This window comes from Myotis yumanensis, unplaced genomic scaffold (genome assembly GCF_028538775.1).
Source record: "Myotis yumanensis isolate MYYU_CA2020_CCGP unplaced genomic scaffold, mMyoYum1.0.hap1 SCAF_12, whole genome shotgun sequence".
Lineage (NCBI taxonomy): Eukaryota > Metazoa > Chordata > Mammalia > Chiroptera > Vespertilionidae > Myotis > Myotis yumanensis.
This window is the reverse complement of record NW_027223763.1, coordinates 30,497,939-30,760,272: the sequence shown is the minus strand read 5'-3', so window position 1 is coordinate 30,760,272 and position 262,334 is coordinate 30,497,939. Positions and strand designations below refer to the sequence as shown.

At 42.4% G+C, this 262,334-nt stretch overlaps 6 protein-coding genes, 1 long non-coding RNA gene and 1 pseudogene across 11 annotated transcripts; 2 read left to right on the top strand and 6 right to left on the bottom strand.

Moving 5' to 3' along the window:
* Positions 1-7,657: 7,657 nt before the first annotated feature.
* LOC139020504 (procathepsin L-like) lies at positions 7,658-14,227 on the bottom strand. Its single transcript, XM_070430141.1, has 8 exons — positions 14,071-14,227; positions 13,627-13,762; positions 12,494-12,616; positions 12,244-12,390; positions 11,835-12,059; positions 9,474-9,636; positions 8,648-8,765; positions 7,658-8,049 (listed from the first exon to the last, which is right to left on the bottom strand). Exons 2-8 carry the CDS (start codon positions 13,750-13,752, stop codon positions 7,950-7,952), a joined length of 1,002 nt encoding a protein of 333 aa, XP_070286242.1. The 5' UTR covers positions 13,753-13,762; positions 14,071-14,227; the 3' UTR covers positions 7,658-7,949.
* Positions 14,228-32,088: 17,861 nt separating this feature from the next.
* RIGI (RNA sensor RIG-I) lies at positions 32,089-90,605 on the bottom strand. Of its 4 annotated transcripts, none has more exons than XM_070431386.1 (18): positions 90,526-90,605; positions 70,578-70,712; positions 65,289-65,470; positions 63,324-63,471; positions 61,884-62,003; positions 59,021-59,122; positions 58,462-58,615; positions 57,718-57,976; positions 55,217-55,379; positions 53,643-53,762; positions 50,850-51,007; positions 49,370-49,505; positions 48,370-48,518; positions 44,625-44,715; positions 41,805-41,975; positions 40,292-40,443; positions 33,454-33,597; positions 32,089-32,762 (listed from the first exon to the last, which is right to left on the bottom strand). In XM_070431386.1, the coding sequence occupies exons 2-18, from the start codon at positions 70,666-70,668 to the stop codon at positions 32,466-32,468; spliced, it is 2,637 nt and encodes an 878-aa protein (XP_070287487.1). In that variant the 5' UTR covers positions 70,669-70,712; positions 90,526-90,605; the 3' UTR covers positions 32,089-32,465. The 4 variants fall into 4 exon arrangements, with proteins under 4 accessions (XP_070287487.1, XP_070287486.1, XP_070287485.1 ...); XM_070431385.1 differs by lacking the exon at positions 90,526-90,605 and adding an exon at positions 88,515-88,591; XM_070431384.1 differs by lacking the exon at positions 90,526-90,605 and adding an exon at positions 76,085-76,542 and having other exon boundaries at positions 59,021-59,119.
* Positions 81,538-90,614, bottom strand: TOPORS (TOP1 binding arginine/serine rich protein, E3 ubiquitin ligase). Its single transcript, XM_070431381.1, has 3 exons — positions 90,526-90,614; positions 88,515-88,709; positions 81,538-84,925 (listed from the first exon to the last, which is right to left on the bottom strand). The coding sequence occupies exons 1-3, from the start codon at positions 90,526-90,528 to the stop codon at positions 81,995-81,997; spliced, it is 3,129 nt and encodes a 1,042-aa protein (XP_070287482.1). The 5' UTR covers positions 90,529-90,614; the 3' UTR covers positions 81,538-81,994.
* Positions 90,426-91,203, top strand: SMIM27 (small integral membrane protein 27). Its single transcript, XM_070431389.1, has 2 exons — positions 90,426-90,571; positions 90,935-91,203. The coding sequence occupies exons 1-2, from the start codon at positions 90,527-90,529 to the stop codon at positions 91,046-91,048; spliced, it is 159 nt and encodes a 52-aa protein (XP_070287490.1). The 5' UTR covers positions 90,426-90,526; the 3' UTR covers positions 91,049-91,203.
* A 415-nt stretch (positions 91,204-91,618) lies between these two features.
* Positions 91,619-105,246, bottom strand: NDUFB6 (NADH:ubiquinone oxidoreductase subunit B6). 2 transcript variants are annotated; one of them, XM_070431387.1, is made up of 4 exons: positions 104,963-105,239; positions 102,347-102,439; positions 95,449-95,493; positions 91,619-91,799 (listed from the first exon to the last, which is right to left on the bottom strand). In XM_070431387.1, the coding sequence occupies exons 1-4, from the start codon at positions 105,140-105,142 to the stop codon at positions 91,731-91,733; spliced, it is 387 nt and encodes a 128-aa protein (XP_070287488.1). In that variant the 5' UTR covers positions 105,143-105,239; the 3' UTR covers positions 91,619-91,730. The 2 variants fall into 2 exon arrangements, with proteins under 2 accessions (XP_070287488.1, XP_070287489.1); XM_070431388.1 differs by lacking the exon at positions 102,347-102,439 and having other exon boundaries at positions 104,963-105,246.
* Positions 105,247-126,246: 21,000 nt separating this feature from the next.
* On the bottom strand, positions 126,247-203,227 carry LOC139020503 (uncharacterized). Its single transcript, XR_011473320.1, has 3 exons — positions 203,146-203,227; positions 201,998-202,091; positions 126,247-126,314 (listed from the first exon to the last, which is right to left on the bottom strand). It is a non-coding gene; the product is annotated as an uncharacterized lncRNA (long non-coding RNA).
* On the top strand, positions 178,686-181,446 carry TMEM215 (transmembrane protein 215). Its single transcript, XM_070430140.1, has one exon. It carries the CDS (start codon positions 178,697-178,699, stop codon positions 179,402-179,404), a length of 708 nt encoding a protein of 235 aa, XP_070286241.1. The 5' UTR covers positions 178,686-178,696; the 3' UTR covers positions 179,405-181,446.
* Positions 203,228-211,253: 8,026 nt separating the features above from the next.
* LOC139020501 (putative RNA polymerase II subunit B1 CTD phosphatase RPAP2 pseudogene) lies at positions 211,254-213,167 on the bottom strand (annotated as a pseudogene).
* Positions 213,168-262,334: the final 49,167 nt, after the last annotated feature.

The window sequence follows — 262,334 nt, the reverse complement described above, 5'->3', positions numbered from 1 at the left end:
CAAGAATAAGAACCCTGCCCTAACCGGTTTGGCTCAGTGGATAAAGCATCGGCCTGGAGACTGAAGAGTCCCAGGTTCGATTCTGGTCAAGGGCATGTACCTCGGTTGCGGGCACATTCCCATTGGGAGCTGTGCAGGAAGCAGCTGATCAATGTGTCTCTCTCATTGATGTTTCTAACTCCTTATCCCTCTACCTCTTTGTAAAAAATCAATAAAATAGATTTTAAAAAAAGAAAAAAGAACAAGGACCCGTGGGCTATAAGAAAGGGCAGCGTTCACCTCCTAACAGTCCTTTGGGAGAAGCCTGGCCCTCCCTAAGGGGTTACCCTGACACAGAAATTTGAGTGTCAGGCTCAAGAAGGTAGCTCTGAACCAAGGAAGACTAGAGAACAAGAAGGAGCCCGCCTGTGAGACCCACAGCGTCTCTGTGCTGAGTGCCCCTGGGGTGGCTTGTTTGCTCCAGAGAACCTTCTGTCACTGAGCCCCGCGCCCCAAGTCCAAGCACCGGCTGAAGGGTGCGGTTATACCTGGGAGACTTACTGGTAATCTGGTCACCCTGAGTTTAATTTTATCAAGAATCTACTTCCAGATTCTCCCAGGTGTGGAAAATTGGCCCCAAGGAAGATGAATGGAGCTGTTCCTTCTGAGAGCTAGGGTTGAGCAGCAATAAAATCTGTCCCTCAAGGGGAAGCCAGCGGCCACTTGATGTGTGGCTGGTTCAGTTTAGCTCAGGGGACCTGGGCCATAATCCTCACACCCAGTGAGGACTTCTAAAAATTCCAGATCATAGATCCAAACAGATCTCTGTTTTTGGTCTCTCTGTCCTACACACACACACAGTCTCCGCCCTCCCTGCTCCCTAACAGCGGTTCAGACTGACCTTGGCCCACAGCAGGAGAGAGCTGGCCTGCCTCCCTCTGGGTGACACCAGAGAGCTGACCTTGAACTAGGAACACTGGGGAAATTACAGTGGCAAATGGAAAGTGTGTGCACACAAAGCCCTTACTCAGAAGTGGTGTCGTTACTAAGCCGTGGCTCAGGAGCCAGACACTTTGTGAGCTGCCTCCTGTGTGACTCGGACAGCCTACTTCACCCCTCACGGCTTCTGTAAAACAGCGGTAAAAATACCCCATAACCCTGACTCATGGATGAAATGAGGTTTCACTCGGCCACATTTTGCCCAGCTCCTGACACACCGTTTGTGCTCGGTAAGTATTAGCAAAACCAGTTAACAACTTCATAATCATTCTAATTAAAAATCCATTTTGGGTTATTTTTTTTCTCCAAGTTTCTGCTGTGTTCAGAGACAACAAGTTGAAAGGGCATATAAAGCTCAGTCACCTGTCCCTCACACGAATGCCCCCCAGACCTCCCTCCTCCTGGAGAGAAGAATTACATAGAAACCCAAACTATAAAACTTTTGTTTTCAACCTCGGGCACCCATACGACAGCTTTGCGATATGATGCACAGGAAATGAACCCCAGGCACAAGGCTTCAAAATTGATGTTGCTTAGGAAACTCTTGGAAGGTCTCTATTCTTATCTTAGCAAAACTTACGCCCCCTGCTCTAACGTGGGGTTCTGGAGAAAGAACACCCAACCTGCACACCTTCCTCTTGCTCATGGCGGTGTTTCTCCCTGGGGAAGGACAGGTAGCCCCGAAGTTCTGGGTGTGAGTCACTGCTCACTGTGTCTGAGGGAGGCAGGGGAAGGCAGCAAAGCCTGCTGCCCTGTGTTTGTGAGCAGAGGGACAACTGGGAAAACCACCGAGCAACTCCGAGTGTGTGGGATGTTGATCTCACGTGAACCCAATTTTGTTGCTCTGACTTCCAAGAAGGAAGCATGGGGGAGGAGCCATCCCGGGGCCAACATTCGGTCTGTGCCCCCAACTTCAGTGAGGCCCTTTCCTTGATGTTCTGGGGGCAGCTTGCAACTGCTGGCAATAGCAGGGCAGATACCAGGCCCAGGGCCGGGCTGGCCCACACTTCACAGCCACCAAGGCGCTGGAATCTGTTGGCCCGGGACCCAGGACCCATAACTAAAGCCACCACTCACCCTGGACCCTGACGCAGAGAGGGCAACCCCCAGCACCTACTGCAGAGCCTGGGGCCGGCGTGGGGGCGCCTACCTGCCGGCTTGGAAGCCAGGGGCGAGGGCGGGAACCTGGTGGAGTTGGTGGAGGAGAGCCGGGGCCGGCGCCGTCGGAAGAAGCTCCTGAGCAGCCCGCACTTGAGCGACTCCACCAGCGTGGTTTTCCCCGAGCCCGAGTGGCCGAACAGCTTCAGTTTGATTCTGGGCTGCAGGTTCTGTGTGGGCCGCAGCTGCTGGATGAAGAGGCTTCGGTGCGTGTCCTGAGCAGATGACAGAGGGCCTGTTAGTCACCACCAAAGAGAAGGCCCGAGCAGGCGGCAGTGCTGGTTCCCAGGGCTCCGCACCCCTGACCGGGTCCTCCTGGCCGGCCATTCTCACCCATTTTGTCCTGTCCTCAATACATGTTTGCAAAACTCACGTAAAGTGCACGTAACATACAATTCACCACCTTAACCGTTTCGAAGTGTATCATTCAGTGGCTTTAGGGCATTCACCATGTCGTACAACCAGCTGATCTAATCAATCCTCGTTCTCTCAGTTCCCTCAGATCGCTCACTTCTCTCCTTCTCTCAATTTGCCTAAGAGCCGGGCCTAGTCCCAAAGTGCCCAGCCTCGTCCAGGAGGTTGGAGCCTGGCGTAGCCCCAAGGAGTGGAGTTGAGGCCCGAAGAGGTAGAGCTGGTCCCGAAATGGTGCGCCTACACCCGTAGCCCAACATAGCCCGTAGCCCGGTAGAGCTGAGCCCGGACTGGAAGGGCGGAGCCAAGACCCTCAGAGCACCTGGCTCAGGTGGGATGTTCCATGAAGAGGGTGGTGTAAATGATGCAACTCAGGTGCACCCCGTAAGAGCATGCCCAAGCCAAGCGCCTCCTTTCGGTCTCAGTGTGATCGCAGACCTGGCCAGACCACTGCTTCCAGTTCTAAATCCTGGAGGCGCTGACTGACTACCCGGCCAGTTAACTTTCCCCGCTAACAGCCAAGCAAGCTCATCTAACAGACTCAGGACTCTCCTGAAGGCTACGAAGTTCCCACCTGTTTTCTATTGAAGTGCGACCTTCTTTCTCCACAGGGCCACACTGCCCCCTGGTGGGCAGTTAAGCCATCTACAGAGACATTTTTAGCTCTTACGTTGGGGGACGCTTCTGGCAGTGGGCCCCAGGTGCCCAGATGTGTATGAACATGGTCCTGAGCAGTAAGAATTCTCCTGGGCTGATTTCTGAGTGTCTGCTGGGCATTTATATAGGAAATAAACCTGCTTATAATATCTGAGCTTAGGACTTACCTGCATCACTTTACATATGACCCAGAGGGGTTTTTAGGGGTGGCTGGAGAGGGGGCATGGTTTAATACATACTGAGTTTTCCAAGAATGCAGCTACTTTATAAATTGGTGGAAATACGTATATGTATAATTTTGATCTTTCATGAGCTCTGTCCTTGCATTTCTGAAAAGCATGCCCGCAGTCGCTGCAGTGTTTGAGTTGCCATCCCAGCCCGCTGATACCCTTGGGCGTCTGCAGGGTGATTCCGTGGGTGGGTCAGAGTATCTGCTGATTTCAATACGTTCCCTCACGCCCTGTGTCCCTGACCTGGAATCCAACCCGAAACCTCTTGGTGCATGGGACAACGCTCAACCAACTGAGCCACACTGGCCAGGGCTCTATTCATCTTTTAAAATTCCCTGAGTAGGTACGTTGTCATCTGTGACTGTCATTTCAGCAGGGTGAAGAAGGCATCACTAAATGTGGCTGCACAACGCTGGACTGGCTAGGGCTGCAAACCGCGGCTTGGACGGCGATGTGTAGGACATGAGCTTGTTCTTACGCCGATTTCTTCCTCTAGCCTCAGAGTGAGGCGGAGGATAAAAAAGGCTGGGACTTGCCAGCAATTTCCTTGAATTATTATCCAAGTCAGCACGAAAGCTGAGAAGGTTCTATCCTGAGATAGTAACTTATCGGGGTGGCACTGACCAGGCTGGGAGAAGCGGGGTGTGGAGATCTCCTCGGTGCCGTTTGCTGTTGCAGATAAGCCCATGACGCCCCGAAGCAAAGCTACTTTCCCTCGTTTTAATTTAAGCTTCAAAACCAGCCCTTCGATCTTCCCTTTAAATCAGCCGCCCTGCGCCGTGTAGCGAGCATCTGAGTTGCAGTTGGTGTCCGTGGGCATCACCTCCCATTTTGAGCATCTCAGGGAGTTAGACTAGAAGGTTCTCTGCCTATTTCATGACACACAGCTTCCTAACACACAGGTTCTCTGTGTGGAGACAGCGTCTGCTCCTGCTGAGACACGGGAAGGCAGCAAACCTGCTCCGGCTCTCATCCAATCACTGGACCCGGATGCACCGTGCAACCAGTGAGCTCATGGCTCTTTTCGGTCTGTTTCCTGCCCTGTTGCCCTTGACACTTTCACCAACATGTCTGTCCTGTGGGAAGGAATGGGGGCCTGTTCTTCTCGCCTGCATGAGTTTTACAGGCCCTTTCACTTGAACCGTAGTCCCCTTCGCGCCCCCTCCCCCCCCCCCTGCCCCCCATAGTGCGGCCCTGGTGGGCTTCCAGAAGCCTCCCTGAACCAAGGCTTTGCTCTCCTTCGAATTCCACGCAGGGAGTTGGTGGCCGGAGGCAGCTGGCGATCTGCCTGCCTGTTTTCTGGACCAGCCACAGACACGGAGCCAAGAGGGAAGAGGCAGCTGGTGGGAAGACTATCTGTCCTACCTCCAGTACGGACCTCGGAGCCCTCAAGGTCTTGACCTTGGGCTGTGTCCTTGGCCCCTGGTTTTAGCAAGAATCCTGTTGGATTGGTTTAGTGACAATCCCTTCTCCTGAGTTGATCTCTGATGAAATTGCTCACTCCCATCCGTGATATCTGATCACCTGGCCTGCCCTCAGTGGGAATCCTGCTCAGTCTGTGCACTGTGCCCTTTAAAACGTCCTATTCCCCTGCTTCTTCAACATCCGCACGGGCCAGCTGCCCAGGACTGCCGGCGTGATATGGTGGTCACCGCCTCAAGTTCCTATTGCCCTGACCCCCAATAAAGGCCCTTGCCCCGGGTCTTCTCTGCCCTGTGACCTCCTCTTGGCCCCTGTCTCTCTGGGACTAGTGAGTAGAAGAAACTTTGTTTTCCCCTGAGCCTCCCCTCTGCCTCCTTTAGGGGCCGCACCTGGCTGTCTCATAGAAGAACCCAAAGCAAGAGCCCCTCGTCTTGATGTTTCCTCAGCAACTTCCCATCCATAGACCCCGCCCTGCTCCTTGGCTAGTAATCTCTTCCTGTCCTTGTTGGAGTCAGAGCCTCTTTTCCTACGCAAATGGCTTGGATTGCTGGCCTGTGTGCATCTCGGGTCCTCAGGGAGCTGAGGGAGCTTAGGGCAGTGGTTCTCAACCTTGGCTGCACATCAGAATCACCTCGGAATCTTATTAAAATCCTGATTACTGGGCCTCATCCTCCAGAAATTCTGTTTCTTTGTTACTAATGTTGTGGCCCCACCCGATAACAAATTGTTCCCTGCCCTCTCCTGTAGTTCTCGACCTCCTGTAGGACCTGCCCTGCGCCCCAAGTCTAAGCACCAGCTGAAGAGCACAGTTGCACCCGGGAGACTTAATAGTAATCTGGCCGCCCTCAGTTTAATTTTGTCAAGAGTCTACTTCCAGATTCTCCCAGGTGTGGAAAATTGACCCCAAGGAAGATGAATGGAGATGTTCCTTCTGAGAGCGAGGGTTGAGCAGCAGATAAAATCACTTCGAGGGAACCCATAGGCCACTTGATGTGTGGCTGGTTCAGTTTAGATCACGGACTCCTGGGCATAATCCTCACACCCAGTGAGATTTACAAAAATCCCAGATCATAGATCCAAAGAGATCTCTGTGTTCTCTCTCCCTCTCTCATACACACAAGCATGCATGCAGTGTCCTTCCCTCCCCACCCCAGCAGCAATGGTTCAGTGACCTTAACCACAGCAGGAGAGACCTGGCTCCAAGAATGACATCATGAGCTGTCAGAGAAGCTGACCTTGAGCTAGAAACACTGGCCAGGCTCATACACAGGGGCTGAACATCATTAAATCTGGAAAACGAATGGCTTTAGAGAAAGTACAACCCTTCTTACATATATACATATCCTCAAACTGAGCCAAAACGACAGTGGAAGACGGAAAACATTGTGCATGAAAATGTTCTTCCTCCGACAGAGTTAAGTATCATTAAAAGATAAATACCATATTATCTCACTTATATGTGGAATCCAATGGACAAATTAAATGGACACAAAACCGAACCAGAGGGAAGGGGTGGGAGTAGGGAACTAGCCAATGGACGCAGACAACAGAATGGTGAAGGCCAGGGGAGGGGAGGCGGGGGCTGGGTAGTGGTGGGCAAAGAGGGGTAAGATGGGGGACGTCTGCAATACTGCCCAAACAATAAATAAATAAGCACTATGCATGACTCACAAGCCAGGCACTTCATGAACTGCCAGCTGACAAGCACTCTTGGCAATCCACCAGGTCCAGTACTTCTTTTTTTTTTTTAATTAATATATTTTATTGATTTTTCAGAGAGGAAGGGAGAGGGATAGAGAGTTAGAAACATCAATCAGATGAAACACCGATCAGCTGCCTCCTGCACACTCCCCACTGGGGATGTGCCCACAACCAAGGTACATGCCCTTAACCGGAATCGAACCTGGGACCCTTGAGTCTTCAGGCCGACGCTCTATCCACTGAGCCAAACCGGTTAGGGCCAGTCCTTTGACTGCAAGTAGCCAGGTGGTCTTCACTAGCAGGTGGGGAAGATGCAGCAAAAACTGTGACATTCATCCTGTAACTCAGCTGGGTTATAATTATTTTGGGTCAAATAATGATTTCTAAGGCCCCTTTTTAATCTAGCAATCCTACATGTGTGTGCTCAACTTTTCTAAAATGTGAATTTTTTCTGTATTAAAATAATTTCCCTTGCCCTGGATGTTATGTCTAAGTGGTTAGAGCATCTCCCTGAGGAATGGAGAGTCATGGGTTCAATTCCCAGTCAGGTGCACATACTTGGGTTGCAGGTTGATCTTGGCCCCCAACGGGCAAGCACAAGAGGCAACCAATCCATTTCTCTCACATTGATGTTTTTCTCTCCTTCCCTCCCACCCCTCCACTCTCTAAAAATTAAGTGGAAAAATATCCTCAGATGGATTAACAAAAAACACAAAATTGACCTTTGTCCTTACATATAGTTTGTCAAATTTTGCTCCATTCAAGGGATGGGTCAGACAGCCAATAGACAACTGACATAAGATCTGCATATTTAGTATTTACAACTAGAGGACCCAGCAGGCCTCCCAGCCATTGTCCTAATGGACCACTGGCACCTTCAGTTGTCTTTAGGCCCAGTTACATTTTTGTCTCTAGAAAGTAAATATATTAAAAACGGAAAGAACCCCACCTCTACATATAAAATAAAGTTTTAGCCCTGGCTGGGTGGCTCAACTGGTTGGAGAATTGTCCCGTACACCAAAAGGTTTCAGGTTCAATCCCCAGTCGCAGTGCGTACCAGAGGCAACTGATGCATGTTTCTCTCCCACATTGATGTTTCTTTCTCTCTCTACCCCTCCCTCTCTCTCTAAAATCAATACACATATCCTTGGGCGAGGATTAAAAATAATAATAAAAATTAAGTTTTATTTCAAAAGGTAAAAATTTATACATTTTTATAAAAGAAGTGGTAACATTTTAACAAATATAAAACATCACAGAATGCAAATCACAGTTTGGAGCTCCAAGATCCAAGTGTTGTATCCCATTAAGTAAAATGTGGTCAGTTTTAAGATAAAAATTCCTCCTCTGGATATCCTGTTCTCCATCAAGTCTTTCCTTATCACCATCATCTCACACAGTAGGATAGCTGGCCGCGGTGGCGATTCCACAGTGGTTGTTCCGGTCCTTGGCCATCTTTACGTAGCCATTCTGGCCCCAACCTTCACCCCAGCTGTAAAAGAGAGGGTTTTCCATTTTATACAAATAATCAAACACATTTACTTTTATGAACAACTACACCTGCTACTGAAACAGTGCACCAGAGAGGCCCAAACAGATTCAGGAAGAATCAGGAGGCGGTTCTAATTCTTGGCTGAGCTCTAAGCCTGCACAGAACTTCTCTCCCCAAACCTTTCCCAGAACTGCAAAATTAGAGAAAAAAAGGAAACTCTTGGGGCCAGATGTGTTTCGAATTAAGAAAATTTTCAAATTTAGAAATGTAATGGCACAAAAACTATATCGATTCTCCGAGCTGAGGGAGAATCTTCATGTTATAATCACACATTCATATGCTGTGTTCCTTAAGTGGGATAAAGACTTTATCCCACTTAAGGAACACACAGGCATATGAATGTGTGATCATAACATTAAATTTCGGCCCTAGCCAATTTTGCTCAGCGGTTAAGAGCATCTGCCCACGAGTTCCATTCTGGTCAAGGGCACATACCTCGGTTGCAGGCGGGTGTGGGAGGCAACCAATCAATGTGTCTCTCATACTGATTCCAAAAACGTCTCTCTTTTCAAATGTAAGTATTTTTAGCAGTTTATACCTGTTCTTGACAATCCAATATTTATTGTTACTCGAGTCTTCTCCTTCAAAGCCATAGCCAACCACCAGAACGCCATGATCTAGATCCACGCTGCTGCAGCGCCGCTCATAATAAATGCCTGGGAAAGTAACACTCGATATTGGGATGAGGACCTCCAAGAGCTGGTGACAGTAACCCCGCAGATCTACTACAGTAAGGAAGCATCTCAAAATCCAGCTAAATGACATAAAACCAAGTACGATTTGAAAACAAGATCTTTTTTTAAAAAAAAATCTAGGCTAGGGACTCATCTAATACTAGCAGAAATCTGAATTGGCACAATCTCTTTTGTAAACAATGGGTCAGTCAGGAGGCATAAAGACACTCTGGAAGCCTTCTCATTCTACCTTTAACACATTGTATGTGGGAAACGTATTTATACGTTTTATAAATACGTTTCCCACATACAATGTGTTAAGATGTCAGTCTTGGGAAATAGCACAGAACACAGAATTACTTGAGTCAAAGGATCTCTATAGCTTTGATTACAACAGTAAAATTCTTTCGAAAATTTTAAAGCCCTAACAATTGGAAAAAGGTAAAGTATATTAAGCTATACCAATCAAATTATGTAGCCACTTAAATATATTTACAAAGTGCTTAAAATCATGAGGATACAGCTCAAGTAATGTCAAATGGAAGCACCAGGGAAAGATATTGTGTGTGTACAATGAACAATGCTAAATCCACACACCCAGAAAGTATGCAAGCCAAAGAGTGAATCTTGCTTTAGGTCACGGTGGTTTTCCAGTTCTTCTGCCTAAATTTCTACACAGACAATGCTTACCATCTTTATAGAACTGGAAGCTAAGATGGCTTGCATCTATCGCCACCGAGATGGGCCCCTCGGTTGCCACTGCCCTCATGAGGGCACTCTCCTGCCCAGGAACGTCCACGAAGCCAGTGACATTGGCAACAGAGTCCTCGGGCCTGTATCTGCAGGGTCCAACCTTTAAAGGTAAAGGGGAAGAGATCTCATTACTAACCCACCTCCCGGGAAGCATGAGTTTCAGGCAGGAGGCAGCTTCATGATTTCCAGGTTAAGTCTGTGAAATGCTAATGGCTGTTTTGAAAATGAAAAACTAGCTGGTGTCTATTCATGGAGCCATTGTGGGTCTATCTCTCCATAAGAAATGTTTCATTCTGAAGAAAACTGTGCTTTATATAGAATGGTATGTATGTCTCCATGTAACACAGAAATAAGAACTGTGAACATCCCAAACAGAACTGTTCAAGGCTGATATATTTTGATGGAAGTTCAACAGTTTACATATATACACTGTACTGTCTAAAATATGAATTTATTTTTTTAAAATAAATTAAAAATAAAATATCAATTCTAAATATGGCATCTGTTTTCCCTAAGGCGTTCAACTTTTAAAAGAAATAACATAGGCAACTAAAAGACGGAACGGACATCACCCAGAACCGCAGGAAGGCTGGCTGAGAGGGAGTTTCAGACTCTAAGCTCCAGTTCCAGGCGAGTCTCTAGGGACCCAGACTCAAACGGGAGAAGCGGGACTGTCTGGCTTTGGCCGGAACTCGAATGCACCTTTCTCTCCTGGGACTCTGAGAGGCAGAGCCCCTGGGGATGGATCTGAGAGCAGCCATAACTGCTTGCTATGCCCGCCCTGTAGATCCCCAGGGACCACCCCCCGCCCCCCCCCACCCCCCCCCCCCCCCCGTCCAAGCCCTGCACAGCCCCGCCCAAAGGCATTTGCCGGATAGCCTTAGGCAAAGGCTAGATTAGCACCGCCCTAGAGATCCAGCACAGAAGCTCTCCCACTGCAGACACAGCTGACTCTCATAGCCAGTTAGCCTGGAGGTCAATTCACCCCAGTATTGCCGACAATAATCAAGGCTTAACTACAACAAGACTGCGCACAAAGACCACAAGGGGGTGCACCAAGAGAGCATAAAAAATGCGGAGACAAAGAAACATGACAGAAATGGAGGATACAGAGCTAAAAACCGCACTTTTAAAGTCTTTCAATAATTTTCTAGAAACTGCCGATAAACTTGATGAGATCCTCAAGAAATCTAATGAGACCCTCGATGTTGTGATAAAGAACCAACTAAAAATTAAGCATACACCGACTGAAATAAAGAATATTATTACAGACACCCAACAACAGACCAGAGGAGCACAAGAATCAAGTCAAAGATTTGAAATGCGAAGAAGCAAAAGACACCCAACCGGAAAAGCAAAATGAAAAAAGAATCGGAAAATACGAACATAGTGTAAGGAGCCTTTGGGACAGTTTCAAGCGTACCAACATCAGAATTATAGGGGTGCCAGAAGATGAGAGACAGCAAGATATTGAAAACCTATTTGAAGAAATAATGGCAGAAAACTTCCCCCACCTGGTGAAAGAAATGGACTTACAGGTCCAAGAAGCGCAGAGAACCCCAGACAAAAGGAATCCAAAGAGGACCACACCAAGACACATCATCATTAAAATGCCAAGAGCAAAAGACAAAGAGAGAATCTTAAAAGCAGCAAGAGAAAGAAACTCAGTTACCTACAAGGGAATACCCATACGACTGTCAGCTGATTTCTCAACAGAAACTTTGCAGGCCAGGAGTGGCAAGAAATATTCAAAGTGATGAATGCCAAGAACCTACAACCAAGATTACTTTATCCAGCAAAGCTATCATTCAGAATTGAAGGTCAGATAAAGAGCTTCACAGATAAGGAAAAGCTAAAGGAGTTCATCACCACTAAACCAGTATTATATGAAATGCTGAAAGGTATCCTTTAAGAAGAGGAAGAAGAAGAAAAAGGTAAAGATACAAATTATGAACAACAAACATGCATCTATCAACAAGTGGATCTAAGAATCAAGTGAATAAATAATCTGATGAACAGAATGAACTGGTGATTATAATAGAATCAGGGACATAGAAAGGGAATGGACTGACTATTCTTGGGGGGGAAAGGGGAGTGGGAGATGCAGGAAGAGACTGGACAAAAATCGTGCACCTATGGATGAGGACAGTGGGTGGGGAGTGAGGGCGGAGGATGGGGCGGGAACTTGGAGGAGAGGAGTTATGGAGGAAAAAAAGGAGGAACAAATGTAATAATCTGAACAATAAAGATTTAATTTAAAAAAAAAAGAAATAACATAAAGATAAGAGCTTTGCTTACCGTTGCTTGATATGGATAGGACTCCTCTGAGTCCAGGCCCCCGTTGGACTTCACATACTGGAAAGCATTATCCATTAGGCCACCATTGCAGCCCTCATTGCCTTGAGCCTGAGAGCAGTCCACAAGGTTCTGCTCACTCAGGGAGATAAGTTTGCCAGTTTTCCGGAACATCTGTCCCTCAAGGGCACCAGTTGCACTAAATGCCCAACAAGAACCACAGTGACCCTGAAAACAATATAGAAGCTCTCAGTCTACAGATCAAATAGCAAGATTTTGACAACTTTGCCAACAATGTGTAAACTCTTAAAAATTAGTGAAACACACATTGTCCCACAGTCTACCACAGCCATGACGCCAACTCCTTTGTGGCTTTACCTCTTGGAGAGAGACCTGCTGAGTTCTGTCATACCTGGTTCTTCACGGGAGTTACATAACCTTCTTTTCGCCAATCCACCGTTGGGGGGATTTCAGTAACGTAAGGTTCCCGGAACACTCTCCTTTTCTTGAACTTCTGGTTTTGATGGCCATTCATCACCTGCGTGAATTCTTCCTTGGTCTTCAAAGAAAAAGAAGTAGAATGTTGTCAAGCATGGGATTATTTCAGTATAGTACTGAGTGACGAGAGGAAGCGCAAGGTAAGCCTCCCAAGCCACACTCACCATGTCACCAAAAGCGTTCATTGCCAAGGTGAAGCTCTGTCTCCCTAGGTTGTATTCCTGGTTGTGCAGGTCAATCATTTTCATATTCTTCTCCCACACTCTTCTCCTCCATCCTTCTTCATTCTAGAGGCAAACATATAACCAACCTATCCTTTTGATTTCTATTGAAAACCAAGACACCTTCACCAAGTGGGTTTGCAGAAGAGAAACCATGGCCAGGGGAGGTTTCTACTTGTTCTCCAGCACATACACCAGGGAGGTTTGCCCATATTGTGCTCAGTAACAGGTGTCATGCAGTCATTGCCTTGGGAAGAGCCAGCCTCAAGAGCAGTGGTTCTCAACCTTCTGGCCCTTTAAATACAGTTCCTCATGTTGTGACCCAACCATAAAATTACTTTCGTTGCTACTTCATAACTGTAATGTTGCTACTGTTATGAATCGTAATGTAAATATCTGATATGCAGGATGGTCTTGGGCGACCCCTGTGAAAGGGTCGTTCGACCGCCATAGGGGTCGCGGCCCACAAGTTGAGAACCGCTGCTCAAGAGGCTACTGTCTGCCGTAGCTGGTTTGGCTCAGTGGATAGAGCATAGGCCTGGGGACTGAAGGGTCCCAGGTTCAATTCCAGTCATGGGGTTCATATTCCCAGGCTGCAGGCTCCATCCCCCGTAGGGGGCGTGCAGGAGGCAGCCAATCAATGATTCTCTCTCATCATTGATATTTTTCTCTCTCTCTCCCTTCCACTCTGAAATTAATAAAAAATATTTTCCTAAATATATTTTTATTGATTTTTTTACAGAGAGGAAGGGAGAGGGATAGAGTTAGAAACATTAATCAGAGAAAATCGATCAGCTGCCTCCTGCACGCCCCCTACTGGGGATAGAGCCTGCAACCAAGGTACATGCCCTAGACCAGAATCAAATCCGGAATTAAACCCAGGACCTTTCTGTCACAGCCCAGTCCACAGCCCAGTCTACAGCCCGACGCTCTATCCACTGAGCCAAACCAGTCAGGGCAATAAAAAAAAATTACATATATATATATATTTTAAAGCTACTTTCTGCTATAAACTCCCAAAAGCCTGGACCATTCTCTGAGGGGTCCCCCTCTGGGTAATTTCAGATGGTACCAACCGAGCCATATAGCTTTCTGTGTGTTGCCTTCCACCGGTGCCACTGTGCCTCTAAACTTCCATCAAGTTTTGGAGCGGCTGAAGCTACTCCTAAGTAAAGGGCAATCAAGAAGAACGAAGGATTCATGTTTCAAAACCTAGGGAGGGAAAAGAAAGTATCTGATTACACCAATCCTCCTAGAAAGCCATCCTACCTTCTTGAGACGTTGCAGCCACCGGGTGTAAAAAATGAATTTATCCTCCCAAGAATGAATTTATCCCTCCCAAGGGCGGTGGTGGGAGGCTAAGCAGGTGGGTGGAGAAAAACAGCCCAGAGACCCCACTCCCGCACCGGGACGGGGACAGACTCTCCCGACGCTCAGAGCACCGCTGGGGCCGGGCCTGGGGGCGGGGGGGTAGGGGGGGGCCCCGCTCCCCGCTCCCCGCTCCACACAAGCCCACCCACCGCTGCCACGAGCGCAGGGAGCCCAGCAGACGGAGGTCAGGCTGCCTTGCCCGCCACGCCAGGACCCGGGACGGTGCCTCCTGGAACTCCCGAACCCTCCACCGCAAGGCTGGTTCCGGGGTGGCCCAGCCGCGTCGGCCCAGCCCGCGAGGTTCACCTTCGGGGCGCGGCCGAGCAGGAGCAGTCAGCGCGTCCAGGAGCTCCGACGGCTGGGGCTCCGCGGCAGCGGATTTAAAACCTCGGGAATTGGGCCCGAGCGGCCCGCCCCCACATGGCCTGCGGCGCCTCGATTGGCTGACGGGGCCTGTGGGCGGGGCCTGCGAGCGTGGAATTCCAGGCACCTGATTAGGTTCGCACCGAATCGCCCCAGGCAGACCCCGGGGATTGAGGTGTGGACAGAGGCAGAGGCGAGAGGGGGGCCTAGGGGATGTGCTGGGGGGCCTAGGGGATGTGCTGGGGGGCCCAGGGGCTGTGCTGGGGAGCTCAGCGCCTCCCTGGGAGCCGGGTCACCCATCACTCCGAATTCACGAAAAGAAACGTGTGGGGAGCTCCCGGTGCTTTTTCAGCGTCCCTTGCCTGTCCTGACATCTCCCCGAGGGCTGAGGACCTGACAATCTGGCGAGTGAGTCCCGCTTATCATACAGTGAAGGCCGGCAGGGTGCCAGAATGCAGAGCCCACGGGCAGATGCGTTATCGGGGACTCAGGCGGGTGCAGCTGGGCTGTGGGAGAATCTGGAGTGGTAGCCAACACTCAAAACTGGCCTCAAGGGCGGGTGCGGGCGGGTTCTCCTGTCAAGGCCTGGCATTTTGTAAGGCTCCTTTCCTGCCTTCCCGGTCAGGAGTCTTCTTCCCTCCCAAGCCTTTCTCAAAACCGACAGAAAGGAGTTATTGACCGAAGAATTTCATTTAACAGAAGGAAGAGGAAAGGATGAAAGACGACGCTACTCCAGTCTGCATTCCCACCAGCAGTGCACAAGTGTTCCTGCAGACTGGTGCAGCCACTATGGAAGACAGTATGGAGTTTCCTCAAAAAACTGGAAATGGAACTCCCATTTGACCCTGTGATCCCACTTCTAGGAATATATCCCAAGAAACCAGAAACACCAATCAGAAAGGATATATGCACCCCGATGTTCATAGCAGCACAAGTCACCATAGCTAAGATCTGGAAACAGCCTAAGTGCCCGTCAGTAGATGAATGGATTAGAAAACTGTGGTACATCTACACGATGGAATACTATGCTGCTGTAAAAAAGAAGGAATTCTTACCATTTGCAACAGCATGGATGGAACTGGAGAGCATTATGCTAAGTGAAATAAGCCAGTCAATGAAGGAAAAATACCACATGATCTCACTCATTCATGGATAATAAAGACCATTACAAACTTTTGAACAATAATAGATACAGAGGCAGAACTGCCTCAAACTGATTGTCAAACTGCAGTGGGAAGGCCAGGGAAGGTTGGGGGGCAGGAGGGAGGGGAGTAAGAGATCAACCGAAGGACTTGTATGCATGCATATAAGCATAACTAATGGACATAAGACACTGGGGGGTAAGGGAGGGTAGGGGAGTGTCAAGGGGAGGGGGGGAAGGACACATATGTAATACTCTTTGTAATACTTTTAGCAAAAAAAAAAAAAAATTAAAATAAATAAATAAAAAATAAAAATAAAAAGACGACACTACTTTTACCTCCTCCTTCTGAGTTACGGATTGTCTTCCTCAATGTGCTTTTCCTGAGATTTCGTTTAAGAAATTTCTTTAAATGACATTTACTTCAGTGATTTTTACTTTAACCTGTATTTAGTGTCAGGATTTAAATGAATCTGTGAAAAGGTTTTAAATAAAGAAAATATATTAAGTGTTAATGTACATAATTAAGAAGTCCCTAGAAACACTGTACTTTTTTTTTTATTACATAAACAAACTCGTTGTTGAAAATACCTCTTGCCAAACCGGTTTGGCTCAGTGGATAGAGCATCGGCCTGTGGACTGAAAGGTCCCAGGTTCGATTCCGGTCAAGGGCATGTACCTGGGTTTCGGGCACATCCCCAGTGGGAGGTGTGCAGGAGGCAGCTGGTCGATGTTTCTCTTTCATCGATGTTTCTAACTCTCTATCCCTCTCCCTTCCTCTCTGTAAAAAATCAATAAAATATATTTATTTAAAAAAAAAAAAAAAAAGAAAAGAAAATACCTCTTAAAAAATATACATTCTGCCTGTAACCAGTTAGGCTCAGTGGATGGAGCGTCGGCCTGCGGACTCGAGGGTCCCAGGTTCGATTCCAGTCAAGGGCATGTACCTTGGTTGCGGGCATGTCCCCGTAGGGGGTGTGCAGGATGCAGCTGATCGATATTTCTCTCTCATCGATGTTTCTAACTCTCTATCCCTCTCCTTTCCTCTCTGTAAAAAATCAATAAAATATATTTAAAAAATATATATACATCCTTGCCCTTGCCGGTTTGCCCTCAGATTGAAGGGTTCCAGGTTGGATTCTGGTCAAGAGCATGTACCTCAGTTGCAGGCTTGATCCCCAGTCCTTGCCCAGGACACATATGGGGGGCAACCAATTGATGTGTCTCTCTCACATCAATGTTTATCTCTCTCTGTGTCTCTCCCCTTCCCTTCCACTCTCTAAAAATCAATGGAAAAATATCCCAAGAGAGGATTAACAACAACAAATATATATATCATATATATATATCATTACCTCATGTTCCTTTCCACAGCACCTTTTTCTATGCATGTTTTAAATTCTTTTGATAAAGATGGAGTCAAGGTCCATGTGAATTTGTAAACTAATTTCTATTTAGCATTAAATTGATAAACCTAAAAGCACAATCAGGTGCATAATCTTTTTTTACTGTGATGATATGTATGTAACAAAATATCTATTTTAACTATTTTCAAGTGTAGAGTTTAGTGGCATTAAGTTCATTCATATTGTTGTCCAGCCATCACCACTGTCCATGTTCATAAGTTTTCCACTTCCCAAACTGAAACTCTATACTCACTGAAAATAACTCTGCATTCCTCCCTCCCCAAACCCCTGGCAACCAACATTCTACTTCCTGTCTCTATAAATATGACTACTGTACTATATTATTGACAAAAGGAACGTCCAAAACTGTAGAGAACTTCCCTGAGTTTATTTGAACCAAACTGACAACGTATGCCACGCAGCAAGATCTGAAATGCTCCAGAGAGTAACAGTTTTGCAGTTGTTGTTTTTAATCCTCACCTGAGGACATATTTTTATTGATTTGAGAAACAGGAAACATCAATGCGAGAAACATCTATCGGTTGCCTCCCATACATGCCTGGACTGGGGATGGACCCCACAACCTGGGTATGTACCCTGACCAGAAATGGATCCCATAGCCCTAAGGTTCACTGGATGACTCTGCAACCAACTAAGCCACAACAGCCAGACCTGCAGTTTCTTTTATGAATTTGAAATTAAGGAGGAAAGTAAGGAAGATTGGAGAAAGATTGGCGGGGGTAGGATTACAGGACAGTTAAGATTTTGTGCTCTCTTAATACCCCCTTTAGGAGGTATTGCTTATGGCATTTCAAAGGTGTGTAACCTAGGTACACAAGAACAATGCACAGGGTGGGCTTAAAACCTTTCACCAAAGAAATTATAGGCCTCGGGCATGACTACCCACCTTGATCTGCACAGTTAGGGATTTATGATCAGATCACCCTTTTTTCCCCCTTCACACTGGGTACCTCATATAAGTGGGATTACATATTTGTCCTTTTGCGCCTTGCTATTTCATTTAATGTAATATTTTCAAAGTTCATCCATGGTGTAGCATGTGTCAGAATTTTCTTTTTTTCTTTTTTTAAAATATATTTTATTGATTTTTTACAGAGAAGAAGGGAGATGGAGAGTCAGAAACATCAATGAGAGAGATCGATCAGCTGCCTCCTGCACGACCCCCACTGGGGATGTGCCCGCAACCAGGTTCATGCCCTTGACCGGAATCGAACCCGGGACCCCCGAGTCCGCAGGCCGACGCTCCATCCACTGAGCCAAACCGGTTCGGCAGAATTTTCTTTTTTTAAAGGTGAATTCCATTGTATGAATGTACCATAGTTTAGAGAAACAAAAATTCACGCCTGAATAGACATGTGAGTTATGTCCACATTTTACTGTTTTGAATAATGCTGCTGCAATTGACGGTGTAGTACAAATGTTTGAGGTCCTGTTTACAATTCTGTGTGTATGTACATATTAAAAAATAGAATTGCTAGATATAATTCTATGTTTAATCTTTTCTATGTTTTCCTCAGAGGCTGCACCATTTTACATTTCTACCAGCATTGCACAGGGTTGCAATCTGATATGATTTGCAAACATTTTCTCAAATTCTGTGAGTTGCCTTTTCATTGTATTGGTAATGTCTTCTAATGCACAAATGTTTTTTAATTTCTTTTTTTTTAAATATATTTTATTGATTTTTTACAGAGAAGAAGGGAGAGGGATAGAAAGTTAGAAACATCGATGAGAGAGAAACATCGATCAACTGCCTCCTGCACACCCCCTACTGGGGATGTGCCCTCAACCAAGGTACATGCCCTTGACCGGAATTGAACCTGGGATCCTTCAGTCTGTAGGCTGACGCTCTATCCACTGAGCCAAACCAGCTAGAGGGCAATGTTTTTTAATTTCAATGAAGTTTGATTTGTCTATTTTTTCTTTGGTTGCTTGATGCCATATCAAAAAGATATTACTATGTCCAATATCAATATCCAGTAAGCCTCTTCCTTTGTATCCTCATCTAAAGTTTTGCAGTTTTAGCTCTTACATTTGAGTCTCTGATGCATTTTGTGTTAATAATTTGCACATGGTATAAGGTAAGGTTACAACTTCATTCTTCTGTATGTGGATATTGGCTGGGGTCCAACCCCAGCGGGTTTAGGGGTCCCCAAAGGTGTGGACAGAGTTGGCGAAGAAGGAATGACAGCCTTCAGTTGATCAGCAGCCTAGTCAGGACCTCTAGCTAGGATCTCCACCAAAGTTCTGGTGGGGATCTCCAGCCAAGTTCTGGTTAGGTTCTGATCAGGATCTGATTAGGATCTGATGTTTATTGTCTTGTTACATCTGTATTTATACCAGTAGATTTTAATCCTGTCAATTTCTATTGCGAAGGTTAGGGTGTTTCTTATCTCCATTCCAGGGAGTAAAGATTATGTAGCTTAAGTGTGATTGTTTGTAGTTAAAGTGATTAACTACCCACCTGGCACTTAGTTAAGGGGTTGTATCCCTTCCCTAACCTCAGGGAAAAATCCCTACCTGGGGAAACAACCTTTCTCAGAGAGGTGACCTTGGTTAAAACACATGGCACTAAGGAGAGCAAACATATTAAGAACACTATGCTATATATGCCAGGTCCCTTGAAACATATGCTGTGCAGATGTTTCTTTCCTGCAGCGACTGTGTCAAGCAGCAAGGATGGACCGGCTTCTGGCAAATTCCCCCATTTTTATTTTTTAAATGATAGCGCATGCAAATCAGTGGCCACCTCTCAGATTGGGCTGTTTAAGACTCAGAAGAAGACTGGCAAGCAATGACAATAAGCATAGCTATAAACATAGTGAATAAAGCGCACAAGGAGCCCCGTTCCTGTAGGAGGTTGCTGGCCTCTTCAGTCAAGGGATTTCAGCTGTCCTCAAGTTGTTGGTTTGACTGTCTTTGTTGGTCTGGCTAGCGGGCGGCGTCACTGGCGACGGGCTTCCCGAAGTGTCAGCGAGTTGAAGGGCTGCATCAAAGGGTCCATCAGGGCCGTGCTTGATGGTGGTGTCGGTGTCCGAGGAGGAGTAAGCTATACCCTCTGGGTCAGCTGATATGGAGGATGGAGGGTAGTAGAGAGAAAAAGAAAAGAAAGCAAAAGAACTACAAGGCATGGAAGTGTTTAGAAAAAAGAAGAAGAAAGGGAAGAAGGCAGTATCCTGACACAGCCCTTTCCTTCAGCTTCCCCTTTCCCTGTGGTCCAAGGTAGAAATGGGAAACAAGTCCTGTTGCAGTGAGAGGGCAGCTGCTGTTAGCCAGTCTCTGTCTTTACCTGGGTCCCGACCTGAGCTGGGCGTGGGAAGCGGGAAGCAGCTATGGGGGCAGGAGACCTCCCTCAGAAGGGGCGAGTGTTCAAGCCCCTGCATAGTTGGGGGGGGGATGAGGATCTGTGCCCCACCTCTGTTGACCCCCAAGTTCTCTCCTGCCGGCCCCTCTGCGACTGTGCCTGTCTTAGGTCGTTCCTCCCTGAGGAATCTTACCCATCTTTGACTAACCAGCCATCCTCCGGGGCCAAGCAGGGTGATGTGAGGTTCAGTTCTGTCTCCTTGGTAGCCTATGCCGCCGTGGCCTCCACGCCCATCAACTGCCTTGGGATCCTCTCGCCTGCTGGCGGGGCCCCAGCATTGATCACATATCTTGGGGAATCCAGGTTTCTTCTCCAGGGAGGGCCCAGCTCATGCCATTGGGTGAGAGACAGATCCATGGTACCAGCCACCATGAGGCTTCAACCTCAGCATGAACAGAGAGCTCAGGCAACAGCTATGGGCAATTGGATTGTAAGAAGAGGGTCCCTCTTGACACAAGGGCAAGAGGGGCCAATACAGGACAAGGGAGAGTCCCAGGACAGGGCTTTCTCAGCCCAGGATGTCAGGCTCTTGGCACAAGACAACTCCATGTATGGGACATATACCAAACACCCTTAGTCACGGCATAAAAGGGAGGTGCCCTTCCTGGAACAGTAGGGTAGGGAGATTCTAGAAAAGGCTGTGTTCAGGAGAGAAGGAGAAAGGCCAAAGAACCAGCAAACAAGTAGTTAGATTTAAAAAAAAAAAAAAAAAAAGGAAAAAGGAAAGAAGATGTGGGGCAAAGCTGGGACATATGGAGGCACATGTGATCCTCCCAATGGACAGATTGTTCCAGCTCAGGGCTGCACATCTGCTGCAGATGGGCACTGGTCAGGTGTGCTAGGGTGAGGTGGAAACGGAGGGCGGTGAGACATACGGTCGGACTAGACGGTCTGGAACCCACACAGGTGAGTCTGCATCCTGTGGAAATATACAAGCATATCCTCTCCCCCAGGTTAAAAGTATATCAGGTCCCTTCCAGGCTCCTGTAAGCAAGTCTCTCCATTTGACGAGGGCTTTAGGTTTAGTTAGATCAGGGTTCCAATGTCTGTACATCGGGGAATTTCCCTCAGAATCTATATTTAGTATATTAATTACAAATAGAGTATGTTGTAGAACGTGATGAGGAGAGGAATATTTAAATTCATTTTCTTGTAATTTTTTGTAACAGGAGTAAATCAAACACCGCTGGGGCTATATAATAGAACTCCCATTTGAGACAAGATATCTCTTCCCCATAATGTAAAGGGGATAATCGTAATTACATAGGAACAGAATGTTCCTGAATGTTGATCTTCATCAGCCCAAGTTAAAATCTGAGAACTCTTTTTTACATTAGATGCCTTGCCTAGTCCTACTAGGGAAGTGGAGGGCCAATCCTTCCCTTTTATCTCCCTTCCAGGGAGTAAAGATTATGTAGCTTAAGCGTGATTGTTTGTAGTTAAAGTGATTAACTACCCGCCTGGCACTTAGTTAAGGGGTTGTATCCCCTCCCTAACCTCAGGGAAAAATCCCCACCTGGGGAAACAACCTTTCTCAGAGAGGTGACCTTGGTTAAAACACATGGTGCTAAGGAGAGCAAACACATTAAGAATAATATGCTATATATGCCAGGTCCCTTGAAACATATGCTGTGCAGATGTTTCTTTCCTGCAGCGACTGTGTCAAGCAGCAAGGATGGACCGGCTTCCGGCAGATATCTAATATCAACATTTGTTGAAAAGGCCACCCTTTCCCTATTGAATGGTCCTGGCAACCCCATATCATTTAAAAAAAATCAATTTATTAAAATTTTTATTTTAGCTCTGGCCATTTTGGCTTAGTGGATAGAGCATTGGCCTGTGGACTGATGGGTCCCGGGTTCGATTATGGTCAAGGATACATGCTTGGGTTGCAGGCTCGATCCCCAGTGTGGGGCATACAGAAGGCAGGCGGTCAATGATTCTCTTTCATCACTGATGTTTCTATCTCTCTCTCTCCCTCTCACTTCCTCTCTGAAATCAATAAAAATATATATTAAAAATTTCTTTTAAGATCTTTGAGGAAATTGAAGCTCTTCTCTCTCAAACACAACTGGAGTCTGGAGCTTTTTAGGTTACAAAAATGTATTGTAAATAAAGTGGAGGTTTAAGAAACGCTTTTTAATACACCAAGGAATTCAACACAATCAAGAAGTCTAATATAGGGGTTTAAAGTTGCCCTTGGAGCACAGTGGAGGGTGGGAAAACCTGTGATCACGTGAACGCCTGCACCTGAGGCAACAGCCTGTGCAGCAGGTGCTGCTCCAAAGAATGGCACCCCCTTTGTTTTTTGGAATGTGATACAAATGCAGTGGAGAAAGCATAGACTCCTTTTATAATAAATGGGCCCCAAATCTAAATTAAAAATTTTTTTTTATTGATTTGTTAGAGAGAGGGGAAGGGGAGGGAGAGAGAGAGAGAGAGAGAAATCAAGGAGAGAAGATCAGTAGGCTACTTCCTGTATGCCCCCTACTGGGGATCAAGCCATACCTCAGGCATGTGTCCTGACCAGGAATCCTCCTGTTTCCTGGGTCCATGCTCAACCGCTGAGCCACACTAGCCAGGCCCAAATCTAAAACTTGACCAAGAATCATCTAATGCCACAGAAATATTGGAGAAGGCCATTTAAGCAAAAATTGTAACATTTTCACAAAATCTGTTAAATTATGTATTAAAGACCACATTTTGTTCTTATCTCTACTCTTCTGTGCCAATTTCTTTGTTAGATAACTCAGATGAGTGCTATTTATTCAAATGGCCACATTTTATATAAGTGACCAGTCCTTAGCTCTGCCTTTGATAAAATACAGTTGGCAGATTTCCCAATTTTTTAAAAAAATGAAATCTCTGAGAAAGTTTATTTTTGTGTGCATCTGTCTAGATTTCTTTTGCCTGCTAGAAAAACAGCATATAATTCTCTACCCCATCTCTGGAAGTTTTAAACCATAGGGAAATGAACAAATCTAGTGTGGTGGTATTCAAGATCCTGAAGCCACTTAACACTTCTCCCCAATATAACAGCTCCTTCAATTTGTTTTAAGTCAATGAACCAAGACTTACTTTTATAAAGCATTCTCCGGACAGCTGTCCACTTGTTTTGTGGTGTGGATTCCAGATACAATGACATGGGTTCAAATACCAAATACACCTCTGAGCACCTGGGTAAAGGGAACAATAGCAGCATCTACCTCCCAGGGTTGGTGGAGGAGGAATAAGAGAATTCACTGAAGTGCTTGAATAGTGTCTGTCCTGTGTAGGCAGCAGTGTAGCTACTGCATTATTTTTTTAGATATATTTTTATTGATTTCAGAGAGAAAGGGAGGAGAGAGATAGAAAATCAATGGTGAGAGAGAATCATTGATCAGCTGCCTCCTGCTCACCCACTACTGGGGATGGAGCTCACAACCAGGGTATGTGCCCTGACCAGGAATTGAACTGTGATCTCCTGGTTCATAGGTCGACACTCAACCACTGAGCAACACCGGCCAGGCCACTACTGCGTTATTTTTAACCAAAGGCAACATTTTATGTAAAGGGTTCACTGGTGCTTATAAAGAATATGGGTGTAAGAAGAGTTTTGGCTTAAGAAACCTTTTGTTAAGTTTCTGTGTGTCTAAAGAAAAATTGTCCAAACTCCTCTATGGTGAGAACAGGGGTAATCCCTCTCAAATATCCCCCTGAGGAGACTGCAGACACCCTGGGACTCATGGGGGCAGGAATACACCATCAGCATCACAGAAAACCTCAAACCACGAATGGAAGTCCAAGTCCAGGCAAGCTAGCTAAAAGGGACCTTGTGTTTGTAATCAATCTTCTTAGGGGGAAATCTGTGAGAGTTAGAAAGGAACAAAATCACTTAGTAGGACTGCATTAGACTTAGGAATCCTACCAGCACCCTTTCTACCTGCCCTCACAACATAGTAAAGAGGACACCTGTTGATTTATTACATATTTCTATTTACTGTAGTTTTTTCATCATTGTCATTCTTACCTTTCAGCTGTCTCCCATTTCTCCCTATCACAGCCCAGAGAATAGTGATGAAAGCTGGGGGAGAGAACATTACCGAAAAAACACCTTTTTATTATAAAAATGTGAACAAAAAACGCTCCCCATCCCCAAGCCTCAGGCATTGATTAGCCCAGCTCCCTGGGCGTGGCAGGGATGAAGTGCCCAGCACCAAGGTCCCAGGGGGATTAAATACCCAGGTAGAGAGGCAGCTGCTGAGGTCTGTGTCCCAGGGTGAGTGGCTGGGCCAGCTGCCTAAGGGGCAACCTTTTTTTGTTTTTTTAAATATATTTTATTGATTTTTTACAGAGAGGAAGGGAGAGGGATAGAGAGTTAGAAACATAGATGAGAGAGAAACATCGATCAGCTGCCTCCTGCACACTCCCTACTGGGGATGTGCCCACAACCAAGGTACATGCCCCTGACCAGAATCCAACCTGGGACCCTTCAGTCCACAGGCCGACGCTCTATCCACTGAGCCAAACCGGTCAGGTAAGGGGCAACCTTAATGAAACCTCTGCTGACCCGAGACCCTTGTATCCACACAGAGCTTCCTGAGATGATGTAGAAAATATCATCACAAACATCACTATACATCACAATTCACCCCCATCATGTATACTCTGCAGTGCTTTCCCGTGCAGATAAGCCTGCTGGGAATCTCGTTAAAATGTAACTTCTGAGTCAGCGGGCGTGGGCTAGGACCTGAGACCCGCACGTTCCCAGGCCGCTGGTGCTGCCAGTGTGCGGACTGTACTTTGAGTGGCAGAGCTTCTCCTAGCAGAGCACTCGCGCTTCCTTCCTCAGGGGTCCTTCTCTACTGCTTTGACATTGCAGCTGTTGGCCGGGAAGACCTGGCAGGCAATCATGAGATTTGACACTGACAGGAAGCTCACTGCCACATGGGGTTATCCTCCACTATGTGACCCTCAAGATGGCCCAGGAGGCCCTCGGTTCTTAGGTCTGCACTGGGAGCTGCATCCCGAGGGTGCGCAGCGCCACCAGCTAGCTGTGCGCCGGGTGCAGAACCCCGCAGCCCCGACAGAGCACTAGAGTTCCTCCAAGCACAAACTCAGCAGTTTCTGCATCCTCTAATTTTGTCAGTCTTTTTAGCTTCTTCTAGAATTTGGAAGTTAGAATGGTGAGAATGTCGGTCGTGCCAGGAAGAACTGAGCTGGTCTTCAAAGTGATGCTGCATTTTCACGCTTAGCCTCTCACTGTTCAGATGAACAAATACGTCTTCTCCTAAGGGGTCTCCTGTCCTCTTTTTTGTTCCTCTCTGTTCTCGGCTCATTGAGACCTTGCCCTGGATGGTCATTCACCTTCGCATATACAGCAGCGTTAACTGACATGGTAGATAAGAACTTTTTAGGGCTTCAGACCACAGTGGTGGTTGCAATTCTCCCCTCTCCCGTGGCCCCTCGTGGACATTTTCTATTATGTGCCTTTTGATGAATTGACTTTAAAGATATGTGGTTTTCTTTTACTATTTTCAAAATTTTCCCCAGAAAAATCTTCATCTGTCAGTAAGAGAACTTTGGAGGTGGTTTTGGAGAGAGACACAGAACATTTCTAATTTGAATACAATGAAATCTATTCTCAAGGAAAATTCTTTTACTTTGGAATTTAATTCTGTTGTGTGTGTGGCTATAGTTTTGGTATATTAGAGCAGAGTGAACCTTAGCCTGCAGCTTCCCGAAGCCCAGTTGACCTCCAATTTCTCCTGAATTTACAACCAATTACATCAGTGCTATGCAGGTAAAATGCAAGTGTTGAGGAACCAACATGATCTCTGCCCTGTTTGGAAACAGACACGAATGCAGCAGTAGCAATCATGTAAGAATGTTGAGCTGATCATAATTTTTTGTTTTGTTTTGTTAATCCTCACCAGAGGATATTTTTTCCATTGATTTTTAGAAAGTAGGAGGGGAGAGACACACACAGAGAGAAACATCGATGTGAGAGAGACAAATTGATGGTTGCCTCCAGAATGTGCCCCGATTGAGCCTGCAACCCAGGTAACGTGTCCTTGACTGGAATTGAACCTGACTCCCTTCAGTCCTCAGGCCAATGCTCTAACCACTGAGCTACCAGCTAGGGCTGATCATAATTTTTTTTATGTCCTGTAGTTTATCTGTTCAGTTTCATCGCTGAAGTTTCAGGTCCTGTCTTAGTTGCTTCTAGCTACCACAACAAAGTACGGATCAGGCGGCTCAATCATTAAAACTTCATTTTCTTGCCCTAGCTGGTTTGGCTCAGTGGATAGAGAGAAAGCCTGTGGACCAAAAGGTCCTGGGTTTGATTCCGGTCGAGGACACATACCCGGGTCTTGGGCTCGGTCCCCAGTAGGGGGCATGCAGGAGGCAGCCAATCAATGATTCTCTCTGATCACTGATGTTTCTATCTCTCTCTCTCCCTCTCCCTTCCTCTCTGAAATCAATAAAAAATATTTAAAAAAAACTTTATTTTCTCATAGTTCTGGAGGCTAGAAGACCAAGATCAAGGTTTCAGCCAATTAATTTTCTGGTAAGAGATCTCCCCCTGGCATGCCGATGGCTACCTCTTCACTGTGTCCTCACATGGCCTTTCCTCAGTGCATACATCCAGAGGGGGAAGGAACTGGCTCTCTGGTGTCTCCTCTAATAAGGGCACTAATCTTATTGAATCAAGGCCCCACCAATATTTTCTCATTTAACCTTAATTACTTCCATAGGGGTCCCATCTCCAAAGAGGCACACTGGGGCTTTCACATATGAATTTGCAGTAGGAGGGGACATAAACATTCTGACCATAACAGAGTACCTTATAGATTACAAGTTAATCTCCTTGTAATAAATTTTAAATCTCAATTTTAGCACTCAGGGGATATGGCCTGGTCATCAGAACACCCAGGATTCAGTCTTATCTTCAGCTCTTCCCAGATGAGAGATAAGACAGGTGTCTCTGAGGTCCTGGGATCTAGCTTGTGTTCATGAATAACAATTACAAAAAAACAAACAAACCCACAAACAAAACAAACAAACCACAAACCCTGTTGTACAAAAACAGCCCGTGACCCTCAAATTAGGACCAGCCCTGTCATAAAAATGCCAAGAACGGCTGAGAAAACAGACCTCCGCCTACTCAGCTCTCCATCATGGAGCATCTGGGAGCTGTCTAGCTCCTGGATTTGGAGGTCACCGGGTAACAGGTTCTTGTGGTTATGACTTCTGGAATGGGGTCCCCTCACTTCTGGATTCTCCTCCTCTACCCCCAAACACACCTGCTATCCTGTTCTTGGCCAGGGTCACATCCTTGCCCACTCCAAGGCTAAACAAATATCCCTTTACTAGTACTTGGTTTCTCAAGAAGGCACCGACCTCTTACTCTCCAAATTACATGTGCTGCACCTGCCAGTCACCATCCTCTTTCTCTCTGATTCCCATCTTCTTTGTTCTTCGAGGCTTCTAAAGCCATCACTGCCTGAATCCCTCCTAAGGAAACAAGCCTTCTTTGGTGTGCACAGCGAGTTAACTGACAAATGTATTTAATGCAGCAAATGAGCACATGTATCTTTGGCTAAGGGACAGCCTTCATGTAGGTGGAGAGTAATCTAGGAGGCGAATATATTAGTCACGACTCTCCTTGTTATGGCGGTAGAAGCACAACTCTGGCTTAAGAGAAATAATAATAATAATAATAATTAGATTTATAGTACTTGAAAATCAGGGGTGGCCACGGCCACAGGATTGGATCTAGTGGTTCAAACTCAGGTTATCTCCCTATCATTCCCCTTCTCATCTGACCTTCCATTTGCAATGGCTTCATTCTTCTGGGCCACTCCAGCTGCCAGGGGACATGGCCAACAGCAGTTCTAGGATAACAGTTAATGATTTGTGACCTTAGTGATTTGTCTCCCAGTATTTCCTAGTCTAAAACTATGGGAGTTTCCTAGTCACTTAAATGAAGAACCTTATTTTGGCAGTTTCCCTTCCAGGGTTACGTTAGGACAGTGTGGTTACCCTGCAGGACTATATAGGAACAACGTAGAGTTACTTTTTCCCCCTGCTAATCCTCACCCAAGAATACTTTTCCATCAACTTTTAGAGAGAGTGGAAGGGAGGGAAAGAGACAGAGAGTGAAAAACATGGATATGAGTGAGACACATCGACTGGTTGCCTCCTGCACATGCACAGGGCCCAGGATCTCCAGCCTGCAACCGAGGTACGTGCCCTTGACCTTCAGTCTGAGGGCCTATGCTCTCTCCACCGAGCCAAACCAGCCAGGGCTAGAGTTACTTCTTGAAAACAGTAACGAAGGTTCCACTAGCTGCCTTCTTAGAAAGTTGTTAAACGTCATGACCACAAACAGAATTTAATGCCCAAGTCATTTTTATTCACTCAGACAGCCAAATTACCATGAACAAGGATTATATCATTATAGCTGATATTTTTAACGGTTTCAATAATTTGCATCCCAAGTTCTAAGGCCTACATACTAAATACAGATTTAATGAAATGTATAGTTTTATTACACAGTATAATAAAAGTTACTGGTATGATCCTGAAATTAATATTCCAATTTGGTTCTGGTTGTCTAGTCATCATCAGAGCTGTATACCTCCACTGTGCTTCTACAGGATGTTTACGATGTCCCATGAATAATAGGGTTCTAGCCGGCTGGTGTGGCTCAATGGTTGAGCATCGACCTATGAACCAGGAGGTCACAGTATGATTCCCAGTTAGGGCATGTGCCCAGGTTGCGCACTCCATCCCCAGTATGGGGCAAGCCAATCGATGATTCTCTCTCATCATTGATGTTTCTATCTCTCTTTCCCTCTCCCTTCCTCTTTCTGAAATCAATAAAAACACTTTTTTTTTTTTTTAAAGGCAAAGACCTTGTATGCATAACCCATGGACACAGACAGTGGGGTGGTGAGGGCCTGGGGCGGGGGAGGCTGAAGGGAGTTGATGGGGGAATAAAGGGGACATTTGTAATACTGTCAATAATAAAGATTAAAAAAAAAAGTGTACCAGGGCCAGGCCCTGGTTGAGTAGCTCAGCTGGTTAGAGCTTCTGCTTAATATGCCAGGGTTGCAGGTTCGATCCCCAGTCAGGGCACATACATACAAGAAGCAACCAATGAATGCATGAATAAGTGGAATAACAAATCAATGTTTTTCTCTCCCTTCCTCTCTCTGTGCCTTCCTCTATCTCTAAAATCAATATTTTTTTTAAATTAAAAAAAAAATAAATGAATAAAAGGGTTCCAGGGTCAGTGTACTTGGGAACAACTGGATTAAATGAGTCTTATTACCACAGAACTGACGCAGTGACACACAATCACACATCTGAGGGGAGAGGTGACAGCATATAAACAGAGACCTGCCTGACCACAGAGTGCTTGCTTTCTTTGGAGCAGCTCACAGCACCTGGGCTCCACAGGACACACTTGAGGAAGTGCTGATGGTCTGATTATTTGCTTTTTAAATTCAAATAATATCAGATTTAAGGGAAAGGATCAAAATTCACTGACCTGTTGTCCAAGCAGGTATTTGCTTGAAGGTGACTTTTCATTTCAGGTGAAAATATCGCAATGTCGGCACTGACAGGGACCACAGATAATAAGATCTGAGATTGTAAAATGAATTGTATAATAAACCACCTGAGGATTCTAATACCGTAATTTTGTGAACTAATATCTAGGCCCGTTGGCAATCTGCTCTCTGACCCTGCGTGAGTAACTGGGCCATTTTCCAGTTTAACCTGTCTACCTGACCAACTGCATTCCCTGCATTGTTTATTCCACCACAAGACTTGCTTTATCAGTTTACTTTATAGACTCCAAGGGCAACTGAGGCACTGGCCATATCTTGTGACTCTACCTGCTGATCATGAGTCAACTGAAACTACCCATTCATCGTATCTCACAACCCCACTTGCTGAGACCACTGGGCCAGTAGACCCTGGAGAGTCCAGTTGCCCCGCCAATCAGAAAATGGATGATGTAAGTTTATGGTCTTGTTTACCTAGCAACCCTCCCTTTGATTCTTGTTTTTAAAACCCTTGCCTATTCTTTCCACCTTAGAGAGTGTCTCTGGCTCATGCTGAAGGCTATGTTCTCTGATGTGCAAATCATGTAAGAATCAAACTCTCTTAACTCCTGTGGACTTTCAAGTCCTGAGGAACTTGAAGAAATACACATAGTTGGACACCCTGCCAGGATGTTCTAATGAGGGCTGGGCACATGCCCATGAAAAAGACTCCCAGCTGGTTCTGAAATGCAGTCTCTGATCCAGAAATCCAATGTCCAGTATTGGGACATCAGTCAAGAGTTTTCTTTCTTAAAATCTTACTTACTGCTTTCTTTCATTCAGTGAATATTAACCAAGTGCCTTCTCTGTTCCAGGCTCTATGCCTGGCAATGGCTTGACTCCATGCTAAAACCAAACAGGAAAGTTGTTCTTGTTTCAGCTTTAGTTTGTCTTCTGTTGGCGGAAGAGAAAAGAGACTATTCACCTTCATTGAGAAAGACTATTAAAAAAAAAGACATAATATATATATATATATATATATATATATTTATTTATTTATTTCAGAGAGGAAGGGAGAGGAAGAGAAACATTAATGATGAGAATCATTGATTGGCAGCCTTCTGCACACCACCTAATGGGGATCAAGCCCGCAACCCAGCATGTGCCCTTGACCGGAATCAAACTGGATCCTTCAGTCCACAGGCCAATGCTCTACCCACTGAACCAAACCATCTAGGGCTAGAAAGACCCTTTGGAATCTTGAAAGAACTATTCTCAAACAGATTTCTAGCATATATCTTATATGTCCTATTGGCGTTCTTGAACAGCAGCATCCAAAAAGGCAATTCTATAGTAAAAGAGATACTTGTGAGATTGTGGTTTATAATAATATGTATATTTGGTCTACACACACACACACACACACACACACACACGCACACACACCTTTCTGGCAGAGTTCCTAAAACACTTGAACAAAGATGTCTCTTATTATGTTAATGAGATGATTTTTGGAACACCAACATGAATTACAACTAATCTGAATCTGTTTTAGGAAGAGCTTAAATTACTATAGAGTCTACCATGAATTAAATACAAAATACCCTGGCCTGGATAGAAACAGCAAGACAGTTGTCTCCATGTCTGAAAAACCTCAAGCTAAGCTCTGGAGCAACAGCAAATCTTGTTCAATGGCAGGAGTGCCATTTGGATATGCACTCTGATTTTTTAAATAGAAAGAAGAGCCAAATTAAACTGCTCATCAGTACCAGCCAAGGGAGCTCATTGAGAACAGAGTCCTGAAGTGTTGACCATCAACTATTACTTGGAAATGGCTTGGGATGACCAATGAAAGGGAACAGTGGCACAGGTTATGAAAATAATAGGGCAAGATGTACAATAAACTAAAGAAGAGAAATCAACTTTTCAAGAAATGCTGTATCATTTACATGCCCCATTATTAACAGTTGCCTACTATAGAATTTTAAGGTTACATGCCATATATTGCTACATAGAGAACATGATTATATGTAACCATCATCAATGTACATATATGTGTGTGTGTGTTGAACCCTTGGAATTATCAACATTCAAGGAACTAGCAAAGAGGAACCAATTGAAAAGAGTGGGATAGAACTAGAAAAGATGGAAGCCAAGAAAGAGTTCCAAGAAAGGAATACTCAACAAGGCCCAAAGCAGCAGAGTTCAGAGAGAAGTACTAAGAAGTGCCCAATAAATTTGGCAGCCAGAGTCTCTAGTGACCTTGACAAGAACAATTTCAGTAGATTGTTAAAGGCAAAAGCTGGTTTACAGTAGGTTAAGGAAAGAAAGGGAAGTATGGAAAACATTCCATCCATTCATTTATTTATTCTAATGCATACTGAGTGGCTACTGGGTATACACTGACAGTTGGTTCCAAAGGGAAGAATAGAAAGAGAACAAGGTGAGGTTTTAAAATTTGTCCCAAGTACTTAGAGCTCTATTGGCCTAGGAATCATTGAGGGTCTGATTCGTTTCTATGTGCTTTATGTATATGATATCATACAAACTGTTGAAAACTATGAACAGAAGGTGAGTAAAGTGATAAATATTTAGTACAGTACAAGCCTTAGGTAAATATCTTCATGTGGTACAAGCGATCTGCCTACTAGGGATAATTTCTTCTTCACTCACGATCACCCATTGGCTGTAGTAGAAGCTTGTGGTCCTGAGGTCATTTGGACATTTCTGCAGGATCAAATGGTAGCTTCTCAAAATGAAAGTCCCTCCACTTTGCATACAGTCTCTGCTCTCCAGTTGCAATATCCTCCACCACAAAACTTTCAATTTTTATGATTGGGATCTCAAATGTCTTATACTTCACATGGATGCCCCAGTCATGGCTGCAGTTCTGTCTGGCACAGAATACCTTTGCTTTCTTCTCAAAAATCCCCACACTCTTTGGTCTGGGGTGTGCCTTAGTCACGAAGCACTCCTTGAAAGCATCTCCAACCACAGTGTAATGGCATTCCTATGGATAAAGGGATCAAACATAAAAAAAAAAAAAAAAGAACATTAGAACCAGTTCACAGTGATAGCGGTTCGCTGCTATTATTTCACACATCGATAATTATAGCATATTTGTAATTTTGTATCCTGATTATTTTTCTGCTTTACCATTAGTTTATAAGGAGTTTTTCATTATTCTGTATAAATTTCATAATCATTTTGTTTAATAAACCTAACTTTGGAATAATTTTAGATTAACAGATAAGTTACAAATGTAGTCCAGAGAATTCCTGAATTCACCTTTCCTGAATGCTAACTAACATCTTACATAACATAGTACATTTGTCCAAATTAAGAAGTTAATATCAGCAAATTACTATTAACTATAGATTTTACCTTTTTCCTAGTAAAACCTTTTATCTGTTCTAAGATTTAATCCAGGGAACCACACTGAATTTAGCATATCCTTATTTCTAATGGCTACATAATATTTAATTAAGTGGCTGTGCAGCAATTTTTAAAATGATTTCTTTATTGTTAAAATTAAGGTGTTGTATGTGTGTGTTTTTAACTTTTTAGCTTTTGTAAAATGCATGGACCATGACATTAGTTATAAATAAAGTATGGCATTCTTATAAATATCTCACCAGTAGTGAGTAAGCTTTAATTAGTGCTAAAAAATGACCCAGTATTCTTTGGAAAAGGCTGCTCACCTCTATCACTCTTATATCTGCTGTATGACAAGCAAAGGCTTTGCACTTTCTGCAGAGCAGTTTTTTATTTTTCTTATCAAGTGCAGGTTCTGCTTTTCCTTGACTATCCCTGATGAATTTTTCATGAATCTGGATCTGGTGAATCTACATGAGAAAAAAGAAATACCTCATAAATGTAATTAAAGTATATATACATCATTCATTTTGCATACACTTCCATGAACATGTCGTACCTGGTGACTTTGTAAAAATTCCATAGGTAATTTTATTGGTTCTCCTAACTCTTTGTCAGTCAATGTTTAACTGTGGCCTCCAATTGGTCTTTTAATTTCCTCATCAAAGTTGCCCATAGAGCACTAAAGATGTCCATAAAATAGTCATATGAACCATGCTTTCTACTTTAGTAGCCGGCAAAACTTAAAATGTCCTTCACAAATAGATATGATACATATGGACTGTTTCAGACATATTTACACCCACTTCCAAGGCATAAACCCAACTGAATGAAAACAGCAGGCAGAAGAGCCCTCACCATCCAAATTGGTTTTCTCCTCTTTCCTCTTCCAACCACAGAGAGCACTGTCAAATTACAGTAAAATTAAATGTATGTATGGTATGACGGCATTATATTTCAAAATTTAGGCCTTGGCTAAGTTCAACTTATGTTTATTATTTTTTAAAAATATATTTTATTGATTTTTTACAGAGAGGAAGGGAGAGGGATAGAGAGCCAGAAACATCAATGAGAGAGAAACATTGATCAGCTGCCTCCTGCACGCCCCCCACTGGGGATGTGCCTGCAACCAAGGTACATGCCCTTGACCGGAATCGAACCCGGGACCCCTGAGTCTGCAGGCCGACGCTCTATCCACTGAGCCAAACCGGTTCTGGCTATTTTTAAAAATTTTTTAAAATATATTTTTATGGGTTTCAGAGAGGAAGGGAGAGGGAGAGAGAGAAAAAAACATCAATGATGACAGATAATCATTGATCAGCTGCCTCCTGTATGACCCTTACTGGGGATCAAGCCTGCAACCTGGGCATGTGCCCATGGTTGGAATTGAACCTGGGATCCTTCAGTCCTCAGGCTAACGCTCTATCCACTGAGCCAAACCGGCTAGGGCCATGTTTATTTAAAATAAACATAAGGAGTTCAGCTGGCATGGCTCAGTGGTTAAGCTTCAACCTAGAACCAGGAGGTCATGGTTCAATTCCCGGTCAGGGCACATTCCCAAGTTGCAGGCTCGATCCCCAATGTGGGGCATGCAGAAGGCAGCCTATCAGTGATTCTCTCTCATCACTGATGTTTCTATCTCTCCCTCTCCCTTCCTTTCTGAAGTCAATAAAAATATTTTAAAAATAAATAAATAAAATAAACGTAAGGAGATTTAGATTTAAAATCTAAAGGGTGAAGAGAGGAAGGCAGACTAGCTAGGAACCTTGGGACCCTATGATAGTAAGTTCCCTGTTTGTTTGTTGTTGTTTTTCACCTCATATATCCTAGACTGGAGCTGAAGAAACTGGCAACCAGAAATACCTACGGGCACAGGTAAAAAAAGTTTCAACAGCCAGACCAGCGTGGCTCAGTGGTTGAACATCAACCTATGAACCAGGAAGTCACGGTTCGATTCCCGGTCAGGGCACATGCCCGGGTTGTGGGCTCAATCCCCAGTGGGGGGCGTGCAGGAGGCAGCTGATCAAGAGTCTCTCTCTCCTTCTCCCTTCTCTCTGAAATCAATAAAAATATATGTTTTTTAAAAGTCTCAACAAAAGCTTATTCTCTCAAGCCAAAAGGCCACGAAAGGGGCAGCCTAGAAGACAGAAAACTTTTAGCCAAGAAATATTCTACTCCAGCCAAATACCAAAGAATAAAACAAAACAAATAAAAAAAAAACCCTGTGACCCAATTTCCACCCATAGCAGCAAAGGCTGAGTGGGGAACCTAGATTTCCACTTTGTGGGGCTGTAATGAAATGCCCTAGCCCACTCACCTGGTGGTGTCAGAGAAGGCCAAGTAGGGAGCTAGGACTTTCATCCCTGCTTAATGGTAGCCGCCCCTCCCCTTGCCTATGGTGTCACTGGAGACCATGTGGGGAGCAAGAACTCCCACTTCCACCCAGCAGTAACAAGAAGCCTCCCCCTCATTGGTATCAACAGAAGCTGAGTAGGGAACTGTAGAGAGCGCCTGGGAAGGCGCATGAGCTGATTGTTGGCTGAGTCCAGTGGTGTCAGCAGAGCCACATCCTGGAAATATACTTGCCAGAGGCAGGTATGTTGTCAGCCTGACCTTTAGCTCAGGTGTCTGGGGGTGGGTTTCATTATCTAAGTTTACTCAGGGCCAGGAACGAATGCAATTATCTGGGCTCAGCCAGGAATGACAATTACAAAGAAGCCAAAAGAATGAAGAATTGTAGCTTGATCTTTAACCATGACTTCACCTAATTTCCTTTGTCTTAAACTCTAGTAAAACTTCCTGGTATCATGTTGTATATAATAAACGTGTTGCACTAGCTCTGGGTCACTGTCTCTCCATCTGAGGGCAGTGTCCCACCTGGCCCCAGCTTTACTTAAAGTCTTTGTGTCTGTTTCTTTTTTTCCTTTTCTCAATCCCCAGCCGCCCCTACTCAGGACTGGTCCGCTCTCTAGATGTGCTGGTCGAGGCCCAAGAGAGAAAACTTATAGGGAACCTGGACTTCTATTTCCACCTAGCAGTGATGAGATAATGTCCCTGTCTTCTCTGCCAGAAAGGTGCCAGAAAAAGCCAGCTAACACAGAAGGTTAAATAAGATCCCAAATCTCTTAATATAATATGAAAAGGTCTGGGTTTCAATAAAAAAATCACTCTTCATACCAAAAAACAGAAAAACCTCAAACTGAATGAAAAAAAAGTTAATCAATGGATACCGCCACTGAGAAGACAGAAGTTATCAGAAAGATTTTAAAGCAGCCACGATAAAAATGCTTCAATGAGTACTCAGAAACACTCTTGAAACATGAGAAACTATAAAGGCTCAATGAAGAAATGGAAGTCATAAAAATCCAAATGGATGTATTAGAATTGAAAGATGTAATAACCAAAATAAAAAGCTCAGTGAATGGGCTCAACAGCAAAATAGAGGAGACAAAGGAAAGAATCAGTGAACTGGAACATAAAATGATAGAAATTACTCAATTGGAACAACAGAAATAATATAGAGCACGAAAAAAAAAATAAAGAACAGAGCCCCAGGGACCTTTAGGAGAGTCCTGGAAGGAGAGGAGAAAGAGAGCAGAACTAAAAAGTACTGGAAGAAATAATGGCTGAATACTCCCCAAATTGAACATAACATAATATAAACTTACAGATTCAAAAAGCTGAACAAAAACCAAACATGATAAATCCAAAGAAATCCACACCAAAGCACATTATAATTCAAGTTCTGAAGACTAAAGACATAGAAAAAAAAAAATCTTAAAAGTAGCCTGAAAAAAGTGACACCTTACTTATAGAAGAAAAACAATCTGAATGACAGCAGATTCCTCATCAGAGACCATATGTTCTTCAAAAATAAAGGGGAGCTCTAGCCGGTTTGGCTCAGTGGATAGAGCATCAACCTGCTGACTGAAGGGTCCCAGGTTTGATTCTGGTCAAGGGCACATGCTCAGGTTGCGGGTTCAATCTCCAGTGGTGGTAGAGGGGAGGGAGCGGGCAGGAGGCAGCCGATCAATGATTCTCTCTCATCACTGATGGTTCTATCTCTCCTTCTCCTGAAATAAATAAGAATTAAAAATTAAATAAAAATAAAGGGGAAATCAAGACGATCTGAGATGAACAGAAACTAAGAAAATTTGTTTAGCAGTGGAATTTCCCTAAAAAAAAAAATGGCAAAAGGAAGTTCTCTAAACTGAAGGAAATGATAAAAGAAGGAGTCTTAGAACATCATAAAGAAAGAACATGGTGATTTCCACAATGTCAGCTATAAAATCAAGCATCCAATTTTTAAAAATGCACTTATATCTAATTATAGTCAGTTATATACTAAAATTCAGTTAAATACTAATAATCCCAAATATTTTAAATGTTACTATGGGCAGTAAATCCCAGTAAGTTAAAACTATTACTGCTATACTTAAACTCAACAGGTAAAGAGGCTCAACCAATACCACAAGTTAAGTTTATAGCTCACTGCCTCTCCCTTCCACCCATTGTAGAAGAAGCTTAATTCCATGCACTAAGGTGGAAAAAAGCAAAACCATAAAACCCTGATTGTGTGCTGTACTGGGTACACATCACGTTGGAAGTTCTTTTTGGCATTTTATTCTCTACTCCATGAGGAAGAAAAGTGGGCTTCCTCATTTTAATTTCAAACTAGCAACTGTGAAAAATGCCCTTTATACCTTATTTCTCCAGAATTAAACACTCCCAAATCCTGAAGCTTCCCTCAAGGAAATCAGTCCTTGGATACCTCTGGACCATCTACATGTTAAAATGGCTGCAGAGTCACCAGAGATTCCCTGGGGACCACAGTGCTCTAAGGAAGGTCGGCCGCATGCAGACAATGGACAAGGCAACTGTGGACAAAGCTTACAGTCTCCATCTACTTGGTGCTGCCCTAAAGAGTTTCTTCCCTCTCTTCTGCACGGTTTCTTCCTCCCATTAACGCCAATATGCAGGGACCAGGGTGCTCAGATCCCAAGCTCTTATCAAAACAACACAAAATCTGTAATACTGTCAACAATAAAATAAAATAAAAAACAACACAGAAAGGGGCCTCGCCTCAAGAAACATAATTCCTTTTAGTTTTAAGAATATAAGGTTGTTCCACTAAGCCTCTGAAAGCAAAGCCTTCCTCTACGATGGGATAGGGGTGATGCCAAGACTCCATGCTCCTAGCTGCCACATAATGACTACCAGCTACATTTGTTCCGAATTCCCTCTCATTCTTTTTTTTTTTTTTTTTTAAATATTTTATTGATTTTTTACGAAGAGGAATAGTTAGAAACATCGATCAGCTGCCTCCCGCACACCCCCTACTGGGGAAGTGCACGCAACCAAGTACATGCCCTTGACCGGAATCGAACCTGGGACCCTTCAGGCCACAGGCCGACGCTCTATCCACTGAGCCAAACCGGTCAGGGCTCCCTCTCATTCTTTACCATCTCTGCCCATTTGCATTCTATGGGTGTTAGGCGGATCCTAAATGCTATGCAATAGCCCAATTCGACAGATATGTTGCCCATTTTCTCCTTACTCCACTGCTTGACCTGATGTTCTGGCTACAAAAGAATGTTCATGCCTGGTCCAGCCTTCATCTACCTTATTAGACTTTTACTCTACTGTTTCTGCCACATATGAATCTAATAAGTAGCTTCTCACCTGTGGAGGGGATAAAAATTACTTCATATTAAAGCTAATATGGTTTTAAGGCCTTTATTGGCAACATCCTTATGTCCTACATAGGTGGCTCAGTTAAAAAACCCTATCCCTCAGTAAAATTATGGGAAAAAATTAAGAGAAACTAAGGAATTCCCCAGCAATTCTTCCTGAAAATATGTAAAAGGGGTTTTTAAAATATCTTGGTTTCCAAACTTTAGGAATAAATGTTTATTAAAAATGAGTAAACACTAACATAAAATTGTATTTTTGTCCTAAAATAAGTGTTAATTTGCTTTACATCACTGATTCTCAGTACTTTTTGAGCATAGAGATTATGACTTTTTAAAAATTGTGGCCACTGTGCAGTTGGTTTACTGAAATGGAAGGTTCATCTTTCTGAAGTTACAGTATGCCTTACACTTGTGTCCAATGACTTATTTTTTAGCACTTATTTTATACTAGGCACTGTGCTAAGCAATGCATACATTTCATTTTAGCCCCAAAACTTCTGTGAGTTTAATACTTTACAAATTTCCCCAACTTTACAAATGAGGAAACTGATGATTTTAAAAACAGAGTAATGACCTGAGGTCATACATCTTGTAAGTGGCAGAACTGGAGCTTTCACTGATTCTAATGTGAAAGCTCTCCCCCGGCCCGCCAGTGCTCGATGCTTCCAGAGGTTCTGAGATGAAAATCTCTGCAGAGTCTGGAGAAAGTCTGAGTGTGCATGTGCATGTGCGTCTATTTTCCCTCACCTAGTTCCATGCTTCTGAGTTATAAAGGAAATTACAATAAAATGAAGGTTACTACCAAGAGGCTGAACTGAACAGGTGATCCACTCCAAAGTACACATTATTATCCACCTCTACAATTAGACACCCAACACCTGCACAGGGCAATGGGAGCTTTTCTCTGGGGACTCCAGATGTTGGAAAGAGATCTGAGGAAAAGACCAAGAAAAACTATGTCTTGCAGTGTTAGGTTATTGTCCTCAAGATAAACTCAATGGAAGAGCGATTCTAGCTCAGTTTGCCTTTTAGACCTAAAAGCACAACTTCGGGCATCAGCATTAATAAAACATATTTTAATCTCATTGAGACTTAAAAGCAATGCTGAAACCGGTTTGGCTCAGTGGATAGAGCGTCGGCCTGCGGACTGAAAGGTCCCAGGTTCGATTCTGGTCAAGGGCATGTACCTGGGTTTCGGGCACATCCCCAGTAGATGTGCAGGGGGCAGCTGATCGATGTTTCTAACTCTCTATCTCTCTCCCTTCCTCTCTGTAAAAAATCAATAAAATACATTTAAAAAAAAAAAAGCAAAATAAACTAGATGTTCACTGCAGAACAAATTTTTAAGATTAAACTTATTGTTCTAATGCAACACTCAGCCATCTGATAAAAAGTAACCAACCTTCCCCACCTTCTCTATCTGTTACTTACGGCCAGATTCTGAAAGAGTAGCACAGATGAAAAGACTTACCTTTTTTTTAAATACTGTTTCATCCCATGCCTGGAGGCTTAGAATGGAGTCATTCATCATTTTTTCTTTGTATATGTTTATTTTTTCTTTTTCAATTACATCATCATTACTAGTCAGAAGAAAGCATTTGCTACCTCTTGCTCTTCCTCTGCCTGTCAAAAATAAATATTTCATTCGGTGCCTTTGATTTAAAGCTCTGATGAATCTGAGCATAGGTAAGCTAGGGGGAAAGTGAAAGGGGTATTCCTAAAGTGCAACTCTGGTTAACTGAATCCCGCTTTCCAGGGAAGCTGAGCCGTTAGAGCACAGACCGAGAGGCGGGTGTGCACCAGCCCGCTAGGCCCGCAGATGAACTGGGAGCCCGCCACAGACTGGCTTCCTCGCAGTCTCCCTGCTGCAGTGTGATCAGACAGCCACACTATCGGAAACACTGCTTGACAGAGAGTCCAACATGAATCCTCATGATGACACTGTGAGGGCTCTCAGGTGAATAATAACAGATCCTCCCTCAGGAGCCCTCTAGGAAATGGGGAAATAAGCTATGTTCACAACCACAAGAATATAGGTGGAAAATGAGAAGTGCTGAAAGACATAAAGAGTTCCGGATGTTCAAAAGAGAGATGACTGACAGCTGGGGGAACTTGGGACAGGTGATAGGGAGGAGGAGGTAAAACGATCATCAGCAGCAGTACATGAGCAATTCCTTCAACAAGGAGAAAAGATGGAGTCAGGTTGGTGGAAGTGAATCATGAATAAAGGGGAGGAATTGGAAAGATAAATGGGTGCTCGATTTGAAAATTCTGTAACATCAAGCTTGGCTGGTGTGGCTAAGTGGTTGAGCGTCGACCTATGAACCAGGAGGTCACAGTTTGATTTCAAGTCAGGGGGCTCCATCCGCAGTGGGGGTGTGCAGGAGGAAGCCGATCATTGATTCTCTCTCATCATTGATGTTTCTATCTCTCTCTCCCTTCTCTGAAATAAAAAATATATATATTTAAAAAAACACAACTCTGTAACATCAAGAAAATTGGGGAACCACTGCAGTTTCTATACAGGGAAGTGACACGTTCAGAGCTTTTTCCAGGAAAGGTAATGTGGCAGCTGCTGTTACAGAAATTGAAAAAGGAAGAGAGACTAGTTAGGAGACTCTGGTGCAAGTGGGACAGAGAGCTCCTTGGACCCAGCGGGCCCAGCGGCACCACACGCACAGCCAGGAGAGGTGTGCATGCCGACTGCCAAAGCCCCAAACCAACGGGAATTATCCTAAAAACATGTCGATCAGTGTTGGCCAAGTGCACAGTTTTCATTGTGAACAAGAATTAAAATAGTGGACAAAACCGTAGCCACCCAATCCTGGCCCAGTAAGTCACCTTTCGGGCAGTGATACCAGAGTCCACTGTGCCACTGGCAACACACAAGCAGGACTCAGTAATTGAGAAAGGCCGGAACGACAGGTACACTCACAAGTCAGACAAATTGGTGACATTTAAAACAGCACCAAAGCTTCTCTCACCTCTGGTTTGGATCATTTTGATGACATTGCCCACGTACTCGTACAGGATGACCAGATTGCACTGCGCAATGTCGATGCCTTCATCAGCAACTGAGGTGGCGATCAGAATCTTCTTATCGCCACTGGCTCGGAATGCATCCAGTACACACTTCTGTGCTGGGAGGGTCATTCCTGTGCCAGAGTCAGAGGGCATTACAACTCACCAAAGAGGGAATTTTACCCTTGAAGAAAAGCAGCTATTAACTATGGAATGCTTACTGCATGCCAGGGACTGTGATAAGTGCTTTGTATTCATCATCTCTCAACAACCCCACGCTGTAGGGCCTATCCTATCATCGCTAGAGAGAGCACATGTAAGGTGGTGCAACTTGGACTCTGCCACAACACTGCCTGAGTTCAAATTCCAGCGGCGGCATTTACCAGCTGTGTGGCTTTAGTTGTGTTGTCTCAAAACAAATATTGATTAAAAAAATATATTAACTAATCGTAATACCTTTGCAAGTGTATAGGAGTTTACAGCTGACAAAACATTTTCATCTACTTACTCACGGGAACCTCACAAAGCTCTCTTAGGTTGGCGTGGCAGGTGTCACCATTCCCCTTCACAGATGAGGACCTTGAGGCTTTGGGAACTATGATAACTGACAGGCTAGCTTGCAGCAGAACCTGGCCTTGAATTTTTAAGTCTAGGATCCTAAGAGTGAGCAGTTCTCAGCCACTGATATAATGAGAGGAGAAAGAACTTCAGTGATCCCCACTTTAGAGTTAATAGAATTTATAAAAGTTCCATTTCTTTCCTAGTATATCGGCTGTCAAAATCTTGAGATATACTTTGTGAAGGACAAAACAACTTCAAGACAGACATCATACTTCATTAATTTCATTCATTTGTTCATCAAACATTTATTCGGCATTATGGTTTGTCAGATAAGAATACAATGGTTAAAGGTCCACTTTTACCTACAAGGAGCTCATAGTTTGAGGAAGAGGGGTATAATAGGAAGCTATAGTTCCATGTGACGAGCAATGAAGTGGAGGCAGAATGGATGCTGTGGGAATGTGGAAGGCTGTCTGGCAGAAGCACAATGACCGGCTAAGTTCTAAATAAATGTGGCTGGATGGATGAATAACTGAGGAAACAAATAAGAAAATATTTTCTGAGTGTTTATTTGTGGGGAAATAACAAAGGTGGAAAATCATATAGGACTCATGTTGGAGTCAGATGGTAAAGGACTTTGACCACAAGAATCTGTGGTGTTCAGCTGGAGAAAGATAAATATCACATGATCACACTCATTTGTGGAATATAATGAACATAAACGGATGAACAAAAATAGAGCCAGAGTCATAGAACCATCTAACAGATTATCCAACCTCAAAGGGAAAGCAGGGGAGTGGGGCGGGGTGAGAGATTAACCAAAGGACTTGTACGCATGAATATGAGCATAACCAATGGATAGAGACAGTAGCGGTGTGAGGGCGTGTGCTGGGGGGTTGGGAGTGGCTGGGGAGAGGTCAATGGGGGGGGGGAGGGGCATATGTAATACTTTAAACAATAAAGAATTTAAAAAAAAGAATCTGTGGTGTTGGACTTCATTTGGTATGCCAAATTTTCAAAATCTGAATTTGCCCTTTAGAGTCACGGAATTTAAAATTTGTATAAGGGGGAAGTGCAAGGGTGATGATTGAGGACTGACAGGGTGGGAACTGCTTAACATAACACTAAAGAGGAGGAACAGAGAGGAGCTGGCATTGCTGGTCACCTGGCTCCTCCTGGATAACCACAGAGGCAGCCTTACCTCCTCTGACCACCCTCGCTAGAGTTCAGGCTTGTCTACTTGGACTATTTTTTTAAACTCAAAGTATATAATACACACAAAAGCATCTATAGTTTAAAGAACAAAAAAGCAGAAACAGAGCATTTCTACTTCCAGTTAATCTACTGGTTGAGCAGAAGAGTGACATGCTCAAACAATATGTAAAAAAAAGAATGGGAAGAGGCAATGTCTGTAACTTTCTGGCATGTGAGCATGTGATGGCCTTTTGATGTCAACTTGCCTAGGCTGAACTACAGTCCCTAATGGGATTTGCAGTTGTAATTAAAGTTCTTAATCAGTTGACATTAAGGGAATCAACAGGGGCTTCACCCTAGGTGGGCCTAACCTAATCAATAATACTGATTAGGTATTAGTATTAGAAAAGGGCTTAGGTCAGTGATGGCGAACCTATGACACGCGTGTCAGAGGTGACACACAACCTCATTCTTTTGGTTGCTTTTTCTTTGTTAAATGGCATTTAAATATATAAAATAAATATCAAAAATAGAAATCTTTGTTTTACTATGGTTGCAAATACCAAAAAATTTAAATTTCTATATGTGACATGGCACCAGAGTTAAGTTAGGGTTTTTCAAAATGCTGACACACCGAGCTCAAAAGGTTCGCCATCACTGGTTTAGGTATTTCCTGAGCTCAGGACTTCAAATAGCTCATGGCTATGGGGTTCCAGCCTGCTCCTGACCACCTACCCTGCAGACCTCAGACATGTTTTGCCAGTACAATTGTGTATGCCAGTACCTTGTAATAAATCCCTGTGTGTATGTATATGCACATATCTCTATGTGTGTGTGTGTGTGTGAGTGTGTGTATGTGTGTATATGTATGTGTGTGTGTGTATATATATATATATATATATATATATATATATATATATATGAAATCTCCTACTGGTTTTGTTTCTTTAGTTGAACCCTGACACAAACATAAAAAAGATTCAATAGATTACATATATTCTTATATATAGTATACCATATATAAATACCTATGTTCTGACTTGTTTTGCCACGTCCAGTCAATATGTCAGGCTTTAGAAAGCTGAGGTTAGAATTTTCCTCAATCCATTTCTTTAAAGCCTGAAAACGAAAAGCAATTTTCAGTTAGGCCCAATTTGTATGCCATCTGTATTAATTCAATACTGAAGTATATGCAAGAAGGAAAAAAACATGTTAAGTTAGTATACAGACAGTTTTCAGATTGATAAATCTAAGAAAACTGCCTCTTAGAATGGAATTCTATGCAATTATTAACCATAAAGGTACAAATCTTTGTCATCGAAGATATTTTTAGTGATAAAAGCAAAGTTTAGATTGAAAGTGGGCATGTGAAATAAAAAAGTGAGTTTAGCAAGATCTAGGACACAAGATCAGTAGACAGAAATCAGTTGTATTTCTATATACCAGCAACGGACAAAAGAACCATTTACAACAGCATTAAAAAGTAATACTAAGGTATAAGTCTAACAAAATACGTGCAGAATCTGTATGCTGAAAACAACAAAACACTGATAAAAGGAACCAAAAAAGATGTGGTAGGTGGCATCGGAGGTAGCCCTCAACGATCCGTTTCCCCTGGTATTCAGATCCTTGTGTCCCTTCCCCTCAAGTATGAATTGAACTTATTAACTTGCTTCTAATTAATAAAATAGGACAGATATGATGAGGTATCACTTCCCAGTTGAAGTTATAAAATGACTGTGACTCCATATTAGGCATTCTTCCTCATCCTTGGATCACTCACTCAGGGAAAGCCAGCTACCAAGCAGCCTGTGGAGAGGCCCAAGTGAGTGAGCTTAACAGCCGTGGGCAAACTACGGCCCGAGACCGGCCCGTTTGAAATGAATAAAACTAAAAAAAGAAAAAGACCGTACCCTTTTATGTAATGATGTTTACTTTGAATTTATATTAGTTCACACAAACACTCCATCCATGCTTTTGTTCCGGCCCTCCAGTCCAGTTTAAGAACCCATTGTGGCCCTCGAGTCAAAAAGTTTGCCCACCCCTGACTTAGAAGCACATCTTCTGCCTGGCTGGCCGTGGCTTAGTGGTTGAGTGTGAACCTATGAACCAGGAGGTCACGGTTCGATTCCTGGTCAGGGCATATGCCTGGGTTGCAGGCCCAGTCCCCAGTGTGGGACTATAGGAGGCAGCTGATCAATAAGTCTTTCTCATTATTGATGTTTCTATCTCTCTCACTCTCCATTCCTATCTGAATGGAGATAAACCAATAAAAATTATTTTAAAAAAAAGCAGCACATCTCCCGATGCTGCCAATAGACATCTCAGTGAGGTGGAAGTTGATCCTCCCAATTCAAGCCCTGAGATGACTGCAGCCATGGCCAACACCTCACTGCAGCCTCATGAGACGCTGAGCCAGAACCACCCAGTTAAGTTGTTTCCGCTTCCTGACCCATAGATATTGTAAGATAATAGATGTTTGTTGTTCCCAGTCACTAAGTTTTTTGGGGAGGGCAATTTGTTGTCAGCAATAGGTAACTAATATAGAATCCCTATATAAATGAAGAAATGTACTATGGTCATGGATTGGAAGACTCGACATTATTAAGATGTCATTTCTCCCTAATTTTGTTTGTAGATTCAATGCAATCCCAAAAGAGATCCCAAGTAGACTTTTTCATAGATGTGGACAAGGTGATTCTAAAATATAAATGGAAAGACAAAGAAAGACAGCTAAAACAATTTCAAAGAAAAGAAAAAGTTAGAGAACTCATACTAGCTGATTTCAAGACTTACTATAAAGCTATAGCAATCAAGACAGTGTGGGATGTATAACAATAAAAAATGGACAATTTACTTCTGTTTCAACACAGATAGATCTCAAAAACATTATGCAAAAGAATTAAGTAAAATGAAAACAGTCACAAAGGTCCACTATTTTCCGGTTTTATCTACATGAAATGTCCAGAATAGGCAAATCTATAGAGACAGAAAGTGATAAGCGATTACTTAGGACTCTGTAGAATTTTGATGAGGAGTGATTGCAAATGAGTGGGGACTTTCTTTGTGGGGAGATTGAAATATTCTAAAATTAGATTTTGGTGATAGTTGCATTACTCTGTAAATATACTAAACAAAGTAGTACTATATAATTTATATGGATAAACTCTAAGGAATGAAGATTACCTATAAATAAATCTAGTATTAAAAAAAAAAGACAGCCAAAACCGGTTTGGCTCAGTGGGTAGAGTGTCGGCCTTCGGACTGAAAGGTCCCAGGTTCGATTCCGGTCAAGGGCATGTACCTGGGTTGCAGGCACATCCCCAGTGGGGGATGTGCAGGAGGCAGCTGATCGATGTTTCTCTCTCATCGATGTTTCTAACTCTCTATCTCTCTCCCTTCCTCTCTGTAAAATATCAATAAAATATTAAAAAAAAAAAAAAAAAAAAGACAGTGTGGGATGGGTGAAAGGACAGACATATAGATAAATGGAGCAGAATAGAGAATCCAGAAATAGATCCACATAAATACAGTCAACTGATTTTTTTTAAAGTTACAAAGACAATTCAATGGAGAAAGAATAGTCTTCTTAATATACAGTGCTGGAATAACTGGATGTTCACACACAAAAAGAAAAAAAAAGCATCTCAACCCATACCTCAAAGTGGATTGGAGAGCTAACCATAAAATGTAAAAGCTTCTAGAAGATAACACAGAGAAAACCTTTGTGGTTGTGGGTGAGCAAAGTGCTCTTAGATACAATACCAAAAGCTCCATCCACAAAAAGAACACATTGATTAACTGGACCTCATCAAAAGTTAAAACTTTCCATCTGTAAAAGATACTGTTAAGAGAATGAGAAGACCAGAAGAAAAAATTTCAAATCACGTTCCCAACAGAGGACTTTTTGTCAGAATACAAGATCACTCAAAAATAACATGATAAGCCCTAGCCGCTTTGGCTCAGTGGATAGAGCGTTGGCCTGTGAACTGAAAGGTCCCAGGTTCAATTCCGGTCAAGGCCACATGCCCAGGTTGTGGGCTCGATCCCCAGTGGGGGACTTGCAGGAGGCAGCCGATCCTTGATTCTCTCTCATTATGATGTTTCTATCTCTCTTTCCCTCTTCCTTCCTCTCTGAAATCAATAAAAATATATATTTTTTAAAAAATAACATGATAAACAATCCAGCTACACCCATTTTTAAATGGGCAAAAAATGTGACCAGACACTTCACCAAAAAAGATGTGTGGATAGCTAATAAGTATATGAAAAATGTTAAATAGTATTAGTTATTAGTTAAATGCAAATTAAAACCCTAGTGAGATATCACTACATACCCATAGAATGGTTAAAAATTTTTTAAATCCAGTGGCAGAGCTGCCTCAAACTGATTGTCGGACTGCAGTGGGAAGGCCAGGGAGGGTTGGGGGACCGGAGGGAGGGGAGTAAGAGATCAACCGAAGGACTTGTATGCACCCATATAACCATAACTAATGGACATAAGACACTGGGGGGTAAGGGAGGGCAGGGGCTTGTCAAGGGCGGGGGGGAAAAAAGGACACTTATGTAATACCCTTTGTAATACTTTAAGCGAAAAATAAAAATAAAAAAATAAAAAAAATTTTTAAATCAATGAAAAGAATAAAAAACATATAAAGGTTTCAAGACATCATTATAAACTAGAGTAATTACAACAGTGAAGTAAAGAAAAGACAATCTTTTCAATAAAATGGTACTGCTCAATTTGTTATCCACAAGGAGAAAGAAGCTTACATCCACAAGTGCTCTGGTTTTCACAAAGAGAATGGTTCTGGTCTCTGGGTTTAAGTGGTACTCCTCTTGCAAGATGAAGCAGAGGTCCTTCAGTTTAGGGTTCTCGTTGCTGGGATCCATAGAAATGCTCTCTAGTTCTTGCAACTTTTCTGCAAAAGGAGAACGTTTTGTAAACGACTTATAAATTCTAGAAATTTAGAACACACTGGCACTTTCAGCTATAGTTCCGTTAATCTCTTAATCTGACCAGAATTGTATAAGTGAAAACCACCAATTGAATGCATACATTACTAGTAAATACACAAATAAATGCATATATTTTGTTTGCCCCCCGAAGAGCTGGTTGTTCAATGTTTAGCAGCACATCACTGGGTTACACATACGTTTAAGTAAATACTTCAGTATAGGCCCCCCCCAAAATTATTTTTTTTAAATTTTATTTTACTGTTTAAAGTATTACAAATAGTAGTACATATGTCTCCTTTTTTTCCCCATTTCCCCCCAAATTATTAACAGCAATTACCTTTGGGGGAAAAACAGGGGAGAGGGAGAAGGAAGCCTTACTTTTCATTTAATATCTTCCTATATTTTTCTTAATATGAGGGAGATGGGATTATGAACCATTTTGGTTTTCCTCTTTACATAGAAGTATATATAAATTACAGTATTTTTAATATCATTAAAACACTTTTTTGTAGTTTGTAAACCTTTATAAAATTACTGAAAGTAAAATCAAAATATGCTACTATTAACTATTTCCATGAAATATGTCCTTTGCAAGTCCTACTATTTTTCCTTCTTCAAAATTGGAACTAGGGTAAGCCACAGGTTCTTTCCTTTAGTACCAGACTTCACTGAAGCTCCATGGTCCGGCCATCTGCGTAAGCCCAGGACAACATTCTGCCTGAGCATCACCAAATGCTAAATACAATGCCGCACAATTATGCTATCACTGCAGGCACCAGGCTGCATGGCTTCCTCCTCCGGAAACACCACCCACCTTCAAATCTGCGAGTGAGATCTTGCTCTATCTCATCAAATCCTGCTGAGCGGACATTGCTGAAGAAGTCTTTCAAGTAATCCAGAGCATCTTTCGTCCGTGCATGCTCATTGATAAGGAGGGCATCATTAAATTTCTGTTTAAAATGAAAACGAAGTTTCAATGTATTTCTAACGTCCAACACATCTGCTGTACTTAAGTTCAATGAGCTGTAACTTGGCATGGAATTAATTTTAAGAATAAACTTTTCTCAAATATGTTCCAACTTAGTTTTTTTTTTAAATGAACAGTCCCTTATGGTACTTAGTGAAATCTTGGAATCAAATACTGTTTCCAAAAATTCTCAGTTAGCTAGAATCAATAATTAATTAGGATCACTTTGGATTCTAGAGGTCTACCTTGGAAGAGAAAAAGAAAATTACAAGAAAAATGCATGTCAAAGACTAAAAGCAAATCAACTTCCCTATCAATCTGCCTCAAAATTCAGACATTCAACTCAATCCCTTTATACATCTAAAGTCATCACTGAATGGTGATTGCGCCTGCTCAGAATGATGGCGCTTGACCACCTACACCAAATATTACGTTCATTAAAATTCTATAAATGCATTCTGGTTGAGTGTATCCTAAAATATCCGTATCTTCCTGTGCACATGTGGCTCTATCCGAGGTAGGAATACATGTTTCAGGATAGGGCAACAGGAGTCTCGTACTGAACTTTAAGGATGGCTGTCACCAGTAATGTTCATCCTCACCCAACTTTTCCTAATTGTGTCAATCATGGGAATACTGAAGGCACAGCTTAGAGCAGTGATGGCGAACCTTTTGAGCTCGGCGTGTCAGCATTTTGAAAAACCCTAACTTAACTCTGGTGCCGTGTCACATATAGAAATTTTTTAATATTTGCAGCCATAGTAAAACAAAGATTTATATTTTTGATATTTATTTTATATATTTAAATGCCATTTAACAAAGAAAAATCAACCAAAAAAATGAGTTCGCATGTCACCTCTGACACGCGTGTCATAGGTTCGCCATCACTGGCCTAGAGCCTCCCTTGTCCACCCTATTGCCTCCAGTGTTAAGTTCAGAAAGGAGACAAAGACGATGCTGAATGGGGTAATTTTTGGAGTCTGCTTCATAAGAATCTTCTGGAAAGTTCCTATATGAGCAGTGGGGGCAGGATGAAAAATTGATGTTCCCTCCTCGGCTGCCATAGCACAGCTCCCAGTAGGTGCTACAACTAAAATATGCCTGACTAGCCCTGGCCGGGTAGCTCAGTTGGTTAGAGAATCATCCCAATATGCCAAGGTTGTGGGTTTGATCCCAGGTCAGGGCACATACAAGAATTGACCAAAGAATGCATAAGTAAGTGGAACAACAACTCAATGTCTCTCTCTCTCTCTCTCTCTCTCTCTCTCTCTCTCTCTCTCATCAATAGATAAAAAATAAAATATGCCTTTCCAAAGAAGCAACGTACCCGCAGATGTGAAGTGTACAAAAACAGCGCTGTACAAATCCTGCTCTCCTTGTCTTTGTCTGGCAGGTGCAGCACCGCGCACTTTTTCTGAACTGCAACGATCCACTGTTCATATTTCTGTGTTCCAAAATTCCTGTTTTGAATCTGAGATAAGTTTTCTGGAAAGAAAAAGTTTTTCATTGTGTCATATGTCAGTCATTTCAGGTTCTAAGCATGCCTTACCCTCTAATTTTCTTTCTTATTCTGTTCACAGAGTGGTCAGGGTTCAGCAGTCCGGGCTCTGTGCAGGAGCTGGGGCCTCGGTAAAGGAGGAGGGACACCCAGCCCTGTCCTCCGGTAGCTCAGTCTGCGAGTGACTCTAGGAACAGTCAGTTCTCAGGGCTCCCGGGGAAGAGCACAGTGCAATAAAATTCACAGGAAGAGCTCTATTTCTGGGCTAAAATGTTCCTCTTTTTAAATAAAAGGAAGAAAAGAGGCTTCTGAGACAAGTGGCCTTGACATGCTTCTTCCCCAGGCCAACTACAAAGAGGTGGCCAGCAGTAAACTACATGAATCAACAAGTATTTACTGAACTTGGGGAAGCATGAAAATAAGCAAGGCTGTGGTCAGGGAGGTATATGGGAAATCTCTGTACATTCTGCTCAATTATGCTATGAACCTAAAACTGCTCTAAAAAAAGAAAGTCTAGTAAAAATATGAGCCAAGCAATCCAGAAATGAACAGTTGACAGGATTTGGACTGGCAAAAAGGAGGAGGTAGGATATTAGAGATGGAGGGAATAAGAAGGTAGAAATTCAAGCCCCGTCCCCAGGTCAGACCACGTCATAACACTCCTGGATGATACCATGGCCTCCTAACTGGTCTCCCCACTTCTCCCCGGATTCCCTCCAACCCATTCCTCACTCAGCAGTTAGAGGGAGTTTCCAAACTGAAGGTGAGGAACTGTTATCCCATTGCTTCAGACAGGTCCTCTGTGACCCAGCCCTCCCTGCTTCTGATCCTCATCTCTATACACGCCCCTCCCTGCATTTACAGGACTGATGTGAGTCCCCACTCTCTACTCTCCCAGGCTCAGTCCATGCTGTTCCCCCGCCTGAAACACCCTTATCCCACCACCCACCCACCCCATCCAGTTGCTTTATTTTTATTACTTCCTAATTCTGGTTTTACTGTTACACTGGAAATGCCATGAAGGCAGGAGCTGTGTCTCAGGGTCCACAGTGTATTCCCATCACCCAGCACCTTGCCAACACTGAATGAACAAACAAATGAGTGAGCATGTTCAAGGCTAAATCAAAAAATTTAGTCGGGGAAGGAGTGGAAGGTAAAAGTGGAAAGAAGTAGAACCAGGTTGTGCAGGCAGGACTCAGACTGTCAAGGGAGAGACCTGGAGGGTTTTGCCTGTAGCAAAGGGATTCAAGCAGGACACGGATGCGGTAAGACTGGTACTTCAGGAAGACTAGCCAGGCAATGGGGGAGGGAATGGATGGAAGAGAGAGTGAAGGTGGGCAACCAGCTAGAAGGCTATTAGAAAAAGCCCTAAATCAAGCTGTAAAAGAACAGAGAAGCAGAACAAGTGTGAGAGAAGGTGAGACACCATGAGATACCTTGCAGACATTAGAAATTCAATTGTCTCCCAAACTCTCAACTCACCCTGTGCCTGCCAAAGCTGCTCCTAGTTCTAGAACCAATACCACTCACAGGCATATGCACAGGTGCCCAAGCGAGAAGCCTGTGGGGAAATCTTTCACTCCCTTCCTCTCTCCCTCCCACCCAAATCCAGTTAGCCATTAAGTCTGAACACTTCCTGTTTGCAGTGCTTTGCACAAGCCTCCTCCCTCACCACGCATCTCCACAGCCTCCGGTCCTCTTCCCTCACTGGTATCCTTATCACATCAAAATCTTCAGCTGCTTCCCATGCTTTTAGGGAACAATTTAAACTCAGCTTGGCCTACCAGGCCCTTCCCTGTCTACCCCCTGCCTCTCCCTTTAGCCTCACTCCTTACTCACATGTTAAAATTACCATGAAAAAATATGTAATATATAAGTAAAATTATCATGAAAAGCTTGTACTTTTTAAAACTCACTGCACTCTCTCTTCCTTCCATGCCTAATGCCTTTCGATCTCATGTAGCTGTCTCTCCTTCTTAACCTGGCTGACTTCTAGATCTGTCCCAGGAAGCCTTCCCCGCAGCCCAGTCCTGTTCCCATGTGCTCTTACGGCACCCAGCGTGTGACGCTGCCCGGTCCCATGGAAACTACTCGCATCTGATTCTCACTGTTTCACTGTGAGCTCCCGGAGGGTGGGGACTATGTCTTTGATCTTGCTGTTTCCATCTCTACCACAGTACCTGGCACAATAATCTCTGGTGAATGAATGAGTGGATAATGAGGAGAAGAACAGAACTTGGTGACTTCATGAGAGAGCCTCAAAAGAAGAAGGATCAAAGGTCACCTCTAGGCTTGAATCTGAGCCATAGAGGAATGGTGGTTTCATTCCTACAATAGGAAGTCAGGACAGAAAGCTAATTTGGAAGTCAAAAGAGCAATGAACTGATTTACATGTAATATATTTCAGGTGTGTTGTCCTGCATTCACTTTGGATTTACAAAGGGACAAAAAGCAACAGAAAATAAAGGAGGACTTGGAAGGTTCTTGAATAATCTATAATCAAGAAAGTCAACCTCTGGATAGGTCTTGGCATTGTCTGAACTAAGGAAATTGCAAACAAACATTAGTAACAATATGTGGCTATTCCCAAATGGAGAGGACAGGAAATGAAATTTATCTCACCGAGACTTATGGTACCGAGTTCACCAAAGATGCTCTTTGCCAGACTCTCTGTCTCCTTCATCAGCTCAGAGATGATGTATTTAAATCTGTTGGTGGTCCGTGATTTCACTTTCCTGAAAACTAGAGCCATCAAAGAAAAGTTAGTATTTTTCAGGAAGCTTATGTCAGATTTAAAGCAGGCATCCCCAAACCTTTCTCTACTGTTGTTACTTCCTGAGGCCCCAAGCTCACAGGTAACTCACCGAGGTGATCCAACAAACACTCAGAAACCTTGCAACAGATCCCTCCTGCTAACATGTCTGCTGTGCTCTGGGTCACCCAACTTCTCACTCTGGCTTTCCTGTTACTCAACACCGAGCCCCTGCTCTAAGGAGGCTGGTGTCCAGCTTGTCTCTGCAAATACCACTTGTTAAGCCTGTCTCTGTTCTTTGATTCCTTTCCACACAACCCTCAGGACTGTCTGCACTGTTCCTGACATTCACTATTGCATTGTTTCAGCAGAAATGTATTAACAGATCACCATGTGCCATATTCTGGTGACAGACAGTTGAACAGAACTCACTCTGTGCTCCAGAGGTCTGTGTTCTTAGGGGACAGAAAGACACACTGACAAGTAACCACAGCAGAGTGCGGTAATATAAGTATGCACAAGTGTCACGGAACACAGGGGGAAAAAACCCCAAATTCTTCCGAGGGAGGCAGTGGTGTGGAATACAAGGGGAAGAGGAAAGGAGGAAGCAAATGCAATCATGTACAAATAGAGCATGGACCAAAGTTAGAGAGAAAAGGCATTTGACACATTTGAGGAGCCCTCAGGAATGCAATGATTGGGTTTATGGGAGTTGGGAGGAGAGGAAGCTCAGAGGGCAGGGGGGACCAGGTTATGAATAAATATGTACTTGATACTAATAAGTTCAGAGTGTGTATCTTCTCTAAACCCCTACAGGCAGCTCCAGAAAGAAACGCAACTTCCTCCTCCCTGACTATTTCATGTCTGTCTGTTCTGCCTTGTACAGTCACATGCTGTTCAGAGGGCAAGCATGAAATCGTGTGTATTTCCTCTCCCCGCTCCCTCTTGCTGAATTAGTATAGCACTGGTATCCAATAAACATTTGCTAGTCAATCTTATAAAAATCATATTCTCATCTTTTGAGGTATGATGAATTCAGATAATTTCAACCAAAATTATCAGATAAATACTGAAATGATGAATGACCACACGGTATCCTCCTCAGGCATGGACACCAGGAAGGACCGAGCCCGGGTCTTGGCCATTTACATGCTTAGATTTTCTCATCACCTCTTCCTCTCACGGTTCTCTGTATAAGAGTTTTATGGAAATGAAGAGTCAGATTGTTTGCTTCCTACAGGCCATTGCTGAGGTACATCCATTGCTTGGGGAGAGAGCTCCGTCGAGGAGAGAGCCAGAAATGTGATTATTTTCCAGGTTTGGGGTTAAATAGTTTCTACTAAACAGAGAAAGTGTAAAAATTTCGTGTCCATTCAAATGGCTCTGAACTAGGAATAGTAGAGGATTACAGAGTCTAAAGGGCTTGTTACTGGATCTCACTTACACTTCTGGGGCTTATAAACAATCTCCTCCAGTTCCTCCAAGTTGTCTTTGACTGTTGCCACCACTGATGTGTCAAGAGAAGCACACAGCTTGCAGATATACTCCGTGGCTTCCGTTGTGTTTTTGGCATCCCCAACGCCAACCGAGGCAGTCAGCCCAATGACCTGTGAAGAGCACTCCAAGCCATGAGAGGTCCGGGGAAAGCATGGTATTTCCTCAGCCCCTCCTGTAACTCTCTCCTGCTACCGCAGGCTTCCCCCCAACTTCAAATAAAGAACAGGGACATTTTTTTCCCCTGAAACTCTCTATGACAGTGTAAACAGAAAGGTCCTCATTAAGTAAAGCACTGAATAAATGCAGAAGTCACAACGCGTGAGTTGAACAAAAATCAGCACAGATATGAAGAGAGGAAACCCTTTCAAGGCAGGGCTTCTTTCTTCTTTACCCGTGTGTCCCCCATGATGAGTAGAACAACATACTGAAAAGGAAAAGGGCTGCAATCGGACACACTTCCATTCCAAGCCCAGCCATGTCACACTGGCTGTGTGTCCTTGGACAAGCAGCTCCCACTCTGTAAAGCTGGGTAACAATAGCAATTTAAAATGGTAGCTGTGCGAATTTAGTAAGATAACATTTGTAAAGAATATAGGTTAACAGTCACCTAATAAATATTTGTTTCTTCCTCTACTAGCTTCTCAATAAATATTGAACTACCAATTTTTGTTTCTAGAAGAAAAGGGTGTAAGAAATGTGATTGCAACTGAATTTTGTCTATGGGCACCATCCCGAATTTCTTCCCACCTGTTTCCTAAACAGGTAATTATTAGGGTTAGAGAACTGTACACAAATGTGAGATTACTATGCTACAAATTCATGATTCCCAACTTCATCTGAGCCCCCAATATGACCAGGCAATTCTTCTGTGGATTAGTTCTCTCTTCCATTTCAAATCCTCTCTATGCATCTTCCATTCCCATCTTCTACGTTCAAGAGAAAAGAGGGCTTATATCCAACTTCCCTTCCTTTCCTGCTCCATCTGAGAACTACTTTCTGTGATGACTCCTCTTACCCTCTCCCCTCTAATGACACCAAAAATAGCAAAAATGGTTTTCCATCTGGTCTCCTGTACTAATCCAGCTACTTGCCTACTTATCCAAAACCTCTGGTCTCCCCTGGCATCTTTTAAAAATAAAAAAGTTCTTATTGATTTGAGAGACAGAGGAAGGGAGAAGGGGAGAGAAATATTGGTGGGGGAGAAACATTGATCAGCTGCCTCCTGCATGCCCCCAACTGGAGGTCAAACCTGCAACCTGGGCATGTGCCCTGACCAGGAATGGAACCAGCAACCTCTCAGCACATGGGACACATGCAACCAACTGAGACACACTGGCCAGGGCTCTCTTGGCACCTTGTTCTATCAATCATTCCCTCTCTCCCATCCTTACTCACCTACTGCTATTCACTACTTCACACTCTACACTCAAGTGATACTTAAAAGCTTCAAGATTCTTAAGCCCACCATGTTCTTTCATCCCTCTGTGCCTCTGGACACACAGTAGCCTTTCCAGAAAACCGCCCAGCTATCTACCTTGTAAACTCTTGTTAGTGTTTGCCTAACCTAACTTCTGCCAGGACTTGCCTTACCTTCACAGCACACTCAGGAGCTCTTTTACTTCTCTTGTGATTGCACCATGTACTCACCTCCATAGTGTGCCATCATGATATACTATGACATAATTCTAACATAATTGGCTCCCCATGAAACTTCAGCTGTTTGAAGGCAAGGAATATGTCTTTTTATATTTGCATCCCCAGTGCCTTGCACAGTGCATGGAGGCACCTGATACATATTTGTTAAGTGGATAAATTAACCAATGAATCAAATTTAATCAATGAGTTATATAATATGGACTTAGAACCTGAGAAGGACATCTTCACTGTGGCCATAAGAGTAAGTCAAGCCTGGCCAGTGTGCTCAGTTGTTGAGCATCAACCTATGAATCAAGAGGTCACTGGTTTGATTCCTGGTCAGAGCCCATGTCCGGGTTGCAGGCTTGATCCCCAGTAGGGGATGTGTAGAGAAACGATGATGTTTCTCTCTCATCGATGTTTCTATCTCTCTATCCCTCTCCCTTCCTCTCTCTCTACTTCTAGTCAACAGAAACATATATATATATATATATATATATATATATATATATATATATATATATATCAAGCCTGGTATATGTAGCTCAGTGGTTGAGCGTCCATCTATGAACCAGGAGGTCACAGTTCAATTCCTGGTCAGGGCACATGCCTGAGTTGCGTGCTCAATCCCCAGTGTGGAGCGTGCAGGAGGCAGTTGATCAATGATTCTCTCTCATCACTCATGTTTCTATCTCTCTCTTCCTCTCCCTTCCTCTCTGAAATCAATAAAAAAATATTTTTTAAAAAGAGTAAATCAATACGATTTAGGAAGGTGACAGCTCTGCCGAGGAATCCAGCTGATGTTGCAGATACCTGGGGCAGTGGGTCTGAAGATCCTCCAAGTTTCTGATCTAGATAATGAAACATGATCACATTGTAAGGATGGAGTTTGCTGGTGTTGTGGCATTCATCAAATATCATCAAAGTAAAAACAGAGAGTGATGGAATAGTCCCATTTTTAAGGCTGTTCACAAGAATCTGTGGAGTTAAAATGATGATGTCATTGTTCTCAACAATCTGATCCACTGAGATATTCTCAACTGTGGCTCCAGAAATGCCTGCAATTTTGTACCTGGAAATGACAGAAACTGCCTATTACCAACCACAGTGTGAGTGAGAAACCACAAAGACATGAAACACTAGATTAGAACATTAACTGACTGCATTCTCCCTAAGTCAAAAAGGAGACAAGTGCTTAGCAAGGTCTTACACATAGTAAGTGATCAGTAAATGCAAGCTAGTTAAAATGGCTAGGAATATATATTAAGCCACTAAGAAACTACTACTTAAAGAGTCATAGTAAATAAATCATAAAATCATTAAAAAGTTAAATGTGCCAGTTAAATGTAAAATGTATCTCTTAAGCCATTTACTTAGGATTTCAGGTATAGCTAACAAAACAGACTTGAATCCTGAAGGAATTACATCTGGATTCTATAAAAGCTGAATCTACTATGAATTTTTTGAATCATGGTTTCCCAAAACCAAAACAAAGCAGAAAGCACCCCAGTTACATAAAGCTAGAGAAAAACAAGTTTGAACAACTGTTATACTTACCCATGTCTTTCAAAATATTTTAAGAAGACGGATTTCTGCTGTTCATACACTGGGAGTTGATTAGCAAAAAACACAATCTTCCCCTTTTGTCCTCGCGGAAATTTCTGAAGATGATGTTCACATATGAGAAGTGCAACAAAGGTTTTCCCACAACCTTTTAACATAAAGAAAAAGAAAAGGTCACTAATATCCTATTAAAATATTTCTGTCGAATGGTAATTATTTTTGGCTCTCCTAAAACCACTGGATGGACTAGTAAACTGGTAATGTGAATGGGTAAACAATGGCAGAATATACACCAGGACTAACAAATATTAACCTACTCCCTAGGTAATATGAACTCAAACAGTCAGGGCCTGAAACAAGCGAAAAGATGGCATTTTTCTTTCCCCTCGGGTTCTTTAAAATACCTTGAGACTATATTAGTAACATGGTTTTCTCAAAAGACAAATGGAACAAGGAAAAAACTAAAACTTGCCCATTTCATCCCAGTATTCAATAAAAGGGAAAAAAAAGGAAGCAGAGAAACAAACCACCTAAATTCTGGCAATCAGCTTACCAGTAGGAGCACATATTATTGTGTTTTTTCCTTCTAAAGCAGGACGAGCAAGCTCTAGTTGGTAATTTCTTGGCTTAATTGGGCTCTGAGTATAAGATGCTTCTGAAACACAAAAGGAACAAAATTACCAAGGAGTTTCTGCCTGAGGGATCAAGGCAATAGCTATCTATTGTCAGACAGACAGGAAGGCTGACTCCAGTAAGAAGGGCCTCATGTCGGAAAGTTTACAATCCTTGTTTTTAACATTCTAGCTTCTCCACTGATTTGAAGTGAAGAATTCTCCCTCAATGACAAAGTAGTGATGGCAAAAAGGGAAGAAAAAAATAAAATAACAAATGGTTTAATTCAGGGCAACACAGATGCCCACAGGTTAAAGGAAATGCTACATGGAACAAAACAGCAAGTAATCTTTGAAAAACACTAAACTGTGTAAATCTTGAATTCTCAAAGCAATCTCTTCTTGAAGAGCAGTCATGCTTTGTAATTCTGAAGGCTCTCACATGCTATTTTCTCTCAAAAGTGAAGGGGAAAATAAGACATTTGGGGGCTAGCTATCTGAATTCTGACGCACACCCTTGCTTGCCGATAAACTCCATTCTATCTGTGATGACTGTCCTGCCTTGCAGAACCTGTTTCCCGGAATACTCCCATTTTACAGAGGCCATAAACTGAACCATATACAACCCCCTGAGGGGGTTGGCAGTGCTGGCACCAGACAGGCCTCTGAGTGTGATCTCACTTCCCCCATCCTAACTCACAGGGGGCTGCAAAGCCCATGAAAAGTCCAGAAGCCTGATCTATATCTGGGGGACAAAGAAACTAAAGGGTATAAAGGGAAAGCTTCATCCATATTCATCACTCAGGATTTGGAAACTGACTCCCCTGAGTCACGGCATGTGTGCATCTAGAAATAAAGGCTATTTTTCTGAATATCTTCTGAGTGCCCAGCTGATTAATTCTTCTGCATTAATCTGGTGTGTTGGCTGGGAAAATACCAGTCATGCTGCCTACTTAGGGCACCGCTGGTAAAGGCCAATGGCCGGTCCTTTTGCCCAGCTCCCTCCTGAAGATGGGAAAGGCATGCCTCCAGTGATTTACTGGATTCCAGTCCTCATCGGGCCTGGATGACCGGGACCTCCGCTTGCGCCTCAGTGGACTTCAAGCAGGACAGAAAAGCCCTTTCTGGAACCAGATGTCTGACTGGTAAGTTTTCCCCTGGGGGAGCAGTCTGAGTTCAGGCCTGTCTTTTGGGACAGAAGAAGTGGCTGATCACCACTTAGGCAAAATATTTGCCTCGGTTCAGGGACTTTCCGTGAGTGGAAGTCAAAGCTCAAACTGACTGTGAATGTAAGAGTCTGTGTGAAGCGAAAGTTACCTTGTGTTTGTCCTGTGTCTCTGTTAACTGGGAGGTATTACATGGTTTAACTGCAAATATGGGAAGTAGTTTCTCCAAACCCACTGTTTTAGAATGTATGTTAAAGAATTTAAAGAAAGGTTTTCCTGGGGACTATGGGGTGAACCTAGTTCCCTGGAAGTTAACAAAGATGTGTGACATAGACTGGCCATCTTTGGGTCAAGATGGCCAGAGGAGAGCACACTGGATATTCCCGTAATCAGGAATGTTTACAGAGCTATAAAGGGAGTTTTCTGTTGTTGTTTTTTTAATATAAATTTTTATTAATTTCAGAGAGGAAGGGATAAGGAGATAGAAACATCAATGATGAGGAAAGAATCATTGACTGGCTGCCTCCTGCACCTCCATCCCCCCACTAAGGACTGAGCCCACAACCTGGGCATGTGCCCTGACCAGAATCAAACTGTGACCTCTTGGTTCATAGGTCTACGCTCAACCCCTGAGCCATGCCAGCAGGCAAGAACCAGAAGTTTTAAAAAACAATCAGAGGCTTTATATCACTAATAGATAAGCAAATGGAAATATGTTAAGAGCCACAAATACCTTGAAAATCATCTATTGAGTCCAAACTATCCATTTGAAAGAAAAGGAGACTTTCTAAAAGGTTAAGAGAGTTCACTAAGGACCTTTCACATGTCAGAAAAGTTGAAAGCAACTTACATTCATTGATTTTATTTTGAAATGACCAAAAACTTGAATCATTCAGTTGCAGAAGTAATCTATAAATTTGCTTCTCATGGTGTTATCCCCAAATCACATCTTTCTTCTAATACTACTAATGTATATCATAATTTTCCCCCTGATTCCCTTTGGTAAATAACTTTTTACTATGGCTTATTATGCAACTTTCTGGTCTCATAAAAAGAATAAGATGGGCCTTTTACAGTCACTGGTAACTCATACCGGGCCTTTGTATGAATTAGAAAAAGCTCTCCGCTCAGAGGACATAGCCCCTCAATGCACTCTGACAAACAGCACAAGCTGGATCTCAATCCCCTCTCAACCCTCAGCCGCGTACACATGGGCAGTGCACAAACTTCATCAATTTACACTGCAGCCCTGGGATCCTAGAAGGAAAGATAGCAAATGACTCTCAAATAGTAGAAATATTTCATTAGAAAGCAGGGCTGATTTTTAAAATCCTGTCTGTGAAAGCAGGAGCTCATGGACATTGAGTTTCTGGGAGGACTATTTGCATTTTCATGTAGAGCTGCCTATATTTTCTTAGTGATAAAAGAAGACCAAAAAAAAGAAGATAGAAGAGGAAGAAGTTGACAATTGAGTTCCTAACCATAGGAAAAAGTATTTCTTGTCATGTAAATTCTCTTTTCTTTATTACTTTCCCTTAAAAACCTTTTCATAAGGCTGTGACTTTTGGTACTGAAAACAAGTCCCCACACAAAATACTTGAAGGACAACATATGGAAAAGAAAAAAGAGTGCTAGGTACCTGAAGGTGGACATGAATTCTGACTAAGATTCTGGCATTCTGGTTCTTCCTTGTAGAAAATCTGTACGTCGGAAGTTTCTATTTCCCCATCCTCAAGCTCTTTCGTTTCCTCTTTTGCACCTTTATGAGACCAAAAAGCATCTTAGAATCTTTACATAAACTGATTCCAGTCTTGATTGTGAAAGCCTCACAATGAGGTGATAATACTAAAACTGTAAACTCCCATTAAGATTTCTCACAAACACTCCTGTCACCTTTAAAACAATTAAAATAATCTTTTCAAGTTTGCTATCTCAATTTGGAGTTTGAACTCCAAAGTCATTTCCGACTTTATTATTCAAAGTGTAGGACAAAGATCAGCAATTTCAGGAACTTGTTAGAAATGCAGACTCTTGAACCCCTACTGCATCAGAATCTGCATTTGAACAAGATCCCCGGGTGGTTCATATGCACACTAAAGAAGATATTCATGTCTTCCTTTCCTGGCCTCCCCACGAAATCAGATGTGTATTTCTGGAACAACTTGTGATCTAAAGAAGCCACAAAAAGCTAAGAGGGTTTACCAAACTCAACCTTTAAAACAGTAGTTCTCAACCTTCCTAATGCTGCAACCCTTTAATACAGTTCCTCATGTTGTGGTGACCCCCAACCATAAAATTATTTTCATTGCTACTTCATAACTGTAATTTTGCTACTGTTATGAATCGTAATGTAAATACCTGATATGCAGGATGTATTTTCATTGTTACAAATTGAACATAATTAAAGCATAGTGATTAATCACAAAAACAATATGTAATTATATATTCAATATGTGTTTTCCGATGGTCTTAGGCGACCCCTGTGAAAGGGTCGTTCGACCCCCAAAGGGGTCGCGACCCACAGGTTGAGAACCGCTGCTTTAAAATGATGCTTTGAGGTTAGCTTCAGGACTCAGATACTTAATCACAATAGGTTCTTTTTTTCAATCCTGCTCTGGTTCAGTTCCAGATGGCTTCCAGGCAGAGAACCAAGCAATGTCTATCATGAATCTACTGTGAAAAGGGATAAGTCCTGGTTTGGACCCTCTTAACTCTTGAATTTTCAAGAGATTTCTCTGATAATCTAAACCCAAATAGTGAGCTCAGACCCTGCCTCCGCCAAGTCCTTTGGGCCAGATGGGCTAATTCTGGATGAGAACGGTTTGCCCTGGTCCATATTTAGGGGTTATATACACTCAAACTACTTCTGTAGGCAAGTAGCCCCTTGCCTTCCAGAATTCAATTTCATGCTGATCTCTCATTAGAGAGGTAGCGATGGGTATCAGAGGGGAAAAATGCCTCTGACAGCGAGTGAAAAACAGGTAGGAGTGAAGGAAGCCCTAAGGAGAACTATGAGGAAGCAGAGCATGTTTTCAGACCCTCCCCTCCCCGCTTCAGAACTGTTCCTTCAAAATCCTACCTTTCTCTATAATCCACAGTTCACTAAAATTGCTCTCTTCTTTCTCCAAAGCAAGTTTCAAATATTTGGGCCAGTTCTCCTTGTCTGATCTGAGAAGGCACTCAACCATTTTCTCTGCACCTGCCATCGGCCCCTTGTTGGAACAAACCTGAGCAAGACAACTGCAGTTGACTGATCAATTATTTCAAAGTTTTCCTTTTATGAGTTTTTATTGAAGAAATACCAACTTAAGTGCTATCTGATTTAAAATTATTGTTTGGTTCAATAGGTCTTATTCATGAACATTTTTGCCCCATCCCACACAATTTTTAAAAAAACCCTTCCTTTGCCCTAATCCCGTGGTCGGTAAACCACAGCTCGCGAGCCACATGTAGCTCTTTGGCCCCTTGAGTGTGGCTCTTCCACAAAATACCATGTGTGGGAGCGCACGTACAGTGCGACTGAAACTTCGTGGCCCATGTGCAGAAGTCGGTATTTTGTGGAAGAGCCACACTCAAGGGGCCAAAGAGCTGCATGTGGCTCGAGAGCTGCGGTTTGCCGAGCTGCAGTTTGTCGATCACTGCCCGAACCGGTATGGCTCAGTGGATAGAGCGTCGGCCTGCGGATTGAAGGGTCCCAGGTTCGATTCTGGTCAAGGGCATGTATCTTGGTTGTGGGCACATCCCCAGAAGGGGTTGTGCAGGAGGCAGCTGATCGATGTTCCTCTCTCATCAACATTTCTAACTCTCTATCACTCTCTCTTCCTCTCTGTAAAAAAATCAATAAAATATATATTTAAAAATAAATAAATAAATAAAATAAAAAACCCTTCCTTTGTCTTTGTCCTCTTCATATTGTATCACTATGTCAAGCCAAATATTCTCACCTCCTCTGAGATCTTATATTCAATCATCATCAGCAATATTAGGAAAACAACCCACATACTAGCCATTCAAAATATGGGCATATTGGCATAGAGAGATATTTGAAAGGACATAACCAAATATTAACAAATGGGTTTTTCAAGGTGGTGAGATTTACATGACTTTTATTATTTCATTTTTTTTTTTATTTTTTTTTTTAAAATATATTTTATTGATTTTTTACAGAGAGGAAGGGAGAGAGATAGAGAGTCAGAAACATCGATGAGAGAGAAACATCGATCAGCCGCCTCCTGCACATCCCCCACCGGGGATGTGCCCGCAACCCAGGTACATGCCCTTGACCCGAATCAAACCCGGGACCTCCCAGTCCGCAGGCCGACGCTCTATCCACTGAGCCAAACCGGTTTCGGCATGACTTTTATTATTAATCATAATCATAATAACTAAAATTTATTGAGCACTTATTATGCATAAGTTCAGGAAGGATATCATTTGGATTAATTCTGGTTTTAAATTCTGGTTGCAAACGCCTTAAAAGCGATCTATGTTCCTCCAACTTTTCTATTTTGTGGAAATCCCAACTTTCAATGGCTTCATAAAGTCCAGAAGGCATATGTAAGCACTTTAGATATATTCTCTAATTTAATATTTATAAAAATATAGTAATAAGACGCCATTTTAAACATGAATAAACAGAGGCTTAGAGAAACTAAGTAATTTGCCTAAGATCATATCACTAGTAAGTGGTTGAGTTAGGATTCTAACAAAGTTTATTTGTGTCCAGAGCCTGAATACTTAGCCACTAGATTATATGGCTTTTTTTAATTTGCTAAACTAGTTGATTTTATTTAAATTTGCATAAAACATTATTCAGAAAGCAATAAAAATCTTTTTAACTGAAAATAGGACAAACCTGAAAAAAATTGTGACATAAAAATTACTCAATTCACAATTAAATTACTATTCTAGGTAATTAAGCCTGAGATTTGAAGACTTTTGTGGGTTGCAGGATCTTTCTTAGGTCTAAAGCATTATAGAAAACGAAAACATTTTCCATGTTCAAATTATTTCCCAATTCAAAATTTTATTTTAATTAAATTACCTGTCTAATTTCTTCACATTCCTGATTAATTAAACATTCAGATAGTTCAGGAAGGATATCATTTGGATTAATTCTGGTTTTAAATTCTGGTTGCAAACGCCTTAAAAGCGATCTATGTTCCTCCAACTTTTCTATTTTGTGGAAATCCCAACTTTCAATGGCTTCATAAAGTCCAGAATAACCTGAAAAAAAAAAGAGAGAGAGAGAAAGAGAATTGGGGGCTTTTATGAGACCAACTAAAAAATACTTTGAGATTATTTAATATCAAGAAATCATGTCTGAATGTATAGTGAGAAAACTCAAAAATATCTAAATCTCCTTAGTTATTATGAACTTTCAAAAAGAAAACTCGATATTCATTTTAGGTACCCAACATTTTAGATCTTCTAACAATATTTATCATCTCTTGGGAGAAAATACAAAGGATATATGTGAGGTTTTACATTTGATCTTAGTATAAAATCTTCCTTCCAAAGTGCATCGATAGATTCCACCTACAACTCCTGATTCATCTTTCAATGTGCCAAGCCATCATGTTAATTTTCTTGTCAGTGCAAATTAGTAAAGGCAAACAGAAATATAGATTATAATTCCAGCCCCTTAGGAGATTACTGTCCGGTATTCGCTGGCACCCTGCCCCGGGGGCGAAAAGATCCCTTCCCTCTCTTGGGCCGGTGAAAAACTGACCTCACCACACTGACGTCCAGAAACTGCCCTACCCTGGTGGAAAGTCCCTGCCAGACAAATGGCTCCTGGAAATGGCCAAAACCGCAGGACAGACCGCAGGTTTCACCTGACCCTGGAAAACCCCCACTGCCACCAATTTCTGCCAGCATAAAAACTTGCCCCTGCTCCAGTCTGGCGCGGCTTCTCCTGCTCCCCTCTCCGAGCTGGTGAACCCGCCCATGTGTTCCCAATAAAGCCTGTTTAATCTGGTCTCTGATTGGACTCACGGTTTTTCCTTGCGGCGGCGTAAAACCTAATAATTACCTTCTGTGTTATTCCAAGAAAATAAAACTAAGTATAATGAGAAAGTCTGAGGTGGAAAAAAATTACTTCCAATTGTAATAATCCAAGAATGCTTCACTCTAAAGTTCTCTAAAGAATTACCAGGCTTGTCCAATCTTAAGGCCCACAACCTTTTTATTACCAATCTAGGACCCCACGAAGGATGTCCTACTGTCGGTTTACAGGGATCGGGCCTAAACCGGCAGTTGGACATCCCTCTCACAATCCGGGACTACTGGCTCCTAACCACTCACTTGCCCGCATGCCTGTCTGCCTGATTGCCCCTAACCACTCTGCCTGCCGGCCTGCTCACCCCCAACTGTCCCCCGAGCCAGTGTGCTCACTCCACCTTCCCTCCCCACTGGCCTGCTCACCCCCAACTGCCCCCCTGCTGGCCTGCTCACTCCAAATTGCACCCCCTGCTGTCCTGATCACCTCCAACTGACCCCCACTGATGGCCTCCTTGCCCCCAACTGGCCCCCCTGCTAGTCTGCTTACCCCCAATGGCCCCGCCCCCCATCAGCCTGATCACCCACAACTGCCCTACTCTCTTGGCCTCGAACCGCCTCTACCTCGGCCCCGGCACCATGGCTCTGTCCAGAAGAATGTCTGGAAGGTCTCCTGGAAGGTCTCCCAGTCTAATTAGCATATTACCCTTTTATTAGTATAGATAGAGGCCTGGTGCACAGGTGGGGGCTGGCTGGTTTGCCCTGAAGTATATCCCGGATCAGGGTGGGGGTCCTGCTGGGGTACCTGGCCAGCCTGGGTGAGGGGCTGATGGCTTTTTGCAGGCTGGCCACACCCCCTTCAGGATGGGGATCCCCACTGGGATGCCTGGCCAGCCTGGGTGAGGGGCTGAGGGCCGTTTTCAGGCTGTCCACAGCCCCTTCAGGGTGGGGGGAGTCCTGCTGGGGTGCCTGGCCAGCCTGAGTGAGGGGCTGATGGCCGTTTTCAGGCTGGGCACGCCCCCCAGCGACCTAAGCTCCCAGCCTCTCCTTTTTTTTCTTTTTTTCAGCGCCTCCTTGAGCAGAGGCCAGGGCGGGCTGGAAGCAGGTATCTGGGATTTATTTATCTTCTATAACTGAAACTTTGTAGCCTTGAACGGAGCTCAGGGCCGGCCAGGGCAGGCGGGAAGCTTGGCTTCCTCCATCGCCAGGGGCAACCCAAGCCTCCTGCTTGCTCCAGCTCTGTGGCCGCCGCCATCTTAGTTGGGTTAATTTGCATACTTGCTCCTGATTGGCTGGTGGGTGTAGCAGAGTAATGGTTAATTTGCATGTTCCTCTTTTATTAGTGTAGATAAATAGCAGAACAACAAAATGAACACATGTAAATCTATTCACAACTTAAGAACTAGAATATTCCATTATATTGCGGGTGTGTGCCTCTTTTTCTCCCACCCTCCTATCTCCTTGCAAATATACTCCTACTCTGTATTTGATGTATCAATCCCTTAATTTTTTTGAGTAGTTGCATGACATATCTTTGATTCTCTAAACAATATGTTTTGTTTAGCTTGCTTGGAACTTTATAATTATATTCTACTAAATGGAATTTTCTCTGATTTTAAAAATAGTTTAATATTACATTTCTAAGCTTCACCTGTGTTGTTGTCTGTAGCTTTGCTCATACTGAGGAGGAAACTGGTCTAGCAAGGTGTGTCAGGCCATAAAAACTGTGAACAATGCACTGCCCTGGGTGGGGGAGGGTTGTTATGCTGGTGCCAAGATGTGGCCTGATACTTGGGGGCCTTTCTGCAGGGACACGAAGGGGGCAGGGGGCCTATCTGCAAGACAAAGACCCCAGCGGGATATATAGACAGGCTCTCTGCATGTTTCTTCACTCTGATTTGGAAATTATTCCCAGAGTCCACTAGTGTTAATAAATGGGGTCCCTCCCTTTCTCTACGAAGCGAGCTTGGTATTTCTTTGGTCTTCTGTAACAATACCTTTTCATTGCAGTATATTCAACCATCATGTGAATATTTTAAAAATTATTTATCCATTCTCCTCTTCTCGAGGTTGCTTCTAGTTTTGTTTGCTTGCTTGCTTTTGTTAATACAAACAATTATACTATGAACATTCATGTATGAATTTGGGAATATATGTGTAAGAATTTTGTTAGGGTATATACCTAAGAGTAAAGCTGTTCAATAGGATACATGGGAGTTGAACTATGCCAAATCGTTTTTCAAAATAGTTTTATCGAGTTACACTCTGTAGGGGGATTTTTTAAAATTAAATATGCTTTTATTGATTTTAGAGAGAGAGGAAGGGACAGGCAGAGAGTGAGAAACATCCATTGGCTGCCTCCTGCACGCCAAGGATTGAACCCACAACCCAGGCAAGTGCCTTGACCAGAAATCAAACTGGCAAGCTTTTGGTACATGGGACAATGCACAACCAACTGAGCCACACTGGCCAGGGTTGTAGGGTGATAGCTAAGATTACCTGTTATTAAATGTACTCTTCAAGCCTTAACACTGTTGGACTTATTAGTTTGGCTATCTACTAGTTATAAAATGTTACCTCATTATGTTCCTAATTTATAACAAATATTAATTAATTATTTTTATAATAAATAATTATTTTTAGAGAGAGAGGAAGGGAGGATAAAGAGAGAAACATCAATGTGAGACAGAAACATTGATTGGTTGCCTCTCATACACACCCCAACTGGGGATAAAACCATGGGTTTGTTCCCTGACCAGGAATTGAATCTGTGACCCTTCAGTGCATAGGACATTACAACCTACTGAGCCACACTGGCCAAGGCTGAAGTTTTCTTTCTTTTCCTAATTGATTTTAAAGCCTTTTAAAAAACATTCTATATATTAATTCTTTGGTCATAATGTATTTTGCGGATATCTTCTCCCAATCGGCTTTTTTTCACTTTCTTTATAGTGTGTTTTGACAAACGAATGCTCTTAATATTAATGTCATGGAACTTTTCAATCTTTCTTTTATGGTTAATGCTTGAATATCTTGTTTCAGAAATCTTGCCATAATCCAAGGTCATAAAAATATGATCCTATATTCTCTTGTAAAATTGTTAAAATTTTACCTTTTAGAATTAAATCTTTAATTCTTTTGAATTCATATTGTGTGTGTATGTATGAATGGAATGAATTAAGGAACACAAATTTATTTGTATCCGCTTGGATAGGAAAGTTAAGGTTTGTTTGGTTTTTAATCTTAACCTCTTTAAACTATCCTGTTTATAATGGCCCACTGCAATTAATCAAAAAGCCCCTCCTTTCCTAATAATCCTCCTTTCCCAGAGATCTATAATATAACAGGTTTCCATAAATACATGAGCCTAGTTGAAGACTCTATTCTATTTCATTGGTCAGCTGGTTGGTTCCAGGAACAGAGTCGCACTGTCTCAATGCCTACAGCTTTACAATAAAACTTGATATCTCAAAGGGAAAACCCCAGACTATTTAATTCTTCTTTAGAGAGTTATTGATTGTTCTTGGGTCATAATTCTTTCAAATACATTTTAGAATCAGCTTGTCAAACTCATAAAAAAGCATGTAAGATTTTTACTAGAATTGTATTGAATATATAGGTCAATATAGGGAGAGATGACATTTTTATGATATCAAGTTGTCCTCTTCATACGCATGGGTATGTATCTCCATTTAAATAGGACTTCTTTAATATCTTTCAATAACATTTTATCATGTTCTCCATTCAGACTTTACCCACCTTTTGCTGGGTTTATTTCTAAATACATGATAACTTTTGTTACTAATATAAATGATATTTCTATTTGCTTCCAGTGGGTGAAAATGCAACTAACTTTTGTATACTATCTTCTATCCAATGAAGATGCTAAATTCTACCATTACTTACAATGCTCGGTAGACTCCTTTAGATATTTCAGGTAGACAATTATATTATCTGCCTGAAAATAGTCTTCACATTGCTTCAGATTAAAAGACATGAACTAGACCTGCTGGTATGGCTCAGCAGTTGAGTGTCAACCCAGGGACCAAAAGGTCACTGGTTTGATTCCTGGTCAAGGCACATGCCTGGTTTGAGGACTCAATCCCTAGCAGGGGGCATGCAGAAGGCAGTCAATCGATGATGTTTCTCGTTCATCAATGTTTCTATCACTCTATTCTCTTCTCCTTTCCTCTCTCTCTAAAAATCAATAAAAACATTTAAAAAAAGACTAATTATATGTGGACACCTCAAGATTAATAGCATTTCACTTTTACAGCATTTGGAAACAGTCAAGTAATATACTTTAATTTGTGAGGGAAAAGAATAAACAAACCTGCATGGCGAAGAGCATCCAAAAAGCCACGAAACCAGCCTTCCTCCTGGAGCTCCAATAGGAACTTGAGAAAAAGTGTAGTAGCCTCCATCACACCCTTGTTGTTTTTCTCAGCTTGAATATACTGCACCTCATCTACAGAGAGAAGCAAGAGTGATTCATCAAACTGTAGAACCATTAACCATTGTGTTATTGGTGGGGTGCTCTCTGTGGCAGCCTCTGTAACCTGTGGAAGTGGAGTTCCTGCGATGCTGCAGGAAAATGAATTTTCTGAGACTCTTGAGGGAGGAGGAGTGATCTTTATTTCTGTGGAATTGAACCCCTGGATTTCCAATGTCCCATTTCCCTCCTTCCCACCAAGAAAAAAGTCCAATCTTGCCTTCAGCAGGCTAGAATTAAGGCCACTGCCCAGAGTCTCCACTTCATATTAAAGCACAGTCCAATCCAGCATCTGGCTAGCTGAGCTTGTGTTCCCAGCTCCAGTCCATTGCATGCTTACGGCCACATGGTGGGCAAGTGCAGGTCAAAGAGCAAGAGAGCTCAAGAGCGAGCAAGAGCACGAGAGAGAGGAACTCTTTGGGGACTATAACCAGGAGCTTAACCAATTAACCCTAATTAACCCTTCAAGACTTCATGTGCTTGCAGTGGCTTCACCCCCTTAGCCAATTATCTTTTTCCCAGGGTAGACTGGCAAACAAGGACCTTCTCTATGACACCCAGACTTCACTGCACATGTGCTTATCTTCCTCTTTGTTGGGTTCCTTCCCCCAGTGATCTGTAGGGTATGGACAGGTGGTTCCCTGGGAAGCTTGAAGCTGTAGTTTCCTGGTGAAGCTGCCCAGATGACCATGCTTATTATGTCTAGCCTTCCCTTTGCTCTCTTCATATTATTAATATTAGTAACTAGCTAATTATGACAATAACTGAAAGAAAAACCTGAACAGGGTTGTCAAAATTTATGAAGTGGAGTTGGAAACTGCAACAAAACAGCAATAGAAGGCACAGCAGGAAGGCAGCAAATTCTCTGCTCATTCTTCACCAACCCTGCCATCCTTTCTGGAAATTCTCCTAGTTTGGTATGAAGTCTAGGAGCACACTCTAAGGCAGTCCTAAGGAAAAGGAGTTTATTGGCTTCAGGTCAAGATGGCGGAGTAGGTAAACAATGTGCTCACCTCCTCCCTCGACCACATCAAAATTACAACTAAACTACAGAACGATCACTGAGAATCACCTGAAGTCTAGCTGAAAAGAAGTTCTATAACCAAGGATATACAGAAAAGGCCACATCAAGGCAGTTGAGAAACAAAACGATTATTATAAAGTAAAGAAGTTTCGCCGAAACTGGTTTGGCTCAGTGGATAAAGCGTCGGCCTGCGGACTCAAGGGTCCCGGGTTCGATTCCGGTCAAGGGCATGTACCTGGGTTGCGGGCACATCCCCAGTGGGAGATGTGCAGGAGGCAGCTGATCGATGTTTCTCTCTCATCGATGTTTCTAACTATCTCTCTCCCTTCCTCTCTGTAAAAAATCAATAAAATATATTTTAAAGAGAAAAGAAAAGAAGTTTCTTAAAGATATATGAAAAAGTCTCCCACAACAAGGGCAAAGTCATGGTAGTTCTGGTTTAGATGGAAGAAAGGCTTCTTCCAACATTTTCATAGTCTCTTGTTCAAAAGTCTGAATTAACAGTAGGACCAAGAGTGTGAGGACAGGACCACTCCATAGCATCAGTAACAATTACAGTGGACTCTGCAAGCAAAGTTAGAAATAAACAGAGATATTTTCATGGTCCTTTTTCCAGGTTCTTGCTAAGACAGTAGGCAATATGGCAGAAAAGAGAAAGCAAGAGGAGCTCAAGAGAAAAAAAGTGAGGCCAGGTAGCAGGAAAGTACCCACCAACCAGCAGGTTGTCATACATACTTTGTACGCTAACTCCATGTCTGAGGTGGTAATCAAACCGTTGCCTTCATTATGACCTGACATTTGGTAATTTTCCACTTTTCCCCACATTGCCAATGGAATGTAATTCCCAAGGGAGTAAGCCAGATGTCTGGATGGTCAACCATCATATTCTCAGGAATTAGAAGAGAACATAGCAGGCAACAGATACTCAACAAAGGTATGCTGAATGAAAGGAAGGGATGCCTTCCTTTTCTGTCTTAGCAACAATAGAATTCAATGATTTTTAAGAGTTGTGAAGCTATCACCATATCTAATTTTGGTACCATTGTAATTAACCTAGTATTAGTAACAACAACAAAGGAGCAAAGAAGGCCAAATATTACAGGCATGTCATTTGGGCAGCTTCACCAGGAAGCTAAAGCTTTACATTCCCCAGGGAGCCACCGATCTGTTCCCCACAGATTGCAGGGGGAAGGGACTGGACAGGGAGAATATAGGGACGCATGCCCAGTGAAGTACCCGGGAAGGTACTTGTCTGTCAGTCACACCTGGGAACAGATCACTGCAAGAAGGAAGACATCTGGGACAGTTAATTCCCTGAACAAAGAAGCTCTTGTACTCTTGGTTCCTCTTATGCTTTTGGGACTCTGATTGTTCGAGGTGTGCTCCCCAGTATTCGCCCTCATTAGTGTTTCCACTCTGACTGAATCCTGACTGATAGAATATACTTGTCACAATTAAGGTTGACCCATAGAATCCAGAGCTCCCAAGAGAAAAAATAGGCGATACAGAAACTTTATCAATCTAATAAAAAACAGAAAAAGATGGGCAGAAAGCAAAAAGTTTATGGACCCATGTATATGAACTGTAGGGGTGGGAAAGAGATTAACCAGGAACTTCTATGCACATATATGCATAGCCCATGGACACAGACAGTAGCTGATGAAGGCCTAGGAGGGGCCGGTGTGGGGTGAAGGGGGTCAATGGGGAAAAAACCAAAGGAAATATCTGTAATACTTTCAACAATAAAGATAAATTTTAAAAAAATGAACAGTAAAGATACAAACCAACTAAATGATAAAAATTGCCTCTGGTGAGGGACTTGAAATAAAGCCTCTATGGTACCTTTAACATTAAAAATGAAGATAATATACATAGTGTTCTTCAGCTTGTTTTTTGTTTTACTTATCTTTAAAAACAATTTTTTTTTATTGATTTCAGAGAGGAAGGGAGAGGGAGAGATAGAAACATCAATGATGAGAGAAAATCATTGATCGGCTGCCTCCTGCAGGCCCCACACTGGGGATTGAGCTTGCAACCCAGGCATGTGCCTTGACCAGGAATCGAACCATGCCCTCCTGGTTCATAGGTCAATGCTTAACCACTGAGCCATACCAGTCAGACTAGAATTTTTAAAGATATTTTACTTACCTTTTGGTTATTTTTACTGTGGTTGCATTGTAACTATAAATTAAATCTAACACGCATTAAAAACTATCCTACCTATGCACTCCCACAGCATACTATGGTTTTCCATCAAAGCACTTGCCACACTTTATTATCTATTGTTTATTTAGGTACCTGCCTTCACATATGCACTCTAATCTCAGTCAAGGCAGGGACCATTTCTATCTCGTTCACTATGAATTCCTTAGTCCTAACATGATGCTTCCTATTAGGTTATATATGCAGAAATATGGGTAAATTATCTCCAATGCTAGCATAAGGCCTGACATGTGAGTTATCTGTTTATTGAATCAATATGAAAGAATGGAATTCACACCAGTTTGTTAGTGTTTCACCCATTCCAGGAAATTCTAAAAGAATGTCATGCACCGGCTTACAGTCTTCAGGGGCGGAAGCTACTCTGTGGTCACTAGGATGTTATTTTGTGACTTCACTCTAAGCACAACTAGAAAGTGGAGGTTCACTGTTGGTGGTATACTCTCACTCCTCACTCCACAGCCTGTGGTCTGGTTTTGCAGACAATTAGCAGAAAAGTTATCCAACTGCTTTTTTAAAAAAATATATATTTTATTGATTTTTTACAGAGAGGAAGAGAGAGGGATAGAGAGTTAGAAACATCAATAAGAGAGAAACATCGATCAGCTGCCTCCTGCACACCCCCTACTGGGGATGTGCCCGCAACTCAGGTATATGCCCTTGACCGGAATCGAACCTGGGACCCTTCAGTCCGCAGACTGACCTCCATCCACTGAGCCAAACCGGTTAAGGTGGTTATCCAACTGCTTTAATGCAATTTCCAAAAACTGACTCACATCAGGAAAGGCATATAGGCACTTGGAGTTTGAAAAGAAATTGCCAGATCCACTCAACTCAATTCCCTCCCAGTACCATCTCCCTTCTGTTCCCAAAGTCTGCGCTTACCTCCAGCACAAAGCACTTCAATACAGGGGGGGTAGAGGGCAATGGGGGGATAAAATACCTTAATCAATAAAGAAAAATATCAGTAAAAAAAAATAACATTATTCACTGTAAAAATAAATAAAATATACCATGAAGTATATTTTTAAAAAGGCATTTCAATACAAATGTACCTAATGGCCATTATCCATCATCATATGCATCAAAAGCTGAATGGAAACACCTGAATTAAAGCCTAAAGTCATTCAGTCCAAGTCTCCTTCGCACATTTTCAGTTATTTTGGAAGTGACCTGCAGAGTCAGCATGAACTTTTTTGCAGCTCTGAGTGTTTTGTAATCATTTGTGTACATCTGTCCTCACCCGTGTCCCACCACCAGCACCGTGGGCTGTAAAGTATTTAAAGGCAGGGCCTGTATCTTATTTCTGAATCGCTGATGTCAGCACAAAACAGTAGACATAACTACTAATAGAAATAAATGGACAGCGACTTGTTTCTTCAACTTTGAATCTAAATAGATGTGTACCCCTAAGTAAGTCATTTCACCTCACTGAGACTTAGTTTCCCCAGTTGGGTCCTCAAGGTCACCCTCAAACTCTGACAACCACTAGTCCAGTGGTTCCCAAACTTTTTTTGGCCATGCCCCACCTAAGCATCTCTAAAATCCTGATGCCCCCCGGTGACATATAATTCTTATTATTCAAAAAGTGGACTTCTATTCACATGGAGGAAGCCTAAAAGGCCATTAACTTGGTCTAAACAAGCTTCCAAAGAACATGACATCCATGAAAGAGAAAAATAAAAGAACAAAAGGGCAGTTGAAGTACTGAGGAAGAAATTGTTAAATAATAATAATAATAATATGAAGTGATATGAAAAAAATAGCAAATAAAGTTTCAAAACTGGAATGCATAAATATATCACAATATATATTTATATACTGTATATGAGGCCCTTAGAACCACAAGAAATGCAAAAACTTCACTGTTAATAACTCATTCTTGAATTGCCCCCTTCAAAATCAAATTGCCCCCCTGGGGGCGTGTGCCCCACGTTGGGAACCACTGCTCTAATCTGAAATGCTGTGGGGATCTTGCCACAAACCCCGCGTTCCCAGCAGGCTACCGGTGTTGATTAAAAGAAGGGATAAAAAAAACCAACGGGAAAACACGTCCTGAACAGGTTTCCTGTCCTAAGGGGGGGCGCCACTGCCGACCACTCACCCTCCTTAAACCAGGGGGCCATGTAGCTCAGGATGTAGGTAGGGTCCAGGATCTTGGTGACATAGTCCCGGAAGGCGTGCAGATTCCGCCGCTCCTCGGCCGTCATGCCTGCAGCTGGGCTCCCGCAAAGACCCTCCTCACCAGCGCCCCACTTTTAAGGCGCACAGCGAGCAGGAGGCGCTTTTTCAGGATGCCGGCGGGGAGAGGCAGAGCTGCCGGGGAAATCGAAACCGCAACTAGCGGAGAGGGGCAGGGCAACACCAGGGCGCAGCCTCCCCGCCCCGCCTTCCCCACGCGGTTTCCCTTTCCTCTCCAGCTCCCTGCTTTTCCCACCTGTGGGGACCCGTGGGGATTGCTTTTTAGATTTTCATTTTATCTTATTTTTTTTTGTTTTGCTAATATAGGGGCAAAGTTTAGATTAAATAAAGTGCACAGATTTGAAGGGTACAATTCTGAGTTTTCAAAAACGTTTACAGTGGAACCGCTTCCCCCGGGTTGTGCGGGCGTATGTTTAACTTCACAGGAAACTGCCACCTGTTTTCCCAGATCCTTACCACTTGCATTCCCACCCGTAGAGTAAGAGGAAGGAACTACATACACACCCAGTAAATACACACCCTGGCCAGTTTTCTTGTTTATGTAACTTGGTGTTTGTGGTTCTAATTTTTAACTCCTCGATAATTAATGATGTTGGGCACATTCTCATGTACTTATTGGCCACTTATCTTTTTGTTTTTTTTGGTGTGTGAAGCATTTGCTCCTCGGTTTTGCCTGAGTGGTTTTTGTTTGTATTATGGATTTACAGGTTTATTTATTTATTCTGGAAACAAGCCCATTGTCAAATATATGTATCCCAAATGTCTTCTCCTAGTCTGTGATTTACCGTTTAATTTTCTTAAAGGTGTCTTGAGCAAAAGTTTGTTTTGGTGAAATCCAAACTTCAGTTTTTTCTCTGTGTACTGCTTTTTGTGTCTTCTAATAAATCTTTGCCTACTCCTAGGTCATTAAGGTATTCTTTGTCTTTTATTTCTTTGACATTTAGGTCTATGATAATTTCAAATTAATTTTGTTGTGCTAGGAGGTAGGGCGGGTCAATGTTTCATTTTTTACTTCTAATTGTTACAGCACAAAGTATTTCATTTGTTGAAAATTTTTTCTGCTCCCATTGAATAGCTTTGGCACCTTTGTAAAAAAAAAATCAATTGAGCCGTAACCGGTTTGGCTCAGTGGATGGAGCGTTGGCCTGTGGACTGAGGGGTCCCGGGTTCCGGTCAAGGGCATGTACCTTGGTTGGGGGCGCATCCCCAGTGGGGGGTGTGCAGGAGGCAGCTGATAGATGTTTCTCTCTCATCCATGTTTCTGACTCTCTATCCCTCTTCCTTCCTCTCTGTAAAAAATCAATAAAATATATTTTAAAAAAATCAATTGACTGTATGTATGCAGGTGTATTTTTAACTCTAATTAGTTCCATTTGTGCACTGACACTGCTTTATTCTGCTTTGTAACGATTATACTGGATCTCTGCATTTTGTTATGACATAAGAATAAATGTCAATTTCCCCAGCTTGCCACACACACACACACACACACACAAGTGATTAGGATTTTGACTAGGGCTGCATTGAACCTATAGATAAACTTTGGGAGAATTGACATTTTAACAACATTGAATTCTAATCTATGAATTTGTTTTCTATACTTTCTCTCAGTAGTATTTTACGTTTTAACAGTACAGATTTTGCCCTGGCCAGTGTGGTTCAGTTGGTTGGGGTGCTGTCCTGTATACCAAAAGGTGGCCAGTTTGATCCCCGGTGTCAGGGCACATACTGGGTTGGGGTGCTTGAGGGAGGTAGCTGATCAATGTTTCTCTCCCTTAACTATTTTATGTTCTTTGATGCTACTCTAAATAGAATTGTTTCTAAGGTTTCATTTTCAAATTGTTTGTTGATAGTAGATAAAAATACAAGGTTTTTTTTGTGTTGTTTTTTTTTTACCTTGTTTTATGCAACATTGCTAAATTCACTTATTGGGTCTAGGAGTTGTTCTGTAGATTCCTTAAATTTTCCTAGGTAAATAGTCATGTAACTTATGAATACATGGTTTTTACTTCTTCCTTTCCAATCTTTTAAAATTTTTTAAAAATATTTTATTGATTTCAGAGAGGGAGAGGGAAACGGAAACATCAACAATGAGAATCAGTAATCAACTGTTTCCTGCACGCCCCCTACTGGGTATTGAGTCTGCAACCCGGGCATGTGCCCTTGACCAGAATCGAACCCCAGCACCCTCAGTCTGCAGGCCAACTCTATCCACTGAGCCAAACCAGCTAGGGCTCCTTTCCAATCTTTATGTCCTGTATTTTGTTCCCTTATTACACCACCCATGACCTCCAATAACAAGTTGAATTAAAGTGGTGAGGGGGTGACATCCTTATTACTAATTTCAGCGGGGAAATGATCTGTTTCACTTTAATTACAATGTTGGGCATAGGTTTTTCTCAGATGCCCTTTATCAGATTGATATTTTATTCCAGGTTTACTCTGCTTTTATCATAAATGGGTGTTGAATTTTTCAGATTTTTTAAAAATGTATTTTTGATTTCAGAGAGGGATAGAAACATCAACGATGAAAATCATCCATCAGCCTCCTCCTGCACACTCCTTAATGGGGGTGGAGCCCGGAACCTGGGCATGTGCCCTTGACCCGAATCAAACACGGGACCCTTCAGTGTGCAGGCTGATGCTCTATCCACTAAGCCAAACCGGCTAGGGCCAAATGTTTTTGTGGTTTTTTTTGCATCAATTGAGGTGCAAAAAATATGATCACCTCAATATATGATCACCTCAATCATATATTAATTAACAAAGTGAATTTCATTGATTTTTTAAAAATATATTTTTATTGATTTCAGAGAGGAAGGGAGAGGGAGACAGAAACATCAATGATGAGAATCATTGATAGGCTGCCTCCTACAAGCCCCCCACTGGGGATTAAGCCTGCAACCCAGGCATGTGCCCTTGACCGGAATCGAATCTGGGACCCTTCAGTCCTCAGGCCAATGCTCTATCCACTGAGCCAAACCAGCCAGGGCGAATTTCATTGTTTTAAAAAAGTATATTAAACCAACCTAATCTCTGGGATAAATCCCATTTGGTCATGATATAGCATTTTTAATTAAGTAGCTATTTTTTTGTGTGTTAATAAAAGATATTGGTCTATTTTTCTTATAATGTAAGGATTATGCTGGTCAAGAGTTTGTGTAAGGTTGGTACCAATACTTCTTAAACATTTAAGAGAATTCACAACGAAACTATTTGGCTTGGAGTTTTCTTTGAAGATACCTTGATTCAATTTCTTTACTAGATATACAGCAATTCTGATTTTAAATTTTATCAAGTCAGTTTTGGTAAGTTGTGCTTTTTAAGGAATTTGACCATTTCCTCTAAATTATTAAATTTATTAGCATATTTTTAATATTCCTACTGATCAAAAAATCAGTGTTGCCAAGAATTTAATAACTTTTTTTCAAAAAATCAACTTTGACTTTGATATTTTAAAAAAATTATTTTGTTTTCTATTTAATACATTTCTAATCATTATTCTTTTCTCTTACTTCCTTTGGGTTTAATTTGCTTTTACTAGTTTGTTAAGGTGTAAGTTTAGATTACCAATTTTATACATTTTTCTTTCCAATATAAGTATTTGAGGCTATAGATTTCCCTTCTCAGCTGAGTTCTAGCATCCCCATCACTTGATATTATGCTGTTTTCAATGTCATTCCTTTTTAGTGTATATTATTCCTGTGATTTCTTCTTTAACCTATGAGTTTATAGAATTGTGTTTATTTTTCAAATATTGGTAATTTCCTAAACATTTGAGGATTATTGACTTCTGATTTTAGTGTTGAGATGTTCATTATGTTTTAAGACTTTGATCTTTTGAAATTTATTGAAACTTGTTTTATAGCCCAGCAGATAGACTGGATCATCATTTAAGAATATTTATGTTGTAGTTCTTGGGTATAGCTTTATAAATATCAATTATGTTAAGTTACAGTTGGCTCTAGTCTCCTACATTAATACTTACTTTCTGTCTACTTGTTCTGTCAAGTACTTGACAGGGGGTGTTAAATCTCCAACTATGGATATTTATTTGTCCATTTGTCCCTTTCGTCCTATTGGTTTTTGCACCATAATTTGATAGCTGTTATTAGATGCATAACATTTAGGGGTGTGATGGTACCATGTATTAAGATGGGGTTTCATTGTGTTTAACTGAAAACATCATGTAAAATCAGAATGTGGAATAAAATAGCATTAAGTTTGGAATACTTAAGAAAAACTACAGTTGGGCGGGGCGGGGGGGGGAGGACACATATGTAATACCCTTTGTAATACTTTTAGCAAAAAAAAAAATAAAAATTAAAAAAAAAAAATAAAAACTAGTCATTTTATAATTTTAAAATATAGTCCTTGGTCAACTAGTCTTCCCATAATTGGTCATCAATTTCTGAACTTATTAAAAATTGTCAAATCAATGTTAGATTCTTGTCATTTTAAACCACTTTCCTACTGCCCTTAAGATAAACACAAACTCTAAACATGGCCTACAAAGCTTGGCCCCAAAGTCTTTGTCCTTTAGCTAACCCAGTCTTGGACCACTTCAGGCTTCCCTTCTGCCTTTGGACCTTTGCATATCTTTTCCTTTCATAACAACTCCATGTCTACCTATTTACTGGATTTCAGTTCAATCATCACTTCCACCTGAGAGTAGAGCCCTATTGTATGCTTTTAGAGCAAATTATACTTTCTCACCAGAGAACTTAGTTATATGTCGTCTGTTTTGTTCTATCACTGAATCCCTAGTACAGAACCCATCACACAGCAAGTATTCCAATTTCTGTTAATAATGAATGAACATGGTAGCAAGGTAAATTTGAAGGCTAAATTTAGATTTAATCCAAGTTCTGCTATTCACTGGCAATCCTACATCACACTATAGATGTAGAGCAATTTTTATCTCTAAAACTGGATAAAACATAAACACAGTCACTTTGTGTAAAAGAACTACCAATGTAAAAGTCTGGCAAGGGTTTTTGTTTGTTTTTAGTAAGCTAAATGCCACATAACTGCATTTTTCTGTAGAAGGCAAAGAATATACTTTTCACAATCAGGTTAAATAACTAAAATAAAATTGTGAAATGCACCTCACCTGAAATTCAGAATTTATAACACAAGTATATCCTTAATTATTTTTCAGTAAAATAGTTTGACTTAAAAATTTATCAGCCACTCACTATATAGGAAAATTTCTAGATTTTAAAGTGTTACTGTTTATTTTTTTCTTTTGTTGATTATACACTTTTTTACTGGCAGATCAGATAAACAAGTATATAAAAGAAATATTTAAACTATTCTTTTGGCAGAGGATAAACTGTGCAGATTAAATGTCTCAATTTAATCTTAAATAATGGTTTGGAATCATACAAATTTTTAAGAAGAAAAATAAAGACTATCTAAACAGATTCTCTTAGTTTATAACACACTTCCAGAATAACTCTCAGAAAAAAAAATTCAAAAATACTCTACTTTAAAAATGTCAATACCATATGGCTTTATGAAATAACTTCTAAAATTATATATTTTTATTTAAAAAGGATCCCAAGTTTTAAATAAACTGCTAGCAATAACAATTTCTTCACTTAAAAGTGCATATTTGAGGGTGCGACATACTTTTTGAACAAATAATTTTTACAAATTTTTAACACATAAAAAAAAATAAATCACAAAATATTTTTAAGGGGGAAAAGTTTTCACCAAAACTCATCTTTATATAGATTGCAATAGATGACACTTTTCCTTTTTCTTCTTTTTATAGCATCAGAATTCTCAATGAGGTGCTTTGGCAATTTTAAGATATATCACAGTCTCCACCAAGACATACTGGCATTAATGATTTCCGTGGAGATGACAATTGCCTTGATGACTCAGTGTGAATAGACACATTTCTGGGCTGGTTCTCCAAATCAGCAGCAAAGGTGCTCTCTTCTCTTACATTGAGAGTTTGTTCAAGTGAAGCTGGCTGGAGTGGAATATTATCTACAGTTTTGTTGGCATTATTTAAGTCGTTAAGAGTGGTAATATCACACTCTTTGTCCAGAACACTGACTTCATCTTCTATTGTAACTATATCTTCAGTTTCAAATGTTTCCAAAGGAGCCAAAAATTCACTTTGTAGAGGGTCTTGAGGACCACTATTGTCACATTCTGTATCCTCCTTTACTTCAGAATCCTTATCACTATCACTGTCAATGGTAATTACAACTGGGGAATGTGAAGCATTATCTCCATGGTGTTTCTTATGCTTCTTCTTATGTTTCTTCTTTTTCTTTTTATGATGCCTATTTGTATCAGTAGCTTTCCCTTCATAAATTATCTCTACACTTAGGCTCCGGGTCCTCCTTTTCCTCTTCTTGTGTTTTGTCTCTCTGTCTGATCGGCTATCTGAAAAACTATCACTCTCATTTTTATAATTTCCATCCAATTTTAATGAAGATTGTTGGCAATGACCTTCCTTTACTTTAGAAGTAAACTCACGAGATGGTTGAGCCACTTCGTTAGTACCCTCCAAATGCCGTGTTTTGTATTTTCGTTTCCCTCCAGGCTTTTCATTTCTCACCCGGTCCGGCCCTGTAGATGCAGTCTTTGATCTATTACTAGATAGGCTCCTTGACCTGCGCCTTTCATAGTAGTAATATTTTCTTTCACTGTGATTATTTTTTTTCCTAGCATTTGTTCTTTCAGAAAAGGATTGAATTCTAAATTCTGGACTTGAAGATTGTCTGGAATAATGAGCTCTAGACAGAGTTCTCCTTCTATACGATGATTCATAGCCATCTCTATCCTTGTTTCTACTATAGTAAGTATACTCCCACTTATATCTCCTTCCATAATTATTTTTTAAATAATAATGATCTCTAGTTCTACTCTGTGATCTTCTTTTACTATGATCACTGCTACGAGATCTTGATCTGCTTGTGCTTTCACTACTTAGAGAAAGAGTTTGGCTTTTTCTCGACCAACTACTATCTCTAGTTCTTGATCTTTTTTTGTCTCTTCTACTTCTAGGTTTACTACTTTCCCTGCTTCTGGATCGTTTTCTTTTCATTCTTTTCTTTCCATGATGCCTTCTACGATTCTTCTGATCATGCCCACTTCTACTCTGGGAACGTGAATCTGAACTTCTCGATCTTCCTCTCCTTCTGTGTCTATGGTTATATGGGGAATATACTCTGTCTCCTCTGACAGATGAGCTCAGGTCTCTGGGAGAGGACAATGATGTACATTGTTTCTCTTCCTTCTTTGACTTGATTCTTGTACTGGAATCACAATGATCTTTATTTATTTGCTCATCCTTTCCAAGGACATAGCGTGGAGATGAACATCTGCTAACATCACTATCACCAGAACTGTAAGATTGTTCTTGTTCTTGCGTCTTCACAGTCTCCATTTTCTCATAAGAGCCTAATTCCTCAGAATCCGAGGACAGTTCAACAAGTTCTGGAGTCCTCTCAGCTAGTGGCTTAACAAACCCAACAATGACACAATTATCTGAAGAAGAATCACTGTCATTATTTAGGTCCTCATTGGTTTGTACTTCCTGTATCTGAGATGTGGCTCTCTCTGTTACAAGTTCTTCATCTGAACTATCAGAAGTATTTAAAAGGGAAGACATGACAGCATGTACTTGCTCTGAGCTTGAGTAAGATGGCCCTGGCGTCTCGTCATCCCATGGTGCCCGACTGACAGTGGCCACATTAACATCCATCTCTCGGGTCTCAGCCTCATCTGGAGAGATTGTTATGACAGAAGAATCCGAATGGCTACCTTCTTCGTAGGAAGGAGCAGGGCAATCATAATTAGCATGCTGATCAAAGGCTGCCATGTTAAAAGGAGACCTAGCAAAACTGATGAATTCATGTATAAAATGCTCAGTCCGATTAAGTAAAAATGGCCTTAAATCAGACACAAATGCCTGACTCTCCAAGTCATAGCGAGTAACATTACTCATAATGATGTGCTGTACTATATTTACTAAAGATCCATGAGCTCCAAAAAGAACTGTAAGTTCGCGTTTTAACCAGGGGACTAATCTGTGAAGACAAGCTGGATTTCTACGGAAAAATTCAGCTGAAATATCCCTGTAGCGACCACCATCTTCAATATTTCTAACACGAGCACCAGCTCGATAGAGAGTTCGCCTAAAATTAATAATATCTTGTTCTTGAATTTTCCGCAAAGATCTTTCATCTGTAGTAGTTGGCCTCCTTGGAATCTGCCTCATAAATTGAGAAATTTCACCATCTCTGGGTCTTGTAGAAATGCCTAACCCTTCAAATAATACTCCACTATCTGGTGGAGTTGTTGTTCTTCTATTCATGGTTCTACTGGGTGAATAAAAAGAAGCACTTCGTTCTCTTGTCATAGTTGTACGATAGCGAAATCTTCGACCATCAGGGGTGGCAAAAGAACCATTACATGACGAAGGCCTTAGGACGTACTCTTTGAAGTCATCTTCTGCCCTCACAGAATGGAAAATAGAATCAAAGGGCTGTTTACATAGCGGACATTCAGCTTTGTTTTTAGACCACTCTTGTACACAGCGAAAACAGAACTTATGTAAACAGCGATCTAAGTAAGACACATTATCAAATCTATCCAAGCAAATAGGACACTTAGAATCAGGAGATGCATCAGCTGGTACTGTCTGTTGCAATTTGCTAGTGCCAGCTTTAGGTGAAAAGTTGTCCATTTTATATTCCTTAGCTGCTGATGCCATTACCTGTAAAAGGGAAAAATTTACATCAATAATCCTGTAAAAGAGAAATGACCAAACTTGCAAAAAAAATACAAACATACTTTGGTGAAAATAGTTCAGTAGTTCATTATCTTTAAAGGGGCAGTGTCACCTACTAACATAATACTTAAGTACAAGTTCAAAAGACAAATTGTCTGGGTTTGAATCCTGATTCCATACTAGCAGTATGCCTGTACAAGTTACTATCTCTATGCTTTAATTTCATCTGTAGATTACTGCATCACAGGGTTTGTGAAGATGTAAAAAACCCTTAGAAAAAGGTGCCTAGTACATAATAAGCTCTCAAAATATTATATAACACTCTGTTATTTTTTTAAAAAATAATTTAGCCCTAGCTGGTTTGGCTCAGTGGATAGTGTCAGCCTGCGGACTGAAAGATGCTGGGTTCAATTCCAGTCAAGGGCACATGCCCAGGTTGCGGGCTCCGTCCCCAGTAGGAGACATGCAGGAGACAGCCGATCAATGAGTCTCTCTCATCACTGATGTTTCTATCACTCTCTCTCTGTTTCCCTTCCTCTCTGAAATCAATAAAAATATATTTTTAAAAAATAATGAGAAATACTTGATATATACAAAAAAGTACAAAGAAAAATATTCCAAGTATCCATGTGTCTACCACTCAGATTTAACAGCATTTTCTCTGGTTAGTCCAGATTTCTAAAAAAATCTCCCTTATGTACCCTTCTATCCTCTGTAGAAAACAAAGACCCCAAAACATCAAAGTCCTCAGTTAGTGTTATTTCTATGTATAGTTTTATATCTTTCATATACATACCACAAATAATATAGACTATTGATTTATTTGTGGTGTTGTATATGCACCTTTAAAAATAGCTTTAGTAATAACTTTCTATGGTGACAGGTGGTGGTTACTAGACTTATTGTGGTAATCACATAGTAGGTATATAAATGTTGAATTACTATATTGTACACCTGAAAAATAATATTGTATGTCAACTATACTTGAACTTAAAAAAAAACATTAGTGAGATAATTTGCATACCAGAAAGTTCACCTGTTTAAACCAATTCTGTGTTTTTTAGTGAAATATTCTTTTAAATACAAAAAGGACTTTTAGTGAAAATTAAATTAAATACTAAATGTAAAACCACAAGGGCAGTACATGGCTCACAGCAAATGCTCACTAAATATTATTATTATGTTGTGATTATTATTACTACACTATTGTTACTATGCTATTATAGTCAGTTAATCACTGATTTCCTTTCAACCCCCTTAAACAGCCTTTCTTAGCCTTTTTATTTAATCTAAAGTCAGCCAAAATGTATCCTGAATTATGCTTTCAGTCCCTTTCCCTTATTATCTTTCCCACAAGGATCATTAGAATCTTAAAGATTAGTTTTATTTTAAATTCATCAGTTTATATTGCCTATAACTTAACAAATGAATTTGCCAGAGCTGAAATCTAATTTGCATTACATTTTAGCCTTATCTTATAAAATTCATCTAGCTGCATTTTACACAAATCATTTTATATATGTTAAATATTAGTTTCTTCCTTTATGTTTTCCTGAGCCTATTATTAATCTTTAAAAACTTTTTTTAATTGATTTTAGAGAAGAGTAAGGGAGAGGGATAAAGAGAGCAGCATCAATGATGAGAGAGAATCATTGATTGGCTGCCCCCTACATGCCAGGAATTGAACCTTAACCACCTAATTCATAGGTCGATGCTCAATCACTGAGACAAATGGCCTGGATTATTACTCATCTTTCTCTACACCTCTATCACAGGAACTCCCACCACTAGTCAACTACTGACAAGTTAGTCAAATAACAGAACTGTGATTTTCTAAACAATAGACTCATTGGTTACACCAAGTTCTACCAAAAACAAACAAACCCCACAACAAAACTCTGAAATTGTAAAGTAAGTATTTCAACATAGATTTCAAATTAAATGTGCTCATCCTAGGGCATCTTAACTTTCTCAGAGCAGTAACTCAATAGGAACTCAATGCTGAACAAGTTTCTTCAAGGGGTCCAACTATTTCTAGTTTTCTATTTTCTACAGTGGAAATGCAAAAATCACCATTGTCCTTAAGAGAATAGAATCATAAATATAGATCACCAATCGTTTTTCTGTCAACATATTTACATTCTGAAACCTTAATATTGCATACATTTCTCAGCATTTCCTCCTATGTCTATTTTTTATTCTCCTACTCAGGAAAAAAACCAGACAACAAACCTTTAGGATAAGACACAACTAAAAAAATTAGCCTGCTATATTTGGTCAAACATTGAATTAACATACCCCTAATGCCTTGGCAGAGACAGACCAAATGATTCCGAGGGGCTTATAGGAGAGGTTCCCCACCCCTGCTCTCTATATAATAAAAGGGTTATTAGACTTTTAAGTACATTGTTTCTAATTTTTTATTTATTGATTTTAGAGAGAGGAAGGAAAAGAGAAGCATCTATTTGTTGTCCCACTTATTTATACATTCACTGGTTGATTCTTTTTTTAAAAGATTTTTTAAATTGACTTTTAGAGAGAGCGAGGGAGAGGAAGAAAGAAACATCGATCAGCTGCCAGGTTCGAGACGAAACCTGGGCATGTGCCCTGACTAGGAATCCAACTGGCAACCTTTCGGTGAACCAACTGAGCGACACCAGCCAGGGCCATTGGTTGACTATAGTTTTGCATGTCACTGATTAAGTACAAACGAATCTCACCCCCAATCTTCACCACAATTAAATTACCTACCAAAACTTCCATTCACTTTTCACTTCTATTCACTAAGTCACTATTTGCCTCATCTCAGTCCCGCCCCCTTCCAGTGTAGGAAACTTCAGCCCACGAGGAAAGCCACACTGACTGACTGGGCGAGCCCGGCCCACAGTGCCTAACACCGCACGGACAACTCCATCAGTCACGGACTATGTCCACGCTTCCTTTGGTTGAGAACTGCCACCGGCCAGGATCTAACACAATCACCACGTGCATTACATTATCACAACGAACTAAAATACTGTTATTCCCATTTTACAGACAGGCTTAGAGAGGGTAGAGTGGTTCTCAACCTTCCTAATGCGCGACCCTTTAATACAGTTCCTCATGTTGTGGTGACCCCCAATTTCATTGTTACAAATTGAACATAATTAAAGCAGAGTGATTAATCACAAAAACAATATGTAATTATATGTGTTTGATGGTCTTAGGCGACCCCGGTGAAAGGGTCCTTCGACCCCCAAAGGGGTCGCGACCCACAGGTTGAGAACCGCTGGTTAGAGAATCCATCCGTCACACCTCTGAGAGTGGAAACGCCACGGTTCAGACTCGAACTTTTAGTGCTGTTCCCCCCATCCCTCAGAGACCAAGGTCTTTCCAGGACGGCTTGTCGCCCTCCCCACCCCAGCACCGATCCACAGGTGCGCTGCAGGTGTCCGTTTGCCCGCCGTGCCCGCCGAGGCCCGGACGGCCTCTCAGCTCCCGAGTCTACGGAGTCTACGGGCCTCCCTCTGGAAGGGAGCTCCTGCTCGCCCTGCCCTTCCGACCCCCGCGCCCCATTGTTCCCGACCTCACTCACCTCGGAGAAGGTCGGCGAATGCCGCGCTGGGGCACTGGTGGCCAGCTCCCGACGGCCGAGGAAGCCAGGTCGGTGACGGCAGGATCCGCGAAGGCGTACCCGGCGACTTCTCCGCGGACCCTCCGGCGTCGGAGCGTGCGGGGGCGCTTCACCCTCCTCGCGAGACAGCGGAGACCCCGGCGGCTGTTGCGACCCCTGTGACGTAAAGCGCTCATCACCAATGGTAGCTGGGAGGCGGCGGCAAGAGCCCAGCTCACCCCAAGGCCCCCCGCGCGTCAAAACAAAACACCCGCCCGCGTGACGCATGCGCAGTAGGAGGGCGCCGGCACGGTGCCAGGTGCGCTCGGCCCTTCGCCCCGACCCGCCGAGTTCCTCGGAGAAGCGCGCCGCCGACCCTCCCGGGCAGAAATCCCAAAGCTCCCTCCCCATCACCGACCTCGATGTTAATCTCTGGAGGTTACAAAGGCAGTAACTTAACGTTGGCTCCTAACTTGGCAGGGAAACACGATAACTAGCTGGTCTCCTCCAAACCTCACCAAACTTTGCGAGCCGTTATTAAAAGACTCTAGAGCAGCGGTTCTCAACCTGTGGGTCGGGACCCCTTTGGGGGTCAAACGACCCTTTCACAGGTGTCGCCTAAGGCCATCGGAAAACATATAATTACATATTGTTTTTGTGATTAATCACTATGTTTTAATTATGTTCAATTTGTAACAATGAAAATACAGCCTGCATACCAGGTATTTACATTACGATTCATAACAGTAGCAAAATTACAGTTATGAAGTAGCAACGAAAATAACTTTATGGTTGGGGGTCACCACAACGTGAGGAACTGTATTAAAGGGTCGCGGCATTAGGAAGGTTGAGAACCACTGCTCTAGTGTGTAAAGGAACTGAGTGGCACGGAGGTGAAGTCACTTGAACTCCTAGGTCTAGGTCCTCCTACCTAGACTCTAGAAAATAACACGGAGATGTGACTGGAACCCAAAGCCAGAGCCCAACCAGCAGCTACCGTCTTCAGACAGAAAGCGCTGCTCCAGTCGGGATACACAGGAGCCAGCTTGAGGACATGGCCTTGAAATCTCCGCCAAATAGACCGTTTTCCTATCAAGACGGCTTCCCCCTTTCCCGACCCCCGGGTCAGGGTTAAGACCCCATTGTTGGATGAGCTCCGAGATGGACGAGAGAGAGCGCTGCGCCCAGCGCGGCCCACTGCCCGGCCTCCCCCCGCCTCGGCCGCGAGCGTCCCCGACGCCGTGGAGCCGACCCGGGGCAGCCGCGCGGGCCAAACCGCCGTCCTCCCGCCTCGTATGTGACACGCGCTCACGTTCCAAGCGCAGCAAACACTTGCTGACGGGCAGGCAGTGTGCCGGGGCACGGAGGCCACGTTACTTCTGAGAAGTTACCGTTTACATGAAACCAGGCCCCGCGTTATGAAAGACTTTTTGTTTCTGGAAGAAGGGCTCAGTTAACAGGGATTCCCACAACGATTTGTCACTGTTATATACATGTGGGTGGTATTGTTTACGCCAACGATAAATATACGAAAGACTCTCAATATGAGGTGGGAACAGATGCAAGAGGAAACGTTAATCCTTCCAGAGTTAGATGCCGGTGTCATGTTTGAAATATGTATTAGTTTTTCAAATACACGTTAAAATGCACAAGACGGTACATTACCTTGCATTAAAACTGCACTGCAACTGAAAGAACCCGCCGACAAGGTGCGCCTAACTCTCTAAACGGCCAAAAAGGCCATTTAAATCATGTTCTCGTTGGTCTAATCCCGGCCGGAAAGGCGGGCAAGGCCCGCGGTCCCGCAAGCCCGCCCCCGCTCCGGGCGGAAGAGCCGCCCAGCGCTCGGGAAAGGCTCCCGGAGGCGAGGGGGCGGGCGCTCGTGCCCGGATGTAGGATGGCCGCCGCCGCCGCCGCCCGACAGCCACGGCCCCGGAGGTCACTCTAGGCCGGCAGGCCTGCCCGTTCCCGCGGATCGCCGTGGTCTCCTTACCATGAGGCCAGTGAGTCGCCGCACCCTGGACCGGATTTATTCCGTGGTAGGTCCCGGGTCTGGCGAGGCTCCACGGTGTCGGCTCCCTCGCCCCCGGGCGGGAGCCCCCGTATTCCTTCAGCGCCCAGAAACCCAAAAACCCATTCCTGAATTAAGCTTTCCACTCCCTCCCCGGACTCCGCCTCTTCCTGGAGGACACGCTCTTCCGCTTCTTACGTCAGGACAGTGGGTGGATTCGCCTCCGGAATTCCATTTATTCGTTGGTTACTGTAATTTCCACCTTAGCAACGTACACGGCAACCAATGGGGAGAGGGCAGCGAGGAAGTACTACCCACAGTGAAATTTTTGCTGTTACTCCCCCTCTTGCATTTTTATTTAAATTTTTATTTATTCATTCATTTTTTTTAGTTGCTCCTCGCGATCGTATTACTTTCCTGGGGATATGTTATCTATGCATCGACAGTAGCCGCTCGACGACAACTAAGGAAGAAATACCCAGACAAAATATTCGGGAATGAATGAAATTTGTAATTCCTCTAGATTTTATTCTATGCAAATACTTCACTTTATGCTTACCTGACACATGGCTATATTTAAAGTAAAATCCATAATATAAAGTTTTCAAATTTATTATTGCATACAGTCCTTTATAATAAACCATGAATGTGCTAACTTTTCCAATACGTGTACTTTTAAGTTCTCATATAACAAAGCAACCTAGATCTGACAGCCTTTGAGTATCAGATCATAGATGAAATGACATGATTTTCCATTTAGAGTTCCCAAAATACTTCTTTTAAAATGCCTCAGAAAGCCACCTTTAAAACAAAAGTGTGTGGAATTTCTAACCTTATATTTGTTTATTACATTTCATTCTGTTGCATACCTACACAACAGACTAAGTATTATGTAAGAAAAAAAATATCGTGTGACTAATTTTCTACATTTTATTTTCTGACTCAAGAATGGCCAGAAAAAGGTGATCGTTCATATCATTTTTTTAAGCAGGTCCAGTTTGTACTTACTGTTAAATAACTAAATAACTAAAAAAGTCTTAAATTGTACAGTGTTTGGGAAGAAACAGGCAACACATATCTGAGAGTAAACTTTATTAAAGTTACTTTTCCAGAGAATATATTCAGTAAATATGGTAATGTAGCAACAAAACTTAGGCTCATATGCCTTTGAAATTTTAAATTAATCTTCAATGATGTTGATCAGGAAATTCTTTCATTGGTGGAATTACTTCTCCAGTCTCCAGAATTATATCACCCTAGGAAAACAAACATGTATTAGTAGAAGGATCTTGTCTGCAAGGTATATCCACTCAGTCAGACCTCACACTGAAAATCTAGTTCAGCTTTGGCATTCACATTATAAAGGGACCTAGACAAAGCAGTGTCTGTCTAAAGATGAGAAACCAGTAATCAAAATCTTAAGGTATAAGTGAAAGAATAGGGGAAGTTTCACTCAAAACAAAATGACCAGAAAGAGCATAAAAGTGGTCTTCACAAAGTGACACAGGAATAATGTTTACTTGCAAGGCCCCAAGAAATAGAAGAAGCCCTAGAAAAAAGTTACACGGAAACACCTTCAGCTCAATCCTGGAAACTCCATGGACAAACTATATAATTAGTTAACATAATTTCAGGCAAATTACTTAGCTTTAGTTTCAGCTTTGTGTTCAAGATAGCAGATTCTATCAACCTGACAGTCCATGAATGACTGGGTAGAGTAGAATTATTCCTCATCCCCACCCCAGCCTTTTCCTGACCTGGTACTGCTCAGGATTGTTATTTAATAAAAAAATAAACTTTATGTTTAAGCCATTATACATTTTGGGGATAATTTATTACCACAACTAACATTACCCTAACACAGACATTAACATTCTGAAGTGGTACTAATGCTGCCGTAATAAAAATTAAACCACATGGCGCTGGCTTAGCAGTCTGGAGGCAAGGACACTGGCATTGGAAGGTAAAAATAATATGAAAGCCAGTAATAACTTGGAAGCAGACTGTCTAATGAGCTTGAGGTTCTAGGAGAGGAAGCTGGAAAAAAGTTAGGAGTTCAACTATTAGTTGTCTTGGAAAAGTACCTTAGGAAACATAAGCTCTGGCAAGAAGTAGCTGATTTGAAAGCAGAAATAAAAAGAAGATATCCAGGACCTTTCAGGATTGGAAAAACAAATTACTTCTGAATCTTTAAATAGTAAGGGTTAACAATGAAGACAGTCTGAGAAACAGAAGCCCAATAAAGCTCAGTAAACAGGGACGCAGCCCTTTGTCAAAGATCAGATTGAAGTGCAGTCTGTTTCAGATAGCCTCCGAATAGCTGCCACTGCGTTGAGAGGCAGCTGCATGACAGCGAAAGGAGAGAGGAAGGCCGCCTCCTCCTCCCCCCCCGCGCCGCGATCTCCGGAGCTGCTCGGGCAGCGCAGCGTAGGAGCTGGAGGTTCGCTCGGCCGCCCCGAGCCGCAGGGCGCCGGGTGGGCGGCAGCGGCCCGGTAGCCCGGGGCTCTGCACGGCCCCGTAGAGTGGCATGGCCGCCCTCGCCCCTCGCCATCCCTGCCGCTCGCGCCCGCTCGGGGACTGGCGGGCCGCGGCGCACCTGCTCTCTGGGCGCGCAGCCGGCCCTGCCCTGCCCTCCGGGTGTAGCAGGCAGTCATGCCGCGCCCCACGCCCGGCCGCGCGCGTCCAGCCCGCTGGCCTTCCCTTAGGGCAGCCCAGCCCCGGGGAGCCCGGCGCGCCCGGCCGGCGGCGAGATGAGCTTCTTCGGCTTCGGGCAGAGCGTGGAGGTGGAGATCGTGCTCAACAATGCGGAGAGTAGGAAGCGGGCAGAGCACAAGACGGAGGACGAGAAGAAGGAGAAATATTTCCTCTTCTACGACGGCGAGACGGTCTCCGGGAAGGTGAGCCTCGCGCTCAAGCACCCCAACAATCGGCTGGAGCACCAGGGTATCAAGATCGAGTTCATCCGGCATCGGTCAGGAGCAGATGTCACAGTGAACACCCCCTTGTGGGTTGAAAACCTCTTGCAGAGAATTCATGCCCTATACCACATGCTGCGTGTTTAACTCTGTTTTTAGACACTTCCTGGGAAGGCTTGTTAGATGCTCTCTCGGGTCCTCAGGGTTCAACGAAGAATATCTGGCCTTTTGCAAAGGCCAGAAGCACTGGCCCCAGGTAGGAGGGGTCTGGGGAAGGGGAGTCCCTGCGCAGGTTTCTGCAGGCAGTGCTCAGCCTGAACTGTTCACCTCTGGCATTTCAGAGAATGAAATCAGGTGGAAGACCAGCTGATCCCGCAGGAACCTCTGTCGTTATGTCAAATCCAGAATGAGTGTGGCCTTTTATGTATCAGAAATAGGTCTAAAGAATGAGTTTCATACCCTCTGCTCTCCGGCTTCTAGCTTAGATAGGATTTCTCAACAGCATGCTGTTGACATTTGGGGCCCGGTCATTTCTTTTGGTGTAGAATGTTTAGCAATGCCCCCGTTTCTACCCACCCAATACCAGAAGTACCCCCCAGCTGTAACCTCAAAAATGTCTTGAGATACTGCCTTACGTACCCTACAGGGTAAAAATCCCCCTAATAAAGACCCACTGAGTAGATAGGATGAATCCAAAATATTTTCAGCTGAGTGTAACATGTGAGGTAGGGAAGTCCTTGCCTGCTTCAAGTAGCAGCTTTAACACGGTTGCATGGATTCTTTGGCTCTGTCATAGCAGTGTAGACAGGCAGGGTTAGCCTGTGTCTGAACCACCGTTCCAGGTGGCAATACAGAAAGATAACCACAATGTCTGCTGCCCCAGTGGGATTGACTGAGCTGCCCTGGGGGGGGGGGGGGGGGGGGGGGAGGGTGTGTGTGTGTGTGTGTGTGTGTGTCTGAACGCAGAGGCTGCCTGCTGTACCTGCCCTGACTGGTTTCTTGTCTAACTCCTTGGATCCCAGAATAGCGTCACTGCTGAGTTTTCTCAGTATGTTTTATTGCTTCCATTGATAACTCTTCCTGGGCCCCTGAGCACTCTGGGCTGACTTGACCTTGTGCCTTTCTCTGGGCTACTTTCTTCCCTGTAAGACGAGGATAACAAAATCACCCCGTGAGAATGTTGTGATGTCCAAGGGTTGTGCTTCATGCAGCGCGTGGCGTATCTGTGCCATATACCTAAGACGGTGTGCCTGCTGACTGACTGCAGGGCACCACAGCCAGGCATTTTGTTGAAGTTGTGGTCTTGTGGTTTTCTCCTTCATTGCACTCTTTGGCTATGTATGAAGTGGGTGGGACTCGGTCAGATTCTTTCTGAGATCTGGCTGTATGGTAAGAAAGTTGATTGATATCATTGTGCTCTGTCCCCTTCCTCATTGATTTCCATTTTAACTCAAATTTTTTCTTATAAACAGTAGTCTCTTTGATTTGGTTCTTTTCTTCTCTCTCTCTCTCCTTTCCCGTCCTTCCTTCTTTCTTTCCTTCCTTCCTCCCTCCCTTAGAAGAGTTAGTTCTGTATCTTGAAAATGAAGTGGTTTATGTAATTAACCTTATCCTTATGACTAATTTATTTTTTCTCCTGATGAAAGTGTATTTGTCACTGGCTGGAGGGGGTCAATGGGGGGAAAAAGGGGACATATGTAATACTTTCAATAAAGAATTGTTTTTTTAAAAAAAGAAAAAAAGAAAGAAAGGAGAGAACTTGGTAACTGTATAGAAAGGTGCCACCTCCCATTTTCAACTGTAACTACTACCTTACACTATTACACTATTTCCTCCTCTTTTTCTTTATTTTTGTACAAGAATATACAAAATAGGCACTTGAAGTGACAGTGAAAAAAAAGGAACATTTTAGTCAATCACTTAGCAAGGGAAAGGAGAAAGAAAAATAGTGGGAAAAAAAGAAAGAAAAATCAGATGTTTTAAGACTTACTGGGAATATTCTGGGCTTCCTTTCAACCATGCCATATGGTTTTGTCTGCAATGAAAGTAATGCTCTGTTAATTATGGTTTTAGAGTTTCTTCTAAAGAAATAGATCATATACCAAATGTTTAACTTAGTCCCAAATTTCCACCAAACTCCAGACTCATACAACTGTATACTCAATATCGCTAGCAGTATTTGGCTGTCAAGCAGGCACCTCAAACTTAACCATGTCCAACACTTAAGTTTCCCCAGTCCCTAACTTGCCCCTATCTTGGTACAAGACCCTTTCATTCTCCCAAGTAAGTAGGACAAAAACTTTGACTTCTCAGCAAATCCTGTTGGTTCTACCTTGAGGTTATTTTCTGAATGTGCTGCTCACCACCTCTAGTACTACTATCCTTGTCCAAGTCTCTATCATTTTTCACTACAGTCTAATCTCTACACTGCAGGCAGAGTCAAGTAATTCTTTTATCATGTATCACTCCTCTGCTCAAAGTTTCTTAATTCTTTGAGACAAAGCCAAAGTCCTTGCAGTGTTCTCTAAGACCCTGCACAATCTGGCCCTTGGCTACCTCTCTGAACTCCTACCTCTCTCTCCTGTACTATAGTACTTACACTATGGTAGCTCCTTTGCTATTGGTCCCATCAGTTGGGCCAGCTTGAGCCTCAGAGCCATTATACTTAACTAGAGGCCTGGTGCACGAAATTCGTGCACTGGGGGTGGGGGAGGGTGTCCTCTCAGCCCAGCCTGTGCCCTCTCGCAGTCCGGGACCCCTCACTCCTTACCACTCGCCCGCTCACTGCTCCTTACCACTTGGCTCGCTGCTCCTTAGTGCTGCCACGGAGGCAGGAGAGGCTCCCACCACCGCCACTGCACTCACCAGCCATGAGCTCAGCTTCTGGCTGAGCAGTGCTTCCCTTGTGGGAGCGCACTGACCACCAGGGAGCAGCTCCTGCATTGAGCGCCAGCCGCCTGGTGATCAGTGTGCATCATAGCAACCAGTCATTCTGGTCGTTGCACTGTAAAGGTCGCTTAGGCTTTTACTATATAGATGATTCCTCTACCTGAAATGCTCTTCTCCTAGTTATTTGCTTGGTCCATGCCCTCAAGTCATTTATGTTTCTCTTCAAATAATACTTCCTTAGAGAGGTCTAATTAAAAAAAAACAACCCAGCTCCTATCATTCTCTAGTCTTTTACCCTGCTTAGTTTTTCTTCTACAGACTTATCACCTCCTTTTATACCTCTTTGTTTATCTATTTATTACCAGTCTCCAAGACCAGAATAAACATTTCATGAGGGCAGGGATTCATCTGATTTGTTCACTGCTGTATCCCTGTTTAGAACAGTGCATGAACACAGGAAGAACTAAATAAACATTTGTAGAGTAAATGTATTGATTAAGCATATACATCTTCATGAAATACCAAACCAAAAAATGTATGGCATGATATAAAATTCAGAGAAACTGAAGCCAAAAGCAGGAAACTTAGAATTCAATTAGAGGACGTTAAAGTGTTTTTAAAAACATTTTACATAATACAATGTGAAAACATTAAAATGTCTTTAAGAACTCAAGTCTGGCTGGTGTGGCTCAGTGGTTAAGCACTGACCTATAAACCAGGAGGTTATGGTTGAATTCTCCATCAAGGCACATGCCCTGGTTGCAGGGCACATCCCCATTAGGGGGCATGCAGGAGGCAGCCGATCAATGATTTTCTCTCATCATTAATGTTTCTCCCTTCCTCTCTGAAATCAATTAAAAAATATTTTTTAAAAGAACTCTGACCAGAAGTAATAAGACATTGAAATGTCATCAGAGAGAGATGGTAAAGTTCAAATAGGCAGTAAAGGTGTTAGCAAAGTGGCTGCAAGGGTTATTAAGAATGCAGTCCTGCCCAAATCAAGAAAAAATAAGGTAAGAGAGAGGCTTACGGACCTCTACTGACACATAATCTTTAACTAATTATGTCCATCTTTGACCCAGGAAAAATCACCTGGAAGTACTAATCCCTCAAATAAGCAACCATATTAATGTCTTGAATTGTTGATCCAATAGCTGCAGCTTGTTAAATTCACTTCTTTTAGGATATAAGTGTCTTTTCATTCCTAGAAAAATTGTTAAATATAGGTATTACAAAGTAAATCAAATCCAGAGTATAAACCGGTGAATGTCAAATTTAGTAAGTTCCAAACACAACAGACAATCCATATATTGTTTACAGTATTTGTAATGCGTAAGGTAACCTGGCTATTAGAGGTTTTAAAATACTAATTCTAGAATTCTGGAATTAAAGAGCATAATTTATTTAGACTTGTGATTTTAAGGTTTTTTTTGTTTGTTTGTTTTTTAATATATTTTATTGATTTTTTACAGAGAGGAAGGGAGAGAGATAGAGAGTTAGAAACATCGATGAGAGAGAGACATCGATCAGCTGCCTCCTGCACACTCCCCACCGGGGATGTGCCTGCAACCCAGGTACATGCCCTTGACCGGAATCGAACCTGGGACCTTTCAGTCCGCAGGCCGACGCTCTATCCACTGAGCCAAACCAGTTTCGGCGTGATTTTAAGTTTTAAATGATTTTGTTTCTTAAGATCATTAATTTGCCCTATAAATATTTAAAAATAAAATGTATAAATATAGTTTGAAACATTTAAGAGAATTTGATTATGTTTGTAGGTAGAATTGTTTTAGGAAAGTTCAACTTGAATTAATCCAAAAATAATGAGAACAAAGAAAGGAGACTGTTCATATTTTCCTAGCTATAAAAGTATTTTAACAGAATTTAGAAAACAAATTCAAAGAATTAGAAAAATGTTTTTTTTAATTTGAAACTAACAAACTGAATATTAATTTATATTCCAGATAACTGTGAACAGTTCTTTCTGCACATAAAAACCACTCTTGGATGTTAAAAACAAAACTGACAGAAAATAATATATTTTCTTTTCTAGGGTCTTGCATGTTAAGGAAAAAATACAGACCTATAATCATATGAAGTGGCCTGTATACTTGTAGGTGAACATAAATACAAAAACTTTAAGCCCATCAACAATAAACATTTAAAATATTCTCTGAAACTTAGATATATAAATTGTTAGTACCCTTTAATGGTTGCAGAAAGATTTTCTGTGGGGGTTTGTGTGTGTGTGTGTGTGTGTGTGTGTGTGCACCTATAGTGAAAACACTAAATCCCAACTCTAATTCCTACATTAACCTCAGATTTCTAAACATAAGACACACCCTGTCCACTGGGACATCCAGAGAAACAGATGTGATAGCTCATGTTCCTAAACAATTTTACTTTCTCCCCAGGACCAGAAAGCCCTCCTTTCCAAGGCTAGAAATTTTAGAATCATAAATGACTCTGAACCTTGGTTTCATCCCTAACTTAACTTGGCCTGTTTCTTCCTTTGAAAGTATCTCCTGGTTTCACTTTTCTCTTCTATTCCTGCTGTCTTTGCCCTAACCATATTCTCATCAACGAACACCTACTAAACCATGACAACGTCCAGCTGATTTGCTTGATGTCAGGACTTTCCTCCCTCCAATTCTCCCCACATTTTATGTTTTCCTAAATATATCACTTTTATAAAGTCACTTTCCTACTTAAAAGTGGAAAGCTTCCCACTGCCTACCACATAAAGTTCAACCTCCTCTGCCTAGTTTTCAAGACCTTCCATTAATTGGTCCCAGTTTACTGAGCCAAGAGTCTTGGGTAGATATGGCTATGCTCATTAGTGACTCCATATCTTTCTTTGTCACGGGAATAACTTGTCTCCAACATACTCCTACCAGAATCACCTATCTTCCAACTGTACTATAAACTCCTTGAGGTCAGGAATTTTGTCTTATATATTTTCTATAGCAATAAAGGTAGAGAACATAGTAGGTACTCCATAGTTGTTGATCAATGGATATAATCTGCTTAGTTAAGAGAACAAAGATGATGTCAGCAATCAGAATTTTTTTTTTAATATATTTTATTGATTTTTTACAGAGAGGAAGGGAGAGGGATAGAGAGTTAGAAAATCAGATGAGAGAGAAACATGGATCAGCTGCCTCCTGCACACCCCCTACTGGGGATGTGCCCACAACCAAGGTACATGCCCTTGACCGGAATCGAACCTGGGACCCCTCAGTCCACAGGCTGACGCTCTATCCACTGAGCCAAACCGGCTAGGGCAGCAATCAGAATTTTAAAGAGACCACACAATCAACAGAGAACAAGTCATGTTAGAAGGAATTTTTTGAGAACCTCAGTTATTTGTTTCATTCTCCTTTTAACAAGCTAACTTCAATGAGATTATCTACAATTTGTTAGGCAATCCCTAACTTTTGTTGTACCTTGAAATAATAGTTGCAAGAATTATAAAAGTAAATTTTTTTTAACCCAGTTATTTCATAGTAAATTGCCAACTGGTTTACTTTAGGTTATTTCCTACAAATAAGGACAATATTCTTTTAAGGACCATATTCTTAAAATAATTGCAATAGAGTCATCAAAATCAGGAATTTAACATTGCTATATTACTGCCTCCTGCCTAAAGGACCCATTCAGTCCTAACCGGTTTGGCTCAGTGGATAGAGCGTCGGCCTGCGGACTGAAAGGTCCCAGGTTCGATTCTGGTCAAGGGCATGTGCCTTGATTGCGGGCACATCCCCAGTGGGGGGTGTGCAGGAGGCAGCTGATCGATGTTTCTCTCTCATCGATGTTTTTAGCTCTCTATCCCTCTCCCTTCCTCTCTGTAGAAAATCAATAAAATATATATTAAAAAAAAAAGAACCCATTCAAATTTTACCAATTGTCTCCATAATTGTTTGAAATTCTCAGAAAATTCCCTTAGATGACTTTTTCTTCATTATTTAGACGGTTTAAAAATTTGACTGTTAAAACCATTTTTTTTCTTTTGACTAAACAGATTATGCCTATTAATCAAGAACTGCATTTAGTTGACCTCTATTTAGTTTTTTTCAATCTAGAAAGAATCTTCTGTCAATCTTTAGCTTTTAAGATCTTGACACTTTTGAAGTTGAACAAAGCTGAAAAGTCCCTCAATTTGGGTTTGTCTTATGTATCCTCATAATTAGATTCAGGTTATGCATTTTTTGGCAGGAATATTGCAAAATTGATGCTGTTTTCTTTTTATTGTATCCTATCAAGTAGTACATTTCTGTTTTGCCCATTATTAGTAATGTTAATTTACATTTCTTAATTTAGGTGGTATCTGTCAGGTTTTTCCACCACAAAATTACCCTTTTTCTCTTTGAAACAAATAAGTATGTTTAAGATCGGTATTTTGAGATAAATCTTAGTATCTTTTGATGTTCCCTGCATGAAAAAAATATTACTATGATGATCCTCAAATTATGACTTTTCTATCATTCCTTATCCATTTATTATTTAGCAATCTATTATACAAAAAAAGCTTTCTCTTTTACCCATTTATTATTTACTTATCTATGAGTATCGGCTTATGGATCTACATTTTATTTATTCAGTTGTCTATCATCTATTACCATCATTTATTTTGATGCTCAAACTGTCCCAATGAGAGTTCTTTCAAGCTGACTCTGTGTCCTTGTGATATAGCTCCATCATTCTTTGAACAATTCTTTACCTTCTGGAACAACAAGCTCATCTTGTATTTTCCCTGCCTCAGCCCTAGACCTGGCCATATCTCCAAAGAGCTCTGGATCCTTTCAGTGAAGAATTTTATTTAGAAAATAAGACCAGGCTTCTGGATGTGCTAATTACCATGAGGTAGCTCTGCCACCAGGCACTGTCAGTGGACAGAGCTAGAGAATATCCACACTTACATCTACATTTACTTCTATATTTTTCAATCATTATTAAAAACCATGAGTTCACAGCCATACTCCCAATTCCATTCTAGTAGCACAGGGTTTTTCTCCCTTCCCATATGTATAGCTCCGTTTTCCAACAATGGGAATCCTGATCCCATTATCAATTTTTGTACTTATCTGACCAATGTTCCTGTATATAACCAATCTCCTGTCATGATCACCATACTCCAATATAAATAACATCCTCACCTCATTCAGGTTCTGACATCTTACTCTGTGCTGCCACCTCCATCATTGCCCCAAACCACCCTTCTTCTAATATCCTACACCAGGTTGCTGCCACTGCTTCTTTCCAAACAAGTCTACTCACCAATACTTTCCCTCTACCCACCATGCAGCAACCTACCCGGGATCTAACACTTCTCAATGGGTACAAGAATACCCTCCTACTCTGTTTGGGTTATAACACTCCACACTGGGTAGCCACCACTGTTCTCCCTTCCATGCCACTCCCAAAATGCACTCCTCCCTCACCCTGCCTGGGCTCCAACACCCTACACCAGGCTATCCTTAGCCTTTAAACCACCACGCAAGATCTTTCAGTGAAAAAGTTCAAGCTTTTGAACATCCTGGATTCTAAAGAAAAAAAGTTGTGAAAAATCAAATAGAATGAAAAAAAGGGAAATGGAATGATGACAAAGATAACCTTTGACTATATCGAATTTTACCTTATACCAGATCTATGATCAAAAAGAGAAACAGAAATTCCTTTCTCCCTTCCTACTCATGATCCTGAATTTACACTAGTATTATTAGGTCAATTACATTCTGATCACTTAAATACTGTTTCTAGGAGGAAATGCAATTAAAGTTGTAAGCAATTAATATAAAGATTAACTTTTTGAAAAGCCATATATTACTTATATTTAATTAAACTTTTTACCTAAAAGGACTCAAAGGTGTTCACAATCAGTTACAAGAGGCACATTATTTCCACTAAGTAAAAGCAGGGTAAGGCATACCCACATAGGAAATAATTTTGTACAATATTAAAAATAAATTCTGAAAAACACATATTTAAAACATACTTACAGCCACATGATATTTTAAATGATAATGAATAATCCAGGCAGGTATAAGTACATGAGTAAAAATAAGGAAACCGTGTCGGTACGTCTTATAGACCTAGGGAGAAAAAACCATACACAAAATAAAACAGATATCCCATATTTTACATTTGTGGCAGAAAAAAACGAAACATCAATAATACAACAATGTCATGATTATTTTAAAATCTCTAAATGCTACAAATTCCTTATAGTCTGTAGCTAACCTCACTCATTTAAATATTTTTACTAAACATAGGGCCCGCTAGGGGATACCTAGAGTGCAGGGCAAGTTGCACTAAGACAAGTAGCATTTTGCAAAACTATAGTAAGGCATTTATAGATTTCAAAAAAATATTATTTCTAGCCCTGGCCAGGTAGCTCAGTTGATTAAAGTGTCATCTCGATACACCAAGATTGTGGGTTCAATCCTCAGTCGGGGCACATACAAGAATCAACCAATGAATGCATAAATAGATGGAACAACAAACAAATTGATGTTTCTCTCCCCCCCACCCCCCCTAAAAAAAATTTAAAAAAATACTTCCTGCCGAAACCGGTTTGACTCAGTGGATAGAGCGTAGGCCTGCGGACTGAAAGGTCCCGGGTTCCATTCTGGTCAAGGGCGTGTACCTTGGTTGCAGGCGCATCCCTAGTGGGAGATGTGCAGGAGGCAGCTGATCGATGTTTCTCTCTCATCGATGTTTCTAACTCTCTCTCTCCCTTCCTCTCTGTAAAAAATATATTTAAAAAAATACTTCCTTATTATCTTTATTATAAGTTTGTTAAAGATAAAGCATGGCATAAATGATGAAAGAATAATTTTTATTAATTTAACCAGAATGATCAAACCTACATCATTTTTCAGGTAAAGTCATCTCCCTGATTTATCCATTTCAGATACCCACAAACACCACTTGCATTATTCTAAGTGTGAGGTGAAAATCTGAGCACATCAATGCTGGAAAAAGTGTTTTACGTACTGGGATAGAAGGGTTCCAAGCTTACTTTCAGATGCCTTTATACTATTTTGAGAAAGGCAAAAGAGAACTAAAAAAATTGGAACTTTTCCAAGGCAGCCAATTTGACTGAAACATACCTATCCTTTCAGGGAAAAGATTCTAAGTGTTGTAATATGATTGTGGAAGAAAAAATTAACTCAAAGTAAGGTAAGATGGATTTCAATAAGTGATTATTTACTTCTTTACATCATGGGAGGGATGTCTATTTTCAACCAGTGGCTGCCCAAATCAACAAGTAATGTCAAGGATACAAAGGGTGAGAGAAAAGTTGAATTAGAGTTTCATTTTACCATCATAAAAAAAAGTATCTAAGCCCTAGCTGGTTTGGCTCAGTGGATAGAGTGTCGGCCTGTGGACTGAAAGGTCCCGGGGTTTGATTCTGGTCAAGGGCATATGCCTGGGGTTGCTGGCTTGATTCCCAGTAGAGGGCGCGCAGGAGGCAGCCAATCAATGATTCTCTCTCCCTCTCTCTTCCTCTCTGAAATCAACAAAAATATATTTAAAGAAAGAAAAAAGTATCTAAGACCACTTTTTCAGAAAAATTTGCACCAGACTTTGTAGCACTGTAAGAAAGTAGATACACAAAGATTTCAATGTGAACTCCTTTAATTCCTAGCTCTATGGCCTAGCTCTAAGGGTAAATCACTGACTGAGCTTTTGTAGGCCTCAGTTTGCATTCATTAATAACAGTTTTCTATCTTATAGGAGAAAAGAATTACATAAAGTAACACATGCAAAACCATCAGCAGAGAGCCATGCATAACGTAAGCACTCGTGTTACGTATTAGTAGTATTCCATTATTATTCCATTATTATCAACCAATGTCGTAGCGAAGTGAAAGCAATTCTGAGATATAGTGCTTATCACTCATAACGGATGTGATTTAATGAACGACCTCAAGAAAATGTGCAGAGACCCTGAAAATAAAGACAGCTCCTTGAATGAGTGACTTTCTGCAGAGTACAGTGCAGGAATGGCATTTTTAAATGACAACGTGTATTTCACGCACATAGTGGTCGTTCAGAAAGGTGGCTCTTGAATGACTCACTAAGCAGGGCAAGAGGATTCTGTCCGTTACGGTGACCACATGGGCCCGTACCATCAGCCGGAGACTCGCTGTGCTTCGGGATAGCGGGCTGCAGTGTTAGTTGGGTCTCTAGAACCTCAACTTTACACAAGTGTTCTCAAATACTAAAATCGTGGAATTCTAACCGGTGGACCCTTGGCTCTCCGTCTGGGGGAAGATCTGTACAATCAAGAGACCCAAACGTGCGGCAAAACCCAAGCAAAGATTCGCCCCCTCATCACACTAGACAGCAAAGGGGCATGGCTCTCCCAAAGTCGCACATGCCCTTGGACTCCTGGCGCCCAGGCCAGGACTCTTGGGACAGGGCTGCGATCCGGCTAAGCCTACGTCTCGGTAGAACTAATGCTCCCTCGTTCGGGAGGAACCACCGGGCTTGCGGGCGCAGCGCGATGTCCGCGTCCTGGGTTTGGCCACGGGAGCGGGCATCCCAGCAGACAGTCTGGGGGTCGTGGAAGGTGGTGGTGTGGCGGGCGAGGGAGGCCGGTCACTCACCAGGTTCTTCCAGGGGGTCGGGTCCTGCAGAAACTTGTTCCAGAATCTCTCCACAGGCCACATCCTCTGCGGGGGCAGCACCGGCTCCCGGGGGCTCAGCTCCTGGTCCTTCAGCCATCGCCGCCTCAGTTCTCGCAGCTGCTGCAGCCGCAGTTTCTCATCGGCCGTGTACCCCGTCATGTCGCCGCTGGTACCCCGGGAGGAAACGGCGCGCCCCCGGACCTGGGACCGGTCACTGACGCGCGCTCCCGCTGGGCAGAGCGACCTTGCGAGGACGCCTGGGAGCGGCGCGCCGTGATGACGCCGCTCTGGTCTGCGGACGCTCCAATCGCCGCGCACGGGCCGGGCATGCGCAGAGCCTGCGCCCACCGCTCTTCGGGTGGGTCCTGAGGACCAGCGGGAGGATGGGCGGGGCGCTGTAGTTACGGGATGAGGGGCGCGAGGAGACGTAGGAAGTGTGAGGTCGGAGGTAGAGGCTCTGACCGGGAAGACCTGGAGAGCTGGGAGTCGGAGGATGCGAGTATGCGATTCACTGAATGTGATGTCCAATGTAAAATTCTTGGCTTGCCTCTCACCTTGGAATTCCTCTTCTTGTGACTTCGAGTCTGTGGATTCGACTCAACAATTCCACTTTTAGGACTTTGCCCCCAAAATACGGTGGTAAAAATATGAAAGGAATATGTACGACTATTCACTGCAGCACCATTTATAATAAATACTGGAAATTACCCCAAAACTCCTCAATAGAGAACTGGTTGAAGAAATTATGGTACAATGACACAATGAAGTGTTCTATATACAACTGGATTAATCTCTAAAATAGATTGTAAAGTGAAAACAGTTAAGGGGAGAGATAATAGTAATACTAAATATATAAAATGTTTGATTAAATTTTAAAAATAATGGAAAGGAAACGATTTAAAAAATATTACCTTTTTTTTTTAGGATAGAGGAGAAATAGGATAGAGGAGACAGGGATAGAAGCTAAACTTCTTAGAATATATCTTATTTAATAAAACTGACTCTAGAACCATGTAAACATTTCATATTATCACAAAACTAAATTTACAAAAAGAAGCCTTTGAAAATTAAAAACTCACGGATCTAACTGATCTGCTTAGTGGCATAATCTCAAAAACACATACCATTTCAAGTAACTTTATTTTTTCCATTATTTTCCTTCATCCTACTAAAATTTAACACAGACATAACAAAAATACAAATAAATATCAGTATATATAGACTAATTATAGTAAAATATGTTTAATTTTATAGAACTTTGTTACTTCAGGACCAAAAATCTACATTTTAAGTACCTTTAAACCATCAAATTATTGTACATCTAAAGAGAGATATACCTCAAGGACAAAAATTCAAGCTGTTTTAAGTAATCATATTGTTGGTAGTGATGGTGATGGAGGTATTGTTAATCTGACACTGAAATGAAATGGTTTTGCTGGGATTTCTGTAATGGGAAAAAGGAGATACAAACGTAAACTGTATGAGTTTAAGTGAAAACTCTATAGTCCTGAATTTGCATCAAAAGCATCATGATCAATTTTAGGCTCATTGAATGGCCAACCTAGTAACCATGAACATCTCTAGTTCCTAGATTGTGACCTCTAATTATCATTTTTCATTCAAAGAAACTAAGACTTCTTGGAGTGGCAGTTCTCAAATATTTTGCTCCCCAAAATCTTAAAAATTGTTGAGGACTCCAAAGAGCTTTGTTTATGTGGGATGGATATATATATATATATATATATATATATATATATACATATATATATATATACACATATATATATGTAAATTAGAATAACACTAGAAATTAAAACAGATTTTAAAATAACAAACTATCCATTAACAATTATTTAGTGAGAAGAGTGCCATTGTCTTTACACTTTTGTAAATTTCTTGAATGCCTGGCTTAAGTAATAACAGCAGAATTCTTTTTTTAAAAATATATTTTATTGATTTTTTACAGAGAGGAAGGGAGAGAGTTGAGAGTTAGAAACATTGATGAGAGAGAAACATTGATCAGCCGCTTCCTGCACATCTCCCACTGGGGATGTGCCCGCAACCCAGGTACATGCCCTTGACCGGAATCGAACCTGGGACCTTTCAGTCCGCAGGCCGACGCTCTATCCACTGAGCCAAACCGGTTTCGGCAACAGCAGAATTCTTATAACCGCTTCTGCATTCAATCATATCACACAACATCACACATCATGTAGCCTTTGGGAAACTTCATACCCATTTGTGAGAGAATGAGAGTTTAAAAGGGCAAATAGCAATTCAGTATTATTATAAAAAGAATTTTGATCTCCCAGACCCCGTGAAAGGATCATAGGAACTTCCAGGGGAAGAGAATGGTCCCCAGATTACACTTTGAGGACCACTGCCTTAGAGAAATAGCTAATTCCAGGTCTGAGTTAGGAAATATAAAAGAAGCTTGTCTTAGCAAAAAGCAGGGAAGTTTTTAAAGACTAGTAAAGTCAGGTCAAAAGGATTCAGGAGCCAAGCTGAATAGACTTCCATTCGTCAAAGATTGGACAACGTGATTAAAGCATTAATAAGTATAATGATGTCAGTGGATTGAAAAATGTAAAATACATTCACATACATAAGTTTATAATGATTTTTAAAAACTCATTGGTCGCCCTAACCGGTTTGGCTCAGTGGATAGAGCGTCGGCCTGCAGACTGAAAGGTCCCAGGTTCGATTCTGGTCAAGGGCATGTACCTTGGTTGCAGGCACATCCCCAGTAGGACGTGTGCAGGAGGCAGCTGATTGATGTTTCTCTCTCATCTATGTTTCTAACTCTCTATCCCTCTCCCTTCCTCTCTGTAAAAAATCAATAAAACATATTTAAAAAAACCCCAACTCATTGGTCACTTTTAAATGGTGGTAGGGAATCAATTCCTCATTTGGAAAACTGTTAAGTAGAAGAAAAATTACGCATTTTTCTGGTCTCTATAAATTGCACCTTAAAGTAACAGAAGTTGATGAGAGGAAATTTCTTCAAAGAAGAAAAAAAACTAATAAAAGGAGGAGCGATGGCAGTTAGAATATCACTGTTTTGCAACCGTTAGTTCATTAATGAATCAATGCAGTGATCAATAGCTTCTGATATCTCAAAAATAGAGCAACTCCGCCTCCTAGTGGAAGCCTACCTCATTGCCTGTGAAGTAACCTTGCCAAACAAAAAACTGAACCTGAGTCTGATCAAATTTCTAAATCTAACTATTCATTTAATGGAAATACAGAGGAACTCCTATACAACACTGAAAGGACGTCAGAAAAATCCAGATTGTAGACGCTGCAGAGAAGCGACTGTTTCTTAAACAAATAAAAAAAAAATATCGAGCCCTAGCTGGTTTGGCTCAGTGGATAGAGCGTCGTCCTTCAGACTGAAGGGTCCCGGGTTCAATTCTGGTCAAGGGCATATGCTCAGTTTGCGGGCTCGCTCCCCAGTAGGCAGCCAATCAATGATTCTCTCTTATCATTGATGTCTCTCTCTCTCTCTCTCTCTCTCTCTCTCTCTCTCTCTTCCTCTCTGAAATCAATAAAAACATATTTAAAAAATATATGTCAAGGGAAAAAAGAGAGAGAACCCATAGATTAAAAGAGAAAATCATAACTCAATAATAACAACCTGATTTAAAAATGGGCCAAAGGCCTTAACAGATACCTCACCAAAGGAGATATATAATGAGAAATAAGCATATGAAAAGATGCTCCACATCATATGTCTCCAGGGAAATGCAAATTAAAACAATGAGATACCTCTACACACCTATCAGAATGCCCAAAATCTGAAACACTGACCCCACCAGATGCTGGTGAGGATGTGGAGCACCAGGAACCCTCATACATTGCTGGTGGGAATGCAAAATGGTACAAATACTTTGGAATACTGTGTGGCAGTTTCTTATAAAAGTAAACATTCTTGCCCTAGCTGGTTTGGCTCACTGGATAGAGCATTGGCCTGGGGACTGAAGGATCCCAGGTTCGATTCCGGTCAAGAGCATGTACTTTGGTTGCAGGCACATCCCCAGTAGGGGGTGTGCAGGAGGCAGCTGATTGATGCTTCTCTCTCATCGATGTTTCTAACTCTCTATCCCTCTCCCTTCCTCTCTGTAAAAAATCAATAAAATTATTTTTAAAAAATTAAATTAAATTAAATTAAATTAAACATTCTCTTACCGTACAATCCAGCAATTTCATTCTTTTGTATTTACCCAAAGGAACTGAAAACTTATGTTCACACACACACAAAAACTGCACACAAATGTTTATAGCAACTTTATTTGTAATTTCCCAAACTTGGAAACAAATAGTACATCCCTCAATAGATGAGTGAATAAGTAAACTATAGTACATCCAGACAATGAAATATTTTTCAATGCCAAAAAGAAATGAGCTATCAAGCCGTGAAAAGACATGGAGGTATTTTAAATGCATATTACTAAGTGAAAGAAACCAATCTGATAAGGTTATATACTACATGAATTTAACTGTATGACATTCTGGAAAAGGCAAAACTTTCGAGACAATAAAATGGTCAGTGGTCGCCAGGGCTGCTGGTGGTGAGGAGATTAATAGGCAGAGCACAGAGGATATTTAGAGCAGTGAAAATATTCTGTATGATATTGTAATGATGGCTATATGGTATCATACATTTGTCTAAAGCCATTGAATGTGCAACACAGAGTAAACCCTTAGGTAAACTAAGAACTTTGGGTGATTTTAACATGTTGGTATAGGTTCATCTTTTTTTTTTTTTTAAGTACTATTCTGGAGAGTGATGTTGATAATGGGAGGGGCTATGCATGTTTGAGAATAGCGGGTATATAGGAAACGCCTGTACCTTCAGCTCAATTTTATTGTAAATCTAAAACTGCTCTAAAAAAAAAGGCTTTTAAAAAGAGAGAGAGGCAATGAGGGAAATTTGAACACTACCTCAATCTTTTATGATATTAAGGGATTATTGTTCATTTTTGTATGTGATAATGTGTGATTGCATTTTTAAAATATATATTTTTAAGGATTTCAGAGAGGGAGGGAGATAGAGAAAGAGAGAGAAACATCAATGATGGGAATCATTGATTGGTTGCCTCCTGCACACCCCACACTGGGGATCAAGCCCACAACCTGGGCATGTGCCTTGACCGGGAATCGAACTGTGATTACTAGATCATAGGTCGACACTCAACCACTGAGCCATGCCAGACAGGTGTGTGATTGTATTTTTAAAGGGAGCTTTATCTCTTAGAGATACCTTCTGAAGTATTTATGGATGAAAGGATGTGATATCTGGAATTTACTTCTTAGAAACTGGAGAGGGAGAAAGCAGTACGGTAGAAATAGATTAGTAATGAATTGGTAATTGTTGAAGCTGTCTAATAGGTAAATGGAGATTATTTATACGCCTCTTATATGATTTTGTATATGTTTGAAAGTCTTCCAAATAAAAATTTTTAAAGATCTATGCCTTGAAGTAGTAAGTAAAGCATTTAAACTATTTTTAATCCTCATTCTGTTTTATAACCGCTACATTTCAGATTAAAATTCTGCAACCTACTTAGGCTAACTCTCAACTCTGCTATGAGGAAATCCAAACAATTGGTACTCAAGTGAGAGTAAGTCCCTGAGTGCTTACTCCTTCCAAAAAGGCCTGTATTTCAGTCCTCAATGAGTCATTTGATAACCCAAATAAATATTTCCTTTGTGATAGAGATAAAGACATCTAGTAATTTCTTGAATTTAGGGTTGGCTTTCTGACTAATTCTGGAAAATTACTACTCTTTTCCCACCTCCCACCACCACCACATTTAAAAAGAAAAAGAAAGAAAATGAATATTGTTTTGGAAAATATACTCTTATACCACTGGCTGCTGCCTACCATATTTTCACCCCTTCCCATGTATCTATGGCTGTGAAACCATGAAGATGAGTGGAATAAAGCGCAGTAGGGAGCGTGTTCAATTTAGCACCCCTGGGAAATGTGTACTCACAAAATCAGATGGTCTTGCAGTATCTGGATAACTACTGAACATTCCCACAAGGGGGCACTCTGGCTCACTGAAAAATTAATGTAATTAAATTGGGTTTTAAATAAGGTTCATTAACCAGCCCACAAAACTTGGAAAGGGCAAGGTTGGCATGACTACAGCTACCTTAGTATTCTTTTGACATTAATATAGCAGAATAAGTTGGCTTCTCAAGCACTTAGGAGTAGAAGGCAATGTTCATCTGCTCAACTTTTTACTTCTAGTTGGATCCCTGCACATTCCATGGCAAGCGATACCAATCAGACACTCTAGAAAGAGTCATTGATTAAAATTACTAACTCTAATACAGAAGGCAATGTTGCCTTCAGTACTCTATAAGAATTTCTAAATTTTTTGTTTTCATTTCAATGGTAATTTAAAACATTTAATGTGAGCATATTCTACATCATTTGGATAACCACCTTATTATAACCAAGTACCCACATTTGCATGTGCATTTACAATTGCACGGGAGCCTAGTGGAGGCCATGTGATGATATGGCACATGATATGAATAAAGTTTCACATCATTCAGAGGGTGGGATGAAATCTTGTATATATGGACTAGAAACAGTTCATTCAGTGAGATAATAAATACGCAAAATGAAAAAAATTTTAATTGTGCCTTCTTATTGTTGTAATATTTTGTTACTATTGCAATTTGGAGGGTGCTATTAAGCAGATCAGTCCAATAAAACAATGAATTGGTTAACTTTAATGTCATTGCTTAAAAGGAACAATAAAAACAATGCTCAGTGACTCAAATAATATTACAGGTTTTAAAAATAAAAGCAATACACAACAAAGCAGAAAACTCCAAATGCATCTTTCTGCTATTCAATCTGACATTATTCTTTTTGTTTTGTTAAAACAAATCCATTATGTGAATTTTATTAGTATTAGATTTTTGTTCGTATTTAGTCTGAAATTTTTGATTTTGTAGTTAAAAAAAGAATATAGAAATTATATGTGCTTGTGAATATTAAAGAAAAGTTATAATAAAAATTATTTTATTCTAGGAATATGCGAGAATTTGTTTGCCCTCCTTTAAAAGAGATTATTACATTGCTTAAACTTTAAAACACCTGATATATTTCACAGAACATCAAGGCAAAGTGTTTAAACCTTAAATTTTCTGAAATGTGCCAGAAGTACAATTTTTCTTTTCTTCCTTCCTTTTTTTTCCTCTTTTTTCTTTGCCCTCCCACTCCCCGCCCCATGAGCAACTAATTTCGTCTTCTTTCCTTCTTAATTTTAATTGGTTTTCTTGGATGAAAGAGATGGCTTTTGGATTATAACACAAATTTACATAATCATTGATAAACTTTGCTTTCACTTTTTACTTATTAAATCTAAGAGTCTTAAAGTCCTTAGTACAAGTAAAAAGGAAACACATTGTTTAAAAAATTTAATTAACATCAAAACCCTTTATCATTATGAAATGCAGCTGTTCTTTGTTTGTGTTTTTGAAATAACATTTTGTTTCTTTGCTGCTCTTAAGTTACCTTTGATCTCCACACACCTGCTTTGGTGTATTCATGGGTTTCTGTAATGATGAGTGATGGGAACATTTGAATGGCTTCTTTGTTCTCTTTTCTGTACTTATGCATTTCATTAGCATGGTGACGCAGTGGCCATCATCCGGAAGCATTATTGTTATTCTCCCCCACTTTCTTTTTATTTTTTTATTTTTATTTTATTTTTTATAAATCTTTATTGTTCAGATTATTACATTTGTTCCTCTTTTTTCCCCCCATAACTCCCCTCCTTCCAGCTCCCACCCCACCCTCCACCCTCACTCCCCACCCACTGAGTTCATCCATAGGTGCATGATTTTTGTCCAGTCACTTCCCGCATCTCCCACACCCCTTTTCCCCCAAGAATAGTCAGTCCATTCCCTTTCTATGTCCCTGATTCTATTATAATCACCAGTTCATTCTGTTCATCAGGTTATTTATTCACTTGATTCTTAGATTCATTTGTTGATAGATGCATATTTGTTGTTCATAATTTGTATCTTTACCTTTTTCTTCTTCTTCCTCTTCTTAAAGGATACCTTTCAGCATTTCATATAATACTGGTTTGGCGGTGATGAACTCCTTTAGTTTTTCCTTATCTGTGAAGCTCTTTATCTGACCTTCAATTCTGAATGATAGCTTTGCTGGATAAAGTAATCTTGGTTGTAGGTTCTTGGTATTCAGCACTTTGAATATTTCTTGCCATTCCCTTCTGGCCTGCAAAGTTTCTGTTGAGAAATCAGCTGACAGTCGTATGGGTATTCCCTTGTAGGTAATTGAGCCTCTTTCTCTTGCTGCTTTTAAGATTTTCTCTTTGTCTTTTGCTCTTGGCATTTTAATGATGATGTGTCTTGGTGTGGTCCTCTTTGGATTCCTTTTGTTTGGGGTTCTCTGCGCTTCTTGGACCTGTAAGTCCATTTCTTTCTCCAGGTGGAGGAAGTTTTCTGCCATTATTTCTTGAAATAGGTTTTCAATATCTTGCTGTCTCTCATCTTCTGGCACTCCAATGACTCTGATATTAGTCCGCTTAAAGCTGTCCCAGAGGCTCCTTACACTATCTTCACACTTTCGGATTCTTTTTTCATTTTGCTTTTCCAATTGGGTGTTTTTTGTCGAATCTTTGGTTTGATTCTTGTGCTCCTCTGGTCTGCTATTGGGTATAATATTCTTTATTTCAGTCCGTGTATGCTTACTTTCTAATTTCTTTATCGTAGCATCGAGGGTCTCATTAGTTTTCGTGAGGCTCTGCACAAATTTATGGCAAGCCCTCAAAATTGCGATTCTTAGCTCCATATCCTCCATTTCTGTCATGTTTTTTTGTCTCCGCATCTTTTATGCTTTCTTGGTGCACCCCCTTGTGGTCTCTGTGCGCAGTCTTGTTCTAGCCAAGCCTTAATTGTTGTAGTTAACTCTAGAGGGATTTGACCACCAGGCCGACTGGCTGTGGAAATCAGCTGTGGGAAAACTTCAGTCCTCAGGGGAGGCGCTAGTCCAGCCCTTGCCTGAGGCAATCGGCAAATGGCTGTGCGCAGGGTTTGGGCGGGGCGGGCTCAACAGGGCGGGGGGAGGGAGCAGCTATGGCCACTCTCAGTCCGTCCCCAGGGGCTCTGCCTCTCTGTCCCAGCAATCGCTGCAAACCTCGGAGGGGCCGTAGCCAGACAGTCCCGCTTCTCCCGTTTGAGTCTGGGTCCCTAGAGACTCGCCCGGATCTGTAGCCCAGAGTCTGAGACTCCCTCCTGATTGAAAACGACAATCGCGCCCTCAGCCGCCAGCCCGCTTTGCGCGCGCACCCTCACCACCGCACCGCCGTACCTTTAAATTTTCCACACTGCGCCTCCGCTGAGCGTCGGAATGCTGTTGTTTTTGCTTCTAGTTGAAGAGACTCTCCTCAGCCAGCCTTCCCGTGGTTCTGGTTGATGTCCGCTCCGACTTTTAGTTGTATTTTTGAAGTGGTTGTCCACGGCGGCAGTCTCCGGTGTTTACCTATGCCGCCATCTTCCCCATCTCTCCCCCACTTTCTTGTTCATACACACACACACACACACACACACACTCTGCCTACTTCAGATAACACCATAGCTACTATCATCAATTTATTTACCTGGCAAATTTAAATTAAGAAGCAGTATGTCTAGACTGGGCCCAATGAAATGGAGAGCTGAGACACAAAACTAGATAAAACCCTTTCCTTAATATCTATTTTAGCCAGAATTATACCAATGCTTGTTAGCATTGCTCAATTCATTGAACGTTACTTGAACTTTTTGTCTGCATCTTGAGGGAAAGAATATTTCATTCATTGGTTATACCAATATTTGTTCAGTGAAAACAACATGTGTTTGTGGATAAATCCGAATTGTAATACCTATTATTGGCATAGAGTTTTTTTCCAGTTTATAAAGTACTTTCATATACAAGGTCACACAAGGTCACATTGGGTTCCAAAGTATCATCTGAACTAGTAGGATGTACCTTTCAATAGCCCTGCCATGGCTGGCCTTAGTGCACCCATCATATGGAGGTCAGCTCCTCACTGGCCCATATCCCCAAGGCTACATCATCAGAAACATGACTTACTTTTTTATTGGCCTATTTACTCAGGAGAACTACTCAGAGAAGCAACAGACTAACTGCAATGGGCTCAATTTGGTTATCTTATGCAGGGAGAAAAGGTTACAATATCAAACCCCAAAATATTCCTGTGGCCAAGTACAAAGGTCTCTGTAATTTGCTTACTTCAAACAATATATCATAATAATATTCCAAATATGCTCCACTCCCAAGTCTGTGTCTTATCATGTGTGAATATGTAAGCACTCTTCTAGCAACTATTTACTTATATCATTTTTTAAGTCAAGTTTCTTCCCAGATCCCATACCACCAAATCTGTGTAATTTGTCAGTGCTTACAGCAGGAATAATCCATGCTTCCATTCATCCCATAAACATTTTACTGTGTTTTTTATACAAGCCAGACACAGAACTGTGCTGAGGATAAATTTATGAACCAGACTCAAGGAGACTTACAATCTAATAAAGGAAGACAAGTATGTAGACAGATAACTATACATAATGGCAGTGGTGGATGTGTGAATGAAGTCTCTGGACTCAGGAAAATAAACCCATCTACTTTCATTCACCCATCCATCTGTGCATTAATCATATATTAATCTTGAGTACCTAGCAGATGGCAGTCCTTGCCGTCAGTGTCAGGGATACCGAGTTAAATGAGACATCGCCCCTGCCTTCATGGAACCCACAGTTTAGTGTGAGAGCCAGATAAGTAGTAAATACTTGCAATAAGCAGGAGACCGTAGAGGCATGTACCGTGCCAGGGCTGCACAAGGAAGCCACCTGGGGAGGCATCACAGGAGAGAAGGCGATAGAACTGGATCTGGAAGCAGGAGACACTGTCATTGGGCAGACAAGCAGGTATTCCACAAGGAAGCACAGATTGGTATGTTTCATGATCTCTGCAAGTTTAGATTGAGGAGCAGGGTGTTCAGTCAGACGCTCTCCCAGCTTGATGTGCCTATGAGTGTGCCCCCGGGGAGGAGTGAATGATGGCAGGCACCAGAACGAATGACTGGGTAAGTCCAGCTTGTCTAGTATTCATATTCGATTGGCTTGGGAGCTCTGGCCTGCAGTTTCAAATCCAAGTCCCAGTGATGATTTTTAGGCTCTTAGTAACTTGCCTTCATTTTGTCTGTGGTGCTTAACTTCGCCCTTCTCTGCTACATCAGTCACACATGATAAGACCAATCGCCTTTCTACCCCTCGACAGCATCTCCTTATTTTTCTCCCCTCTTTGCTTTCTGCCACCAGTCACCCCTCCTTCCTCTCTGCCAGGCGACAGTTTTGCTCAATTCCTACCTCCTCTGCAGAACGTTGACTCTGTGGTGCACTGATTTCTATTTCTTTCGCACATTTAAAGACTCCTCGTGTGTTAAAGCTGTGCTAAGTATGACTTCCACAAACGGCTCAGATGAACAATTTTGCTAGCACCCCACTCTGCCTTGCCTGAATATACCTGGAGCTGTTACGGGGAAAGGGCACATGCTTTATCATGCAGGAGGACATCTTGGAATAGAGTTAACGGAGAAGTTTAATTAGTGTGAAACAATTCGTAAACACTTCACACTGTGCTCACCACAACTGAGCTGTGGGAAGCATCTCCGCCCACAGCTTGCCTCCCTCACCCCATCAGCTCAAACCTGTCAGACAGCGCTCCGTGGTCCCACTTCCCGCTGTTCTGCTCGGTGTTTTCAGAGTTTATCAACCACATGCTTACTCTGAAACCTGGAGAAAAGAGTCAGAATGCTCACCAAAGCCTCTGAAGGAAACAGACCTGGCTGCCTTTCTCCTACATCCTCCTCTCTCCTTTCTTCTGGTTGTTTCTTCTCTCCTGTGTTAATCATGGCAATTCCCAAACGACCCCCAAATCTCACTGGCTTAAAATGATGAAAGCATGTTTCCTGTCCACGTTACAGTCCGGTGTAGGCTGTGGGGTTTGGAGGGCAGGGCTAGGCTCCACACAGGCAAGGAAGGATCCACGCTGATAAAGGCTCCTGTGTCCCCGGCATTGACATCTACTGGATGAAGGGTGAGGAGGGAAAATGGAAAAAAGCATGGAGGGTGATGCAGGTATTGTAGGAGCCAGGACTGGAAGGGGAGTATGTCTCTTCCATCCGCATTCCACTTGAAACAACTCAGACACAGGGCCGCACCTAGCTTCAGGGGATGCTGTGACATGTAATTCAGCGATGTTTCCAGGAGGAGAACGAGGTGAGTTTGGTGAACAAACCCTCCATCCCATTTGGTTAGGGAGAACTTTTCATGCCTTTCCACAGAGGACTGTTTTCTCCAACCCGTCCAAGGAAACACACCATCTGACAGGTCACACAATTCCAACAACGTGTTTGATGGGCCGTGGAAAGTCTAGGTACATTTGTAACAAACATCTGGATCCTGTGCTAGTATCTTCTATAATTCTCAGATTGCCTCACATATACATTTCTTCATTCTTCAGTGAGATTTCATGGTGTGAGAGGAGGCAGGCTAAAAGGACTGCTTTTCATAGGAAGAAGGAAAAAGTAAACAACTTTAAACTTTTAGAAACGTAATTGAATGTGTATCCACAGATTAAGGTATTGTCAAATGATTCAGTACAGGAGTTTGAGTGGAAAGGTATTTATTTTTTGTAGACTCTTTAAAACAGGAAGAGTTAATTTGGACTTAGAAGCATCACAAAGTTAAAAACTTGGATGTTAAGAGCTGAGATGCACTCATGGCTGCATAGGTAGGGGACTCCACTAGATGGCCCTGTTTGAAAATGTTACAAAGTTGGAGATGAGAGAAACAGCTTTCTGGTCGATTGCAACTCCCATACCTTTTCAAGGATGTAGGGCACTTCATTATCAGTTATAGGTTTTCTTAAAATACCACTGATGTGGCAAATTTCATCTTTTAATATGACATGAAAACTGTTTTGGTAAAAGAATTTGGTCTAAAGTTTTCTTAACGGAGAGTATTTTGTTCTGAACAGATCATTTAAAATGAACAACCGGCAACATTGAAATGACAACCTGTCCTCCAAAGTGCAGAATCAGCAGTGGTGTCTGGAGAGTCCAGAAGCCAGCTCGGCCTGTAAATTTCCCTTGCTCCAAGGGGATTTTAAAACAAACAGGTTCCACTCCTCCTTTTGTTCCAGCTCTATTTTGAGATACACATTTCAAAAACCCAAAGGTTATTCTGTTATGTTGTATGGATTCTGACTACCCCAAATAAGTCAAAACCACCAATTAAAATTTGCTTTGAAACTGAAATGGGATGATTATAATCAAAAGCTGCAAAGCCAGTATTTAGCAACCAGAGCCTGGTAGATGGTATGAGAAGGCATCTCCAGAACTGCTGACGAGGGAAAGCAGAGGACACCAGTGTCTTTTTCCTATCGGTGCGTCCGTTAATACTGGCACCTTCTGTACCAGTGCTAGCTCTCAATGCAAGAGAGCTTATCTGATGAAAAATAAAGAAAATCAAGAAAATGGATAGTGGGCCATGAATCTATCCTTCCTTCCCTCAGTCCTGCTCAAAGGAGACCAATGGTGGGATCTCCTACCCCTTTTGCTCTCATCACTTCTCTCGCAAATCTGATCATACCAACACTGGTTTATTCCTAGAAACAAAGGAAGTCAACACCAGAGCCTTCTGCCTCCACTTCTGCCGTCCTCCCAGATTCTTCCTGTATTTCAATGGAGCCCTCACACTACACTCAACATTACTCAACTTTTCTAATACACATCCACAATTGTAGACAAGAAGTCAAAGTACTACAGTCAGGCTAAAAGGATCTCCCACCGGTACTGTGGCCATCCGTGTCATTTTAGATATTACATTGAAAACATTTCTCATCCTGGTTCTTCCCAATGTAGGCAGCCTTATATTTCCTTATCCATTAAATTGCAGACCACAAAAAATTGCACATTTGTGTGTCCAGGGAGTTGAGGGATTAAGTTTGGCCAAGTTAATGTGTATGTAATTCCCCCTCTGGCCATGATAAAGGAACAGGGACCTTTTGGCCTTTAACAATTAGAAAATCAGACACACCTGGAGCATCTACCATGAGTCAGCCCGGGGTATCAGTCCCTTTGCAAAATACAAAGATGAATAAGACAAAGCATGTGTCCTTAAAAGCAAGACCCGGATTTCAATACGCAATGATCAGAGCAAAGTGATACTAAAATATAGAGGGTGATCTATCTACTCATCTAAAATACCTTATTTGGTTTCTAACTGTTTCAATTTCTTTGTAACTTTCTGTTGTGTTCGTAGTGATTATTTTAAGTCTTTCTTCAATGCCAGTAATTCTTCAGTTGTGTCTAGACCCGTGGTCAGCAAACTGCGGCTCTCAAGCCACATGCAGCTTTTTGGCCCCTTGAGTGTGGCTCTTCCTAAGCCTTAGGAGTACCCTAATTAAGTTAGTAACAATGTACCTACCTATATAGTTTAAGTTTAAAAAATTTGGCTCTCAAAAGAAATTTCAATCGTTGTACTGTTGATATTTGGCTCTGTTGACTAATGAGTTTGCTGACCACTGGTCTAGTGCATCAGAAAGTCTTCTGGGTTCTGCCTTCAAGCGCCCGGAATCCGACTCCTCCCGCCACTGCCTCCGCCTCTGCTCAGGTCTGAGCTGCTGTCCCCTCTGCAGCGGCTTCCTGGCATCTCCCTGTTCCTGCCGGGCCCCGCTTCATCAGCCTCTTCTCCCTGCGGCCAGGGCCCTGCACAGCTCTCCTCTGAGGAGCTCCTTGGGCTCCCATCACCCTCAGGGGGAGCAGGTGTCCTACCTCAGCCCATCACACCCACAAGATGCCCTCTGACCTCTCTCCCTGCCCCTCCTGCTTCCCCAGGGTCCCTGCCGTGCACACCCTTCCCCGGGGTCCTTGCTGTGTATACTCCGCCAGGAGAGCACGCAGGGCTCCTGCACTTGCTGTTCCCTCTGCCTGGAACAAGCCTCCCCTCACTTCCCACACATCCCACCCAGAAATCAGCCCTTCACAGACTTCCCTGGCTGCACGACCCCGTCCCCACCTGCATTCTCTACTCCCCTCACCCTGCTTTGTTTATACCCTCAGCACTCACACCAGCCCGATACAGCCTTATCTTTATTTACTTACTTAGGTAGTTCAGTGTGTAGTTTCCCTCTAGAACAGTGGTTCTCAACCTTCCTAATGCCGCGACCCTTTAATACAGTTCCTCATGTTGTGGTGACCCCCAATTTCATTGTTACAAATTGAACATAATTAAATAATAGTGATTAATCACAAAAACAATATGTAATTATATATGTGTTTTCCGATGGTCTTAGGCAACCTCCAAAGGGGTCTCGACCCACAGGTTGAGAACCGCTGCTCTAGAATGTGAGCTCTAAGAGACTAAGATTTGTTCTGTTTGCTGACATCTTCAGTATGGACAGCAATGCCTGGCTCAAGAAACACTTATTGAATGAATGAATGAATGAATGAATGAAGCGCACCTGTCATTTGACAGAGAAGGTGGGCAGGACTCCCCAAGAGGTTCTGGGGCATCCCCTTGGGGGCAGTGGAGCCAGCCCCACGCTTCCTCCTGCATGAAATCTGCTGTCCGGGTTCTGATGTTCCGGCACAGCTGGCAGCTCTGGTCACTCAGTGGGGCTGGTTTTCCTTTTGTGCAGACACCACCTCTTCCTGGGAGCCCTCCCAGAGCCTTCCCAGCCGTTAGGGAAAGTCCGTCCTGCCCCTCCTTGCCTGACACAGTCCTCCTGAGATCTGTACTGGGTGTCCGTGAGCTCCCCTGCGGCCCTGAGTCATGCCCAGAGAACACCTGGAGACCTGCCCCGGCCCCTGAGGCCTCAGCCACGCCCCTTCCCTTAGTTAAGCCTCACAACAACCGTCGGAGGTAGTCATTACTGTCCCCATTTTACAGATGAGGAAACTGCGGTCAGAGGCCGCAGAAGTGACTTACCCAGGTCCCACGGCTGGCGACACAAGGTGGCCTCCCGGGCCTCCTGGCAGCACAGCTGTGCTCACAGTTGATGCTCAGGTTTTTGGCGAATGAATGAAAGGGCGTACCTGAGTCCTCCAGAGGGAGCGGTGGAGACGCTGTAATCACAGCATGTGCCAGTCGCTGCCGGGTGATCAGTGTGGCCCATCCATGCTCAGCTGCCGGGAGATCTCGGCTTTGCTGGTGTTCTGTGCGGAGAAAGAAAAGGCAGTCTCCCTTCCAGAGTCCCAGGGACGCACCTGTGGGATGTGAGGAAATCACATGACCTTGCCCATCCCCGGTCCTAGAAGGGTTGAACTATGAGCCGGAAATTAGGAACAGAGCTGGGACCAGGGCCCCCTGCCTCTTGACCTCAGTCCTACCTTTGTTCTCTGCCTACTACATTCATAATGGCTATGTCCCTAGGACCTGTCTCAGCTTCCTCATCTGTAAAGTGGGGGTAATTGTGCCTGTCAAAGGATCCAAGATTAAATGAGACAGTACAAGAAAAGTGCCTGGCAGAATGGAAAGTGAAGCATATAATTATTAACTGGCTCCAGGAAAGGCGTATATATATCAACTGATTCTATCACGTTTTGAAAATGAAATGTATTTTAATTAAACACCACCTTTGCAATTATATATATATATATATATATATATATATATATATTACTTGGGACACCCTGTATATATATTTTATATTTATATATGACATTGCTTCCTCCTTCCCTGCCTTACAAATGCATCTCCCAGGCCTGGAATGCAAACTTGGTCATTAGAAGAGACCTATTTGTTTAGGAAAAAAAGTAATAATAATAGTGCTCAGTGGAGGAGATGGTGTGGCAAAACCAGCACAGTGTGGCAGCATTTTGTGAGCATTTTAAACATGCCACGTAAATATTTTATCAAATGTTAAATATTAATACATTCTCATTTTATCTGAATCCTCATAACTTTTAAAATGTATGTCAAGAAACAAATAATTTCAAAGCTGTCCATTTAAGTGAGCTACAAACTGGATTTACAATACTGCTAAATAGGGTGTTTTAAAAATTAGTAAATAAATATAACTATCTCCTTCTGCCTTTCTTCAGGATTAGTCTTCTTTTGTTATTGTTACTCCTTGCCCAAGGATATTTTTCCATTGATTTTTAAAGAGAGAGTGAAAGGGATGGAGAGAGGGAGAGAGGGAGGGAGGGAGAGAGGGAGAGGGAGAAGGAGAGGGAGGGAAAGAGAGAGAGAGAGAGACATCGATGTGAGAGAGACACATCCATTGGTTGCGTCCCACATGTGTCCCAGGGTGGGGATCAAACCTGCAACCAGGTACCTGCCCTTGACCGGGAATTGAACCCAAGACCCTTCGGCACGTGGGCTGATGCTCTAACCCCTTAGTCCCATGGCCAGGGCAGGATTAATCTTGAATTCCATCTATTCCTCAGCAGGATATTGGTGCTCAGGTTTTTGGAAAATGAATGAAAGGGCATACCTGAGTTTAGCAATATTCCTGGTGGGAGGCGCAAGATCCTGACACACCTGCATGTCACGAGGGCCAACCCTTTGGTAGACAGCGATCTGACAGAACATACCAAGAGCCATAGAAACCATTTGTACACTTTGACCAGTTGTTTCCTCTGAAGTTTGTCCTCGTGAAACAAAGCAAAGCAGAAATGGAAGCCCATAGGATGCTGATGGCCGTGCTGGTCACAGCGGAGGAGGAGGGCGAGCACACTCAGTCGTAACAATGGAGACCACAGAGTGAGTGATGCTTGCATCCTTGGCTCGTCAGCCAGCAAAAATGATCATTTTGGGGAGACAACGTAGGTAATACTTATGTTCAAAGGTTTCCTGTCAAAGGGGAAATTTCAATTGTTGTACTGTTGATATTTGGCTCTGTTGACTAATGAGTTTGCCCACCACTGGTCTAGACTGTTGTTTGATTTCTAATTTGTTTGTAGACCTATAATTGTATTATTTTCCTTAGCCTTGCGATTTTTCTTTCATCTCTTTCTGTTGTTTCAGCATTTTGTCTTTGAGCTCTTATTTTATTGATAGTATATTTTTGTTGTTTTACTTTAGTACAAGGCAATCTGAGGTAGTTTTCTTCTGTGTTTTTTTTTTTCTTCCAGATTGTCTGGCATTCTCTCTCTCTCTCTCTCTCTCTCTCTCTCTCTCTTCTTTCTCTCTCTCTCTCTCAATCTCTCTCCTCTTTCCTCTCTGGCACATTTACAAGGTTGACATGCCATTTATTTTCATTTTCTTCAAACTACAGTTGGGCAGTCCTGTATAACTCTTCAGTTTCTCCAACTGAATGTAATTCTTCTTGACCTTCTGACCTTCCCTGGAAACTATCACCCCTGTGGGCCACAGCTTGGGGGCTGGATGTCATTTTTCATTCACTGTGCTGTAGCTGAGATGGCAGAGTGGGGAGAAGAGCGCCTCCGGAGCTGCCTGCAGTGCTGGCTGGGACCCTGGACCACATTCTCTCTTCTGAGTCCCAGCGAATGTCCTTCACCAGGTCAGCCTTCCCAGCGAAGGCAGGCATTTCCTGCTCCATGGGCTCTGGTTGTTCCTCCCACTCAGCGACAGCCTTGGAGCACAGCTGGCCGTCAACCTCTCTTGCCTCAGTAGGATCTGCAGTGGTGCAGAGACAGCGCCCGCCACACTCGCAATTTCCCCGCCCATCACCCTTCTGGCCACTTCTCTTCAAGTCAACGTGTATTCAGGAGACCAGGCTTTTGTTGACTCACCTTTCCTCAGTTCTCTTTCTGGGGAGCAGGTGTGGTAGGCAAGGTTTAGAGCCAATTTTCAATCTTTATTACATGAAGTTTTACCCTTTTTCAATTTTTGATAACTACCGACGAATTCTTGGCCTTTTGAAAAATAACATTTTTGTTAATTTCAGTGGGTACTGAGGAAGAAATTTTCTCTGATCTGACTTCCTTTACCCCAAACTTTCAGAACAACATTTAAACAAGCACTTCTGGTGATTCCAAGTGGGTGGTTCATGGAACACACTTAGACAAAAGAAAAAAAAAAGCAAGAAATTCAGAGGCAAGGTAAAAATAATATTAAGGATGGGGGTGGACAGCAGAGAGCCTTATTTCATATTGGCTTTAAATGTTGAAATGATTCCTAATTTTATATTTACTTAAATATAAATATTTACTTAAATATCATGCATGCTTCTAAGAGCTAAAAAAAGAAAAACATGGCCAAGGCACTTGTAAGTTTTTACCTTTTCCAGTGATCAAAAGCAAGGAAGGTGAATAGTTCCAGGTTAAAAAATCTCACACATTAAATATATTTTAAAAAAGAAACCCAATGTACCATAATCACCTAAGATATCAGAGTGGCGTTGAAATGTGTCCCAAGTATACAATACCCTCCCCCAACTCGTCTACTGCTAACAGCTGCTGAGCTGAACATCTCTGACTTTCCCATGCTTTGCATTTATTTATCTTACAGAGTGAAACTAATTCTTTCATTACTTTCAGGGATTAATTCTGTGTGCTGACTTCTACAAGACTTGATGTTTTCCATTTGTGCTCAGCCACATTTTAAGCAACACCCCGGGAGATAGAGTCAGTGCTGTGTACAGGGATTTCACTGCACAGTTCACACCGAGATCAGCAAAAGGGTGGATAAATCCCTACCGACAGTAGGGATTTAATTTTGTTGCCAGGGGTGGGGGTGGGGCCAGAAACAACAACAGCAACCAGTGTTCAGAGTCATCAGGCCTACCTTCCCTGATGTGCCTCTGTGAGGTGCAATAGGCAGGAAACAGCACATCTTGGAGCCTGACGCCCCTTGAATCACAGCTGCCAGCCAAGCCCGGGCGGCTTGGTCCTGGAGTCCGGCAATCACACTGCCCCGCGTTGCAGGTCACGGGCTCTTGAGGGCTGCTTATCTTCTTTGCAGCATTTGCCAGGGGTGCTTCACCATTGGCTGAATTCTCTCTGTTCCTTGGCTGATTCACAATAATTGCTTCACATGTCACCTTAACCTAGTGAGCAAATTTGCAAGGGTTGTTTATTCATTTGAAAGTGCGGTAATGAAGTTTCCCAGTCACAATGGCTGAAGAGGCCATGTGCGAATGGCCTTTACCATGGATTTCCTGGTATGCTTCACAATGACTAGTTAGATACAGTAGTTATGGGGGCAGGGTAAGCAGCGATTACACACCTTTGTTCTGGACTCAGAAATCTAAATCCTGGCTGGACCACCAATTAACTGCATGACAGGGCCAGGTACTTACCCCCATTGAATCTCAAGTTCCTTTTCTGTAAAACGGGAGTAATCATGACACCCATTGTGAGGAATGCTTAGCCCTGTGTAAATGATGCAGCTTCTGAAGATGGTTATATTATTTTATTGGAGAAGTCTAGGACCAAAGGTTTGCTTTTATATGCTTCAAATTTTTACTGAGGTTTTTTGTTGTTGTTGCTTAACCAATGAAAATGAACATAGTGAAGTACTTCTAAAATCAGATGCTTTTTAATTCAAGTTTTAAAAATTTATTTTTAACTGTATAAAACCACCTTGTTTTATGGATAAGGACACAGAGAAATATAGAGACTTGCAGAGGTCACAAAACTGACTGGAGGTAAAGTTGATACTAAACTTCCAGTAGCCTTATTCTGGAGATACCAGATGAAAATATTCATTCTCTGCTCGCAAAGGGCTCACATCTTAGCGAATGCAAAGGAAAATGTCACTGAAAGGTTACATTTTTTTTGTTGTTAATCCTCATCCAAGGATCTTTTTTTCATTGATTTTTTAGAAATAATGGAAAGGAGCGGGAGAGACAAAGAGAGAAACATGGATGAGAGACATCAATTGGTTGCCTCCTGCACACACTCCGACCAGGGCTGGGGATCAAGCTTGCAACTGAGGTATGTGCCCTTGACTGGAATCTAATCTAGGACCCTTTGGTCTGCAGGCCAATGCTCTATCTACAAACTGGCTAGGGTTGAAAGGAAATTTTGATTGCATATAGTGAGCTGGATAAATTAAATAGACATTTAAGATTTCATGGTTTTAAATGTTCAACCAAAACCCCACTGATATTTATTCTCTTATTTGATAGGTTGTGATTATTTACATCTCGTGTATGCATCCTCATAGCACAACTGCCTTCTAATCTGGTAACTTTACCTCAAATGGTTTCTTTTGGTTTCTGATAACCACACTCAGGCCTCTTGAAAAATACTTTTAAATGAATCTTGCCTCTGCCATCATGATGCTCAGCAGTGTCCTCAACCTATGAAAGGAATGAGATCAGTGTCACCAGATGCCCTATATCATCTTGTAGATGTAGCCTTTCATGAGTGTAAGTGTGCTCTTCATTTGTGGGGTAGCCTGAGAAAATCCAGAATTTGAGGACACACCTGATAGGTTGCTGGGGAAATTAAATGGTTAAAAAAGCCGTGGCCTGTGCAATACTCAGGCATGGGAAAAGGTAAACCAGGAGAGTGGCAACAGGCAGTGGAGAAAGAGAAAGAGAAAAGCCAAAATCAATCACGCTGGACTTTTGGGTGGAGAATAAACATGATGAGTTAGGGTATATGGAGGAGAGTGAGCCAAGCATGCAACAAAAGCAGCTTTCACAGTACATTCCGAGGTCTCTGAGGGCCAGCTCAATCTCCTACAGTTTCCTGAGATCAAACCACACTGTGAAAACTGATGTTTCTATTCATTCCTTCACCTATCCATCCATCCATCCATCCATCCATCCATCCATCCACTCTAAGGAAATAACCTATTAAGGGCACAATGATCTAGGTATAAATATATTTTCTGTAGAGTGATATATAACAGAAAAATTGGTAACAGTCTAAATGCTCATCAGCATTGGAATGGTTAAATAAAATATGCACATCCCTCCAATGACATTTTATGCAGCTATTAAAAGGGATGTCTGGAAGATATAAACCAAATTGGTATGGTTATGATTATCTCTGAGGCCTAGAATTATGGGCATTTTCAATTTCTGCTTTACATCCCCTCGCAACCCCCCCCCACCCCCCCCCCTCCGCTGTATATTACTTTTATGAAAGAATAAGAGTATTTAAATTAAAAGAACAAAGATACAGTATTTAAAAGGAGCCCTCCATATGGTTCAGTCTAACTGGACTTCTGCTCTGGGTGGAGCTTGGGGCCTCCTTCAAAGTAATGAAAACTCGCCATTTGCCTGGCTGGTCCTCTGTGTACATATGCTGTTTCCTCTCGGATCGTGTAAGCGAAAGGTGCTTCCATCGTGCCTAATGACTAGTAATCACTTCTTAGAGAATGAGGCTCTTGAGCTCAACTTATCTTGATTTGGAAAAATAATTAACTGAATACAAAATATTCTCCCAAATGATTCAAAGTCACCACTTAGCATGAATAAGTATGAACACGATTCAACTGCACATATACAAGTCTCCAAATGCTGGTAGATGTTTTAGTTCTGTTTCTTCCCACCAATAATTTATAAAAATCAGTGCCACTGCCCCAAACTAACCATGAGGCTCTGTACTTGGGGATGATGAGTCACTAGACCAGTGATGGTGAACCTATGACACGCGTGTCAGAAGTGACACGCGAACTCATTATTTTGCTTGATTTTTCTTTGTTAAATGGCATTTAAATATATAAAATAAATATCAAAAATATAAGTCTTTGTTTTACTATGGTTGCAAATATCAAAAAATTTCTATATGTGACACGGCACCAGAGTTAAGTTAGGGTTTTTCAAAATGCTGACACGCTGAGCTCAAAAGGTTCGCCATCACTGCACTATAGGAAACACAAAACAAGGTCCTGCCCTCAAGTTACAAGTCTATTTGTCCCTCCTGCTCCAGGGGATGTAAAATACCAGCGGAATTAGTGAGGCAGCTGAGCCCACGGCAAATGCCCTTCCTGTGCAAACATCCTTGGCTGACTGGCCCTATCACAGGGGCCGTGAGCCCAACCACATGCGACAGCAGGAACGAAGGAAGGAAGAAGTCAGGTGGGGAACCAAGAGAGCCAAACAGAAGGGAGACACGTGAAGTGATAGGGCTGCCTGCCCTTCCCTGAGTTAAAGGATTATCACCCTTCTGCTCTCATGAGCTCCAGTATGCTCCAGGGGCCATTCACAGAGGTGACTGAAATATCAGACCTGTCTGAAAGGGTCAACATGGCCTTTGAAAAGCTGTTCTCCTAGCAACGGTTACCGGGTAGTATTTCACAGTATATTCAGAGCAGTTTTTACAATCCATTTACCAACTTTTTATTACTATTTATATTTTTTACTTATATTTTTTATTGCTTTCCTAGAAGAAGGAAGAGGGAGAGAGAGATAGAAACATCAATGATGAGAGAGAATCATTGATCGGCTGCCTCCTGCACGCCCCATACTGGGAATCCAGCCCACAACCCAGGCATGTACCCTGACTGGAAATCCCACCATGCTCTCCTGATTCATATGTTGACACTCGAGCACCAAGCCACACTGGCTGGGCCATTTACCAATTTTAAATATTTCAATTTTTTACAATTATAAATGAAGCCACTATAAACATTTGTGGAAGAGGTTTTTGTGTGGATACACATCTTCATTTCTCTTGGATAAATATCTAGAAGTGGGATTGCTGGGTCATATGATAAGTGTATGTTTAACTTTTTAATAACTGCCAAAACGTTTTCCAAAGTGGCTGTACCACTTTACATGCCCACCAGTGATATATGTGAGGTGAGAGAGGGAGCTGAGGTTCAAGGTCATGTAGGGCCTTGCAGGACATATTATCTTTGGATTTTACTCTGAATGAGATGAGGAGCCATTAAAAGTTTTGAGCAAAAGAGTGACTTGCTCTTACCTGTAATTTAAACAGGTCCCTCCATGTTAAGAACAGATTGTAGAGGGGGAAAGGAAGAAGAGGGTCCAGTTGGGAAGTTATTAAAATAATTCAACTGAGGGGGTGAAATATGATAGAAGCTTGGAGAAGAAAAATAGCAGTGGAGTATTCAGATTTTGGATATATAGTATTTTGAAAGTAACACCAACAGAATTTACTGATGGATGTGGGGTGTCAGAGGAAGACAGGTAAGACAGAGACAGCCTTTCTTGAGATGTAGAACGCTGTACAGGGAGAATATTGTCAGTGGAGGGATGGAGCATGTTGCTGGAGAATCAGGAGTTTGATTTTGGACAGGTAAAGTTTGATCCCTATTAGATATTCAAGTGAAGATTTGAGTAGATGGTTGAATGTGAGCCTGTAATTTAGGAAAGGGGTCAGGACTAGAAATGTAAATTTGAGAATCATTTGTTGTACAGATGGCTTTAAATGCTAAGAGACTGGGTATGGTATTACCAGGGGAGTAAATAAAGACAAAGGAATAACAAGGTTGCAGGGTTAACCCCTGAAATGTTTTAACACTTACCAGTCAGTAGATAAAGAGGAACTGACCAGTGGAGTAGAAGGAGAACCAGAGGAAGTGATGTCTCAAGCCAAATGAAGGACATGTTTCAAGAAAGAAGCATAATACACAGTCCTTAGAGATGCAAGTAAAGCCATGTCCAAGTCACTGGTAACTTTGGCAGGAGCTGCTTCAGTGGAATACCGAGACTGACAAAGTGGAAACAATTCCTGCTTTTCTTTAAAAAAGAGCCTTTATCAAGCTAACAGAAAAGATGCTATTAATTGTACCAATATGAGATTTACTGATTTTCCTCTGAGACAGTTCATGTGAATTACATCAACAAGCCAATCTTTTAAAGACGCTTTGCTTATTCTGAATAATCTCATCATTAGTTAAATTAGGGCTTTTCATATTCTAGAAAGACATACCTTTACTTAAGAAGGAGAAGGAAAATTTTAGAAAAGTAAATCTAAGCAATAAATGGCACTTGATAATACTGGCATTAGAATGACATTTGTTCTTTTAAGCAAAACCCAAGAAAAACAATTCTAATAGGGCCTCTGGACAGCAGCAAATAATGGCCGTGTGTGGTGTCAACTTGACCTATGAAAGCGCCTCCCCACTTCCACCATGAAAAATATTCAGTGGTTTGTCCTTTATTAAGTTATTTCTTTGGCCTCGAAATAGCTTTGTTTATTTTAATTTCTAGATTGTTTCTGATTTTTCATATTCTCCAGTCTCATATTTATCCAATATTATCATATTTTGTGATATGGGAGCAGGTGGGTATTACATAAATTTTGAACTCTTATAGAAAACAAAAGTAACATTTAGAATCTTAAAAGAATACAAACCAGCTTTCATGTCTCCAAATTCTCAAACATTTTCATGAATAATAAAACATTAATAATAAAACCTTAGGTACTATAATTTTTTCTAAATTGTATATATCTCGGAGAAACCAAGATGGCGGCATAGGTAAACACCGGAGTTTGCTGCCTCGAACAACCACTTTAAAAATACAACTAAAAGACGGAACGGACATCACCCAGAACCACAGGAAGGCTGGCTGAGGAGAGACTCTTCAACTAGAAGGAAAAACAACAGCATTACGAGGCCCAGAGGAGGCGCAGTGTGGAAAATTTAAAGGTACGGTGGTGCGGCGGTGCGCGCACAAAGCGGGCTGGTGGCTGAGGGCGCGGTTGTCGTTTTCAATCAGGAGTGAGTCTCAGACTCTGGGCTACAGATCCGGGCGAGTCTCTAGGGACCCAGACTCAAACGGGAGAAGCAGGACTGTCTGGCTACGGTCCCTCCGAGGTTTGCAGCGGTTGTGGGGACAGAGAGGCAGAGCCCCTGGAGACGGACTGAGAGCAGCCATAGCTGCTCCCTCCCCCCCGCCCTGTTGAGCCCGCCCCGCCCAGGCCCTGCGCAGAGCCATTTGCCGATCGCCTCAGGCAAAGGCTGGACTAGCGCCTCCCCAGAGGACTGAAGTTTTCCACACAGCTGATTCCAACTGCCAGTCGGCCTGGTGGTCAAATCCCTCTAGTGTTAACTACAACAATTAAGGCTTGGCTAGAACAAGACTACGCACAAAGACCACAAGGGGGTGCACCAAGAAAGCATAAAAGATGCGGAGACAAAAAAACATGACAGAAATGGAGGATATGGAGCTAAGAATCGCAATTTTGAGGGCTTGCTATAAACTTGTGCAGAGCCTCACGAAAACTAATGAGACCCTCGATGCTACGATAAAGAAATTAGAAAGTAAGCATACACGGACTGAAATAAAGAATATTATACCCAATAGCAGACCAGAGGAGCACAAGAATCAAACCAAAGATTTGACAAAAAACACCCAACTGGAAAAGCAAAATGAAAAAAGAATCCGAAAGTGTGAAGATAGTGTAAGGAGCCTCTGGGACAGTTTCAAGCGTACCAACATCAGAATAATAGGGGTGCCAGAAGATGAAAGACAGCAAGATATTGAAAACCTATTTCAAGAAATAATGGCAGAAAACTTCCCCCACCTGGTGAAAGAAATGGACTTACAGGTCCAAGAAGCGCAGAGAACCCCAAACAAAAGGAATCCAAAGAGGCACACCAAGACACATCATAATTAAAATGCCAAGAGCAAAAGACAAAGAGAGAATCTTAAAAGCAGCAAGAGAAAGAGACTCAATTACCTACAAGGGAATACCCATACGACTGTCAGCTGATTTCTCAACAGAAACTTTGCAGGCCAGAAGGGAATGGCAAGAAATATTCAAAGTGCTGAATACCAAGAACCTACAACCAAGATTACTTTATCCAGCAAAGCTATCATTCAGAACTGAAGGTCAGATAAAGAGCTTCACAGACAAGGAAAAGCTAAAGGAGTTCATCACCACTAAACCAGTATTATACGAAATACTGAAAGGTATCCTTTAAGAAGAGGAAGAAGAAAAAGGTAAAGATACAAATTGTGAACAACAAACATGCATCTATCAACAAGTGAATCTAAGAATAAAGTGAATAAATAATCTGATGTACAGAATGAACTGGTGATTATAATGAATCAGGGACATAGAAAGGGAATGGACTGACTATTCTTGGGGGGGTAAGGGGAATGGGAGATTCGGGAAGAGACTGGACAAAAATCGTGCACCTATGGATGAGGACAGTGGGTGGGGAGTGAGGGCGGAGGGTGGGGCGGGAACTGGAAGGAGGGGAGTTATGGGGGGGGGGAAGAGGAACAAATGTAATCTGAACAATAAAAATTTAATAAAAAAAAATAAAAAAATAAAAATAAATTGTATATATCTCTATAATTAGTTCTTTCAGACTTGAGTTTAAACACAATTTATTTTCTTTTTTTCCATGGAGTATATTTATTCTCTAAATTTCCACACAGAATTAAAAAATCAATATATTGTCATCAAATGATTTTCTGATTGTCTTTCAATTAAAATTTTTGTTTCAACAAGATATTAAATACCTTTAAACTATTTAACATATTTAAAATTGGTAACGGTTCATTCTTAAAGCACATTTTTATAAGTCTTCTAGACACAGAAAATCTTTTGGTTTGGGGAAGAATAAGGTGAACTAATAGCTTAGATACCATATAACATAATGGTTAAGAATTATTGTTTTGGGGTCAATCACACCTGGGTTTAAATTCCAGGTCTTCTACTCCTAGTTTCACAACCTGGAGCAAGCCACTAATCTTTCTTAGTGTCATTCCCCATCTATAAGTGGGAAAAATAGTACCTGCCTCCCAGTGTAATTATAATGATTTTATGAGATAATACATGTAAAGCACTTAATACAGGGTAAAAAAAAAAGCCTCAGGTAAATGTTGAATAAAATATAAGTATTCATCATCATCATCATCACGATTATCATCAGAACTGAACAATCTCCAAGGCCAAGTAGTTTTTAAAAAAGAAACTAGATTGATGGGAAAAGACTTTGCTTTGGGCGATGGGTGCACAATGCAGTGTGCAGATGATGTTTTGTTGAGTTGTATACTTGAAACCTGTGTAGTTTTGTGAACCAATGTTACCCCAATAAATTCAATTTAAAAAGATGCTATTTGGTTTCACCTTGGAAATGTCTATTTATATTATGGCATTAACAATAAAATACACTAACGAGGAAAGGTCAGGATGATTCACTGTGTTCCTTGTGTTGGGTGCCAGGTGTTTTTACATACACATCTCAATTAAGCCTATCAACAACCCCAGAAGGGAGGTAGAATATAATCATTTTACAGGTGTGGACATTGAAACTTAGAGGACTGAAGTGATTTGGCCAAGATCATGCAGCTATTAACTTGCAGAATCACTAGTCAACTGCAATTCAAAGCCCTGTTTCAACCAAATTTTCAAATTAGAGAGAGTCCCTTTGTGGACTATTTAAATTGGACCACTCACCCTCATCCAGAAATAGATCTGATATGAAAGCATGAGCTTGTGGACAGCACAGACTTTATGAACCCTCAACTTTTATTCTCTCTCTCATTCATAATCTAATCCCACCAAAGGAACCCCAAATTCAGAGGGCTGGTGACCACGCCTGCTGCCTGCATACAGCCTGACTCTGCCAGCTCTTCAGAGCGTGGACTTGGGATGCTTCAGTACCCAGGAGAGTGTCCTTCCTTACTGAGCTAATCTGATGGAGCTGGGTCTGGGCTGGCGGCACCTCCTGTGGTCCCATGAACATAGTCACGATAATTACCAGTCAACTTTGGGATGAAGAAGTTGCCTGACTCAGCAAGACTGGCATTTCCTCCTACACAGTTCTTTCCAGCTCATTGGCAATGGTATCCAGGGGTGGCTGGAGAATTCTGATAACAGCTTGCTGGTTGGATTCCAGAGGAATAGCTCAGATTCTGCTGAAGACTCAAAGGAAAGTGGAGAAATACTGACAAAGGAAATTAATGATGACCACTCTGGAAACTTTGACTACCTCCAAGGATGACCTCACAACTATTTAAAGCATCCCCTTAGAGTTAACTGAGACACCAGAAAACGAAACAAATCCCATGAATGGAAATTAGCAATCAGGCTGTGACCCACTTAAGTAGGTGTTATACTTCTTGCCAAAGGCCTGCCAGAGAGAGCACCCTGGGTTAATGACTTGGTGCTTTTATTTTCACCACTTTTAGATGGAAATTACACAATTGTCTCTTTAACCCCTTGCAGAACCCTGACCTCTTCTTTCCTCTCCTCCATTCTTGGTAACTTTTTCTAACTACTTAACCACTTCCGTAAAACACAATGAACAAATAACTGGAAAAGGTGGCTGGTCAAATAATTGTGGATATGGTCATATTAAAGTTATAATATGCAATATTAAGGCCATGACTCTTGCGTGAAGACATTGTGTATTTCTGTAAGTTGTGGGCAATATTTGGCACACTCAGTGATTTGTAACATTCTTCACAGCCTCACAGAGTACATGGGATATGACAGCAGTATAAAAGAAGACAAAACAGAAGTTAGATACTTGTTGCACTGCTTACCGTTCCTTTTGTTAAATTTTAACCCCAGTTCACATGCTGGTTAGCTTAGGTTTGACTGGTTCTGGGAGTGCCCTGAGGCCCAGATTTAGTCTTTCTATAGCCTGTGGCAAGAAAGGCAGGAAGGATTGTTGTAGCTGTGACTGGATCCCACTTCCTTCTGTCCCTGACTGACAACAAATACATATATAAATAAACAAGTAAATACATACATAAATAATAAAAAATAAAAAAATTTAAAAGATTCTTCCCAGAATCAACTATTCCACAAGAGCATTAGTGGGCAAGTTCTGCCTTTGCTGCTGGTGCTCCTGCAGTAACCATTCACTTCTCATGGCAGCAGCACGGCATAGCCATAGGATAGACCCAGGTGTTCGTTCACCTGGGCCAGTGATGGCGAACCCACGACACGTGTGTCAGAGGTGACACTCGAACTCATTTTTTTGGTTGATTTTTCTTTGTTAAATGGCATTTTTTTTTATTTTTAAAAAAATATATTTTATTGATATTTTACAGAGAGGAAGGGAGAGGGATAGAGAGTTAGAAACATCGATGAGAGAGAAACATCGATCAGCTGCCTCCTGCACACTCCCCACTGGGGATGTGCCTGCAACCAAGGTACATGCCCTTGACCGGAATCGAACCTGGGACCCTTGAGTCCTCAGGCCGACGCTCCATCCACTGAGCCAAACCGGTCAGGGCAGGCATTTAAATATATAAAATAAATATCAAAAATATAAGTCTTTGTTTTACTATGGTTGCAAACATCAAAAAATTTCTATATGTGACACAGCACCAGAGTTAAGTTAGGGTTTTTCAAAATGCTGACATGCCGAGCTCAAAAGGTTTGCCATCACTGACCTGGGCCGTCAGGTGTTAGTTACCTGACCTTGAGCAACTTCCTCTGAGCCCCAATTATTATTATTATTTAACAATAACAAAATCATAATAAACAAGTATAATACTTCAGGGTTTACTATGTGAGAAGTATTTTACAAAGCGCAGAATATGAATTATCTCATTTAATTCTCACCATCACTGAATATGAGGTAGGTACTATTTTTATCCTCATTTTACAGAAGACAAAGCCTGCCCGACATCACATAGCTTTTAAGTAGCAGCAATAGGAACTGAATCCGGGTCTAGCTGACTGCAAAGCCCAAGGAGCACGAAGGCTATATAGAAGGACCCTACAACGGGGCAGATGTGCTAAGCACCTTGAACCATAGGGACTCCTGATGTCTAATTTCCCTGCTAGTCTGTGTCAATATTGGTCCTGAATATCTGTATTGGCCCCTGTATTGTCCAGTTAACTCTTCTCTGTGCGTATATACAACTTTTCAACAAGGCTCGCATTTATTCTGACAAAAGCACTTGGATCTGTAACTACGACTTATCACTTTCCATTTGGCCCCATATTGGGGCTGGGAGTCATGTCACTGCAAGCTCCCCCTAGATCTGGAGACAGGTGTCTGCCGGTGACCGCCTGCGGCAACATACCTGAAAGCCAGCGACAGCCTGGGCAGGTTCCCAGCTGCTGAAATTAGCCTGCAGGATCCTTGTAGGCAAAGGTATATTTTAGGACAGCAGTACCGATCAGCATCACAGAATGGCAAGTGATCAGAACACAGCCCCTTCCACGTCTCCTTTAATGTCCAAATCGCTCCTGCTCATGTTTGACCCTATTGCATAGATTGTATGGAGTGCAAGAATCTAATTATTGGGTAAATCATCACATATTCATGCACATACAATTCAGGAACTGATTAATAATGACTTTTAAAAATCGATATTGTTGAAAGTATTACATAAAATAATGACTTTAAAAATAAAATTAATTATAATAAAACAAATTCTCTTCTTCATAGGACTGCGCCACATTTTAGTTAGCAAATCCATTTGTTGTAAATTATTTCATTAGTTGCTAAATTCTTCCACAGAAAACATTTAGTTACTGGCCATAATAATGACTGCTAATAATGGTTCTTAATGAATTATCATGAGCAAAGGTATGGCTCAATAGCCCAATAGGGAAAGAACTTTCTGATCTAGACTGGGCATATGCAAGACAAAAGAAAACGTAGAATGTATTTATTTTACACCATCATCCACCCTGTGAGCATAATTTACAAACTAGGAAGCAGGCTCAGAGAGTCAATATCATTTCAAGGTCACTCAGTGGGCGATAGGTACAGCCAGGGGTCTTGACGTCCAGAGCACTTTACCACACTTCCCTGTTCACATTCTGTCATACAACTATGGCAGTAACTATGAACAGGTCATTCATTGCTTCCCATTTTTGGGATAGAACTTGGAGGTCATTACACAAGTTATATTCATAGGAAGAATACAAAACATTTGTTGAAAAGAAAGTAGAGATGTTCTAGGATCCAAATTCAGAAGGAATTCATTGGACCTTCAACATGCCAGACACCTAGCATCTCATCTCACCTGTACAACAATCCACGAGATTGATCTAATGGCCCCATTTCACAGTCGAGGAAACGGGGCTTAGTGGGGTATGAGGTGACCCCATTCACATAGTTAGTAGCGGATCTGGGATTTGATATAGAAGTCTGTGACTCCAGTTCCTTTCTACTTCCTCATAGGAACAGTTTATTAAAGCTTCCACAAACATCCCCAAGGGGGAGAACTAAGGATGCCCTGGGCTCTGTAAAGTCCAGATATTGCATCATGCTATATTTCCAGGGCTCGTTTAAGGCAAACTCCCAGCATTAGGTTTATGACCCTTCCCTTAGGGAGTTATTCTTCTTCCTGGCTGATGAACTAAAATTATTCACAAAGATCTTGGGTAAAGTGTGACTGTTGGCTTGAAATAAAATGTTAAGTGGAATAATAATAAATTACAAACTCAAGCATCTTCCCTTCTGTTCCAGCTTTGAGACCTTATTACCACATCCTCCAATTAGCTTAGGAAAAATATAAACGTCAGCTCCTGCATTTTACCCATATTGGTAGCTGGTCACTTGCAGAATGGCTTTGCAATTTAGTATATGCAATATTAAAACCTTTCAATCCATCATCTTTGGCTTGCATCTGATTCCTTCCAAATGCTCAAAGGCTCTACCATTTATCTCATGCCACCTGGGAATTTGTAGCTGTTAATTAATCTCTCCGACCTCTTACAGATCTTCTTCTCCTCCTCCTCCTCCTCCTCCTCCTCCTCCTCCTCCTCCTCCTCCTTCTTCGCATTTATTTCAGCTTGCTATGTATGCTGAAAACCTTTAAATATTTAAAGTTGTAATTTAGCAAACTACAGAGAAGCCAGAAATAGAAGTTTGTATTTTTAACTTTTTTTAAAAAGAAAAGATTGGGAAATGCACTAGTCCAAAGAGGGAAAAGACAGGCAGGTGTGGAAAGTTGCTGGGTAAACTGTCTTTTTAAAGTGGTACCCTGTTACCCATTGCATGTAGAAGCAAAAAGCATATAATAGATATTATCTAATTCTCTCCCCTTCACAGTTTTTCCTGCTGGAGCCAATGCCCTCTCTTTCTTCTTTCTCTTCCCAACTTCCTATTTCCCCTGCACCCCAACTGCAGTGCAGCTATAGCATCACCCCATCCATTCGTAGAGCTCTTAGCATGATCATCAATGACCTCCCAGCTGTTAAATCTATTGAGTTTTTTCCAGTCCTTATCATACTTGGCCTTTATGCCCTACTATTTATTATTCCCTTCTTCTCAAAACTTTCCTTGTTTAGGTCAATAATAGTAATTATTATCATTATTTTTATAAGTTTGCATTAATACAGTACTTACTATATATAAGGTGGTGTGTTGAATACTTTACATGCATTTTTCTCTTGAATACTCGTAACCCTACGGGGTAGATATTATTATTCCTATGTTACAAATGCAGAAATTGAGGCACAAAAGGTTAACTAATTTATCCAAGGTGACACAGCTTGAAAAGGGCAGAGCCAGGTTTTGAACCCGTGTTTCTAAGCAATATGTTACATTGCTTCAAACACTTTTCAAGGGAGTGATTATGGAGACACCAGAGCCATTAAAGCTAGATCTAGATTGCAATTAGTGTTTCCATGTTTGAGCTGGAGCAATGTTTGAAACATGGAATCTTTTTTTTATGGAAGGAAAATGGAACAATGCTGTATCAAAAACGATAAAAAGTGAGAGTGAAAATGTACCATCAAAAAAATTCTAGTCTTTTAGAAGCTCATTAAGGTAAAATGGAAAAGAGTTTGATTATCGACAAAATTTCCCCCACATCTTGTTTAAAGTAGTTTTGGTTTGTAGCCGATGGCAGACTCTGGAGGCCCCTCATGATCCTCGCCTCTTGGTGTTTAGTCCCTGGTGGATAATCCCCTCCACTGAGTGTGAGCAGCACCTGGACCTGCTTCTAACCAATAGACCATGGCAAAGGTGATGGGATGTTGCCTCCGGGAGCAGGTTACCTTTTATAAGGCTCCGCCTTGCTAGCACACTCGTTCTAGAATCTGCCTGTTGGGGCTGGTGGAATAAGTGACTACTAGTATGTTGTGGAAGCCCCTGTGGAAAGAAATTGAGGGTGACCATTAGGTGCTGTGTACACCCTCCAGGCAAAAGCCAACTAGAAGCTGAAGCCTTCAGTCCTACAACCACAAGGAAATAAATTTTGTCCAAAACCTGCCTGAGCCATGTGCAGTCCAAGGCTTCATCATGAAGTTGGCAGGGAGGTCTGCCAGGGCCAGGACCAGACGATAGACACAGTGGTGACACATGTGGCCCTATGGCCAAGGACTCAGTGGGATGAAGGATGGATCTCAGCAGATGACTTTGAGGACAAATAACATAGAGGACAGATACCTCCTTTATACCCATTTCCTTGGTCCTAGGTAGGTACTCCAGTCCTAGAACTGAGACACAATCTCCTGGGGCGGACAGGGAAATAGAAAATCCCAAACATAGAGAGTAAGTCTCTGCCACATGAATGGGATGGGAGTACAAAATAGAAATTAATTTGAGTTTTGGAAAAGTAAAAGAAATGTATATTTTCCACTTGCCTCAGTTTGGGACTTAGATATGTACCCATTATAAAAGTAGGATTTTACTTATATACTTGTTTTCTATGTACACACACTCTTTTATTTTTATTATTTTAAAAATATATTTTATTATTTATTTGAGAGAGAGAGGAAGAGGAGAAGAGAGAAAGAGAGATAGGTAGATAGGTGAGATAGATAGGTAGGTAGGTAGGTAGATAGATAGATAGATAGATAGATAAACATTGATTGTTTCATTGTTCTGTATCGGCATGATGCTTTACCCAGCTGAGCTACCCTGCCTGGGCCTGCACACACCCTTTTTAAAATCACATCAGGTAAGGGTGAAAAGGGTGGTGAGAGAAAACAATTGTGACTGAATCTTCTCTTCCAGAGGGAAATGAAAAATTGGTTCATTCTGGAGAGTTTGGAAATGGATTGATCATTATACCAGCGGTTCTTGACATGTTTGGGTCATCGACTCCTTTGAGGAGCTGATAAAAAATAGAGACAATTTGCTCCAAAAAATACACAAACACAACACTACAACACTTGTATATATAATTCCAGGGGCTTCAGAATTCATGCCTCTTTGGAAGCCCATTCAGGGATCCCGGGATACAAAGGCTCCCGGCAGGGCGGCCTCTGCCTGCCACTCTTCCTGCCCGTGTTTCCTTCTAGGAGATTTCAATGAAAAGAAGAAAATCCTCAGCTTATTTGGAATACAAATAAAACTGCCACCCACAGTCTCCCACCCCAGCAGACTCGCCATCTGCAGCCTTTCAAAACCCTGCCCATTCCCATCCCCGGGGAGCTGTCCGGGCAAGTGCTGAGTTCTGCCCCAGCACTCTCTTCGGAACTGCCTGTCGCTGAAGCATGTTAAAAATAGAAGGGATGAGACCCTGAGTGTTCAGGGCCCTTCTAGTCAGAGACACTTACATTTGCTGTGTGTCAGGAAATTCACTCTAGCACAGCAATATCCTGGGCAAGAGATGCTCAACCAGAAAGAGTGCAGAAGTGTGTGGCTGAAGATGAGGCAGAAAGCACACCCTGCCAACTGGAAGCCACAGCACACTGTTCAGTCGCTTCAACTAAAGCAGGAATCCATCCAGCCCCAGCCACACGATGGAGCTTCCTTTGTGTGCATTGGGCTCTAGTGTGCATCAGGCTCTGTGCTAGGCACTATGGAGTCCCACACCTCCCTGCCCTCCAGGAGCATATGTCCTGCAAGAGAATGGGACCAGGCAATGCCCACCTGGAACTCAGAGTAGTGAAGAGTGCTTTTGGCTCATGACCTGCTGGGAGGCTTTCAGCAACTCGTTTTCCCCATCTGGAGTCTCATTTGTAACGTGAGGGTGTTGGGCATGAAGATCCAGAGTTTCTCTTCCAGGTCATAAACATTGTCTGATTCCTTTGACCTACATACAAAACTTTTGCAGGAAATTTTATTGCTGTCTTTGAGCCACTAGATGGCGATTATACTTAGTTTAGGTTAGGAGGAATGCTGACTAAGAAGAATTGCTGGTAAAAAAAAGAAATAAAATAAAATAAATGGGTTGCTCAAGGCAGTGAGAAATTATGTAGACTTAAATGGACAAAACTTAAGTGCAAAGCAGCTAATGGTGTCTGCTAAAGCCTGTATGATAAAATATGTTTGAACAGCTATCAAACCAACACATCTAGCTTAACTGTGTTGATTCAGCAGGCGCTTGTCTAGTGGTTGTGGTTGGGAGCAGGCAGCAGGGTGCTCTGCTAGTCCCAGCTCTGCCTCTAAGAGGCTGCTGGACTTTGGTGAATCATCTGCCCTCCTCCTGCCTCAGTTTTACATCTTTAAAATGAGGAGGGGCTCTGCTATAATCTGTGGATTCGCCCTAGGTCTAGCATTCTATGATTCTCTGGAAAAGATTGCCAAGTGCTAGTTAATAAAGATTTCCAGCACTACATATGGATGAGAGATTCCAATATTGTTGTCTTCTAGGACAAGAGAAAGAAGCCCTATTGCCACATCCACATTTACAACACATCATGCTGCTGCCATTGAAGTGGTCTGAGGGAGTCTCTGCCCTTTGCCAAAGTAGCCTTTGCCAAATCAAAGTAAACATGTTTTTAAACCTGAAATCAGCTTCTGTGCAAGGGAGTGTGGCAACAGGTCCAACTTGTCAGGCAAACCAAACTGTCTCACCCACAGCCAGAACCGGACCCTCAGGCAGGCAGCTTGAGTTCCTGTGAAAAGTCTCGAGGTCATTCCAGGATTACCACCAGTGCCTCCTCTCCTTTGTTACTCCACACGGGCTTCAGAGCCCCCACTTCCCTTCCTTGGGGTTCATCAGACTTCACTCTGGTGGAGGGAGGAAGCCCTGGCTCTCAGAAGCAGAAAAGGTCCCTTGCTAGAGCCCATAGCCACAGAGGAGCCTGCACCCTGACCTACAGCCATTTTTCAAAGTGTGGTGTTGACTATATGTATGGGAATCAGTTATGCTAAGAGTGCAGATTCTGGGTCCCACCTGGGTCTACTGAGGCAGGATCTCTACGGGGAAGCCTGGAATATGCATTTTCACAAACACTCCCGATGAGACTGAAGTTTGAGCCCCACTTCTTCACAATGAGGCTCCTCATCAAGGTCAAGGTTACTTCAGTTTACGGGCAATTTCGTGGAATTCTAGGCACTGACATTGGAAAGAAGGCATACATGGCATTTGTTGAAACAGAAAATGTCAGAGAGAGAGGTTTACAGCTCACGTGGGGCTCCTCTGAGTGAGAGTGTTTTGTAGAATCCAAATCTATTCATCTCCTTTAAAGGTAAAGAAATTTACATTTTCTTTCCCAAATTTATCAGAACCAGGGGCAGCAACTTGCCCTAATTAGCCTTTCACATTATGTAAATAAACTAGAATGCTATTTCATTAATTACAAGGAAAGATAAAACTGCCAAGCAAACGGGAATATTCATGTCAGCATGCCAGGGGAGGCAAATTGCCCTTAGCAGGTGGTTTGATGAACACAGACTAAGAGCATGGAAAATAGATGATGTTAATGTCATGAGATACAACAATTAGTGACACAATCTCCACCAAGGGGAGGGAGAGGAGAGTAGACCTGCCATTTAATTAAGCACTGACTATGGACCAGATGCTGTCCCTATTTTTAATTCTATAGGAATATACTCCTCAAGGAACAAGAAACTTCTTGCTAGCTTGTCTGAGCACCCTGTGTGTGGAGACTCAGTGACAAATCTTCGCCCTTTTTTTCTTTTGCTGTTTTTTTCTGTACACCCTGGTGGCCATTACACATGGCCAACCCTATCTTTATTCTGTCCACTTACAAGACAATTGAATAGGATTCTAGAGAAGCACCCTAGTCCTATTGACTAATAACATCTCTTACGTTTTTTTCCTCTGCAAATGAGATTCCAATCCATTACCCATAATTCTATTTGCATCTTCACCTAATCTGCATACCTGCTAAACACATACTTTAACAGAATGAGGCATACCAAATGAAATATTTGTGTTCCTACTGAAACATTTTCAAATTATATACACATTTAATTGTTCACCCCCTCTTCCGAAAGCACAGCTGAAGCAGCCCTAGAGGGATTTGAGGGGACCAGTACCTTATTTACGTGCAATGCATATCTAACCTGCATGAATCTAACTGGCTTTCAGGCTTACTTCCAATCTAGGTCACAGTGGTACGAACTGCCTCACCGACATTCCCCATCATCCCATGGGTCCACTTTGTTACCATTAGTCACTTGTCATGTGGACTCTATTGATGTGATCTGTCCTCTTGAGATTTACAGGTTAAATTTTTCCTAAAACCAACTTAAATTTTGGGAAAAGGACAAAGCAGAGAAGGCTGGCTTAAACTTATAAACTGCTGGAACTGTTGAAATAGAAAACACTGGCTTCTTTCCCAAGAGCTTATATATAACATAAAAATGTAATAATAAAAATATCATCATACAATATACCGACAATGTATTATGTAATTGTATACCCGAAACTTATATAATTGTATTTACCAATGTTACCCCAACAAATTCAATAAAAAAGAAAAAAATAATAATACCATCGTACATAAAAAGTGGTCAAAGCATTAGCAAAATAATGCTCTTAAGACCTTGTCCACATTTTTGTATTTCAATGAAAATAGAATGGAATTATCACATGGAAGAGAGCCAAAGGCATAGATAATACAAAATAACAAATAATTTACCAGACATTTATCCTTTCATTTGCAATGCACTTTTAGATTTTACAGTGCAATGTGGAAATAGAGGCAAAGTGCTTTGGAAAACACATTTTAGCATAGGCATTTTCTGACCACACTATCCTGTCTTTTCAGACCTTCCCAGCCCTCCTTTGAACTTGCTTGTTCTTTGATCTTTACAAGATCTACAGCAACTTGAGGGCTCCATTCTATCTCAGTCTTTCACTTGGCATCAATCTTTCCCTGCTTCTTTTTTCCTCTCCCATGGTTCATCATTTCAACTACTCTACCTAGAGAACTTAGCTTCCTCATCCCTTTGTCCTGCTATTATTCCTATCTTATAAATCCCCATCCCTAGATTAATCCAAACATATCTATCTTCTCCATCTCTACACACTGGTAGCCACGCATTAGAGAAATACACACAACTGGGTGTATTAGTGCTACCATCCACTTAGGATTTCCAGTCTCCTTTGGGCCCATAGTGCTTCTTAGCTAACCTCATCTGTTTCCCTGTCTGTTTTCTTTCCCCTGTTCTCCATGGTAGATCCAAGCTTTTGCCACTTCTCTCATGTTCCTTAGCCTACCTCAACTATCCCTGCTTTCCTTAACTGATAAAGTTGAGATGACCAGGTATGAACTCCCTCAGTTTCCCACACCTCATTCACAAGTTTAACTTATCCTTCCGTCCTTGATGTCTTGGAAAGGGCTTCAAGGCCAGTCTCACCATAGTGCTCTTGATTTACTCTTCCTCATTTCCACCCACGAATTTGTTCTATCAATGATTCCTTTGTTCTCCTGATTCTTCAACTTCTCCCTCCTCATCACCATGGAATCATCTTCAAGTCTCTTCAAACCTAAAAACAATAATAAACAAAACTCCCACTATACTGCATGCCTCCCAGTTATCACTCTATATTATTTTCTCTTTTATCCAGGCTTCTGGAATCATCCTCATTCAGCTTTGCCATTTCTTTGCTGTTCATTCAATCCTCCATCAAATATGATTTGGCTTCTGATGCTACAAATCCACAGAAACTGCTTATCCTAAAGTCATTAATGACTTCCTCAATGCTAAAGCCAGAGGACAGTTGGTTCTTTCTTACTTGACTTCTCTGAAATATTGTCTGCTCTCCTTTTTGAAATCCTCTTCTTAACTTCCTAGGCTGTAGCTTTTCTGATGACTTTCAAATTGTATCTCTTGCCCAAACCTCTGCTTGGAGCTTCAGATCCTCATATTGCACTGCACATCAAATTCTTCACCTGTATCCAAATGTAACATATCCAAAAAAATGTGTCTCATTTATTTCTGCCCAAAGCTCTTCCTTCTGTGTGTTCCAACAGCCAAGTCAGAAGCCTGGGAGCCATCCTTAACTTCTCCCTGATCCCTCCCCTTACAGATCATGGTTGCCAAGTTCTTTCTACTCTACCTCTTAATAAGAAAGCCTCATTTCTGACCTACTTATGAAAAGAATCAACTGACTTTCCTCCTGTTTTCCATCTCAACCCAGAGAACTCTTATGTAGAAACTAGAGGCTCAGTGCACGAATTCATGCATGGGTGGGGTCCCTCTACCTGACCAGTGATCAGGGCTGATGGGGAGGCGGGGAGCAACCGGTCGCGGGAAGGGATTGCGGGAGGTTGGCCGGCGGATGGGGGGATGTTGGCTGTGGGAGCATACTGACCACCAGGGGGCAGCTCCTGCATTGAGCTTCTGCCCCCTGGTGGTCAGTGTGCATCATAGCAACCAGTTGACCAGTCGGTCATTTGGTCGCTTAGGCTTTTATATATAGAGAAGATTAGAATTCTGCAGTTTTCTTACCCGGCTCTTCATATATAATTTCCATTCCCTGAATGGAAACACTGGACTTGGGAAGAGTGAACCCAGCTGCCATGAAGGGTGTCCAGAGTCCAGCTGATTTATTTTTTCAATATTTGTGTTGAACAAATGAGATTTTTTTCAAACTATAATAATTTTGAATTATATAAACTTGGGCTGCTTTAAACAGAAAAGTAAAAGAAATGAATGTGTAAATGTTCAGAGGAAGATTGGGCCATGAAAATCATCACAGTGAAGTCATTTGGTGGGACCGTGCCAGATTCTTCTAATAAGAATGGATCCCATCAGTTCCCTCTGAAAGGGAGGACGTGAGAGGACAGACATGTGCCTGCCGCCCCCTCACCTTCTGACACATCTGGGAGAATAATCATCCCACCACTCCAGCCCCTAATCTGGGTCATCGTGGTGCACTTTCCACGAAGCATCTGGAAGGGGTTTGGGAAGAGAAAGGTCTAGAGGACTTCGATGTTTAGGAAACATTTCAGGTTAGTCAGACTCAACATTTTATATCAGAAAAATTAAAATTCCTTTCAGCTCAAAATTCTGTGATCTCTTTAAGTCACTGTTTCTTTAACTTTGGTGACAGTGGGGCTGGGATAGGTGTTGCAGACTTTAAGAATCCAGTTGAAGCCCTAGCCAGTTTGGCTGAGTAGATAGAGCATCAGCCTGTGGAATGAAAGGTCCCAGGTTCAATTCTGGTCAAGGGCATGTACCTCAGTTACAAGTTCTTAGCCCTGGTCGGGGGCATGCAGGATGCAACCAATCGATGTGTCTCCTATCGGTGTTTCTCTTCCTCTCCCTTCCACTCTCTAAAAATCAATGGAAAAAAATATCCTTGGGTGAGGATTAAAAACAAAAAAAGGAATCCAGTGGAAAAGATGGATGCTTTTTTAATGAAAATTTTAAAATAAACAAACCACACACACACACACATACACACACACACACAACACAGAGCTTTATGAATAATTTCAGAGACTTCATGCATCCCAGTTTAAGACTGGGCATGACAAAAGCCTTTGGAGGACTTGATCCTTCTCTGCTCTTTCTTCCCACATCTGCGGACTGGCTGCACCAGGAAGGCCAGACCAGATTTTAGCTCTCCCAGTGGGCTTTCCTCTCTAGCTGGACCCTCAGATTATTTTCGAAGTGACCCCAGATGTAAAAGCTGGTTCAGAGGTGGGATAGAGATGAGCAGGATCAGTCAAGCTGCTCCTTTCCTGGGGAGACAAGAAAAAACTGATCTGGCTCCTCCAGAGGTCTGAGTAAGGGATGGATGCCAGATAAGGAGAGAATTGGTGACCTTAAGACGAAGAAGCTTTTAAGGGTTTTGGAGGTGCTGGTAGTTGGGCCGAGTGGGACATATAGAACTGGAGCTTGTAGTAGGAGGCCAATGCTGCAGTTAAACATTTCTCACTCTTAAATGTTCCCAGTGCTCAGATCAGTCCCCATCTCTGAACAGGTGGGAGAGTGTTGGGGGAAGCATTATTCTCTTTTATAACCACCATTGGCATGTGCGCTCCAATCTCTCTGTTGCTAATAACCACTCCAGTTTCCCCACGTCCTTCACTTCTGCAAAGGCCCCTCTATATAATGTTCTAATGGCTGTTCATTTGCTACCTGCATTTCCCTACAATTCAAGGGCTTTTTCAATAATTACCCACAAGTAGACAAAATTTCTTCTAACTCCCTTATAATTCCAAGCCATGAGGAAATAGTTTGCAGGTCATAACAACCAGATAAACACAAGTTGCAACTTTTACAACTGATGAGAAAGTCCAATCTTGTTTCATGTTATTTCGGCAGAATTGTAGAAAATAAAATGTTGGCAGAATTCCATGGGGAAAATGAGAATTTCAGCAATTTCACCTAATCCCATTAAATCATTATTTCCCAGACTCACCAGTTGTCATACCATATTGCAAAATGTCACCAGCAATTTCCCTATTTTATGTACTATGGAGAAAAGAGAATTTTGTTGGATGCCTGGAGAGAAAGCAGAAGAGGAACTTGTACAAGAGAAGTGTCACATACAGTCACTGTGTGCATTTGCCTCCTACAAATTCTGATAGGTGCAGAGAAAAGATTTTGACAGTATTTTCATTCATGATGTTTATTTTTTTAAAGAACAGAACTGCCAACTTTAGCTTGCATCATTGAGCTACCACAGAGTGCTCAGCACAAATGACTGTAAGCCCTATGTGGGCGGAGAAGAGGCTCCACAACTGAGGACGCGGTGCCAAACTGCTTGTGAAAAAAGGAGGAATGGAGAGAGACCAAGATGGCGGCGTAGGTAAACACTGGAGACCGCTGCCGCAAACAACCATTTCAAAAATACAACTAAAAGACGGAACGGACATCACCCAGAACCACAGGAAAGCTGGCTGAAGAGAGACTCTACAACTAGAAGGAAGGAGAACAGCAAACCGAGGCTCAGAGGCGGCGCAGTGTGGAAAATACAAAGGTACCGAGGTGCGCGCGCAAAGCGGGCTGGTGGCTGAGGGCGCGATTGTCGTTTTCGGTTGGGAGTGAGTCTCAGACTCTGGGCTCCAGATCCGGGCGAGTCTCTAGGGACCCAGACTCAAACGGGAGAAGCGGGATTATCCGGCATCAGTTGGAACCTGAGGGCAGCTTTCTCTCCGAGGTTTGCAGCGGCTGCCGGGGTTCTGAGAAGCAGAGCCTCTGGGAACGGGACTGAGAGTGGCCATAACTGCTCCCTCCGCCTGCCCTGTGGATCCCGCCCCGCCCAAACCCTGCGCACAGCCATTTGCCGATCGCCTCAGGCAAAGGCTGGATTAGCGCCTCCCCAGAAGGCAGACGTTTTCCACACAGCTGTTTCCTGCAGCCAGTCGGCCTGGTGGTCAAATCCCTCTAGTGTTAACTACAACAATTAAGGCTTGGCTAGAACAAGACTGCGCACAAAGACCACAAGGGGGTGCACCAAGAAAGCATAAAAGATGCGGAGACAAAAAAACATGACAGAAATGGAGGATATGGAGCTAAGAATCGCAATTTTGAGGGCTTGCTATAAACTTGTGCAGAGCCTCACGAAAACTAATGAGACCCTCGATGCTACGATAAAGAAATTAGAAAGTAAGCATACACGGACTGAAATAAAGAATATTATACCCAATAGCAGACCAGAGGAGCACAAGAATCAAACCAAAGATTTGACAAAAAACACCCAACTGGAAAAGCAAAATGAAAAAAGAATCCGAAAGTGTGAAGATAGTGTAAGGAGCCTCTGGGACAGTTTCAAGCGTACCAACATCAGAATAATAGGGGTGCCAGAAGATGAAAGACAGCAAGATATTGAAAACCTATTTCAAGAAATAATGGCAGAAAACTTCCCCCACCTGGTGAAAGAAATGGACTTACAGGTCCAAGAAGCGCAGAGAACCCCAAACAAAAGGAATCCAAAGAGGACCACACCAAGACACATCATCATTAAAATGCCAAGAGCAAAAGACAAAGAGAGAATCTTAAAAGCAGCAAGAGAAAGAGACTCAATTACCTACAAGGGAATACCCATACGACTGTCAGCTGATTTCTCAACAGAAACTTTGCAGGCCAGAAGGGAATGGCAAGAAATATTCAAAGTGCTGAATACCAAGAACCTACAACCAAGATTACTTTATCCAGCAAAGCTATCATTCAGAACTGAAGGTCAGATAAAGAGCTTCACAGACAAGGAAAAGCTAAAGGAGTTCATCACCACTAAACCAGTATTATACGAAATACTGAAAGGTATCCTTTAAGAAGAGGAAGAAGAAAAAGGTAAAGATACAAATTGTGAACAGCAAACATGCATCTATCAACAAGTGAATCTAAGAATCAAGTGAATAAATAATCTGATGTGCAGAATGAACTGGTGATTATAATGAATCAGGGACATAGAAAGGGAATGGACTGACTATTTTTGGGGGGGTAAGGGGAATGGGAGATTCGGGAAGAGACTGGACAAAAATCGTGCACCTATGGATGAGGACAGTGGGTGGGGAGTGAGGGCGGAGGGTGGGGCGGGAACTGGAAGGAGGGGAGTTATGGGGGGGGAAGAGGAACAAATGTAATCTGAACAATAAACATTTAATTAAAAAAAAAAAAAGATAAAAAAAAAAAGTTTTAAATCCTAGAAAAAAAAAAAAGGAGGAATGGTAGGGAATTAGTGAGCGTAAGTTTTCAATGGAAACTGTCATTCTCTTCCAGCTCCAATCCCCCGGGCACTGCAAAAGTGAACGCAGCCTCAGCCCCAGGCCCGGGGAAGACTAAACCATCATCACGTATGTAAGCAGCAAAGCCATACAGTTGTTAAGAGCATAGAATGCCTGGATTTTACTCTTAACTCAAGCAGTTACTCTCTATTTGATGTCACAGATTTCAGGTAAATTGCTGAATCTCTTTTTGTCTCAGTTTCCTCACTGGTAAAGGGAGATTAATAATCCTCATCATCTCTGAGGAATAAATAGGATGCATAGGAAATAAATGAGTTGCTATACGAGTGGCAGCTTGAGCCTAGCACACAGGATGCACTATTTAAGTACTTGCTATTGTCCCAATTGTTTAAACTATTTTACTGGAACAGAACAATTTTTTGAATTACAATCACTGTCTTTTAGCAGCCCCACAACTACACTTCATTCTAATCTGGGACCCTTTTCCCTTTCACTCACTGGGCAACCATTGTCAAGAGGAGACGTTACATTGGGCCTGATCCCTTGGGAAGAACATTTGCAGAATCAGCTTTCTCCCCCTGATGCCTGAGAAAAGGTTAAAACGTTTCTCTGAGCTTGGAGGGGACAGTCAGAAGGGAAGCAAAGAGAAGAGGCTGGTGATGGTCTCTGAGGAGGATCCTTGAGCTCTGACATGATCCTACCAGCCAAGACTTGGTACATATGAAGGAACAGTAAGATCTTCAAATGAAAGGGGAACTGAGAGGAGAAGAAATCTCTGCCCCACGTCCCAGCCAGACCTGAGTAGTGTCAGCTGCACAGGAAGTCCTGCCCCACTGCAGAATGGCAGTAGTTGGGCACAGATGGTTGCAGATGGTGTTGAAGCAGAGAAGACCTAAAACTCCCACGGGGTTTGCCACTGATCCAAAAGGTCAGGGAGCATAAGCCTGTTCTCTGGAGGAGGATGGGAAAATTTCACTGAGGAAAGGAGAAAGCCAACCTATAGGGATATGACAGGCCTGATGCAGGGACACCCCAGTAGAAGGGAGAGGATTGCATGGCTAGAGGCCAGTTGGGAACCTGGTGTTTCACTAGATGTCAGTGTGGCTGGATAGCAGGGCCTGGACACACAGAGAAGTTCTGTACATCTCAGTAGATACCGGTATGGAAAGGTGCCAACAACCAGGGGCCCGATCCCTTTCCCATTGATGCTATGATGCTACATAAGGCCCCTGAGTCCTAGGTGCCAACTCTGGGTGTGTAGGTTTCAAATCAGAGATCAGGGAGGACCAACTCCTGGATCAACTCAAGTATAGAAGTATATAAGCCTGCAACGAATGCCTTTCCCTGAAAGTAAACAAAATTAATTTTTCTGCCAGGAAGCAAAATGGGGTTTGAAAGAGAGAATAGTTTGATTCACAGAAAAACAAAAAAAACACAGGGACTGAAAAGTCATACTTGCTAACTTCTCAGAGAGTGGAAGTGGCTGGGACCCATGCCACCAATGCCCCTCAGAAACTCAGCTGCCTCCTCTAAAAGTGATCTCGCCAGATTAACATTAAATGAGGGTAAGTCTCATGTGGCCAGACCCGTGGTGGATGCTCAGTGAGTATCTGCTGAAGAAAAAAGCTCTTCCTCTATCTCCTCTACTTCCAAACCTGGACTGGCTTCTTCCCTTCAGTTAACCATCCTGCTCACCACACATACTTCCATCTCTGGCTGGGGTCTTACCCTGAGTGGATGGATGACCCAGAACCACGATGCTGCCCCTGACTAATTCAAGTGTTATTTGATCTTTGGATTCTGGCAGAACCTGCTGGCTGGCTGCCCTGACCTCTGACCCCCCCAACCCCAACACCACCAACCCGTCCCCACCCTCCCCCCACACCGCCCCCCCCATCCCTTACCAACCTGTGCCAGGTACCAGCACACCAGGGACAAAACCTACCCTATGTGGCTGGAGCATCTACAGCCGTCTCACCCCAGAGATGTCTTAAAATAGCTCGTTAAAATAAACAGACGGCTCTGGCTTTGTAATTAAACCAGGGCAAAATTGTGCAGCAATATCCCAGGGTCCGATTTAAGCCGTGTTCAGGCCCGGGTGGCTTAAGGGGCTCTTGGTGAATGAAGCAGAGATGAACTCAGCCCCCGTAATGAAAGGAGCAAAATCTTAAAAAGGAAGCAGCGGTTTAAAAGGAGTGACTCTTAAAAACTTCCTGTTGGTTGGCAGAAAGGAAAGGGGGTGCACAGGGAAAGAGATGGAGAGGGGCCCTAAGGGCTTTCCCAGTTGGAAGTCTGCCTGCCTCCCTGACAGCCTGATGTTTCAGTGACAAAACTGCTGACCATGTCCTTTCTGTGTAAGTTAGCACATTTTGTTGGCTCCTTGTTGCAGGCATTGAGTTATTCTTTCCTAGCTTCCTGTCTATATTCACGTTTTCCCTGTAGCACACCTATGTCTGGGTCCACATTCTTAATAATGAAGTCAAAATGTCCCATTGTCAAAGCTCCCAGAAATAAATAAAAACACTAAAGAAAAACCACAAAAAAAACAACTAATGGACTAGAAGGAAACAGTAAAGACAGCTGCATTTGCACCCAGAGGGAGGGATAAATAAATGCAAGCTGCACTGGATGAAACCTGAAAACTCCATCAGCTTTTCCAGTCTCTCCAGCCTGCACGTCCCCAAGGACGGCATCGTCCCTAAAGAAGCTGTTAGTGTGCACAGGCTAATGAGACCCTCCAGTCACCGGAACCAGAGACTCACAGGCCGTCTGTTTCTGCCCACTTGGCAATTGGCTGCTGGAGACACCTGGTCCTCACCTGATCCTCTTATCCTGCTGGGCCCCCTAGATTGCCTTGAGCTTTTTTTCTCTTCTCCACTCACCCAGTGAGTGCCCTTCTTCTGGGGCCAAGGAAAAAAGCTCCCTCTGCTGGAGTCTGATGTTGACACCATCTTCCTAAACTCGGTTCTTCCATTCCAGAAGGCTTTATTGCTCCCCCAGCTCCTCCTTCCCCCCTCCCCCCCATACATAAAAGGGGTCTGAATGTAGCCATTCAGAGTTGTATGACACTTCATTCATTCCTGCATCTGTTCATTCATTCACTCATCAAATGTTATGGGGTTCTGATACTTAGAAGCAGAGCAGTCTTAGTAGAAATTAGACTACAGACTCAGAAATGCTTGACACTGGCTTTTTAAAAATTTAATATATTTTATTGATTTTTTTGCAGCGAGGAAGGGAGAGGGATAGAGAGTTAGAAACATCAATGAGAGAGAAACATCGATCAGCTGCCTCTTGCACACTCCCTACTGGGATGTGCCCACAACCAAGGTACATGCCCTTGACTGGAATCGAACCTGGGACCCTTGAGTCTGTAGGCCGACGCTCTACCCACTGAGCCAAACCGGTTAGGGCTTGACACTGGCTTTTGACTGAAATTGCTAAAAGAAGTGAGAGGAGCTCATGCCAGCCCAAAGCTGGTTGACCGCTTCACCTCAGTTCAGTTCTGAACACCTCAGTTCTCTGGGTTCTCTTCTTTTATTGTGCATTACCCCAAATCCCCCCCTTTCTCCTTTCCAGAAATGGTTTGGGGACCCACAGGGGAGAGAGGCCCTTGTATTCACAAGTAAACAAACTTAGATGTTGCGTTTGAGAAGGGACTCAAGGGTACATTTTGAAAACCAGGGAATTAACAGGAAAAAAAAGATAAAATATACATCTGAAAAGAGAGTCAGATACACATTTGGAAAGAAAGGCAGTAAAACACTACAGATATTTGAGTGTTTAACCTTGAGTGACATGGAGTTCTTCTGAATTCAGGAGTATTGGGTTGTCACAGCGTGGGAGGCACCCTAGGAGAAGACGCAGCCCTGGACTTGGGGTCAGGCTCCATGCAGCTGCAATAATGACGCTGAGCATAGAGAGCGAGGGAGACCCTACCATCAAGGGGCTCACAGCCCAGAAGAAAAACACTCTAACACAGAAGCACAAATGTCTGCCGGGAGACTCACCCCTGGCTGTGCATCAGAATCTCTGCAGACGTAGAAAAACAGTCATGCCCGAGTCCCAGCCAGCCTTCTGAATCCGAATCTCTAGCTCAGATACCACCTTTACTGTCAAGCTTTCCTGAAGCCCCCAGACAACGTGACTCACTCACCTGGGTACCTGTACAGACGTCCATGCTGGGTTTTTATCCCCCACCTCCTTCCTTATGTGTCCACCTGCCCTCTGGGTCCCACTGGACTCTGAGCCTGGTGAGTCAGAGAAAGACCCCATCATACAGCTAAAAGGCTCCCCCTCCCCCCCAGAAAGTGGCTGGATTTTCTAAATTAAAGTTCACAGTTCAGTGTTTACATTAATGATTAGGACCCTATGTGGAATTTCCTCTTTAATTGGGATCTGACATCCTATATAGCGTTCTAGGACTTAGAAGTAAATTTCCTCAGATTGCTGTTCTATACCCCGAGATGGACTCATTAGTCTAGGCTGTGACCATGGCCTAAATCTTTTCCAGCAGCAGGACGGAAAGGTGCGCCTGGGGAAAGGGACAGCTGCCAGGCTCTGACTTCCTCTCCGTGCGGGTGACTCACCTGCAGCTGCCGTGTGACAGGAGGGCCCAGGCAGTAGGTGGGACACTGTGTCACCCCATTGCCAACTTTCACATTTCAGAAAGACCAAGACAGGAGGAAACAGACTATGATAAGTCCTAAAACCATATCACATCTCCTCTCTCCATGCAGTTTATTTTCATTTGCTAGTGTCATCAGCTGTGTCAATCACTGGCTTTTGACTGATGTATATGCTGCTTCTCCTCAAAACCCCTCCAGTAGCAAATGCCCCTGAGGTCACCTTCTCAGTCAGCTGAGTCAGAATCACAGGATCCTGGAACTGTGAGCTGACAGAGACGTTCCTAATAACAGGGAGCTGTTAACATTGCTTGAGTGCCTACTATGGGCCAGCCACTTAATATATTTCATTTTGTTTAATCCTCACACTAACCCCGCCACATAGGTTTCATGGGTCTCATATTTTAGATGAAACAACTGAGGCTTGGGAAGGCGAAGTGATCTGCCCGAGGTGACCTATCTAGTAACCCAGGTCTGTATAACGTAAAAGCCTGTTTCTCAAAGCAGGGCTCGTGTACAAGGCAGCATGCCCAGGGTCACAAGGAGCCACATTACACAGCACACCCTCTGAGGTGCCAACTTAATTCAATAACCTAGAACACTGTTTTTATTAAGGACAACTTGCATTTATTATGAAGGGGGAATCCAAATTTGCACAAAATTTAAAGACAAAACATGAATTTAAGAAATTCATAGTTGTGGCAAGCTACTTCTGGCTTTGCCTTTTAGACTCCCAGGGGTCCTGCCACATTTCTCTGCCATGAGTATTCTGGCAGAAAGATCCAAACAAAACTCAGGAATGATGCCCCCAAGTGGAAGGAGGAATGTTTTGTCATCAAAGAGCAAAAAAGCAGTGATTGCATTTTGCTGCGAGGCTCAATTTCAATATCCATCTCTGGAGGAATATAAATTGTATGAGTCCATGGGTAGCCAAGACCCTTCCCACCTGACTGATGCTCTCAGAGGTTTCTGAAGCTGACCAGTGTGGAGTTTAGAATCTATCACTGAATGAATGAGCCAGTGGCTAGCCTAACCTCCCCCCAGGCTCCCCCCCCCCCACTCCCCCCCCCCACACACACATCCAGGATCATCTTTGAGGTGGTTGCAACCATCAGGGACCTGATTCTAAGCTAGGTAGGCCAGCCTATACTCTGCTGATGCTTGAATTCCTCCAGAGAAATTAATGAATGGATTCTGAAAGGGATGAAAGGATGGACTACAGCCAGGTGCTTGGCCCAACTGAGGCAGGCACAACATCGTACGGTATCTTAATATCATCTGAAGTTCATAGGTATTGCCAAGAAAACCACTGAATACATGAACAAGGGCATGGCCTGGTTGGGTTGTGGAAAGGAGACTCTGACCCAGAAGAAGCAGAAGTGGCAGCACATCTACAAGCACACTGCCGCCAGTCTGCACCAGGCCCACCTCCCCAAAGACACCTGCTCCCCCTTCCCATTACTCCACTGCCATTCCTTTTTCTTAAACTTTTTTACTTATTTCTTAATTTTTTTTACTTATTTCTTAATTTTTAAAATGTTTTTCAATTACACTTTACATTCTGTATTATTTTGTATTCATTTCATGTATACACCACATCGGTTAGACATCATATACTTTACAAAATGTTCTCCCTGATATTTCCAGTACCACCTGGCACCATACATAGTTATTATAATATTATTGACTATTTTCCCTAACCTGTACTTTACATCCCCATGGCTCTTTTGTAACTACCAATCTGTACTTCTCAATCACTTCACCTTTTTCATGCAGGCCCTCACTCCCCTCCCATAATGGCAACCTGATATGAATCTGTTCTCTGTATCTATGAGTCTGTTTCTGTTTTGTTTATTGTTTACGTTGTTCTTTAGATTCCACACATAAGTGAAATCATATGGTATTTGTCTTTCTCTGACTTATTTCACTTAGCATAATACCCTCTAGGTCCATCCATGCTATTGCAAATGGTAAGATTTCACTCTTTTTTTATGGCTGAGTAATATTCCATTGTATATATGTACCACAGCTTCTTTATCCCTTGTCTATTGATTGGCACTTGGTTGCTTCAAAGAGAGCCTTCCTGTCAAAGGGAATGGCAATTGCTCATTGCAGTGTTTTTACAATTGCCATTCCCTTTGACTGGGAGGCTCTCTTCCTTGCTCATTGCCTGGCTAATCTTTTTTAAAAATATGTTTTTATTGATTTTAGAGAGAGAGGAAGTGAGAGGAGAGAGAGAGAGAAATATTGACGGTTGCCTCCTGCACGACCCCTCTGAGGATTGAACAGACACCTGGGTATCTGCCCTGACCAGGAATTGAACCGGTGACCCATTGGTGCATGGGGTGACACTCAATCAACTGAGCCACACCGTCCAGAGCTGCCTGGATAATCTTACCCTTTAGGCCTTAGCTTTGATGCTACTTCTTCCTGGAAGAGTTTTTTGATTTGGCCTAGCAACTTTCTGTTTACTCCCATAACACCCTACATTTCCCCTATCCTAGCACTTACTAGACTGCATTACGATTGCCTATGTACTTGTCTGTGAGTGCCACAAGAGCATGAATCCCAGAGACAATAGCCAGCACATTGTTGGTCCTCTATGAATATCTTCTGAATGAATGAAAATTAAAGACACACTACAAGTCCCCAAGGATGTCCACTGGGCCACAGGGATACACTTTCCTGGCAGCTCAGCCACCTGAAAGTCCACAGACGTAAAGGGCTGCTTCTGAGAGGGCTGAGAGGGGAGAGGAGCCCATCCAAACAACTGAGCACCCCTACGTGCCCCGAGGACACAGAGATGAAGCAGAAAATATCTTTGCACTGGAGAAACTCAGTCTAATGAGGGAGTCTATTAGGGACAAATAGCAAGGACAGATTGCTTCAGTACAAAGCTGAAATGGAGACAAATGTGAAAAACAAACTGGGTGAATAATTCCATTGTTTATATACTAATCTTATTGCTCTAGAAATTCCCAGGAGACAAAAGTTTTAGGGGAAACAGTCATGAGAACTTTGATATATATACCATGCTGTTCATTTATAAGATAACTAAGAGTCAACAAAACTCTTATATATATACCATTTTACTTCATTTTGCTTAGGCATCAGATATTTTGGGGGTGTTTTTTTAAATACTACACTAGTATCAAATATTAGGCTATTGGGGAGGGTTCGAAGATGACTGTCTTCAAGGAGCTTGGAGTCAGGTAGAGGAGATACTGGTAACAATAGTTAAAGGCAGATAGATGTAAGTGGTGGTTAAGTCCGGATTGTTTCTGTAGTAAGTGATGCGCCCTGGCTCAACTAACAAAGGAAATGTGTCTCTCACAGATCTAAAATGCCCAGGGGCATTGTTCAAACCAGGAGTAGCTTTATCCAGGGGCTTTAACAATGCACACCAGTCACTTCTCTCAATCTCTTGGCTTTGCCTTCTGTTCAGCTGGCATCACTTTCGGGTTCTGCCATGGTACCCACACATAGTGTTAGGTTCATATCTTTCTTGGCCCTTTCTCTTCTCCCACAAGATTTGATAAAAATGAGAAGCTGGTCTTCCCTGGCCTGAGTGATGATCATATACTTCCCATGACCCAGTTGCTGAGCCATAGGAGCAGGATGAGATGACTGGTAACCCTGGATCACATGCCCCCACCCCCTGCTGGTGTGGGGTCAGATTTCCCTGATTCAGCCTAGCAGCTTCCTATTTACTCCCATAACACCCTACATTTCCCCTATCTTAGCACTTCCTAGACCGCAAACCACCCAGGTAAGAGGAGAATGAATCTTGAGTAGTCACGTGTCAGAAAAGACAATCTGATTAAATGCTTGAGATTTAGTCCTCACCACAGCTTTGTGCTTTTCCATTTTACAAATGAGAAAAATGAGACTAGTAAGAGCAAGAAAAAGAACTAAAATTTGGTCCTGATTTAGTGCTGTGTTTCCTCCATTTGTGTTTGTCAGGGGCCCTGCTGGAATTTGGGATTGTCTGAGACTGTCCCAAGCACTACAAAACATGTCACCTCCACAGCTCCAATACCAGTGACACCTGCCTCCCATCATTGTGACAAATGCTCACACACATTTTCAAAGGTCCACTTGGGGGGCGGGGGAGGCAGCACCTTCCTCATTTAAGAAAAACTGAATATTACATAAATGAACCTTACTATCAGGAGTGTCCCACTTCTCAGAGTTCCTCAATGTATGCTCTAATATTTGGCTTTAGAGATAGACTGAACTTTTGATTGGACATACCTTAGGGATCATCTAGGCCAATCCTTTGGGCCGGCAGTTCTGGCCGGGAGGAGAAAAGATAAGTGAGGGAGGAAGGAAAAGATGGGTGGGATCACTCTCCTAAAAGGTGAGTGTGAAGGGTGGGAGGTGGGAGGGCTCAGTTTCTTATTGATGCCCCTCTTCTTCAGACAGTGAAACCACAGAATTAACATATTTTTCAGTCCCAACTGAAGCTGTTTCTTAGGGAAGGCAGAATTATCCTCTCTTACTTAAGTAAGATAAGAAATTATGGGCTTGTGAAAGAATGTTGAATTCTGGACACTGCTCACTAAGAGAGATATTGCCAGACTAGTCTGCACACGGATGGTGCAAACAGGATAGGTGAGGATTTGAGACCAGCTCATCACATGAAGAACATAGAAACAGGCAAAGTTGCACCTGGGAAATATTCAAAACGAGACAAGAAACTGATCTCCTAAGAGACCGAAAACAGTAATCCAGGAGTATATTTGAATTACTCTATATGGCCCGTAGGGGCAAGCCAGGTCTGATAGAGGGGCAGAAAACACTTGAACAATGAGAGATGTCTAATAACAGAAGGAGGCATCTCATAAAGCAGTAAGCTCCCCACTGCTGGAGGTATCCAAGCACACCCTGAGGTGTCGAAGTGAGCTTGAAGCTCAGTCTCTCAAACATTCTGAAGCAACACAAAATGAAGTTTTAGTGCCCCTCCCCCCCACACACATTGCCAACAGAGACTACATAGAGAGCGTGGCTTGTGAGTTATGCTTGTTTCTATTAGAATGACTGTAGAGTAAGAGCCCCTTCCTCCCTACCCCCAAAAGCTGATCAGAGTATGAGAGACATTAATGTAGGCTAAGTTTAAATTTGTTTTTATTTACAAAGAAAAAAAGGAAATATTTAACCAACTTTCATACTTTATTGATAATGCAGTACTTTTGTCAAAAGAAGGAATCTTTTGGTAAAGAACTGCTGTCCTAAAGGGTTACACTTGATCACTAAAGTTTGTCCAACTGAGAGTTGAGTTTCAGTTAAAACTCCATGGACGACAGTGCCTAGAGAGTGTTTGGTAATTGACTGAAAGGAATTCCGGCAGGTATGGCAAATACGGTGCGTCTGACTATCTCATGGCCCACAAATGGAGGCCCACAAAATTCTACAGTCTAAAATGAAATGGACTTTACACGTCACACTAAACTGCCTGAGGAAGCAGTGGCCAGTTTCACAAAGCAGTTGTGACCTTGCTATGTCTCTCCCTTGTCTGAAGAAGTACCGGCTGTGGCAGCTCTCTTTGTAAAGGTCCATCTCTATCTGTTGGGAGGACTCTGAGCTAGAAAAGGTATTTGGCATTACCAGCCTCTAGCAACGAAGCCATTTAAAATCAGAAATGCAGCCCTAGTTGGTTTGGCTCAGTGGATAGAGTGTTGGCCTGTGGACTGAAGGGTCCTGGGTTCGATTCTGGTCAAGGGCACATGCCTGGGTTTCGGGCTCGATTCCCAGTAAGGGGCGTGCAAGAGGCAGGCGATTGATGATTCTTTCATCATTGATCTCTCTCTCTCTCTCTCTCCCTTCCTCTCTGAAATCAATAAACATAAAAAAATAAAATAAGAAATGCTGTGACATCATGGGATGCCAGGTCAGGTATTTCAGAGGCTGGAAAACTCCCATTTGGCCTGGAAATGCCACTGGAAGGACCTCTCCAGTCTTTGCTCTCCAAAGCCCCTGGGGCTGAGCTAGAGGACCATGGTGTATTTTCATGACATCAAGTCCCTGTGAGTGGAAATGTTATTCTATTTTATCCTGTAGGTCTTTCCAGGAATTCTAGGACACTGATTTGGTTAAATTACAAAAAAGCAATGTTTCTGTGGGACACTAGGGGCATTTGAGACTGTTGGGATCAATGTATAGAAATGTGGGAAAGTGGGTCTTGGTCTTTGTCAAGAGACCCAGAGAGTGGCTGTGCCTTATTCTTTTCTCATCAAAAAACAAATGCAGCCCTAGCTGGCTTGGCTCAGTGGATAGAGCATCGGCCTGTGGACTGAAGGGTTCTGGTTCGGTTCCAGTCAAGGTCACATGTTTGGGTTGTGGGCTCAATCCCCAGTGGGGGGCGTGTAGGAGGCAGCCAATCAATGATTCTCTCTCATCATTGACATTTCTCTCTCTCTCTTACTCTCTGAAATCAATAAAAATATATTATAAAAAAACAACAACAAAAACCCCCCATAAATGCATACCTTACTGTCACCACTATCCCTTCCTTCACATCATCAAGGTCATCTTTTCACTATTTGAAATGAATGAAGTGATGTCCTTGCTGCTTAGTTGCAAGGCCTCATGGGAGCAAACATTCTTCCTTGGAGATTTATAACCTTCTGGGTGGTGCTACCCCCACCTTGTTGCTATGGTTAGAGTAGGTGCTGCTCTTCTCTTTTCAGCTTCTGCTGCAGCACTGCAATCATCAACACTTGTTTGTGCTATTCACCTTCATGCATATCAAAGCAGAGGTATTGTCCTACTCTCACAGTGCTGACTTAAGACAGTAAAATAAATATTCACCCTCATGCATTCAAAAAACAGCTATTGAGCACTAATATGTGCTTGCTTGGTCTCTTGGGTTGATTTTACCATCTTGTTTGCAGATGGATTGCCTTCCTGTTATATTTACCAAATATTCCTAATAAACATAGAGGCAGAAACTTCATAAGAATCATGAAAATGGAATTTTACAATCAACCTAAATTCTGCACCATCAGTCCATGTATCACTGCTGGATTTCAGACCTGTATGTCAACTACTAACCAGTCATCTTCAGAAGTCTGGCAAGAAGCCAGATTCATGATGTTCCCAGACTGGCGCTCATCATTTGACACCCCGGACCCTTTTTCTTGGCTTCCTCCAAACCCCTTCCCCAAACAGCAAACGAGTTTTCCTCCATACACCATCTGCCCATCAGAAACACTGCTGTACCACGGGACTCCTTTTCCTTCACCCTCCACATTAATTCATAGAACAGATCACATTGATTGAACTTCTCACAGAGGCCCCTCTACTCTTTTTCCCTGTAATTCCCATGGCCACCACAGGTCTCAGCTCCTCTCACCTGGACCATTTCTCTGATTGGTATCTTGGCTTCCAGCTAAACTCCTCTGTGTGATCTTCCTAAAACACCAATCTGATTGTGTCACCTTCCACCCATTCTCCCCCCACCCATTCTCCCCTACATGCTTCAAGCTTCCCTCCTCGCCTGTGGAGTAAAATCCAGGAGGATCTGACCCCCTGGACTTTCTCCCCCCCCCCCCACCCCCCCCCTCCCCCCCCCCACCCCCGCTGCATTTAATCTGTGCTTCAGGTTTGCCCATCTTTAATAACCCCCATATGGCACACTTGTTCTTGTTGCCATATCTTTGCCCTTGTTTCCGCTACTTGAAATCTTTCCCCACTTCATCCATCTGGTAAATTCTTATTTGTGCTTCAAAACCCACTGCCATGCAGCCTCTTTCTGGGAGCCTTTCCTGACTCTGCCGCTCCTTTCTGCCTCTGCATCTCTGCCTTCCGGTTCTGGGTACTGTGCCTGGCACACAGTCGGAGCAGATGACTTACAAAGTGTAGAGGGGATGCTCTTGACTAGACTCCAAATGGGAGGAAAGGAAAGAAGCAAGACATTCCTTTTTTGTTAACCTTCAACAATTTCTCGAGTCCTTTACAGATGGAGGCTTGGGTTCACCTGTGAGCGCACACTTTGTTCCTTTCTTTCTGGAACACTTGATCCTTTCTGCAAACGTGAAGTTCTGATCCCCAGTTGCAATGGAGAGCTTCTAGAGACAGTGGGGAGTGACACTGTTTCACACAAACATATAAAAGGTAGTTTTTATCGACGGAGAGCCAGGCCCAGGATGATGATGCTATTGAGAGACTGGTTATAGACTAGCAGTGAGGGGGAAACGGGTGTTTCCCTGGGTGCTGGGGGAGTAGGGGTCTGGATCAGATAGGCAGAAACTCGGCAAGAGCACTCATTTACAGGGATGCAAATGGGCCCCGCAGAGGCCATGGGCTGCAGTAAGGGAGGGATGGCCGGGAGGGAATCCCTGGGGAAGAACATGAGAAAAGACACATTTGATGTCCAGCTGTGAGGCCCCTGAGTCCCCATGTCATCCTCTCCATGACCCTGTCCTTCAGTAAAGCTTATGAAATGCCACAGCCCCATTTTAGTTGAGCTCTGGGGAATAATACAGCAGCCGGTGTGCACTGTCACAGAATCAGCACAAAGACCACCAAAACCCTCTAAAAAGGAAGCAGTTTTTACCCCCAGGGCAAAGGAGAACCATGCTCCTTAAGAAAAGTCAGCTCCCCTAAGCCAGCGGTTCTCAACCTGTGGGTCGTGACCCCTTTGGCGGTCGAACGACCCTTTCACAGGGGTCGCCTAAGACCATCCTGCATATCAGATATTTACATTATGATTCATAACAGTAGCAACATTACAGTTATGAAGTAGCAATGAAAATAATTTTATGGTTGGCTCACAACATGAGGAACTGTATTTAAAGGGCCAGAAGGTTGAGAACCACTGCCCTAAGCGGAAAGTGAGGGGCAGATACACTATGGAGAAGGGGATGTTTTCCCACACTTCTCCTTGCTTCAAAAGCGGATTGTGAAGTCTCCTTGAGACTGCTTACTTTTCTGGTATAGAATCACTGAGGCACAGATGCAGTTTGCCAACAGGTATGGAGTGGGCATTAGGCTGGCAAGGTCTCAGTGGGCGAATTCAAATGAGCATGCTAAAGACTTGGTTGAATTTTTTGTTAACATTTTCATTGGAATAAGACAGTACAGAGGAACTTGTCACAGTCTTCGTGTTGCTACAGATAGAAAGTGGCCACGGTTCGAGGCCAAGCTGACAAGCAGCAACCAGGAAGGATTTTGAAATGTGTCCGTGTTCCTGAGAGATTCCCGGGGCATCTGGTAGAATGTTAGGGCTCAGATGACAGATATTTGGCTATAAAAGAAGGACTCCTGAACCTGGAACAACGAGGGCCACCAGGGTTATGTGAGTGTCACCACACACCCCAAAATAAAATTACCTTTCAACCCAGTTCTCCCTACAGTTAGTAATAACTTTTACCTTCATATTAATTGAACTCAGGGAAAACATCGCATCGGAGTTAGAGGTGGGAAATTGGGCCTATTCTGCATAAAGACAATCATGCCCTGCGTTACACAGGTGCTGGTTTTGTCTAGTTAAGCAATGCAAGGCTTCCATGCCTTTTTTAGAAATCATTACCATTTCCTTTCTATGAAAAATTACCACAGAGGCATGTGTTCATTTTTTTTTTTATGCAATTGAATTTGTACATGGTAGGAAAGTTTTTAATTAGTTCATTCCAAGCAGGAACTCTGTGTGCTCTGTAATAGGAGCCTAATAAATTACTTCATCGTCGCAACCGGAGTCTTTGTGTTGGAAAATACTCATTAGTTTGCACAGGCAGCCAGCGGCTTCCCGAGAGCAGTCTTAGAAGCAGGCTGCAGGAGGTGTAGCCTAAGTTGCTCGCAGCGGAACTTCTGGGGCAGTGGAGATAAACAGACCTGGGTGGTGAGGGAAGCCACGTGGATTGGTGTCTGAGGACAAAAGGACTCTTGGAAACTCCATGCCAGCCCCTTCTGTCCTCTTTCCTGATCATAAAGCTCTTCTCCCACCCCTACCCCAATAAAACTCCCCCCCAATCATCCCAATGTCATATTTTTAGTGTGAAGAAATCAAATGCTTGGAAATGCTTGTCCCAGACTAGTAAGAAAATGTTTACATGTTCTATTTAGATTGATAGATACATGTACACATACATACAAGCACATACAGATAGATGTATGAAATGTGTGGGCTCAATGTTATTAGCTCAATGGCAAGGTAGTTCTTCTGAGAGGAAGCATAGGATTTGATATGTAGGTAAGTCACTTGGAGCAAAGGGTGAGACCCCCCAAGAGACATGCTCTTATTATAAAAGATGTTCCCTCAATTGTTTTCTAAGGAGACAGCGCCTTGCTGATTTCGGGGTTCTAATATTGTTGCACCCTGATGGTTTGGTAAATAAGTTTGGGTGATGGCTGAGTTAGAATTGTTCTGCAAAATAAAGAGACGAGAATTTGAAATGGGGGATGGAAGATCCAGGAAGAAAGGTGGAACCAATAAACCAGGCTTTGTGTACAAGACAGGAAAGAAGGAAAAACATACTTCTTAACGGAGCCAGAGAGGTGAGATGTCTAAGGGGGATTTTGAAATCATTTGCTGTAGGATGAACGTGGTAAACGTCTCCCTCCTTCTGCCCTAGAAAACTGTTTCCCAGAAGCAGACCCTGAGGCTAGGGTTCCTGTGCAAGGGACTTATTAAGGGGATGCTCTCATGGGAGCCTAGCAAGGGAGCAGAGGAAACAAGACAGAGATGAGGGAGAGTCATAGCTAAAGCGCCATCTAGGCAGTCCTTCAGTCTGACACCACAGGGGGACCCTGGAGTATAAATAAGTACAGCTCAGGGTTGTCCCCACCAGAGGCAAGGGGGCTGGGTTTCCACACTCCTGCACTGCTCAGTAATTGGTCATGGGTGGGTGACGGAAGGGGATACATTACCAAGCATTTCCAGCTCTGTTCTGCAGGTAAAGTGGTCCAGTGGCCTGAGGGCAGTCTCTTAGAGAACTTACAGTGCTCTCTGAAGAGGAGCTGCGCAAGGTGCCGAGTGTTAGAAGCCAAAGGGGTGGAGGGCAGGGCAGAGCACAACATGGTAAAGGGGATCCAAGGAGACCTGAGGTTGCACTGATATTGTCCACCACAAAAATCTCTACTAACGCCCACCTCTGCTCACCAGTGCTTCATGGTATGAGTCAATTCTTCATGATAGTAAAAGGAAAAACTGACATCTGCATCCAAGTCAGATCTTCAGGGAGAAAAAGCTGATACTGTACTTGTAGGTGAAGAGAATGGGGACCACCTGACACCTGGGTCCATACGTCTTTGCAATCAATTGCACAATTACATTTAAACATATTGTATATTCTCATGAAGCTATACTGTGGATGCCATATTAAAATGAAATTCCTGTTATCAAGATACAATTTAAATATGGGAGCTACGTGTATTCACAACTCTGACCATTTCTGTTAGGAAAATGGCCAGGATTCCTCCTTGCCCACCTATCACAGGCAGTCATTCCAGGCTCGCCACAACCCAGCTCAGCCCCCTGTTCCAGCTTCATCTCAGCCGAAGTCCTGCCACACATTGCTCCCCATCCACACTCCATACTGTCCTTGCACAGTAGCTACAACTAAACCCGACATTCACCAGGCCCCGGCTAATATAGGTTATGGTGTCATCGATGTAACAGTAACTCCACACCTTAGGTGCTATGGTCTTTACTGAGGTGAGGAAAGGGCAGCCTGATGAGGTAAAGTCCAAGTTCTCTGTCAAAGGTGGGAGGCGCATGTGGACCCAGGACTGGGTGGCTGGAGAGTGCTTTCAGCACCATGTTCTTCCTCTCCACAGATGTTTATTCTAAAGTCCCATCTGCACTTCATAATGTCAATACCCTCCCATCTTCCTCCCAGAGCCTTTTAAATCAGGCAGAGCCCTTGGAGAAAAGGAAGAGAAATTCAATATACAAGAAAGGTAAGCTATTGGTTTGAGTGTTGGGAAGAGTACTGGGGCGGCCTATATGTTCAAAGGGATTACCACAGGAACTAAGGCCATAAAAGGGACCATCTTTCACCATACACCCTCCTCCCAGCCCAATTACCTCAGCAGTATGAGACACCTCTCCCTCTTTCTTTGTCCATTTCTCAATCCCTGATTGGCCCTATTTGGGTCACGTGCTTACCTCTGCCTTAAGCTCAGAATCCAAGGGAATGGAGTATTGGATCAATCAGACCAAGGAGTCTGGCTTGCTACATAAGGAAGGGTGTGGAAGAAAAACACTCTGGGCTGTTCACAGCAGTAGCTCCTACAGTTCCTTACACCATCTATGTAGACCCAGACCGAATTACTCTGTTCCAGTTTCTCTGGCATAAACAACCATGTATCATGCTCACAGATTCTGTGGGTCAGGAATTTGGATGGACACAGTGGGGAGGGCGTGCCTCTGCTCCACACTGTCTGGGGCTTGAGATGAAAGACTCTAAGCCAGGGGCTAGATTCATCTGAAGGCTCATTCATCTGAAGGCTCATTCATGTCCATGTCTAGCAGTTGATGTTGGCTATCAGTGTGAGGGCTTGCTTTCCACGTGGCCTCTCCATGGGTCTCTCTGCGTGAGATCATTTAGGCTTTCTCATAGCAACATAGCTGGATTCCAAAGCTGAGCATCCTGAGAGATGGGTGGGAATGCATTGCCTTTTCTAACCTAGCTTCAAAGTTCTGCTGACTTAATTTGTCAGAGCCTCATGTGGCAAGTTCAAAGAAATAGGAGACAGACTCCATTTTTTGATGGGATGAATCTCAATCCCGTCAGTGTTAACCACTGTAGGATCTGATGTCTTTGACAAAGGATGTTATTCCAACATCTCAGGATCCAGAGGAGTCTTGGAGCTGAGTCACTAGCTAGTAGAGTTGGATCTTTGCCCCTGCATGATGCCATCTCTACTCATTTTCCTGTACTTATTTCAGAGAGATTTCATATGAGAGGAAGATTACCACCAGAGATGATTTTTAAAATGATATTTAAATAGGAACTCCTGCTCTTTTCCCATGCTTTTCATAAGTTATCTGTGTGCCTTTTCTATTTGCAAATGATATCGCTGAAACATTTGTATTTTAAATGGAGTCCCTACCACTTGCAGGAATTCCTCTCTCCTTTTTTCCTGCTGCTTTGTCCTGCCTGGAGTCAGACTCCGTTATGTCACAGTCATTTTCAGGAGCATAGACACTGCTGCCAGAGGCCCAGATCATAACTGTCTCATACAAAACAAGATTGCTTGCAGAGCAATTGTTCATAGAAGTATACACCCCAAAGTGATATGAGGAGGTGATGAGGAGTCAAAGAAGGGATCCAGAGGCTCAGCTTCAAGGGCATGGTGTAGAGGCCCCTCTCACTCATGAAAGGGGACTAGGCAGGGCCCAGCACATAGTAGGAATGAATGAATGAATGAATGACCCAAACGGTGTCATGAAATATACAATTTCATTCCATTTTAGTGAATTCACATAAGAGTCCAATAGTAGAAGGAGAAATATTATTTGACTGTTGTTGTTGTGGGATACACTTGAGGATTCAAAAATAATTTACTACCTGGCTAGTATGGCTCAGTGGTTGAATTTCAACCTATGAACCAGGAGGTTATCGTTCAATTCCCAGTCAGAGAACATGCCTAGGTTGTGGACTTGATCTCCAGTAGGGGGTGTGAAGGAGGCAGGCAATCAATGATTCTTTCTCATCATTGATGTTTCTATCTCTCTTTCCCTCTCCCTTCCTCTCTGAAATCAATAAAAACATATTAAATTTAAAAAAATAATTTAATGAAGATTATTTTCCTAGATCCATACCTGCACTGGAAAGAAGCTTACATGCAGGAAATTTCTTTTAAATATCTACAATTGGCCCTGAAGTTCTCCAAACTGAGTTTTTCTGAGTGTATTGTGGAATATTAAGAAGTATTATTTGAAGATAGGATTCCATGTTGAAACAAGTTTGGGAAGCAACATGGTAAACAGAAGTAAACAGGCATCTTATTGGAGGACTTCTCATAGCCTTTATTGGCTATTGTTCATTGTAAATCTCCAAGGAGCAATATAGTGGACAATGTTTATAAAATATTTTTAACAGAATCTCCCCACCACCTTTTTTTAGTTTCTCCTATTACCATTCCAAGGATCTTTGATGCACACTTTTAGAAAGGCTGCCCTAAAACAAAGTCCTGATTGGATTTATTTTTATTTCTCCTATGGATATATTTAGAACAAGGGAGAATCTACTCTCTTTCCCTATTTTATCAAGTTCTTTCCTTCCTTAATAATATAGTCCTAAGGCTGTATTAAAATATTCTGGTTCTGCCCTAGCTGGCTTGGCTCAGTGGATAGAGCGTCAGCCTGTGGACTGAAGGGTCGCAGGTTTGATTCTGGCCAAGGGCATATGCCTGGGTTGCAGGCTTGATCCCCAGTAGGGGGCGTGCAGGAGGCAGCTGATCAATGATTCTCTCTCATCACTGATGTTTCCATCTCTCCCTCTCCCTTCCTCTCTGAAATCAATAAAAATATATTTTTAAAAAATATTCTGGTTCTAAACAAAGCAAACAAACTCACAGACAGAGATAACTGGTTACCAGAGTGGAAAGGGTTGAGCGGAGAATGAACAGGGTAAAGGGGCTCAAATTTATGGTGACGGAGGAGACTTGACTTTGGGTCGTGAGTACACAATGCAATATATAGTTGAGAAACTATATATATATATATATATATATATATATATATATATATATATACTTAAAGCTTATATAAATTATTAACCAATGTCACCCCAGTAAATTTAATAAATAATGTCAATTCTCCCTAAGTTATTTAATGAAATGTGAATAAAAATACCTACACAATTTTTTAAGTAGTCAAGATTATTCTAATGTTTAGATGGAAGGACAAGCAAAAATAATGATGAGATTTAAAAATGGATAGAAGTTGTCACCACCAGATGTCAAAACATATTATAAAAATATAATAGTTAAAATTGTGTAATACTGGCACTTGACCGCATCAACAGACCAATAGAACAGAATAGAAAGTCCAAAAATGCACCCAATGTGTCCAGGCACCTGAAATCAGTGGGGGAAAAGGTGAGTCATGCAATATATAGAATTAGGACACTAGCTAGCCATTGAGACAAAAATAAAATGAGATCCATACTTAACATCTTATGCCAGAATAAATTCCAATGGTTTTTAATGGACAAAAGATTTAAGTGTAACAACTGAAATCATAAAAGTGGTAGGGCGTCAACCCACGCACCAAAAGGTTTGGGTTCAATTCCCAGACAAGGACATGTACTTGGGTTGCGGGTTCTCTCCCCACCCCTCGTCAGGGCAAGTGCAGGAGGCAACCAGTCAATGTGTCTCTCCCATATCCTCTCCCCCTCTCTCCCTCCTTTTCACTCTCTCTGAAAAGCAATGGAAAAAATATTTTCTGGTGAATATTATTAACAAGACAAAACAAAAATTATGGAGGAATTGCTTTATAATCTTAGAGTAGGGCAATTTTATTATGTTGCAATTCATGTCACAAAGGAAGGGTCAATTCCCTAGTATAAAGGAGCTCCTGCTGGTCAATAAGAAAAAAAGGCTAAAAATGCAATAGAAAAAAATGAACAAAGGATATGATCACTCCACAGAAAAGAAAATATGTGTCTTAAAACATCAGAAATCATAATCATAGCTCTCATTCATAATAGAAGAGCTACATTTAAAACTATACTGAGCTATCAGTTTACCATAGTTTATATAGTAAATATTCTATAGAGAGAGAAGCATAGTAAGTGCTGATATGCATTAAATACACCTGCAGGTTTGCCCAAGAAAAGTCTAACACTGTTGTTTGTGGGGAAATGGGGTGGCTGAGAAACTAGAAAGGAAGGGAAACTTCACTGTTTTTTCTTTTGTACCTTCAGAATTTTGAATCATGTTAAAAAAAAAAAAAAAGAAAGAAAATTGGATCTAAAAAGTACATTTTTATTCAATTCTCACTACTCCATTTGGTTCAGCTAAGGCTGGCCTCTGCCACTTCCCTCCCTCTAGCTGCCCTGGCTCCTTCAAGAACCTCAGGTGCCGCTCAAAGTCTTCATGATGCCCAGAGCTAGTTTTTTAGCTCACAAAATGAAAGTTGTCCTCAGAACATTGCCAAATGGTCTCTGAACACATTTCAATGTGCTGTTTCTGACAGAGCAGCTGTGGCTTCATTTAGCAGAATATCTGAGCATTTTAGACTAAATACAGCAGTTGGGTTCCTAGAACAAAAGATAGTGAAGGGATGAAAGTGTGCAAAATGTGGAAAGTGACTGATTTCCTATGTGGCACATATTAAATTTTAGAACTGGAATTTTATTTTTATGTTATTCTTCTGATTGGATTTTACATTGTAAGCCATATTTATATTTAATCCCAATTCTAAATATACAGATGAATGTTTCGATTTTTATCTCATAATTGTTATCTAATATTTCTGATTATTCTCCTCACAGCACTAGGTGAAGTAGTTGTTAGAGCTGGAAGGGACCAGAATGATGACTTATTGGTGTTATTTGGCATAAAAAATCTGTCTGCTGGGTATCAAGGGAACACCAGGTGATCTTTCTTTCCTTCTGTATTTGGACCCGTTGCCCATTTCTGGTAGGATTCAATACAACAATCCATTTCAGACTCAAAAAACATGTGGGGTCATAATGGTTTCTATTAACATATGTTGAGCTCTGGGAGCATGGCGGGAGAACTAGGGAGACCCCCAACAGGATGAGATATAACACCAGTCAGGGACCCAGCAGGAAAAACAGACATGGACACTAGGCACTCAAATGAGGATAATTTGACAAAGACTTAGTAAAGGACTATTGACTGAGGGGTGAGCAGTTTTAGGAAGAATACAAGGGCTAGCACAGTATCCAGCACTAAGAACAGGGCTGTCATCACCAGAGGCCTGGCAGGTGAAGGGACGAGTAGTTGTTGGAACTGGCAGGAAAGACTTGAGGAGAGGGCCACCTCGAGGGGAACTGTGACTGTTGTTGGAGGGATGCCGCCAATCCAAGGCCACACTGCAAGGAGGAAGCCAAGGCAACAGATACCCCACTCACTCCTTCCTCCACCCCCAGCACAGCAGAGGAAATCCTCACAGTCACTCTCTTTTGTCAGCTCACAGCACTTACCTCTTTCTAACACTTTCCATATTTAGTGGTAATTATCCGTTAACATTTTATCTCCCCACTACACTGTGGGCTCCCTAAGGACAGGCACCACATCCTATTCATTTCTGCAGTCACAAAACCAAGCAAACTTAGATTTCCTAAAAAAATATTAGTTGAGTTTCAATTTGAGGCAACAGTTTTGAAAAACAAGTGCCATATGGCCAGCATAGTGTGGCATCTGCTGATACTGCTGAGTGTTCCTAGGACCCATGGGTCCTGGAATACATCTCCTTTCCCAGAGCACCACATGAGATGAATGGAGAAAATCACACCATTCATGTGTTTGCAAAGATGAGGCCAATGAAGGAATACGTCAAACAAACCTCTTAACTGAAGTTTAGGATTGTAATACACATGATTAAATATCTAAACTTATGGAATGAATGGATCTTAATCTTCTGAAAGTTTCTGAAAGGCAAGTTTCCTTTTCTTACTTCAGGGTGTCTCCTACTGCGGGGGTGAGTGATGAGAGGTGGTGAGAGGAGGTGGAGGATGGTATTGAGGGGATAATTGATGATGATGGAAGGAGACTTGACTTGGGGCAGTGAACACACAATACATTGTATATATGATGTATCATAAAATTGTATAATTCTGTTAACCAGTGTCAGCCCAATAAATTCAGTTTTTAAAAGTGTCTCCTATTAAATTGCCTTCTCTTGTTCCCAGAGTCACAGAATGTTGAAGAGGTTGGGGACAGTGCATGTGAGAAAGCCTTTGCACAGAGGTCTCTCAGATTCTGGAATAAGAAGTCCTACTCTGAGAACTATGACCACAAGATCTAATGCTGCAGAAGAACCTCTGAGAGGTTACGGGATGATGTGGTTCTCTGGACAGAGCTCTGCCCATTGCAGGTCTATCCACACTGACTTATGGGTCTTCTCTTCCTAAACCCTTTTCCTCAGCATCAGGTTGAGACAGTTTGCAAATGGATGTAGATTTCCAGTATGATGACTTTTCCCTGGTTTCTGGCTGGGAATGTAAGCTGAGAGAAATGTGACAGTGCTTTAAAGTAACCCAGACCTCAGCGGGGGCACAAGCCCCACACATACATTCCAAGAGTAATACTACACAATGCTTTAAATTCTCAAGACTCATTTTTGGTCGACTGGCAGGAGGTGTGGTAGGATGGTGAGGAGGTCTCCATAATCATTCTGTGATTGAGAAGGTGAAGGAAAAATGTTTGGTATGGATGGGTCACATGATCCCTGTGAATAAGTGTTGCCCCAGAAATTAAGCCCCAGAGTTGGACTAAGTCCCGTGATGGAGTGTGGGGTGGGGTGCAGACCTGCTCAACCTTTCCTTTTGTAGGTCACGTCTAAGGCCTTCTTCTCTAGTCTACTGGGCAGTGGAGTAATTGTTACAGTGATCAGATTAGCAATACTTTGACCAAAGTACATTCTGATCAATTGCTGAAATGCAAAGAAGCTGAAAGTGAGAGAGTTGTGTGTATATAAGATGAAGAGAAAGTAGACTCCAGATGCAAATGTTTTTCCCAAGTGGGTGCAAGAGACACAAACCCTAAATCCTAAAAAAAAAAAAGGGAAGAATCAGGCCCAAACCTGAGGAAGAATCTGAGGAAAAAGTTTACAATGCTTTGCTTATGGCACTATAGAACCTAAGTAGTTGAACCCAAATCATTCTTAGAAGGTAGAAGAAAGGAAAACAGGAAGGTAACAGCAAAAATTAATGAGAGAGAAATAAATGCACTGGGGAAAATCAGCTAAATGAAACATTGGTTCTTTGAAAAGATTAAGAACATTGATAAGGCTTTACTAAGATGATTCAGATGAAAAAAGAGAGGGCACAAACAAGCAATGTCAATAATGAAAAGGGAGATATAATTATGATGTTGTGGACCTTGAAAAGACAATGAGTGTATTTTTAAACTAAATCATGCCAATAAATTTGAAACTTCGCATGAAAATAGACAACTCTTTAAATAATATAACTCACTAAACTAACATGAGGAGAGCTAGAATATGTCCTATAATCTTTTTTTTTTATCCTCACCTGAGGATATTTTTCCATTGATTTTTAGAGAGAGTGGAAGAGAGAAGGAAAGAGAGAGAAATATCGACGTGAGAGAAACATCAATTGGTTGTCTTCTGCACATACCCCAACTAGGGCCCCCGGCCAGGGAGCCTGCAACCTAAGTAGGTGCCCTTGACTGGAATCGAACCCAAGACCCTTTGGACCCTTTGGCTCTGTACACTGAGCCAAACTGGCTGGAGCTGTCCTATACCCTTTAAGAAATTAAATCAGAAGTAAAAAATCTCTCACTCTCAAATCCCAGATAAATTAGCTTCACTGGCAAATTCTACTGAACGTTCAGTAGAGCCAGTAGTGATACCATCATACCCAAAGTTTTTCAGAATGTATAAGTCTTGTATAACCATAATTCTGAAACCTGAGAAGAACAATGGAAGAAAAAACATTCAGGCTAATATCATTCATGAACACATATGCAAACTAGTTAAACAAATAATTAGCCAATGGAATCCAGCAGGTTAGATTTAATTCAAGAATATAAAATTGACTTGTCATTAGAAAATTAAAATAACACACCACAGTAACGAATTAGGAAAAAATATATGAGCATCTCAATAGATACACACAAAAAAAGCATTTGAAAAAATTCAACATTATTTTATGACAAGAACACTCTTTGCAAAATAAGAATAGTCTATTAATCTAAAAAAAGTTATCTGCCAAAAACAACTATAGCAAATATTCTATGTGTGAACTGCTGAATGAATTCCTATTGAGATGGGAATGAGATAAGAATGCCTGAAATCACAACATCTATTCAACATTGTACTGAAGGTTCTAGCTGTGCAGAAAAGCAAGGAAAAGAAATCAGAATGGTTGGAAAGATCTGGAGGTAAACCTGTGTCACAGTGGTTGTCTCAGCATAACAGTAGAACTATGACTGATGTACATTTTCTTATTATATTTTTTATGCTTTCAAGCTTTTCTATATTAAACACATTGCTTTCAGAATCATTAAAACCTTATGGAGTAAAAAATGAAAATGACACCTCTCTCACAAAATGTGGGATCTCAGTAATCTCTGCACTTCCTCTGATGGGCTTCACTCTGTCATTCCAGTGCTTTTCACTGTGGCTACCAGAAGTTAATTTCTGGAGCACAAAGTATCCCAGGCTTTTCAGAATAGACCCTGATAAAAATGAAATCAAAACCACTGACTTGGTTCTTGGACATGAATAGTATTGCCAAGTCCTTGATTTTGCTGCTCAAATGGGAACTGTCAGTTAGAGAGGGAAACGGACAGAAGGGGCAGAGAGTGATAAATTGAGGTGTCTTGCAGTCTCTCTAGTTCAAATCACAAGATACCAAGAATTTGGCACTGTAGATATCTCTTGCAGGTCATCTACAAATGTTCCTTCTCTGATTTAAAGTTATAATTGGAGGAAGTTAACTGTAAGGCCATGGGAAGTTATAGGGGAGGAAGGGAAGGCAAAACTATAACCTAATAAATTAAGAAGTTGAACTCTGACATCCAACTTATTCATTGCATGACCTTGTACAAGTTACTGAATCTCTCCATGCCTCAGTTTCCTTCTTTACAGGGTTGTTATAAAGATTAAATGAGATAATGTAGGTGAAGTGCTTAGCACAGAGCCCAGCTCATCAAAAGCACTCAGTGAACAGTAGCTATTCTGCAAGAGGCACTCACCAGGATCAAAGTAGATGCTGACATTAGCACACCCAACTGGTGAGCACTCTCCTAGGAGCTTCAGATATATTGACTATTTAACATGGTATCTAATCCTCATAATACCTGGGAATTAAATGTTATTATCCTCATTTTACATGTTCATAGCATCATTTTCCCCAATAATCAAAAGGTGGAAGGAACCCAAGTGTCCATCAACAGAGAAATGGATAAACAAAATGTGATGTGTATATATATACACATACATTCACAATGGAATGTCATTCAGCCTTAAAAAGCAATGAAATTCTGATATATGTTTGAAGACATTACACCAAGTGAAATTAATCTAATGCAAAAGAACAAATGTTCTACAATTCCACTTATATGAGGTACCTCAAATAGTCAAATTCATAGAGACAGCAAGTAGAATAGTGGTTGCCAGGGGTGGGCAAGTGGGGAATAGAGAGCTATTGCTTAATTGGGACAGAGTCTCAATTTGGGAAGATGAAAAAGTTCTAGAGATGGATAGTTGTGGGGGGCCACTGGCAAGCACCTCGGGCATTTTTAAATATGTTGGCTGAATCCAGGGTGCAGGCAAAGCCACGCCCTGGAGGCGGTCCTAGCCAACAGGTGCCACTCAGTCTGACTTTTCCAGGCCAGGAGCTAGGGGGTGGATCACATTATGTCGCCAGGAACTCAAGGCCCGCCCAGATGTGATGTAACTTCCTATTACTTCGAGTATATATTAAACTTACTTCCGGTGTTGGGGGCTCTGTTCATCTATCAGAGGCAGACGCCACACCCAGGCCCAGCTTCTCCCTCTATTTCTGTCTCAGTCTCGTTTTCATTCTTCCTTAACCCTCATCGGGTTCTACTCAAGATTTCTTGAACCCCTGCATTCTCCCTTTCGGCGCTGGTCGAGGGAATAGAGAACGTACCGCCATAGATAGTGATGATGGTTGCACAACAATGCGAATGTACTTAATGCCACTAAACTGTACACTTAAAATCGTTAAAATGGTAAATTTTATGTTATGTATATTTTGCCACAATAAAAAAGTAACTCCACTTAAAAAAAAAAGAGAATCCAACAAATTGATGAATTTCAGAGGGAGTTATGTGTCAGAGGGTTATGTGTCAGGTACAAGTGTGAGGTACCAGGAAAGGAGAATGGAAAGTTCCACTCTTTTTTCATTTACATAAAGTCAAATAATAGGCAGAAGTAATCCATGCTGCTAGAAGTCAAGATAATGGTATCTGTTGGGGGATAGAGAGAGGAGTGACATACAGGTATGGGGGTGGGGGGTTTGCTAAAATGTCTCTTTTCTGATGTGGGTGCTGGTTGAATGGACATGTTCGTTTTGTGAAAATTCATTCAAATGTATACTCATGATTTGTGCTCATTTCTCTAAATGATATTTCAATAAAAATTAATGTAAAAATTCCCTATGCCCACCTCCATCATCTCTTCTAACTTGACAATAAAAGCGTAAGTCAATTGCGGCCTAATTTGGAGGCATCACTTTCAGAGAAATGCCTATCATACCAGAGACTCTTTGGATTTCAAAGAAGAAAAACCACTCGTGCTAACTTCATACAAGGGGGCATTATTGAAAGGATACTGGGAGATCTTACCAGTCTGAAGGGTAGGAAGTACTACTGACAACTGTCCTGAGTGAGAATCTGGACATTGGCAAGATGTATGCTTTGGCTTGTGCCTACATTGATTGTGGCATACTATGCAAATATCTATTTCAACCATTTTATGAAAGGGACCACGTAACAAGCATTGTGCTAGGAACGTCACATTCATGTAGTCCTCAGACTGCTCCCTCACATATGTGGTAGTAATACTATCCTTTTTCAGACGAGTCAACTGGTTCTCAGACCAATCAAGTCATTTTCCCAAGCACACACAAAGAAGGTGGGGAGGGCCTGGATGTCAAAGTCCTTCCCACCAAGGCAGTGCCTTGTATTAAAGAATGTACCCCATACCCTGTTCTGTTCCTCACTATTCCCCATCTACCCCAAATGGGCATCCTGTTGAAGAACCACGGCCAAAGCCAGTCTTTCCCCTGGGGCCAGAGAATCCATCACCCGCTGCCATGGGAGGGAGACTGGTTCTGCACACCAGCTTCAGCAAGGGAGGAGGGAACCACCCAAAGCTGGAACTGTAGCAGGGCTGGTCAGCCAGTCCCACCCAGTCGAGGTTCCCTCTGCTCGGATCAGGGTCTTGGGTGCGACGTGTAAGAACGGGGATCCGAGGGCGAGAGCCCTCTTCCCTTGACCCAGCAGATCTGGCTGGATCCGGGCTCCAAGGCCACCCCCTCCAGAGTCCGAAACTGGAAGACCTGGGGGGAGTCTCTGGTGACTCCACCCAGGGCTGAGCAAAGCCTGGCACCCATCCCTCACCATGAACTCGGCCTGGGCGCCGGTCCTGTGCGCCCGTCCAGGTCTGCAGCCCGCTCCGCGGCGGGAGCGCTGTTGAGCACCGCTCGCTGCCGCCAGCGCCTGGACCGAGAGCAGCAGGGCACCTGGAGGTGTGCCGCCTCCGAGCACCTAGCCTTGAGGTTGAGAGAGGAGCGGTTGGGGTAAATCCTAGGAGCCACCGTCAGTCGGGTCGAATCATCCCGATTTGTAACTAAAGAGGGGTCCAGCCAGGTGCCGAAAGACATCTCCAGCAGGCAGCTCTGGTCCTCGGAGCCCAGGCTGCCCGGTGGGCGAATGGAGCCGAGTTTCCGTCCGGGTCAGCAGCAGCCTCGCCCCCTGGCCCTCCCCCGCACTGAAGTGAGTCCAGCCTCCCTGCTCAGCCCTCCTGGGCAGCGGAGGGACGAATCCCGGCTGCTCTGAGGATCCGACTGGACCCTGGGCAGCCTCTTCCGCTGCTCCTGGGTCTGCCCCCCGCGCGCCCACATGTCCTTTTTGTTTCTGAGCTTGCTCTGAAAGTGATGTAACGCGGACAGGCTCGCGCTCGCTTTCCCTCTTTCCCACACTAAGTCCTCCCCGCTCCCTCCCTCCCTCCAACGCCTGGAAGTCCGCGCGCAGAGCTAGCACCGCCGCCGTTAGCTTCCAGAGCTGGGGGACCGCGACCCGCACTGTTGGGAAAGACAGGCTCCCACGTCCCACTTCCTGGTTGTCAGGAGGAAAAGCCAGGCTTTCCTCCCAGGAACAAGGAGAGAGTCGAGGGCACAGCTGCTGTGGAGGTTCCTAAGGAGACTCAGACTGGCTTCTTTCCCTGCTCCCAGGAGACTGGAGACAGGAGGAAACCTCAGGTACCTCAGTGACCCCCGCCGGTGGACGCTTATATGAAAGACTGAGGTTAAATAGTAAAGACACAGACAGACAGACAGGCGGACAAAGAGCAACAGAAACAGGGCAAGAGATAGAGAGAGGCAGAGACCAAGATTGTCAGACAGGTGGAGAGAGACCAAGAGTAAAAGAGACGGAGTTGGTGGGTGGGAAGTGGACGTGGGGATTTCTTTTAACCCACTGTGATTTCCTCTGTGACGGAAGACAGCGGAGCTGCTCCCTGGCCAGCAAGAAGCCCCAGCCTGGATGAGTGAAAGATGAGGCCTGATGACATTAACCCGAGGACTGGGCTGGTGGTGGCCTTGGTCAGTGTCTTCCTGGTCTTTGGCTTCATGTTCACTGTCTCTGGGATGAAAGGAGAGACTCTGGGAAACATACCCCTCCTGGCCATCGGACCAGCCATCTGCCTGCCAGGCATCGCGGCCATTGCCCTGGCCAGGAAAACTGAGGGGTGCACCAAGTGGCCCGAAAATGAGCTGCTCTGGGTCCGAAAGTTGCCCTGCTTCCGGAAACCCAAGGACAAGGAGGTGGTGGAGCTGCTGAGGACCCCTTCGGACCTGGAGTCAGGCAAGGGAAGCTCCGATGAGCTGGCTAAGAAGGCAGGCCTCCGGGGGAAGCTGCCCTCCCAGGGGCAGGCCGAGGTGCCTGTGGCCAGCTCTATCACTACTCCCACCCCCACGGAAGAAGGAGAATGCCAGAGCCTGGTCCGGAGCGGGCAGCAGGAGGAGACTTCCAGATACCTGGATGGCTACTGTCCCTCCGGCAGTTCCCTCACCTACAGTGCCTTGGATGCCAAGTGCTCAGCCTGGGACAGGTCTGAGTGCCCCGAGCCAGAGGACAGCATCTTCTTTGTGCCCCAGGACAGTATCATCGTTTGCTCCTACAAGCAGAACAGTCCCTATGACAGATACTGTTGTTACATCAATCAGAGCCAAGGCAGGTGGGACCACGAGACCATAGTCTAAGCTTTGCATACAAGGGTCGCTGTGCTGATAGAAACATGACTACACTCAGCTCCCGATGGAAGGAAACTGCCCGCTCCAACAGCCTTCACACTGTTAGAGATTGACCTGGTATGTGATGGGTGTGCAAACGGCTGGTGCCTGAGAGCCATGTAAATAGGCATGTTGGGGACACATTTTAGGGAGGGTGATGAGTGTTAAGGACACTGGAAGAGGCAATGGGTAGGAGAGGAAGCAGTTCCAGTTACTTTTTAACAATTTAAACTGTGTTGGATGTTTTGTAAATAACCCAACAAGTGCCACTCAGTACCTGCTGAAAGCAAGGCAAATCTTGAGTGGGCTGCAAAAAAAAACGGCAATTCATAGGGACCCGGAGTTGCTTTAGGTCTGAAAAATATTGAAAGAAGAAAAAAAACAATGCTTCGTTATAAGAAATAATTATCTATTGAAAGCCTTTCACACTTAGTATTTGTTAAAAGAAGAAAAAATCAGGACAGAAAAGCTGCATCCCTCCTTAGGTAGGATGGTTTCTGGAGAAAGGAGAGTTAAAGACAGTTTTATGATATCTTCTGACAAGATCAGGAATTTCAAATAAAGTAAAGTAAATGTGACCGGCTATGTGAAAAACTAACATTTTTAGATGGCTGTGTTACTTATTAAAGTCTTCACTTAAAGTGACTTACTGGTCTTTATCTGAAGTGTTTTCTAACATTTACTACCATTCATGTATAATTTCCTCATCAGGTGCAAAATTACTTAATGTAATATTTTCATAGATCAGAAATTGTTTTCATCCAGTTAAAATAGATTCTGCATATGTATACAAGTGTCTTTAACATTTTGGGAAAACATGTACTGGTGATTACTATTCTTATATGCCTTTTCAAATCTAAAGACTGTGAAGTCAATACCTTAGTCTTGAACTTTATGCAGAATTTATATGACATGCAATGATTAAACTTCTGGAAATGTCAGAAATGTCATTATTTGTACTTTTGTTCAGCATTCCCAAAGACTGTGCCAATGAAATGAGAGTTAATCTACTAGGATCAACCAAAGCCCAGTTTTTATTAAGTTCATCTGATCAGTAAACATTACATGGCAAAGGTCTGCTTTATTTCATGTTTAATCTTTTGCTGCTGAGGGAAAAAATCACAATGGGGCCCTAAAAAGTATTTCCTCTTTTATTTGATCAACTGTAATAGACAAGAGGTCAATCAGCCAGAATAGTATCTGATCCAGTTGAAGAGAAATATGAGTTATATATAGAAATGGTGGTATATTTAATCTTGAAGATCAGAATAATTTTGCACCCTTTAAGGAATGATGATTTCTTTTTATTTTTTATTTATTTATTTATTTTTATTTTTTCAGGGCTTAGGGGATGATTTCTTTTTAAATGTCAGATAGTTTCAGGCACTTTTGCCAAAAGGGGAATTGAGGACAAAAAGTTTGGGTATATCTCTTTTGTGTATTTCAGGTCCAACTCTGTAATTCTCTAAGTATGGCAATTATTCTTGTTTTTAAACATCATGCCCTTAAAAAATCACAATTTTCTAGTCAAATGCAACATCAAATGTATGTAATTGTTTTTTGGTAGGGTTTAAATGTCAGCAAATGAGATGGGTGATCCTGGGCAAATTTTATCTTCTCACACCTCAGTTCTCTGAGAAGGAAGGAGTGGGACTGACTGACGCTAGGTTGCCTCTTAGTTCATTCCCAGGTTGAATATTCTATGGCGTTGTGGCAAAGGCACTTTATATATTGCCATGAAATGAGTTACAGCAAAATATAGGCCAAAGTTATGCAATTCATGATTACTAATATGTGACATGGATTGAATTCTTGCTACTACTAAAAAGAATTTTGTAAATGTGTGAAAGCAGATTTGTTTTATTACCAAATATATTTTTATTCAGCAAAATACATTTCTGGGAATAAAATGAAGATATTCAGAGTAAAATATTTTTGAGGAGAAATTTTTAAATATTGGATCCCTAAGTAATATAACACATACCCTTACACTAAATGTAATTTACTTTGGATTTGGCACGGAGGGAAAATAGTTTCCTAAAATCACAATACCTCTTGATAATTCGGATGCATTTTGAAAGAAAATGATATGTTGAAGGAGGTGAAACTGTGTCTTGATTCCAAAGTGTAAATTCAGCCAAGATACCCAAGCTGGAGCATATTTAGACAATTGTTTCAAGACTTAGTCTCTATTGCAATTACCATGGTAAACAAAATTCAGAGAGAGTTCAGTTCAGGCTCTCTTCCAAACCCTACTAACCAGTTCCTTTGAAAGTGTTTTCAATTCTATGGATCTTAATACCCATTGATCTGGCAAATGTGAGAAGAAATATTTATTCTTTTAAATGTATTTTCCCTTTTGATAATATCCAACCTCTAATTGTTTATTAATATCTCCCCTCTACACCTACAGCATCATTTATTTGGTGAACTCACTGTTACTATTCTTTTATAACATTGAAGAAAATATTTTTGAAAATCCATAGTCCCACTATCCTAATAGAACTATAGTATTTCCATTTTAGCATATTATCTTCCAGGCCTACCTAATATAATCATGTGTTTTTCTTTAATATTTTCATTATATCCTAAGTATGTTTTCATGTTTTTATGCAGTGTCTCTAATTATCATTTAACAATTGTGTAATATGCTATTTAGTGATGTACCATCATTTATCATGCCATACCTTATTGTTAGTCAGATACCGTGTTTTATGGATGGTTTCATGTGGGTTTTTTTTTCTGTTGTTTGGTAACACAGCTACATTATTTGTTATTTGCCTACAGAGGTAAAAATTTATAATTGAAAAAGCTATATCTTTATAGATGAGAATGTGGGGGCAAAAATGTGTAAATGGATAAAACACTCAATATTGTTGGTTTCCTCTTCACTTGTGCAGAGGAAGATGCAAGATGTAGGGTGAGAAACAAAATTATGCTTCTTCAAAAGAGTCCCCCATTGGGACCAGAGCCAGTATTTTTAAGAGTAAGTATAAGATGAGACCTTTCCCCAGTCAAGATATCACCAATTTGTATCTCAAAATCAGATTACAGTGGTGTCCATCTTCAAGAGCTTAAGGTTGAATAAACAAAATGAAAATAAAAATAGATAATAATAAATACTTTGTAATATTTCAAAAGCATTTTCTTAAAGTATCTCACCATATATTTTATACTTAATATGTATGTAAATTGTTATCTATTAGTGACTTACAAATGAACTAGAATTTCAGGAATTCAATAGACTCTACCCATGAGTTTTCTGTTTCTGTTCCTCACTGGAAAAATTAAACTGAAGATGGAGATGTGGACAAATGCTTGCCTCAACCAAATATCTCAATAAAGGACTGAATTCCACTCAGCCTCTTGTCCAGATAATATAAAATCACATAAACACAATTAAATCAGAGTTCACTTACTTGATTTATCACTGCCCACCACAGAGTCCTCACTCCATGGACACCCAAAAGAAAGAAGTTTATACATGATATTGTCCAGATACACAAATAGGAGGGCACTGACATTAATCTCCATAGTCTAGCAAGTTATTCCTGGACCTGACCCTTGTTAGGGATTCTTTCTTTACTTTTTCCTTTATTCCTCCTCCTGGCCCCACGTTAGAGCCTGCAACCTCAGTGTCCCCAGTGACAGCACACGCCTTTGCATGCTTTACTCCTAATAATACAGTTACAAAATAGATATAAAGCTATTAAACATCTTTTTGCTATTCTTTAACAAATCCATCCCTAGAAAGTTAAATATAACGACATTTTTGTAGTTAATCACTTTCTTATTCTTCATGGTAATGAACCATTGTATGTGAGACAGGTAGTTCTTCAGTCTGAGGCAAGACCACATTTGTTTAGAAGAATTAGGCTTTTGAAAATCACCTGCCTGTAATTCAACATGAAAATATGAATAATTACCTTCTACATAAGTGATGAGATCATCACACCTACTCAAAAAAGACCACCTGCCCCCACCCCCCCCCACCCTCTGCAGCAGCTTCTCAGCTCTTCCATGACTGTGCCCTGCAACTGACCATCCTGAACCTTTGCCCAACCATGTTCTCTGCCTCAAATGCATACTGTCTTTACCCCCTGCTGCTAAATGCCCTAACATCCTTCAAGTGGAAGCTGCCACATCTTTCACAATTTTTTAGCTTTTCCCACTCAGACTGAATACTTCTGTCACCCTGGGGTCAGATGACACCTCCACCATCATTGCACATATTAGTTGAGTACGTATCTGCCTTTCCAACTACAGCTCTTTGAGGGCAGGGGCCACATTTTTTTCATCTTTCCACCCCATCCTCCCTCCCACCCTTCCCACCCCCCTACACACACACACACACACACACACACACACACACACTTCCATGCTCAGTGAAAACTATAAATTGCACCATTTGGGTCATCCTCAAAGCCTACTCGCTTCTACTTCCTCCTTCTGGCAAGAAAAGAAAACTCTGCCTTGTTGATGTCAACAAAATTAAATTGAATATAGTCAGCAACAACGTGGGTTAAAGTAGGCTTGTGGTTTGAGACCCTAACTTTTATTTAGCATCTTGTTTCTTTGGGGAAACCACATCTTACATAAGAAGAAGAAAGCAATGAATCTTTCCAGAACATTTTCTCTTCCCTCCATGAGTGACCTAACTCCTGCTCCCTGCTTCCCTCTATGAGCCAGTGGCAGTTCTTTAAAAAAAATTAGAACTTGGGTCTACATAAAGAAAGGAAAAACTGCCCAGCCAGTGTGTCTCAGTGGTTGAGCATCAACCTATGAATCATGAGATCACGGTTTGATTTCCCTGGGCACATGACTGGGTTGTGGGCTCGGTCCCCAGTAGGGGCATGCAGAAAGCAGCTGATCAATGATTCTCTCTCATCATTGATGTTTCTATCTCTCCCCGACCCCTTCTTCTCTAAAATCAATAAAAATAGATTTTAAAAAAAACAGAGCATCTGAATAGGCCCATATCTATTTTAAAAATTGAATCAGTAATTAATAACCTTCCAAAACTGAAAGCATCAGGCTCACATGGGTTCACTGGTTCTTCTAAACATTTAAGAAAGGAATAATACCAATTCTCTAAAATCTCTTTTAGAAGATAGAAGAAGAGGAATACTTTCCAAATCATTCTATGAAACATAATTACCCTAACACCAAAACCAGACAGATTTTAAAAGAAAATTATAAACCAATATCTCTCATGAACATAGATGCAAAAATCCTCAACAAAATATTAACAAATTCAATTCAACAATGTATGAAAAGAATTAGACATCACAACCAAGTGGGATTTATCCTAGGTATGCACAACTTGCCCAACATAAAAAAATGGGCCCAGGTCAGCAGGCTAATGAAGAAAAATCAGATGGTACATCAATAGATGCAGAAAAAAGCACTTGACAAAAGCCAGCACCCATTCATGATAAATGTTTATTCCTAAATAAACAAAAATAAAAGGAAATTTCCTCAACTTAATAAAGATATTTTTTTAAAAAACTACAGCTAACATCTTATAGCTAACATTTCACCATCATTAATGGTAAGAAACTAGAAGCTTTCCCACTAAGATCAGAACAAGGCAAGAATGTCCCCTCTTACCACTCCTTTTCAACATTGTACTGGAAGTCCTATTTAATGCACTAAGACAAGACAAGTCAAGACAAGAAGAGAAAAGGCATACTGATTGGGAAGGAAGAAATAAAACTATCTTTGTTCACAAATGACATGATTGTCTATGTAGTAAATCCAAGAGAATCAACAACAAAAATCTCCTGGAACAAATAAGTGATTATAGCAAGATTTGCAGGATACAAAGTTAATCTATAAAAATCCATCACTTTTCTATATACCAGCAATAAACACGTGGACTTTGAAATTAAAAACACAATACCATTTGCATTAACACCCAAAAAATGAAATATTTAGGTATAAATCTAACAAAATATGTACAAGATCTATATGAAGAAAACTATAAAACTGATGAAAGAAATCAAAGAACCAAATAAATGGAGAAATATTTCATGTTCATAGATAAGAAGTCTCAATATAATCAAGATGTCAGTTTTTCCCAACTTGATCTATAGATTCAATGCAATCCTAGTAAAAATACCAGCATGTTATTTTGTGGATATTGATAAACAGACTCTAAAGTTTATATGGAGAGATAAAAGACCCAGAAGAGCCAACACAATATTGAAGAAGAATACAGTCAGAGGACTGACACTACCTGACTTCAAGACTTACTATAATGCTATAGTAATCAAGACAGTGTGATATCCCTGGAATATGCAATAAGCAAACAGTAAAAAAAAAAAAAAGGGGGGGGGGGGGATGGAAAGGAATGTGGGCCCACCTTAGAGAAGCAGGAACTGTGGTATTAAAGGGGATGTACTCCCAGGGCCACACTTCATGGGTTCAAATCCCCATTCTGCCTCTTGCGAGCTTTGTGGTCTTTTTTTTTTTTTTAATATATATTTTATTGATTTTTTACAGAGAGGAAGGGAGAGGGATAGAGAGCCAGAAACATCGATGAGAGAGAAACATTGATCAGCCGCCTCCTGCACGCCCCCCACTGGGGGTGTGCCCACAACCAAGGTACATGCCCTTGACCGGAATCGAACCCGGGACCCTTGAGTCCGCAGGCCGACACTCTATCCACTGAGCCAAACCGGTTCTGGCGCTTTGTGGTCTTAAGTATAACTTCTCTGTACCTCAGTTTTTTCAGTTGTAAAATGGGAACAATAATAGTGCCTGTCTCTAGGAATGTGAAAATGAAATGGATTAATATGTGTAAAGTGCTTATACAGCCGTGGGCAAACTACGGCCCGAGGGCCGGATCCGGCCCGTTTGAAATGAATAAAACTAAAAAAAAAAAGACCATACCCTTTTATGTAATGATGTTTACTTTGAATTTATATTAGTTCACACAAACACTCCATCCATGCTTTTGTTCCGGCCCTCCGGTCCAGTTTAAGAACCCATTGTGGCCCTCGAGTCAAAAAGTTTGCCCACCCCTGGCTTAGAACAATGTGGGGCACATAGCAAATGCAGCACAAGGGGCAGTTGCCAACATTATTACCATGGGGGTTCTGAGAAGCCAGAGTCAAGTATCTGCATTCAACTCAGACAGAGAGCCAGGGATGCCTTTCTGAACTGGGAAGTGAAAAGATTAGAAGCAGATTTTAAGATAATGAGTCTGGCAAGGTGGAAGGGATGAGCAGGAGGGAGGTTGGGGAAAAGGGAAAGTAAATATAGCGCAAGTAATGAGCTTGGGGCTGTGAAAGAGGAGCTGATCTTTCTCCCTGAAGATAATGTGGGTGGTTGTGAGGGCTCTTAGCCTGTGGATGGCTGCATTCCTTCAGATTTCTCCTCCTTATTCAAACCACCTGATTAAAATGTCGAGGAAAATGAAAAAGTTTTAATACCTTCGGCAAGAAGCTTCTACCAGCCTGAACCAAAGAATGGCAAGCAACTCTTTTTTTTTTTTTTTTAATATATTTTATTGATTTTTTACAGAGAGGAAGGGAGAGAGATAGAGTCAGAAACATCGATGAGAGAGAAACATCGATCAGCTGCCTCCTGCACATCTCCTACTGGGGATGTGCCCGCAACCCAGGTACATGCCCTTAACCGGAATCGAACCTGGGACCTTTCAGTCCGCAAGCCGACGCTCTATCCACTGAGCCAAACCGGTTTCGGCAGCAACTCTTGATATATCAAAAGGAAAACCAATTTCTAAAAGTTTCCAGTTTTCCTTCTGTAGCCTGAACTAAGGCTGAATGGAAACGAATTGTCCTTTACAAGAACAGACACTTTCCTCTTTGGAAGGTGTGGAGGATTGCTAAAAATTCCCTTCTTTGGGGTTGCCCCCAAACCTGGGTTCTCACTATGTGTTCCTTTCATGAGATAAAACAATAGTGTTTCCTATTACAATGCAAAAGATCACCTTTTCCAACCATATCTGATATCTCAACAAGAGTAATTTATTTAATTAACAATAAGCCAGACACTAATGAGGCCCCACAGGATGGGTGGGTTTGACTGGGAGCTTGGAGGAGGAAGTGATGATCTAGAACTCTGGATGAGACAGTGGCCATGAATGGGGGCTGAGGAGGGGATGGGGCAGAGGCCACATTAGGAAGAAAGGAGATATAGAAAGGGGAGTGAAAGGGTTAGGGAATACATTTGCAAATCTCAAAATCTTGTTGAAAACCAGCTGACATGTTTAATGAAACTTACATCTACCACCCAAACTGGAAAACCCCAATCTTCACTGCCACCTGACTTAGTGCTCTCTCCTTTTGACTGTGGGAACACCCCTGCCAGGGACCCCTACTCACTCATCTTCCCTAGGAAAAAGGGAAAAGAAAGACGGGGTTGGGGGACTCACCAGTCACCTACAGTTTTAATTCTCTGTGGTTCAGGTGGTCTGAAGGGAGTAAATGTCTCCCTTCCCACTGGCCCAAGATGTCACTAAAATTTCAAAATTCTGGGATCCTCTATGCTTCATGAGGCGACTGTGATGGGCTTGAAAGAGTCAGAAACCAGGCATAGAACAAAGAAATTACTTGAAGCTGAGTTTTAAAAAAGGGTTGCTGTTAACAACTCCAGGAATTAATGAAAAGGGTTTCTCTCTGGTCTTTGAATAGGGTTAGCAGTGCCATAGACCTCTTTGGGGACTGTAGCAAACTTCTTTCCTCTCAGCCCATAGGTAACCATTCCTCCTTCCCCTGAGAGGAAAAACACAGTGTTTAATTAGGGAAGAAATAGCCAACTCAGCCAGAAAGGGAGCCACCAGTGATAGACGGACCAACTAGCTCATTGGACATGACAGAGCACATCCTCAGCCTGCCCAGGGAACCCTGGGTCCCCAGGAACTGGCATCCCTGAGAGACTGCTCTTTAATTGGCTGCCCATATTGCTGCTGAGAGCTCACCCTGCATTCAGGTCAGTGACAACTACTTCACGGACACTGTGACACACTGGCTAATGATTCACCATCACCCGCACATGGTGCTGCCATGTCTAAGGAATCCCGTGTGTGTGGCCGGCCCAGGAAGGAGAGACCTGGGCTCTGCAGCTACTTGGCCTTTCTGGCAGAGCTAAAGAGGATGATGACCCAGGAACTCTGTGGCCTGACATCTTCTTTTTAGGACCGTTATTAAGCAGGACTTATCCCCACATGAAAAATCTGTGCCCTTCCATCAGTTGTGGATCAACAACACTCTCCCAACCCAGGGGTCAGAGCCTTGGCCTCTCATTTACATGGAAACTGGTATTTGAAAGCTTTCAGCCCTAAATTCATTTTGATACACTCGGTAAAAAAAAAAAAAAAAAAAAAAGGAAATTCTCTGCCTGTATTTGATCAAATCCAACTGAATTAATCATGATTCATTTCAATAGAAAAACACTCATGCAGGCCGCTCTCTGTGCAAAATTAATTTCAGAGTGAAGCCACAGGAATGAGTTGCTTTTTCTTGGGTTTTTCTACATGGGTTGCCATGGCACTCACTCTCAACATAATTCACATTTGAAATATACAAAAACACCATAGAAACTATTTGGACAATGTACAGAGGGAACCTCCCACAAGTAATGCACATACATCTCATTATTTTATAGTTTGTTATTAAGTTGGTTTCAAGCAGAACTTGTTTATTTAGTGTTTTGGTAAGTCACACAGTCATTATTCCTGTGACTTTCCGTCATGGGGAGTTGGAGTAGAGGCAAATGTCTCAGGTCATACCTCCCATAGATGGTGACCTTTAAGCTGAAACCTGAGGTTTGTGAAGAGTGGAGGGAAGGGGTCAAGGTGGAGAGCAAGGCTGGGAATGGAATGAGGTGCCTCAAGAGAGGTAAGAAATCACTTGAGTGTTTTTTTAAAATTGCTGTTGACCAGGAAATCAGAATATCTATTGGAGGTGACTGGGCATGATTATTTTTTAAGTTCTGTGGTGCAGCCTGGGGTGAGAAATACTGTTTTAGTTCAAACATTTCTTGAAGACCACAATAATGAGTTTGCTTTTTAATCAGGATGCTATGGGAAGCATCTGGAGAGTTTCAAGCAAAAAAAAAAAAAAAAATGGCACCATCACATTTATGTTTTTAAACAATCAGGAAAACTAAATGGTGGGGAAGGACTTAGCTTTGTGGTGGAAAAAGGGCAGCTCTTTTTTTAAAACAGGAAAGAAATACTTTTATAGACAAGTTTAAAGATGAAAGGGAGAGTTCCCGTCTAAGGACCTCTATTGCCTCTGAGAAAGGAAAGACAATCCTACCTGCAGTGGTTGAAGGGATGGGGGCAACGAAGGAGAGACGGGAGGCCAGAAAAAAACAATAAAGGGAAATAGGAAAGGAAGACATCTGGGAAAATAAAAGACCTAGAGTGAAGCACTGCGAGCCTCAGAAGATGCCAGAAAATAGCTTTCAGTGGAGCCATCGTCACTGGGCAGTTATGTGTCTCCACTGTGCAGAAGAGAGAGGGGTGAATGGTAGAGCAAATGCAGAGGAAAATCCAGGAAGTTGAGTGTTCTCCATAGGAAACCAGCATAGAGATTGACTGTGGATTCCAGGCCGCAGGGAAAGCGAGCCTGGAAAGCCTGTTAGACGAAGCAGCTGGGATCCTGGAGCCTTGAGGCAGCTGAAGAACAAGCAGATTTAGTGAGAGGGGAGGAGGAGGGATGCAAGGATGTGGATGCCGGATGGGATTTTCTGAAAGGAACATTTTTAAGCAATGACAGGGTCTGGGCTGTAACCACAGGAGCAGCACTGGCAGCATCCAGTTCACCCATCACCCTCTTCAGGGAGCCTTGCAAATAGACAGGCTTTTGTTTATGGATATTATTTAGATTCCAAATTTAAAGTGCTCTGCAGCCACCAACTATTAGAGTATTATTGTGAAGGGATGCTGGGGAGATGGTTTCAGTCATATGCTTGATGATCGCCTAGCACCTTCCCTGAAGTTAAACCCTGAACACAAACAATTACTGACCTATATTAGCCCAGTGGGTGAGAGAGTTCTATTTAAAAGAATAACTTCCATCATCATGTCATCAAGAAACTAAGATCACTGTCTCAATCCAAAATGTCACTCTGTTGCTGACACCCAGTTCTTACAACCCTTGGTTATTTCTCATTCTTGGATGAAATGCCTGTCAAGATCTCAGTTGGCCTATTGCAAGGTAATTGCCCATGGGTGGTTGTTGTTGTTTTTAGTGAACCGAAAAGTCAGCAGTAAGATTCAGCTGAAAACACAGGGGCTGCTTTGGAGAAGTGAGGGTGAGAAGTAGGGACTGAGGCCGCAGGCACCTGGCTGTGAAAGGCTGCGGTAAGAGGTAAGATCACTGGCTCAGGAGTCAGGTATGGCATCAAACTCATCTCTACTTGCCATCTGATTGGATGAATCTTATTCTCAGTGACCTCATTTGCACTGAGGGCTAATAATATCTACTTTGCTCGCTTTGTTACAAAAATTAAACAAGATAAATTATATAAAGCACTACACACAGGGTTTGGCACTATACAGTTCATTTAACTGATTATTAGTAGTATTATTCTCAAGTTGTATCTTTGGACAATGAACCAGTTCCAAGCCTCTCTAGAAAGCTCTCCAAAGCATTATATGCAGTGAACAGGTAGGGAGAGAGTTAGGGGGAGAGGAGATCCCTGATTTGTATGGTTACCAATTTCCATGGTGTAAATACATCCACCTTGACTGTCTTCAAGCTACCAATGTGACTCACTAAAAGTACATTTGGCTCTCAGCAATCAGCATGGAAGCTGGAGAGGCTGATGGAACCTTTATTGCAATAATATGGGGCTGCCGGCACCCTTTAAAGGTAAAGATTTAACTTTACATTAGAAAATATTCCAGCTGTCTGCTCATCCCTCATACCCACTGATGAACAAAAGCACACTCAGAACAGACGCTCAACTAGCTATAGGAATTCTGACATAAATTTCCTGGAATTTGACACTGTATTGTAGCACGCAGCTTTAGGAGTTGGGCAGGAAAGAGAAGGTTTAGCACAATACAGGGGAAAGCACCAGAATGTTTTTGCCAATAGCAATCTCCTTGCATTTCTTCCTTTGTCTTTACAAGCTGAAGTCATTTCCAATATTGTACCAATATCTGACCATCTTTGCCAGACTCAACTAAAGAGAGAACAAAACAATAGAGTGGGTATGACCTGTAGGGCTCAGAAGATTTATTTGTTTTGCTAAAACTCTTGCAGCTAATCATTTGGCCAGTGTAAGCACATCTGCCTGCCTGTGTCCCTGGAGGATACTATTTTAAGGAGATGATCCTAGTAACAGAAGGGCTTTTTCACTATTGAGCCTTCTCTTATTATTGCAGCTAACAGACTGGGGAAACTAAATTTGAGTTTTAATGTGGACTGAAAAGGCATTTCCCACATAAGGGAAAACTTCATCTTTAAAGTAGAATTACTTTTCTTTGAATAAGAAAGTTGAAAACAGCTGAGGCCCCAAACTAAAATATTTCTGTTTTGAGAACTAGTACTAAAGACTCTGAAGGGGTGTGGAATCAAGGTAGAGGTGGTGGGTTGTTCTAAGTTTGGGGCTAAGACAATTACAAGATTAGAAGTGAAATCACACAGGCTGCTCCATTGACCAATGGTCCTCCCTCCCTCCTTTCCAAATCAAGACCACACATTGCTCTGTGGTCTATGACCACAGACTGTGTTTGCCTGGGACAGACTTGGGCTTGAACCCCAGCTCTGCCACTTACTAAGTGGGTAAACTTGTTACCTAAAGTCTCTAAGCTTCAACCTCCTCACTTATCAAACAAGGCTATTAATACACATCTCAGAGGATTGTGAGGAGAATAGAATGAGAAGCCTTTGCAAAGTAGCTGGTCCGTAGCAAGCATTCAGTAAGTGACATGAATAAACAGATTGAGTTCTTCTGAGCATACAGTCAAAAAATATTGGGAACGCCCTAACCGGTTTGGCTCAGTGGATAGAGCGTCAGCCTGTGGACTCAAGGGTCCCGGGTTCGATTCCGGTCAAGGGCATGTGCCTTGGTTGCAGGCACATCCCCAGTAGGGAGTGTGCAGGAGGCAGCTGATCGATGTTTCTCTCTCATTGATGTCTCTAGCTCTCTATCCCTCTTCCTTCCTCTCTGTAAAAAAATCAATAAAATATATTTTTATAAAATATATTGGGAACATCTTTATGATTTCAGTTATCAAAATGTGACATCTGAATTCTAGTATTCGTAGCCCAATTTTCAAACTATTCAAGTATCCATCATATAGCTCTAAAGAACCACTACAGCCCTAGCTGGTTTGGCTTGGTGGAGTGTCGGCCTGCAGACTGAAGGGTCCCAGGTTCGATTCCAGTCAAGGGCACATGCCTGGGTTGCAGGCACGATCCCCAGTGTGGGGCGTGCAGGAGGCAGCCAATCAATGATTCTCTATCAACATTGATGTTTCTATCACTCTCTCCCTCTCCCTTCCTATCTGAAATCAATAAAAATATATTTTAAAAAAAGAACCACTACAAAAGATAAATGAGGGGGGGGGGGGGGGGCAAAGACTGGATGACCAAGAGGCTAAAGGACAGGTGTGGGAGGGAGAATTACTTTTCACTGTTTATACACTTCTTTTGCAAATGGAAATTTATTGAGGTATACTTTACAAAATTAAAATTCACCCATTTCTTAAAGTATGGTTTAATGAATTGGGGTAATGTATATAATAATGTAGTTATATAACCACTCAATCAAGATATACAACAGTTCTAGCACCTTAAAAATTCCCTTGTGCTTCTTTACAGCCAAAGCCCTCTTCCACCTGGCCCCAGGCAACCACCCATCTGCTCTCTGTCATGATCAGTTTGTCTTTTCTAGAATGTCATACAAATTAAATCATACAGTATGTAGCATTTGACCTTTATGCTTAGTATGTTTTAAAATTCATTCACATTATTGCATGTATTGATATTTCATTCCTTTTATTGCTGAATAATAATCATAGTGTGGATATATTGCAATTCATTTATCCATTTACTGGTTGATAGACCTCTGGGTTGTTTCCATTTGGGGGACTACCATGAATAATGCTGCTGTTAACATTTGCCTGCAAGCTTTTGTTTTGTATCCTTTAAATTTTGTTCCAAATGCAAGTATTTCCATTTTAAAAATCAGGGTGTGGGAAGAATCACCTCTCTTAATAACTGGAACCTAGAATAAATGAATATAATTACAGTTTGGCTGACCAAGATTTATATAACTTCTCTCCACATGCAATACTTGGTGTCCTTTTATGTACTATGTATGTAAATACACAATAACTACTTGGCTTCCTCCAAGCAATACTTCTGGTTGATTTCTACAGCAGACAAGATGAATTAAATCACTATGATGATGTAAAATGCTTCCCCGTGGCCTTAAAGGTGTTTTTCTTTAAAAAATCGTCTTTAAAATGTGGAGACATCTGCAACAGTCTCAACAATAAAAACATTTAAACAAAAAATAAATAAAATTTACAAAAAGTAATCTTTAACAATTACGTGCAACAACATGAGGAGATGGAACAAAAGAATACATAAGTTCAAACACAGACAAAACTGATCTATGGAGATAACAGTCCGGTGAGTGGTTATCTCAGGCAGGGGTCAGTGATACTGACAGGTGCAGGGTGGGGGAGGGGTGTTTATATTTTAAAATGTTTTACTCTGGGGGGCGAAGACAATTACAAGATCAGAAGTGAAATCACCAAAAAGAAAAAAAAAAAGGAAGTGAAATCACACAGGCCGCTCTGTTGACCAATGGTCCTCCCTCCCTCCTTTCCAAATCAAGATAACACATTATTTTAAATTATTTTGTGATAAACTAAGACATGAACACACACAAGGTCAGGTTCATCAATGTCACTGTTTTCTGCCTCCACATCTTGTCCCACCAGAAAGTCTTCAGAGGCAGTGACATGCATGGAGCAGTCATCTCCTATGATAAAAATGCTGCTTTCTGGAACACCTTCTGAAGGACCTGCTTTGGGCTCTTCTTGAGGAAGTGCCACTTTTTTCAGAATACGTCCATTAAAAACAAAAACAAAAAAGAAATATATCCATGGTGGTTTGCTTGCTTGGTTACTTTTTTTCATGTAGATTTGCTTGTAAGCAGATAATGCACCATGAACATTGCTATTAATGAAACCTTTTGTGGTTAGGGTTCATGTCTTCAAACTTTTTAAGGAGCTTATTGAGGTCTGCAAACACTTCTGCTAAACTATTCACTGCAAATTTTCTTGGAGGCTCTTTTTCTTTTTCTGAAATTTCTCTTACCGCTTTTTCAGTTATGCATTCCTGTTCCAATTCCAACAACTTATTAGTCGTTCCTCAGAAACCACCTCTCGGAGCTCCTCAGTGTCATCCTCATCCACACCCAGGTTAAAGTTGTTTGCCATCTCAACCACAGCCTTGTCGATTTTTGCATCCTCCTCATCCTTGGCAATCATTTGAAATCATGGGCCACATCAATCACTAGGCGATAGGATTTTTCAGCTCCATTAAAATCTTATAGGACTACCGTCACATATATAGTCTGTCACTATGCAGCAGTCATTATTCAGCACATGACTGTATTTATCACTAGACTGTAAATTCCCTGAGGGCAGAGATCCTGTCTGTCACGTTCAGCCTTATAAACTCCAGAGCTTCAATGCTAACCCAATACCGGGCACATACTGGATTCTCAATAATTATGCATTGAATAGATGATTGACAATATCTTCTAAATCTACATTGCCTGATGGCTAATGAAACATTTAATTGTTCCCTTCTCAATTTATAAAATTAAATTTTGAATTGAAATGATTATTGATATCAGTTTATGTAATTGTTACTGATGGGGAGATCTCCTCATCCTCACCTGTTGCTGGGGGAAGTGGGTTTCCTGGGGTGCCGCTGGAATAAGAGGATGTGATAAAGTAAAAAGCTTTCTTTCTGTGGAGTTACACCCCTGAGATTCCACGGTCTCATTTCCCTTTCTCTCTAGGTCCCCCCCCCCCCCACCCGCCCCCCGCAAGGAAAGTCCAGCTGTTGTGCCTTCAATGGGGCTAGAATTAAAGCTGTTGTCCAGAGATTCCATTCCATGTTGGAGCACAGGTCCAATCCAGCATCAGGCTAGCTTAGTTTGTGTTCCCCACTGCAGTTCATCAGTCCACTGTGTGTGGGGTCCACAGGTCTCATGGCTATGGAGGGAACACAGGCTAATGCAAGAGAGGCACAGAGCGCCAAGAGTGCCAAAGGCCAAAAAAAGTGAACTCCTTTGGGGAATTGTGTATCCCAAATTTTTACGGGCTTGCAATGGCCCTGCCCCCTCTAGGCAATGATCTCTGTTTACTGACAGGCAAGTACCTTCCCTATGCCATCCCTACTTTCCTGCACATGTGCCCATCTTCCCTTTTGTTAGACCCCTTTCCCCCAGCGACTCCCAGGGAATGAGCCAGTGGCTCCCTGGGGAATGTGAAATTGCAGCTTCCTGGTGAAGCTGCCCAAATGACATGCCTATAATGTCTGGCCTTCCTTTGCTCCTTTCCTATTATTAAAATTAGTGAATTACAATGGTATTCATAATTACTGTTCCATGTTTGCTACTTCATCTTTCAAGATGCATTTCCTTCCCTCACTGGCGATGCAAAAATATCACTGCGAAATAATGGGAGGGTCAGAGGTCATTGAGCTATGAGAGGCCGGCCACAAAAATTACAAGTACAAAACCAGGTTGTTTCCCTTTTTATTGAATAAAGATGGCTCTCAAATCAAACCAATAGACATTTTCTGGGTGCCCACTATGAGAAAAGACGTAGGTTCTGCTAAGATTTGCTTCATAGGAGCTTATGACTTAGGAAAATTAGAAAAGTTACATAATTATTTGTTTTCATTAATCCCTAGCTTTTCAATATTACTCCATGTTTAATAGACTGCCCATTCATCATTAACCACTCACACAAGTCTCTGATCATCTCCACATTTTAATGATCTATGATTTTATCAAAGGTGGTGGGCAGGTTATTCAGGAAGTCTACTACCTAATACAGCGTTCTGGCACTGGAAAGCTTAGTGAAGCCCACGATGTCACTGGAAAGTGGCAGTGAGGTACAAAAAGATAAATCAGGCAAAATAATTGGCAATACTTGGTTAACCAATGGAACATCCTTACTTAGCATCATTTTTTGAACTCTCACAATTCTGAGCCAGGGAGACCTAAAAGTGATGGGCCAGTTAATTGCTTTAGAAAATATTTTTAGTTGTTTGATATGTTTGGTTGGGGTTATTTTGTTTGGTTTGGGTTTGAGATTTGGGGTGTTTGTTTTTTGTTTTTCACTTAGCTTTGTTTTAGATTGTGTTGGTATATTCAAAGGTAGGGCAGGTTGTTTGATGAGAACTCCATCCCCTAACATCTGGACTCACCCTGTTTCTGTCCATCAAGTGAGTGGGTTGATATAACAAGAGATTTACAATGAGCCTGTGCAAAGCTCATTTAGAGAAGTCTCAAGTTGAAGATCATTTGCTTGCCAGTTAAACTCATTCCTACCTACATCCTGGATATTTTATTTCTTAGACTCCTAGCTGAAAAAAGGCTTTCTGCCCTCCTCACCCAACCCCAAACCCACCCTGGGAGAGAGCCATCATTAGTGACAAAGCAGGACTCCAAGTTTTTCTAAACTCTATCCTCACTTTCCCCATCTGTAAAACAAGGAAGGTCCCTTAAACCCTAGTTAGGACTGACTAATTTGAGTGCCTGCAGCAAACTGTTCCTGTGCAAACCATTTAGAATCTTTCAATTTACAACTCCAATTTATGGGTTTTACTCTGAACTTTAAAACTTGCCCTAAGGCAAGGTGACTTCAGTTCTGCCTCATCGGATGATGTGGCCATTGTATCCTTTGTCATGGAAGGGAAGAACTATATGGCCTATTTACTTCAAGTTTTGAAACTCATCTCCTAAGATAAAGAAGTATACCTTCCTGAAGTGATTTCCTGTGTCTTTGCTAAACTGGATGCCTTTTAGCTCTAAGAAATTGATTTAAGTTAAAAAAAAAAAAAAAGAAGAAGAAGAAGTGGGGTGGAGGAACTTAACAAAAATCACACCAACGCATCATATTAACAGCGTGCCTAAGTGGTAAACTTGCTGCCACTTTACTGAAAGGCCTGCATTTTCTTCTTTTACAGGTATTATTTACTCTCCATCAACTAGCAGCCATGCACAAATTGTATACTGTAGATTGCTCCATTTTTCTGCCTTTTGAATTGAAATCCTAACTACACTTATATTCATTTACTTGAAAAAGATGGATGCACTCAGCTAACTCTGAGCTTGGCGAAATTGGCCTTGTCTTAAGGTCACCAACAACTTGTTTGAGTAACATTTCTGTTTTCAAGTATAAATTAGAACAGTTATTTTATCCTCAAGATAAAAGACACATAGCGCCCAATGTTCATGTCTGTACCATCATTTGTCACTATTGGCACTTTCGATTGTTCTGGCCTCCACACACAATAGCGGGGTATTGTTTGTATTGTTTGCCTGGCCATAATGGATTTGCACCAAGCCAAGCATATTCCCAACCCCAGCTCCCTTGGGACCAGTGTTGTAACGGGGTCATGAGTGCTGTCAGGGGTGGAGAGTTAATTGAAGAAATGGAAGTTCTACCTGTAATGGCATTCTCATGGGGCTTCGCTCACCTCACACTGAAGTTGATGCCTCCCCTAACTGGAGACACTATTATTGGAACCAGGACCTCTCAGGGTCAGTTATGCAGGCCCAGCTGCTACTTTATAATTTAGTTGGTGTGAGCAGCCAGCACTGTGCAGAAAGCTCTGAGGCTTTGAACTTTAGGGGGTTTTATGGGCCCTTTTGTTCCCAAAAGCAGGCTATTATCTTCTTCACAAGAGTTTTTTTCCTAAACTCAAATTGGTACATGAACAATTTTACCCTGCCTCCTCTAGTCTCAGAGATTAAAAGTCTAACGTTATTTGAATCTGTGAACTATTGGAAGAAGCACACTAACTAAGATCACCAATCTGGCTTCAGAGTAAAATCAGTGGTTTACTGGCATATTTAGCACACATGTCACTTGCAGGAAGCTTGGGACCCCCCTGGAGGGACAAAGGATGAATATTTATTGCAGTCTAATAATAGTGGGAAAATGGAATTTTGTATTTTTTTCAGTGAAAGGAATAGGGTGATATTTTTGTATTTCCCTCAGGAATTTCTATCTCAATAGACCATTTATGATATACATATTCATAACCTATGCTGGTAATATGCTAAATACTTATAAATACATCATGATCTGGCTATATTGTTATATCTTGTATTTATTGTTAATGGGAAAATACAAAATGCATTCAGGCTTCCCATCAATATTTATAGAGTACCTACTATGTCCCAGGCACTGGGGTAGGCACTGGAGACACAAAAATTCATTCCACACACATAAATAACACATAATTCTGCTAGGGAAATAGAAATGTATATAATTACCCACATATATGTGTTAGTTGAATATAAAACCCTGGCTTCCCATGGCCAGTGGAGGGTTTGCCCAAAAGGGGATTGTTTCAGATAGATTTGGAAAGTTACTTATCCCACTGAGGCAGGATAGTAAAGAAGGTAGGAAAATTCCTGGGCAAATAGAATAGGGAGACTGAGTTAAGGCCAAACAATTTGACCAATTTATAGCCAGCTAGTGTATCACAAGACCTTAAATTCCCTAACCAAGGAAACCTGAGAACAAATGATTTATATCTGTCCTCCCTGAGTAGAGAATCAATAGCTTAAATCACTCTGGTCAGAGTAGCAGAGACCCAATTAATGCCAATTATGCCAGCTAAACCCAAGAACGGATGAAGTCAGGGGAACAAATAACAACAACAAAAAAAAAAACAATTAGAGCCTGACAGACGCAAGATGAAAGTAAAACAGGAAAGCCAACCAAAGAATAAACCCAAACTCCCCATATGCTCAGTTTGATGCATCGGCATATTAAAAATGCACCTGGAAAGGTGATGAATATTCTGCTGAAACCCTCCCCTAAGATTCTTACCAGCAGAAGAGAGATTTTAAAAAAAACAAAAAACAAAAACACACCCTCAAAACAAAGGATACCAGCACAGGCTCTCTCTAGAGCACACCCATGCCTATTCTCAGACATGAACATTTTACTTTCTTTCTCCTAAAGAAACTTGCAACGAGGGAGAAGTGGGCAGCAGCAGCTCATCCTGTGCTAACCCCTGAACCTGTTTCCAATGCCCCTTTTCTCTAACTTTCCAGTGAACTAACAGCAGTCCCACCTCGGCTCACTTCTTTCCTATAGCTTTTTTAGGGATCAAAGCAGAGCACCACCTAGGCTCCTTCCTGTTGCTTCTACCCTAAGACCTTCCTTTGTTTCACTGTCTCCAGCTTTAATAAATGTACTCTCAAAATAACTTGCATTCATATTGTGAAATCTTTCCTGCACAAAGTCAAGAATCCACCCACTGCCAGCCAGCCCAAGGCAGACCCACTATGGGCCCCATCCCCATCTGGTGACACCACCCAAAGGAAGACAGTAACTCCTCTATGTCCATCAAGCATGCCAAGGATAGACCCCAGAAAACTGTCAACATCCAAGGTGTGCATGAAAGATGCAGAGCTGCTGAAAAGACCGAGAGGAAGGCTGAGGGGCAGTAGGAGGTGAAGAGGAGAGAGGAAGTAGGGACATCCAGGGAGGAGAAGCTTCAAAAAGAAGGGAGGAGTCAGTGATGTCAAATGCTGAAAAGAGGTCAAAGAGAAAAAGAACCAGTTATTCCAACTGATTAGTAAAGAATTATGGGTTTGGCAAGTATCTTGCTACTATGTGTTTACTGATTCTGTTGCATTAAAACAATGTTTAGTTTACTTGTTAAACTGCTAGTCAGTAGTTTTCCAAGTAGGATTGCACATTAGAATCTACCAGTGAACTTTCACAGGATATCAGAGAGGTGGGGCCCAGGCATTAGTTCATTATGAAAGCTCCAGAGCAGTGGTTCTCAACCTTGGCTGCACATTAGAACCACCTGGGAATCTTTTTAAAATCCTGATTTCTGGGCCTCATCCTCCAGAAATTCTGTTTCCTTGTTACTAATGTTGACGCCCCACCCCATAACAAAGAAACAGAATTTCCGGAGGATGAGGCCCAGAAATCAGGACTTTAAAAAGATTCCCAGGTGGTTCTAATGTGCAGCCAAGGTTGAGAACCACTGCTCCAGAGGGTTGTAATGTGTAGCCAGAATTGAGAAGTACTGTGCTAGAGGAAACTGGGCTTTCTATAATAATCACATAGGGAACCTCCATGCCTGGCATATACAGGGCAACTCAGACAACAGAAAACTTTGGTCCTTGGATAATGGGACCAACCTGTTGGGATACTGGTGACACTTGTCTCAGCACCTAAACCTCTCTGGCAGGTCCCTCAAACAAAGATCCTTGTCTATCATCATCATCATCATCATCATCATAATCATATACATTGAGCTCTTCATTGTGAAAGGGTAAAGAGAATAAAATGGGACAAAGGAAACTTATTGTGCTTAGCAGATATCTTGCCGAAAGCTTGCAGCTTTGAGCTCGGCATAGCCTAGATAACCACTAAGACATCTGATGCCAGGAGGAACCAAGGACAGACCGGACCCTTATGTCAGCAGAACTGTTTGCAGCCAGCAGAAGTTAATAAAAGTCTGCCTCCCCCTTCAGTCACCACGGATTCCTTTTTCGGACTCCGTCCTCCTGCACCCAGGTGCCTGGGATAAAAGTTCTTCTGATACATTATGGCCTCATGTCATAGGTGCGCGACCCTGGCCCACTCGGAACCTTTCACATTGTACCAGAAACTTGCTAAGAGCATTACCTCTGCATTAACTTAACTCACTTAATGTGATATTCCTATGAAGTAGGTACAGTTTTTAATTTCTATTTCATGGGATAAAGAAACCAAGGCTAATAAAGTGACTTGCTCAAAAATCATGAAACTAGAAAAAGGCAGAGCTGGAACACTAATCCAGCTCTGGCTCACTCCAGAGCCCAAGTTCTGAACCATGTCTAAATCATACTGCTCCACTCCATTGCTAGGGCTGAAATCTTCTACCTGCCTGAGCACCATCCCTTCAGCTTCCTAGGAAAATTGTTCTTCCAGCTCCATTCCCTTAGGCTGGGCCCTTCCATGCAAGACTCATGTACAGATGCCCAAGAGCCAGTGCTGACATTAAATCCTTTCCTTGGTATTACAGGTGAAGATTTGTCTTCTACCTTCGACCTTTTACAGACTTTGATTTCTGTTAAAAGGACTCAGAGTTACCGAAAGTCTAGTGCAAATGAAAACTGACCCTTTAAAATCCATGCAAGGAGAACACAGGATTTTAAAACAAGAATGTAAAATTGTTATTTCCATGGCTTCAGTAATTGTTCTCAGAAAATAGTATTCCAGAGAAACAAATTAAGTAGAAATTCATGAACTAACCAAATCAGGCTTTATATTGACATGTGTTTCAATAAGACATTACTTACTATAGAGCAGGCAGCCGGTTTTCTGTTTTTCATGCAATAAGTCATGGGTCCTTTCTGCCACAAGTACTTTCAGGTGTTTGCTGCACTTCTCCATCTAAGCATCCATCACAAAGAGAAATTATTTCATGGGAACAATTTGCTCCCTGTGTAATAATCTCTGAGTCTTTGAAAGCACCTAGAAAGCAGTGGAATTTCCATAGGGGGCCCTTGGCTTATAATTATCATCTCCTTGTGATCAGTAACCAAACCAGTTCTGAGGGGGTGCACCACTGAGACTTGCCCTGAATGCTCTGGTAAATCCATACCTAAATGGATGCACTTAGTGAGAACTGGGAAGTCACCCAAGCTTAACAAAGACATCATCGTGTCCCGAGTAACTTTGCTGGGATCTTGTATAAAAGCTTCATTACTTGTCCAAACATGGGTCTTTGGGGTGGGTTGTTTTTTCTTCACCTCCCAATCAACTGCAGTGATCAAGAATAACAAGCACACACTGATTTGTGGATATTCTGAACAGAATTACAGAACTGAGCAATTTGGAATCATCTATTTTTGGCTTTCTATGCCTTTTTTAACCTTAGCTGTCCCATGAACAGTATGTAACCCTTTTACAGTCACAATTCTCATTTTGTGTTCTATTAACTTAATTCCTATCAATGACACAAATTAACATAAAGCCCATAAGCTTATCTAAATCCCAAAGCAATGGGTATTATGGCACCACAGCTGCATCTGTAGATTTGTTTTCATCCTCATATGTGTCACTTTGTCATCATGTGACTATGGCACCAGAGCTCTACAGTAATGTTGGGCTCCTATCTCAGGATCCTGCCCTCTCTTCTCTTTTCTCTCCACATCTCCTCCCTAAGAGGCTTCATCTCCATCTACAGCTCCATTATAGCCATAGAAAGTGGTGGTCCCCAAATTTCTGTCTCCATCTGAACCTCTGTTCCAAGTTCCTAGCACATATTCTAATTGCCTACTGGATTATCTCTATCAGAAAAATGCCAAGAAGTTGTTACTTGAGGCAAGAGATTACTCTTGTTGATACATCTCTTTCCAATACATAACATGAGTTCATGCTTAGTTGATGTGATGGCTTCAGAGTCAGAACTCAAGAAGTTCCCTTTCCTTCCTCACTTTCTTACCTCTGCACACTCTGAAGGGCAAGGACAGCAATTCTCAGGCTTCCCTGTCATCAAGAGGACACTCCACAGAACAAGGCTCTTCTTTTTGTGGGAGGGGCGAAAAGAAATGAAGAAAAAAAAAACAGCATTAGAAATAATCAGCTGGCCATGGTGGCTCAGTGGTTCAGTATCGACCAGGAGGTTATGGTTAGATTCCCTGTCAGGGCACATGCCCAGACTATGGCTCCATCCCCAGTAGGGAGTGTGCAGGAGGCAGCCAATCAATGACTCTCTTTCATCATTGATGTTTTCTATGTCTATCTTCCTCTCCCTTTTTCTCTGAAATCAATAAAAATATTTTTTTTAAAAGAGAAACAATCAAAAAAAGCATGTGCAAAAATCTCTAGAGCAAAATATAGTTTTAACCCCTCTGAAAGCTATCCTTGCTTTCACTGACTTATTTATTCATTCATTCATTCATTCAATTAGTATTTACTGAGCACCTACCATGTCTCAGCTATGATCTAGGCCAGTGATGGCGAACCTTTTGAGCTCGGCGTGTCAGCATTTTGAAAAACCCTAACTTAACTCTGGTGCCGTGTCACATATAATAATTTTTTTATATTTGCAACCATAGTAAAACAAAGACTTACATTTTTGATATTTATGTTATATATTTAAATGCCATTTAACAAAGAAAAATCAACCAGAAAAATGAGTTCGCATGTCACCTCTGACACGTGTGTCATAGGTTCGCCATCACTGATCTAGGCACTCAGGATATAGCAGAGCAAACCAAAGGCCCTGCCCTCAAGGAATTTATAGTCCAGAGATGGGACATAGCAATCCACAAAACATATATAATTTATCAGTTTGTGATAAGACAACAGAAGAGAGTTAGGAATCTATATCAATGACAGACCATATAATTTAAGCCAGGTGGGAAGGTAAAGGGCATAAGAGAGGAAATGAGGTGCAATCAGGTCAATGGATTGGACCTCCCAGCCTGATACATTGGTGGGTTTGGGAAACTAAAGGGCATTCGATAGAAAATGGGAGGTGGAAGTCAAAGAGTGAGATATTGAAATGGAGAATTTGGAGGAGATCCAATTATGGGCAATGATGATATCTCAGACTGAGATATAGAAATGGGTAGCTGAGGCAGGTGAAGGACAAGATGATGGGAGAAGATGGGGCTCAAAGAATTGACAGGATGGTATTGGACATATTATCCTCATGGATATTGAGGTTGCCTAAAATTATAATGGAAGTGGGAGAAACGGGATTCCAGGGCTGAATCTGTGTCCTTCCACCAGAGAACTAAATGGGAATAAGGGAGTAGTGAGCGCGAGCCTTAAAGATGTCTCTCAGTCTCTCTGGATCTCAACTGCCTCATCTGAAAATGAAATGGCACAAATAAATAATCTATAAGGTGACTTACAGCTAATAGCTCTAGTTCTGGATGACCCCAAAGGGATAAGCTGAGGCGGTTGATTCAGCCCCTTGGCAGGTAAAAAGGACAAATTAACAAGTGTATCAATTTATCTGTTAACAAGCATTTAGAATTACACTGTAAATTAGACATTCCCTTATGAGATTCGCTCTGGAGGCCTTACTAAGTGACTTAATTAACCACAAAGGAAAGAAAATTCTATTCTGCCACCTCTCTCTTCTTTCTCTTTTTTCTTCTATGTCATTCCCACTAGTAAAGAGCTGATAGTGCTCCTTTCTGATCACATGTGACTTTCTCAACCTGGCATTTAAGAATCTCCAGCAAAGGACCCCTCCTAAACATCCAGTCATTCCCGGTGCTCCTCAGCACAGCTGACTGACTCTAACTGCTGGTCAGACCCTTTATTGCCCACTGCCCCCTGCAGCCCACACCCTCTCCCCACACACTCACTCCTGTAGAGGACAGAGTGATGTCAGCCTAGCCCCTGCCATAGACAAGTTCCATATGTGGTTTACTGCTCAGTGTAGAAATGACTTTGTTCATCTGCACTCTGAGAGAATGTACTTTCAGACATTGACAAATTGTGACTAGTATGAGTCAATCCCCATAAAGAGTGGTAGTTTTTTTTGTGTTTTTTCTCCCATCTCTGTGGAATTACACTTAAATTGCACGGTATTGGAAATTAATTTACTTACACATATATTAAAGCTGGGCTGTAACCAGATAATTGGGAGAAATGAGACAGACTTTCTCATTATATACTGTCATCTTTCCATCTGTTCCTTTTTGCATCAATTTAAAAGTATCAAGGTCAGTCAATAATATTTGATCATTCTGGTTGAAATCCCCATGTCACTCAGTTTATCTGTTAAATGGCATTCAGAAGCACGTGAAACTATTGCTCAACACAACTGCCAACGGTTTTACATTTAAAATAATAAAATGAAAAATAATTTCAAGGAACCATGCCCCACCCTCATTTACCTCCCATTTCTCTATAGACAATGTCTTAATGACAGTTTTGGTCTCTGTTGAAATATGTATAATTTTTGTGATCTGTTGGAATTCATATATCTGGAAAGAAATTTCTTAAAATAAATAAACAAAGCCTGAGGGTGGGAAAGATTTATTAAAGGACAAGAACTCGAATCCTGGGGAATAAAATCCATGCTCAACATCATTATGATTGGAATGTGGTCAAAGGAAACAAATCCCAAAAGGTCCCTGTGTTCCAGATGCAGCCAGAGTATTTTTAGTGCTGCTCTCCTTCAACTCAATAGGCCTAGATTTGGATGGAGGAACTCATCCTAGTACCCAGGAGACTTTACAGCATGGGATTTTGGTTCAGTGCTTTTTCAAACCAAAAGCATATGCTATCCTATATAATAAAGAGGTGATATGCAAATTAACCCTCACACCCTCACAAAGATGGCTGCCTACGACCAGGCTGGCAGCATGGGGCAACCAGGCCGGTGGGGGGGCCGTGAGGGGTGACCAGGCCGGCAGAGGGGGACAGTTGGGGGTGACCAGGCCGGCGGGGGGGGGGGGGGGGGGGGCGGGGCGCGCAGTAAGAGGCGACCAGGCTGGCAGGGGGTGGCAGTTGGGGGCGATTAGGCCAGCAGGGGGGGCAGCGCTGACTAGGCCAGCTGGGGAGGGCAGTTGGGGGCAACCAGGTCAGCAGGGAGGGCAGTTAGGTGCGATCAGACAGGCAGGCAGGTGAGTGATTAGGAGCCAGCAGTCCATGATTGTGAGAGGGATGTCCCAGATTGGAGAGGGTGCAGGCTGGGCTGAGGGGACCTCCCTGCATGCACTGGGCCTCTAGTTTAACTATAGATGAGGAGGAGAAAGAGCAGCAGGAGGAGAATAGATATATCTTATTTTCTATTAAACATATATGAACAAATCAGCCACAATATTGTTCTGTGCCAGGATAGGGCACACTGTTCGCTGCTGAGCAATGGAGAAGCAGACTCCCTGATGGCTCACTTGAAAATATGTTCAATAGAGTCTTACCGAGACTGGGTCGCTTCAGGTGGCAATCTCCAACAAAATCATGGCATAGCTACAAAAAGATACACAGGTCATTGTGATGTGAAATTTCTCATCCAGAACAAATTAAAAATCCACACAGATTTCTCTTCCTCTCTGAAATGCAAAGCCACTGTTTGCAGGGATAGTGGAGACATTGTTTAAGATAAACTTAGCTACACCCAAATTTGTTAATTCTATAAGGTCATAATTATCTGTTAAAAAAATGAATATTTTTCCAAGTAAATCTGGTTCACTGGTATATATTTAAAAACAAATTTAGATGTTCATAGATTTGTCTATAGTTACAGACTAGAGGTTATTTGTTATGCTTTTTACATTGCTAATACCCACTAATCTATGGATATCAACCTGAACTCTTAGTTATACTCAGTAAGAGATCATGTTAGAAAAACTTTTCCCAATTACTCATTTGCCTGTTAGTTTTCATTGTGGTATTATATAATCATAAATGAGTGTTTCCTTTTAGTACCTCTTAAGTTTCACTTTTTTAATTGAAAATTTAAAGCAGTCCCCGAGTTAATTTTGGTTAAATGTGTGCACTAGGGATATAATGTTATTTTTGCCAAATGGATAGTCAGTCATCCTGAATCCTTTATTCAGACAATCTCTCTTCACTTATTTGAAATTCCATTTTTATCAAACACTAAATTATCGTATCTACTTTGGCCCATTTAAAGACTATTTACTTATCTTTCTAGTCTCATTTCTCACCATTCCTACCTCCCACATCCACCTTTATCTTTAAATTCTGGTCATACTAATCTACTTACAATCCCAGATTGGACCATCCTCTCTTACACATGCTGTTCCCTCTCTTTAGAATGGCCTTTCTTCTCTCCTTCTCCTGGCAAACTTTTACTCTTCCTTATCCCACCTCCACCTTGAGAAAACTTCCTTGGCCCACTCCCACGCCCAGTCTGGACTAATCGCTACTCCCATACACTTGACACTCTCCTAAGGAATTCTATCAACTGTTCTATAACTCTACTTATTTGTCTTTCCTACCAGACCAAGATATTTTTGAATGTAGGGAACATTTCTTGTTTATTTTTGTGACCTTCAGGGTCTAGCCCAGTGTTTGTTAGATAAAGTAATTAGACCTAGCCAGTGCCTACTTGCTATGACTTGCTGTTGCCTGTAGCTTATATTCTTTAGATGCTAAAGGACCTTCTGCCAGCATTTCCAGCCAGGTCTTCCCTGGGCACCGTGGGTAGGCCCGATTCAAAATCCTGTTCCCTCTAGATATCCCTGTCTAGATATAATGACTCATTCCTTCCCATCTGTGCCCCAAGATATAACATAAAACCTCCTCCAAGATAAAGCAATGAATTCATTGCATTACAATAGATCCTTTGGAACGTTGATGGGAAAAGGGCTTGGTTGTATCTCCCACTACTCAAATGCCTGGCTCTCACTGAAAACCCAAGTTGAGAGGAATGTCAGCATTGTGCAGAACATCCATCAAACTTCCCTTTGGGCAGTATTCTGTCATAATAACCACATCTGGCACTTCAATGCTGACTCCAATAAATCTGCAAATGGTTGGATGGCCTAATTCTCTGGAGAAATCAATAACACAGACCAGAAAGGATTTATCTGGACCATGATCTCATAATTCCCACTTTAAAATCTGACCTCGTTTTTCTGACCACATAAAGGAACAAATATAAAATATCCTCGTAGATTTAGTGTGATGTGCAAATAAAACTAGCAAATTCACCCATTGTGATGCAGAATAAAGTATTTAGAAAAAGATATCCCATCATCATCACAATTCATTCTGGACCAGGCACTTTATATCCAGTATCTCTAATCTGCACAACAACCTTGTTGATCACTGTGATTATCTCCACTCTAAATGAGGAAACTGAAGCTCAGAAAGGTGAAGTAACTCGCCAGGGTCCCCCATAGGTAAGAGAGCCAGGTCCTAATCCTGACTTTGCCTAATTCCAAGTCATTCATGGCCATTTCTATACTGCATTCATTTCAATATAAAATACAAGTACAAAGAAAAATGTTCTCACATGGAGAAGTTTCGTTTTTCTTAAAAATTTTGCTTTGGAGCCCTAACTCGTTTGGCTCAGTGGATAGAGCAGTGATGGCGAACCTTTTGAGCTCGGCGTGTCAGCATTTTGAAAAACCCTAACTTAACTCTGGTGCCGTGTCACATATAGATATTTTTTGATATTTGCAACCATAGTAAAACAAAGATTTATATTTTTGATATTTATTTTATATATTTAAATGCCATTTAACAAAGAAAAATCAACCAAAAAAATGAGTTTGTGTGTCACCTCTGACACGCGTGTCATAGGTTCGCCATCACTGGGATAGAGCGTCAACCTGCGGACTCAAGGGTCCCAGGTTCAATTCCGGTCAAGGGCATCTACCTTGGTTTCAGGCACATGCTCAGTAGGGAGTGTGCAGGAGGCAGTTGATTGGTGTTTCTCTCTCATCGATGTTTCTAACTCTCTATCCCTCTCCCTTCCTCTCTGTAAAAGAAATCAATAAATTATATATATATATTTTTAAATGTTGCTTTGGAAATAAAAGGCACTTTCCCAAGCCAAGTAGTCACAAACTTTTCAGCGTCTTTCCACACCTGTCTCATGTTTGTTTCTCTTTAAGCTGGAGTTCCCCACCCCCACTCCCAGAGAGGGAGAAGGCTTTCCCCAACCCAGGTGTGAGACTGGCATTTCAGCGTCGCTAATTGCTACATGTGCATCGTCAGCACGAAGGCACAGGTGCTGCTTTGCATAAACCGAGGATTGACTTACAGCTTCTCCATGGGGAGTTTTCCAGTCATAACATTTTTCTCTGATCAAAATTCCACCATCTTTTCAGATTAAAGCTTGTTTTCAATCATCAACCCTTGGATTCGATCACAAATGAGACATCCTACAAGGGATAGACAGAGCATTACTTTAAAAAACTGATGCTGGTGAGAGGAGGAATAGTGGTGCTTGTTGTATATTCCCAATGGAGAGATGAAGGGCCATGTGCTCCCTCTCCCCTCTCTCAGGAGGACTGGATGGAATGCTCTGGTCTCTCCTGTCCCAGACTCACTTTCCACTGAGAGAGTGGGCCGTTGAGAGGTGAGAGCTCACACTCGGTGTGCTGCAGTTAATGGCGTACAGCATCACTGTATTAAATACTACCACTTGGCCCTGGCCGGTTTGGCTCAGTGATAGAGCATCGGACCGCGAACTGAAGGGTCCTGGGTTCAATTCCGGTCAAGAGCACATGCCCGGGTTATGGGCTCGGTCCCCAGTTGAGGACCTGCAGGAGGCAGCCAATCAATGCTTCTCTCTCATTATTGATGTTTCTATCTCTCTTTCCTTCTCCCTTCCTCTCTGAAATCAATAAAAATATTTTTAAATAAATAAATACTACTGCTTGCATTTCTGTTCCTTATGGTAAGCACCCCTGGGCAGGCCCTCCTTGGTGGGGCAGGCCTGCCATTCTTTTTTTTAATATATTTTTATTGACTTCAGAGAGGAAGGGAGAGGGAGAAGGAGGTAGAAACATCAATGCTGAGAGAGAATCATTGATCTACTGCCTCCTGCAGTTCCCACACTGGGGATTGAGCACGCAACCCAGGCATGTGCCCTGACCAGAAATCAAACCATGACTTCCTGGTTCATAGGTTGATGCTCAACCACTGAGCCATGCCTACCAGGCCTGCCATTCTTCTTGTTTAACCTATGACTGGGTGGGTGTGGCAGGCTTGTAGCCCTGGCATGTGAGTAGTTGGGTAAGTGATTACATTGGCTCTGCAGGCCCAGCTACTCACTTGCTCACTTAGCCATGCGGCTGAGCATGTGAATTTAATGACAGGTTTGGTTGGGCTGGGTGCTGGAAGCATGGACTTCAATTTCACACTGAATAAGGTTCTCTCCAATCCAACTTTTACCAAAGTTTACTTTGGGTATCAGGAGCTTGTTTATCTATGAAAAGAGTGGTACTTTTTTCTATTATTCCTTATGTATGTTCCACATTGGTTAAGATCAGAAAGAGCAGGAGAGGTGAATAGCAAACTGAACATTTAACAACTGAGGGTTCTTGAAAACTGTATTCTGAAAATATTCTCTATTAACTTTAGAATGGCACCAAGTCAAGGGCACATAAAGAAAACCCTCCTAACTGCAAGATGAGACCTGAAGGATGGCATATTAAAAGAATGACCACTTGTGCCTGCTTTATTTTTTAAAAATATATTTTATTGATTTTTTACAGAGAGGAAGGGAGAGAGATAGAGAGTTAGAAACATCGATGAGAGAGAAACATCGATCAGCTGCCTCCTGCACATCTCCCACTGGGGATGTGCCTGCAACCCAGGTACATGCCCTTGACCGAAATCGAACCCGGGACCTTTCAGTCCGCAGGCCGATGCACTATCCACTGAGCCAAACCGGTTTCGGCTCTTTTTTTTTTTTTTTTTTTTTAAATAAAAATCCTATGTCTTATAGCCAGAGATGCAAGGACTTGTATATCCTTGTTGGAATCATGGTTCCCCTCTACCTGGGAAGTCACTCCGTATAGTTAGGGGCTGGGAGGGAAGGGGTTGAAATCTGAGAAGGTAAAGGTTTTTCTTGGAACAAAGCTAGCTGTCAGTCATCACCAGACCTTTATTGTGAACAGGATTCTACAAATGGTGTACAGTTCATTTTCTCTTCCTTCTTCATGAAGTACATCGCTCTGTTTAACAGCCGGTTCTAAATATGATGGTTAAATTTTCAAGGTCTTCATTCTTTAAATGTAATTCTTCAAGCAGGGTAGCTAGAAACTGTGTAAACACCATATTTTCCCGAGAATGCTTCTGAATGCCAAGAATCGGCGTCAGTAATGAAAGCAACACCATAGCAATTAAGGTCCATTCTGCAGGTTTGTGGATAATATTTCTACTTGTTAATCTGAAAGTTCGAACAAGATTTTTAAGTGGTGTGCAAATATGTCCTGATGTCATCTGAAGCAGCCCCAAAAGTCCCGGCAATACTTTACTCAATTTTTGGAGTACGATGCGTTCTCTAATCTGGTTCTGAGAACTTGAATCTACCAGCGGAAAGGTGCAATCGTGCTCTTCTGAGTCTTGTGATTTGGTGGTTTCTTCATTTAAAACATACTGTCCTCTATAAAACTCTCTGATCCTTAGGGTTAATGTTTCATTTTCCCTTTTCAAGCTCTCATAACTTGGCAGTGGTTTACTGGCTGTATCTGAGGCCCTGAAAGGCAAAGACTCATCCAAGCTGTCCTGAGATTCCCGCAAGGCGGGGGAATGACTATCCGCGTCAGAGCTGATGTCATCTTCGTCAAGCTCTTCTTCTTTAACCAGAGGGACTGAAGCGGGTTTTAGACACACAGAAGCATAATTCTGGCCGTACAGAAACCTCAAAGTTGCTTCCGTCTTCCACTCCATCAGAGTCTCCTTCAGAACTTTGAGTAAGTTTGCCTTTGCAACTTCAGGGCACACCTGCACTGAACTGGAAGCTGACCGAGAAACTTGGTTTGACTTGCCAAATTTCCTCTTAAGATGTCCAGCACTTTTCTTACTTATGCCTACTAAAGTTATTTCTGAACTATTGCATCTGTTTTCAGGGATTTCTGGAGCATCCACGTTGTTTCTCGAAGGACGATTTAAAGAAACCTGAGTATTGACCGTCTGTAGAGGAAGTTCACAAGCAGCAGCTTTCTCCTGACTATCTAATCGGCAATTGCCTAACTGCTCAGTAATACTTATTACTGCCTGTTCTTGGTCTTTTTGTTTGAAGTTCGATTTTTGACAAGCTTTCTTCTTCATGATGCTTTCTTTGTGCAGCTGTGGCCTTAGACCCGTTGCATTTGGTCTGTTTCCTGGTAGAATGGAGGAAATAAAGTCTTGCTCGTCATCACTGCTACTATCACTAGGAATGCTAGAAAAATTAGATTCATATTGCTTCTCAATATGGCCAGGATTGTCAACATCTGATGTTTGAATGGTCTTACTGCATAACCGTACTTCTTCTCCAGAATGGCCACGTTGTCCCTCCCGAAGCAGCTGAAAATCAGGGTGCCTCTCTTCTTCTCGAACCCATACTGGAGTCTGAGGAATTTGTGCTTCAAAAAACTTAGATGCTTTATAACAAAAATTGCTGCAAAAACACTTTCTTTCAGTAATGTCATAGACTTTGTTGGTTTTGGTAGAAATTTTATATTTCTGCTTTGGTACAATCCCTAGCTTCTTGTGACATAAGGGATAACCACAGAGCTTGATAATAGAACGTTCAACCACGGCGTCACTGTAGCGAGCAGGTGTGATATACTTCCCACACTCCATGAAGAATTCTTCTGTAATATTCTCTTCTAAAAGCTGTTCAACAATATGTAGAGCTTTTCTCTCAAACTCAATCTTCTTTCTCATAGTCTCTTCTAGTTCTGCTTTCCTTTTAGAAGCACCTTCCTGTTTCAAGGTACTTGTCTGTTTAGTGCCTGCGGCCTTTCGAGAGGCGCGGTGGGCTCGGGCCTTGCCACCGGCCGGGGACAGCCCGGCAGATTCAGCCATGGGGCGCATCGCCAGGAGCTCCGGTCCGCCCCTAGCGTCTCCCTCCTCCGAGGCTCTGCTTCCCTACGCTGCTGCGGGGCGGCGGGGGGGGGGCAGACCCCAGCAGGTCCGGGGGTCCGCAAAGGTGTGCACGGAGTCGGCCAAGAAGGATTGACACAGAGACAGCCTTCAGTCGACCAGCAGCCTAGCCAGGATCTCTAGCCAGGATCTCCAGCCAAGTTCTGTCTCTTACTGCTTTGTTACATCTGTATTTATACCAGCTGATTTGAATCCTATCAATTCCAATTCCAAAGGTTAGGGCGTTTCTTGTCTCCACTCCAGGGAGTAAAGATTATGTAGCTTAAGGGTGGTTGTTCGTAGTTAAAGTGATTAACTACCCACCTGGCATTCAGTCAAGGGGCTTTATTCCCTCCCTAACCTCAGGGGGAAATCCCTACCTGGGGAAACAACCTTTCTGGGAGAGGTGATGACCTTGGTTAGAACACACAGCGCCAAGAAGGTGAGCAAACACATTAAAAGCAGTATGCCATAGACGCCGGGTCCCTTGAAACACGTGCTGTGCAGATGTTTCTTCCCTGCAGCGACCGCGTCCAGCAGCAAGGATGGACCGGCTCCCAGAAAATTCCCCCTTTTTTATTTTTTGAAATGATAGCGCATGTAAATCAGCGGCCACCTCTCGGATTGGGTTGTTGAAGACTCGGGAGAAGACTGGCAAGCGGTGACAGCGAGCATAGCTATAAACATAGTGGATGGATGCACAAGGAGCCTTGTTCCTGTAGAAGGCCGCTGGCCTCTCCAAACAAGGGATTTCGGCTGCCCTCAAGTCGGGGGTTTGGTTGTCCTTGTTGATCTGGCTAGCGGGCAGCGTCAATGGCGATGGGCTTCCCGAAGCGTCAGGGAGTTGAAAGGCTGCATCAAAGGGTTCATGAGGGCAGTGCTTGATGGTGGTGTCGCTGTCTGGGGGAGGAGTCAGCTGGTGTCCTCTGGGTCGACCGATATGGATGATACTGGGGAGGGGAGGAGGAGGAGGGGGAGATGGAGTGTAGCAAAGAGAAAAAGAAGAGAAAGCAAAAGAACTACAAGGCATGGGAGTGTTTAGAAAAAAGAGGGAGAAGACAGGGAAGAAGGCAGCATCCTGACACAGGCCTTTCCTTCAGCTGCCCCTTTCCCTGTGGTCCAAGGTAGAAATGGGAAACAAGTCTCATTGCAGTAAGAGGGCAGCTGCTGTCAGCCAGTTTCTGTCTTTAGCTGGGCGTGGGAAGTGGGAAGCGGGAAGCAGCCATGGGGGCAGGAGACCTCCCTCAGAAGGGGTGAGGAGGGTTCAGGCCTCTGCAAAGTTGACGAGCGAGAGGAAGGGGGAGGGGGAGGGGGAGGGGTGGTGGTGGTGAGGGTCTGTGCCCCACCTCTGTTGACCCCCAAGCTGTCTCCTGATGGCCCCTCTGCGACTGTGCCTGTCTTAGGTCGTTCCTTCCCTGAGGAATCTTCCCTGTCTCTGTCTATTTTTTTTTTTATATTTTATTGATTTTTTACAGAGAGGAAGGGAGAGAGATAGAGAGTTAGAAACATCGATGAGAGAGAAACATCGATCAGCTGCCTCCTGCACATCTCCCACTGCGGATGTGCCCGCAACCCAGGTACATGCCCTTGACCGGAATCGAACCTGGGACCTTTCAGTCTGCAGGCCAACGCTCTATCCACCGGTTACAGCATTGTGCCTGTTTTATAATCTAATCCACAATAATATGCTTTTTATATATACATCAAGTCAATGATACTTTGGTTTGCACAACCTGGCAAGCCACAGAGTACTTAGCCAAGATGAAGAATTGTGAGTCAAACAGTATGTGGCCACCACTGCAAGCTACTTTGTACCTAAACGACCAGTTTCAGTTTTGGGACTATTTTGCAAAACTACAAACTTCTACCCAACCCAGTCTCTTCTAACCAATATAAAAAGCTGCCAACCCAGTGTCTCCCCATTTATTCCCTACCCTTTTTTTTTCCATTTGAAGAGGAAAATGAAGACTCACATTATTACCCCATTAGTCTAGTCTTGGGAATAAGAAATGGGGAAAAGCTATGTGTGAGCAAGGTCCATGGCATGAGCATTGCAAATATTTTCATCCTTGATAGAAATAGATTCTTATCCTTGAGTCCAAAGGCCATTTCGCAAGGACATAGGTCAGAGGTCTAATGTCACAATAATATATATAAAGAAGGTTTGGAGGTTGAACTGACTTAAGCTCAATATAAGCCAGCAACATGAAAGCTGACAGGGAGGCTGATGCTATCGAGGGTACTGTGGGTAGAGGCGTGCCTCCAAAGTTAGGGAGGTGTGTTTTGCTCTGCAGTGGCAGTGCTGGGTTCCATCCTAGATGCCACACTTGGAAAGAAATGTGAGTCACCAAGTTGAAGAACAATGCACTCAATAAAGGGCCTTGGAACATGTGTTTCATGAAGGAAAGCAAGGATATTCAGCCTGGTAAAGAGAAAACTGCAGGGAGTCCTGATATCCATCCTTCCCAGAAAGCCAGCACGCTGCTGCCCCCAAAGTGGACCACCAGAGGTTTTTAGCAGCACTCACTCATCTAATAGGTAACTCGCATGAACTCTCTGGTATATTAACCTGCCTGTCACTTCTATGGTGTGCCTGCTGTACCCAGATGTCAAGCTAGTAGGTTGGGATCAATTAGCAATGTAATTAAAGCTGAATGTAATTAACAACATAATAGTGAGATATTCTCGTTTAATTTCCTGAAATTGGGAGACCGACATTCTGAAAGAAGATAATAAATATAAATAAAGCTTCCAAATTCAAATGCGCATTTGAGCTACATCCCAATAATTGTTCACCAAGCCATTATTACCAAGTAGAAATTCACTGCGGCCGCCCCCCCCCACACACACACACAGATTAATTATCTTAATTAATGAACTTTTGGCCCACTACCAATAGTCTTGGATGCCCCGGTGTCTTTAAATGCTTTAAAAATTAGATAGCTAATGATTGTACAACAATTTGAATGTACTTAATGCCACTGAACTGTACACTTAAAAAAGGTTAAAATGGTAAATGCCATGTCATGTATATTTTACCAAAATAAAATTAAAAATTAAGAAATAGCATGGTGTACTGCTAAAAGTATAGACTTTTGGCCCTAACCTGTTTGGCTCAGTGGATAGAGCGTCAGCCTGCGGACTCAAGGGTCCCAGGTTCGATTCCGGTCAAGGGCATGTACCTTGGTTGCGGGCACATCCCCAGTAGGGAGTGTGCAGGAGGCAGCTGATCGATGTTTCTAACTCTTTATCCCTCTCCCTTCCTCTCTGTAAAAAATCAATAAAAAATTAAAAAAACAAAATGGGGATGAGAGCATGAGTGGTGGCGGGGGGGAGGATGGAGGTTAATGGGGGAGGGATAAGGACACATTTGTAATACCTTAATTAATAAAGAATTTAAAAAAAAATTTTTTTTAATGCAAAGGGGATTCCAAAGGCCACTCTACCAAGCCCACTCTACCTAACACAAAGAAACAAACACAGGAAGGATGCCAAAATGAGGAAACAAAGAAACATGTCCCAAATGAAAGGACAAAATAAAACTAAAACAAATAAACAAACAAAACAAAAACAACTAAACAAAACAGAGACAAGCAATCTATTAGATGCAGAATTCAAAACACAGGTTATAAGGATGCTCAATGAACTTAAAAGAGTTGTTGAACTTACAGAGAACTTCAACAGCATAAAAATGGACTTGGAAACCATAAAAAAAAACAAACAGTCAGAAATGAAGGATAGACTAACTGAAAAGAATTTACAGAGAATCAACAGTAGAATAGATGAAGCTGAGAATCAAATCAACAATTTAGAATATAAGAAAGCAATAAACATCCAATCAGAATAGCAAAAAGAAAAAAAAATGAAGCTAGTGTAAGAAGCCTCTGAGATAACTTCAAGCATACCAACATTTGTGTCATGGGGGTGCCAGAAAGAGAAGAGAGAGAGTAAGAAATTGAAAATCTATTTGAAAAAAATAATGACAGAAAACTTCCCTAACCTGGTGAAGACAATAGACATACAAGCCCAAGAAGCACAGAGTCCCAAATAAGATGAACCCAGAGGCCCTCAGCAAGGCACATCATAATTACAATGCAAAAAGCTAAAGACAAAGAGAGAATCTTAAAAGTAGCAAGAGAAAAGCATTAAGTTACCTATAAGGGAGCTCCCATAAGACTGTCAGATGATTTCTGAACAGAAACTTTGCAGGCCAGAAATATTCAAATATTTCTTGATTGGCAAGAAATATTCAGAATGATAAAAAGCAAGGAGCTACAATTAAGATTACTCTACCCGTAAGCTATCATTTAGAATCAAAGGACAGATAAAGAGCTCCCCAGACAAGAAAAAGCTAAAGGAGTTCACCACCAAACCAGTATTACATGAAATGTTAAAAGGTCTTCTTTAAGAAGAAGAAAAAAATATAAAATATATAAACAAGAAAATTGCAATAAATACATATCTATCAACACATGAATCTAAAATATCACACAAAATAAACAAAGAAGCATAACAGAAACAGACTCATAGATACAGAAAAGATTTTGTTGGATGCCAGAAGGGAGGAAGATTGGGGGAATGGGTAAAAAAAAGGTGAAGGGATTAAGAAGTACAAATTGGATGTTACAGAATAGTCATGGGGATGTAAACTACAGCATAGGGAATATAGTTAATAATATTCTAATAACAATATATGGTGTCAGATGGGTACTAGATTCATTGGGATGATCACTTAGTAAGTTACATAATGCCTAATCATTGCGGTATGCACCTGAAACTAATATAATATTGTATGTCAACTGTAAGTGAAAAATTAAAAAATGATTTAAAATTTAAAAAATAATCAAATAAAACTGGAGGCTTCACAAATTTAATGGAAAAAAATTATATTTAAGCCCTGGGCAAGTTTATTTAAAAGCTCTGCCTCAGTTTTCTTGTGGATAATGTTGGGAAAATACAACTGATTTTGTAAGATTCAAGAATTAGGAATAATACATATAAAAGGCTTTGTACAATAGCTGGCACAAAGTAGGTCCCTGACAAATATTAGTTATTAATGCCATCAATAATATAAACAGTCTAATTTCTTTATTATTCCGAGTCTAAGAGCTTACCAACTACGCTGAGTGGAGGGAAAAGATTATAGATGACTCTCCTGGTCTACAGAGTTTCTGCCTAGGAAACCAAGTTTTTGCCCTTGGCTTGAACGGTGTTCAAGGAAGCCCACTGGCTGCAGCTCAAGCTTAGCACAATGATGGGAACATGTCCCTGCCCCACACTAAACACACATTCAGGAACAAGCCTACTAGATTCCCGTCTGAAAGAAGTACTGCTTTCTGGAGGAACCAAGAGTAGTTGAGCAAATGCTCTCTCCAGTGCCCTAGATGGCATGACTCCTTAGCCATCTAATGGGTAACAGAGGTACAATTTGAACTGAATTAGCCTATCTGCAAAATCCAGGCTCTTAACCACTATTCTGTGCTGGGCTCACCGAGAGATGCAGAGATGCAAGGGCTGGTGGAGCTCCTTGCTGTGATCAGTCCATTTCCTCCTGGAACTGCTCACTCTTGATGTTAGTAATCTTTTCTTAAGACTCCCAGCACACAATAGAAACCTAAATATCATTCCGTCTACTAACATTTCTTTAACCGAGTCCCCAAACCAAAAAGGAAGAAAACAGCTGTCTTTTACATTGTATCTCCCAAGCTCTCCAGGAATCTTCAGGATGACTGAAGCCCATAGTCTAGTCCAGTGGTCGGCAAACTGCGGCCCCTTGAGTGTGGCTCTTCCACAAAATACACGTGCAGGTGGGCACTACATTGCAATTGAAACTTTGTGGCCACACTCAAGGGGCCAAAGAGCCGCATGTGGCTCGCGAGCCACAGTTTGCCAACCACTGGTCTAGTCAATCACAATGACTCTGAGTCCTGGGTAATTCACAGACAAAAACAGAGAAGCACTGCTCGGCAATTAGGAAGGACTAAGATCACAGTTATGACAGTTACAAATAGCTTTTATAAGTCTCCTGCAAACTGGGCTGCAAAATGAGAATGCTCCAATATGCTATTTACTAGTTATCAAAAGGTACAAAGTTGTCCTTCAAAAAATATCAATAAGTTTCCATTACCTCCTGGCAGGTAGAGCCCAATTAGGAGCTCCCAAGGATTTGGATTTAGAGTACAGCGCTCTCTGGATTGGGAGCCCTGCTGATCACAGCTAAGCAGCAGTGGATTAATCACAGAAGGAGACTGATGACTCCCATGCCAGGAATGCTCCAGGGCCACAGCAAGAGGAGCAGCGGCTTATTGTCAACTAATGCCTCAACCTGAATGACCAGCAGCTCTTGTTGGGGTCACAGCCCTTGTTTGTAGGAAGCATCCTCAGAAGGATTCATCTTCATTCAAGCCCAGAATGGAGGCTGAGGCAAGAGGCCTTAGAGCAGTGGTTCTCAACCTTCCTAATGCCGTGCCCCTTTAATACAGTTCCTCATGTTGTGGTGACCCCCGATATCATTGTTACAAATTGAACATAATTAAAGCATAGTGATTATCACAAAAAACAATATGTAACTATATATGTGTTTTCCGATGGTCTTAGGGGACCCCTGTGAAAGGGTCGTTCGACCCCCAAAGGGGTCGCGACCCACAGGTTGAAAACCGCTTCTGGGACCCTTACTTTCTGCATGCAGGAAGCTTCGCTACCGTCCAGTGTTGAATCTACCTACAAGTCCAGCAACATGAGGACAAGTCATAGGTTTTTCCTTGTCCTGAACTTTGGTGGTCAGTTCCCTGAAGCCCTTGAAAGTTGTGCTACTTTCATTTAATAACCATTTACAGAGCACTAACTAGGTACCAGGCACTGACAGGATTGCTTTGTTCAAGTCAATAAATATCTGCTGAGCACCTATCATGTGCAAGTGCTTTACCACAGAAGAAGGACTTATGCCTAAAGGAGGTGGCCTTTCAGACTCAGTATGTGTGAGTTCCCCTTAGCTCGGTGCCCATAGCAAGAGCAGTCTGGTTTACTAGAAAGACCATGAGACCAGGAGCCAGAAGGGTTAAGTCTGGGCTCTGCCATTCATCCCCTGTACAACTTAGGCAAGTCACTTAACCACCCACCTCAGTTTTATCATGTGCTAAAAGGAATCTGACAGGTTGAAATCCAATGAGATGAATCTAAGATGATTACTGAAATGTAGGGGAAGAAAGGAAAAAATGTATTTTAGTCCTATTTAATGGGACCATTATAGCAGATTAATGAAATCCCTCGATTAAGTAAGACATGGGGAAATTAAACCATCAAATCAGCCCCAGGAAAATAGGTTTATTTTCACAGAGAGATTTATTCCCAAGGCTGCTGCACCTTATTTTTTGGGGGGGTGATCACTTTGCTCAGTGCCCACATAGAGCAGCTCCCACCTCTACCGCTTCCAGAATCACTGGATCTTAGCAGTAGAGGGGCCCTCCACCCACATCCTCCAGGGTTCTGCTTCTACAAGAGTCTAGTCACCAACATCCTGGTTGTAGCCTTCCTGCCTCTGCTTGAATATATACAAGAGTGAAGTGTTCATTGTTTGTCAATGGGCCATTCGACCCCTACTCAGCTCTGATGAGTAAAAATCATGGAATGCGGAACCTCTCCTGATATCTACCTCTCAGAGGTTCTATTTTCAGCCCCCCTGAAGCTACTGGATTCACCTAACCCCTCTTCTCCGGGGCAGTCTTTGACACAGCCCCTCATCCTCGTCCTTCATAAGAACTCCTAGAAATTGCTTTGGGGTTTATAAAGCACTTTCCTTACAGGTCATTATCAAAATGACATTCTAAAGTTGGGAGGGGACCCACACTCTGACATTGCTTGAGTGCTATTAACAGAAACGAGTTTATTCAGAACTTGACATTAGGCATAAAAAATAGGCATGACCTTTTCAGCCAACCCCAGGGAAGAGATACTAAAAATATATCTATGTCCTCAGGCACCATGGTCAGAGCTGACACTATGAATAACCCTCCATGCTCCCCAGAGATTCAGACAGGCAACAAGAAGGGGCTTGCAGACCAATTTACATTGGGGGTGCAAGGGGAGCCATCAGCCAGAGCTGGCCTTTGTCCTCTAAGAGATGAGGTGTGACCCACAGCAATGGAGGCCTCGTCCATTCCTGAGTCGTGAAATGGGCCAGAGAAGGAGAATGAATGGATTGTTGGGGAGGATGGGGGTGGGGCTGACTATATTAAAAACCATAATAATTTCCCTATATTTCAGTTATGAGCGAAGACTTAGACTCAAATTAACTTATAATTAACTCAATAATATTATGGTACTCCTGATTAAAAGGAAATATCTGGCTATACTAAATCCAAGTAATGAATGGACTTAATCCCATGTAAGTTTTATCACTTAATAAAAATAATATTAAAATTTATTGAGCCAGCCACTGTGCTTTACCTATATTATCTCATTTAATCCTCACAACAACCCTAAAAGGAGAAACTATTGTTATCCTCATTTTACAGTTGAGGAGACAGAGCTGATAGCAAGTAAGTAACTTGCCAAATCACACAACTAATAGATAATTTACTCTGGACCCATGTGACTTGGATTCTGAGCTCTTTGTTTTTCCTGAGCTCTTTTTCAAAATATATTTTTATTATTGCTTTCAGAGAGGAAGGAAGAGCAACCTCGGCATATGTCCTGACTGGGAATCGAACCGTGACCTCCTGGTTCATAGGTCAACGCTCAACCACTGAGCCACGCCAGCCAGGCAGATTCTGACCTCTGAACCAAGGAACAAAAACACCTTCCATAGCCAACCAGTTATAGAGCCATTCAGACCAGGATCTTTACGTAGATATGATTCACTCCCACATGTAGACTTCTCCTGAGAAGCAAGCACAGCAGGCCTCTGATTAATGTGGACTCTCTGGGGACCTCCTCACCCAGGACTCTGCCAGCTTACCTCAGCTGCCTATCACCACCTATCTGGGTCCCCAGGCTCCCCTGCTCCTGCCGCCACCTGTGCCTGCTTGACCTTGACAGAGCAGAGGCACTTATTCCTCCAAGCCTATGCTGAGCCCTGGACCCTTAAACCTAGCAGGTCTACCCATAGACCCATAGCCCATCTGTCCTTCCTTGTCAGTCACCCCCTCCACAGGTGCTGAGATCAGCCTGCTTGGGGGTCTGCCACAGCTGCTGCTTCTCTCCTCACCTGCAGTAACTTACAGGACTCTGAACCCTGCTCTCCATGTTGCACTCCCATGCCTATTCAAAGCTTGAAGAGGCAATCAAGCACAGTGGCTACAGCCCACCAGACTTGAATTCAGTCTCAAGTATGCTATTTGGGAGATGGGTGACCTTGGGCAAGTTTCTTAAGCTGAGCCTCAATCTCCTTTCTCTCTTTTTTCTTTTTTTATGTATAATTGACATGGCATTATATATGAGAGAGAAATAGTGTAATGATTTGATATTTGTATTAGCCACAGTTTTCTTATCTATAGAAATAGATGTTGAGGAGTCACTGAGCTAGATACAAAGGGCCTTACATGTACCTGTGTTCAGTAAATGTAAGTTCCTGTCTCCAAATTCATCTTAATTTCACTGCCTAACCCAGTCCTAACTCACGTATTCCCTGGGTGCATCCTACCCAGATGCTGCCCAAGACCCAGCTCTTAACTTTCTTTACATTGGGCTTCTCTAAATGGGTAACTCATAATATCAAACCACACTGCAGCTACGAGTTCACCTACGGCTTGTGTTTACAGAGAGCTGGAGAGGGAAAGCACCTTAGAGTCCACAACCCAGGCATCTGCACTGACAGGGAATCCAACTGTGACCTCCTGGTTAATAGGTCAATGCTCAACAACTGAGCTATGCCTTGGGACTGGCATCACTCACTGCTTTGCATGTGAATTTGGGACGGCATTTTTCTTCAAACCTGACTGGGAGCCTGATTATCTTTCCAACCATAATTAGGGGACATGATCATTCAAGGTAGAATTTCTGACTGAACAGGCAGAGCCCTCATGTTGGTTTTCTAAGTGCAATAAGTTTCCATGATCCGGAGGGGAAATCTGGTCTGCCTGGGGATAGGAGAGGGAGCATCTTGGGGGGAGGGTGGGCTCTAACCCGGAAGGCACGAAACCTGAACTTGACTAGATGACTGGATTTTGGCAGAAAAGCATCAACCATCACTGTCTAAAGTGCTTCGGCCTTTGAACTGAGGCTACACAGCTCACAGGAAAAGTTTAAAATGTAGAGCAAGAGTACAGATAGTCCTAATGAGGTGGGCTAGTGGTCAAGGCCTTATTTGTATTCACTCATTATTATGTGGCATTAAGGAAATTTTCTGCTGAGCAGAGTGACCTTGACATGTGATCCTGTGTTCTCCCAGTATATGTGGAGCATTATAAAGAAATAATGATTCCCAAGGAGCCCATCTCAGCTGACAATTCTCATCAGCCTCCAAAGGGAGATTTTCTCTTTTGTCCATTTCTCCCATTTTTTTTACTGTGTTACTATAAAAAGAGTGAGAGAACAAGATCTATAACCTTCAACAACATCCTTCCAAAGTTAGAAGTGTGACATAAATGCTACCTTTCACTCATCTTTGCCACCAGTTAGCATTTCTCAGCAGGTGAACTAAATATACAGGGTGGGGCAAAAGCAGGTTTACAGTTGTGAGTACAGAAAATAATATAAAAATTAATAAATAATAATACAAGAATAAACTGTTTTGTGTACTCACAACTGTAAACCTACTTTTGCTCCACCCTGTACACTGGTCCAACTCTCACCTTTGTCTAAATATTGGTGGTATTCTCGAGGCACCTCATGTGAGTTTGGCCTAACAGCCACAGGCACTAGCCTATCAGCACCAAGCACAAATCTAGGCTGTCAGGTCCCGACTACTCTAATTGCAACCAATTTTGAGTCCACATTGGGAACATGCATAGTCAGGGAGTTAGGAATAAAATTCTGATTCTTGTCATTTACAAACCTTGTCTGATATGAATGAAATCTGCTGTCCAACTTTCATTCCATCTTTTGTTTCTGATACTGGAACCACTAAAAAGAAAGAAAGAAAGGAAAGAAAGAAAGAAAGAAAGAAAGAAAGAAAGAAAGAAAGAAAGAAAGAAAAGAACGATTGAAATATGATTTAAATGTTTTATAGTAAAAACTAATCAAAGCAATAGCATTCAGCACAAATTAATTGCAATGGGTTTAATAAGGATTTTAATTAAAAAGTCATATAAATGAGAATCCAAAGGTTTCAGAATCCAATACAATTCTTAAATGTCAGATGACTTTATTTCAGATTTATCAAAATCCTTCATTTTTATACCCTCCACATTTCAGCTTCAAAATAAAGAAAAATATTCTGTCTTCCAGTCCTTCAAAAGCTATTGCTATTCTTCCTCACACTCTGCTCCTACTTCTCTGGAATCACTCTTTAGCAATCTTGTGGATTCCTTTCCATTCTCTTATTAAAAGCTCCAAGGCACTATTTCTCTCTCATACACAAACCCACACACACTCTATCCCCATAGTCCACAAGCTCTATTATCTATCCCAGGGAGGAAAACACTAGTGTCAACAATCCAAAACAATAGAAAATGCCAAGCCATGGAGTTTTCATGTCAGAATATACTAAATAGATTTTGGGAGTAATGGGGCCTTTCTAATAGTTTCTAGAATAATGCTTAGGTTCACTTTGTCAGTTTCCTAGATACACACCAAATGACAGTAAGAGCAGAAGCCCACACCTTAGAGCATGAACTAGTAAGAATTTGAGATTTTAAATTTGCTACAGTAGATTCACTTAAAGTTGGTTTGACAACAAACCAAAAAAAACATGCATAAGTAACCCTCATGTTTTCCCCAAACCACTCTCCTACCCCTATATAAGGAGGAAGACTTCTGGATCAATTCCTAGACCTTTCTTTATTGCACAGAACCAAGATAATGGGGGGTGGGGGAGATTTAAGTTGCCAAAAAGGCTATGTATCTACACAATGAAGAGCTGAGCAAAGAAGGAAGAGGCAAGAGGTAAGCACATTTATGTGGGTTTTGTTGCTCAAAGTCACACAGGTAATGGTTGGCACAGGGACTTGAACTCTGATCTTCTGATTCTAAACCCTCAGCCCTCTTCAATTTCCCAGCCCCTACAAAAAGCCCCTCCAGCTCCCACTGAACACCTCCAGGTCACACATCTCCTGGGACAGCCTCTCTGATACGCTGATCTGGCGAATTATGTGCGACTTCCCTACGGAGTACTGCAGAACTGGTCTCATTCCTCTTTGACATGACAGACCTTCTAATGTTTGAAACAGTAATCCTGTAACCTTTAAATCTTTATTCCTGAGCAAAACATCAGAATTAAATTCCCTCAGGGCCGTTTTACCTATTAAGCCCAGCTTTCCAGAGGCCTATAGAAAAAAATATTGAATTGACTCCAAGCTACAGAAAAGCAAACTGAAATTAATAAGCATTTAATTAAATGCCTGTAAAATGTAGCATTATGTCAACTGCATTAATTGTTAAATTTATTATTCATTAAAAAATTTCATTACATCTGAGAATAATTTGTAGATTCGATTCTCTTGTTTTGAAACAATTTCTGAGAAGGCACAATGATTGATTGATAAGAAGCCATAGTCAACTATAAATTTAATAAGTCATTCATAGGCAAATAATTTCAAAAGCAAACATCCTTTCAACATTTTTATGGAAAATTTTACATTTAATTGAGATGTGGGCATATTTTAATGTCTGATGTAAATGATAAAACCTCCAGAAGAGTCCACAGAAAGCTTGAAATGGCCCAGAGTGTCCCATTGCCTACATTTCTCTATGCAGGCCAACAAGATAACTTTTAGTAAGATTGCTCCATAACAGTTTGTATAGTGTCTGCTAGTTGCTGGATTTTCCCAGTAAATGAACCTCATTGGTTTGGAAGAAAATGAAGTTTCTGGGGAGCACTTGGGACCACGGCCTATAATATGTCAGAGACAGTAGATAACTAAGAATTCAAAAGGACCCCCATAGGAAGCTTCCTTTCTCTGCACAAGTCAAACCCAATCGCTTCCAGATGTGATGAGAAAGTGCTCTAAAAAAAACTTAAATTCTGACAAAAGGAGCTGCTGCAGTCTGCATATTGCCAAGGGCATGGTTTTAATTGCTTCAAGGAACCTTGGGGTGCATTGGAAGGATCCTAAAAATATTGTAAGTTATAAACCACCTTACATCATATCTGAAGAAACCTGAAACACTAATTTAAAAAATATATGCACCTTTATGCTCATTGCAGCATTATTTACAATAACCAAGATTTATAATAGTCAAGAAGCAGCCCAAGTGCCCATCAGTAGATGAGTGGAGAAAAAAGCTGTGGTGCCTTTACACAATGGAATACTACTTGGCCATAAAAAGATGGGAATGTCACCTTTTGCAATAGCATGGATAGACCTGAAGAGTATTATACTAAGCGAAATAAGCCAGTCAGAGAAAGACAAGTACCATATTATTTCACTCATATGTGAAATCTAATGAACAAAATAAACAAATAAAATAGAAAAACATATAGATACAGAGAACAAACTGACAGCTGTCAGTAGGAAGTGGGGCTAGGTAGAAAAGGTGAAGGGGTTAAGCAAAACAAAACAAGAAACCTCATAGACAGACAACAGTATGGTGATTACCAGAGGGAAAAGGAGGTAGGGTGAGAAGGAGAGGGCTAAAGTGGGGGGTAAATGCTGATGGAAGGAGACTTGACTTGGAGTGGTGAACACACAATACAATGTACAGATGATGTGTTGTAGAATTGTAGCTCTGAAATCTATATCATTTCATTAATCAATGCCATCCCAATAAAATTAATTTTTTAAAAACCATCTTACATCTAGAAAAAGAGACTGCTGTTAATTCTGTTAAACTTCTTACATTCAAGTAATATGCTTGGCATAAAAAATGAGCAATTACTTAAAAGCTCAAAGACTCTGTGAGTGCTGCCTTCACAGGGCCTAGAGACCATCTGGCATGAAGTCTTTACCCTCAATGCCCTCAGAAGCGATCAAGAGGAAAAGCCGTGGAGATTAGCTTGTGAATCCAGAGGGCTGTAATGATGACAAACCTGCTTCCTGAAGGGCTGAGCCTGTGACTGTTGGCCTCAATTCCGCCCCTTCTGGGAGTCCTGGGGAGCTGCATAACTGAGGCAACATTTTGGTGGTACTTGCCAATTCTAGGGGGGGTTCCTGGGTCTTTCTGCCTGAGGCAGGAAACAAAGTAAGTTCCTGAGAAGGGTTTGGTAGGGGATATGGGGCCCTGCATCAAGAAGACGTGTGTAGAAAGAGCTTCTACTCAAAGTTACTATATGTCCTGGGTAAGGATGAATTTGCCTCATAAAAGCCCCCTGTCTCCATCTAGCACTTTAAGAGGCTGGCCAGGGCTACCTCCTAATCAATCTTCCAAGTCTGCTTCTTCCATCTCTGTGCCTCAAACCTGAGTTTGCCTCTCCACCCAGGCCCTCAAGATTAATGTTGCAATCAGCATGGTTCTTGACTCTGAATTCTCCAAATGCTGACTGCATATGTCCCATGTCTGTTATCCCAAAACCACCTCAGGCCCCAGAACCCAGCCAGGGCTGCAGAGCCACACCTCTTGCCCAAAGACACTAGGTGCTCTAATGCAGAGATCTCTAGAGCTTCTGTGTAGAGATTCAGCCAGAACCCTTGAAGAAGGGGACAAGTTTGACCATGGAATAATAAACCCCTTTAGTAATTCAATGGTACTTATTGAGTACCTATGCTATGCAGGAACTATGCTAGGTACTCGGGGTACAGCAAGGAACAAGGCTTATCTGGGCCCTGTCCTCACAGAGCTTAGCAGGGGTAGGCAAACTTTTTGACTCGAGGGCCACAATGGGTTCTTAAACTGGACCGGAGGGCCGGAACAAAAGCTTGGAGTGTTTGTGTGAACTAATATAAATTCAAAGTAAACATCATTACATAAAAGGGATCGGTCTTTTTTTTTTTTTAGTTTTATTCATTTCAAACGGGCCGGATCCGGCCCACGGGCCGTAGTTTGCCCACGGCTGGCTTAGAGTCACCTTCTGATCTACTGAACACAGAATCTGCTTCCTTACCCACTGTTGGTAGAACAGTGGTTTGGGCTTCCAGAAAATCTTGCATCTTTCCAATTCTGATATGGGCAATAAGAGAGGGTACACCCTCATAGACCACCACCAGCTGGAATAGCAAAAAAGCAAAGAATCAGTACAGCCAAGGTTCATTCCATCCCTTCCACCTAATTCCCATTCTAGTTCATGCACTGTTGCCCTGGGATATTCATGATCTCTGGGTACATCCGGGATATATCCATCAGTCACTTCAAGTTGCAGCTTTAGTATAAAGGCAGAAAATATGATAGATGATAAATACCCTATGGCTATTCATTGTAGTGCATGTTAAACTTATCTTTCCACTGGAATAAGTATTTAGCTCATTAGAACATACATGACAGCAAAAAAATGTAGCTCATGAGACCATATTTATTTTCTATTAATCTTATAACAACACCCTTCATCCAGATTAAAATACTCAAAACCAAGATTCATAGTCACCTGTAGGGCTTATGACTGATTAGAAAGAAGCCTTCCTAAATCATGTTGCTGATTCCTTGAAGAGGTGATACAGGAGACAGACTGTCTGCTCTCTTATAGATCTCAAGATAAGGCTTCTCTCATCTACAACCATGGATGCTGGTTTCTCTGAATTTTGCAAAGCTTCTAATGTCTAACCTAAATCCCTCCAAAATACCATTTAATCCTTACTGTCTTATGCTATCCTCAGTGATATTCCATTTTGAAGATCACATATACATCACTTATACAGCACTTTAGCATTTTTGTTGTTGTTGTTAATCCTCTCCCGAAGATATTTTCCCATTGATTTTTAGTAAGAGTGGAAGGGAAGAAGAGAGACAGAGAGAGAGAAACATTGATGTGAGAGAGATGCATCAATTGGTTGCCTCCCGTACGCACCCCGACTAGGGCCAGGAATCAAGCCTGCAACCAAGGTACATGCTCTTGACCGGAATCAAACCCAGGGTCCTTGATTGGTCATCCACTGGCCAACACTCTATCCACTAAGCCAAACCAGCTAGGGCCACTTTAGCATTTTTTAATTCTAAAATTATTTTTAAATTGGCTACTTCGTGGTCTTCTCTACATTCACTGCAATCAGATGTATCTTGCTTTGTGGGATAAATGCATCCCAGAAGGTTCAATTTTAAAGTGAATCTTCCCCCTCCGATATTCATATCAAACCAGCCCCAAGATAACAAAAATCACCGTTAATGATGTAGAAATCTTTTTTTGAAACCACACATTTAAATGAGAATTTAAAATAAAATAAAACTATATATATATATATATGTACATATATATATATATATATATATATATACACTAAAGTTTCTTTTGTTTGGCAGAATCACTTCTGGAGTTCATGAGAAAACAGCAATTATAGCTTAGGAACAGAACATCCTAGACTAAAAATTCACTCAGCGCTTATCAAATCTCCTTGCTATCATTTCAGAAAAGAATAACAGGAAACTCTCCTTAGGTGCTCAGACCTTGTTTCCTAGCAATTGATGGAGTCTGCAGGCTGTTAGGAATAAGCAATTGAGCTAAGGCTGAGGAGAGTGATGACTGAGGTTCCAAATACCATAGGAAGTGGATCAATAGGCAATTATGAAAAAAGTAGGCTTCCTTCTTATGTGTTCCTAGTGTTATCTGTTCTAATTTACAGTTGGGCTGTAGACATCAGACAATAATTCCTTTAATCAACCAGAATCCATAGACTATATATTCATAATGGTTAAGAAGGGGGTACAAAACAGGTAAGAAAAAAGTAACCATCTGGTACAGTGATGGCAAACCTTTTGAGCTCGGCGTGTCAGCATTTTGAAAAACCCTAACTTAACTCTGGTGCCGTGTCACATATAGAAATTTTTTGATATTTGCAACCATAGTAAAACAAAGATGTATATTTTTGATATTTATTTTATATATTTAGATGCCATTTAACAAAGAAAAATCAACCAAAAAAATGAGTTTGTGTGTCACCTCTGACACGCGTGTCATAGGTTCGCCATCACTGATCTAGTAAAAGGAGGCCCAAATGTAGAGTGTTGCAAATGCAGTTGCGGAGTGGCCAGGAGTTCAGCACCTGCCCAAAGACACACACACACACACATGCACACACAGATAACAGTATAGTAACAGCACCACGTCTTTCCTAGGGGTTGGTACGGACTAAATCAGAAGATCAGGAGTAAAAAAACAGAATACAGATCTGAACATACAGTCAATTTACAATTATGTAAAAAGCAAAGGAAATTCACCAAACATTGACTATGGTTATTACTAGGTTGTGGATGGTTTGTCTTTGCACTTTTTTGTATTTTCCTAATTTCTGCAGTGAGCATACATCTGTGACTTTCTTACACAATGAGAAAATGTTTTGTTTAGAAAAAGGAGGAAAAGGTTTGACATCAAGGCAGAGCAGGCAAAGGGAAATTTCCCTGAGAACAGAAGACTAAAAAAGGAAGACTTGATTGAGAAGCTGGGAATGGAGGTAGTGGAGAAACATTAAATTCCACCTTTAAGGTTACACCTAGGTGAGGTCAGTGTTGGGTTTAAAGGTGGCTTTTAGGTGATATAAAGCAAGGGCTATAAAAGCGATGGACTAGTTAGTGAGGCTCTGCAGCTGTAATCTGCCCTCCTATGTGTACTGGTACTCTCCCCTCCCTCAAATTGTCTCACACTGTAATTAAATAGACTTTAGACCTAAATTACCAATTGAATGTGCAAACTCAAGACTCACTCCAAAAGAGGGCAAGAGAGAATTGGAGGAGAAAGGGAGCCTTCTCAAAAGGTGGCATCTAGGGGGGACGTCCCTACTGCCAGTGGGAAAGAGGCTTCTCAAGAGCAGATGGCAGGCACCCAGAGCCTGCGACTGAAACACAGGGCACAGAGCACAGCTCTCAACCCACAGAGACACAGCAGGAGCAGTGGCATCCCACAGGCAGAGCCAGGAGAGGGGTGAAGTGAGACTCTGCACAGGGCCCAGTGTGAGAGCTGCCCTCCAATCCTTCTTCCCTCGGGGACTGCAACACAACCCAGGATTTGACAACCTGGGAGTGAACCTCTAAGAGACGTACATGAAGTACCTGAAAAGAAGGAAATAGTTCATGCACGCAGCTTCCCAGTTTTTCTCCTCCTCCCACGATTAAGAGAATTCCTTCCTCGTCCCACCGCCAAGCTGGGGATGGTCCTGCTTTGCTAAATAAGCTCTTTTGGACCTTGTAACACAGAGGAAAGGAGCTAGGGTGGATGGCAACAGGCAGAGGAGCAAGAGCTGTTGTGGTATTGGGTGGGGGGTTGTTGGAGTAAAACTGGGGTGAGGATGGGGGAGCTGCTTCATTGTAAGGGAAATAGAAAAGATATTAAAGATGTATTACTGTGGTATCCTTTATAGCCCCTTGCAGAGGTCATGAAAGGCAAGTAAAGGGCTGAGACCTTTGGAAATTACTTTTAAATGATGGACGGCGTTATTTTAACCACAGCAGTGCTCTGAGGCTGCCCACAGAGCATGGGCTTTAAAAAGATTGCACGTTGATGAGGCACACCTCATTCCTTCAGGGATATTGGGCCTCAGGGGTGAAGCTAACTAGAGTCCGAGGAAACCACAGCAAACATTACTTCCTAATGTTCTTTTGTGCACTGGCTAAAAAAGGGTCTTTAGCCCTTACTGTTTTCCCCTGGGGTGTTTTTCTAGCAGAATTGTCCCTGAAGCTCTTAATTCTGAAAGCTGCTGAAATTTCTCTGAGAATACAAAAGGTATTAAAACACACTATGTTAGAAGTGACGGGGGAAAAAATGATAATATCTTCCCTAAGCTTGAGCTATACAGAAATGTCTGTTCCATGTATATTTTAAAGGATGTATGACCAAATCTGGAGTACAATGCTTGACAATTTTATAACTTGGTACTCACTAATAAAAGGTCTCTTTAATGAACCAATTACATCTACCATAATATGCAGTGCAGGAATATTCACTGCCATGGCACAGTCTAGAATAAGGACAGCACAAATGTGGTATCCGTGCTACCACCCCATCTCCAGTGACCATAGCAGACATCAAGCGATACAATCTTTCCTGCTGAACAAGGGGTGGTCTCAGAAACTTTCCCATGTAGTTCTCCAGGCAGTCACTAATGGATTAGAGCTGGCATAGGAGATGAGATCTACCTGTCATTCCCAGCCTGTGGGATGGTTAGGGTCAAAATGTCAATGTGGGGACGAGTGTGCAAAGATCCCACCCCAAGGGCACACAAGGGTTGCTGGAGCTGAAGATGCAGAGACAAACTGACTGCAGAAGGCAAGGATGCCTATATTATGCCATCCTCCTCCCTAGGCCACAGCTGCTTGGATCAGAGATGAACATCTGACCCAACTAAACCAATCATCTTCTCTTTCCTGGGACTCTGGGATTGAGACAGTTATCTCTGAACTATTTATATTACTGTATTATCAGTAAAAAGATTTAACTACACTCTCAACAGATATGGTTATTTTGTTGTTTTTTTAATGTATTTTTTATTGTTATAGTATTACAGATATCTCCCATCTCCCCCCCACCCCTCTCCCCATCTCTCTGCCCCCAGGTCTTCACTACCCTATTGCCTGTGTCTATGGGCTACAGATATGTTTTTATTTATAAACTAGAAGCCAGATGCATGAAGATTCGTGCAAGAATAGGCCTTCCTTCCCCTGGCTGCCAGCACGCGGCAGGCTCGCTCCAGCACAGGCAGGGAGGACTGCAGAGGTTGGGTGCGCTAATGTTTCACTTTCCCATTGTGAAAGTAGGATGCAACTGGCCCCCTTCCTCATCCTCTTCCTCCTCCGCCCTCTGCCTCCTGCCCGACCACCCTCCCTCCACACCCATCGCCCCTCCCCTCTTGATTTGGCAAGATAGGGAGGAGGGAGATCTGATAATTTGGGTTACTGTGTAGGTGGCCTCTTTCATCTATTCAAAACAAAGCTGAGCCGCCTGCTGCTGCCGCCATGGCCACCACCATCGCCCCTTGGCTGGCCCGGGGCTTCCGGGGCACACTAACTGTGCACCGAGTGAGTTCCCGCGCACGTCCAAGCCTGCAGGGCTGTTCCAACACTAGGGTTTTGTTTACCAGAGCAGCGGGACAGAGGTGGGGTAGAGGGAGACACCAGACACAGGGAGTTATGGCCTCAGGCACCACAGTGTTGCCTCTAAGGCTGGGGGCTGGGCCACAGGGAGGCTGCACGGCAGGGAGGCCCTGAGGAGGTGTGCTGCCCAGAGTCCCGGAGTGGTGGAGGGGGCCCGCTGCCATCTTTGTCAGGTTAATTTGCATACTTGCTCCTGATTGGCTGTGGGTCTCATGAAGTGACGGTCAATTTACATATTTCTCTTTTATTAGGTAAGAAGATTGCATTTATAATTATACTTTTTGTAAATGACATGATTTTCTATTTTTAAGAACATTTTAAGTGAGTTAAGTATTTTTAATATTTTAATTTTATGACATACAAAAATATTTTATTCTTTAAAATTTATTAATAAAGCCCTAGCCAGTGTTGCTGAATGGTTAGAGTGTCAGCCTGAGCACTGAAGGGTTTCCAGTCAAGGGCAGGTAGTTGGGTTGCAGGCTCCATCCCCAACCTTAGTTGGGGTTCTAGCAGGAAGCAACCAATCAATGTGTCTCTCTCACATGGATGTCTTTCTTTCTCTCTCTCTCTCTCTCTCTCTCTCTCTTGCCAGCTCTCCCTCCCTTCCACTCTCTCTTAAAAAAAAAAAAGCAATGGAAAAAATATCCTTGGGTGAAGATTAAAATTATTAATAAAATGATTAATATTTTATTGACTTAAGAGACCTCATTCAACTCTACGACACAAAAATTCATGCTGGATGCTATGTTCACAATTAATAGTTGGTTTTAATAGCTGCATAGCTGAAAACTTAACTCATAATGACAATATGTCCAAATTGGGGGAGGGAGGAAGATACGTCATTGGCAGGATTTTCAACATTATGGGTTTTTTTAAATATATATTTTTATTGATTTCAGAGAGGAAGGGAGAGGGAGAAAGAGAAACATCAATGATGAGAGTTAACCATTGATTGGCTGCCTCCTGCACACCCCACACTGGGGACCGAGCCCGCCACCCAGGCATGTGCCCTGACTTGGAATTGAACTGTGACCTCCTGGTTCATAGGTCGATGCTCAACTACTGAGCCACACATTATGCTTTTTAATCCCAACCACCAATTATGTGAAGGCTTTTGTTGAAATGAGGCTCAGAAATTCTGCCTTCTCTGATATCAATCAGTTCTTAGAAACTAATCAAACCCATTGACTTTCTCTTCTGGAAATTTTTATGCTAGTTAGAAAATTCTGGTTTTTAAAATACAGAACTCCCAAGGTTTTTGTGGTTGAGACACATAATTTTCAACCACAAAATCATATAATGATAGAAATATTTCCAAACATCCATTTTTAAGATGTTCTCTCCATAGAGTTCTTTTGAAAAGCAGGTATTTTCTCTCTCATTGATAAAATCACCTTTGCTTTGAAAAAGCAGAATAAACTTTAAATAAATAAATAAATAAATAAATGGGCCCTGGCCAATGTGGCTCAGTTAATTGGGCATCATCTGGTGCACCAAGAGGTCACTGGTTCAATTCCTGGTCAGGGCACATGGCCAGGGCTTCCAGGCTGGATCTCCGGTAGGGGGTGTGCAAGAGGCAGCTGATGGATGTTTCTCTCTCTCTTTCCTTCTCCCTTCCTGTCTCTCTCTAAAATCAATAAAAACACATTAAAAAATAATAGCTGCTAGTGTCACAAAAAAGATCAGCAAATTTGGAATACTTGTTGAAAAAGAAAAATGTATGACTCATCTTTAAGAAGAACCAGTCTTTTCCCACAAAGTGACCAAAAAACTTGTGATGCAAAAGGTTTTCATAGCCACACCCTTTCTCTTTACAACATTTGGGATGATTCTACTATTAAATCCTGGCTTTTCTCAAATTAACCACATTAATTGCCTCCATTGGCACACTGTACTCCTATGACTTCAATTCTTTCCTACATTAGATTAATTATGAATAATAGTGAATGAATTTCACATGTGGATCTAAAACCATAGTCTCACCCAGCATTATATTGTACTAGAGGCCCGGTGCACAAAATTTGTGCACAGAGGGTGGCGGGGTCCCTCAGCCAGGCCTGCACCCTCTCCAATCTGGGACTCTTCGGGCAGTCAGACATCCTCTCACAATCCGGGACCACTGGCTCCTTAACTGCTCACCTGCCTGCTGGCCTGATCACCCCTAACTGCTCTCCCCTGCCAGCCACTCTGCCTGCCTGCCTGATCTCCCCTAACCACCTCTGCCTCAGCCACGCCACTGTGGCTTTGTCTGGAAGGACGTCCAGAAGATGTCCAGTCTATCCAGTCTAATTAGCATATTACCCTTTTATTAGTATAGATTCCAAACACAGCAATTACTCCATTAGTGGTTACACACAGGCATGAAACATTTTATTAAAGAATTTACTTCCTATATGACTATGGCTGAGCAGTATGTTCAAACACACATGCCTCATACCTTGGATTCCAGTTTCACTGGGTCATTTGCCAGCAATAGACAGAGTATAAGTGAATACTGTCCATCATCATATATTTTATCTTTCCCCTTTGCAGGAAGAAAGAAGTTGTTTTACTAACAAGAGCTGCAGGTGAGAAAGCATCAGTTACAATGACAAGAAAGTGTGGAGCAGCCCAGCTGGCATGGCTCAGTGGTTGAGCATTGACCTATGAACCAGAAGGTCATGGTTCAATTCCCAGGGCTTGATCCAGTGTGGGGCGTGCAGGAGGCAGCCTATCAATGATTCTCTCTCATCATTGATGTTTATATCTCTCTCTCCTTCTCCCTTCCTGTCTGAAATCAATAAAAATATATCTCTTAAAAAAGAGTGTTTTAGCCGTAACAGGTTTGGCTCAGTGGATAGAGCGTCGGCCTGCGGACTGAAAGGTCCCGGGTTCGATTCCGGTCAAGGGCATGTGCCTTGGTTGCGGGCACATCCCCAGTAGGGAGTGTGCAAGAGGCAGCTGATTGATGTTTCTCTCTCATCAATGTTTCTAGCTCTCTATCTCTCTCCCTTCCTCTCTGTAAAAAATCAATAAAATATATTTTTTAAAAAAAAGAGTGTTTTGCCGAACCGGTTTGGCTCAGTGGACGGAGCGTCGGCCTGCGGACTCAAGGGTCCCGGGTTCGATTCTGGTCAAGGGCATGTACCCTGGTTGCGGGCACATCCCCAGTGGGGGGCGTGCAGGAGGCAGCTGATCGATCTCTCTCATTGATGTTTCTGACTCTATCCCTCTCCTTTCTTCTCTGTAAAAAATCAATAAAATATTTTTTTAAAAAAGAGTGTTTTAAATATATATATATTTTTAAATTATATATTAAAAGTGTGGAGCAAAAAGCAAGTGAGGGAAAAAAATCCTGGTGGTATTATTTAAGCCCTTTCTCCTGATTAGGGCTACTCTGCAGCAAATGCAGAGTGTAATCACTCTGAAGAGCTCTGAAACTGGTTAATTTAGCTCCCTAATCAGGATCTAATGGAACTAAATGGAATCCACCTTTTCACACACACACACACACAGACACAGAGCAAAAAATATATATATATTTTGCCTGTCTTTTGTTCTCAAAGAAAACCACAGTAAGGAGCTGGATACTCAAAGCATAGTTATTATTTTTAAATGCTAAAATAGTTCAGCCTATGTACAGTAAAAATATTTGAGTCACCAGAGGAAATGAAGAAAATGTATTGGAGGGTTAGAGAGATTTCCAATGAATTATACTTTCACCTCAAATCAGAGTCTCTTGGCCTGCCATACTTATAAGCTTTGGCTCCTATTTTCACTATATGTGAAATATTATTAATGTTCTCACTAGTATAAAGATTTGAAATTTAACTTTAAAGTCTCATAGAAATGACATTTCCTACATTAAAAGTAAGCACAATCTTTATGGCACTCTTCATACAAATACCTTTCAATCTTAAAATTAACAAACCTCCTATGATTGCTAATGGAATTTAAACCCGAACCTACTGTGAACCCCTGGTGGGTGGGTCTTTCCTTGCCATCACTGAGTGAGTGGAGTCTTTGGGAAGGGTTATCAGTCCTATATATTTATTAACAGGACTGCTTTCTGTTTCTTAGGATAAGGTGCTTAGACCTTAAAAATCTTTATTGTTTAAGCCTGTTTGGAGATGAGAGGATTCAATTCAACAGACGTAAGTTGAGCTCCTGCTTTGTGCAAAGATGGTTTCAGTTTTGTGAGGGCTTCAAAGATGAAGAGGTTGCTGCCTTCAAGAGCTTCATAGGGGAAAAGGTAAGTTCATTTTTTTAAAAATGCTGGAAAACTCCAAGATATAAGAGTTAAAACCTATTTAAAACCCATTTTGTCACATTGAAGATGCCTCAAAGGTTCTAAAGATAAAAAAGCAAACTTTTTTCCTTTGTGAACCTTTGAAGCTGGTTAGATTCTTAAATGGGGAAAAAAGAAAAGAAAGAAAAAGATTGGCCTGAGGTTTGAAAGAGGTTGTAGCAGCCACTATGAGGCATTCTGCAGGGAGAACAGTGCTTTCGGTGTTTATGAGTTACTCATTATACAGGCAGAGTCTAGCTGGCTGCTCTGTGGGTAGTATTAAGGCAGATTTTTCATCCTGGCTGGAGGGTAAGAGCTGTAAAGCCAGGTAAGGGCTGCCATGTGTTTCTGGAGGGCCATTCTAAATCATAAAAACATAGAGAAATAGAGAGAGGACAGGAGACATCAGAGAGAGAAGGCTTTGTTGTTTTGTCCATGAAAGGAAATGACATGTCAGAGGCAGACCTGCGGAACATCATTAGTGAGGGTAGGAGGCAAGGAGGAGACCTCATTTTGAGAAGACAATCACAGGGATCAGAGCAGCTACCATAACTTTTAAATTCAAACGCTAGAGTGGTACAGCCTCACGACTCTTACTCAAATAAAAGATTCAGTTAGTTTGAGACCCAAGATTATTAAGTAGATAAGGTTTAAAGATAAGTGAGTCATTGAAATAGATTACAGGTATCCTTTGCTTCTCATGGTTCCAAGGGATACAAATATCAGTTACCAGGGTTTAGTTAAGTAATACCACTCAACAAAACAATGCAAATTCCAGTTACAATTGTATATCAGTTGTATATTAATTGTAAACAATTGGCCACTGAGCACTCTTTAGTCAGTTCTTGCACAGACATTAAAGAGTACAGTTGTGTTGCCTCTTTGTCTCCCAGTGATAAACTCACAAAACATTTTACAACAAAGATTAAAGTACAGCAAAGAAACAAAAAGTGATAATGCTGAAAGTAAAGTAGGATGCAATTAGAAGACTTAAAAAAATGGCAACAGGAAAACAAAGATAGGATGAGATCTAGGCCAGTGATGACGAACTTATGACACCCATGTCAGAGGTGACACGCGAACTCATTTTTTTTTTTGGTTGATTTTTCTTTGTTAAATGGCATTTAAATATATAAAATAAATATCAAAAATGTAAGTCTTTGTTTTACTATGGTTGCAAATATCAAAAAATTTCTATATATGACAATGGCACCAGAGTTAAGTTAGGGTTTTTCAAAATGCTGACACGCCGAGCTCAAAAGGTTCGCCATCACTGACTAGGCTATCAAGAAGCTAGGGTATAAACTATATTGACAAAATTCAATGAATATGAAAACAAGGTTAAGTTGCTGCAATATATTTTAATTTAAATTGTAGTAGGAACAGAAAGCCAATTGTGGTAGAAATTCGGGACTTACTTGTCTATTTTGGATTGAAAGCTGCAATACAAAATAATACCAATCACCTCGACCAGGCTTCAGGCCAAAGTGTTCAAATTAGCTGCTATATTGAAAGAAAACAGTAATTGTGCCCTAGCCCAGTGGTCGGCAAACTCACTAGTCAACAGAGCCAAATATCAACGGAACTTCTTCAAAATAGACTCACCCAGGCCGAAAATCGACTTCTGCGCATGGGCCACGAAGTTTCAATCGCACTATACGTGCGTCCACACGTGGTATTTTGTGGAAGAGCCACACTCAAGGGGCCAAAGAGCTGCATGTGGCTCGCGAGCCGCAGTTTGCCGACCACGGCCCTAGCCAGTTTGGCTCAGTGGATAGAGCATTGGCCTGTGGACTGAAGGGTCCCGGGTTCAATCCCTGCCTGGGTAGGGGGTGTGCAGGAGGCAGCCAATCAATGATTCTCTCTCATCATTAATGTTTCTCTCTCTCCCTTCCTCTCTGAAACCAATGAAAATATTTTTTAAAATCTATTAAAAACAAAACAGTAATTAATGGGAGACCAAAAAAGAATCTTTTACTGCTAGTAAAGGCTGGTTTCAATGTTTCAGATGTCAGCATGAATTGATTAATATTAAATTAATCTGATGAAATGACTAGCACAAATAGGAATACTGCTGTGAAATTTGAACCCAGCACACACTCAATACATACACACACACACACACACACACACACACAGTAACATGTGCTGCCTCCACTTCCGGTATAATTGCACTTTTCATTTTTAGTGTGAATAGTAGGAGCAATTGTTTTAAACTTGAGAATGCCTGAATTAAATGACAATTTTAGTTAATTTTTTATAGTCAAAAATGCAGTTTACATTAACAACAAAAAAAAGTATGGGGCTTCAAAAATCATGCTCTTAAGCTTACAAAATCACTGCCATTTTAAAATCTTGAATCTGCCATTAGGGGGAAAAGGAAATCTATTTTGCAATCTGGCATATTCTCACAGTGACTTTTTACTGTGACTCATGCCTTGTGCAAATGTAAAAGAAAATAACCGGACTGATATGTGAAAAGAATTTCCATGATGGGGGAGAAGCTGTTTGGGAGGTGAAAAAGAGCACTTCCCAGCTTTCACTGACTTGGTGGGGCTCTTCAGACTGCCCAAGTCATGTTAAAAAAAAAAAAGTCTTCTCATAGTTGGGAAGAGCTTCATAAGACACTGGTAGAAAATAAGAGATAATTTTTAAATCTGCCCTTACCAACACTTCCTGTGTCCACTGAAAAACACTCTTAAACCTAACCATCTATTATCTAGTTCTTTAATTCTCCCAACTTAGAACCTTATGGCTAAATGTGAGTGGCCTCAATTGCTTCACACTTAGAGCTGGGGAGGGTGAATGGAAAAGAAGAAAAAGAAGTCAAGGAAGTTAGGCTGAGTGAGATTCTCAGAGGGGGAGGGGCGGTAGAGAAGCGGGCAGGAAGAGCATAGGACTGAGGAAAGTGGGTCATGCACATAACTCAGAAGTGTGTGCCCTATTCGCAATATAATATGTGCAAAATAAGTTAATTAAATCCACTTTGTATGGTGCCTTAATGAGTTTAGTTTACACTGCAATTTGGGGTTACCCATGACCATGTAATTATCTCACCCTATTACTTATTGCATTGTGTTTAAGTTCCAAGAGGCAGTACTGTTGAGAATTCTTTTTTCTTCATCTACTATCATAGAAGAAACCAGATGTATGTTTTTATATAAATGTCGATTACAACTCACCTTTAAGGAAGGTCTTAGAAGTTTACTGTGAATCATTTACAATACTGAACAATGTTTGAACCATTCATTGTGCTTCTCCATAAAGATCACTACTAAAATAATATAAAATTTAAATGTTTAATAAGCCTATCTAATAAAAGAGTAATATGCAAATTGACCATCACTCCAATGCACAAGATGGCCGCCCCCATGTGGATACAAGATGGCCAGGAGGGGAGGGCAGTTGTAGGCGATCAGGTCAGCAGGGGAAGGCAGTTAGGGGTGACAGGGCCAGCAGGGGAGGGCAGTTGGGGGGGCACCCAGGTCTGCAGGGGAGGGCAGTTGGGGGGAACCAGGCCGGCAGGGGAGGGCAGTTAGGGGTGACTGGGCCAGCAGGAGAGGGCAGTTAGGGGCAATCGGGACAGCAGGGGAGCAGTTAGGTGTCGATCAGACTGGCAGGGGAGTGGTTAGGGGCAATCAGGCGGGCAGGCAGGCGAGAGGTTGGGAGCTAGCAGTCCTGGATTGTGAGAGGGATGTCCAACTGCCCTCGAGGGATTCCAGATTGGAGAGGGTGCAGGCTGGGCTGAGGGACACCGCCCCCCCACCCCCGTGCATGAATTTCGTGCACTGGGCCTCTAGTAAATACAATATTATAATTTATCTAAACAATATTCCTAAGTGTTAGAGGCAGGAAATTTTTAAGAGGGTTTATTATGTGCACAGGAAAGGAAATAAAGGATTTTTTTAGTACAAGAAAAATTCTTATCTTCTCCCTGGATGTCAGAAGCTGGAGAAGAGTTCAATCAAAGCAAATGCATTTGTCTTGGAGACTTTTCTTGAAACTTCAAAATCTAGCTAACAAGCACTTTACTGATAAGTTGACTTCTGTTCTTAAAGGGGGAAATTTCATTTCTGTTCTTACAATTACCTTTCTTTCTAAAAAAGAATTTACTTCCATATCCAAGCTGACATGATTTGAAAATAACATATCTCCAAGGTACAGATCATTTCCTTGCTCTGTAATCCATTATAGAGCATTAAACTAAGGAAACAATTTCCTTCATTTAACAAAATGTACACATCCCTAAATAGTAAAACAGAAAATGAGGAATCAAGTCAGTCAGAAATATAAGTTTTAGTTTCAAGACAGGGATATACAGTATTACAGCTCTCACTTAACATTGCCTTTTGAGGATTTTGACAAATGGGGGTGAGGAGAAGGCAATTTTTAAAAAAGATATAGCCCTAGCCAGTTTTGCTCAGTGGATAGAGCATCAGCCTGCAGATCAAAGGGTCCCAGGTTCAATTCCAGTCAAGGGCACATGCCTTTTATTTATTTTTTTTATTTTCTTTATATATTAAGGTATTACATATGTGTGCTTATCCCCCTGTCACCATCTTTTAATGGTAAAGAGACTTCACACAAGAATATACAAACAAGTGGAGGTGGATTATTTCTGCAGATTGCCAGGTTTCCTAAGGTAGGACTAGGTTACTCAGTATTAGTGGAAGTAACGTTTACTGCTATTAAAATAAACCCCATTTTCTGAATAGCAGAACAAAATGAAAATTACTTTCTTGCTTATCTAAAAGTCCAATCAGTTTGGGATAAGAAGAAAGGACAGGAACTAGGTTGTTGATGAGGGCCCTGCCATCTTCAACACAAGGCTTTTCAGGTTGCTCAGAAAATCTATGTCCCATCAGTAGATGGGAAAAGAGAGCGAAGGATGTTGTTTATGAGCCAGATCATCACTTCTACTCACATTCCCCTGGAGACAATTAAGTCTCATAGCCAACTCAACTTCACAGGAGCCTGGGGTGGAATCACATTGTTTCCCCATCCTCACAGAAAGAATGGACAACTGGGTTTACTCAAAAGGCAGAAAAGCAGCTGCCCAATGATCTTCTTCTAACCAGAGCTTCTTTCAAACATTTAATTTTTATTTTTACCTTTATATTTTAAAGATCTGTTTATTGACTTTTTAAAGAGAGAGGAAGGGAGAGAGAGAAACATCAGTGTGAGAGCAAAACATTGATGAGCTGTCTCCTGCACGCCCACTACCAGGGATCAAGCCAGCAACCGGGCATGTGCCCTGACCCAGAATCAAACCAGCAACCTTTCATTGCATGGGACAAAGCCCAACCAACTTAGCCACACCAGCCAGGGCTAAACATTTAACTTTTAAATTTTACACATCTTGATGAAATTATTCCAAAATTGCATGACAATTTTCCAGTTTCAACAGTGGGTAATAATGAGCTTTTTCCTGTGGCTCAGGACCTTCATTATGAAGAGCCACTCTCTTCCTGGAACTGCCTTCAGGAACCCTTGAGGAAATGCTGATCCTTTCCATCTAAAAGGCTCTGGAACACTATCTTTTTTTAAACAATTGGGTCTTTTGAAATGTTTTTTTGTCTGAGTCCTTCCTCAGAGTAGAATGGCACCTGTCACTTTTTGCAGTTCATTTCCCCTCAAATGCCTTGCTTTACTAAGGGTATATACTAAGGTACAAAAATTGTGTGTAAAGGAAAAGCAAAAAGCTGGCCTACTCCTGAGTAAAGAGTGTGATTTTCTATCACCTGGACCTGCTAGCATTAACCTTGGTTATCTAATGTCCTTTTTAAACTTTTTTCTTCCAAGTTCTTACTGCTTTCAGAAGTTGCATATAACCTGATATAAGAAAGACCTAAAGTCAAAAAACAAAAGTATAAAAGCACCAAAGAAAATGTAAGAATATATAATAAGGGAGACCTACTTAAGCAAAATATAAAACCCAGAAATAATAAATTAAAAAGAATGCCTGATTTGGCTACATAGTAATTTTAAACCTCTGTGTAACAAGAGACACCATAAATAAAATTAAAAGAGTAAAACAGTCAAAATTTATAAAATATTTGCAATGTAAGTAACAAATAAGTAAAGGAGAAAAGGAGAGGCAACCCAATTTTTTTCTGTGCAAAGGAACATTGCCAGGGACTGTTCAATATCTCCAATTTTCATTCTGTGATGCTTGTATAATAAAAATTCTAGTTGGGCATGTAGTTGCCCAAAATAAAGGCATTTCACAGCCTTTCTTAAAACTTAGTCATCTGTAGCATGTGACTGAATTCTGGCCATGGCGATATAAACAAGGGTCATGGAGGAACATCTAGGAACCTTCTTAAGAGATAATATGTGTGAGTCCTTGAACCACTTCTTCATATTTTCCTCCATCCTGCTGCCCAGAATGCAGGTGTTTCCATCTTGGACTTGAGGTCCAGGTGAAGAGTTGTATTTTGACAGGAAGAGGGATCCCTTTTTCTGTGCAAGAAAGTCAGGAATCGTATACATGTAGATGAGTGGCAGTGAGGGGGATGGAAATTTAAGCAAGATGTTACATGGCTTCCTTTTTTTTTATGAAATAGTAGTAAGGAATGTGAGAACTTATTGACATGGCACAATTGTTGAAGACAATGAAGGAAGAGCCTAAAAACAGCCAAGCCACAGAATGAGAGTATTGAGAGCCCAGAATGGGTTTAAAGCCATGAACGGGTAGTGGTACCAACATGCAAGGTTTATTGCAAGGTCTACTGAATTTTTTTCTAACATTAACTAATCTGAAGATAGGAGCAAAGGAAGAAAATTGTGGCATTGATCCAAGACTGGGATATAGTGGAATGGGTTTAGCATTAGAATAACTTATTATCAACCTATGAACCAGGAGGTCACGGTTTGATTCCTGCTCAGGGCACATGCCTGGGTTGCAGGCTTGATCCCCAGTGTGGGATGTGCAGGAGGCAGCCGATCAATGATTCTCTCTCATGATTGATGTTTCTATCTCTCTCTCCCTCTCCCTTCCTCTCTGAAATCAATAAAAATATTTTTTTTAAAAGAAACTTACCTAAAGAGCTTTGTTCAGTGCCCAGCACAACTAAGCTCTTAATAATTGCAAAAAAAAAAGGGGGGGGGAAATATAGGTGCCCTATTATTCTGCCTATTAAGTGTATAACACATTATTGGACAGAAAATGCACTACTCTTAATATTGATGCTAATTTTGCCTCTGGGCAACAAACATTTCCAAATTATAAGTGAATGCCTAATTAGAAACAAGTGAAAAGCCTAATCCAATTATGAGCTCTTAATTTTCCTTGATTGAAAATGGCTTAAAATATGAGTGAGCATTATGGTGAGTAGTACTTCAGGAAGGTGTGCCTATTATAATTATAATTAAGTCATCAAGTACAGCAGAAAATCAACCCCTTTAACTAAGCCAACATTTCGAAAAGAGCAAAGAAATATTTTTAAATGAAAAAAATAAGACTATCTCCAGATAACAAGTAAAAAATGATAATAAATAAATGGACAACAGAGCCAGTGTGCTTGGAGATGGAGGAATTATTCTTGGTAAAGCTAGAAAGGACATGAGAGTTACCTGGGCAATCAGCATGTTCAATGTCAGAAAGCTTTCCCTTCTCCATATGCCCTTATCAATCCTCCCTCACTCTGTAAACTACAGTGGGGCCTTGACTTACGAGTTTAATTCGTTCCGTGACGGAGCTCGTAACTCAAATTACTCGTATGTCAAATCAAAAAGTGAACGAGTGAGACACGTGATGCTGGGCTGATGTTGTGGCGTTCACTGTGATGTTCGCTGCGCCAACTAGCGGTGGGGTATCTGAAGCTGGCTCGTAACCCGAATTTTAGCTCGAAACTCAAAGCAAAAAGTCGGCCGAGAGATGGCTCGTATCTCAAAAAACTCGTTAGTCGGGACACTCGTAAGTCAAGGCCCCACTGTATTGCCTGAAGTGTGAGAACTGGATACCTGATATCAAAGGTATGAAATAAACCACTTCAGCAGAATCTCTTGTGGTTGAAGAACAGGTATAGCCCCTGTCATGGGCTAAAGAAGTGACTACAGTCCTAACCAGTTTGGTTCAGTGGATAGAGCATCGGTCTGCGAACTCAAGGGTCCCAGGTTCGATTCCGGTCAAGGGCATGTACCTTCGTTGCGGGCACATCCCCAGTGGGGTGTGTGCAGGAGGCAGCTGATTGATGTTTCTCTCTCATCAATGTTTCTAACTCTCTATCCCTCACACTTCGTCTCTGTTAAAAAATCAATTAAAAAAAATTTTTTTAAAAGAAGTGACTGCAGACTTTTTATCTGTTAGTTATGTTTGAGAGCATATGTTTGCTCTGTGATATGCCAAACTCCACTTAACTCAAATGGCTTTAGAACACACAGCAATGGGGCAATACCTGCTATTCATTGTCTAACACAGCCATGGGCAAACTGCGGCCCGAGGGCCCGGATCCGGCCCGTTTGAAATGAATAAAACTAAAAAAAAAAAGACCATACCCTTTTATGTAATGATGTTCACTTTGAATTTATATTAGTTCACACAAACACTCCATCCATGCTTTTGTTCCGGCCCTCCGGTCCAGTTTAAGAACCCATTGTGGCCCTCGAGTCAAAAAGTTTGCCCACCCCTGGGACTCTAACACATACAAGATACTTAATGAAGGTTAAAATTCATTTGTTTATTTATGCAGCCAACATTTATTGAGTGCCTAATATGTGCCAAACATTGTTCTAGACCAGTGGTTCTCAACCTTGCCTGCACATTAGAATCACCTGGGAATCTTTTTAAAATCTTGATTTCTGGGCCTCATCCTCCAGAAATTCTGTTTCTTCATTACTAATGTTGTGGCCCCACCCCATAACAATGAAACAGAATTTCTGGAGGATGAGGCCCAGAAATCAGGATTTTAAAAAGATTCCCAGGTGATTCTAATGTGCAGCCAAGTTTGAGAACCACTGTTCTAGATATTAGAAACAGAAAAAAAACATTTTTTTATTTTTTGCATTATAAAAGTAACATGATTGTTACAAAAAGTGAATCACAAAGACGTATCAAATTTGAAACCAACTATTTTAATTTTTTATATGTATTTTTATTGATTTCAGAGAGGAAAGGAGAGGGAGAAAGAAACATCAATGATGACAGAGAATCATTGATCGGCTGCCTCCTGCACGCCCCACACTGGAGATGGAGTCCACAAACCAGGCATGTGCCCTGACTGGGAATCGAACCCTGACCTCCTGGTTCATAGGTCAACACTCAACCACTGAGCCATGCGGGCCAGGCTGAAACCAACTATTTTAACACTCCGGTGTGGGGTGAATTTCCTGCCAAAATATAAGATGGCGCGGGCAATTATTTAGGTTTCCCGCGCAAAATCAGGGATTTTTATGATACCTATTACCCCAATGGGTATGAAACGGTTCGCATACGCAGGTAGGTATCTTTGTGAACGGCAAACAAACAAATATTTGGTAATACGCAGTTACAATCGGCCCGAGTTTACACGTTTCCCGCACTCCACCGCAAATCTATATGAACCGAGTTAAGACGGCTCCCTCGGAGTACGCGCAATTCACGCGAGCCGACTTAACTCGTTTCCCCCACTCCAAGTGTTAAATGTTTTATGGAAACAAGTTTACTTACCATGTTGTTAAATTCCTATATGTCTTTATGTGTATTTTGCTTCCTGAAGATGTCCAATTTTGATAGTACTAAATCTCTCACTATAATTATTTTACTTATCTCACAGCCAATAAAAATTAGGATTAAAGACTCATATAACAATAAACTGAGATGCAGGAGTTAAAGCAATTCCTTTGCTAAGCGCAAATGAATCAGAAAAACATTAAATGAATTCTGTCAATAGAACTGTCAATAGCTAAATATATGGTAGATTAAATTACAATTTTTTTCTTCAGAAAATCCTTTTGTCTATTGATCTCAAATTACCTCAAGCATAAGAACTACATATCAGCTTATTTACCTCTACCCTGTCTGCAAGTGGTAATTATTTCCCTTGGCTGGTTTTTAATGTTGGCTTTTATTTTATTTTTTTTTTTTTTATTTTTTTTTTTTATTTTTTTTTTATTTTTTTTTTTTTAATAATTTTTATTTCTTAAAGTATTACAAAGAGTATTACATATGTATCCTTTTTCCCCCCCATGACATTCCCCCGGCCCCTACCCCCCGCCCCCCCCCGCCCCGTGTCTTGTGTCCATTGGTTAATCTTATATGCATGCATATAAGTCCTTCAGTTGGTCTCTTAATCCCCCCCCCCAGCCCTCCCCAGGCTCCCCATTGTAGTTTAACATTCTGTTCAATGTTGCTCTGCTTCTGTATCTACACCTGTTCATCAGTCCATACTGGTCCCCTTTATTTGTCCCAACCTCACTGGAGTAGTCTCAACCTCACCAGGGCCGTCTGAGCCTCACCAGGGCCATTTCAACCTCACCGGGGTCGTCCCTACCTCACGGGGGCCGTTTCAACCTCACCGGGGTCGTCCCTACCACACCAGGGCCGTTTCAACCTGACTGGGGTTGTCTCTACCACACCGGGGCTGTTTCGACCTGACCGGGGTTGTCCCTACCACACCGGGGCCGTTTCGACCTGACTGGGGTCGTCCCTACCTCACGGGGGCCGTTTCAACCTGACCGGGGTTGTCCCTACCACGCCGGGGCCGTTTCGACCTCACCGGGGTCGTCCCTACCTCACGGGGGCCGTTTCAACCTGACCGGGGTTGTCCCTACCACGCCGGGGCCGTTTCGACCTGACTGGGGTCGTCCCTACCTCACGGGGGCCGTTTCAACCTCACCGGGGTTGTCCCTACCACACCGGGGCTGTTTCAACCTGACCGGAGTTGTCCCTACCACACCGGGGCCGTTTCGACCTGACTGGGGTCGTCCCTACCTCACGGGGGCTGTTTCAACCTGACCGGGGTTGTCCCTACCACGCCGGGGCCGTTTCGACCTCACCGGGGTCGTCCCTACCTCACGGGGGCCGTTTCAACCTGACCGGGGTTGTCCCTACCACGCCGGGGCCGTTTCGACCTGACTGGGGTCGTCCCTACCTCACGGGGGCTGTTTCAACCTCACCGGGGTCGTCCCTACCTCACGGGGGCCGTTTCAACCTGACCGGGGTTGTCCCTACCACGCCGGGGCCGTTTCGACCTGACCAGGGTCGTCCCTACCTCACGGGGGCCGTTTCAACCTGGCCGGGGTTGTCCCTACCACACCGGGGCTGTTTCAACCTGACCGGAGTTGTCCCTACCACACCGGGGCCGTTTCGACCTGACTGGGGTCGTCCCTACCTCACGGGGGCCGTTTCAACCTCACTGGGGTCGTCCCTACCTCACGGGGGCCGTTTCAACCTGACCGGGGTTGTCACTACCACGCCGGGGCCGTTTCGACCTGACTGGGTCGTCCCTACCTCACGGGGGCTGTTTCAACCTCACTGGGGTCGTCCCTACCACACCGGGGCCGTTTCGACCTGACTGGGGTCGTCCCTACCTCACGGGGGCTGTTTCAACCTCACCGGGGTCGTCCCTACCACACCGGGGCCGTTTCGACCTGACTGGGGTCGTCCCTACCTCACGGGGGCCGTTTCAACCTGACCGGGGTTGTCCCTACCACACCGGGGCTGTTTCAACCTGACTGGGGTTGTCCCTACCACACCGGGGCCGTTTCAACCTGACCGGGGTTGTCCCTACCACGCCGGGGCCGTTTCGACCTGACTGGGGTCGTCCCTACCTCACGGGGGCCGTTTCAACCTGGCCGGGGTTGTCCCTACCACACCGGGGCTGTTTCAACCTGACCGGAGTTGTCCCTACCACACCGGGGCCGTTTCGACCTGACTGGGGTCGTCCCTACCTCACGGGGGCTGTTTCAACCTCACCGGGGTCGTCCCTACCACACCGGGGCCGTTTCGACCTGACTGGGGTCGTCCCTACCTCACGGGGGCCGTTTCAACCTGACCGGGGTTGTCCCTACCACACCGGGGCTGTTTCAACCTGACCGGGGTTGTCCCTACCACACCGGGGCCGTTTCAACCTGACCGGGGTTGTCCCTACCACGCCGGGGCCGTTTCGACCTGACTGGGGTCGTCCCTACCTCACGGGGGCTGTTTCAACCTCACCGGGGTCGTCCCTACCACACCGGGGCCGTTTCGACCTGACTGGGGTCGTCCCTACCTCACGGGGGCCGTTTCAACCTCACCGGGGTTGTCCCTACCACACCGGGGCCGTTTCAACCTGACCGGGGTTGTCCCTACCACGCCGGGGCCGTTTCGACCTGACTGGGGTTGTCCCTACCACGCCGGGGCCGTTTCGACCTGACTGGGGTCGTCCCTACCTCACGGGGGCTGTTTCAACCTCACCGGGGTCGTCCCTACCACACCGGGGCCGTTTTGACCTGACTGGGGTCGTCCCTACCTCACGGGGGCTGTTTCAACCTCACCGGGGTCGTCCCTACCACACCGGGGCCGTTTCGACCTGACTGGGGTCATCCCTACCTCACGGGGGCCGTTTCAACCTCACCGGGGTTGTCCCTACCACACCGGGGCTGTTTCGACCTGACTGGGGTCGTCCCTACCACACCGGGACCGTTTCAACCTCACCGGGGCCATCCCAGCCTTACCGGGGAAACAGGATGTTTGGCCCTCTGTCCCCTGCCGGCGGCTCCCCACCAGACAAAATCTCCAGGCATTCCTGGTGGTTGCACATCCAGCGCTCCTGCCCTCCACCAAGTGCACAGACTGCCTGTCTGCTGTCCCGCAGTGCCCCACCAGAGACTGGGACCAGTGGGCATGTTTGTGCGCTTGCTGGTACAGCAGTTCCACAGTGCCGGCCGAGTCAGGCCCAGCCCTGGCCGGCCCCGGACCCGACTCTGCCCCCCCGATTGCATCCCTCCCAGATGGAAGGAGCTGAAATCTGCAGCCTGCTGGGATGGGCTCTGTACTTGGTGCTTCAGCACATCCTACTCAGTCTCTATGCGCTTCTTTCTATGCGAGGAGTTGAAAACTGCAGTTTGTTGGGTTGGGCTCTGTACTTGGTGTCACATCCTACTCAGTCTCAATGTTCTTTCTCTCCTTCCAGTTGTAGAGCTTCCACTGGGCCAAGTTTCCCATGGTTCTGTATGATAGGTGTTTGTCTGATATTTGGTAGTTTCGATGTTGTTGTGCGAGGTAGCACGCACAGGTCTCTTCCTTATGTCGCCATCCTGGTTCTCCTGGGTCTGCTTCTTGAGTGTGTCTCTCATGGCTGCGAGCAGTTGAAGTCTGCAATTTGTTGGGATAGGCTGCAAAAGCGCAGGTGGGTCTTTTTGTGCCCCTGGCACAGCTTGGATGGGGATGTAAATTGATTAGGGCTGAGACTCAGGGAGTCGCCATGGCGGAGCAAATAGCACTGGCTGAGTCTCCGCGGCCCCTTGACTCTCTGCCAGGGCTTTGTGTCCCCCAGTGCCAGCGAGCAGCTGTGCAACAGAGTCTCCCTCGCTTTCTGATGGCTGCAAGGCCGTGCTGCCTCTCCCCGTAGGGTCTGGTGCTTCATGATCCCGCCTGAACCAGCTCAGTGGATTTGAAAGTTTGCAGAAGAAAAGGCGCTTCTACTTGTGGGTCTGGCACAGCCCAGATGGGAATGTAAATTGCGTAGGGCGGGGTCACAGGGAGTCACCGGGGCGGAGACTCAGCGGCCCCTTGCCTATCCAGGACTCCAGGACTTTGTGTCCCCCAGTGCCGGCGAGCAGCCGAGCGCCAGAGCCTCCCTCGCTTCCTGACTGCTGGAAGGCCGTGCCGTCTCTCGCCTTGGGGCCTGGGGCCTCAGAGACCCGCCCGAACCAGCTCAGTGGATTTGAGAGTTTGTAAAAGCACAGTCATTCCCTCTTGTGCCTCTGGCACAGCCCTGAGGGTAGGGCGGGGTCACAGGGAGTCACCAGCATGGATGAAATAGCGATGGCGATGGCGGCGTCTCCGCGCCCCTCGCCTCCCCGGGACACCAGGACTTCTTGTCCCTCGGTGCCGGCGAGCAGCCGCGTATCAGAGCTTCCCTCGCTCTCCGACCACTGCAAGGCCGTGGCCGCCTCTCCCTGTGGGATCTGGGGCCTCAGAGACCCGCCCCGAGCAAGCCCAGAGGATTCGAGGGTTCGTAAAAAACCGAGAATCCATTTGCAGCCCGCGTGGCGTGTGACTGCGTACCTCTGGTTTTGGTGCCTCCGTAGCTCCCACTCAGTCTCACTGCGCTTCTTTCTTTTCCTCCAGTTGTAGATCTCCCACTGGGCCAACTTCCCCATGGTTCTGAGTGGCGGTTGTTTACTTCATAGTTGATAGTTTCAATGATGCTGTGAGAGAGCAGCACACACAGGTCCGCTCCCTACGCCGCCATCTTGGTTCCAATGTTGGCTTTTATATAGTTGAAAATAACTGTGCAATTAGGCAATTCTGTTAAAAAGAAAATGCGGGTTTTTATCTCAAGAAACAGAAGCCATATGAATATAGTGATGAGAAATTAAAAAGAAATTCAGAAGTACTGTTAATTATAACACAAAATCCTGGTAGGCTAGCCTACAAATGTGGTTGGAAGCAATGAACCTGTCTGCATTGTTTCTCTTTAAAGGTCCTTTTCTTTTCTTTCTGATAACTCCTCTTTGGGTTTTACATAAAGGAGTAGATAATGTGCAAAACACAGTTATGTGTATAGAGTAGCCCATCCAGAAAAAAAGGACCACAGATGAGGAGAGGATGTCTGTTGAACATCGTTTCTATTAGTCACATTAGTTTAAAACCTCATTGGTTTTGTGAAGATAGGATCCTGAGAGTGGACACTATGATGATGAGAGGTGTTTGTAATTATGCAAAAAGTTTACTTTCTATACAGGTACAACAAATGAGTTGGAATGTTCATCTGTGCTTGGCAAAATGACTGTGAGTTTAATCTTGAAGTTGGCTGTTGCTCCAAACATTTGGGAAGTAAATTCAGCTAAAATCTTCACCTATCAATTATTTTCCACTTCAGAAACATAATAGTTTATTAATTCATATAGAAACTACCATTTCAAGCTCTTACCTATGGAAGAGGGGCTAACTTATTTCCTTTCTCAAAATTCTTTTGAATTAAAAGCAATTTGTTTTGTCAAGGATGTTTTATATGGTCCTAAACCATATTTGGAATCTACCAAAATGATTCTTTTCGAAAGCCTGCTCACTGTTGTGTAGTTCCTTATCAGAAACAAAACCAAGATTCTGATTAATAAATAGATTAAACCAATTCCACAAAGTTTCCTTTGAAAACAACTATTTTCCATAATCATCATAGTTGGTGACCATCTACCAAGTGCTTTACCCTCATTATTTCATTTAATGTTCATTGTAATCCTACATGGTGATGTATTATTGTGTCCCTGTTTTACTGGTGAGAAATCCTAAGATCAGAGAAGTTGAACAAATTATCAAGTGCCATACAGTTGCTGAGTGATCTAGGATTGAACCCAGTGGCTCCAAAGCTCTAGTGTGGCTGTCATCTAAGGTGTGGGTCACTTTGGTTAACATGAGAGACTAAGAAAAATCAAGATTGGTCATTGAGGATTGAACAGGTGCAAGTATTTCATCAGGAAGTGACTGAAAAACCACTTTTAGACTGAGGGACCTGGATCCCTGAGGAAATATGGGTCCCCTTGCTCACAGCCCAGCCTCTGGGCGTTCAAGCACTGGCCCAGCAAGTCACCAGCCGAGTGCATTTACCTCACTATCCAGGACGATGCCCTTGCCCGGGTAGAGCAGCAGCCAGCAGTTGTGGTCTCTGCTATCCAGATCATGCCAGGTCCGGGTCCATGATGAGCAGCACCTGTTGGGGCCACAGCCTCCCTGAGCCTCCCACAACCCCAAACCTCAGGAGGTCCCCACACCAAGACCCCACACCTGAGCTTGTTTCTCCCCTCTCCCCACACACAGCCCCAGCAAGCTGCTACTGTGGAGGGGAGGGTGCTTCTTGTAGGCACCTGGGGGAGGATGAGGCAAGGGTTGGGGCGGGGGGGCTTACCCTCCTCTTGCCCAGCCTTCTGGGATCCAGGTCTCCCTCTGAGTCATCAACCCCCCTGTTCCCCACCTCCTCTGGCTCAAGCCCGCATGGGCAGCCTCCACAGCCACCAAAAAGCCAAGGAACCCACCGAGCCCAGGGCACTCTCGTGGTGGGTTCCATGGTGTCTCCTGAAGTTTCTCCCTCCCCCAGCTCAATGCAGAGATCCTGCTGGGCCCTGAGCCCATCTCCCCCAGGAGGAGCGGCGAGGAAGAAGGTGGGTAAGAGCTTCATAGCTTCAGCCCCTTGTCCCCTCTTCCCAGCCTACCAACTTCCTCCCCTTCCTGGGGGTTGTGGGCCATACCTTCTCCCAGGCAGGCCCTCCATCCCACCTCCACGAGAATTAAAATCCACTGTGCTGGGTACTTTAGACAATTTATTTCATTTACTTCTTACAGTTTTAACCCCTGACTTAACAGCAAAGAACTGAGGCTCAGAAAAGCAGCCAGAGCAGGGAGGATCCAAACAGTCCAAACCTGCTCAGTCTGCTCTCTGCCCTTTCCACCTCACCTCCCTCAGCGGCAGCGGAGGTTTTACTGGAGTAAGTCGTTTTTTTAGCTGTAATTTCCCCTTTCTCTGTTAACACAGTTAAAAGAGACTGCATTGGGGAAGCACCGGTGCTCTCCTGAAGGGTGGAAGCAGGTGGTCCAAATAACATGCCCCAGCCTTCAGAGTTAATCCCCTCAGCTCAGACAGGTTTGGTCATTCTCAACTTGCCTTCTAACATATTTTGACTCAAGTTCGAGGCTCAGTAACCAGTTTAAGGGAGGTGTTATATGTGAGTAAGGAAAGAGACACCTGGGCGTGAGGGGAGAGTTCTAGCTCCTGACTGCCCCGTTCTCCACCACCAGCCCCAACCTTGGTCTGTGATGTAACCACTCTGAATTGTAAGTTCCTCAGGGAAAGGGAAACTAAAGCCACCTGCCTTATGGCATTGCTGCCAGGGTTGATGCCTGGCACAAAGGGAACCTTGATACTCTTGATTTTGGTGCCTCTATATCCAGCCGACAATATATCCTAGGCCCCGGGAGGGGGCGGGGGCGGGGAGCGCAGAATCTCATCTTAAAGAGACCAGTTTCTCTTTCTCATGGTAAACCTAGCATGGGAACTACTTGTCTCCAAAGACCTCCTTGACCTCCCTGCTCACACACGTGGGCAGCCTAGTGTTCCCTGTGCCCATCTGCCTTTCACAAATGAGTTCCCATCTCTTTTTCAAAAAGTAGACACCACTCTGGTGTTCCTTCCACCACCAGGAACTGAAACACAAACTCTGCCTTTACAGAACACTGTGCTCAGCAGGTCAGCTGGCTCCTGGAAATGCAAACTGGAGTCTTTAAAAGATGAAAAGATTCCTGGAGCATTCTGCGGTATTTTGGAGAGTGCCTCTGGGCAGATCACACACTGTGACAAGTTCTTTCCAAATTGTGACATTTCAATCATGCCTTCTACAAACAACTGACTTTCCACATTTAGCCTAGATGGTAGCTGCCCTTGCTCCGTTTCCCCTAATCTTAAAGTGAGTTTGGGATTTGATATGGAAGCCAACGCACAGTTTTCTGAACACTGCCCCCATTCTGTGGTACCTGAGAACTGGCAGATGGGCACAGGCAGGAAGTGAGGGGCCTATGCTAATGGTTACTCTAGAGCAGTGGTTCTCAACCTTCCTAATGCCACGACCCTTTAATACAGTTCCTCATGTTGTGGTGACCCCCAACCATAAAATTATTTTCGTTGCTACTTCATAACTGTAATTTTGTTACTGTTATGAATCGTAATGTAAATATCTGATATGCAGGATGTATTTTCATTGTTACAAATTGAACATAATTAAAGCATAGTGATTAATCACAAAAACAATATGTAATTATATATGTGTTTTCCGATGGTCTTAGGTGAAAGGGTCGTTCGACCCCCAACGGGGTCGCGACCCACAGGTTGAGAAATGCTGCTCTAGAGTTAGAAGTAGTTAGCACATCCAGCCCAAGGAAGGCAATGGCTCCCATAACCCCACTCCTTCCAACTATGAGAGGAGAAAACAAAACAGCGGAAGGAGGAGTGGAGGTGTCACACTCTAGTCTCCCTAATTTCTATGGCTTTCTGCTGGCAATTGTATTCTTTTCCTTTGAAATTTTTCTCTTTAATCATAGATTCTCATTAGCAGGGAAGTAGAGCACTGGGAGAGGAAAAAAGAGATGCTTACTTCATATTTAAATTTTCCCCCATCAGGTAATGCTTTAAAATCCTTTAAATGAACATTCACATGCAAGCAAAAAAAAAAGAATATAGATGCAAATCTTACACCTTTCACAAAATTAAATCAAAATGGATCATAGATCTAAATGTAAAATACAAAACCATAAATTCCTAGAAAATAACATGGGAGAAAATCTAGGTGACCTTGAGTTTGATGATGACTTTACAATATTAAAGCATGACCTATGGGGGGGGGGGGGTTGATAAGTTGTACTTCATTGAAAGAAAAATCCTTTCATTGGGGGCAAAATGTTTTGTTGTACAAATAGAATTGAAATGCAGATATCTGGAAGAGATAAAATTGAAGTTTAAAATCATACTAAAGTGCCCTGGCTGGTTTGGCTAAGCAGATAGAGCATCGACCCGAAGACTGAAGGGTCCTGGATTCAATTCCAAACAAGGGCATGTACCTCAGTTGCAAGCTCGATTCCCCAGCCTGGGGGCACCTGTGGGAGGAAACCAATCAATGTGTCTCTCTCTGTCTCTCCCCATCCCTTCCACTCTCTCTAAAAAAAAAAAAGCAATGGAAAAAATATTCTTGAGTGAGGACTGACCAAAAAAATAAAATCATACTCAAGTATAAAAGACTAATAGTAAATCCTTGCCTAGGTCATGTTGTGTCATTGCTGTAGTGCAGGTAAGAAGAAAGATGAGAGCACCCTAATACAAGTATTCATTTATTTTTAAAAAAGAAAGAAAAAACTTTTGTGAAATGTACAAGGAACAAAGCCTTAACCTAGGGATAAGCACACCATTTCCACTTTAGCATCCTGAACATAAGCCTTCCCTGATGGACATAAGGAAACCTGATGGTTCTGGTCTAGAAATTAGGATAAGTACTCCCTTGTTATCAACAGCCAAGGCAATCTCAGGTCTAGCCCAGAAATTCAATTCGTCTTAAATACTTCCATTATTTTTAAAATTGAATTGTTAATAAAAAGATATTTTAACAGTAAAATATAGTAACTCAATATTTGACTCAAAAAACTTTTTAAAAATAATAAAACAAGACAAAAGAAATAGACAAATGCAAAAATAAAAGAGTTATAAAGACAATTATGAAGCCCAGCCAGCGTGGCTCAGTGGTTGAGTGTCAACCTATGAATCAGGAGGTCACGGTTTGATTCCTGTTCAAGGCACATGCCTGGGTTGCAGGCTTGATTCCCAGTGATGGGCATGCAGGAGGCAGTGGATCGATGATTCTCTCTCATTATTGATGTTTCTCTCTCTCTCTCTTCCTCTCCCTTCCTCTCTGAAATCAATAAAAAAATATATATTTTTTTAAAAGACAATTATGAAGGTAACAAATCTAAGAACTGCTTTTCTGAAAAATATCACTTAATAATATAAGCAAACATCTAGCAAATGTACTCAAGAAGGGAACAACACAAAATGCAAGATATGAGAAATGGAATAAGAACGATATCAAAATTTCCAAAAAAAAAAAAAAATGAAGTATATAATCTTTGCTTGCACCTCTCAAAAACCATTGAAGTCAGGATTCAAGTCACAGCTAGGAAGGACAACCCTTCTCCAAGTTCCTCTCCTCTCTTCCCCAGTCCTCCTCACCACTCCTAAAGCTCCCACTTCCCAAATACCTCAAAGTCTTCCCCAAATGTTCACTTCACGTATCTTTTTCATCTTTTGCCTCTCTCCCTCTTCATTATGTAGATTGGTTTAACTTCTCTGACTTCTTTTTGTTGCCTTTCTACCTCTCCCATTACTTGAACTCTCTACCACAAAGGAATCCTAAGAACTGACCCAGCAAGCCACAATCCTACCCATGCTCCTGATTCCAGGTCCTATTTTCTCTTCCTCCTCTCCTGATACTTTATGTCAGAAATCTGGTTTCCAGGCCACAAAGCACTCACACATGAACTAATCTATAAATCTTATTTCCCCATCCCATCAAAAATGTTTCCTGGAGTCCAAGTCAGCATTTGAAAGAGCAACCCTTAGGAAGCCAGAAGGTTCATTCCCCGAACTCAAGAATGGTTCAATAATGAAACTTATTATGACACCAGAGGCCCAGTGCACAGATTTGTGCACCAGTCCCTCAGCCTGGCCTGCACCTTCTCTCAATCCGGGACCCCTTGGGGGGATGTCGGACTGCCAGTTTCGGCCCAATCCCTGAAGGCCAGAACGAGGGATCCCACCGGTGCACAAATCCGTGCACCGGACCTCTAGTATGCATATAAGATCTTTGGTTAATCTCTCCTCACCCTCCCTCCTCCCTCCTTCCCTCTGAGATTCATCAGTCTGTTCCATGTTTCCATGCCTGTACGTCAAGCATCTGCCCCACATCATAGCTACCGGTCGAACGGTCAGATGGTCAGTCGCTTAGGCTTTAAATATATATAGATGCTGCAGTAACATAATACAAAAGAGAAATCATGGGACCTCAGTGGCTACTGAAAGACATTTGCAAATATAAATAGGAAGTTGCTATGAACAACAATTTTGAAGAAAATGTAGTTAATGTCTTTGTGAAAGAGACAGAGATTGAGGTTGGGGGTAAACAGAGAAAATTAACTTTTCTAGATCCAGTAATTGGGAAATCAGATCCACAACATGAATTACTTTTATTTGTGTAATCCTCAGGGCCAATTTAACCTGTAAACACTTGGAATTTGGCTCTGCAAGATGTCTTTCTGCCTCTAGAGGACTGGAGAACTGAGTAGACTTATTGAAATTATTAGCCATTTTTGGTTTTATATCAGCTGTTGATTTAAATAATGTTGATTGCATTTCCTTGTGATCTACTGCTTTTTTTAAAAGTAAAACATGGTTTTCTTCACATTCCCAAATATGTATTCACTGTAGCTAATTAGGTACAGTGAATATAACACAGAATATAACAAAATTTAAATTACCCATGTTTTCACCATCCAGAGAAAGCCACCCATTAACATTTTAGTATATTTTCTCTCAACATGCATTTGGGAACATAAGCATTCTTGGTATTTACTAAGGACTTAAGTTTGCCCGGCCAGCATGGCCCAGTGGTTAAGCTTCGATCTGTGAACCAGGAGGTTATGGTTTAATCCCCGGTCAGAGCACATGCCCAGGTTGCGGGCTCGATCCCCAGTGTGGAGCGTACAGGAGGCAGCCAATCAATGACTCTCTCTCATCATTGATGTTTCTCCCCCCCCCCCCCCCGCCCGAAGTCAATAAAAACATATTTTTAAAAAATTAAAATTAAAAGAAAGAACATAAGTTTGTCACTGGTGTTGTAACAGCCATTACTGTGTCTCAAACTACTCAATGGAACATCAGAGGCTACTAGATTAGCTTTAACAGATTCTTGAAGCACAAGATTAAACATTTGCCTGCCCCCAAAGCACCAGGGGCATTAGATGCTCTTCCACTGGTAATAGAGAGTCTTTCTGGTGTTTAGAAAAAAAGCCTTACCACATGGTTCAAAATAATTGAGGTCTGAAGAATGTACACACACACACACACACACAAACACACACTCCAGTTGAGAACCTCTGCCTTAGGAAATCCATACATAGACAACTGATTTTTATGAAAATGTATGGGGAGAGGGGCCATAGCTTTCACCAATTTCTCAGAAGCCCTGGTTTATAAAGTTCTTTCCAGCTCTAATATGTTAGTACTATTTCAGGCTGCAGCACTTATTCTGTCTGCTTAGAAGACAGAAGTCTTAGACAAGCTGGACGACGGAAGTGAGGCTAGGTTCTTATATCAGACAGAGGGGAGTTGACCCATGAAAAATGAACACACAGCCTTTACCTTCTCTGTGTATCATTCGTCAGTGCTTCCTCTAATATCAAACCATCAGAGAGACTTAACAACAAATATGTCAACATAAAAATGATGCCACTTTTCAAGGATATGGCCAGGAGAAGTGTCTGCTCCCAGTGCTACTCCCAGGTATACTTGCGATGGGAACAAAAGTTACCTTGGGGTCAAATTAAGAAACAAGGAAATGAGCTAGCATATTTTCAATGTCTAGCATGCATTTGACATGCCTTAAGACCCTCATCTTATAAATGCCAGTATCAGGCCTCAATCTGGCTCTCACCAATTTTAGTCTATTTAATCTGCAAGCCAAACAACCTCCCCTTATCAATCGTATTCTTAACCTGTACCTTAGTTTTCTCTCAAACTTCTATCTTAATTTGGAAATCAGTTAAACTCTCATCAGTCCCTGAAAAAAAAAACCACGCTTGTATATTTTATTTTGAAACACTGATTCTGAAACATAAAAGAGTTATATAAAACTTCTTTCCAAAAAAGTTTTGGATTATAAAAAAGATTAAGAATTTATTGTTCAAAAAAAAAAAAAAGAATTTATTGTTAAAAAAAAAAAAAAAGAATTTATTGTTCAAAGGCTGCCATCTGGTGGCCAAAGATAGTAAACAAAAAAATAGATCATGGAAAACACCAATATCCCAAATCACCTGGTTTATTAACAAAAGTGATAATCTGGAATATTATATGGGAAAATATTATCTGGAGCATTATGTGGGAAAATATGAACATGTTTATGTTCCACTAATTCTAAGCTGTAAGATATTTTGCCTGTAAACAGTGGTAGCAGGATGTTTATCAAAATGTTTCCAAAGCCAGATGCAGCCCCACCAGACAACACACTTGAGTTAAATGCAGCTGCACCAGAAAGTTATGTGTGTGTTTTTATGCTTCTCAAGTATGACACAGGCTTCATTCACTCAACAAAATTTTATTGGATCCTATTTTGTCCTAGGTACACTGAATTTCATTGGCTACATGATGGAGAACAAAAGAAACAGCATCTATTCTGGAGAACCTCATGGTCTGGTGACAAACAGGGTCCCCAATCTGTAAGGTTGTGTGTTTGTGCCCTACATGGGCCTTAGCCTCCAGGGTGACAGTAGTCTAAAAGCTTCTGCCTTCGAGGCAGGGAGCACTCTTTTCTCATTCCCATTAAGGGGATAAATGGGCTAGCAGCTTCTCAGGTGGGGAATTTAGATACCTTGGGTCTCTTCCCTAATGCAGGACCAGCTGGAAGGATCACATTTTAATATTTGACCTATTTATTCCCCTTTCTCTGTCATAAATATTTGCCCCCTTTACGGGTTTTTGAAAACAAAAGTAACGGTCCCTAGTCACTGGGCAATTCTCTAGGAATACTTAGGATAGTGGAAATGCTAATGGTAGTAGGTAAAAATCCAACCTTCACTTGGCTTTTCAGGCATCCCTCAACGCCCCTTCCTCTGCCTGGCCCTGGCCTCCTATCTCCAGAGTGCAGCCAAGGAAAGAACAGCAAAGCCTGGTGGTCTGCTGGTGAGCCAGGACAGGGAGGTGTCCCAGGAGCCCTGGCGACTCCAGCCAGAGTTGTAAAAATACTTCCTATAATTTCTGAAGAAGTTTCTCCAAAAGACCCTTGGCCAGTAACCAATTATTCAATTTGAATATATTGGTTTTTCCTCCAACCAAGGGAAAGAGTACAGGTTGGGGGTGGGGTTTGACTTTTCACTACTAACTGCCAGAAGTCCAGGGCTGTTTTCCTTCTTTTTAGTCCTAGATCCCAGGACAACAGCCTGGGCCAAGGGAGCTACCAGCATGTTGGGATGAGGTATGCAGTCCACAGAGTGATAACATCAATTGTTTTTCAAACTAGCAATCCCTGCTCCAGGTATTCCAGTAAGGCCATCAGTCCCAAGGCACTCCACAGGATGGTCCTGTTACTCATGATAGCCAGAGTATGCCATCCTCCTAAGAGACACAGTGATTAGTCCAGAGATGAGTATGTGACCCAAGCAGAGGAGCCAAGGTCCTTTCTGTGCTTTGGAAGGAATGGTAAGGGGGAAAGTCTCTCTCTCTCTCTCTCTCTCTCTCTCTCTCTCTCTCTCTCTCGCCTGTAGCTATTTTTACTGCCCTCTCAAGAGATCAATACCGAAAGCAGAAGAGATGGAAAGAAAATAGATTTGACTATGTCAAGAATTCAGAATCAGCATGAAGTGGTGCAGATGAAGATTTCTTTCAAAATTTACTTGACTTTCCATGACGATAATGCTCTTGCAACCACGGTAAATGTTCCTAAACCTGGTAGACTTTCTGTAATAAGTGTGGCAAGCATCAACCCATAGAGTAACAGTATGAGAAGGGCAAGGAGTATCTGTATGTGCAGGGAAAACAGAGTTATGACAGGAAGCAGAGTAGTTATCGTGAGCAGACTAAGCTGATTTTCCACAAAAAAGCTAATTCTACAGAGGAGATTGTGCTGAGGTTTGAATGCATTGAGCCCAACTG

Excerpts from the sequence above, each read along its gene's own strand:
- TMEM215 (XM_070430140.1), top strand. The coding sequence starts at position 178,697 with ATGAGGCCTGATGACATTAACCCGAGGACTGGGCTGGTGGTGGCCTTG.
- SMIM27 (XM_070431389.1), top strand. The coding sequence starts at position 90,527 with ATGAGGCCAGTGAGTCGCCGCACCCTGGACCGGATTTATTCCGTG. Across the intron at positions 90,572-90,934 it reads TGGACCGGATTTATTCCGTG|TTGCTCCTCGCGATCGTATT; the intron begins GTAGGTCCCGGG and ends CATTTTTTTTAG.
- LOC139020504 (XM_070430141.1), bottom strand. The coding sequence starts at position 13,752 with ATGAATCCTTCGTTCTTCTTGATTGCCCTTTACTTAGGAGTAGCTTCA. Across the intron at positions 12,060-12,243 it reads TAACTCCCGTGAAGAACCAG|GGTCACTGTGGTTCTTGTTG; the intron begins GTATGACAGAAC and ends TATTGTTTTCAG. Across the intron at positions 8,766-9,473 it reads CTTCCAGTTCTATAAAGATG|GCATTTATTATGAGCGGCGC; the intron begins GTAAGCATTGTC and ends TTACTTTCCCAG.
- RIGI (XM_070431383.1), bottom strand. The coding sequence starts at position 76,190 with ATGACGGCCGAGGAGCGGCGGAATCTGCACGCCTTCCGGGACTATGTC. Across the intron at positions 51,008-53,642 it reads ACTCGGTACCATAAGTCTCG|AAAACTTATCTCAGATTCAA; the intron begins GTGAGATAAATT and ends TTTTCTTTCCAG. Across the intron at positions 32,763-33,453 it reads CAGATATAAGAGTGATAGAG|GAATGCCATTACACTGTGGT; the intron begins GTGAGCAGCCTT and ends CTTTATCCATAG.
- TOPORS (XM_070431381.1), bottom strand. Across the intron at positions 84,926-88,514 it reads ATTCGCCGACCTTCTCCGAG|GTAATGGCATCAGCAGCTAA; the intron begins GTGAGTGAGGTC and ends TCCCTTTTACAG.
- NDUFB6 (XM_070431387.1), bottom strand. The coding sequence starts at position 105,142 with ATGACGGGGTACACGGCCGATGAGAAACTGCGGCTGCAGCAGCTGCGA. Across the intron at positions 102,440-104,962 it reads CGACCCCCTGGAAGAACCTG|GTCTATAAGACGTACCGACA; the intron begins GTGAGTGACCGG and ends TTTTCTCCCTAG. Across the intron at positions 95,494-102,346 it reads ATTTAAAATATCATGTGGCT|ACAAAACCATATGGCATGGT; the intron begins GTAAGTATGTTT and ends CTTTCATTGCAG.